At 41.5% G+C, this 288,358-nt stretch overlaps 2 protein-coding genes and 1 long non-coding RNA gene across 18 annotated transcripts in view; 2 read left to right on the top strand and 1 right to left on the bottom strand.

Moving 5' to 3' along the window:
• Nucleotides 1-53,557, top strand: part of LOC126291982 (cytochrome P450 4C1-like) — a 167,196-nt gene extending 113,639 nt beyond the window's left edge. For both annotated transcript variants that reach the window (XM_049985739.1, XM_049985738.1), the window contains 3 exons: nucleotides 3,620-3,850; nucleotides 24,992-25,192; nucleotides 48,970-53,557. In XM_049985739.1, the coding sequence (XP_049841696.1) occupies nucleotides 3,620-3,850; nucleotides 24,992-25,192; nucleotides 48,970-49,398 (861 nt within the window). In that variant the 3' untranslated portion in view covers nucleotides 49,399-53,557. The remainder of the gene's footprint in view (nucleotides 1-3,619; nucleotides 3,851-24,991; nucleotides 25,193-48,969) is intronic.
• A 10,715-nt stretch (nucleotides 53,558-64,272) lies between these two features.
• LOC126291666 (uncharacterized) lies at nucleotides 64,273-96,785 on the bottom strand. Of its 11 annotated transcripts, none has more exons than XR_007551838.1 (8): nucleotides 89,971-95,472; nucleotides 89,184-89,659; nucleotides 88,843-88,926; nucleotides 88,177-88,245; nucleotides 77,703-77,873; nucleotides 75,694-75,743; nucleotides 67,173-67,255; nucleotides 65,292-65,614 (listed from the first exon to the last, which is right to left on the bottom strand). It is a non-coding gene; the product is annotated as an uncharacterized LOC126291666 (long non-coding RNA). The 11 variants fall into 11 exon arrangements; XR_007551845.1 differs by having other exon boundaries at nucleotides 88,869-88,926; XR_007551840.1 differs by lacking the exons at nucleotides 89,184-89,659; nucleotides 89,971-95,472 and adding exons at nucleotides 64,273-64,688; nucleotides 96,636-96,785 and having other exon boundaries at nucleotides 64,757-65,614; nucleotides 88,177-88,926.
• LOC126291665 (zinc finger protein 22-like) lies at nucleotides 95,480-203,889 on the top strand. 5 transcript variants are annotated; one of them, XM_049985244.1, is made up of 7 exons: nucleotides 95,480-96,424; nucleotides 113,425-113,493; nucleotides 127,073-127,135; nucleotides 164,018-164,122; nucleotides 171,906-172,007; nucleotides 181,599-181,648; nucleotides 200,981-203,889. In XM_049985244.1, exons 1-7 carry the CDS (start codon nucleotides 95,696-95,698, stop codon nucleotides 201,648-201,650), a joined length of 1,788 nt encoding a protein of 595 aa, XP_049841201.1. In that variant the 5' UTR covers nucleotides 95,480-95,695; the 3' UTR covers nucleotides 201,651-203,889. The 5 variants fall into 5 exon arrangements, with proteins under 5 accessions (XP_049841201.1, XP_049841204.1, XP_049841202.1 ...); XM_049985247.1 differs by having other exon boundaries at nucleotides 95,480-95,937; nucleotides 200,981-203,871; XM_049985245.1 differs by having other exon boundaries at nucleotides 127,076-127,135; nucleotides 200,981-203,871.
• The last annotated feature ends 84,469 nt before the right edge of the window (nucleotides 203,890-288,358 follow it).

The raw sequence follows: 288,358 nt of genomic DNA, 5'->3' as shown, positions 1-288,358 counted from the left end.
TATCATTATCGGGGATTACGTACGCAGTAATAACTGGTAGTGTTGTAGTCTCAGCAGTGAGTTACAAAATGTTACAAATACATCCGGATCATCAGAAGTACCTTGACACGTCTGTACAATTGGATGCTTTAGTTGTTCGACCCTATCAACAAGAGTGCAGTACACTTCACTTCTTGGATGATCCCAGAGAGAAAAGTACAGAGAACTGAGATCTGTACAATTGGATGCTTCAGTTCTTCGACCCTATCAACAAGAGAGCAGTACACTTCACTTCTTGGATGATCCCAGAGAGAAAAGTACAGAGAACTGAGATCTGTACAATTGGATGCTTTAGTTCTTCGACCCTATCAACAAGAGTGCAGTACATTTCACTTCTTGGATGATCCCAGAGAGAAAAGTACAGAGAACTGAGATCTGTACAATTGGATGCTTTAGTTCTTCGACCCTATCAACAAGAGTGCAGTACACTTCACTTCTTGGATGATCCCAGAGAGAAAAGTACAGAGAACTGAGATCTGTACAATTGGATGCTTTAGTTCTTCGACCCTATCAACAAGAGTGCAGTGCACTTCACTTCTTGGATGATCCCAGAGAGAAAAGTGCAGAGAACTGAGATCTGGTGCTCTTCGGGGCACGATATCGATTTTGCTCAACCTGTCCAACTTGAACCATGTTGGCTTATTACATGTCGTCTTGAATAGATAGAAAAATGTACAGGTGGTCCGTAACGCATCTACTACATACTCTTCTTCTATACCGCTAACCCAGAGCGTTGTAACAATCCAGCTCCTTTCAAAAAACTCTCGGATCTTGCAACTGGATTGAAAAACTAGCTCCACAGTCAGTACTACAATCGATTTATATGAGGGTGAGCCAAATGAAAAATATTTTTTAAAGTATTATTTATTGTGCAGAAGTGGTTCAAAGCTGTATCACTTTTCAACATAATCTCCTCCAACGCTTACAGAGTGCATAAATTCCTTTAGAAAAAAATTATTTTGGTAGTCCGCGCAATCACTCATACACCGCGTGGCTTACCTCTTCATCAGAATGGAACTTCTTTCCTCCCATTGCGTCTTTGAGTGGTCCAAGCATATGGAAATCACTTGGGGCAAGGTCTGGTGAGTATGGTGGATGAGGAAGACACTCAATATGCAGCTCTGTGATTGTTGCAACTGTTGGACGGTCAGTGTGGGACCTTGCATTGCCATGTTGCAAAAGGACACCTGCTGACTGCAATCCACGTCGCTTTGATTTGATTGCAGGCCGCAGATGATGTTTTAGGAGATCTGTGTATGATGCACTGGTGACAGTGGTCCCTCTAGGCATGTAATGCTCCAAAATGACGCCTTTTTCGTCCCAAAAGAGAGTCAGCATAACCTTCCATGCTAATGGTTCTGTTCGAAACTTCCTTGGTTTTGGTGATGAGGAATGGCGCCATTTCTTCCTCGCTCTCTTCATTTCCGGTTGGTGGAAGTGAACCCAGGTTTCGTCCCAAGCAACGATTCTTGCAAGGAAGTCATCACCTTTTAGTTCAAGTTCTTCACAAGCATCAACACGTCGTTCTCTCATTTCAGGAGTCAGCTGCCGTGGCACCCATCCAGCAGACACTTTTTGAAACTGGCGCACATCATGCACAATGTGGTGTACTGACCCATGACTAATGTGTAAACATGCTGCAATGTCATTCAGTGTCACTCGGCAGTTTTCCTTCACTATGGCTTCAACTGCTGCAGTGTTCTGTGGAGTCACAACTCGTTGTGCCTGATCTGGACGAGGAGCATCTTCCACTGAAGTCACACCATTTGCGAACTTCCTACTCCATTCGTAGACTTGTTGCTGTGACAAATATGCATCACCGTACTGAACACTCATTCGTCGATGAATTTCAATAGGTTTAACACCTTCACTACGCAAAAACCGAATAACAGAACGCTGTTCTTCCCTGGTGCCAGTCGCAAGTGGGGCGGCCATCTTTCTACTGATACTGCGACGGTATGTAAACATCTGCACTATGCTGCCACCTATAGGCCATTCTGCGCGCTGTTTGTAGCACGTTTACCAACTTACAGGTAACGGCGCGAAATTCCGATTTGTTATTACTAATGTAAGGTTTTCATTTGACTCCCCATAGTAGTATCTCCTACATGAACAAATCGAGACCATAAACAAAAGTACACTACAAGTTTCCACTGACATAAATGGAACTTATTGTGTCCTCTAAGATAACACCACCAAATCAGTCCCACTGCTACCTCAAGATAGCTAACGTGTCCACATTCCAATATGAGAACTTAGACTGACTAGCTAGTGCTCGATAGCTAGACAGCTGTCATTCTGACAAAAATCTGAAAACGAATTTTTTATCCTCTGGTTGGTTGGTTGGTTTGGGGGATGAGACCAGACAGCGAGGTCATCGGTCTAATCGGATTAGAGAAGGATGGGGAAGGAAGTCGGCCGTGCCCTTTCAAAGGAACCATCCCGGCATGTGCCTGGAGCGATTTAGGGAAATCACGGAAAACCTAAATCAGGGTGGGCGGATGCGGGATTGAACTGTCGTCCTCCCGAATGCGAGTCCAGTGTCTAACCACTGCGCCACATCGCTCGGTTTTGTCATCCGCTCCCGATTCGATTAACGCCACACTCTTGAAATCTCAGCTCCGCTCCATAGCGTCGATGTGTCCCCGTCCTACTTTAGCAAAAGCTTTTTGGCAGACTCCTCAACTTTGTGAGTTGCTAACACTACTCCACTGAATTGTTTTAACATGCCGATCTTCTGGCCAAACAGCTTCCAGCGCAGAATGTAGGCACTTGAACTGGCCATTTCCTGAGAACGCTCATGGTACTCGCTGTTAGGTACTGCTCCCTGTCAGACCTTTGAGAAGCTGCTTTTCCAGAGGGTATTAGGAAACACTGGCCATTCTGTGTGTTTATGAACAGTAGGGCTAACGAAAACCACCAGCCTTTAGTTGGATTAAATGGAGGTTGACCTATTATCTCCAGGCTGGAGAATATTCCACATCATCTTTAAACAGGATAAACAGTGCTAGAATTCACAATAGCAGCCGCATTAGCCAACGAGTGTGGCCAGTAACTGACATGTTACTACTTCTCCTTATCATCACCTCTTTTCCTCCTTCCTCAATTCATGCTTAACCTATTGCTACTTCTCTTTCTTTCTTCCTCCACCAACACAACAAAATCTTCCTCTTTATTTGCTTGATTAATGTTTTAACTTTGGTCATGAATTACACTGTAGCTCTTATATTTTTGGTTTTCCCTAGGGCGTTGTGACAGTTCAAAAATGGTTCAAATGGCTCTGAGCACTACGGGACTCAACTGCTGATGTCATCACTCCCCTAGAACTTAGAACTACTTAAACCTAACTAACCTAAGGACGTCACACACAGCCATGCCCGAGGCAGGATTCGAACCTGCGACCGTAGCGGTCGCGCGGTTCCAGACTGCAGCGCCTAGAACCTCTCGGTCCCTCTTGCCGGCGTTGTGACAGTATTTGTAACTTTTGTATCTCCTGATTAACAGAGGCCAGTGTTGCACTGAGTCTCTTCGAAAGAGCGTGTAATATTGACGAGTGCTGCATTGCGTTTGGTGTTTACAGAGTATACTGACGCGCCCGTGGCTACATAGCAAGTTCCTGTTGAAGATGACCGCCAAAGGTCGTAATGTGTTCAAGATTACACGGATGCTGGAGGATGCGACCATGAACTTCATTACCATGAGGTCGGCGACCACAGAGGAGGGGTTTACCAGCAAGCGCCAGAACCTTGTGGAATCTCTAATTAAGCCAGGAGGGCAGCCAGTAATGCCACTCAGCGAGATTCGGGATGAGGTGAGTCAGAGGCAGAGACAGCCAAGTAGGCTTCCTCTTCATTATTCTCTTCATCTCGATTATTCCATACTTCTTCCTCGTTTTTCAATTCATACACATCTTTAGCTTCCTCCTTCTCCTCCTCCTCTTTCACCTCTTACTCGTCCTCCTGCTCCTCGTCCTTCAGCTTTAGCCTGCCTTGTTCTTCCACTTATACACAGCTTTTTCTGCTCTTCATCCTGTTCCACTTCCTTTACCTCATCTGCACCTCTCTTCCATACTTTCACCTTATCCTTGCTCTTTCTCTACTTCTCCTTCATTGTTCCTCATGCCCATCCTCCATTATCTTATTCAGCTTCACTTCATCCTCATTCTCTCCAGCTGTACTTCCACATCCTTTTCCTAATCCTGCTCTCTCTTCCTCCTCACTGACTTTATCCTTTTCCTTCTCTTCTATTTTCCTTCATTTTTCCTCTGTTACTTCATTTAACTGTTGCTCCTTCTGCTGATCCTCCACTGCCTTATTCATCCTCATCTTATTCAGTGCCTATGCCTACCACACTTCCACTTCACCTCTGTTCCTCCTCTCTCACTTTATTCTTCTCCTATTTCCACTTCTCCTTTATTCTCCTTCACCATTTCATTCAAACCTCCTGCTCATTATCGACTGCCCTATTCCCATCTCATCATCCTCACCTTCTTCTGTTCACATCCATACTCTCCTTCCCTTTTCATCATCACCTCTTTTCCTCCTTCCTCAATTCATCCTTAACCTGTTGCTACTTCTCTTTCTTTCTTCCTCCACCAATACAACAAAATCTTCCTCCTGTACCTTACCTTCATCCTTCACATCCTTTTCCCATCCTTTACCTTTACATCATCCTCTTTTACTATATTCCACTTCACTTCTTTTTCATCTTTAAAATCGCCCTTCTTCTACTTCTCTTTTCATCCTGTATTCTTCTCCTTCTTCCACTTCTCTTTTCATCCTGTATTTTTCTCCCAAATTTTTATTTCATTTTCATTCTTTCCTAATTCTTTGATTCATTACCATATTTATTTACCGCCTTCTTCATTTCCTATTTCAACCGGCCTTCACGTTATACTTTCTTTCTTTCTTGAATTTTCCTCCTCATCCTTTCTTGCTTCATTTCCAACCCTTACTCACATTCTTCTGCCCCTTCCCTTCGCTTTTCTCCCCTATCCAAAGCTTTATAGTTCTCTGCTGCCTGTTATTGCTTTGAATCCACTTTCTTCTCCCAGTTCTTTCCTGATCTCTTTTCTATTTCTTCTTCTTCTTCTTCTTCTTCTTCTTCTTCTTCTTCTTCTTCTTATCTTCTCATCAGTCTTCTCCTACCACTCCACTTCCCCCTCTATGTACTCATAGATATTTCTTTTCCTCTTCCCAGTATTTTTAGTCTTCTTATATTTCTTCTTCTTATTTTTGCTTACTCCTCCAAGCCCTCTGCTCTGGCTTCTCCTACTCATTCTCCTCCTCCCTCATTTTCTCCCTCCCACTCTAACTATACCTCTTCATTTCACCCTGCATCTTTATTTGTCATACACAAAAATATATGTTCTTACAAACTAAATGTGTAATTTGAAAAATTCTCTGCTTGACAGTGAATGAGTTGTTTTTTAAGTTAATACTAAAACGTTTTATAAAAAGCCCATTTAATTATTTCACTCGGTAGATTCCATTACTAATTATGATTTATTAAGGTCTGTCAATAAAGCCATCTTTCTGTTCTTATCAACATAATCCCTGTGACCTAAAAAAGTTTTGTTTTGGTGTGTAACATGTGAGTTGGTTAATGAAACTATTAGAATAAGAACAATCAGCTTATAAACAGGAAGACTCTTTCTTTAGTCCAAGTAGATGTTCATTATTCGGAGCATTAAATTTTCAATAAATTGCCAGGAGTATATCTACTGGAAAATGCCGCTTAAGATGAACCTCAAGGATTTGTTGGTTGTTAATTCTTTTTCTCTGAAATGTTATGTAGCAAATCTGACTGAAATATGTCAATTAATTCCATAAATTGTGGTGTCTTCGTGACCCTTAACTTTTTCACTAATTAGGTACTGTAACACAATGATTTAGCTCTGGAGTACTTTTGTTCAACATCATTTGACTACAACAGCTTGTGAATTAGAAGTTAAAATCTGATTACCTTACAGAATTAGAAATATGCTCAAACAGGATGTGAGTGTTTAATAAAGAAGAATTTGCTGAATGGAAAATTTTTCCCATAACTATGAAATACTTTATAGGGGATGTAGTTGCTGTGTTAGCCACAAACTGTTTTCATCGACATAGCTTCCTTTCTATGTGGTTCAAAAGCTTGAAGATTATCTGAGAACTTAATTGTATAGTGAATACTGAATGCTATCTATTTTTAGCCTGCTGTTGGTACCTCAGGTTAACTACTGACCTCAATATCACAGCTTCCAGTTGCCTTCTATCAGACCCACTTGCTCTCCTTATTGCTGGAACTCCAGCAGTCAGTATGCTCTTCTTCGATACAGGTGCATTACGTCGAGAGATTTTAGAGCTGGGAAGGAAATTGTTCAGTGTAGCAGCAAGTACAGAATCCAGTATCGACTAAGACAATTTGCTGTGGAGGTTAGGTTACCTATAAAAATTCTTGCTTGATAAATGATACTGCTATTTTGGCCCATTGATGGATGAACCTGGGATCCAGTTGGCACAGCTGAAGCCGGGGCCCACTGCGTCATTTCTTGTCAGGAGGACAAGCACGTTCAATAACATCAAGGGGCAGTGCAGAGTGATATTTGGATGTATTCCTTTATTCAGCTAGTTTACAGAAGCGTAACGTGGACGAACCGCTCATGTGCTGTTCCGTGAGTCTGGCTGACTCAGCACTCCTGGACTGCTGACACCACTGCTGCCGTCATCAAGGCCACCTGACACGATGGAAGTCAGCTGCGCTCACTCAGTCGCCACCCTCCGAGGCATAGGGACTGGCGCTGCTCCACTGCCTGCAATTCCAGAGACTGTTGCAGCCCCTGATCCCTGCCATCCTCTGCCCATTTGGCCTGCTCTGTCAGTCCATGGGATGAAGGTGGTTGTACTGGTCAACCATGGCCATCGGCCTGCTGCTGCTCATAGGACAGGCTTGAACCCCCATCCTCCTGGATGCAGCAGCACAACTTGCTGGATGGCAACATGCACCGCCATCCCTGGCGCTGCACCAGCGCTGCTGCTCCTCCCACAGCGTACGCCTCGCCCAGACCGTGGTATGCCAGGTGGGTCCATCCTGGACCAGCTGCAGACTGCTGTCACTGCCCTCCTTGAGGCAGACCGTGCAATCTCCAAGTACCCGGCTGTCATTCTGTCCCGCCCCAGTGTTGTGCCCCTGGAGGCAGAATACAGACCGAACAAGTACATAGAAACAAAGTACAGGTTTACACAGAATACAGGGTTTTACAAAAAGGTACGGCCAAACTTTCAGGAAACATTCCTCACACACAAATAAAGAAACGATGTTATGTGGACATGTGTCCAGAAACGCTTAATTTCCATGTTAGAGCACATTTTAGTTTCGTCAGTGTGTATTGTACTTCCTCGATTCACCGCCAGTTGGACCAATTGAAGGAAGGTAATGTTGACTTCGGTGCCTGTGTTGACATGCGACTCATTGCTCTACAGTACTAGCATCAAGCACATCAGGACGTAGCATCAACAGGTTAGTGTTCATCACGAACGTGGTTTTGCAGTCAGTGCAATGTTTACAAATGCGGAGTTGGCAGATGCCCATTTGATGTATGGATTAGCACGCGGCAATAGCCGTGGCGCGGTACGTTTGTATCGAGACAGATTTCCAGAACGAAGGTGTCCCGACAGGAAGACGTTCGAAGCAATTGATCGGCGTCTTAGGAAGCACGGAACGTTCCAGCCTATGACTCGCGACTAGGGAAGACCTAGAACGACGAGGACACCTGGAATGGACGAGGCAATTCATCGTGCAGTTGACGATAACCCTAATGACAGCGTCAGAGAAGTTGCTGCTGTACAAGGTAACGTTGACCACGTCACTGTATGGAGAGTGCTGAGGGAGAACCAGTTGTTTCTGTACCATCTACAGAGTGTGCAGGCACTATCAGCAGCTGATTGGCCTTTACGGGTACACTTCTGCGAATGGTTCATCCAACAATGTGACAATCCTCATTTCAGTGCAAATGTTCTCTTTACGGATGAGGCTTCATTCCAACGTGACCAAATTGTAAATTTTCACAATCAACATGTGTGGGCTGACGAGAATCCGCACGCAATTGTACAATCACTTCATCGACACAAATTTTCTGTGAACGTTCGGGCAGGCATTGTTGGTGATGACTTGATTGGGCCCCATGTTCTTCCACTTACGCTCAATGGAGCACGTTATCATGATTTCATATGGGATACTCTACCTGTGCTGCTAGAACATGTGCCTTTACTTGTAGGACACAACATGTGGTTCATGCACTATGGAGCTCCTGCACATTTCAATCGAAGTGTTCGTACGCTTCTCAACAACAGATTCGGTGACCGATGGATTGGTAGAGGTGGACCAATTCCATGGTCTCCACGCTCTCCTGACCTCAACCCTCTTGGCTTTCATTTACGGGGGCATTTGAAAGCTCTTGTCTACGCAACCCCCGTACCAAATGTAGAGACTCTTCGTGCTCGTATTGTGGACGGTTGTGATACAATACACCATTCTCCAGGGCTGCATCAGCAGATCAGGGATTCCATGCGACAGAGGGTGGATGCATGTATCCTCGCTAACGGAGGACATTTTGAACATTTCCTGTAACAAAGTGTTTGAAGTCACGCTGTTACATTCTGTTGCTGTGTGTTTCCATTCCATGATTAATGTGATTTGAAGAGAAGTAATGAAATGAGCTCTAACATGGAAAGTAAGCGTTTCCGGACACATGTCTACATAACATACACTCCTGGAAATGGAAAAAAGAACACATTGACACCGGTGTGTCAGACCCACCATACTTGCTCCGGACACTGCGAGAGGGCTGTACAAGCAATGATCACACGCACGGCACAGCGGACACGCCAGGAACCGCGGTGTTGGCCGTCGAATGGCGCTAGCTGCGCAGCATTTGTGCACCGCCGCCGTCAGTGTCAGCCAGTTTGCCGTGGCATACGGAGCTCCATCGCAGTCTTTAACACTGGTAGCATGCCGCGACAGCGTGGACGTGAACCGTATGTGCAGTTGACGGACTTTGAGCGAGGACATATAGTGGGCATGCGGGAGGCCGGGTGGACGAACCGCCGAATTGCTCAACACGTGGGGCATGAGGTCTCCACAGTACATCGATGTTGTCGCCAGTGGTCGGCGGAAGGTGCACGTGCCCGTCGACCTGGGACCGGACCGCAGCGACGACGGATGCACGCCAAGACCGTAGGATCCTACGCAGTGCCGTAGGGGACCGCACCGCCACTTCCCAGCAAATTAGGGACACTGTTGCTCCTGGGGTATCGGCGAGGACCATTCGCAACCGTCTCCATGAAGCTGGGCTACGGTCCCGCACACCGTTAGGCCGTCTTCCGCTCACGCCCCAACATCGTGCAGCCGGCCTCCAGTGGTGTCGCGACAGGCGTGAATGGAGGGACGAATGGAGACGTGTCGTCTTCAGCGATGAGAGTCGCTTCTGCCTTGGTGCCAGTGATGGTCGTATGCATGTTTGGCGCCATGCAAGTGAGCGCCACAATCAGGACTGCATACGACCGAGGCACACAGGGCCAACACCCGGCATCATGGTGTGGGGAGCGATCTCCTACACTGGCCGTACACTTCTGGTGATCGTCGAGGGGACACTGAATAGTGCACGGTACATCCAAACCGTCATCGAACCCATCATTCTACCATTCCTAGACCGGCAAGGGAGCTTGCTGTTCCAACAGGACAATGCACGTCCGCATGTATCCCGTGCCACCCAACGTGCTCTAGAAGGTGTAAGTCAACTACCCTGACCAGCGAGATTTCAGGATCTGTCCCCCATTGAGCATGTTTGGGACTGGATGAAGCGTCGTCTCACGCGGTCTGCACGTCCAGCACGAACGCTGGTCCAACTGAGGCGCCAGGTGGAAATGGCGTGGCAAGCCGTTCCACAGGACTACATCCAGCATCTCTACGATCGTCTCCATGGGAGAATAGCAGCCTGCATTGCTGCGAAAGGTGGATATACACTGTACTAGTGCCGACATTGTGCATGCTCTGTTGCCTGTGTCTATGTGCCTGTGGTTCTGTCAGTGTGATCATGTGATCTATCTGACCCCAGGAATGTGTCAATAAAGTTTCCCCTTCCTGGGACAATGAATTCACGGTGTTCTTATTTCAATTTCCAGGAGTGTATTTTCTTTCTTTGTGTATGGGGAATGTTTCGTGAAACTTTGTCCGTACCTTTTTGTAACACCCTGTATTTACTACGTCGCTGCCAGACTGGCAGACCTGCACAGGTCCAACCCGATTCTCGACTGACCTGGCACACACCTACCTCAAGCTAAAAGTGCCTGAATACTTACACTGCTTTCCCCCTCGCTTCTGACGTAGTGTCAGAGGGAGACTGAAACCATGGCAGGGGTATATTCCCAAAAGTCAGCCACTTACATATGGACACTCCCGTCTCTGGCCTACCGCCTCACCTCATACATCACAATAACTTAAAGTAATACTGAAGTTCCCTGTCTCGTTGTTGTTCCACTCCAAACAAATCGCACGTGCAATACGCCGCTGCAGCTCGGCGCCACGTTTACCCTGCCTGGCCTACTGGCTGCTGACTATTACCACACACTGCCAGCGGCCCCAGACTTCATCGGCCAACTGTACCTTTACTGAAATTTTAACGAAATTCCGTTTTTCTACGATTAAGACTAGTACTAGCACAGTATTGCCACTTGCACGTAATATGCACTTCGCATCATAGCACAAACAGCGAACATGGAAAACCATAAATTCAGAATCGCCATCCCTAAGTATTCTGTTTGAAATTAGGGAGCTCATGGGACCTTTACTTTCAGAGTAAACGAGAGGTTGAACTTACTGTGTACACTTTGTACAGATATTTTCTCTGCCACGCAGTGATTTAGAAACAGGAATTTCAACATTACACCTACCAGGAGAAGGTTCATTGCAGAAGTTTTGGCGTGAGAATACAGTGTAGAAGGTACAGGGTGCGGTACACTGAGATAATAAAAGTCACGGGATAGCGTCGTGCACATATGCAGACGACGGGGGTATCGCGTACACAATGTACGAAAGGGTTTTGCATTGGCGAGCCTGTCATCTGTATTTACGTGCTTAAAGTGAAAAAAATTCCGACGTGATTATGTCTGCACGACGAGAATTAACAGACTCTGAACACCTAATGATCGTTGGAGCTACACAAATCGGACATTGCATTTAGGAAATCATTAGGAAATACAACAATCCGAAATCCACAGTGTCAAGGGTTTACCCAGAGTACGAAATTTCAGACATTATACCTCTGACCACGGCCAACGCCGTGACCGACGGCCTCCTCTTAATGACCGAGAGCAGCGGCATTCCGTAGAGTTGTCGGTGCTATCAGACAAGCAACACTGCGTGAAATAACCACAGAAATCAGTGTGGGGCGTAGGATGGAACGTATCCGTTAGGACAGTTAATGGGCTGTGCGAGTAGGCGACCGACGCGAGTTCCTTTGCCAACAGCATGGCATCGCCTGCAGTGCCTCCTCTGGGTTCGTTACCGTAACTGTTGGACCGTAGACGGCTGGAAAACTATGGCCTGTGCAGATGAGTCCCGCTTTCAGTTGGTAAGCGCTGATGCCAGGGTTAAAGTGTGGCGCAGGCATCACCAAACCATGGACCCGAGCTGTCAAAAAGGCATTGTGAAAGCTGGTAGTGGATCGACAATGTTGTGGGTTGTGTTTATATGGAATGGAGGGGGTCCTTTGGTCTAACTGAATCGATAATTAACTAGAAATTGTTATTTTCTGCTACGTGGATACAATTTGTAGCCATTCATGGAGTTCATGTTGCCAACTGACGATGAAATTTTTATGGATGATATTGTGCCATATCACTGGATCACATTTATTCACGATTGGTTTGAATACCACATTGGACAGTTTGAGACAATGATTTGGCTAGCCGTTTAACATCTGTGGGACATAATCCTGCACTGGGAATATTTCCTTCGTTATAGATAGTTGTAGAGGCAGCTTGGCTCAATATTTTTACAAGGGTTTCCAACGACTTGTTGAGTCCATGCCACATCAAGTTACTGAACTATACCGGCCAATTGGAGGTCCGACGCGATGTTCGGATGTGTCCCAGCCGGCCGTGTGGCCGAGCGGTTCTAGGCGCTTCAGTCTGGAACCTCGCTGCTGCTACGGTCTCAGGTTCCAATCCTGCCTCGGGTATGGATGTGTGTGATGTCCTTAGGTTAGTTAGGTTTAAGTAGTTCTAAGTCTAAGGTACTGGTGACCTCAGATGTTAAGTCCCACAGTGCTCAGAGCCATTTGAACCATTTTTGACATATCCCACGACTTTACTCGCCTCAGTGTATTTTGCGATACACTCAACTAACCAATATGTTATTATCCATGCAAGAAATATGTAGTTCTTCTCGCAATACAGACAACATTACTTGTTAGAATATTACAATTTGGCATCGTTCTCATTTTTGAAAACGCGCTACCCTCCCCTCCATACTCAGTAATTTTTGGCAGCTACAATAAGATACCATCGACCCCTAACTACGTACAGTAACTAGCCATAGAGGCCATAGATCAGCCAAACCATTCAGCAGCGCCTACCGAATTCGGACTCCAGCATGCAAGGTATCTTAACTATCGACGCCAACGGGTACACATATAACATTAATGTTTGTAACAACCGCAAATGCCACCGATACCGACCCAGTAAGCGACTCTGCAGCTGTACAGTGATCGGCGCCCTACACAAAGAGTGAGCCGAATAGTTGATACTCCCAGACCGAAGGCTGAATCCAGAAGGTCACTCCACTGACGTACCTGGCAACAACTGGGATTGTAGACATTAAAAAAAAAAATCGGGAATCTGATACATCGATATTTAAAAAAAGTATCATTATCAGCGCCCAATATATATAGAAAAGAACTATCGATATACTATGTAACGACAGAAAAAATATCAATATAACGGCCTGCAGTCGAACTGTGACGCACCATTCTATGGTATCCACACGATTCACCATGACAGGAGCAGTGGCTCTGATAGGACATCCCAAGTGCGGCTGACCATGGAGTTCATTTTCTACACTTCCTTAGTCGTCGCCTAATAGTATTCCCATCAACTATATCATTACCATTCACTGCACACAAATATTCTGGGGTGCTCGCCACAGTTACTTTTTCCACAACCAGCAATTCAATTGCAGCGTGTTGCTTGCAACGTGTGTCTTACATAGACGCCATTTTGATAGTTTATTACCTCTCCTAAACCTGTCAGAACTGTTGACAAATTCGCACAAGTGCAGAAGGAATATCGAATTCTATTCATGTGTGAGGACTTTTTGTATTGAAGGTGTTGTGACAAACTTCGAGGTATTTTAAAAGAAGTCTTGAGGAACAAATCGAGAATAGCAACCGAAGTCTAGACACATCAGCCAACGACATTCCAGAGTGTCGAAGTTACAGGCGCCAGCGCCTGCCAATAGGCCACATCTTCAGCAGATATTGGGGCTTAGTAGGATGATGGAATGTAGGCAGAACGTCTCGCAATGTTTTTCGTTATTCAGTGATCGCGAATGATTGCCACGATCGCCAGTGGAGAAGATGGAAGTATTTTGTATTCCGGACATCAGTAGCTGTTGAAAAGCATGATGTTAGCAACAACACCTGGTAAAATGGTTGTTTATGAAATAAAATCAGATTCGCGGCCTAATGCAGGACCATCAGGTGCAACCTGCACGCCAAGGAGCATTATAAAGTGCCACATTAAAATCAATAAAGGCATGTCGGAAACATACTCACAACGTTAAAAGGCCGATACATACGCATCGCTCCTAGTCAAAATTTACTGTTCGACCTGGAAAAAGCGTTCGACAGTGGTGCAAGCTGCTCGAGATTCTGAAAAAAGTAGGGGTAAGCTATAGGGAGAGACGGGGGTCATACACAATATGTACAACAACCAGGAGAGAATAATAAGAGTGGACGATCAAGAACGAAGTGCTCGTATTAAGAAGGGTGTAAGACAAGGCTGTAGCCTTTCGCCCCCACTCTTCAATCTGTACATCGAGGAAGCAATGATGGAAATAAAAGAAAGGTTCAGGACTGGAATTAAAATAGAAGGTGAAAGGATATCAATGATACGATTCGCTGATGCCATTGCTATCCTGAGTGAAAGTGAAGAAGAATTAAATGATCTGCTGAACGGAATGAACAGTCTAATGAGTACACAGTATGGTTTGAGAGTAAATCGGAGAAAGACGAAGATAATGAGAAGTAGTAGAAATGAGAACAGCGAGAAACTTAACATCAGGATTGATGGTCACGAAGTCAGTGAAGTTACGGAATTCTGCTACCTAGGCAGTAAAATAACCAATGACGGACGGAGCAAGGAGGACATCAAAAGCAGACTCGCTATGGCAAAAAAGGCATTTCTGGCCAAGAGAAGTCTACTAATATCAAATACCGGGCTTCATTTGAGGAAGAAATTTCTGAGGATGTGCGTCTGGAGTACAGCATTGTATGGTAGTGAAACACTGACTGTGGGAAAACCGGAACAGAAGAGAATCGAAGCATTTGAGATGTGGTGCTATTGACGAATGTTGAAAATTAGTTGGACTGATAAGGTAAGGAATGAGGAGGTTCTACGCAGAATCGGAGAGGAAAGGAATATGTGGAAAACATTCATAAGGAGAAGGGACAGGATGATAGGACATCTGCTAAGACATGAGGGAATGACTTCCATGGTACTAGAGGGAGCTGTAGACGGCAAAAACTGTAGAGGAAGACAGAGATTTGAATATATCAAGCAAAGGAAGGAAGATGATGCTGAGATATGCAAATGATTAGCTTTTCAGAGCATTCACACGAGGTTGGCACCGGCAGCGACACCTACAACATGCTGACATGAGGAAAGTTTACAACCGATTTCTCATACACAAACAGCAGTTGACCGGCGTTGCCTGGTGAAATGTTGTTGTGATGCCTCGTGTAAGGAGAAGAAATGCGTACCATCACGTTTCCGATTTTGATAAAGGTCGGATTGTAGCCTATCGCGATTGCGCTTTATCGTATCGCCACATTGCTGCTCGCGTTGGTCGAGATCCAATGACTGTTAGCAGAATATGGAATCGGTGGGTTCAAGACGGTAATTCGGAACGCCGTGCTGGATCCCAGTGGCCTCATGTCACTATCAGTCGAGATGACAGGCATCTTATCCGCATGGCTGTAACGGGTCGTGCAGCCACGTCTCGATGTCTGAGTCAACAGATGGGGACGTTTGCAAGACAACAACCATCTGCACGAACAGTTCGACGACGTTTGCAGCAGCAGCAGCATGTACAATCAGCTCGGAGACCATAGCTGCGGTTACCCTTGACGCTGCATCACAGACAGGAGCGTCTGCGATGGTGTACTCAACGACGAACCTGGGTGCACGAATGGAAAAACGTCATTTTTTCGGATGAATCCAGGTTCTGTTCACAGCATCATGATGGTCGCATCCGTGTTTGGCGACATCGCGGTGAACGCACATTGAAAGCGTGTATTCGTCATCGCCATACTGGCGTATCACCCGGCGTGATGGAATGGGGTGCCATTGGTTACACGTCTCGGTCACCTCTTGTTCGCATTGTCGGCACTTTGAACAGTGGACGTTAAATTTCAGATGTGGTACGACCCGTGGCTGTACCCTTCATTCGATCCCTGCGAAACCCTACATTTCAGCAGGATAATGCACGACCGCCTGTTGCAGTTCCTGTACGGGCCTTTCTGGATACAGAAAATGTTCCACTGCTGCCCTGGCCAGCATATTCTCCAGATCTCTCACCAATTGAAAACGTCTGGTCAATGGTAGCCCAGCAACTGGCTCGTCTCAATACGCCAGTCACTACTCTTGACGAACTGTGGTATTATGTTGAAGCTGCATGGGCAGCTGTACCTGTACACATCATCCAAGCTCTGTTTGACTCAATGCTCAGGCGTATCAAGGCCGCTATTACGGCCAGAGCTGGTTGTTCTGGGTACTGATTTCTCAGGATCTATGCACCCAAATTGCGTGAAAATGTAATCACATGTCAGTTCTAGTATAATATATTTGTCCAATGAATACCCGTTTATCATCTGCATTTCTTCTTGGTGTAGCAATTTTAATGGTGAGTAGTATATATCTATAAATTTCTACATTCTCTAATACATTCAAAATATAGCCTTTTCCTTTTTTATGAAGTATTTTTAAACTTTCTGAAGGGCTTATGGTACTGTGACCCTCTTTGTTTTAGTGCGCTGTTAATGCAAATCGGGGATTATTTAAATTCAGGTGTTCCTCAGATCTTATTCGAAACGACCTATCGGTTTATGTTGTATAATTGTGAGGACAATCATCGCATACAATGCAGTGTACGCCTGCTTCATTATATCTACTTAGCACAGCTTTTTCCTTTCGCCTGAGTCTCCTGTCTAGACCCGAAAAAGTAAAATACGCTGGGATAATGCTTTTACCTGTCATAGATTCGGATCGTGCACCGAGATATAGTATTCAACAAAAAAATAGAGCGTTCCTTTGTCTGCTCGGCTAGCTTAAGTAGAGGAGTTGGTTGGTGATGATGATGATGTTTGAGTTGCAGGGCACTCATCTCAGCAGTTATAAGCGTCCGTACAAATTCCCAATCTTGACACGATCCAATCTCGCCACTTTCGCGAATGATGATCGAATGATGACGGCAACACAAACATCCAGTTCCCGGGAGGAGAAAATCCCCAACCCGGTCGGGAATCGAACCCAGGACCCTGTGATCGAGAGGCAGCAACGCTAGCCACTACAGCACGGGCTGTGGACAGAGAAGATGGAGCTAGGTACTGCGTAGACAGCCCTTGTCTCCTATGAATGCAAATCTCTGTTGCCTTGATGGATGACAGTTATTGACACATGTTTCCAGACATAGTTTCCTGTCCTCGATTTCTTCCTCAAGACACTCTCTACAGCCCCTAGAAGTTCGTCGCAACATTTCTGGGACAGCCTGTATGAAAGGTGATACCTGTGGTGATGCAGATTATTCAGGGATGATGGAAAGGCGTAGACATGTCAGTTTGTCTTTAGGGACCCTGGTCTGGAAACGACCGAGTCGAAAGTCACGAGCGAAAATCATTCTGAAACCTCTGATAGTGAAATACACTTTGGTTGCTGACACTGTAGGGTAAGTAAGAGAAGAAGTAAAGTGCTTGCAGACAAACCTTCTTTGCTCTGAATGCAATGCTCTATTTTTCTCCTGTAGACCGAAAAACACTAGAGATTTAATGGGGTTCAGGGAGAAAAACAAACTGCAGATCAAAACCCGTATCTGAAACTGTCATCCACCGAGGTAATAGAGCTTCACATTCATAAGAGACAAATAGTAGGGCAAAAGGGCATCAGGAGGATTTGTTAGTGCAAGTGGCCTACATCAGGGGCTAGCACACATTCAGAGGCAAACCATTGTTCTCCTTTGATTGACAGGTCGTTAACCTATTGCTCTGCTAAGTGGATTATGACCCTCTAGTGATAAACTGTCCTTCTGAAAAACCTCCCTCACACCTCCCACTAACCCTGCTCCTCCACCTCCTCCCCCTGACCAACCCCTCTGGAAACCTCCAAGCCTCCTCACTCCCCCTCACCGATACAAACACATTTTTGATATCGAAGTAATTTACTTAACCAAATCGATCAATTACTTAACACCTCTCCCTCTGGGATCACTGAATAACAAACAACATTGCGAGACGTTCTGCCTATGGTCCATCAGCGTTCTAAGATACATTTGCTGCCAAAAGGGTGGCCTAGAAGCAGGCACCAGCACCCACATAACCTCACCGCTCTGTATCGTCGTTAGATGAAATTTACAAACAAGGGTTCGTATCCCTTTTCAACCCCTCTGAGTTTATCTCAAGAATACTGGGACACCCTGTATATAGGTTGATTCTGTGATGATGTTACAAACTCCAGAATAAGATTTTCACTCTGCAGCGGAGTGTGCGCTGATATGAAACTTCCTGACAGATTAAAACTGTGTTCCGGACCGAGACTCGAACTCGGGACCTTTGCCTTTTACGGGCAAGTGCTCTACCAACTGAGCTACCCAATCACGACTCACGACACATCCTCACAGCTTCGGTTCAGCCAGTACCTCGTCTCCTACCTTCCAAACTTCACAGAAGCTCTTCTGCAAACCTTGCAAAACTAGCACTCCTGGAAGAAAGGATACTGTGGAGACATGGCTTAGCCACAGCCTAGGGGGATGTTTCCAGAATGAGATTTTCACTCTGCAGCGGAATGTGCGCCGATACGAAACTTCCTGACAGAGTAAAACTGTGTGCCAGACCGAGACTCTAGAGCAATTGCCCGCGAAAGGCAAAGGTCCTGAGTTCGAGTCTCGGTCCGGCACGCAGTTTTAATGTCAGTAAGTTTCATGTTATAAACTTTTAGGGATGATGGGGATAACTGTACCAATTTCAGGTAAGGGACTGTGGTCTGGGAACGACCAAGTCGAAAGTTGGAGGCAAAAATCGTTATGATACCTCTGACAGTGGAATACATGTATTGGTACTGTCGTTGGCAAGCCTGTAGAGTAGGCAACCCTGATGAGCACTTAGATGCAGAAGTTGGGATAATAACGCGACTAATCCAATGTAGATAGCGAACTGTGTACTGGCATGAGCAACCCTTGTATACAATGTCTGTACCGTCGTAAAAAAAAGTCTCTGAGCAGTATGGGACTTAACCTCTGAGGTCATCAGTCCCCAAGAACTTATAACTACTTAAACCTAACTGACCTAAGGACATCACACACATCCATGCCCGAGGCAGGATTCGAACCTGAGACCGCAGACTGAATCGCCTAGAACCGCTCGGCCACCCCGGCCGGCTCTGTACCGTAGTAGACTGCAAGTTGAAGTACTAACAATTGACCAGCCCTACACAAATGACGATGTGCCTGGTGACGGAACCTGTAGTCTTCATTATCGTGTATGGGCAAGCAAGTGCCCGTGTAGAAGACATCTGGCCCACACCATGTATCCAGGACTGCTCGAGCGATTAAGTGGACCATGTAGTTGGTGCCACACTACAACAACCGAGGACGACAATGAACTACTTGGACTCCCAAATTAGAAGATGCCGTGCTTGCTCGAGTGATTGAGGCACTCGATCGTTTGCATGCAAAATGTACATTTCACAGAGTACTGTCAGCTGAGTGTTAAGGGAGAAACATCTATATCCTCTCCATCATAGAAAGCCCATGCTTTGACTCCAACTCACTTTTGACAATGGTTCTTGCAGCACTTTACAGTCGATTCTTACTTTCCTGCGTATGTACTTTTCACGGACGAAGTGTATTACATCAGAGACGGAGTGGTAAATAGTCGCAGTAGTCATGTATACAATGTCTGTACTGCAGTAGACTGCAAGTAGAAGCACCAACATCGAACAGCCCTAACCAAATGGAGTCATGAGAAGCACCACACTACAGCTGTGAAGAACCATCAACACAGTTTATTCGTCAGTGTGTGGGAAGGCATAGGTATCAACTACATACCAGGACCATTACTTCTTCCTTCCCACTTAAATCTACCTATGTAAATGATGTCTCTCAGAGACATGTTACCTACCTTCCTGAAAAATATCCGACTTGTTATTCGTCAACAGGTGTGGTTGCACCATGACATAGCCCCACTTCACTTTCGACTGAGGATTTGTGAACACGAGGATTAGACATTTCCAGCACAAACACCTGATCTCAACTCATTTGATTTCTTCTTGTGGGACCATGTCAAAAGTCTTGTTTATGGGAGACCTGTTCTTCCTTCCCACTTAAATCCACCTGTGTAAATGATGTCTCTCAGAGACATGCTACCTACCTTCCTGAAAAATATCCGACTTGTTATTCGTCAACGGATGTGGTTGCACCATGACATAGCCCCACTTCACTTTTGACTGAGGATTTGTGAACACGTGGATTAGACATTTCCAGCACAAACACCTGATCTCAACTCATTTGATTTCTTCTTGTGGGACCATGTCAAAAGTCTTGTTTATGGGAGACCTGTTCTTCCTTCCCACTTAAATCCACCTGTGTAAATGATGTCTCTCAGAGACATGCTACCTACCTTCCTGAAAAATATCCGACTTCTTATTCCTCAACGGATGTGGTTGCACCATGACATAGCCCCACTTCACTTTCGACTGAGGATTTGTGAACACGTGGATTAGACACTTCCAGCACAAACACCTGATCTCAACTCATTTTATTTCTCCTTGTGGGACCATGTCAGAACTCTAGTTTATGAGAGACCTGTTGAGAGTGAGTGGATCTCCAGGCGAGAATTCTTACTGTGACACTGCTCAGACGACATATTAGAACAGTTACGACACAACTTTGCACAACGATTACATACTTGCGTTGACGCTGGGGGACGTCATTTTGAACAACTGTTGAAAATATAGTACGTTTTGGAACTTGCGCAGGTAAGTGGAATTCATTATTACCATAGACTAGACTTAGAATTTTCAGTCTCTCTGCCTTTAAGTTACGTGCATAACTTACATGTAGATATCCTTTGTGTAGCAAATCAACTTACATCACTTTTAAAGGCAAGGCGTCGGGTCCTCATTGTGTACCAGTCAGGTTTCTCTCACAGTATGCTCATAAAATAGCTCCATATTTAGCATTCATATACAACCGATTTCTCGTTGAAAGATCTGTACCTAAACACTGGAAAGTTGCACAGGTCACATCATCACCCAAGGAAAGAAATAGGAGTAGTCTGCTATATTACAGCTCTACATCGCTAACGTCGATTTGCGATAGGATTATGGAACAAATACTGCGTTCTAACATTATGAGTTACCTCGAAGAAAATGATTTGTTGACAAACAGCCAGCACATAAGCAGAAAATATCGTTCTTGTGAAACAACTAAATACTATGCATTATAATCACGAATATACACTCCTGGAAATTGAAATAAGAACACCGTGAATTTATTGTCGCAGGAAGGGGAAACTTTATTGACACATTCCTGGGGTCAGATACATCACATGATCACACTGACAGAACCATAGGCACATAGACACAGGCAATAGAGCATGCACAACGTCGGCACTAGTACAGTGTATATATACCTTTCGTAGCAATGCAGGCTGCTATTCTCCCATGGAGACGATCGTAGAGATGCTGGATGTAGTCCTGTGGAACGGCTTCCCATGCCATTTCGACCTGACGTCTCAGTTGGACCAGCGTTCGTGCTGGACGTGCAGACCCTGTGAGACGACGCTTCATCCAGTCCCAAACATGCTCAATGGGGGACAGATCCGGAGATCTTGCTGGCCAGGGTAGTTGACTTACACCTTCTAGAGCACGTTGGGTGGCACGGGATACATGCGGACGCGGATTGTCCTGTTGGAACAGAAAGTTCCCTTGCCGGTCTAGGAATGGTAGAACGATGGGTTCGATGACGGTTTGGATATACCGTGCACTATTCAGTGTCCCCTCGACGATCACCAGAGGTGTACGGCCAGTGTAGGAGATCGCTCCCCACACCATGATGCCGGGTGTTGGCCCTGTGTGCCTTGGTCGTATGCACTCCTGATTGTGGCGCTCACCTGCACGGCGCCAAACACGCATACGACCATCATTGGCACCAAGGCAGAAGCGACTCTCATCGCTGAAGACGACACGTCTCCATTCGTCCCTCCATTTACGCCTGTCGCGACACCACTGGAGGCGGGCTGCTCGATATTAGGGCGTGAGCGGAAGACGGCCTAACGGTGTGCGGGACCGTAGCCCAGCTTCATGGAGACGGTTGCGAATGGTCCTCGCCGATACCCCAGGAGCAACAGTGTCCCTAATTTGCTGGGAAGTGGCGGTGCGGTCCCCTACGGCACTGCGTAGGATCCTACGGTCTTGGCGTGCATCCGTGCGTCGCTGCGGTCCGGTCCCAGGTCGACGGGCACGTGCACCTTCCGCCGACCACTGGCGACAACATCGATGTACTGTGGAGACCTCGCGCCCCACGTGTTGAGCAATTCGGCGGTACGTCCACCCGGCCTCCCGCATGCCCACTATACGCCCCCTCGCTCAAAGTCCGTCAACTGCACATACGGTTCCCGTCCACGCTGTCGCGGCATGCTACCAGTGTTAAAGACTGCGATGGAGCTCCGTATGCCACGGCAAACTGGCTGACACTGACGGCGGCGGTGCACAAATGCTGCGCAGCTAGCGCCATTCGACGGCCAACACCGCGGTTCCTGGTGTGTCCGCTGTGCCGTGCGTGTGATCATTGCTTGTACAGCCCTCTCGCAGTGTCCGGAGCAAGTATGGTGGGTCTGACACACCGGTGTCAATGTGTTCTTTTTTTCCATTTCCAGGAGTGTATTAAGTTGGAACGATCAGAAAGCTAATGTAGGTAAAGCAAACCAAAGCCTACGATTTATTGGCAGAATTCTGAGAAAATGCAACACGTCTACTAATGAGACTGCCTGCACCACGCATGTGCGTCCTATTCTGGAGTACTGCTGTGTGGTGTGGAGTCCGCATCAGGTGGGATCGACGGAGGACATCGGAAAAGTTCAAAGAAGGGCAGCTCACTTTTTACTGTCGCGAAATGGAGGATAGTGTACCACGGATGTGATACATGAATTGGGGTGGCAATCATTAAAACAAAGGCGTTATCTTGTCATAGAATCCCAATCACCAAATTTCTGCTCAGAGTGTGAAAATATTTTGCTGGCACGCACCTACGAAGGGAGGAGTGATCATCGTAATAAAAGAACCCCTCTGCCAGGCATTGGGAATTGTAGAGTAATCCTGTAAATATAGATTCAGTTGTCTGAAAGCACTGGGGAGTATTCAGTAGGACTTCTGTGTTTATATTATATTGCATTGTATGGAACTGGGGACCAAGGAACAACGGAGAGGCTTCGTCCCCGCCATAGCCCTCAGTGGTTCACAACCCCACAGCAGGCTGCAGCAGTCCACTCACCCCACCGCTGCCACACACTGAACCCAGGGGTTATTGTGCGGCTCGCCCCCCCCCCCCCCTCCTCCCCCCAGTGGACTCACCCCCCACCGGGAACGTCTCACACCAGACGAGTGTAACCCCAATGTTTACGTGGTGGAGTAATTATGGTGTACGTGTACATAGAGAAAGTGTTTGCACAGCAATCGCCGACATAGTGTAACTGAGGCGGAATAAGGGGGAACCAGCCCGCATTCGCCCAGGCGATGGAAAACCGCCTTAAAAAACCATGCACAGACTGGTCGGCACTCCAGTCCTCGACACTTATCCGCCAGGCGGATTCGTGCCGGGGACCGGCATGCCTTCAAGCCCAGAAAGCAGTGCGTTGTACCGAATGGCTAAACGGGCGGGCTGTGACTTCTGTAACTAATGATCAGTGTTGAAAAGTTGGAACCGTTAGCCAGAAACCTGCACCTAATTAAAGCAGAACTTCAGTATGTTTTCGCTTATACCTTTCGTTTCCGTCGTTTCCGGACTAGAGTACCTTACCTCAAACTTATACATTTATACTCTTGTCCATCATCTGTGAAAGTTTTTAATATCACCACGGAATCTTCCTGTATATTAACACCTGCGAAAACAATGGTCTACATCTAAATCTACATACATACTCCGCAATCCACCATACGATGCGTGGCGGAGGGTACCTCGTACCACAACTAGCATCTTCTCTCCCTGTTCCACTCCCAAACAGAACGAGGGAAAAATGACTGCCTATATGCGTCTGTACGAGCCCTAATCTCTCTTATCTTATCTTTGTGGTCTTTCCGCGAAATATAAGTTGGCTGCAGTAAAATTGTACTGCAGTCAGCCTCAAATGCTGGTTCTCTAAATTTCCCCAGTAGCGATTCACGGAAAAAACGCCTCCTTTCCTCCAGAGACTCACACCCGAGTTCCTGAAGCATTTCTGTAACACTCGCGTGATGATCAAACCTACCAGTAGCAAATCTAGCAGCCCGCCTCTGAATTGCTTCTATGTCCTCCCTCAATCCGGCCTGATAGGAATCCCAAACGCTCGAGCAGTACTCACGAATAGCTCGTATTAGTGTTTTATAAGCGGTCTCCTTTACAGATGAACCACATCTTCCCAAAATGCTACCAATGAACCGAAGTCGACCATTCACCTTCCCCACAACTGCCATCACATGCTTGTCCCACTTCACATCGCTCTGCAATGTTACGCCCAAATATTTAATCGACGTGACTGTGTCAAGCGCTACACTACTAATGGAGTATTCAAACATTACGGGATTCTTTTTCCTTTTCATCTGCAGTAATTTACATGTATCTATATTTAGAGTTAGCTGCCATTCTTTACACCAATCACAAATCCTCTACAAGTCATCTTGTATACTCCTACAGTCACTCAACGGCGACACCTTCTCGTACACCACAGCATCATCAGCAAACAGCCGCACATTGCTATCCGCCCTATCCAGAACATCATTTATGTAGATAGAAAACAACAGAGGACCTACCACACTTCCCTGGGGCACTCCAGATGATACCCTCACCTCTGATGAATACCCACCATCGAGGACAACGTACTGGGTTCTATTACTTAAGAAGTCTTCGAGCCACTCACATATTTGGGAACCAATCCCATATGCTCGTACCTTAGTTAGGTAGTCTGCAGTGGGGCACCGAGTCAAACGCTTTCCGGAAGTCAAGGAATATGGCATCCATCTGATACCCTTCATCCACGGTTCGCAAGATATCATGTGAAAAAGGGCGAGTTGCGTTTCGCAGGAGCGATGCTTTCTAAAGCCATACTGATGCATTGTAGCATGCTATACTAATTTCAGGCTTAGAGTTTGCAGGTTATTGTGGGACTCCGATTAATTAGCACACAGGATGAAAAGTGCACCCAAGCTAATGTAACTGAACCGGTTTTCAGATCATGAATCTGGCGCTGGCCGGCACTGAGACGACGGCTGTGACAATGGGCTTCGTGCTGGCTCTGCTGGCCCTCCATCCAGAGTGGCAGGACGCAGCCCAGCAGGAGCTGAGAGAAGTCTTCGGCCAAGGCGGCGACTTCCTGCGGGCTGCCAGCTCCGCTGAACTGGGCTGCCTTAAGGTGTTGGAGAGCATCATAAAGGTGAGCCACTGCCCAAGGCCTACTGGGCATGCTAGAGAGGAGTTCCATGAGAGAGTGCCTCCACAGTTCCATATGTGGACCAGCATAAATAGGACCTGTTTAGGTTGTTATTGAGGTGATGATACTAGGTAGCATAGCGCCAGTAGGGTAACATATCAGTGTCTGCTGTGTCCCATACCTTCTGGCACCAGGCATACTAACGAGATGCCCATAAGCAGGGTGTCTACATGGACAAGGAAAAATAATTCCCGCATTTTCCCCGCATTTCCCGGTTGAAAATACACTTTCTCCCGGGTGAAAATGCACTTTTTTCGTGTTAAGTGACAGTATACTTTTTCTCAGCACTGATCAATCCTTTTATGGTTTATGGTTTTATACACCGGCGTAGAATTTCCTGGCACTTTAGAAAATGAAACTCAGGAGAAAAAAACACGTTTTGGAAAGATCTTTGATGTGTAGCAACATATGCACTGCATATTTCCGTGTTACGAAGGTATAAATTCGAATTCCACCAAACACCGCATGTTACTTTCCGAAGCATTAAAATCGAAATTGCGGCGCGCTTTTGTAAGCCAATCACAGCTCATGTCACCTGATCTCGCCAGCTGATGACAGCATTTGACACGTGATGTAGTCAGCCATAAGCAAGATCACTCTCAACTACCGCGAACACACAAATAAGAAAAATTAGTGGCTTAAATTAATGTACAATTGTTGCTACAAGAAAAGCAAAGCTATGACATATAATATTGGTCTCTAAGATTAATAAGCTGCAAGAAAGGCTAAGCTTCCACATATATTGTTGATCTTTTTTTGCACGCCATACATCACATAAATGTGCCAGTAAAATTTGTTAATAACGGCGTAAATGTCTGATCTTCTGGGCTCGAAATTCTTCATATGGTCGTCCCCAAAGAGTTGATTTTTAAATGAGAGTCAAACGTTCTGTGATTTAAGAAATTCGTCGTACACTCTCTCACATAGTTTATCTTACATAAAAGGAAATTTACTTTGAAAGTAACGCTTTTCAAAGCAATATTCGCAATATTTTTCCTTGACCTATTAGAAAGGTACGTTTCAGCAGTTGCCAGAGAGCGCGAGATAACAGGCGTCACGGCACTTGCACAGTTACGATGACGCAGGAAGCCCGCATGTCCGTACGTGTGAAACATTAAAAGATCTTGCATTAAAACGAATGTAATGTAAAAAACTGTCACGTCACTCTCATTGGAGGCAATTTGTTGTTAAGAAGCACTGCATAGTCCTCCTAAAGCCTTTGACACATTTTGCTGTTAGCAGACGCTTGTATGAGCACTGTGTTTTGTTGTTGTATATGGCGCATTTTCTTTGCAACTCAAGTTTTCTGTTCGTTTTTTTCTCTCGTTCATGTTTTGTTGCTGCAGTATTATTCTGCAGAAGCGGGATACAGTAATTTTTTTTGTAAGGTATTGGTTCTTACCAGTCAAAATCACAAAAATTTAACTGAAAACTAGAACAGTGAAAAATTCCCGGAACTCAGAAAGATTCCCGAGTTTTTCCCGGATCTCCCGGTTGTCCCGGGTCGTAGACACCCTGTAAGGTTCCGTATCTGGTCCACAACTTTAGGGCTACAGCTTAGATTGTTGTGTGCCACAGTGGTAGTGCATAATAACACAAGCTGAAGATTATGTATGAGAACTACAACTTTGGTATTTCAATTTCGGTGTTGGTATCGTTAGAGGTTGTGATAGTGTGGTAGTGGTGGTGGTGGTGGTGGTGGTTGTGTTTGTAGCTTTGGGTCGCAAAACCTACGTGAACTGTGACCAACAAGCTTCTGTGCCCCAAGACTGTAATTATGAGCCAGGTTCCCGGACCATAACTCCAAGATTCTGTATGCGGACTGCATGAGTTCATTGGAGGTGTTTTCTGTTGATAGTGACGCCAAAGTGTTAGAGCCAAGCTGAGTATCAGCTTAAGAAGCATTTGCAGCGTTGTACCTAGTTTTTTAAAAGATTAGACGTGGTACATCTTCAATCAGGGTCAGAGTAATCCTTACTGGTCAGCCTCATTCTGCCATTACGATGCGAGGGTTAGTTACGTGTGCAGAAAACTAATAGGCAAGCTGCAGTCACGATGGAAATGCCCAAAGAAAACTGCCAGATGGCTCATTTGTTGGTTGAGTGCAACAGCATTTCAATTCCTCCACGCTCAGAATATAGATGAGGGATGTAATGAGAAAGGGACATGCATAAAATCGATCAAAATCCTACAGGTCGATGGCTTAGCCACATTACAAGCGCTGATATCGTAAATGTTTCATGCGACAGTTAATTTTTATGTTATTGCTGTTACTGAAGGTGTGACTGGTAGGTTTGTTCGTGCGGTTGGATACCAATATCTAAGAGAGAAGTTGTCCTCAGGCTGCTGCATCCGAAGACTTTAGTCTAAGGTGTGGCACACAAGAATGCTCTGAATTTCAATATGCTAATAACAATTTCAGGACATGAGTTAAGTTTGTTATTGCTGTTGCTGTTGTTTGTGATAGTGATGATTATGCTGTTGTTGTTGTTGTTTTTGGTGGTGGTGGTGGTGGTGGCAAATAGCAACATGTTGGTGAATAATCACCCATTTCGGCTACTACTTCCCATAACTGCCCTCAGATGGCATGCCATGTGAGAATGCTCACCATGGTTCCATGTTTGGACACCTTTTAGAGAATTCACTTCTGTTTGTCGTTATTGGCTGGTGGTAAGATGTACCAATGCATGGAGCACAGAGTGGCGAGGTGCTGAGCTCCAGAAAAGTAAAGTTCTTTCACAATCTACAGAGATACATAAACGGAAATTTGGCATAATTTATAAAATATATTCAATAATCCATGTTAGCACAGGTTAAGAAAAAAGAAAAAGAATTTACATGCAAGAATCAATTTAACTTACCAAAGTTAAAGAAATATTGAAAGAAAATTTACAGTAACTTCAACAAGTATTCTTCCATTAATGTATTACATTTATAAAAGCAGTCTTCAAGAAAATTAAACACAGAAAGGTAACACCCTTCATCAACAGAATTAAGAGATATAATCAAAATTTCAATGATTAAAAGTAATGACAGATTTCCAATCTGTTTCACTGTTTCGCTGATTAAACCCATCAGTTAAGGGTGGCTGGGTATAGGTGTGCGTGTAGTTTACAGATTACGAAGGCTCCTTGTGCTAATTGGGTACGTTACGACACAGTAAAGAAGTCAGCGTTACACAGGAGCCATAAATGTAATTTCGTCAAAGAAATACACACCCACGGAACAGGAAAACTGTATCAAAAATAATTACAGGCTAATCAACATTTGGCACACCAGGGGGCGTGGAAGCCATTATATGACAGGGTGTTACGAAAAGGTACGGCCAAACTTTCAGGAAACATTCCTCACACACAAATAAAGAAAATATGTTTCCAGAATGAGATTTTCACTCTGCGGCGGAGTGTGCGCTGATATGAAACTTCCTGGCAGATTAAAACTTTGTGCCCCACCGAGACTCGAACTCGGGACCTTTGCCTTTCGCGGGCAAGTGCTCTACCATGTGAGCTACCGAAGCACGACTCACAGCCCGTACTCAGAGCTTTACAGAAGTTCTCCTGCGAACCTTGCAGAACTAGCACTCCTGAAAGAAAGGAAGGTAGGAGACGGATACTGGCAAAAGTAAAGCTGTGAGTACCGGCCGTCAGTCATGCTTCGGTAGCTCAGATGGTAGAGCACTTGCCCACGAAAGGCAAAGGTCCCGAGTTCGAGTCTCGGTCGGGCATACAATTTTAATCTGCCAGGAAGTTTCAAAGAAAAGATGTTATGTGGACATGTGTCCGGAATCGCTTAATTTCCATGTTCGAGCTCATTTTAGTTTCTTCCACCTACGCTCAATAGAGCACGTTATCATGATTTCATATGGGATACTCTACCTGAGCTGCTAGGACATGTGCCTTTACAAGTACGACACAACATGTGGTTCATGCACGATGGAGCTCCTGCACATTTCAGTATGAAATTCGGTGGCCGACGGATTGGTAGAGGCGGACCAATTCCATGGCCTCCACGCTCTCCTGACCTCAACCATCTTGACTTTCATTTGTAGGGGCATTTGAAAGCTCTTGTCTACGCAACCCCGGTACCAAATGTAGACTCTTCGTGCTCGTATTGTGGACGGCTGTGATACAATACGCCATTCTCCAGGGCTGCATCAGCGCATCAGGAATTCCATGCGACGGAGGGTGGATGCATGTATCCTCGCTAACGGAGGACATTTTGAACATTTCCTGTAATAAAGTGTTTGAAGTCACGCTGGTACGTTCTGTTGCTGTGTGTTTCCATTCCATGATTAATGTGATTTGAAGGGAAGTAATAAAATGAGCTCTAACATGGAAAGTAAGTGTTTCCGGACACATGTCCACATAACATATTTTCTTTCTTTGTGTGTGAGGAATGTTTCCTGAAAGTTTGGCGGTACCTTTTTGTAACACCCTGTATATATATATACCAGTTCCTGTACACAAGGGAAGTCCATGTAATACCGAATACAAGACTTGATACATGGTCTAAAAACTAATAATTTTCTCGAGAAATAACCAAACACAAGTTGGCCTCATCAGACGAAACACCCCTTATAAACCACATTGATAAGCTCTAACAGTGTTACTCTTATTTTAGTTTGCCGAAGTGCGCCTAGGGATATTACAATAGAATGGGTCTCCTGTGGATCGAAACCACTGGCTCAGATGTAAAAAATGAAGACTCACCAGATTCGAAATGATCCAGTTACGTCGATGAAATTCCAGGATACCATCAGTGAAACACACCTCAGTAATATGGAACCAACCACCCAGCAGCCGCCTTCCATTAGTTGTGACGCAGCACACAGAGGGCCGATTACTGTTAAGCACCACACTTGTTCACAGTCCAGCAGACTCCATCCCACGTGGGGGTGTACACACTTGGTACAATCCATGTATGATGTAGCACAGCTTCAGCACTCAGGCATGACCAAGACCAGGCAGCATGGCAAACAAAGCAGTGTTTCAAGAGTCGCTTCCAGTGCTGAATTTTCTCAGCCACCGCTTCACTTGGCCCCTATCACGACGCCCTGAAATCCTTCATGCAAACGACAAAGTAACGAAGTCTCTGGCCACATTGATGACCGTTTGATATGAGCTGGTGGACAGCTCAGCCTTCTGGCCTTAACTTGGTGGCGGGGGAATCGCGTTAGTATGGTTTCCTCCTGGACCTGACAAATTTCCATCAGCGATTTGACTGCCGTCAGGTACGAATTTTGGTGGTCAGTGGTGCAAGTTTAGAGATGGTTGAGGCAAGAGCGAGGTAGCAATGCAACGCACAATTGGTAGTGCAGAAAATGCAAGTCGGTATGGGAGACTCTCAACATACAAGTCGGAAGACGACTTGAATGTTGTTCTGCACATCTCTGAACAGGGCTCTTCAAAGTCAACAAGACAACCTGCTAAGAAAACGGCATTCTCATGTGACACAGCATTGATCGTTTTAAAAAGTGGACTAGTTTTTCCACCTTGGAAGCCACATTACGTGCAACAACTGCGCAATGAGGCTGCGACAGGGGAATGAAATTTTGCAAGATTGGGAAGTTGATTATCCCAAACTGAACGACAATATACTGTGGTACTTCACGTTGGAGATTTCGTGATCCGCTACATTTGTCATTATTCGTCAAATTTGGATTCATACGTAGCTGTTAAAAAAATGTTCTACGTGACACCACGAATGGTGCTCGATGCTTGGAGATGCTTCGAACGTATGGCCTGTCATTCAAGAATGGGAAAACGGAAAGGAACTGCTGTTGATGCAAGATGGATCTACGCCCCACTACGAAATTCCTTTGAGAGAATAGCTTGATGACAGTTTCCCCGGCAGACGTATTGGCCACCGGGGTCCGAAAAAATTGGCCTGCACACAGTCCTGATCTAATACCATTCGACTTCTTCCTTTTGGGCTGTGCAATTGTACAAATTAAAAGCAAAGGATACTCTACTGAAGCGCCAAAGAAACTGGTATAGGCATGCGTATTCAAATACAGAGACATGTAAAGGGGCAGAATACGGCGCTGCGGTCGGCAACGCCTATATAAGAGAACAAGTGTCCGGCGCAGTTGTTAGACCGGTTACTGCTGCTACAATGGCAGCTTATCAAGGTTGAAGTGAGTCTGAATGTGGTTCTACAGTCGGCCTACGAGCAATGGGACACAGCATCTCCGAGGCAGCGATGAAGTGGATATTTTCCTGTACGACCATTTCACGAGTGTACCGGGAATATCACGAATCCGGTAAAACATCAAATCTCCGACACCCCTGTGGCCGGAAAAAGGTCCTGCAAGAACGGGACAAACAACCACTGAAGATAATCGTTCAACGTGACAGAAGTGGAGCCCTTACGCAAATTGTTGCAGATTTCAATGCTGCGCCAGCAACAGTGTCAGTGTGTGAACCAATCAACGAAACATCATCGATATGGGCTTTCGGAGCCGGAAGCCCACTCGTGTACCCTTGATGACTGCACAAAGCTTTACTCCTCGCCTGGGCGCGTCAACACCGACGTTGGACTGTTGATGACTGGAAACATGTTACCTGGTCGTACCAGCCTACGGATATGGAGCCAACCTCATGAATCCATGGATCCTGCATGTCAATAAGGGACTGTTGAAGCTGACGGAGGCTCTGTATTGGCGTGGGGCGTGTGCAGTTGGAGTGGTATGGGACCCCTGATACGTCTGGATACGACTCTGACGGGTGACTCGTGCTTAAGCATCCTGTCTGGTCACCTGCATCCACTTATGTCCATTGCGCATTCCGACGGACTTGGGCAATTCCAGCAGGAGAATGAGCCATCACATACGCCCAGAATTGCTACAGAGTGGCTCCAGAAACATTCTTCTGATTTTAAGCACGTCCGATGGCCACCAAACTCCCCAGAAAGGAACATTATTGAGCATATGTGTGATGTCTTGCAACGTGCTCTTCAGAAGAGATCTCCACCCCTCCCCGTTCTCTTACGGATTTATGGGCAGCATTGCATAACTCATGGTGCCAATTCTCTCCAGCACTACTTCAGCCATTAGTCGAGTCCATGCCACGTCGTTTTGCAGCAATTCTGCGTGCTCGCGGGGGCCCTACACGATATTAGCAGGTGTACCAGTTTCTTTTTATCTTCATTGCACCAGTATTGAACAAAATATTCGTGAAGTGTAGTCATATGTCCCAGTTCAGATGCTAAGAAAGGCCGTGGATTCTTTTCCTAAAAGATTCATGCTCTGTGCGGAAAATGCGGTTGCTCACATTGAAATGTAACTTAATAACTAAATGGTTCACCATAATAGTGTACTGAATGCAAATAGAATCATGATAAGTTGTATACTTTTGGAAATATTCACTGTTAGAAATAGATTCTGATTTTACAACCACCCTGTGTAAAATAGTTCAACAGAAATGTTTTCGTTACAAATGCCTTTACGAAATCAGTGAACTGGGAAACGAGAGTAATAAATTTAGACATTAGAAGAGGGCTCTAAGAGATATCTAGTTATCTACTTTACACAATGGTTAAATAAATACTTGCTGTAGCTGCAGTGCCCAATAATATATTCACATAAGAAAGCTTTGAGTAAATCTGTGCAAAAGATGATAATATTCTTGTTTTCGGGTCAGCACAAGGATACAAGGGGCGTTCAATAAGCAATGTAACACATTTTTGTCTATAATCAGGTTCATTTTATTACTTTCCCCTAGGGCATGCTTTGTATCTGAAAAGTGACTTGCGTAATGGCCTCCAGTATTTCATGCGGCTCCAAGAAATGCGCCAATAATTTTTCCGAAATTTATTCTACAGCTTAACTGTGTGCACAGAAATTAACAACAACAACAACAACACCCATATCCCTAACCTTCATCGAAGGAAGAGCGCCTTTCCTGGTTGTACCTCCCAGTGACTGTTCGGTCTACAAGTAAAATATTTTTCAGTTTCCTCAACAATTACTGTCAATCTTCTCTTGATCCGTTTTGTCAGACAACAAGTCATAATGTTCCACAAATTCCCTATGAGTTACTTTAGCTGGTATGCCAGCTGGAGTAGATTTATGAGCCTCATGTATTACCGAGTTGAAGGCAAAATTGAGCCACCCCAGGGGATCTGTCCCAATTTGCTCGTGATTTGCCATGGAAAATAATTAATTACAATTTTAAGTGGCATTTTACGCTTCCCACAAATGAAGGTTGCGGATAATTTGGAACGGTAGTGATGTGCGGTACTGCATTTCCCAAACAAAATTCGTACATCTCCCTAGATGTAGATGTAGGGGCGTTACCGATCAGTTTCAGCGGACCAAAGCAGGAAGAAATACCTTCCAGGCATTGAGTAGTGATACCAGTGTTGATGCCTCTGCTATTGAATAACCACAGTAAATGGCTAAAGGCTTCTATCATGGCAAAGTTGTATCTATTCCCACTCCTCGTCCGTATAGACAGCCCCAAATAAACGGCAAAAAATTTGACCATGGGTTTCTGTGCCCTGCTAGAACTTAACAGTCTTCAACAGACATTTGTCTTAGGCTTCGCACCCGGCCGCTGTGGCCAAGCGGTTCTAGACGCTTCAGTCCTGAATCGCGCTGCTGCTACGGCCGCAGGTTCGAATCCTGCCTCGGGTATGGCTGTGTGTGATGTCCTTAGCTTAGTTAGGTGTAAGTAGTTCTAAGTCTAGGGGACTGATAACCTCAGATGTTAAGTCCCATAGAGCTTAGAGCCATTTTAGGCTTCGCAAACTTGCGTGCCGCACATTGAGCTACCATTTTTCTCATGTCGGAGTTCAATGCCGAACACGTTACATGTTCCTTAATTTTTTGAATCTTTTGTAGGCCCCTAAATTGCCCGTGTACAATGGTTGCTGGAAGTACTAAGCCGCGAGCAGTGGCCTCCCGGTTTCAGGCGCCATGTCCCGGATTGCGCGGCCCCTCCTGCCGCAGGTTCGAGTCCTCCCTTGGGCATGGGGTGTGTGTATCGTTCTTAGCATAAGTTAGTTTGAGTAGTGTGTAAGTCTAGGGAAGGAGGACCGATGACCTCAGCAGTTTGGTCCCTTAGGAATTCACACACTTTTTTCTTTTTTTTTTTTTTTTTTTTTTTTTTTTTTTTTTTTTTTTTTTTTTTTTTTTTTTTTTTTAAGTGCCGATAGACTGTCAGCTCAAGCTGCTTGGGTAAACAAATCTGCAGCCTTCCGACATGATGGACATAAAATCACAAGAATCCTCCAGTCAGTTGGTAATCACTCACTGCATTATGTTCCATCAACTGCCTCTTCTTAATGCTCCCCAACTCTTCATCTTCATCCTGTTTCTCCTGCAAATTTTCGAATAAGGAGGGAATCTTAGCTAAGTTTCTGACCTTCGATAGAACATGTTTGTCCACTCCCTGCAGATCATTACATGTTTACTCGATCTCGAACATATGACTTACGGCGTCCGACACTTGGTTATCACAGCCTTTTATGTGCCACCCCAAAAATTTAAATGCAGACATGCACATTGCCAACCGGCCATCTTCCCAGTTTCTCAGAGTCTCGCAAAAACCCAGCTCAGGGCTTGATTGTCGTTCTCCAACAATAAGTACACTCCTGGAAATGGAAAAAAGAACACATTGACACCGGTGTGTCAGACCCACCATACTTGCTCCGGACACTGCGAGAGGGCTGTACAAGCAATGACCACACGCACGGCACAGCGGACACGCCAGGAACCGCGGTGTTGGCCGTCGAATGGCGCTAGCTGCACAGCATTTGTGCACCGCCGCCGTCAGTGTCAGCCAGTTTGCCGTGGCATACGGAGCTCCATCGCAGTCTTTAACACTGGTAGCATGCCGCGACAGCGTGGACGTGAACCGTATGTGCAGTTGACGGACTTTGAGCGAGGGCATATAGTGGGCATACGGGAGGCCGGGTGGACGTAGCGCCGAATTGCTCAACACGTGGGGCGTGAGGTCTCCACAGTACATCGATGTTGTCGCCAGTGGTCGGCGGAAGGTGCACGTGCCCGTCGACATGGGACCGGACCGCAGCGACGCACGGATGCACGCCAAGACCGTAGGATCCTACGCAGTGCCGTAGGGGACCGCACCGCCACTTCCCAGCAAATTAGGGACACTGTTGCTCCTGGGGTATCGGCGAGGACCATTCGCAACCGTCTCCATGAAGCTGGGCTACGGTCCCGCACACCGTTAGGCCGTCTTCCGCTCACGCCCCAACATCGTGCAGCCCGCCTCCAGTGGTGTCGCGACAGGCGTGAATGGAGGGACGAATGGAGACGTGTCGTCTTCAGCGATGAGAGTCTCTTCTGCCTTGGTGCCAATGATGGTCGTATGCGTGTTTGGCGCCGTGCAGGTGAGCGCCACAATCAGGACTGCATACGACCGAGGCACACAGGGCCAACACCCGGCATCATGGTGTGGGGAGCGATCTCCTACACTGGCCGTACACCTCTGGTGATCGTCGAGGGGACACTGAATAGTGCACGGTACATCCAAACCGTCATCGAACCCATCGTTCTACCATTCCTAGACCGGCAAGGGAACTTGCTGTTCCAACAGAACAATGCACGCCCGCATGGATCCCGTGCCACCCAACGTGCTCTAGAAGGTGTAAGTCAACTACCCTGGCCAGCAAGATCTCCGGATCTGTCCCCCATTGAGCATGTTTGGGACTGGATGAAGTGTCGTCTCACGCGGTCTGCACGTCCAGCACGAACGCTGGTCCAACTGAGGCGCCAGGTGGAAAAGGCATGGCAAACCGTTCCACAGGACTACATCCAGCATCTCTACGATCGTCTCCATGGGAGAATAGCAGCCTGCACTGCTGCGAAAGGTGGATATACACTGTACTAGTGCCGACATTGTGCACGCTCTGTTGCCTGTGTCTATGTGTCTGTGGTTCTGTCAGTGTGATCATGTGATGTATCTGACCCCAGGAATGTGTCAATAAAGTTTCCCCTTCCTGGGACAATGAATTCACGGTGTTCTTATTTCAATTTCCAGGAGTGTATTTCTGCTCGAGGTAGACGCGAAACTTTTCTAACCCAAAATGGAAGGTGAGAGCCTCCAATTCATAAACTGAACGTATCATTTCAGGAACTGACAAAGAATTGGAGGCATAAGCAGGAGTCCGACATTGCCTATCTTGCTCCTGAAACAGAACTGCTGCAAACACTGGCATTAAACAAGTCCGTTTGAAGCATAAGTTCCTTCCCAAAACATTGGATTGCAAGAGGATCGCTAGAAACTGTGCTTTGTATTGTATTGTGTTGTATGGAACTGGGGACCTAGAAACGACAGAGAGGCTTCGTCCCCGCCGCAGTCCTCAGTGGTTCACAAACCCACAACAGGCCACAGCAGTCCACCCACCCCACCGCCGCCCTCCTCCGAACCCAGGGTTATTGTGCGGTTAGAGCCATGTGCCCCAAGTGTTTACATCGAAAATAATTGCCCTGCAAGAAGAACCATGCCTGTTTCTTCCCGTCGACAGATTCACTGGACTTGCTGCTATATATTTCATGAATCACCAGAGAACTGTCCTCAGGGCGCATGTCTTCCAAAATTTTGTTTACTTTGTCACTCTTAGTGATCTGAAGCATAGCGCGAGTGTAGCACAGTAAATTTCCTTCATACCGTGGACGACAAAACATTCATCCCCCCCCCCCCCCCCCCCGAATTTTCCCTCTGAGGACCCCAGCTCAACAAGTCCACTGCAACTGCCCCTGATAAATCAAAAAATGGCTCTGAGCACTATGCGACTTAACATCTATGGTCATCAGTCCCCTAGAACTTAGAACTACTTAAACCTAACTAACCTAAGGACATCACACAACACCCAGCCATCACGAGGCAGAGAAAATCCCTGAACCCACCGGGAATCGAACCCGGGAACCCGGGCATGGGAAGCGAGAACGCTACCGCACGACCAGGAGATGCGGGCTGATAAACCAAATGAAGGTGCGATAATTGGAGCACTTCAGAATGCTTTTCTGAACTAACAGTTAACCACAAAAATTACACCATCCCCATATTAGACTCAATCAACAAAACTTCTACTTCCTTTAGTACCCTAGAGGTCGGACTGGGAACTTACATACCACAACCGTCCAGTACAACACTGCACTCCACACTTATATTATCCCCATCTTCCAACTCCCCTTGCAAATACAGAGCATTGCTTAGAAGCTAGAATTCCATCACTTTAGTTCGTAGTTTCTACTGAGTTATGACTGGCTCCCAACCTGTATTAATATGGAAAGAAATCTTCAAACTAGTTGGACAAGCGGCTTAATTGACCTTGAATATTCAATATTTGCTTGCGTAAAGGACAGTTCTACATCTGCATTCATACTCCGCAAGCCACCCGACTTCCAGTTACGTAAGAACATGATTTTGCTTTGCGTCACGGAGAAGTATTAGGAGCATACGTTGGCAGTCGCACCTGTCTCCCTTATATCTTGTTTATCCAGCTGTAATGGACAGTCCAAAGCGCTCTGCAATCCCTGCATTGGTTCTGTCATGCTGCCCTCACACCCAAACCTCCAGATATATCTACAGGGTATTAGCCAAAAGTTCGATATAATTTGTGCTATGTGCTCTCGCCCACGAGAACAGCAAAAAGTGCACTTGACCTACGCTGCGGAAAGCAGGAAAAGCACTGTCTGTCGCATGGAGCACCATTGGGGGAAGTCGGTGGAGAGTTACTCTGTCGTTTCAAGCGTCCTGAGTTTGAGCCCTGGTCATTCCACTTTTTTTTGTTTTTGCTGAAGCGTGTGTTAAACTGCTGTATGGGGCACCATGTTCCTGACATTTAAAAGAACTTTCTGAAGTTTATAATAATGTTCTATTGACACTCCACTTTTCCTTCGTTTATTAGAACGTACAAACCCACAGTGTTATGGAAAATCCAGTATGGAATAATGATAATATTATGAAAAGGACAGTTTGCTACTCACCACATAGCGGAGATGCTGAGAAGGGAAACCTCCCCTCTCCCCCCCCCCCCCCCCCTCAGATTTAGAGGTCAAATGGCATAGTGGAGAACCTGTCAGAAACTGAGCACAGGTCAAGCATGAAGACAGGAACTGAGAGAAAAGAAGAAAAATCGGAACAGTGAACGGTCCAAGCTGAAGATGTGCAGCTTCGAGCGAATCTGAAAAGCCAGTGTGATGGTTCTTTGTCATGGTTTTCGGCTACAAAGGAAGATATCCGTGTTCAGATCTCCCTGGTGCCCAACATTTTTTTCCCTTTTTTAAAAAAGTTATGACCTGTCCTTCCTGTCTTTGACGTGTCTGTTCGTTGTATTCAAATTTGTATCTGTGGACCGATGTAATGTCCGTTCATTTGCAACAGCATAGTGTAAGGAAGCCTTCTCCAGATGTACATACTTCCTATTTGTTCAACACAAGTGCCACACGTTATGAGTCTTTCATTCTCTATTGGAAGTTTTGACTCTTAAATTCCTTCATGATAACGTAGTTCACAACCGTTTATTTCTGTTCTCATTTTTGGAGAGATGTATGCAGCATCTCATTTTTCTCTTATTACTCATCTTATTTACTTGTGGTGGTAGTATATTCTTACCAAGTGAGTCATATTCTACAACCAATGTATAGTATGACAATTGCCAAGACTGACAGAAGGAGAACAGGCACATCAATGACTGGCCTGATAGCCCATAATTTTATTGAGGAAAAAAAAAGGCACAGGGGAGATTTGATTCTGGATCTCCTATCCTACAGTCCAACACCAGGACCATACAAACACAACGCCATGATTCTTACAATTTACCCATGTTGTACAACCCTTGAACTTGGACCATTCACTATTTTTCTTTCTTTTTTTTTTTTTTTTTTTTTTTACTGTTCAGTACACCTTCTTCCTGCTTTTACACTTGATCTGTGATCCGTTTTTTAGAGGCTATCCACTGAGCCACTTTAGCAGTACATTGGGGGGGGGAGGGGGGAGGGATGCAATGGGGAGTTTCCCTTGTGAGTCACAGGTAGGCGCAACAAAACGATTGTCAACAAGTAATCTTTCAGCTCGGAGACCATGACTGCGGTTAGCCTTGACGCTGCAGCACAGACAGAAGCGCCTGCGATGGTGTACTCAAGGACGAACCTGGCTGCACGAATTGCAAAAAATCATTTTTTCGCATGAATCCAGGTTTTGTTTACAGCATCATAATGGTCGCATCCGTGTGTGGCGACGTCGCGGTTAATGCACATTGGAAGTGTGTATTCATCATCGTCATACTGGCATATCATCCGGTGTGATGATATGCGGTGCCATTGGTTATACGTCTCGGTGACCTCTTGTTTGCATTGACGGCATTTTGAAGAGTGGACGTTACATTTCAGATGTGTTACGACCCGTGGCTCTACCCTTCATTCGATCGCTGTTAAACCTTACATTTCAACAGCATAATGCACGACCGCGTGTTGCAGGTCCTGTACGGGCTTTCCTGGATACAGAAAATGTTCGACTGCTGCTCTGGCCAGCACATTCTCCAGATCTCTCACCAATTGAAAACGTCTGGTCAATGGTGGCTGAGCAACTGGCTCGTCACAATATGCGAGTCACTACTCTTGATGAACTGTGGTATCGTGTTGAAACTGCAAGGCAGCTGTACCTGTTCATGCCATCCAAGCTCTGTTTGACTCAATGCCCAGGCGTATCAAGGCCGTTATTATGGCCAGAGGTGGTTGTTCTGGGTACTGATTTCTCAGGATCTATGCATCCAAATTGCGTGAAACTGTAATGACATGTCAGTTCTAGTATAATATATTTGTCCAATGAATACTCGTTTATCATCTGCATTTCTTCTTGGTGCAGCAATTTTAATGGCCAGTAGTGTAGTTAAAATCCGTTTATTTGTTGTATTCATTTTTGTGAGAGGATAATGCTGCATCTCGCCTGCTCTCACTATTCATCACATTTACTTGGACGGTAATACATTCTTACTACATGACTTGTATTGTATAACCAATTTACAGTATGAAAACCGCCACTACTATAAAAGAAGAACAGATACGTAAATGGTCAGATGAAAAGTTCAAATTTTGTATTCGAAACATTCGCCGCGAGGGATATCTGAACCCGGATCTGTCGATTTTGAAGGGAACACTGTAACCACACAGCCACGAAGTCTCTGTTCCTGTAAGTTGCTAGATGTTGCACATCTTGAACTTCAACCATCTTCTGTTTCTATTTTCCTTCTTGTTCCACAGTTCAGTCCATCTTCTTCCTGTTTTCATGCTTGATGTATTTTCAGATTTTGAAGGGCTATCCACTGGGCCATTTTCCAAAATATCTGACGGGAAGTTTGCCTTGTTATTAGCGATTTGTGTCATGCATGCTTAGCGCTTAACGCCTGTATTTCGCCTAAGTGACCACTGGACACAGACAGACATACACACACACACACACACACACACACACACACAGAGAGAGAGAGAGAGAGAGAGAGAGAGAGAGAGAGAGAGATATCTACGTGGTACACCGACAAATCACTCTTCTGGTGTGGTATGTTATTCCTTTTTGCCCCAGGGGACTACTTCGTAGCAGGAACGGAATGTGACACTGGCTAATTGCAAGATGTGAGACATCCCTCATTCACTTTCATCCATTCTTTTAATTTATGTAGACTGGGCGATTAGTGTTACTTACAACATTAACATAAAATTATTGCAGTTTTTAGTTTTAATAGCTTATCATTATTTCTTCAATATACATCATTACATTCGAACCACGAAAGACACTTTTAGAAGGAGCTCGTTACACGTTCCATGGCTGGCTCTGAGCACTATGGGACTTAACATCTGAGGTCATCAGTCCCCTAGAACTTACAACTACTTAAACCTAACTAACCTAAGGACAACACACATCCATGCCCGAGGCAGGATTCGAACCTGCGACCGTAGCGGTCACGCGGTTCCAGACTGAAGCGCCTAGAACCGCACGGCCACATCGGCCGGCACGTTCCATGGGTCAGCAAAGGTTACAACTAGGAATAGGAAAAACCCCGACCGGTTAAAACTGTATCGGTATTTTAGTCCTGAATAAATGATATTTGTTTGGTCTTGGTTATAGCAAGTGTTTTTTTTTTTTACTAATAACAGGCTAAAAAACGAAATATCAATTAGCCATAGCAGAAGCACGAAAATTTTTCGTTTTTAAATAAACCTCTTATAAAGAACGAGTAATTTTTATAAGTGAAATTTGCGTTGCCCTGAAATATTGCGTTATTATAGAAAATAGGAGAAGCGATCAGTGCTATTCAACAAAAACGAGCAACAACTTGTGGCTTAAGAACATGTACAACATTTCTGAGTCAATAATGATCGGTTACTATGTGACGTGGTCTCGTAGATGATAAGAGAGCACCTGTAGTGTGCAAGAGCTGGCCAATATGGCAGTTTCTCAATGTCGCCGCCGGACATCATTGGTATTGCAGAATGGCGGCATCCCTAGTCTGGAAGTATTTTACGAACTGAGGTAGCAGTGAAGTATAATTCTCCATTTGTTTTAGAAGTGCTATGGTTCATGCGGCTCCCCCCGTCGGAGGTTCGAGTCCACCCTCGGGCATGGTTGTGTGTGCTGTCCTTAAGTTAGATTCAGTAGTGTGTAAGCCTAGCGACTGAGGACCTCAGCCGTTTGGTCGCATAGAAACTTACCACCACCACCACCACTTTAAAAGTAAAAACTGGTGGACCCGCACAGACTTGCGACGAACTACAGGGTGAAAAGTATTTAAAGCGACAAACTCTGCAAGGCTGTAGGGGACATCAAAACAAATATTTTTTCCTAATGTAATTTTTTCCTGTGTTGGATTATTTAAACCGGTGGAGGCCGTACTACGCTCTTCAGTTGTTAGAGCCCGTATAACGATCTTCAGTTGTTAGAGGGCGTATTACGTTCTTCAGTTGTAGGCAACTGCTGTCCACCAGTGTAGCAGTGCATTGTCTGTGTTTACTAATGGAGCGATACACCTGGAGTGAGTACACTGATACGGTTGGTGCGTACTACGTAGCGCACCACAACGGACGAGCTGCACAGCGGGTTTATCAACAACAATATCCTAATCGCCGTATCCCGCATCATACGATCTTTGCTATTGTGCACCAAAGTCTGCGTGAGACCGGGTCATTTAGCAGATTACCTGGACAGCGATGCCGTCGCACAGTAACAGCGCTGCAATTTGAGGAAGCTGTCTTGCAGCATGTGGAGCGGGATCCTTCAATCGGCACTCTTGCAATTGCACGTAACATGGGGACGAATCAGACGAATGTAAGAACAGTCCTTCGAGAGCAATTGTTACGTCCATTTCACTTACAGCGTGTCCACAACCTGGAACCAGTTGATTATCCACCCTGAGCACAGTTTTCGCAGTGGCACCTGGAACAGTGTGAAATGCATCCTACATTTCCATCCTCTGTATTGTTCACCGATGAAGCAACGTTCGGGCGTGATGGAGTCTTCAACATGCACAATTCGCATGTTTGGAGTGGGGATAACCAACATGTCATAGTTACTAGCGCTCATCAAGTGCTGTTCTTCGTTAATGTGTGGGTCGGTGTTGTTGGGGACTTTTTAATTGGGCCGTATCTGCTACCTAGACCATTAAATGGCAGGCACTATCAAAATTTTCTCTGTAGAGCATTGACAGAATTGCTGGAAGACGTCGCGCTCCCTACAAGACAACGCATGTGGTTCCAAGATGACGGGGCGCCGGCACATTTCAGTCGTCGTGTGCGTCGATTCCTGGACCGACGGTTCCCAGAAACGTGGATTGGCAGAGGTGGTCCTGTACCATGGCCTGCTCGATCCCCAGATATGACCCCTCTGGACTTTTTTGTGTGGGGAAAGTTGTTTACGCAACTCCTGTTGCATTAGAAGAGGATCTGGTTGCCCGGATAGTAGCAGGATACTCCTGGGGTTTATGCATGTGTCAGACAGAACATGATCCGACAGTGTAACCTTTGTTTACGATTCAGTAGAGGAATTTTGCTGGTTTAAATACTCCTCATAGGAAAAACTGACATTAGGGAAAATATTTGTTTTGATGACGCCTACAACCTCCCAGAGTTCGTTGGTTTAAATACTTTTCACCCTGTATAAAGAGAAAATATAAAACTTAAAAATCCATTCATAGTTTACAATAAAAATTGAAAGTTACTGATATGCTACCTGCGTCTCCACAATATGCCTGTATCTGGATGTAGCCCTTGAAAACGGACAAATTAACGTGAGAAATACAGCTCTTCAACCTCACTTTTCGCCCTTTAGCTCTGACTACATTTTATGTCTATATAGTGGTATGAGCCCCAATTCCGACATGATTTTTCAGCAGAGTTTAAAAAAATTAGAATCGATAGGAGAATATTTTTTTGCGGTAGTTAACCACTTCAGCACTTAGCCCGCCCGCCTAGTTGCGCGGTCTAACGAGCTGCTTCCTGAGCAGGAAGGAGCGCCGGGTCCCCGTCACGAATCCGCCCGGCGGATTAGTGTCGAGGGCCGGTGTACCGGCCAGCCTGTGGAAGGTTTTTAGGCGGTTTTCCATCTGCTTAAGCGAATCCGAGCTGATTCCCCTTATTTCGCCTCAGTTACACTATGTCGGGGCTTGCTGAGCAAACACTGTCTCCACATACGTGTACACCATAATTACTCTATGACGCAAACATTTGGGGTTACACTCGTCTGGTGTGACGCGTTCCCGGGGGTCCACTGGTGGCCGAACCACACAATAAACCTGGGTTCGGTGTGGGGCTGCGGCAGGGTGGTTGCACTGCTGTGGCCCGTTGTGGGGTTTTTGAACCACCGACGGGTACAGTGGGACGAAGCCTCTCTCTCGTTTCTAGGTCCCCGGTTTAATTCACAACACACACACACACACACACACACACACTTATCACTTTTCGAGAAAGGCAGTGAACGATCGATGGATAAAGCGTTCGTTAATTTATTTTGACTCTATAAGTCTTGAAACAAAGGCAGTCAAAATTTTTCAATCTTTGTTCGAATTCTAAGTTTATTTCAGAAACTAACAGGAATAAAGAAACGAAAATCGGTTATTTCAGAAACGGTTTATTCTGAGCGCTTGTAATAGTCTTGTTAAACTGGCTTTGAGAAAACTAGTATAACCGAAAAGTAATACTTTCAGCTATAACCGCTGTCTATGGTTGTAACTAGCTACAGACCGTCTCTTACACCATGAGTATAAACCTTAAAAAATTGTATACAAAGGAAAAAAATTGAAAATCGTTTACGATCTGTATGGATCGTTACAGCTCTGTCCATTACATTTCTGGCGACTATATTCGCTTGAACACGTGAATTCTGTTCACAATATCAGTTTGATAATGACGATTAGTAACCACTGTTGAGAAGAATATATGCAGCAGCAATGTGGTAGCGAGTCGGGTGTGCACTGTCACGCAATCTAACGCAGAATAATAAGCGTTATTCTGAAAACATTCTCATGTAGGCAATTATGTTAACACTGTAACTCTGGAAGACTAGATCAGCTTCGAGCGACGCAAATTCACTAAATCATCACACATTTTCAGCATATTTCCACTTCAGAAATGGTATCAGTCATCTTATTCATTTACATGTTGTATTAGCGAACCAGGCAATGCTTCGTAATTGCTTAATATGCATGGAAATTGGATATGCATCCTAATCTAATTCTCCACTATCTCACAAACCCCTCCTTCTTCCCCCCTCCCTTTCTCTATCTCCTCCTTATCGTCCCTAATTCTGCCAATCGACCTCGCCCCCTTCCCTCCCCACCCCACTTCCTGTAAATCTCACAACCCTCTCTCTCTCTCTCCATCTCCTCATCCCTCCTTCTTCTCCTTCTTTATACCCATTTCCTCCCCCTTTTCTGTCCATCTGCTTTTCTCCCTTGTCTTTGACCTTCTTTGTTGTTATCGTTCCGGAGTCATAATGTAACGCTCTTGAAAAATTCTTATTTGATTTGCCTCCAAATGCTGTTTACGTTCTTCCTCAGTCTCATTCACTCGACGATCATGCAGCTGGCTCGCGTCGCACGTACGAGGTTTGTCCGGAAAATACGTATAAAAGTTGAATAATAACTTTATTTTACATTTATTCAGGTATTACAATATGGTCTCCTTCAAATTGTTGCCCTGAGTCGCGATACACTTCTGCCAACTCCGTTTCCACTGTTGACAGCATTGCTGAAAGTCTTCAGTTGTGATGTTGTTCAGTCACCTTGTCGTTTCCGCTTTGATTGATTCCACATCTCCCAAGTACCGCCCCCGAAGCACCATTTTGCATTTCGAGAACATGAAGAAGTCACACGGGGCTAAATCGGGTCAATAAGGCGGGTGGTCTGTCACGGTGATTGAGCTTCGGGCCAAAAAGTCGCGCACAACGAACGACGTGTGAGCGGGCGCATTGTCGTGATGAAGGATCCACCTGCCCCCTTTTGCCAACTCCGGTCGAACTCGGGCCACACAAGCTATGAGTCGTGTCAAAACTTCAACGTAAAAATTTCCGTTCACTGTCTGGCCGGGAGGGACCAATTCCTTGTGAACAATGTCTCTAGAATCAAAGAAAACAATCAACATTGTCTTCACATTGGACCTTGATTTTCGCGACTATTTTGTTCTCGGTTCTCCTGCTAGTTTCCATTCCTTGCTTTGAGACATTGAGCTCCACATCGAATTCGTAAAACCAGGACTCGTCTCCAGTGATGACTCGGTTGAGAAAGTCCCCTCGTTCCTCTGCTTCCAGCCAATCCTCACAGCACTCAACTCTCTTTGCTTTCTGTTCTGGCGTAGATAGCTTCGGTACGATTTTCGCACACAAAATCTTCATTTCAAGTTTTTGTGAAAGGATTTTGTAAACGATTGTTTTGGGGATTGACAGCCCGTCAGCAATCATTCTGAGTGCCAATCTACGGTCTTTAAGAACACAAGCCCGAATTCGTTCAACATTTTCATCGGAACTCGACGTCGACGGCCGTACTGGGCGAGGGTCATCGTTCACTTCTTCTCGGCCATCCTGGAACCTTTTAACCACTTGTTCACGGTTGGTTCCTTCAGAGAATTGTCTCCGTAAACTTGTTTCAAACACTCAAAAATCTCACGGCCATTCTTGCCTAGCTTTGAAAGAAACTTGATGTTGACGCGCTGTTGCTCAATCAGAGAGAGCTCCATGCCGACGGCAGGTGAAAAAGGGTAACTGTCAACAAGCTTCCGCGCACTCCCAGCTTCACCAGAGTGCTCTGACTCGAACTGAGCGTTGATGGGATTGATTACAGCAGTAGTCCCACCTGGCGGTGACTGCAGCTTGTAACATAAAGCCATTATTCAACTTTTATACGTATTTTCCGGACAAACCTCGTATGTCGACCAATATTTCAACACCTCACTGGTTCCGAAGAAATAAACCAATAACTCAATCCAACCGAATGTGTGCGACACACTAAATTACCACGAACTGACATCAATTCAATCTTTGCAATACGCCAAAGATATAATCACCGCCGATGACATTTTAAAACATCGCTTTCAGTCGTATTCTATTTCGCAAAATATCAATATTCAATGCGGAATTTTTTGTTTTTATGAAAACAAGCGACAGCAGAACTGTCAAACTGAATTTCAGAACTGCCAGCCAGAACATCACATTGTTTTTTTTTTTTTTTTTACGATAACACGTGACAGCAGATCTCTCAAACCGACCGTTACATTTGTTTCATTGAGATTTTCATACACAAGTACTATCCAGATTTCCGATTTTTCTGATGTATTTTCCAAAAATTTTCTTACATATACACCTTGCCCTGACACTTTTGGAAAAAAAAAATAGTCAGCCAAAACGGTAGAGCCTTTCGCAAGTGATGATCTTTCATTCAGGATGACAATTATTCAACAAATGAAAAAAAAGTAAATTAGTTACAAACTACAGCGTGCACACTCTTTATTCAACATGTAAATGTCACTACAGATATTCGGATTTGGGTTATGACATGCTCGATATGACTGCCATCGTTGATGATGATGTGGCGTAGACGAATAGCAAAATTCAGCACGTGTCGGAACATCGGTGCTGTCGATGACCTCGTGAATGGTTGTTTTCAGCTCAGCAATGGTTTTGGTGTTATTGCTGTACACCTTGTCTTTAATATTGTCCCCCAAAAAGGAATTGCATATGTTCAGATCCGGAGAATATAGCGGCCAATCGAGGCCAATGGCAGTGGCCTCTGGGCAACCCAGAACCAAAGTGCAGTCCCCAAAGTGCTCCTCCAGGACATCAAACGCTCTCCTGCTTCGATGGGGTCGATCTCCGTCTTGCATGAACCCCACCTTGTCGAAATAAGGGTCCTTTGGATAATGGGGATGAAATAATCTCCCAAAACCTTCACGTACCGTTCGATAGTCACCGTGCCATCAAGGAATATCACACCGATTATTCCGTGATTGGACACTGTGCACCATACAGTCAACTGTTGAGGGTCCAGAGACTTCTCAATAGCGAAATGCGGGTTCTCAGTTCCCCAGATGCGGCCATTTTGTTTATTGACGGACCCATACAAATGAAAGTGGACTTCATCGCTACACCAAACCATCCATGTGTGTACTAATTAATACCCATCATGCCCCGTGGCCAACCGAGCAGTATGAACCTCCTAACGCAAACCGTTCAGAAGTTATGACGATTTTATTTCATATACTTCAATAATGGTAACCCTGTACATGCGCCAGTTGATTTTTATTTACATGGATACAATGTTCGTTAATATTGTTATTTTGTGTGGAATTCCTAAAATGCTTTTTTTGGTATGATACACATTTCCTTCGTCAGTGACAGTGTTTCTACAACTTTTCCAAGTTTATTAGTGGGGCTTGATGTCTGATTTCATGATGCACGACAATTTTCTCCTTAGGCTCTGGAGCTGTGAATGAAAAACAACAGAAAATTGGGGACTATACCAGGTAACAACGACACAGAATATTATCGCATAGTAGTCTATTAGGAAGACAATATATTTTATACAGCCAACAACGCAGACCGCCAATGGCCTTGCCGCACTGGTAACACCGGATCCCGTCATATCACCGAAGTTAAGCCTGTCGGGCTGGGCTAGCACTTGGATGGGTCCGATGGATCTGGTCTGCCAAGTGCTGTTAGCATGCGGGGTGCACTCAACCCTTGTGAGGCGAACTGAGGAGCTATTTGATTGAGAAGTAGCGGCTCCGGTCTCGTAAACTGATATATGGTGGTGTGGTGACCACATGCCCCTCCATATCTGTGTCCAGTGACGTCCATGGACTGAGGATGACATGGCGGCCGGTCGGTCCCGTTGGGCCTTCATGGTCTGTTTGGGCAGAGTTTGGTTTAACAACGCAGACCATGGTCAGCTGCATGGCGAAAGGGAGTGATGGCTACGATTGTTGCCCCTTCCCGCACCTCATCCCTCAAAAGCATTCTTCTGAGCTGCCTACTATAGTATTTTCTGTCCAGTAATCGACAACAGCGGGAACCTGCAGATATTGGGCAGTAGTGCTCTTGAAACATCGTCAGCACTTCAAAGACATAACCTGGCGGATGACTACACATTTAACATATCTACAATTAAAGTATTGTTTTACATATAACGAGTTTCTTTGAATCTCTAAGTGGTGTGCGAACACTGTGTGAACTTGAGATCTCATTTGCACTCTCTTCTGGTGTGACCCACAGGAGACGCTGCGATTGTTCCCAGCCGTTCCAATGATGTTTCGGGACGCCACAAAGGACCTCTGGCTCTCGAGGCTGGGGGTTCTGGTCCCCAAGGGCACCACATTGGCTTTCATGCCCTGCATCACCCATCGCCTGCCGGAGTTCTTCCAGGACCCACAGAAGTTCGACCCTTCACGCTTCTTGGAGAACCATGGCGGCAAGGAGCACGTGTGTAGCTATATACCATTTGGGGTAGGTGCACGCAACTGTGTGGGTTCCCAGTATGCCCGCCTGCAGCTCAAGGTCTTCCTTTCAAATGTTCTGAGGCGCTTCCGCATCCTGCCACACAGCTGCCGGGAAGATCTGGAGGAATGCATACTTACCGTCAGCCATCAGCCGGTTAAGCCAATCAAGGTCTCCTGCGTGCCCCTGCATGAAAACAGCATATAAGAATATCCTTCACACTGCTGAAGTGAAGGTCTTCCTGACCACTACCATGAGGCGCTACTGCTTCCTACTACACGGACATTTTGTGGATCTGAAGAACAATGCACTCTGCATCAGTCTACACACAGTCAAGATAATCACATCTCTGGCAGGTCTCTGTGAGTGCCCAGCACATCGGACCAGCCTCAACAGAACTACTGACAAATATCACAAGGCCGTTTTCATTCCTACCACATAGGTGCTGGAAGGATGTGGAGGTCAACACGTTCCCCACCAGCCAGCACACTGTCAAGACGATATTGGTTTACCACGTGATCCTGCATAGGTCCAGCGCACAGGACCGCCCTCTGTACTACAGAAGCTGAAGGTGTTCCAGGCCAATACCCCGAGAGGCTTCAGCTTCCTTCTGCAGGGCTGCTGAAAGGACAGGGAGGACAATGTTTTCTCCACCATGCTGCCGACCATTATGTTTGAACAACTTAAGAGTTTCTATGGTGATGTGTGTCTTGCAGGCCAATACCCCGAGAGGCTTCAGCTTCCTTCTGCAGGGCTGCTGAAAGGACAGGGAGGACAATGTTTTCTCCACCATCCTGCCGACCATTATGTTTGAACAACTTAAGAGTTTCTATGGTGATGTGTGTCTTCCAGGCTGTAATATCTATGCCTGAGAATCCTTCTAAACCTCCAAAATCAGCATAAATTTCTGCAAAAATCGCTACAGTTATCAAAGTACTGCCTCCAAAATCAAAATGACATCCTTTAAATAAATTGCGACCTCTGATTACTTCTTTTTCATTTGGCACACTAGCAACTTCAATAGTAATTGCTTTCAAGCTCATCTATACAGGGAAGTATGGTCAATAATGTGTTCATCGCATTAGTATTGCAGAGGCCTGCTAACATATGGACATTTAGATTTTTCTGTTCTTGTAATTTCACTTTTTGCAGGTGGTTTTTGGATGACTAGAGAGATAACCACGTAGATTTTTGAGGCTTAGAAGCATAGAAGCACTTGCAGACAGATGTAGTACAGCATGAAAGACATATGTCATATCACAGACAACGGGTTCATTTTGGAAGAACGTATATGGAATAATATGAGCAGACAAGTCAGTAACTATGCATAGGAGAGAAAGAAAGATTTATGGTGATGTGTATATTTTTATTTCGTGTGAAGTAGATAATGATAACTGTGACATGTGATGATATATTATAGACAATAAAGACATATTTATTTAAAAAAGACACATGCCAAAAGCTCGAGGTACGGGCAAGAGGCCAGCACATAGGACCGACAACAACACCACTGAAGGTCGTTCAGACAAATTCTCCAAGGTGGTTTTCATTCCATCCACACAACTCCTTGAAAGACCTGGAAGTAACACTCTCTCCATTAGTCAACACACTGTCAAACTGTTCTTGGTCTTATTAGCGCCTCATCATGGGCTGGGGGTATTGTTTGTTGCATCTGTGGCATGCAATAACTGGCCTGTGTCTCCCTGGTCTTGCTGAAAGATGACTATCTCAGGGAGCTGTCTTTAGTAATTGGGTACAGGCTTGGTGAACCGGAGCTTCCTGAGCTGGGGATTGATGAGCACCGCCAGTACTCCGTAACAGTTAAGTTCTGGGCACTTTTCAGTGACCACTGTGTGGTACGGCACTGTAATGTTGTGTCTCATAGGGAACACGGATTTTGGCTTAACCACCTAGACGGCGAGGATGGTAGAAACCTTTGCAAAAAGCCCTCAAGCTCAAGGTGCATTGGACGCTGGTGATGTACATAGCTGTTGAGGTAGCAGGCAACCTCTGAGAAACCTGCAACACTTCAGTTGTATAAGGCTCAGCTAGGCAAGCAGGGTTCTGTCTGAGGGGGCTATTGTCGCAAATTGCTCATCGGAACACCATGGCGAATCAAATCAGTTTCTTCACTTCCAATACAATGAGTGTACTATCTGACAGTACTCACACCAAATCATCGAAGAGACTGAGCCAGGCTAGTGTGCAGTTCACCAGCTCGTGAACCTACTGTCGATAAAAGCCTTTGTTCCATTGTGGTTACGCATATTATAACCCAGGATTTAGTGATATTTCTTCAGCCATTAACCACGAACCCACATGCACCTTATTGGACTTGGAGAGCAGTATTTTCATTATGGATTATGAGTGGTACTGTACTGTAAGTACTGGGACAGACGCAAATTCTCTCTAAAGCCACAAGTTAGTCAGTGGTGAACGAGAAAACATTCCCATTGGTCGGCAATGCAATAGTGTAAGCCTTCTGGGTTTTTCATGACCATAGAATTATGCAATTGCAAGATGTTTGTCCATGTGTGTTATGCAAGGTTTTGATTCTATTGTGAAGACTACCATGGTTCTTGATTATTGTGACAAGAAATTCTGTGCTAAAATTCAGCCTTACAACATTTGTACGCTACTTAATCATAATATAACATTGAAGGTAATTCTGTAGAATTTGATGTTGCTCCTTTGAAAGAAGTCAAATTGTAAGGATTCTCACTGAATTTATGAATGTAATGATCGATCATTTGGAGGGTGCTACTAAATTCTGTATTGACCAATGGTATACCCATTCATCAAGCACCATGTCGTTAGTCCCATCCAAAAATGAAAGAGTTACACAAGATTATTGAGAACTTACTTATTGATGGTATCATCAGATCATCCGTCTCGCTTTATACTTCTTTGTTGTATTCAAGGGGAATGGTATGGACTGTAGGTCAGTCGTAGATTATCGTGCTCTTGTCAATACTCTTTCACACTGCTCCTTTACCTGTCTTGCACAACTGTTTCACATGGTTTGCCAGGACACGTTATTTTACGGTGTTAGATTTTAGTCAGTTCTACCACCAGATGCTCTTAACGGAAGAGTCTAAACCTGTGACACGTTCCGTAAAGACTAGAATTTATTTGAATTCCATTGCGTTCCATTCAGTTATGAATAGCTACAGCTGTTCTTTCACGATTATTGGACTCAATCTTAAGTGAGCTTATGTTTAAGTGTGTTTATAATTGTCTCAATGATAACATGATAACCACTGACAGAAAAACATTGCAACACCAAGAAATAATATCCATGGTCACAACACAAGGAAAAACAAGTCCATATATACATCATACTGCAGACAAGCAAAGACAGTCAATAGCTATGAGCTAGTGGGACATAAACTATTTAATAAGCTTCCGCAGACAGTACAAGATCTTCCAGAGTGTGAATTTAGGAAAACATTAAATAAGTGGCTTGTTACCAACCCCTTTTATGAATTAAAAGAATTCTTTGACTGGGACATTGAGTTGTAAGTCAATAATGCTTTATTATTCTGTTTATTAATGTAACGATTGTGCTGTACAAAAATTTGTCTATTGTGCAAAAATTTGTCTGTTGCTGTAATGGCATAACGACAATAAAATTATCTTAAAAAAATTGTCTTATAAACGAAAGTTATTAGTCTTGAGTCTACATCTGAAACATGAAGTCTATTCAAATTTCGCGCCAGTCGTATAAAATAATAGCGCCACTATAAGGATGCAAATCATGTTTGCTTTAAATATGTTATACATTGTCTTACGTAGTTACTGCTGCGTCTGGCAGTTAGCTAATTCATTCATCTGTTTCGAAGGGAGTAATGAAGCAATTTCTGGACTACTGCAGGGTGGCGACAGGTAGGGCATCTCACCACCCCTTAAAATTAACATGCCACTTCCGTTTAACCATAACAGCAGAGCCCGCAAGCCAGGATTAATGTTTGGAAAGTGAGTGTATTTTGCCTACCGCCTATCGGCAGCCGGCAGGGGTGGCCGAGCGGTTCTAGGCGCTACAGTCTGGAACCGCGCGACCGCTACGGTCGCAGGTTCGAATCCTGCCTCGGGCATGGATGTGTGTGATGTCCTTAGGTTAGTTACGTTTAAGTAGTTCTAAGTTCTAGGGGACTGATGACCTCAGAAGTTAAGTCCCATAGTGCTCAGACCCTATCGGTATCCGTACGCAACACTGTCCTCGTGCCAACCCTAAGACACATTCCTCATGCTCGGTTCCCAAGTAGATGTGTCAAATATTCGCGCCTACTTGGGAAGCGAGAGTAATGATTACATGCCAGAGGACCTCCTGAGGATGGCACTGCGTACCGATGCCGATAGCCAGTAGGCAAAAAACTGCAGCAAATGTTGTTGTTTTCTTCAGTCCTGAGACTGGTTTGATGCAGCTCTCCATGCTACTCTATCCTGTGCAAGCTTCTTCATCTCCCAGTACCTACTGCAACCTACATCCTTCTGAATCTGCTTGGTGTATTCATCTCTTGGTCTCCCTCTACGATTTTTACCCTCCACGCTGCCCTCCAATACTAAACTGGTGATTCCTTGATGCCTCCAAACATGTCCTACCAACCGATCCCTTCTAGTCAAGTTGTGCCACGAACTTCTCTTCTCCCCAATCCTATTCAACACCACCTCATTAGTAATGTGATCTACCCATCTAATCTTCAGCATTCTTCTGTAGCACCACATTTCAAAAGCTTCTATTCTCTTCTTGTCTTAACTATTTATCGTCCATGTTTCACCTCCATAAATGGCTACACTCCAGAAACGACTTCCTGACACTTAAAATATACCCGATGTTAACAAATTTTCTCTTCTTCAATAACGACTTTCCTTGCCATTGCCAGTCTACATTTTATATCCTCTCTACTTCGACCATCATCAGTTATTTTGCTCCCCAGATAGGAAAGCTCATTTACTACTTCAAGCGTCTCATTTCCTAATCTAATTCCCGCAGAATCACCCGACTTAATTCAACCACATTCCATTATCCTCCTTTAAAGACACTGTCCATTCCGTTCAATTGCTCTTCCAAGTCTTTTGCTGACTCTGACAGAATTACAATGTCATCAGCGAACCTCATTGTTTTTATTTCTTCTCCATGAATTTTAATACCTACTCCGAATTTTCCTTTTGTTTCCTTCACTGCTTGCTCAATATACATATTGAATAACATCTGGGAGAGGCTACAACCCTGTCTCACTCCCTTCCCAACCACTGCTTCCCTTTCATGCCCTCAACTCTTATACCTGCCATTCGGTTTCTATACAAATTGTAAATAGCCTTTCGCTCCCTATATTTTACCCCTGTCACCTTCAGAATTTGAAAGAGAGTATTCCAGTCAACATTGTCAAAAGCTTTCTCTAAGTCTACAAATGCTGGAAACGTAGGTTTGCCTTTCCTTAATCTAGCTTCTAAGATAAGTCGTAGCGTCAGTATTGCCTCACGTGTTCCAATATTTCTACGGAATCCAAACTCATCTTCCCCAGGGTCAGCTTCTACTAGTTTTTCCATTCGTCTGTAAAGAATTCGCGTTAGTATTTTGCAGCCGTCACTTATTAAACTGATAGTTCGGTAATTTTCACATCTAAAACGTATTTTTTTACATACTGCAGAATATGATACTCGCATTAAATCCATAACACGATCTAAATGAATCAAATTCATAAATGTAATTCCATAATTCATTGTTATATTTTTCATTAACGAAAGTAATATATAAAATTTATTTCCAATTTAATGTGACACTGTAATTATATTTTAAAAGCACTGTTGTTATTTCAGTTTATTCTGAGAACATTTGTGAAAGAGGTACGTAACTGTGTATTGAACTCTTTGGATGTAAAAGATCGATGTATTTTAAAATTACTGAAATGCAGCTTTTTGCATCTTAGCATTTGTTGATTAGTGTAGCATTCAATTAGAAGATGGAGACTTATGGCGCGAGCAGTTGGACTGGGAATTAGTTTTGGTGTGGCTTGCAAGCGATCTGATGATGTTTGTTTTAGAATGTAATCTGATGTGTGCAATTTTATGAAAATAAATGAAGAAGAAGCAGACTGCAACAGAGCTCAAAATTAAAAACACGTCCAATCATATTCCTAGACCGACAATTATTTGCAGCGAACCATGATTTTCAATTAGGTAAAATTGTACTAACAGCATCAGGAAGCAGTTTTGAGCGACTTATCTTCTCGCTTATTTTTTAGCTGTACTTACCTAGGAATATAAGCTAGAAAAGCGCACTTGTTCCGAACTTTTGTTCTTGATTGTTTTATGTGACAGTAAAGGGGAGAGTCACTTCAATTTTTGGGCTCACGAGCAAAATTTACGTAATGCTGCTAATTTGTATTCTGCAGATCAAGAATGAGAAAATGCATAAATGTGGAAACACTGCGTCGACAAACATGATAGCTGGCGGTTGAGCGGTACGTCACACAAAACCCTCCGACTTAGTCCGTTTTATGACTGCCGCGTTCGGACGCTTCTGACGTGTGCGTTTCTTTCGTTAGTAAAAGTCTCCTCTGATGCGTCTATGTTGTGTGATTATTCACCATAATCACCGCCTATAAGTCGTAACACTACATTGATGACTCAGACAACCATCTTCGCATGTAATTTGAACATTTCCGACCAATGTGCTACTACTATGCAGTCGTCATGCCCTCATTGTGCCACGTAATTTGGACAACATTGCTCGTGGCACGACGTGAAGTGCTATGGATAACAACCTGCGCACATCTCCTGTGCACTGCCAAACAGTGGAGTAGAACAGAGAGTTTACTATGTGATCTCGCTCAGGATCCCATTTCGAATGCAAAACCACGCTACTCCCAAGCAGCAGCAACCCAACCCATTGGATATGTGCCTGCTCACCTTTGTAGATCTATTAACCGCGCTGCGTATGAATCGAAGTGCTCTGGCCCTCATGCAGTCGGTTGCGTTGCCTACCACGTGTCATGTTGTGTCACTTACGGACAACACTTACCTCAGCTGTTCTTCCACTACAAACGTCGTCTTAGCAACCTATCGGCCACGGGCCACATTGCAGTCTACCTCCTCTTCGGCAAAAGCAACTTTGTGGTTCGCCATACTGGACAGGATTTTTGCTTCGAGTGACATCGTTACTCCGCTTGGCCACTTGGGAAACATGCGGATATGGTAACCGATATCATCCTTGCCCTCCAGGAAGACTGCAAATACGAGACTGTGAAAGCTGCTCTATTAGGCTGCCTTCTCTGGTTCCTGAAGGAACAAATCCATTATGTCATTTAAGACAAAGTTTTGACCAGACTCCATTGTAATTACAGCGTCGCCTCCTCACACGGATTGATCTCCACCTCATGCCCAACAATACGTTATGGACCTTGTGGTTTGTGAAACTTTCCGCACCAGTCCTATTGGCCATGGTACACCACGAGCACGAACCTTCGGATACACAACTTAAACTCGCCAGTCGAACACAGCCTCTCATACAGCATAGACAATACATAAATAATTTCGACCACAAAGGTGGTGAGTCGCCTAGCAACTACAATGGTTGCACAGCCAACCTAAAAAACCTCCCGCCTATGACAAGCTGAATCGACCTCGTCGGACTCCCATTGACTCTGACGTCACCACACCCGACCCAGGGCCCATGAGAAATACGGACTCCTCAATGAATTTGTGACATCACACTAGTCAGCTTGTCCACCACACTTCACAGACGCTTGGCTCTGTGCAGAGCCCACTGGAAATCAATATGTAATTGAAAAGGTGCCCACTAAAGGTTTTAACTTTGTTGAGTGCCATCGAGAGCCCGCACATGCATTTAAACACGTAGACAGACATTATTAAACGCGTCTGAAATAGTTTCTTGTTCCCCACTGGAGACGGCTGCTAGCACTCGTAAGACCTGCAATGTCATGTGGCACACAGCAACAACAAACATCCGCTTACACATTATCCTCACTGACCCCGCACCTGTGGAGAACACTGTGATCCACGTCATGCCAACACCTGCGCAGAGCGCTACCGATTGTGCTGCACCTGCAAATAATCGCTTTTGCTGGTACTGCACATTATACGCTGATTCCACTTGCAACTGTAATCCACCATGCAGTTTCTCAAATTTTATGCATGGTTCGCAGGTGGCGCACTAGACCGTGCAGGATATCTGTATCATCTGGACATCTACTACAACAATGAACCAATTTTACCCTGCGCTTTTCACAAAATACTCTTTGTATGTGACCACATCTGTGGCACCGGCTAGAGTGGCCGAGCGGTTCTAGGCACTACAGTCTGGAACCGCGCGACCGCTACGGTCGCAGGTTCGAATCCTGCCTCGGGCATGGGTGTGTGTGATGTCCTTGGGTTAGTTAGGTTTAAGCAGTTCTAAGTTCTAGGGGACTGATGACCTCAGCAGTTAAGTCCCATAGTGCTCAGAGCCATTTGAACCATTTTGAACATCTGTGGCCGACTATACCTTGTCAACATCGGCTCAGAGGTCAGTGCTTAGTCACTCTCTTCACCCTGTCAACTCCCATCTTATGGGACCGTCCAAGCAAATGCTATGACATTATGAGTCTATGTATCACAGTTCCACACACTAGACCTCAGTCTCAAAGACAAATTCTTGGACATTTATGATTTCAGATGTAGTCGAACCAGTTACTTACTCAGACTTTCTGTCACTTCCATCTGGTGCTAGACCTACCTGGTGCATAGCTAATGCATATCACTAGTGGCCGTTCTGCCACAGGTGTTGTCGGCCGCACTCCCTCGATGGCCCCACAGCCCACTTCACACTCTGACACCCACCTCCCATAGATACGTCCGACAGTCACTGCCTCCTCCAGAAGTGCCACTATCAAATCTATGCAACTCTTGCAACAACTCTGCTATGACACATGTGAGACAAACTTTCACTTACAAGATGACAACAACATTGTCCAGCACAGAAATCAAGATGTCGAACAGGTACTTCAGATGACAGGGCAGCGCCCCAACCACCTTCACCCACCACCACCTAACATCTCTACACCATGCTGACTGGGCACTGCTGCCACCATCCATGGAGTTGCTCACAGCATCGCCCCCATCTACCACTACAAAGGTCAGCACTGCACCAGTAGCTTGCCCACTGTCTATCATGTCTCCAAGCATTCATCCAAAAGAACAATTCATACAATATACCATTCACAATCGAATAGTTAGTATGATCACCACTACACCTGGAGTCCTACTGTGTCGTGCACTAAGTCGACTATCAACGGATCAACTAGGATCACCAGAGGGATAGTTTGCCCCTCTGACAGTTACTGGGCTTCATCCACAAAATTGGTCCTCAAAAAGCGGATCTCTGAGGTTGAGTAGTGATTACAGAATCCTCGATCTTTATATGATTATGGGCGGGAACCAAACATCCAGGACTACTTCACCCATTATTTAGCGAACAACTCTGTTTTTAGTGTCATTGACTATAAGAAGGCATACCTAAAAATATCTGTGTGTCCAGAACACATTCACGAAATGGCCATTATCACGTTTTTCGGTCATATGTCATATGAACTTGAGACAAACATGGCAATGCTTTATTGATGGTTTACTATTCAAGTTCCCATTCTATTACACTTATCTTGACGATATCTTAATTTTCTAACTGGATGATGTCTTCCACGACTTACACCTCAAGCAAGTTCTTGACACACTCTTCCTTGGACATATCGTAAATGCTTTGAGCACCTGTCCCACATCAAAATGTATAGAAGACCATTCAGCAGCTGTCAGCACTACAAGACTACCAAGAAGTATGTTTGTTCTTAGGCGTGATGAGTTTCTACAGAAGGTGTCTTCCACAAGCAGCCTCCCTCCGAGCATCGCTAATGCAAACCCTCACCAGCAAGAACACCAAAGGCAAACGCAAACTCACGTAGAAGACAGAGATTCAATCCGCTTTTGAACTTATTAATACTGGCCTTACCCAGCCCTTCCCCTTGGCACGCCCTCCCCCTGACGCACAACTGATCCTAACAGCAGACATGAGTGACTTCGCTATTGGTGCTATGCTGCAACAAGAGATTGGGGTCATCCAACAACCGCTCAGGTTTCTCCTCGCTGAAGCTCAAGCCATCACAAAACAAGTAGTCTGCATATGACAGGGAACTAAAAGCACTGTAGGAAGTAATGCGCCACTTCAGACAAGGTTTAGAAGGACGTCCCCTGATTAATTAACTACATTGATCATCATATACTCACAGACTCTATTCCAAACCCACCCGAGATCCATAGCCACCAACGGTTTCAGCAGTTAAAATACCTTGTTCAGTTTACAATGGATGTCCACCACACCTGAAAGACGTGGAGAACATTGTGACAGACTCTTTCTAGCATATCAGAATTCTGTGCTCTCATCTCGACTTCGAACAGCTGAGGCACAAGATCAACAGTTACAAGGCCTCATTCATGACCTGTCCAAGAACCTATGCATTGAAATTAGATTTATCCCAGGTGCGACTCACCCTATGACATTTCACAAAATTGGACATGCCCCCCTTGTTGCTCAAGAATTCTGCTGTCTTCTTCAAACAACTTCCTAATTTGACACAGCTCAGCACTCAGCCAACCATTCACCTGGCATCAGACTGGTTTGGATGGCCTGACATGAAGAAAGACTGTAAACTATTGGCGAACACGTGTCCTGTGTCAACAAACCAATCACATCACATCACACCCAACCACCTTAAGATCACTTCGGAATACAAGAAGAGTGCTTTCAACACTTACATATCGATCTCATCGGCCTTCTACCTGTCTCCGATGGCTATCGCTACATTCATTTGGCGGATCTATTGTGTCATGGGTTGAAGCTATACCGCATTCACTGAAGGACAGGTCTCATACTTCCACTGCTTCACTGACAAGGGCTGGCAGTTCAAATTTCCCCTCTTCCTGGAACTGTCTCATATGACAGGCACTAGTATATTTCATAGAAGCCACAAAGCAGTGGTCTTTTCGACTGGTGGCAACACACATTAAAGGCAGTCCTCATGTGCCACAGAAGACTACTTACTGAGCCGCCACCATGGGTACTTTTGAGAGTCCATACAGCACAAAAATAGGCCGTTTCAGACTCATTGGCTGAAATGCCATATAGTGAAACGATATCCTTGCTATTGGACTTTGCGCTCCAAGAGCCATCAGTTATGCACGCAGAATAACCTGACCTGGTCTCTTGTGTCAGGGGACATGTTGCTCACCTCCATATGCCTCAGCCACTTCTCGGTGGCCAAAATCGTTCCACATAAGGCACTTACAGAGAGTTATTTCACAATGTTACGAGATGACACAGTACAACCTCTCCTGCACCCACCATACTCAGGTCACCACGAGGTGTTTCGAAGAGACGATTCTACCTTCCATTCATTATTGAATGGTAAACCTACAACATTGTCTGTAAACAGACTGAAACAACAGGACAGCTCACCAGCCGATAACACTTGCCAAGTTCTCCCCTCTGCTACACCTTTTGAACCTCCCACCACCGATGCTGTACCGTCAGCTTTTGAATTGTGACTGGACGCCCAAGTCATCCTCCCTAAAGCACACATCAGGCTCAAAGACAATGGCATTCTCATACAAAGGTCACCTCGCAGCCCACCAGATCCAGACGGCTCCATCACATGGCTCATCTGCAGACCTGTCAAAGTACCACACGACATCAATATTGCTGACCTCACTCACACTTCACACAGACTCCCCCACAGTGCTCCACACTGTGGGGTAGAGGGGAGGGGGAGGTCTCTGTGGAAACACTGTGTCGGCCACTATCATCACTGGTTCTTGACCGGCAAATCATAAAGAACTCTTTAATTGCTAGCCTGCCTTAGAAATTTGTTAAGATGTCTCTCACGTGTATGTTCCTTTCATTAATAAAGTATATTATACAGAAATGTGTTGTGTTGTGTTGTTATTCATTTCATCATCGCAGTTCAAATGAATTTACATAGAAAGCAGCGCCAGTGCAAAACCTGGACAGATTGATACTCACCAAACAATCAGAAATGGTGGACACGAATTTGCAATAAACAATAACAGACTTTTGGCTCTGTCAACGACTGCAGAAGATAGACATGTGAAACATAAAAATATTGTTTTCTTTGTTCTACTTTGTGCGTAATTAAAACTTTCAAAAATGACTCAAGGACAGGGATATTCAGAATTTTAAAAAAGCTGGTAATTATGCTGAATAAATTAGTTAACCAATCTTTAAAGCTGAGTCAATCAGTGGAGGAACCAAATGTGGTTATCAAACAGATAATCAGTCCGTATTAAAAAGTGAAGATAATTCTAAAGCTGAGAGACAACACCTTGGAAATTTGAGTGAAGATGTAAAAACATTACACAATTCTACACAGCATCTCGAAAGTTTGGCTCAAGAAGCAAAACTAATATTCAGTTCATTTCATGAAGTTACAAATACAACTGTAATTGTAGCACCAACAGTCTTAACTGTAAGATATAGCAAAACTGAAATTAGTGTTCTAGATGATTTAGCAAACTTGCCGTTAATCAGTGGCAATTCTAAGGAAGGTATTCATAATCAAAAAGAAGAAGAGAATGGTATAAGTGCAATAAATGATCCTGTTTCAAAGACAAATTGTTTTCCTGCTGTAAAAGACAAAGCATTGCACGAAATGTTTTTGCCCTGGTTGTTAATAGCCATTTCGAACTATCGATTTGGAGACAACTGTCTGAGATTTTCGAGCATACATCTTTTTTCTGGAAAGCTATTGCGATTTTGCTGTTCAATGCAGTCTCATTGGTGGTCGATGTATCAGCCTGAATTTTGTGGTCTGTCTAGAAACATTAGCATCCATATTTGTAGTAATGCTGCCAGTAATGAAATATTTCCAACACATATCTTTGGTGAAAATCTTGTAAATTTAGCTCGCAAATTTCAATGACTGATCAAATATTTTGCAAAAATATTTTGAAGCAACACTCTACCAGTGCTAATGTCACAACCAAATTGCAAAGACAGTTGCTTAATTTGCGTAAAAAATTTAAAAGTATTGGTCTTTTAGCTGCTTTAAAAGAAAGAATGCCAGTCCGTAAAAGCAATATCATGTGTGTTTTTGTAGGAAGGTACACAGTTCTGGGTAGAAAGTAAGCTTAAAAGAAAAAGTGAATGTAAGATATAACACTATCATAATGCGTATTTATGGAAAGTGAGATGAAAAGCTATTTTTGGATTTGACACTGAAATGGAAAATGCAGCACAGGTGTACTGGTTAAGACAAAGATGTAACCCAACGAACTGCAGGACCCTGAAACCATAGTGATGCATAAGTGTTTGTGAAATAATAAATTATTTTATTGTTTTATTTTACTTGTAATATGGACTTTGCAGTTTTGATTAAGCTGTGGGTAATGTTAGGATGTATATTGCATAGTGCAGTTACTGATTTTTGCAAGCATTATACAATTATATATTACCATATACTATTGGGGCAAATTAGTGATTTTGTAGCTTTTGAAAATTCTATATTTTGCTGTCTTATTTAGGGATACCCTGAGATTGTTAAATTATTACATGTAGTGGCCTATATACAAATTTTGTACTTAATTTGTGATAATTAGCAAAACTGTGTTTGTTATTAGAAAAATTTTTGATAAGAAGGGGTATTTAGTTTCTACTGCTATTCTATAATAAAACAGTTAATAATAAATGAAAGAATACAAAACTTATTAAAGGTAACATCAGAAGCAGAGATCTGAATGAAATTATTTTTGATGAGTAATAGCTATTTGCAGTCATTTCTTATATAATTTGAAGTACTTGTTAATCATCGAAGAACACTTTCATGAAAATTGAGAGTAATTAATATTAGTATTATATGCATTTTTCCTGTTTTGTGTGAAGCAGATGATGCTGATAATGTAATGATGACAGTTTTAACAAGATGATCAAGAAATGAATTTTATATTGCTGTCAGAAAGGTAAGTTTACTGCTGGTTGATGAAGTTTTTTTAGTGACCTGTAAGGTAAGGAGACTATATTATGCTATATTATGAGAAGAGGTGTGTGTGTGTGTGTGTGTGTGTGTGTGTGTGTGTGTGTGTGTGTATTTATTTTGGCCTGTATCGTCATTAATCATAAGTTTGTGAGATGAAGGGCTGACTGTCTCATTTTTAAGTTGAATAAAAATGCATTTGTCAATAATATTCAACAATGAATTTTCTCCAGTGGAAATTCGTTTCAACTTGATATTAGTATGCAAGCCTGGGCTAACACTGTAACATCTCTCTTTCTGAGCTGATTGCCTTTGTCTAGTTGCTACAGTCGTGAATTACCTTTAGGCCGCTTTCTTTATTTCAGTCAACAGGATCGGAAAGCCAATAGGGAGTCTTACATTTTGGCTGCCATGAGGAGGACTTGTTTTCTCTGGATCAGACAGTAATAACGACATTAACATCTGTACTTAAGAGTATAAGTGTAATAATCTGTGTCAGTGACTGTACCATTCAAACACTAGAGAAAAACATGTGCAACCAAGCAGTAAATGTTAGAATTATTATTTCAACGAAACAGGCTAAATATGCATCACAAACAGAACTGTAATGTGTTGAATACATATCTATGAGGTGTGTGAGAAAAGTAATGATACTGACAACACTGATCTGGCAATGCTGCATTGTTCTAGTTGTGCACACAGGTGTGTTTGCCCCTCCCAGATGCTCAGTTCGATTTTCAGATCCGTACAGTCCTCACGTGACTTTTGAGAGTGCCATCAGTGAGGTTGTATTTTTGTTGTGACGAAAATTGCACAGTGGAATTTAGGGCAACGTTATGCCATCAAGTTTAGTGTTAAACTTCGAGAAACCGAGAGTGTGACATTTGAAAAGTTGAAACAGGCCTAAGAGAAACATTTCTTATAAGAATACAAGTTTTTCACAGCCACAAATCATTTTTGGAAGGCCGAGAATCCGTTGAAGATGAACCTCGCTCCGGCACACCTTAAACTTAAAAAACGGAATAAAATGTAGAATGTGTGTGCGCTCTTGCGAGATCAGACCAATGTTTAACAATAACAACGAAGGGTGACATGTTAAACTTAGGCATTTTCGCCATAAATAAAATTTTGAACGAATTTTTGACAACTGCAAAAGGTTTTCCCACATTACTGACATGTAGTTGTGTCCGACTAAGGTCTTTGCATATTTTGTGGTCTGATGTGCAGAGATTTCTTGGTAGGTAACTGATATGTTGATGCAGAAGTTCATAGCACTTTCCTATAAGTTTTATAAATGCAACAGATATGCATAACAGAGGCATTAGTCATCAATAACACATTCTCTTTGACTATTTACAACAGTTTGTCAACACTGTGGTAACTTTTTGATTCCGCTATTTTACAACTCATGTTGTCTTGAGGCGAAGAACTCGTCGAGCCGTGTTTGGAGCTCATTTTCATCTGGAAAGAAAAGGTGAAAATGTGAGGGCGCAAGATCAGGTGCAAAATGTATGTGCGGAATGACTTACCAACTCAGTTCCTGTACAGCATTTTTCGTCAATTTAGCAGAATGAAGAGTGAAGTAGCATCATTTCACAGTCTTCTTCAATTGCGCCTGCAAGACGTCTCAGTTGTTGACAATAAATGTCAACAGTGATGGATACCCCTCGGGGAAGCAATTCATAGTACACCATACCATCGCTGTTCCACTAAATGCATAACATTATCTTTTGTAGATGCACGCAGATCTTTGCACAGGAAGTTTCTGTTTTGTTTGGGTCTCAACCATTGTTTTCTTTTTCTTATGTTAGCATAAAGACAATATTTCTTATCACCAGTAACGGTAGAGGATAGCAATGGTCGGTGTTGTTCACGAGACAACTGATGAAGAACAAGCAGAGATGCACATATGGCCACCTACTGATTTTTGTCGTTTTGGCTTGGTACACTATGTACCCATAAACTCAACTTTTTAACTTTCCCCACTGCATGCAAATGTCGCATGATTGTGGAATGATCAAAGTTTATCACATCTGCCACTTCTTGGGTACAGCATAGTTGTAGTAGCAGCAGCAGCAGCAGCAGCTTTATTCCTTTGTAGAACTCTTTTTACAAGGATATAGGACATGGCAAAGTATTTACAAGTTTAGATCAATATAAAATAAGCTAATTCGCATTCACATACATTTACAAACTTCTAGTTAGAGACAGTCATTAGATTTACTCCTGGTATACAATATTTATTTTACAAATAATGTAATGCCACACTGTTCACTCATATCTCAGACACTCTGGTGTCTGGTGATCTCGGACCATTTTCTGTACTACATCTTCCCATTTGCTGTCCTGAAAAACTGAGTCAGCATCCCTCTATAATGAGTGAGATGCTGAGCTCAGAAAGAGGAAGAGATGTTAGTATTGCACTATGCATAGCTTGGAGGTAAGTTTTTATAGAATAGGAAAAAAAGAAGGGGAAAAAGTTTGAAGGTGTTATGTGGAATGCTGGATGTTTTATAATCATTATTATTATTATTTATATAACATTTTTTTGCCAAACCCCTACTCTGTTTTATCTAAGTAATCCTTCAATGTATAAAATGCATTGCGTAACAGGTACTTTTTAGCTGCCTTTTTAAAGAAGTGTATTTTTGCAATTTCTTTAATCTCTTTTTGGTAATTTATTGTATGGTTTTATTCCTTGGTATATAATGCTGTTTTGAGTTTTACCTTTTTTTTGGTAAATGTAAGTTGAGTCTAGCTCTTGTTCCATGGTCATGGATAGAGCTGTTTGAGCAGTAATTACCAATGTTCTAGCAACGGTGAACTAAAAGTAAAAAATGACAATCCGTAAATAAACCCAAAGCAACCGGAATACCAACATGCAAAACTAAAAAGGTAGAAACTTGTGTACCAGCTTAATAGTGTGAATTACTCCTTGACTTTGTTTCAGAGGTCATTCATTTTGATACTTTCCAACATTGGTATCTATCTTTTCAGTGTGCATTGCATGGATTTCAGTTTTGCTATTAACTTTTTATTTTAGCGCAAATATCGTATATGGGATGCATATTTTCACTGCCAGTCTCTACTTGTTATCAGGTTATCATCAGATAATATTAATCTGGTACTCAATGACTCAGCAGAGTAGTTGCAGTTTCAGGGTTGCTTTAAAACCCAGTGACACATGGAGCCACTTTGGGTGCTGAGCTGAGGGGGCTCCTGAGGTATACAAGTGCAAAACTTGTATGCAAGATCTATAATAACTAGCAGTGAAAACTGACATGGTTGAGAGCACGATAATAGAAGCAAAAACGTTCCAGTAAACTTGGGTCCACAAAGAAGTTTTTTGCACGACCTATATATATATGTGTGGGTACAAGCTGCCATTGATTTCAGTATCAAATATTGCCCCAGTTAGTATAAATTTATTTGAACTGTAAAATTCTGAATTTTTCGAAATTCAAATTGATAAAGATAGATATTAGGTCAATAATTTCTCAAGGACGATTGTATGGACTGCTAACATTAATGATTGAAAGTGGTCCCTTGAAGTCAGTAGACTTAGATTCTACTTTAGAAACTTTTGCTAAGATAAAGGCTAGAAAAATTTGAATATAGTATTTTATATAATGACATTTGTCAGCACATCAAAAATTTTCTAAACTTTATCTTATTACTGGTGAGTTTTCCATACATTTATCACAACCTATGCAATTAAAAAGTGTCTTATATTTAACATGTCAATATAAAATTAGATGATATTTTCGGATTTCTGTCCAATTTTTTCTGATGGAAAGTCAAATAATTTGTGAAATATCTACGCAAAATGTTCATTATTTAACTATCAATACTCATAAATATTACATTTCTGTTGAAGTTACAACAATACAATAGGTCTAGTTGTTTCTGCTTTAGCTAAGAACTTTTAAGAATGTCAGGAATTACCTTGAGTGGAATGTATTGTTTTATCTTTTAATAAAAGTCAGAAATTTACTTGAGCCACAGGACTGTCTCTGTAGAGCTTGTACCTGAAAGAAAAAACAACCCTTTTCAATAGTCTCTAGATTTAGATTAATTTTTAAAGCTTTTATTAAGAGCCTGGGGAAAGGAAACTAATGTCTGTGGGAAGAGCTTCTATGGAAAAATGGGGTGAGTAGGGAACTGAGATACTAGCATTCGGCTTTGACCAGTGTCATAGTGAACATGCGAAAAACTGTTCAAACAACATTGCAACTAGAACGTAACGTCATCGGCAATATTCTGAAACATAACAACATAGTTTTTATTATGGAAGTATACTAGGCCAGGAAAAAAATACTTTGAATTACAACTTTTGTGATCAGTGACACATAAATAAGAAAAACATTTCATTTCTTAGAAAGAAAATGAATTGAGTATCATAAAAACAAGTTCTACAGCTGTAATGAAGATCGTGAAAACCGGTACAAACTATAGAATTACGCTCGTCAATGATGAAAATGTTAAATAAGCAATTGCAGCCGATGCTTATGTATTTGCATCTGTCAAATCCAAGAACGAAGTCAGAAATGTTTCATCACCAACAAATTTTGTGTAAAATAAAAAAAAAGTTTCCATGTTTATATAGAGTAAGACACTAAACATGGAAATTAAAAGGAAAATTAACTGAGTTAACAGCTGGCATATTTGCGTTAGGCGATTGTTGTCTGTGGCCCCAGGAATGCCAACAATGTTCAACTGTGAACTTTTCCTCACTATAACAGTCTTCCAGCTCAGGCCAAGGTTTGCTCCAACAATAGACAAAAAAGAAGATCTGTTAACGATTGATATCATCCTGCTTAGTTGCCAGAGAGGTAGAAGCTTTATTTAATGAAATAAATGTGTGTTCTTCAGCTGTGAACTGACCTGTGTAGTTTCAGCCAACAGCTTAAGCACTGTGTTTTAGGTGGAGAACCATGTCTTGCAAAAGTGGAAACAATAAAAATAATTCTGGTTATCTTTTTGGGGCATTCACTTCAAAAGCACAGAGGCGAAATTTCACTCCTGGATTTAAAAGACCTTACGAGCATTATTTTGACAATTCAGCAGACCAGAATAGGTGATGGGCTTCAGAAATCCATTGTACTAAATGCATAACATTATTAACTGACTTGGTTAAAAGGGTCCTGTCATATGCCTTTTACAGTTGCTATGGAGTGAAGCTTATGGTCATATAATGGACTGCTACTACTTCTTGATGAATAGATCTGGAATCAAACTTCCTGGCAGATTAAAACTGTGTGCTGGACCGCGACTCGAACTTGGGACCTTTGCCTTTCGCAGGCAAGTACTCTCTGTGAGGACGGGCCTTGAGTCATGATTGGGTAGCTCAGTTGGTAGAGCACTTGCCCGTGAAAGGGAAAGGTCCTGAGTTTGAGTCTCGGTCCGGCACACAGTTTTAATCTGCCAGTAAGTTTCATATCAGCGCACACTCCGCTGCAGAGTGAAAATCTCATTCTAGATCTGGAATCAGTTCAAAGTCCAAACACACTGTTCAACATTCCTCTTTAGGATCAGCAATTCGACTGGTGCTTGATCGGCGAGGCCTTCTCATACCAACACCACTAGATGACAAAAACATAATCGAAGATTTTCAAAGAGTTAATGATGTTAGTGAATTAGAACAGTAGAGTTGTGCAAATTTAGTGGAAGGAGATACTACAAATGAATCTCAGTTTCTAACACAGGAGGAATTAAATGGCTTGGCTTGTGATCCTAGGTTACCTTAAAGTAAGCAAAGTCACTTGTCTCCTGGAGGATGGCAACAAAATAAGTTCCTTCCATTTATGGCAAAATGAATCTGAGAATTTATTTTCTAAAGAGGAAGATGTAGTTTTCTGTAATAACGTTGATTTCTTGACAGAATCACTGGGTATTGAACACAAAGCTGAAGATTGGCAGTTGTTTATCGATTCCTCGAAAACCAACTTGAAATGCGTCTTGCTTTGCAATGGATACCAGCTGTCTTCCATCCCTTTAGCCAACACAGTTGGTATGGAGGGAAATTACATCAGCACGCATCTCTATCTATCCTGTAACCGATATGGCGAGTCCTCAAGGCAGATACGTGCAAATTTTAAAGTGATAGCTGTTCTACTTGTATTACAACTTGGCTGTACAAAATTTTGCTGCTGCATGTGCACATGGGATCACAGGAAGCAATCATTCTATTAAGCAAAGCTGGCAAAAGAGACACACTCAATCCGGGACAGGCAAATGTATTTTCAATGACATATTACATCCCACAACCTTGCAATTCTTAATGAACTCAATGACTACGTCTCTGTAATGTTTAGAACTGTAGTTTCCTAGAAAGTATATGAAAACCACTTGAAAGTGCTGGCAAATCTTACTGCCTCCTTTACATACCAGACTAAGTTTCATTACGAATTTTGTAAAATCATCAGATTATGGTGGGAGTGCATTTCTCTTACTAAAAACCAACTTCCCAATGGTCAGAGAAACTAAACAAAAAGATGAAATATTTGTTTGCTCTCAAAATTAGAGAACTTATGAAAGATATACAATTTAATAGCCTGTTAAATATTCAGGAATCAGATGCATTGTTCTTTCAAAAACATTGTCATATACTTTCTGGGAAACTACAGTTCTGAACGTTACATTGAGAATTACAAGGTCGTGGGATGTAATATGTCATTGAAAATATAAATGCTGCACTCCCAGCCTGATTTATTCCCAGAGAAACTTCACTCTATCAGCGACGAACATGGCATGTGTTTTCACCAGGGCATGGTTGAAAAGGAAAAATGGACTCCAAATATGTTGCCGGCAGTGGCGAGGTATGACTTTCAAAGGTAAGGTCGTTCAAAGTAATATCCATTAAAATAAAAGAGAATAATGAAAATCGTATCTACGATTTTTTATTTATCTCCATAAAAGACTTAAATTCTTAAAAGTATACAACGAATTGCATATTTTCATAAATAAGAGTAAATTAAAAATCGTACATAGATTTTGTTGCATCAGGTCGACCCCTTATTTCCTCTCCAAGATCTCAATCACGTCATCGTGGAAGGATGGGCTTTGTTGCAAAATTGCAAACAAGAACTTTTTATTGCTCTGGAGAGCTAGCGAAGAAAATCCCTCCTGACCTTATGTATTTCGAAGATAGGGTTGAATTCCCTTCATTACTGAGGATGACCCCTCAGCAGATGAACTAGATACTGGAGCAGTCATTACTATAAGGACATGTTTTATGTAGTTCTGGGAATGCAGCCACTTCCGTCAAATGCCAATGCAGTTTCACGACTGTCAAATGCCAATGCAATTTCACAACAGTGTCCTGCATTTCAATTTCTCTGCGCAACTGACACAATTCACTTCGTCAAATCTGGAAAATCAAATAATTTGCCAAAGCTCTTCCCTTCTTCTGGAAACTGTTTTGCAATTTTTTTTAAAGCTCTCTGGCTCGAAAATATCATGGCATTTGAGGTTTCCCAAGTCGGCAAATCTGGAATCGATATGCTCTTCATTACACAATAATGTTCAAGAGCAATCTCTTATTAGAAGTTGATTCATTTCCACTGGTATAGTATCTACTCATTCTTTTATTAAGGCCAACATACCACAGACATCAGATACTTTAAATCCGGTAGATTCAAAATCATCCCTGAGTTCCGTAAAATGTGTTGGAAATTGGTCCACTTGTTTCCAGCGAAACTCAATATTGAAAGCCTTCTTTTGGAGTACTTGAAACAATATGCCAGCCCCAGGAAATATACAAGAGAACACAAGAAGAAAAAAGTTGAAAATAAACCGATGTGCTGTTGAAAGAAGACCTTTAGCATCCTATACTGTATCTGTATCCAAACTAAACACATTTTCACCATTGAATTTAGCAAGTTCTCTATAACTTTCTTGTATTTTCACACTGTTATTGTAGCCTGTTACCATAATACCATCTTGTTAGAGCTAATGATGGAAATCTTTGTTTATTTCTAAGTCGAGTGCTGCCATGCGCTTTGTAAACATAATACCAAAGTTAGAAAGTGAAGTATTAAATATTTTACACTGCTTGATAAAATTCACCACTTGTGACAAAACTACATTCAGTCCAAGTGCGTAGCAATACTGAAATACAGCTTGAGGACATTTTTCTCTTGATCTCATCTGAAGACCACTGTGTTCCACTGACATTGCTGCTACCCAATCATGTGTCTATGACACCAGCTTTTTTTCACAATTAAATTCTTTTAAGATATCAAAGACAGAAAGTGCTAATGAACTTGGTGTTTATCAAAACTGATATCTCAGAAACACAGAAATCTTTCTTCAATACTTCCAATTTTTGTCACAAACCTGAGGATGAGTGGAGACATAAAAGTTCCTGTTTGAATAATTGGCATGGCAATCAGATATAATCACAGTGGGCACTGAGGCTATCATCCCACCAATTTGCCAGACTGAGGATGCTCGTTTGGTAACATGCAGTGTCCTGCTGCATGAAGTAGTCGGTAACTGCCTGCTGCACATCCACGGCCAACAGGAGTCGTCGAGTCTTCCAGGAGTTTTTAAAGGGACCGAAGGTGTGATAATTGCGTGGGGGAGACATCAGAACTGTAAGGCAGGGTGCTGGAGTGTCTCCCACTTGAACTCGTATATCTTCTGCGTTATGACAGTAACAGGGCAGAGCTGATATGAGAGAAGTTTGCATTGTTGCCAAATTTCCTCCCACTCCTGAGGTCTGGTACAGGGTTACAGAGGCAGATGTGGCAACATCACAATTTAATTATGTTAATTAATCAATTTAATTATGCAAATTAGCCCTTCTCCATCCCTCCCCCTCCCCCATCTGCCTTATGGGGGAATTTCCAATTCTGGGAGGAATTTCTTTGCTCCAAGGTTGTGCTGACGTCACACCACCACACTCCAAAAGGGAATTGGCGGGCAATTCAAAATGGTGGGTGCCCTTTTCGGGACTCGAACTGCAGTTCTCCTGGGTGTAAACTCCAAATGCACCGCCCCCCCCCCCCCTTACAAATAGAAATGGTCAGTGTCTGCCCAGCTGCAGGAGAGGAAGGTTAAGTTAGTGTACTTTGTTTTGAGTGGGAAAGTGAAGTACAGATCGGTCCTAATTACATAACTAATCATAAAGGTCGGTCTCAATTAAACATCTGTATGCCTTGTGCTACACAAGGAGCACATAAAATCACAATGCAACTAAAAAACTGATGATGTCATACAACTAGTGTTATCCTGCTGGAAGAAAAGATTCACAGTACCACTCGAAACTAGTAGCAGATGTACTCAAAATAACTAGTAATCCTACATAGGATGATCCCTTTAACTACAAGTCAAAATAAATCTCTCTGCTCCATTTGTGAAATGGCAAGAAAAAGGTTGGAGTGGAAGGTACTACTTTTTTGCGAGACATGAGTTCAACTGACAAGATGTTGGTGTTGGACAAAGAGGAGTTGAATAAGTGAACTGCCTGTAAGCACTGTGTGTATAGCCTTCTATACGAGGAATAGAAGGAGGTGATAATGGATGAGCATTGGGGGACGACTTTTCAGCAAATAATGATGATGCACAAGGATGGACAACTCACCTGTTCTGGAGCTGTTCGTGTTTCTGAAATGACTGGTCAGTCCACAGTGCAGAAGGTGACTCAAGCACCCACAACCATCCCTTTTTACTGGCTGAGTGCGTGTCTCGCTGTTTGACCGTGGAGTTCACTACAGACGCCTCATATTGCATTGCTGTACGCCCTACTTGACAAACGCCCCACAGCCCTGGTTCTCGAAATTCAAATAACCGGTACTCTCTTTAGTTCTTGACTACTTCGCCCTGTCCGTTGCCCTCAAGAGCTGTCTTTGGTATACCTGCTGAGTAACTTATACACTGATACACAGTAGGAAGTCCAACACACGCTACCACTACTGATGAAAAATGCTTCACTGTTCCAATTACAGATCGAAAACGTCATGGGTAAAAAAAAAAAAAAAAAGTAGCACTCTTAAGCAATGCAGCGCACATACTGGAAATTGAGATAAATTATTGTACATCAAGAAATAAAAACCTTCAGGTTTGTTGATGGCAATGTAACGAACTTGGAAGACCAGCTGAATAGAATAGACAGGATCTTGAAAGGAGGATGTAACCTGCACATTAACAAAAGCAAAACAAGGATAATGAAATGCAGTCAAATTATAGCAGTTGATGCTGATGGAATTAGATTACGAGATGAGACAAAGTAGCAGATGAGCTTTGCTATTTAAGCAGCAAAATAACTGATGATGGCCAAAATGTATGAGGGCTATCCACAAAGTACATTACGTTTTGGAATTAAAAATAAATTAAGTATTGGAATTATTTTTATTATATACAGATGAAAGCCACACTTAAATACTACTTTTCTACATAGTTGCCATTTAAATTAAGGCACTCACTGTAGCGATGGACGAGCTTGGAAATTCCTTCGTCGTAAAATTCGGCCACCTGCGCCTTCAACCACGTGGTTACCTCTTCTTGAAGCTGTGCGTCGTTACCAAAACGCTGCATAGCCAACCATTTCTTCATTGCTGGGAATAAGTGGAAGTCGCTCGGTGCCAGGTCGGGAGTGTGTGGCAGATGAGGAAACAACTCCCACTTAAAAGATTCGAGAACTTCACGAGTGGCATTTGCCATGTGGGCCCAGGCATTGTCGGGAATCAGCAAGATCTTTGAGCCCAACTTTCCGCTGGGCTTGTTTTGTATTGCTCTTCTGAGGTTGTGCAGAGTTTGGCAATACCTTTGAGAGTTTATTGTAGTGCCCTTTTCCAGGAAATCCACAAAAATCACACCTTTTCTGTCCCAAAAGACAGTCATTACGTGGTTGAAGGCACAAGCGGTTGAATTTTACTATGAAGGAATTTCCAGGCTCGTCCATTGCTACAATAAGTGCCTTAATTTAAATGGCAAATATGTAGAAAACTAGTATTTAAGTGTGGCTTTCATCTGTATATAATTAAAAAATTTCCAATACTTTATTTATTTTTAATTCCAAAACGTAATGTACTTTGTAGATAGCCCTCGTATACTGGAAATGGCAAGAAAAGTGTTTCTGAAGAAGAGAAATTTTGTTAACATTGAGTATATATTTAAGTGTCAGGAATTCTTTTCTGGAAGTATTTGTACAGAGTGTAGCCTTCCATGGAAGTGAAACAAGGATGATAAATAGTTTAGACAAGAAGAGAATAGAAGGTTTCAAAATGTGGTGCTACAGAAGAATGCTGAAGATTAGATGAGAAAATCACATAATGAGCTGCCACTGAGCAGAGTTGGGAAGATAAGAAATTTGTGGCACAGCCTGATTAGAAGTAGGGATTGGTTGAAGTGTGGAAGGTAAAAATCATAAAGGGAGACCATGACATGAATACAACAAGGAAATTCAAAAGTATGTAAGTTGCAGTAGTTATTCAGAGATGGAGATGCTTGCATATGAAAGAGTAGCATTGAGGGCTGCATAAAAACAGTCTTGGGATTGAAGACAACATAATGACAGTAGGCACTTTTGTGTTGATGTTCCATGTAATGTTGTATGTGAAGTACATCTGATATATGAGGAACCACATTGACTGAAGGATCAAGTCACTCTTCATTGAGTTCATGGGTTTGGCTATCTTCAGTGCTACCAGAAATATAGCCTTGACTATATTAAGAGAGGATACAACATATTTTACAAGAAAGATTCCCTTTGACTAGTAGGAAAGCTGTGGACTTGAATCTTTCTTCTTTAGTCTTTTGAGGTGGAATGCTAACCTTCAGTTTTAATTACAAGGCCTGGTGCAAGTACCATGACCATTACCTTCAAAAACTTTTCTGAGAAGTTCAAGTTGTTCTTATAGATGGTCCCTATCAGCAGTCATAGCTGCCCCATGAACAAGCGTATTGGGAACATATTAGGTCTGTGGAAGATGATAACATCTGTCTGCTCATAGGTAAAGATCTACACTAGACAGCCTGCAGAAGACAGTCCTGTATGACTTACAGTGTAGAGAGGCATTCAAGAAAGGGGGCATCTGCCCTTTTCCAAAAACATGGCACACTTGATGTTCCTGGGAATGTCATTCAGATGGATCAAGAAGAGATGAAGTTTTTCCTCACCATGGGAACACTCTACAAAAGACGCATCCACGTACCTGTTAAAGGTGACAGGCTTAAACCTTGCAGAATCCAATATCTTCTCAAAATCTTAATGAAGATTCACAATTTTACCAGAGGTGCAAAGTGAGTAATATCAAAATGTCCACATTTCCCAGCCCTATAAATTTTAATTAATTACAGAATACATACTCCTAGTGGAACAGGAGTATATGGCTGAACTAGTGCATGAACACAATAGGCACTGGCCACTTTCTGTTCTCTACTGCATTGCTTACAACACAAAGTTGCAAAACCAGCCATGCACAATATGGAAAAGAATTCAGACAAAAAGGCTATACAATACCTTTCTGGTTCAATGCCGCTACTTGCTGACTCCACTCCATGTTTCAAGTCCTGAAAGAAGGATTAACAGCATCTGTAATGACGATGACAACAACAACAAGAATAATAATAATAATAATAATAATAATAAGACAGAATACATAGTCTGCAAACAACAAGTACCACAATTCATCATGAAGGCATGATGATTGCATGAGGAGAGATCAGGACTATAAGGTGGGTGTTGGAGTATCTCCCACTTGCATCAGCGTAGCTTCTGCGTTACAACATTTTCAATATGGGGACAAGAGCTACCATGAAGCCTCAGTACCCCTTCCGCGCACCATTCCACAACAGTGGTCTCCGACAGACAAGCTGCCCCATATACATTCCTCATTCTCCAATCGATATCTGTCACTATTTGTCCTTCAGCAGCAAAGAAAAGAATAACAGCATGCTGGAAGTGTTTGGATACATTCGGTAATGATGTCGACACAGTTCACAATTCTGCAGTTACCACACACACATCAAAAAGACACAAATGCCATACTAACCCTTTACCCACATCAATGCTTACCGTATTTACTCGAATCTAAGCTGCACTTTTTTTCCTGGTTTTTGTAATAAAAAAAACCGCCTGCGGCTTAGAATCAAGTGCAAAGTAAGTGGAAGTTCTGAAAAATGTTGATAGGTGCTGCCACAACTAACTTCTGCCGTTGAATATATGTAGCACTACACAGGCATGCTTTGCAGGCATAAAGATAAATACTGGCACCAAAACCTCTGTGTCAGTTAATAAATTAAAAAAAAGAATAAAAAAATGGTAGAAGAATGTAAACATTATGCCATGTATTCTTTCGTGTTTGCTGCTCTCTCATTTAAATGCTGCCTACCTAATAAACTATGAAACTAGCGTGAGACAGCAGCAAACGCAGAATAACATACACACCACGTCATGTTAATATTTGTATTATTCTTATGCTGCATAGTGATAGCCAGAAATTAAGCACGGCAACTGACTAGATTTTTAAATCTCAGATGACTAATTTCTGTGCAGAATACAATGTCTGTGAAGATTTTCAAACAGAAAAGTTTTCGCTAAACTCTCATTCACAACATCTATCATACGCAATCTATTATTTGGTTCTTGTTGATCATTATCAAAGAAAGTAACAACAAATAGCAGTCTCTTGCCATTGTTTCGCTTACGAGGCAATTCCTCTCTTTTTCTTATTGTAAGCCGCAGTAGCACGCACAAAAGCAAGCCATGCCGCGAGCGGCGACAGGTAAATGCTCATAATCAGAATGCGACAAACAATGCATGACACAGTACAATAATGCATTTTCAGCTTAGAGTGACGAACACCTATAACCAAGAGAACGGCACTTATCAGGTCGACGCAAAATAAGCAATCGATTCAAACCAAACGAAGCACGTGTAAAAGAAAGGCTACCCGTATAAATACGGACGGAGCACTTGACATATAGCAAATGGCTACTTGGTAAAGCTTAACTGTTAAGCTTACGATTCGAACCAAACTACTGTAGCTGTATGTTCATCCATTCGACCTAAATTGTTTCTCATGTTACAATGGACCAACTTTGTTTCGATTTGGAGATGTGGTCTTAAACTTTTCTCTCCCCTTGAATTTCAAGTCTCAGATTTCAGGTGCAGCTTCAATTCAGGAAAATTTTTTTCCGCTTTATTTCCAGTCTCAGTTTTCAGGTGTGGCTTAGATTCGAGTAAATACGGTATATACCCGCATAAAAGTTTTTGTCTCCATGCAAAGGGTGACAGGATCGATTTTTTTCTAGTTTTTACCAGCATTTTCTATTGTAAGAATATAGTATTAAAAAAAAATAGATGCTGGATACCTCTATACAAGAGGTATACTGCACCGGGCAGTGCCTTTTCTCCCCCAACCCCCCGCCCCCATTTTTAAAAATTAAAAGTCACTTCCCCACTAGACTACTTTAGCCTGAAGGTACACAAGCCAATCAACATTGTATAAGCAGCTACTTGATACAAACCTTGAACTTTGTCTGTTTTACCCCGCTGTCAGCAGCACACTAGTGGTACACACAGACCATGTGGAACATGACTCATCTCAAAGTGGTCCTCGTTCATAGCCTCCTTATTTCCCTTGCCTTCAGTCTTCTCAATACTGAATGTGCAATAAAGTCTTCTGGAGGTGAACATTCCTGGAACAGTTTTTTTTAAAAAAAATGCTCCTTAAGGCAAGAGAAATAAAACAAAGGTAATCCAATGCAGCTGAATTAAATCACGCGATGCTGAGGGAATTAGATCAAGAAACAAGACACCAAAAGTAGCAGGTGAGTTTTGCTACTGGGGCAGCAAAATAAATGACGACAGCAGGTATAAAAAATGTGGACTAACTGACAAGAAAAGCAATTCTGATAAAGAGGAATCTGTTTACATTTAATGTAAGTTTATGCATTAGGGAGTGTTTTCTGAAGGTATTTGTCTAAAGTGTAGCCTTGTAAAGAAGTTAAAACATCGACAACAAGCAATTCAGACAATATGAGAAGCTTTTGACTGTGACACTTCAGAATAATGCTGGAGATAAGCAGGGTAAATCAAGTAATTAACGATGAGGCACTGAATGGTACAATTTCACTGAAAGAAGGGATTGTGATGCATAACGTATCTCTAGCACGAAGTGATGTGTTGCACACTGCTAATAGTGCAGAAGAATGATGCTCATCAAACATAAAGTTACGTGTACTGTACAAAGAAATTATATTGTTTGTGCATGATGAGTGTGGTGGAAGCAGGATTTTTGCAAGAAGCAGGTGGCTCTGCAGTTTTGTCAAGCTTCCGGGCACCTGTCGATTTGGCAGTCATTCCGTGGGGCTGCGCCCTTGTTCCTGAGACATGTTGCACTCCACAGAATAATTGGAAACTCGACAATGGCCTACACCCCGTAAAAAAAACACTGAAGAGTGAGTTCTATGGGAGACTGTACTAAAGCCTCTTATTACAACCGATGTTGAGCTGTTGATAATTTTGTTAAGACTATCAAAGCTAAATTGCAGACAATTGTATGTGGAAGTTTCCAGACCTGTATGAATTGGCAGAATATATGCATGTCTTCAAAAAGAGACATCAGTTATTTAGTAGCTTGTTGAACCTAGATAAGCATTAATTTTATCTCCAGAACAGACCAGACTGCAGAGGAATGCACAGATGCTGGAGTTGGCAGTAAGGTGTGCATGAATGGTGTGTGTGTCTCCCTTTTACTGATGAAGGTGTGACCGAAAGCTCTATGTAAGTTCTTTTAATTGTGCCTGTCTGCAACTTAATATGTCTTGTTTACGGTAGGTAGCAATCTCTATTTTCCTATATTGTTGATATTCCCATCTGAAGTTTTCATTCTTTGATATTATCTTCTTGGTATGATAGGTAATGTGGTCTTAACTACAGAATATTTTGATATGCCAACAAAGCAAATGGTAGGAACAAAAAGGACAACAATTTCAAGATTCTGTCAGCGGTTGGTGAAGAGTAGAGCACATTTCATTGATTCCTTGTACAGCCAACAGATTTATAAACTGCTGCCATTCTACACCTGCATCTACATAGATACTCTATGAGCCACCGTATGGTACGTGGTACAGGGTACCCTGTACAACTTCTTGTCATTTCCCCTCCTTTCCACTTGCAAATAGAGCAAGGGAAAAACGACTGACTGTACACGCTTCTATATCAGCCCAATTTCTCATAACTTATCTTTGTGGTCATTATGCATAATTTATGTTGGCAGCATTAGGATCATTCGGAAATCAGTTTCAAATGCCCGTTCTCTACATTTTCTCAACAGTGTTTCTCTAAAAGAACACCAAATTACTACCTGGGATTCCGATCCGAGTTCCCGAAGCATTTCCGAAACACTCACATGTTGTTTGGACCTACCGGTAACAAATCTAGCCGCCTGCCTCTGAATTGCTTTGATGTCTTCCTTCTATCCAACCTGGTACAGATCCCAAACACTTGAACAGTACTCTGGAATAGGTCGCACCAGTGTCCTATATGCACTTTCCTTTAAAAGTGAACCAATCTTTCCTAAAATTCTCCCAATTAACTGAAGTCAACATTTGCCTTCCGTACCAGAGATTTCATATGCTCACTCCACCTCATATTGCTTTGCAATGTTACACCCAAATATTTAAATGACTTGACTGTGTCAAGCATGACACTAGTAATATTGTATCCAAACATTGCAGGTTTGTTCTTCCGACTCATCCGCATTACCTTACATTTTTCCAATTTAGGGCTAGCTGCCATTCCTCACACCAACTGGAGACTTCGTATTAGTCATCTTGTAACTTCCTACAGTCACTCAACTATGACACCTCACCGAACACCACAGCATCATCGACAAACAACCACAGATTGCTGCCCACCCTATCCACTAAATCATTTATGTACATACAGAACAACAATGGTCCTATCAAACTTCCCTGGGGCACTCCTGAAGATAGTCTTGTCTCTGATGAACATTCGCCGTCAAGGATAACATACTGGGTTCTTTATCGGTAAACTCATTCCGAATGCTTGTTCCTCTGTTAACAGCCTGCAATAGGGCACCGTGTCAAATGCTTTCCGGAAATCGAGAAATATGGAATCTGCCTGTTGCCCTTCATCCACAGTTCTCAGTATGTAATGTGAGAAAAGGGCAAGCTGAGTTTTGCACAAACTATGCTTTCTAAAACCATGCTGATTTGTGAACAAAAACTTCTTAGTCTCAAGAAAGTTTATTTTATTTGAACTGAGAATATGTTCAAGAATTCTGCAGCAAACCGAAGTTAGGGATATTGTCAGTAATTTTGCGGGTATGTTCTTTTACCTTTCTTATATAATGAAGTCACATGCACATTTTTCCAGTCGCTTGGGACTTGGTGCTGGGCAAGAGATTCATGATAAATGCTAGCTACGTAAGAGGCCAATCCCCAGAAGTACTCTTTGTAAAATGAAACTGGGATTCCATCCAGACCTGGTGATTTATTTGCTTTCAAATCTTTCTGTTGTTTCTCTATGCCAGGTATGCTTATTTGTGTGTCATCCATAAGGGTGTCTGACCAATGGTCAAATGACGGTATGTTTGTACGGCTCGCCTGTGTGAACCATTTCTTGAACTTTGGCTTTCGATTTACTATCTTCAACTGTCACACCACATTGGCCGACAAGTGAGTGAGTGGAAGCCTTAGACCCACTCAGCAATTTCACATACAACCAGAATTTTCTCAGTTTCTCTGCCAGATCTTTTGCTAAGGTGTGTTGGTGGAAAGTGTTGCATGCTTCACACATAGATCTTTTCACATCTGCATGAATATTTACTAACCTTCACTTGTTGTCATTTGTGTGTCCCATTTTGAACCTAGAGTGCAACAGCTTCTGCTTCCTCAGCTTCTGCCGAATTTCATTACTAAACCATGGTGGGTCTTTTCCATCTTTCATCCACTTATCACAGGGACGTAGCTCTCCACACCATGGTTTACAATCTGCTTAAACTTTGCCCATAATTCCTCTACATCCATCTTACTGGAATTGTGATGACAATTCACTAAGTGAGATGTTCATAACTGCTTATCTGCTCTACCTATCAGAAACACTCTCCTAGCCTTCTTAACTAATGTATTAACTTTTGTAATCATAGTTTCTATAGTGACATCATGATCACTAATCCCCGTTTCTACGATTTGTCCATAAGGTCCAGCCTATTTGTAGCTACAAGTTCTAAGGAGTTTTCACTGGATGTGGACTGCCAAGCTAACTGCTCAAGACAATTTTCAGAAAATGTGTTCAAAAGTATTTTGTATGACTGTCTGTCTGTACCCCACCCTCCTGGAATGAACCCACAGACATCCTAATCTATACTCGATGGGTTAAAGTTGCCTCCAACTAGTACTGCATGATATGGATACCTACGCACTATTGATCATAGAATTTCTTTGAATGACTCTAGAACTGCTGCAGCAGAGTCGTGTGAACTCCCCCTCCTATCCCTTCAAATCTGTCTTTCCAATATACGTTCCATGACTTGCTAAATATCTCAGAGCTATCCACTTCCGGTTCCAGCCAGCTCTCAGTCCCAAGAATAATTAGGGCATGAGAACTTTCCTGGAGGGCAGTAAATTCGGGAACTTTACTATGAATACTTCGACAGTTTGCTGATAAAACTGTGACAGTTTAAAGTGTCTTTATTCTGAATGCCATGTAACTTCCCTTGCTGTGAATAGACTGGTGAGTGTTCATTAGAGCACCTCAAACTACCACATAGCGTAAAAAAGCCTCAAGTGCACTCCACAAGTATTCTGCTACCCGAGTAGCTGCTTCCTTTGTGTGGAGCACCTCTGACCTATCAAGGGGAGTCCTACAAATCTCCACACAACAACGCAGGTATAGAAATCTGCAGCCAAGACCATCACCAAGTCAACAAAGTCTTTGGTTGAGACTCTCCACTCGGCTCCAAACCAAAGGACCCCGATCAGCTCTGTGAATGATGCTGCATATTGCGAGTTCTGCCAATGCCCTGTGCACGAGACCAGCAGTCTTCAACACCTCCACCAGCCATCCGTACGAACTGAGGATCATCTCAGACCCACACAACAGGCATCGCTGGAGTCAATGTCAGCCACAACTTGCAGATGACAGCACCCTGCATGCTTGATAGCCACAGGTAAGGCTGCCTCCATATTTCAGATAACCTCTACCAGAGACAATACCAATCAGTGCCTTGAATACATAGACTGCTCTTTGCCAAATTTCTATCCTTTAAATCAAGTGCAACAGTCAATTATCAAGCTAAATACAACATTCTTTGGATTAAAACAGGACATTTGCTTGAAAGAAAAGATACATTGTGTTTGGGGTACAGGTATACAACAAACAAATGCTTATAATGAAAGAACTCAACATTTTATGTTGTTTGGGTAAATATTCAATCAATAGAGACACTCTTCAAAATGTGATCCTCGCCGGTGACAGGGCACACCTATTTCAAAATGTTGGCAAACTATGCAGTTCCACAGACTCCTCCTGACATCATTTTCTAACAGGATGGTGCCCCACCCCACTATCATGGGGATGTTACATTCCTTCACAAGCTGTTTCCTGAGCGTTGGATTGAAAAGAGAGCAGGGGTTCCCCATTGGCTGCCTATCAGTCTCCCAATCTGACTCCACTATATTTCAGTGGATAGGGGTTTATCAAGGTTAATGTTTACTGAACAAGGGTTTGAGATATGGTGCATGTGAGACAATAGATCTAGATGCCATCAACTCCTGTCACCCTTATGAAAATGTGTTATGAAAATGTGGAAAGAACTGGAGAACCATTTCAATATCTGTCAAGCTACAAATGGTGTCCATATTGAACTGTACCAACATGCATAAAATATTTGAGCTTCTGTATACAATTAAGTTATAGACTCTAGCAGGTACTGAAATACAAAAAAATGTTTTTCCCTATCCTTAGCCCATACACCCTGCACAACAGATGAAATTCGTGCGATATGGAAAGACTGACATATGACTCTAACACAAGTTGCAGTACAGCCTGTAAAACTCTTAAGAAGCCCCAGCTGCCCTAAATCCGCTCAGAATATTTTGATTGAGATCATGAATTCTCAAGTCAGTGATTGTGATTTACGGTAATTTTAAGTGCCCAATGCGCTAAATTTACTTCCATGTGAATTACTACAAATAAGTACTAGTAGCACAAATCCCTGAGAGTTGGGGTCCCTCTATACTACATATGATGAGCCATATTTGCTTTTATTGTTAAGGGCAGCTAGATATGAAGATCCCCCCCCACAACCCACCTTCCATGGCCCCGAGTCAAATTTTCTGCGATGTGGCCTGTATTTGAGGTTGACTTACATTTGGGTAAATATGGTACTGCTTCACAGTATATTTATTCCCTCATAAAGTTTGTTGTAACAAATCTAATGTTGTTTAAAAGGGACAATGATGCACATAATTATAATATGAGAAGGAAAAATGACAATCATTATTCCATGTTAAGGTTGTCTTCAGCACAAAAATGGGTGCACAAAGCCACAACTAAAGTTTCTGATAATTACCCAACAATATAAACTATCTGACAGATAGTGGGGTAAAATTGAAAAACAAACTGAAAAAGTTTCTCCTTGAGAACTCCCTCTATTCTGTAGGCAAGTTTATACTTCAATGTGTGAAAGGTGGTGAGTAGGAATAATTAACTCACATATGAATATTTAATAATAATAATAATAATAATAATCAGCATGTGGCCATGTTTACAAATTAAGGTGTGATGTGAATGTACAATGACTTCCAGCAATATCACGGTTGCCCAAGTTTCCCCAAGTGAAGTTACCTTATATTTCCCTGATTTCCAAACAAGTTTTAGCAATTCTCCCTGACCAGTTTTGAGAATTCAAGGTTAAGTAAAGACATAAGTTGAAAAGAAGAAGAAGAGGAAGAAGAAGAAAAGAAAAATGAAATTACTTCTGTATTTGTGCCCTATGTGAGCAAAAATCTCAAGTACTAACATCAGCATCTATTATGATGAACAGGTTTTAGATGGAGAAAGCAAGCCAAATGGTATATGTGTTTGATTAAGGCTACTGTTGTTATTTTATTTCAATAAAACACAACACATTTTGTGGCAAAAATACGCAATTCCTTGAAAGAAGTGTGTAAGGGGGGGAAAAGTTGTGTAAATAAACACTATAAGAGGACGCCGATAAAATGTTGGTTCTACTATGTTCATTAGTTTTGATTATTACCCATTGTGTTATGCTTTTTACTTTGCAGGTGATTGTGTGATTTATCTTTTGAGAAATCTATGAGTACATGGCGTACAAACTGCCAGAGACTGTCACAGTTTTTTTCTTCTTATTGTCCATATTTTCTAATATAGTAACTACTTTCAAAATGCCAAAATGTACTAGAATAAATAAAATGTCTCAAAAATGATGCACTGTACAACGTGCTTGCGGTGAGACAGTCGCAATTACTGAAATCCATCGCCCGTGGCCTCTTGCCTGCCGAGGAGCACTGCAGTCCTAGGTTCATGGATAAACCACAAAAATCCGCTGCATTATGCCACACACAAACAGACTCAGCCTGGCCTGTGGGTAGATCAGTGAGACCCGATCCAAAGGGCAGTACTTGCACGTTAGTGGGAAACAACTGACTTCTGATCAGCATGCCCAATCTGTTAGAGATACCCGCAGAAATTGCCTGCGGTTTTGGCCCATTTTGGGGTCCACTCATGTGGCCAGCTATTCACGTGTCACAGAAACTGTGTTGATGAAAGGAGACTGCAGTGATCAAGCCATGTAACAGATAACTTGTGCAAATACTCCCAGAATCAGTACTAACGAGGTTAGGTAGCAACTCACTGTGAAGATTATTGCTGAGCTGCATATAGGCATGTAGAAAAGACAATCACACTTTCATAACTAAATTTTCAGCTATCAGCCAGGCCCTTTGTCAGAAAATAAGAGCACACACACACATTCACACAATCAGTCACAATTCATGACTGCCGTCATCGGCCGCTGCATCAACAATCTTGGAGAATCATATCCAAACAAATCACTCGTCATGCCTCCCTGTCTCTCATTGGCAGCTGCTAGGCTAGCGGCAACAAGTGGTGGCAGCAATAACTATAAGCTGCTATTGCTGCTATCTCGTTTAAATCCTGTCTGCCTAATAAACTACGAAACTAGAGTGAGACAACAGCAAACGCGGAAGAATGTACGTAATCATGTCATGTTTATATTCGTATTATTCTTATGCCTAATAGTGATACAGTCAGAAATGAAGCACGGCGTTTGACTAGATTTTTAAATCTAAGAAGACTCTAATTTCTGTGCAGAATGTAACATACTAAAGAGGTGTCTACAAAGATTTCCAAACGGAGAAAAGTTTTTGTCTGGCCATTGTCCGCTAATGAGACGATTCCTCTCTCTCTCTCTCTCTCTCTCTCTCTCTCTCTCTCTCTCTCTCTCTCTCTCTCTCTCTCTCTCTCTCTCACTCTCTCTCTCTCTCTTAATAGAAAAAGCGGCAGTAGCCCACAGAAAAGTAAGCCATGCCACGAGTGGCGACAGGCCGTAAACACTCATTATCAGAATGTGACAAACGATGCATGACACAGTACAGTAATGCATTTTCAGCTCAGAGTGACATAAACACCTATACCAAGAGAACAACACTTACCAGATCAAAGAAAAATAAGCAATTGATTCATACCAGGCGAAGCATGTGAAAAAGGAAAGGTACCCTGACACATAGCAATGGCTACCTGGTAAAGCTTAACTGCTAAGCTTATGACTCGAACCAAACTACCGTAGCTGTATCGTCGTTCATTCGACCTATATTGTGTCTCATATTACAATGGATCAACTTTGTTTCGATTTGGATGTGCGGCCTAAAACTTTTCTCTCCCCTTGTATTTTGAGTCTCAAATTTCAGGTGCGGCTTAGATTCGAGAAAATTTTCCCCCCTTGATTTCGAGTCTCATTTTTCAGGTGTGGCTTAGATTCGAGTAAATACTGTGTATAAATCAACAAGTGTCTAGCACAGTTGTTATATCGGTTACTGTTGCTACAAAGGCAAGTTATCAGGAGTTAAGTGAGTTTGAATGTGGTGTTATAGTCGGCACACGAGCGATGAAACACAGCACTTCCAAAGTAGCGATGAAGTGGGGATTTTCGTATATGAACATTTCATAAGTGTACTGTGAATATCAGGAATACAGTAAAACTTTACATCTCCGACATCACCGCGGCCGGAAAAAGATCCTGCAAGAACATGGCCAACGACGACTGAAGAGAATTGTTAAACGTAACAGAAGTGCAACCCTTCCACAAATTGCTGCAGATTTCAATGCTGGGCCATCAACAAGTGTCAGTGAGTGAACTATTCAACAAAACATCATTAATATGGGCTTTTTGAGTTGAAGGCCCACTCATATACCCTTGATGACTGCATGACACGAAGTTTCACACGTTGGCAGGGCCCATCAATACCGACATTGGACTGTTGATGACTGGAAACATGTTGCCTGACTGAGCGAGTCTCATTTAAAATTGTATCGAGCGGATGGACATGTACTGGTTTAGAGAAAAACTCATGAATCCATGGACCCTGCATGTCAGCAGGGGACTATAAGCTGGTGGGGGCTCTGTAATAATGTGGGGCATATGCAGTTGGAGTGATATGGTATCCCTGATACATCTAGATATGACTGTTGACAGGTGACATGTTCGTAAGCATGCTGTCTGATCACCTGCATCCATTCATATCCATTGTGCTTTCTGACAGACTTGGGCAATTCCCGCAACACAATGCAACACCTTACACATCCTGAATTGTTACAGAGTGGCTTCAGGAACATTCTTCGGAGTTTAAACACTTCCATTGGCCACCAAACTATCCAGATATGAATGTTATCGAGCATATCCGGGGTGCCTTGCAACATGCTGTTCAGAGAGATTTTCTCCCCTCGAACTCTTATGGATTTATGGACAATCCTGCATGATTCATGGTGTCAGCTCCCTCCAGCACTACTTCAGACATAATAGAGTCCACACCACATCATGCTCTGACACTTCTGTGTGCTTGCAGGGGCCCTACACGATATTAGATAAGTGTACCAGTTTGTTTGGCTCTTCAGTGTATTATTATAATTGTGAAAGGTGGGGAGGTAGGAATAATTAACTCACATATGTACATTTAACAATAATAACAACAATAATAATAGATTACGTATGATCAGACTGTAGCCATATTTACAAATTAAATTGTGATGTGAATGTAAAATGACTTGTTCTATAGTATTATCATATATACTGCAAATGAACCATGGAATATGAAACTAACTAATTGACAGTAACAAAGGTGAAGGAATGATGATCATTCTTAAGGGATGCATTTTAGAGGTGATGTTTTCTAGACTTTTTTACTTTGAATGACCGTTCTTATCACATCCCTGAATACTGAACATTTATCATGGGAAACCGTGTATACTTCCAAAATAAAACAACTAATTGTAAAAAACAAGTAGAACAATATGTAGATATTTATAACACTACGAAATATTGTATTTATCACCAGCACAGTATCATACAAAAGTTGTGGAAACCAGTCCCTATGACACAGGGATTAAATTGTTTGTCAAGTTTCCAAAGGGCCACAAGAGAAGTTGCTCTGAGGGAGTTTCTTACTAACAAGTGTTTTCATAGTACTAAATAATACCTTTCAGAAGAGTTCACTATCTTTATTTGCACTTTATTATTCATAAGTAATTGGGACACATTGTGTTCTTGTAACTGTTTTCAGGAAGTTATATGATATGATTTGGAACATATGTTCAGAATTCCACGCAAATCTTGCATTTTTATATAAAGAATAAATAAATTACTATTCTATGCAACACAATGTAGTTATCCACAGCAACATAGGAACACCACAAAGGTAAAGATGCACTCACCTCTTTATCGATGCTTAATGGGTCCTGCACACTATAGTGGCCATCAGGCATCTCCCACTGCAGGAGACACTGTAAAGGAGTGAACAGGGTTACTCTTGTGTGAGCTACAATGTCCATATACATGCTTAAGTGATGTCATGACAACTACACACCAGTTTTTGCCTTCTACAAAGTGCAGCTAATGGTATACTCTACATAATTTGGTGCCCTCCACAATTTATAGTCTTTCTTTTTTTCCTTTCTTTTTACCTAGGAGTGGGGGCTACCAAATGAAAGTCCTAGTGCTATGTTCGTTACTGAATATAGAGAATACAAGAAGCATAAAGTATTTAGGGATGAATACTGATTATCAATTAACAGAATGAACATAAAAATATACTGGCAAAAAGAATATCATCAACATGTTATGCTCATAGGGGTCTGCCAACAGTTAGTAACAGCCGACTTAATTGTAGTGACAAACTATTTCTGCGTACATTGAATTCTCAGCTATGGTATTCTGTTCTGGAGGTCAAAGGCACAAAACAGGGACATAGTTTTCAAACTGCAGAAAAGGGACTTTGTAACTTTGTGGTAAGGTCTTATGGGACCAAACTGCTGAGGTCATCAATCCCTAAGCTTACACACTACTTAATCTAACTTAAGCTAAGGACAACACACACACACACTCATGCCTGAGGGAGGACTCGAACCTCCGACGTGGGGCAGCTACGTGAACCGTGAGAAGGCGCCTCAGACCAGCCAGCTAAACTGCAGAAAAGAACCGTATGAATAATTAGTTGTGTCTATTGTTAACAACTATTTAAAAAGCTGGATAGCCTTACTGTACCAAGTTGTACATCTGCCAACCTGTTGTGCATATCAGGGAAAGCATTAGGAAGTATTTTGCTAATAGTCATGTATGTAATCATGTAACAAGAGCCAGTTTGGGCTTATATTTACCAAAGAAAAACAGACAAAAAACTCAAAAGAGCAAAATTGTAAAATAAATAGCCCAAGAAGATTACCAGGGTCGACCGAAGAGTCCAATCCCACCCATCGGCTTTGACCCATGACGTAAGGCTGTTGTTGTGTGGACTGTCACAACGGCGCGGACTTTCGTTTGTGAGAGTGTAGTGTTTGTAGGTGTAGATTTGATGTGATTGATAGTGCTCTCTGATGGTGTGTTAGGTGATGTTTTGGTTTAGTTTGCATGTGTGGCGTGTTTATAGGTGGCGTATTGTTGCGGTTGGTGGTTCTCTCTGGGGTGGTGTGTTTATGGGTAGTGTGTTACGTGGATTATGAGGTTCTTTTGCGTTATAGCATTGCACGTGTGTGGTATGAGGACTGTGCTTTCAGCGGAATATTTTTCAGTGAGTTAACGATCTTAGTTTTGTTATTTTGACGTTATTGTATAGTCTGAGAGACGAGTGATTGGTACTGACAGTTCCGGCGGGCAGACGGCGCTGTTGCCGAACGTGGCTCACAGCACGCGGCGCCGTGTCTGCAGCAGAAATAAAAGCGAGACAAAATACAAGTTGTATTGGTATGCGTGAATTTATTTAAAATTGATGCTTGAAATATATTAACTCGAAAACTGATAAGAGCTATTTAGTACAAGTATCTAAGATGCTGAAACATAATAAAGTTATTTGTTAAACTTCACAACTGAAATGAAAACTATTTTCGCAAGTTGTTGAATATTAGCAGTTTTGGTTTCCATTGTTAAGTATTAGCATTATTAATTTGTTCTACTACAAGCTACAGAATAATTGGTCAGTGTATTAAGAGTTATAATCTGAAGAAAGTACTCACAATATGATGATCTGGTTGTAGATCAATAGCAAACTCCCTCCTTACATTCCTGAATACGTTGTTATGGAAAAACACCACTCACATCACTGTCAGAATCTGATTTGACATTGTCTTCCTCAGCACTACTCGAACTATCACTGCTCTCTCCCAGATGTATAATTAAATTTTCGATGCATTCTTCCACAACCCCTTTGGTTTCGGCCGCCTCTCTGATGGCACTTGCAGTGCTGTTTACAATTTTAGCCCACGTCTTGCTTGTCACTTTATTGATAGCTGCTGGAAGGAGAGTTTCCACTTCAGAGTTCATGAATTTTTAATTGTTTGCAGCAATGTAATTTTTTATCTGCGCCCACACTCCTTCAATTGCATTGAAGTGTCAGTGGTATGGAGGAAGCCGAACGATTTCATGCCCGTGCCTTTTAGCAATCTCATCAATTACATATGTTGGAAATTGGGGTTTCTTTTGTGCCACAATTTCGAGCAGTTCCGCCTTCCTTAAATCTTCTTTCAAATCTACTTTTCGCTGTTTCAACCACTGAATGATATCGTCTTTTTTTGTTGCCGAGGTTGGTGCCTTATCGTGAACAATGGAATGATAAGGCGCATTGTCCATGACAATATTTGATGGACTTGTCAGATTCGTCATAAGCGATGTCTCGAACCATTCTTGAAATACTACATTGTTCATTTCTTCATGGTAATCTCCCGTCTTTTTTTACCGAAACATTTTCATGCAGTTTGGCACAAAACCTTTCAATGTTCCTGCATGTAAGACAATAATACGCCCTCCTTTGCCAACAGGCACTGCCATTGTCCCCTCGGGTGTTCCATCATTCCAGCCTCTACGTAAAGAATGGCTGGCATTGACCCAAGTTTCATCTAACCACACTATACTTTTGAATTCCACACCCATGATCCTGTGCAGAAATCTGCACTGCCATGCAACAACATCTGTCCTTTCCATTAATATTTTGCGTCCGTTAAACAGTGAATAGCTGAAGCCTATGTCTTTCAACACTGCACGCAATGAAAATTTGCTCCCTTTAAAAAGATCGTCTCTCTCAAGCGACACAAGTAATTTAGATAGAGTGGGATGTTCCCTTCTCTTATAATAGCTGTATATATGAGGACGAATAGCGTCTTTCTGAAAATCGTCCAAAGCTGTCACCTGCTTATTTCTCGGTCGCTTCTTTCCTGGTGTGTGCAGCTTTGTTGTGCCACTCTCATCACAATCTACACTATACTGTTCTTTCCCTATCTTTACAACAGTGTTCTTACTTATTTTCAATGCTGCTGCAGTTCTCTTCACAACCTGAACAACAGGAATTAAGGGCCCACCTTTGTCCTTTTTTTTTCTCAAAGTAATTCCTCACAGAGCACACGAATTCACGGGCCTGAGTGTGTAGCACACTTTTCTTCCTCCGTTTCACTTCTTGTGTTGGGGGTACTACCTGCCGCACTAGACATTGTTTACAACGAAACATAAACAAAGAAACACTAAAAACAACAAAAACGAAATAAACTGTGAATTCAACTTCAGACAAACGACGAACAACCGCACCGCCTGCATGTGAGGCACTGGTAAGTTTCGTATGCGCGCGCGACCGGGTTTCAGAATGGCAACGTGGCCCTTGCTACCCGCTCAAAGTCAGGCCGTCATTGGCTGCCTGCCTGCGGTCGCTAGGCAACGGAAAGACACTACCGAGCTGTCAATACCAAAGACTCGTCTCCCAGTGAGTTTTGGTAAATTGCTTTTTTTATGTCTTTGGTAGGTATGGATATGACTGACAAGGTCAACAGTTTTCAGTTGTCGGCGATGATGGAGGACAGTAGGTTGTCTCTAATAAAATTTCTTCAGCTATTCAGATTTCTGGATGAAGTCGTGAAATGTTCAGTATGTCGTGAAGAAATGAGGCTTACTTAACGTTCCGGCATCTCGGACCAGGGACGGCTGTATCTGGAGATTTCATAAGAATAACAGGTCAAGGGAAGTGTTCGATTCCAATGTGTGGTTGTGGGTTTTTCGGTATGGGGAGTTGTTGTTGAGCTATATAGGTCAAGGGAAGTGTTCAATTCCAATTTGTGGGATCGGGAGTTGTTGTTGAGCTATATAGGTCAAGGGAAGTGTCGATTCCAGAGGATATTGGTTTAGTGGTATTTGGGGAGTTTTGTGTTGTCGGTTTTTTCGGTCATTTTGTGTGGTTTGGTACGGTGGTGTGTGTCTAAATTTGTTTATATTTACTTTGTCCCCACCCAAAACCCCCCAATTTCCCACACTTGTCCCGTTGGTTTCATTAGGTTTATTGTGAAATGTGTGTGTGTTGGGTTTTCAATGTATTTTCGTGTTTGTGGTCATGTTTACGTGATGACGTCATCATAGGTGCCATATTGGAGTCTTAGTGTATGGTCGTTTCCACCATATTTGTGACATCATGGGTCAAAGCAGACGGGTGGAATTGGATGCTTCTGTATTTCCGATTAGCATAATAAATCTGTTTGTGAGAAGAGATGGTTGCTAATAGGAACATTTATGAATTGTGAATCACATGCAGTATTCTCTTCACCATAAGAATAATATGAATATGAACACTTTGCCATGTACTCTTTCGTGTTTGCTGCTATCTCGTTTAAATCCTATCTGCCTAATAAACTACGAAACTAGAGTGAGACAACAGCAAACGCGGAAGAATATACATATCATTTCATGTTTATATTTGTATTATTCTTATGCCTGATAGTGATACGGTCAGAAATGAAGCACGGCGTTTGACTAGATTTTGAAATCTAATATGACTAATTTCTTTGCAGAATGTTATGTACTAAAGAGGTGTTTGTAAAGATTTTCAAACGGATAGAACTTTTCGCTAAACTCTCGTTCAGATCATCTTCTATCATACGCAGTCTATTATTTGGTTCTTGTTGATCATTGTCAAAGAAAGCAGCAGTGTTAGTAACAAAAAAATAGCAACCTCTCTCTCTCTCTCTAACAAAGGAGGAGGAGGAGATTAGTGTTTAACGTCCCGTTGACAACGAGGTCATTAGAGATGGAGCGCAAGCTCGGGTGAGGGAAGGATGGGGAAGGAAATCGGCCGTGCCCTTTCAAAGAAACCATCCCGGCATTTGCCTGAAGCGATTTAGGGAAATCACGGAAAACCTAAATCAGGATGGCCGGAGACGGGATTGAACCGTCGTCCTCCCGAATGCGAGCCCAGTGTGCTAACCACTGCGCCATCTATAACAAAGAGAGCGGCACTTATCAGATCAAAGAAAAATAAGCAATCAATTCAAACCAGACGAAGCACGTGAAAAACGAAGGGTACCCTGACACATAGCAATGGCTACCTGGTAAAGCTTAACTGCTAAGCTTATGACTCGAACCAAACTACTGTAGCTGTATCATCATTCATTTGACCCATATTGTGTCTCATATTACAATGGACCAACTATGTTTCAATTTGGAGGTACGACCTAAAACTTTTCTCTCCTCTTGAATTTCAATTCTCGGATTTCAGATGCGGCTTATATTTGGGAATTTTTTTCCCCCTTGATTTCGAGTCTCATTTTTCAGGTGCGGCTTAGATTCGAGTAAATACGGTAGGTGTCCTGTATAGATCAAACATAACCAAAAAACAATGTGGTTTTTGCAGTGAACAGCATCATCTACTTTATGATCTTAACATGCACGGTGATGGCCAAGGCTGGTAACACCATTTTGAAATTAATGTGAATCTGCTGGGCAATAAATTATTTCAGAAACAAAGTATCACTGTGTATCTCCAATTCAAAAGAACTCACTGTGTTACACCACTAACCAAAAAGTGCTGTCTTTCACTGAAACAAACTTAACCAGTGACACTCACTTCACTTGTTGGGGAACCTGCTGTGTCCTGTGGCAAGAGGAGGCAAATACAAAAGGGTATGGGTCTATTAATCTTCAGCACTTCAAATGTACAGTGAATAATGGTTCCCCTTAGGGAAATGGCAACAATGGATGGGAAGGAACACCTGTAGCAAACAGTCCGAAAGCTTAACTCCATTCAACATGCTGAAGAAGCAATTCCAACAGCCATGAAGGGTTGCAAACAACTGCAGACTGCCATGCATGTCGGATCAAGTGATCTGCACTCGGTTCCAAGGTCATACTTGGACCACTCCAGTGACTAGAAGATGGAAGTTGAGAAGACCACCAATCCTGAGTTACAACAAAGCTCTTATGCTGAGGTGACAAAACTCATGCATAGCGATATTCAAGTAACATACTGATGATGGTAGCAATGCATACAAAAGAATGGATCATTGTATTGGCAGAGCTGTTATTTGTACTCAGGTGATTTGAGTGAAAAGGTTTATCACCTGATAATGGTTGCACAAAGGGAATTAACAGACTGAATGCAGAGAGGTAATCAGTGACATGGGACATTCCAATTTAGAAATTGTTAGGGAATTTAATATTCCAAGATCAACAGTGTCAAGAGTGTGCCACAAACACCAAATTTCAGTCATTACCTCTCACTGTGGACAACGCAGTGGTTGACTGACTTCACTTAACGCCTGAGAGCAGCAGCATTTGCTTAGAATTGTCAATGCTAATATTCAAGCAAAACTGTGTGAAATAAACGCAGAAATCAATGTGGGACATATGACAAATACATCTATTAGGACCGTATGGCGAAATTCGGTGTTGATGAGCTATAGCAGCAGATGAACAATGCGAGTGTCTGTGCTAACGGCACATCACCAACAGAGCGGGCTCATGACATTGGCTGGACCCTATATGACTGGAAAACCATGGCCTGATCAAATGAGTCCTGATTTCTGTTGGTAAGAGCTGATGGTAGCATTCAAGTGTGGTACAGATCCCATGAACTTGTCAACAAGACACTGTGCATGCTGGTGGTGGCTCCATAGTGGTGTGGACTGTGTTTACATGGAATGGATACAGTCCTTTGGTCCATCTGAATTAACATTGACTGGAAATTATTTTGTTTGGATACTTTGAGACCATTTCTTTCCAAACAACTATGGAGGTTTTATGGATGACTTTATGCCGTATCATTGGGCCACAACTGTTCACAGTTAGTTTGAAGAACATTCTGGCCAATTCCAGTGAATGATTTGGCCACACAGATTGCCCGATATGAATCCCATTGAACACTGATAGGGCATATCCAAATGGCAGTTCATGCACAAAATCCTGCATCGGCAACACTTTTGCATTTCTGGGCAGGAATAGGGTCGGCATGGAACAGTATTCCTGCAGCGGACTTGTACAGCCCATGCCACATCGAGTTGCTGCACTATACTGGGCGAAAGGAGGCCTGACACAATATTATAAGGTACCTCACGATTTCTGTCACCTCATAGTAATTTGCAGCATTGTCTCCACGACTGATCATGACCTCCTGGTTCTGGGTTGAGCGGAAGGAGTGAACCAGTGCCTTGGAGGGTCTGTCAAAAGTTAGATTGCCACTTCCTGGACTTATGTTACAAATAAAAATATAAACTTGCCTTCACGTTTAAGATAACAATTTCTAGCGTGAATGTTCCGATAACTTCAAGTTATTTCCTTCGACATGTCACTACTTCTTCACAAATTATAAGCCAAACTTGAATACAACGCCACCTCACAGCGTGTCTGTAAAACTAAAATCGCGCATTAAGCGTGCGCAATACATTACAGTCAATCGATTAATCGTAATTATTCTGGTGATGGTGAGACATTAGTATGTACACTATTGACCTCGAACACATTATTTTGTTAAAAGCCAAGATGGCGGCAAGTGACGAGAATATGTCATGTGTAATATGCAAAAAAGAAGTTAAAAGCACGGATATAATTTTAGTGTGTGGATTGTGGTGTAGAAAATTCTTCCACAATGACTGTGTCGGTATCAGCAGCAGTGAAGCTCGTGCTGTAACGAGTACAAGCGAGCAAATTAAGTTTCATTGTGAAGCCTGTGAAAAGAGGTTAGGTATCGAACTTTTCGGCGGAAAAGAAACGCATGGACCAAAAAATTTTGAAAACTGCGTAAACAATTGTGTCAATTTATTTGAGCTCGTACAAAGCCTTATCAAGATGACAAATGAACTATCAAACAGTAATTCAGTAATAAATACAAAATTAGATACAGTTCTTACTTCAAATGCACGATTAGCGGAATATTTATTACAAACGTCAAAATGTTTTGAAAACCCAACTAAAGAAACCACTAACAATAGCGTAGAACACTTAGAAAATGAGACTACTATACAAATGGAAATTCGTGAGCAAAACGACGACACGAACTTGCATAACCGATGTGTAAACAGTAAACAAACTGAGTGTTGTGCGTCAGAGCTCACAAGGCGACGACAACAACAAACTGATAACAGTTCGCAGCATATTGCAAGTGGTTATCCCAATCAGTTAACCGACCGTCAACAACTAAAGGTTGCAGAGCAATTCAGTTCAAATGTAAGTAGGAAACAAACGAATGAAATTAAAACAAATGTTTGCAGAGACTTAAAATGCATAAATACCTCCTCCAATAAACACAAGAACGCTGTTACAGTGACACACACCACACATGTAAATCGGAAAGACCCTAAAAAAACTGAAAAAGTGAGCGTTACAAACTAAATAATATTATTATATGCCGTTATCGGACTTTAGGTGACTGTAGTACCACAAATCGGTGCTGCAAACGAAGCGTTTTGGCGATATCTTTAATAGCTGTATCATTGAAACTACATGTTTTTGGGCTACGCAAGTATTAACACGATATCCACAAATACGACAAGTTTTATGTCGGAACAGATGGCGACTGCTGGATTTGTTGCCAATCACAAAACAGATCACGTGATCTCGTCAGCCAATTATAGTGAGCCTAGCAGACGTGTTAGTTGTCGCGCGTCCGCATGTATGTACTTATTGTCATTCAAATAAATGTTTTATAGTGTACGATAAATCAACTTTGGTTTTTTACGTCTTTGTGTATAATTTTATTTGCTCCTAGACTTACTTCATCCTTCTAGAATATTGCTCCTCTTCTTCCTGGTTCCACTTTCTTCCTTTTTGCAGTTCTGTCTCTTTTCGGAAATCTTGCCTGTTGTGTTTCTTCTCAAAAAATGTATTGTTATCTGTTATGTCCATTCACATTTCAGTGCTTTCCATGCCGTTGTAAATTTAGTGAACCATGCAGATCTGAATTTGTAGCTGTTTAATAAGTTGAAGATCTGTGTGGTTTGTCTGTTATTATGCATTCGATATGTATGTCCATAAAAGTGTAGTCTTTTTCTTTATTGCATCAGTTAGATTTTCCATTTTCAAATAGACCTCTCTGTTTGATCGTAATTTGTATTAACATTACTATTACTTCGGAGGCCCAATATTTTCCTTAGAATCATTCATTCAACTTTTTCCAGGTTTTCAAGGTCACAAAAGCTTGTTAGTTGAAGTGTTCTGCTGCATACAGTATTGCAGCTCCTAAAACTGCTTGATAGTGTCTTAATTTGTGTTCCAGAACAAAGATTTTTTTTTCTATAGGGCCTATATGTTTTTCGTCATGTGGACTGCCCATTCCTTTTTATGTTGGGCTACTTTATTATCTAAGGCTGTAATTCTTTTCTGCTGCTTGTTATCCATTATCCTAGGTATTTGAAACATTTTATTTTAGATGTCATGTTGTGAATTTTAAGATTATTTTATGGGTGCAGGCAGGAGGCACTTTGTTGATATTTGTCATAAGGTGTGTTTTTCAGGTGATAATTTTAGTCATATTTTGTCTATTGTTTTTGTAATTCTGTGATTTGTTCTTTGGCGTCATCCAGTGAGCCAGTAATTAACTTCATATCATCCGCAGGAGCTAGACACTTTGATGGATTTCTTCTGTTCTTTCACTACCATCTCTACTGTGCAACTTAAAAGTAGAGGTGAGGAACAATCTCCCTTTCTTACTCCTGATTTTATTTCAAATGATTTTGACAATTCCTTCATAAAATTTACCACCTTTGATGTTAAAGTTCCTGCAGTTGTTTCTTTTGTTTTATTGTCTGGTCCGAATCCCTTTGCAGTGTCATTTATTTTTATCAGTTGAGTCATATGCCTTTTTAAACTCTATAAAAAAATCAAATTTTCAAGTTTCTGTTCCATCCTTTATAGTTTGTATTTGCTCTGCACAAGACATTCCCTTCCTGAATCCTGCTTTATAATTTTCTAGTTGTGGGTGAAAAATTTCTTCATCTTTCTTTAAAAGTGCCATGTACAAGACCTGATGTGTCACAGGCAAAAGGGGGGGTCATTCTGTAATTGTTAGGGTCAGTTTTCTTTGCTTTTTTTATGTAATGGATGTATTATTGCTGCTGTCCATTCTAATGGTATGCTGTTTATTGTATACATTTCATTGGTGATTTATGTTACGGGCCTAGACATAGTATAACATTGTCACTAAAGCATTTCCACAATTCAGCAACTATATTGTCCTCTCCTGATGCCTTGTTATTTTTAAGTTTAATGAGTTCTCTAACTTTCTCTATTGTTGATGGCTTTGAGTCTGGTTGTAAGCTATTTGGATGATATTATCAAAATGAAATTCTTCTCTTGGTGGATCACAGTTGTGTAGAATTAATATACACACAATATAGGAATAAGCAGTTATGCCTTCGCATGTAATTTTGGGCTAGGATGTAAGAACACAACCTAAATTGCTGTGTGTAAAATAATGAGAATAATAAGAACATATAATTTAGGTTATCATAGATATTGTCTTCTTTTTCGGGAATGTGGTTACATTGCAATGTAAGAGCACAGCTTCAGTTGCTGCGAGTGAAGGGCACATGGATGTGGTTTTGCAGTTGAACTACAAACCACACATTGTCATTTTTGATAAATGTACTACAGAAAACACATACAGTATACAGAACGGCACTACCATCACACTCGTTTTACAGAGATTTTTGCACCCTACTTGAACTGCACCAAAGAAGCTCATACAGAGAAGTGAAGCATACAATAGAAACCGTTGGCTTCTGAGTGCTCGGGAAATGGCACTGAATTTGAATGTTGGTCACTGCGTTAAGTAAACCTAATTACAGTACTTTCCCTCAGTGGACATTATAAGAGAATAACTTATCAGTTTCATATTGCATAAATACGGTACATTATCAAACAGCTGACGCAAAATTTAACAGGGAGGTAGTCCAGTGTGAAATAGGCCTAATACTTATTTTGATCCTGACATGTCTCTGAATCTCTCAGTTTTAATACTGCAAAGGCTTTTAGTTGAAATGTCTGCACTGTTGTCATCAGTTAACACAAACTTAAGAAAACCATCCAAGACAGTTGCCTTGCTTCATGATTGCACACTCTGATATTTTTGCTTTTTTCTGATATACTCTTTTTTCTTGGTAATCTCAGTGGCATCTGTGTTGTCAGCATTGACCTGAAGTGTTAGTCTTAACAAATTCAGAACACTTGATCTCATTTAAAATGTCTACAAACCATTTCACTCTTTACGTGTTGAATATTGCAATGTATTTCACTTCTGTTGTAGAGGTGTCTACAGTGGGTTACCCTTTACTCTTCCAGCTGATTGCTGCTCCAGCTAACAAAATTATATACCCTGTAACAGATTTACTATCAGGCGGATCATTTGCCCAGTCAGTATCACTGAACACACTTAGATCACAACATCTGGCATTGAAACATAAGCTCAAATCTTTAGTTTGCTTCAGGTAACAGAACACCCTTTTTACTCTGGTCCAATGAGAAATACTTGGTTTAGAGTTGAACTGACTCAACCTTCCTGCAATAAAGACAATATAGATAGAATACATGAGTACGTATACAACAAACAATCCACTGCCTTTTGGTGCAATTTCCAATCAAATGGCTTGTCATTCTAATCTTCATCAAAATGGTTGTCATTATTTGATGTAGCTATGCCCTGTGTTTGCTGAATGTAACTGGTTTGTTCTAATTTCACTTTTCCTTGCGACTGCTCAATCTTAAGTCTTAAAATAAACTACATCTCATCCATTTCTTTAATGCTAATGTGAGATTTCAAAACATTCTTGGATTTTTCAATCCTCTTTTCCTCGCCTGTTACAACAACACTGTCAATATGAACCTCAATAATGAAATGACTAGAGGAGAATACACAAAGATCCTTCTCACAATGTTAAAAACCTAACTTTTTCCTCACAGAGCAGAAAAAAATCATTCCAGTCCTTACCTGCATGGAGAAGTCCATTGTTGTTATTGTGGTCTTCAGTCCTGTGACTGGTTTGGTGCAGCTCTCCATGCTACTCTATCCTGTGCAAGCTTCTTCATCTCCCAGTACTTACTGCAACCTACATCCTTCTGAATCTGCTTAGTATATTCATCTCTTGGTCTCCCTCTAAGATTTTTACCCTCCACACTGCCCTCCAATACTAAATTTGTGATCCCTTGATGCCTCAGAATATATTCTACCAACCGATCCCTCCTTCTAGTCATGTTGTGCCACAAATTTCTCTTCTCCCCAATTCTATTCAACACCTCGTCACTAGTAATGTGATCTACCCGTCTAATCTCCAGCGTTCTTCTGTAGCACCACATTTCAAAAGCTTCTATTCTCTTCTTGTCTAAACTATTTATCATCCACATTTCACTTCCATACATGGCTACACTCCATACAAATACTTTCAGAAACAACTTCCTGACACTTAAATCTATACACGATGTTAACAAATTTCTCTTCTTCAGTAACGCTTTCCTTTCCTTGCCATTGCCAGTCTACATTTTATATCGTCTCTACTACGAGCATCATCAGTTATTTTGCTCCCCTAACAGTGAAATTCATTTACTACTTTAAGCATCTCGTTTCCTAATCTAATTATCTCAACATAACCCAATTAAATATGACTACATTGCATTATCCTTGTTTTGCTTTTGTTGATGTCCATCTTATATATTCCTTTCAAGACACTGTCCATTCCATTCAGCTGCTCTTCCAGGTGCTTTGCTGTCTTTTACAGAATTACAATGTCATCGGCTAAACTCAAAGTTCTTTTTTCTTCTCCATGGATTCCAATTCCTACTCCGAATTTTTCTGTTGTTTCCTTTACTACGTGCTCAGTATACAGATTGAATAACATCGAGGAGAGGCTTCAACCTCTGGTTTCTGTGCAAATTGTAAATAGCCTTTCGCTCCCTGTATTTTACTCCTGCCACCTTTAGAATTTGAAAGAGAGTATTCCAGTCAACACTGTCAAAAGCTTCCACTAAGTCTACAAGTGATGGAAATGTAGGTTTGCCTTTCCTTAATCTTTCTTCTAAGCTAAGTCGTAAGGTTAGTATTGCCTCACGTGTTCCAACATTTCTGCGGAATCCAAACTGATCTTCCCCAAGGTCGGCTTCTACCAGCTTTTCCATTCGTCTGTAAAGAATTCGTGTTAGTATGTTGCAGCTGTGACTTATTAAACTGATAGTTTGGTAATTTTCATATCTGTCAACACCTGCTCTCTTTGGGATTGGAATTATTATATTCTTCTTAAAGTCTGAGGGTATTTCACCTGTCTCATACATCTTGCTCACCAGATGGTAGAGTTTTGCCAGGACTGGCTTTCCCAAGGCTGTCAGTAGTTCTAATGGAATGTTGTCTAGTCCCGGGGCCTTGTTTTGACTCAGGTCTTTCAGTGCTGTGTCAAACTCTTCACACAGTATGGTATCTCCCATTTCATCTTCATCTACATCCTCTTCCATTTCCATAATATTGTCCTCAAGTACATCACCCTTGTATAGACCCTCTATATACTCCTTCCACCTTTCTGCTTTCCCTTCTTTGCTTCGAACTGGGTTTCCACCTGAGCTTTTGATACTCACACAAGTGGCTCTTTTTTCTCCAAGGGTCTCTTTAAGTTTCCTGTAGGCAGCATCTATCTTGCCCCTAGTAAGATAAGCCTCTACATCCTTACATTTGTCCTCTAGCCTTCCCTGTTTAGCCATTTTGCACTTTCTGTCAATCTCATTTTTGAGATGTTTGTATTCCTTTTTGCCTGCTTCATTTACTGCATTTTTATATTTTCTCTTTTCATAAATTAAATTCAATATTTCTTCTGTTACCCAAGGATTTCTACTAGCCCTCATCTTTTTACCTACTTGATCCTCTGCTGCCTTCACTACTTCATCCCTCGGAGCTACCCATTCTTCTTCTGCTGAATTTTCTTCCCCCATTCCTGTCAATTGTTCCCATATGGTCTCCCTAAAACTCTGTACAACCTCTGGTTTAGTCAGTTTATCCAGGTCCCATCTCCTTAAATTCCCACCTTTTTGTAGTTTCTTCAGTTTTAATGTACAGTTCATAACCAATAGATTGTGGTCAGAGTCCATATCTGCCCCTGGAAATGTCTTACAATTTAAAACCTGGTTCCTAAATCTCTGTCTTACCATTATATAATCTGTCTGATACCTTCTAGTATCTCCAGGATCCTTCCATGTATACAACCTTCTTTTATGATTCGTGTACCAAGTGTTAGCTATGATTAAGTTATGCTCTGTGCAAAATTCTACCAGATGGATTCCTCTTTCATTTCTTACCCCCAATCCATATTCACCTACTATGTTTCCTTCTCTTCCTTTTCCTACTCTTGAATTCCTGTCATCCATGACTATTAAATTTTCATCTGCCTTCACTACCTGAATAATGTGTCTTATCTCATCACATACTTCATCAGTTTCTTCATCACCTGCAGAGCTAGTTGGCATATAAACTTGTACTACAGTATTAGGCATGGGCTTCATGTCTATCTTGGCCACAATAATGTGTTCACTATGCTGTTTGTATTAGCTTACCCGCACTCCTATTTTTTTATTCATTATTAAACCTACTCCTGCATTACCCCTATCTGATTTTGTATTAATAACCCTGTATTCACCTGACCAAAAGTCTTGTTCCTCCTGCCTCCGAACCTTACTAATTCCCACTATATCTAACTTTAACCTATCCATTTCTCTTTTTAAATTTTCTAACCTACCTGCCCGATTAAGGGATCTGACATTCCACACTCCGATCCGTAGAACGCATTTTCTTTTTCCTGATAACGATGTCCTCCTGAGTAGTCTCCGCCTGGAGATCCGAATGGGGGACTATTTTACCTCCGGAATATTTTACCCAGTAGGACGCCATCATCATTTAACCATACAGTAAAGCTGCATGCCTCTGGAAATATTATGGCTGTAGTTTCCCCTTGATTTCAGTCGTTGGCAGTACCAGCACAGCATGGCTGTTTTTAAAAGGCCAGATCAGTCAATCATCCAGACTGTTGTCCCTGCAACTACTGAGAAGGCTGCTGCCCCTCTTCAGGAACCACACGTTTGTCTGGCCTCTCAACAGATACCCCTCCACTGTGGCTGCACCTATGGTATGGCCATCTGTATTCTCTGAGGCGCGCAAGCCTCCCTACCAATGGCAAGGTCCATGGTTCATGGGGGGGGGGGGGGGGGAGATGAAGTTCATACAAACTGTTATTTACTAAACACACTTTATCGCCGTGCTGAACAATTGTGGTTGCTCCATGAAAATGGTGCTGGGCTATTAAGATAAGCAGTTTCTACATCATTATGTTTGACTTTTCATCCCCTAAGTACTGCAATTGCTACTTTGTCTCATTACTGGGCTCTAGCTTTCCTTGTAATCTGCTTCAAATATCTGGCAATAACCCAGAGCTACTAACCTTGCTTTAAATTTAGTAATCTCACCTCTGATTTTCTTTGTAGTAAACGCCCACTTACTCTCAACTACATGATCAGCTTTTGATCTGTCAACAGGTTGCCATGTATTGTAGCGTTTTAGGCTACTCATCTCCCACTCAATGGTTGTATGCCACTTGTGCCTGTGAACTGAGATGAAAGCCTCTTCTACTGATGTTGGATCAGATGGATTCACTTAACACACTAGAAGTTTTACTTTCCAGTAGGGAAGAAACACCTCCCTAGCAGTCAAAAGTGGGAATTCCTCTCCTCCCCCCCCCCCTTTCCCTCCCCATTGCAAACCCCCTCCATTCTGCTAGGTCACCAGGCATGTAGCCAGTCTGGGTGATGAGGCAGTTATGTACCCATCTGGCTTGACTGAGCCCCCTGACAACACAGGTATCACGCTACTGACACCTGAGCTGTTCCCTCCCCATGTATGCCAAGGAATGGTTACATGTCTTCCTGGAGCACTGGAACTCCCAGCAGTGGCCACCATGCCAGGGGGCCCTTGTTGTGGCTAGGTGCTGCCCGTGAGGTTGGAGTGGTATCAGAGCAGATGGTTGGCACATGAAGCATATCAAGCTGCAAAAATCTGGCCATTCTCAAACGACCATGTCTTCAAATAGTGAAGGAATACTGCTGTGTATGACCAAGCAGCCTTCCCTTCCTTGGCTACACTATGGGAGTAGGGCCAGCCTCTCCGTCTTGGGATGAAAGATTTTTCCTGCTACCTCGTCTGTACTAGGACAGATGGGGACGCATTTACCGCCACAAATCCATTGTTTTTGTGGAAAATATCAAGGACAAGTTTGGTGAAGTGGAGTCTCTCAGTAAGATGCAGCCGGCCTCCCTGTCGATCACAGCTTTTTCTGCCACCCAGTCTGCAGTTCTTCGTGCTTGTGATCATCTTAGCAATGTCCCAGTGTCTATTACCCCTCACGAATCTCTGAATATGGTCCAGGGAGTGATTTTTCATAGGGACCTCATCCTGCAAACTGATGAGGAACTCCAGGCTAATCTGGAGTGACACAGTGTTCATTTTGTTCGACATGTGCAGAAGGGTCACAGAGACAACCACACCAATACCAGCACCTTCATTCTGGCTTTTGAGGGGGATACCCTTCCAGAGAAAGTCAAGGTTATGTGCTACAGATGTGATGTGAAGCCTACATCCCACTACCTCTGAGGTGCCTTCGGTGCTTGCATTTTGGGCATATGTCTTCCCACTGTATGGCAGGTCCTCTGTGTGCTGTCTGTGGCCACCCACTGCATGAAGGAAGACCATGTGTTCCACCACTTGTGTGTGTCATTTGTCATGACCACCACTCCTCTCGCCCACAATCCAAGGATACAAGTCCCAGGATTACCTGTCTTATGCTGAGGCTTGCCGAAAATATGAGAGACTCCATCCAGTGTCACTTTCTTCAACTTTTGCCTCCGTTACATCCTTTTCCTCTTCTACCTCTTCCTTACCCTAGCTCTGTCTCCCTCTCCACTCCCCCACCCCTGGAGCTCCCATGACATCCCACCCGGTAGCTCCCCCTTCTTCGGCACCTACTGGTGACGATTCTCCCCCCCCCCCCTCTCCCCCCGCCCAACCCAAGACCCCTCTCCCTGCCTTCTCTAATGTAGGAGGCCTCCTACTACAATCTTGCAGACGCCTGTGCTCCCTCTGTGCCCTGCCCTCCTCCACCTCCAAAAGAGAAGAAGGAGAAACTTGACATGCCATCCCCCCCCCCCCCCCCCCCCCCTCGCAACCTGAGTCTGACATTTATGACTGTCACTCCATCCTTGTCGGTGAAGTCCACTGACCGAGTCACATTACCTCCTCTCGGCTTCTTTATGTCTAACCTGGACTCTCGTGACACTATCATCCAGTGGGATTGCAACAGATACTGTCATCACCTACTGGAAATACATCATCCTGTTTCCTCCTGTTCTATATTCTGTCATGCTCTTCAAGAAACATGCTTCTGTGATGACCACTCTCGAACAATTCATGGTTATTGGGCTTTGTCAGAACTGTGCTGGTCCTGGGTAGCATCTGGCAGGGCCTGCACTTTGTCCGATGTCATTAGTGACTGGATCCCCTTTTATACCAACCTGGAAGCAATAGTGGTTAGAGTGCCAGTGACTGTGGCAATCGCTATTTGCAGTGTCGACCTTTCTCCAGGTAGGCCACTTCCTTATGTTGCACCATTTAAAGCCGTCTTTATTCCAAAAGGAATAATTCATACATATATGAAATGAAAATTGTACATAGGAGTACAGTAGCTCACCAGTACCTCCACCACAGTGGGAGCTTACTGTAATAACACGATTCGTGTTGTCTGTCGCACTTCACATAGTGTAGACAGGGAACTGTCTGCTAGGCGTGCCCGATGTAAAACTGACTGGGCACGGCCTGTGCTGCCTGAGTTGTTGTTGTTCCGCCAACAGAGGGTGCCGCCGAATTCTCACGTGCCCTCTGTTGGACGGGACTTTACTTGCAGCAACTACTGTCCATGACGCGCTGTACCGATGTGCGCCTCCCACAATCTTTCTGGTGGCTACTGCACTCCTCCTCCTTGGGGGGGGAGGGGGGGGAAGGGGGCACTGTGATCCACTGTTGTGTGGCTTGTGGAGTATAAATGTAGATGTAGAAGGTGGAGCGTTGTGCAGTAGCGATGACCTCCATGTCCATTGGAATTCTGGAGTCAGGGGGATCTGCCAACCCTCAAGCCAGAACCTTCGAATACGGTTGGAAGTGACCCACACGATGAGGCCCCTGTCGTCCCACCACCAGAGCCCGGGACAGAAGGAGCGACAAGCTGTCGAACTCCGGATCCCTTTCCAAGCCATCAATGGGCTTATAACCTCGGTTGGGCCTGTGGTTACATTGGCATTGTACTTTGGCAATTTTTGCATCTGGTGCAGCTCCCACTCGGTAGCACCTGCTGAGCACTGGCCCCAAGGCGCCATCCAACGGGCCTCTGCATGGGCCATCTCCCATGGCTTTCAGATTACTCCCTCCAAAACGCGGGTAATGCATTTTTGTCATTGACCCACAGTCCAACCTGATCCAGAACTTTATTTAGGTGTCCAGCTCCACGATGTTGTAGCATGGTCCAATTTCATGGGCCGTATTTTTGATAAAAAGCTGATGTAGCTGCCCCATATTCACCACTTAGAGACTACATGCATGTGGAAGCATAATGATATTCACCTCCTGGCCCACACATCTTCGGGTGCAGAATTTACTGCTCTTCTCCATCTTTACCAAGCTCCGATCTTGTCCAGACTAGATTTGGGTAGTCAAATTTATGGCTCACAGCTCCCTCTTCTTTGAATCACCTTGACGCTAACCGTCACTGTGGGGTACATCTGACCATTGGCGTCTTTCACACTAGTCCCATTCACAGTCACCTCACAGAAGCAGGTATACTCCCTCTACAAATATTGCGGAGCCAACTCTTGGCTTCTTACACAATCACCATTCACCAATTCCCTGACTGTCCCATGTACCCTGTCCTCTTTGTGAACGGGTGATGCCTCCCTCCTAACTGCCCATGGGTAGGATTGTCAGTTGGAATGCGTCTCACTTGCCTCTATCGAGATCTCCATCTCCACTCACTGGAATAAGCCCCATGTATTTCTTCCCACGTGCCCCTTGGATGGTGCCTAGACCATGGATTAGGACTGCCCTATTCCAGGGCATAAGGTCTCTGTTGCCCCTATGGTTTTCTGGCATCTTATACGTGCCAGCCATGCAGCATTCCAGGGCACCAGCATCTTCTACATTGATGGTTCTAAGATAAGATATAAGGAGAGGTGGGATATGCTTTAACATCTCCCAATGGTTTAGAACACCATTTATTGCCAGGATCCTGTAGAATGTTCACAGCAGAGTTTCTAACCATTCACAGAGCCCTCCATTTTGTTTTTCAGGCCTCCCTTGCCAGTGTTTTAATTTGTACCAACTCAGTGAGCAGCCTGCAGGCTATCGTCCGATGTTACTCTTATCACCCTTTGCTCTCTGCTGTCCATGACCTTGTCTCTGCCCTTGGCCATGCTGCCTGCTCAGTTATCTTTCTCTGGGTCTCAAGTCATGGGAATGAACTGGCTGACCGTTTGGCAAGATAAGGAGATACTTACCCCCCATTCCCTTTCACGATTCCATTTGCGGACATGCAGATTTCCGTCAAATCTCTCTTTGCCCTAAAGTGGAATAACACCTGGTGCACTACTGGTCACCCATTGTTTCCTTGTGCCTAATGAACCACCCCCAGAATATGGTTGTGGAGACAGACTGACGTTATCCCTCAAATTGGTGGAATGTTCCCTTCGTTTGGACTGTCGTGCTGAGTATAGTCTTCCAGGTTCCTTAATTTTAATATTAGCAGACAACTCATGGATGGTTGAACTGGTCCTCAGTTTCCTTCCTGAAAGTGGTTTTTATTTCCAGATTTAAGGTTTTGCTTCACTCCTGGAGTAGGGGCAGGGTGGTTGTGGTTGGAGCCTCTATTCATGTCTTCTCGATCTGCGACCCCTTTACCACTCCTCCATGAAAAGGGTGCCTTTTTTGTCCAGTATTTGGATTTGGTCTCACCTTTTATGCCTTTTGCTGTGTGTGTTTTAACTTCATTATTTCTCATAATTTGACTCCTCTGGCTGGAACTGTCCACTTTTAGCGGACCCTCTTTCACCTGTGAATATCTTTGGAATCGCGGGACTGATGACATCGCCATTTGTCCCCATAAACCTTCTCAATTAATCAGTCAATCAATCCAACGATAGATTGTCTCCTATCTCCTTAGACAGCTGTTGACTCAACAAGCATCATCTGTTACCGGTTCTTCACCCCTTGGTTGTGTCTTGTCACCTCCTGTTGATAGATCACAAAAGCTCAACTGCACTGTTTTGGCATTGTCTGCTGTCACCTCACTGCTATATGGAGCAGCTGTTGCTATCTGCTTTGTGATTACTTCCCCTAGGAGACACAGTTCTTTATTTACTGGGAATACTACCTCGTCAGAGATGACATCTCGTCTAAAAATGATTTTTCCTTGTCTAAGACTCCCGAGTTGATCCTGCTTCTAGTCCAAGATAAACACATTCTTCTGATCATTTTGTAAGAATGTCAGATGTTAGTGTCCTTGTCCAGGTCTGCAGCCAATCACTTTGAGTGTTTTCGAGTCTTTTTTAATAAGTTCTTTCTGGCTTCAAGACTTCATATGGGATTTTTCCCAAAGTTATCTTGTTGGGCATCTATTTCACATGTAGTAGGCCAACGTCAGACCTTCTCCCAAAACATTGTTGGGGAAACCACCTCGGAATAGTAGACACATCAGAATGGATATAAGTGTTTTATTTAGGTTCTCTGCTTTTCCATAGTATGGGAGAGAGTAAACTGTGCTTTTCCAGTATAATGTGCCCTCTTTCTTGTACAACTGTTCAAATTTGCTGTTGGTGTATTCAGGCCCATTGTCCGATTGGAAACTACAGTTTTCTCCCTGTCTTTGACTCTGCACATCACTTAAACTCCACAAGTGAGTCAAGTGAATCAGTTTTCTGCTTTAGCACTTTCACTCGCGAAATCTTGAGTGATCATCGAGTAAGAAGCATTGTAAGGTGCTCCACCTAAGGAGATCTGTATAATATAGTCGACATTGCTTTGTACCAGTTCTAGATTATTTTCAGTAGTAGTTTGGCTTGGTGTGAAAGGCTGTCTTTTATTTTTCCTTGCATACACACTTCACATTTTTCTGTGCACTTAGTGGCTCCACATACTTTGGGTAAAGCTTCTGTGTGTCTAAGTCTTTGGTGCCACAAAATTTCTGTCCATCTGGCTGTTGCTTCATTTTCCCCTTGTTGCTGTGTTTTGTCATTGTGGGCCATCACTTAATTGTTATTCAGTTTACAGTATTCACAGTACACTATATAGACATCACTGCATGATGATCTTCCTCTGACCACTTCTTTTCACCAACAGATGCATTAATGTCACCATTTTTCAATCTAATGCACATTCTTTTCTTGTCCATTTGTTTAACAGACAGGAAGTTCCCATCCAGTTCTTCCTCCAGAAGCACTTCTGTTAGTTGGATTGATTTATCCCCACATTACTTTTCTGTTTTCATGTCAACAGTTCCCTTACCAGTTGCTTTAGTAACTTTCCTATCAGTCAGTTTCACTTCTCCAAAGTTGCTCATCTCCAAGTTCTGTAGTATCTCCTGGTGACTAGTCATATTATGTGATGCTCCTGAATCCAGAACCCACACCTTTCCATCAGCACTTCCTCCACTTTTGGTCACTATCATAGCCACAATTTCATCATCATCCTTTGCACTTACACTTGAGTCTTCACTGTTTGTGTAACTCCTAGCACTGTTGTGCTTACACCCACTTGTCCTTATGTTGATTTCTCAGGAACATTCTACTTTTTTGGTGCATCCACTCCTTGTTTTCCATGGAAATGTGGGCACTTCTTGGCAGTGTGATCTGCTTCACCACAGTGGTTTTGTTTATGATGTTTATAGTGGCTCCAGTGAAACTTGTGTTCTGTATGACCTCCACTTTGTGCTGCATATGCTTTGGCTTCTTCTCAGCTCTTAATGGACTTCAGATCTGGTTCCAGGTGCTTCTCTTCTAATTCTAGTCTGTTGATGACTATGTCTGTTGTCGATCTATCTCTTTCGAAACTTCTAATGAAGTATTCATACTTCTCCAGAGCAGTCTTAGAAGCATAAAGCGTGCAACTGTTTTGACATTAAAGGTAAAGCCCCCCTGCTTCACTAACTTAGTGGCAACCATTATTCTTCATTACATAGTCATCCATAGTCATATCTGCTTTCTTCATATTTACTAAGTCCCTGATATTGAATATAGTGTTAAGTAGGTCATTGTTGCAGTGTATTCTTTTCAGTTTCTCCTATGCTTCCTTCACCAGTTATAAAGTGCCAATTGTCCCTAGATAGTGGTCTCTCCGCATCTAACTGATTGTAACATATTCCAAATCCAGGTTCTATGGCATCCCATGCTTCATGATATTGTATCAGTGAACAAACATGAACTGACCTTGTGGAATAGTTATTGCTGCATTGGCGAGCAATCTTCACAAATGGTTCGATCACTCCAAATTGTTTCCTTCATCGTTAGCTAAGTTAGAACATCAGATACGTCGTCTTCACCAGTTCTTGTACCTCAAGTTCTTTTTTCATTGAACTCAAAACACACTCACCACATCTGTGCACTGGGCCCATAACCTTTTGTAATTTTTACGTGTACAGCAAGTATTGACGTATGGACATGGATGGGTGGATGAATTAACACACAGTAGGTATTAAAATCCATGGAGAAGAAATAAAAACTTTGAGATTCGCCGATGACATTGTAATTCTGTCAGAGACAGCAAAGAACCTGGAAGAGCAGTTGAATGGAATGGACAGTGTCTTGAGAGGAGTATATAAGATGAACATCAACAAAAGCAAAACGAGGATAATGGAATGTAGTCGAATTAAGTCGGGTGATGCAGAGGAATTAGATTAGGAAATGAGACACTTAAAGTAGTAAAGGAGTTTTGCTATTTGGGGGGCAAAATAACTGATGATGGTCGAAGTAGAGAGGATATAAAATGTAGACTGGCAATGGCAAGGAAAGCGTTTCTGAAGAAGAGAAATTTGTTAACATCGAGTATAGATTTAAGTGTCAGGAAGTCTTTTCTGAAAATATTTGTATGGAGTGTAGCCGTGTATGGAAGTGAAACATGGACGATAAATAGTTTAGACAAGAAGAGAATAGAAGCTTTCGAAATGTGGTGCTACAGAAGAATGCTGAAGATCGGTTGGTAGGACATGTTCTGAGGCATCAAGGGATCACCAATTTAGTGTTGGAGGGCAGCGTGGAGGGTAAAAATCGTAGAGGGAGACCAAGAGATGAATACACTAAACATTCAGAAGGATGTAGGTTCAGTAGGTACTGGGAGATGAAGCTTGCACAGGATAGAGTAGCATGGAGAGCTGCATCAAACCAGTCTCGAGACTGAAGACCACAACAACAACATCATCAACAACAAATATGGCTGTTATTCTCTGAATAAGTAACAATTTGCATAGGTGTGGCTAGGCTGGGATACAAGAGCGCAACTCGAATTGCCACAAAAAACTGTTTGTAATAATAGACTGATCTTTAGTTGCGAGTTGGAACTGCAGCATCCGTGAAAGCAAAAAAATGTGGTTGTGGTGGCATTGTGATCTATTGCATAGCCCAAGGTGTAGGTCAGGTTGGAAGGTAACTGATTGGTTGTGAGTTGGCAAAGCACATGAATGTGAAAGCAGAACACATGGTTTTGTTGACAGATGTATCTGCAACATTCCCTGAAACCTAGGTTAGGTTGAGAGGTAACGGTTTTGTTGAAAGTTGGCGAAGCCAACAAATGTGGAAGGAAAAAAATCTGACTGCTTTGAGAAATTGATGTGTTACCAGCCCAAAGTGTAGGGTGTGTTGGAAGGTGACAGTTTGGTTGGGAGATAGCAAAGCCAACAAATGTTTAACCCTAGAACACAAACATTCTTCAATTATCCAATGTTACAAATGTTCTCAGTTTTTACGACATAACAAAAAGTAAGCAAAATTTGGTAACACATTTTATCATTTATTATTCATCACTAATAAACAATACAGGCCACAGTCTATGATCACAGAAACAATAGTTTCTGACAACAATTACAACATTTATTTTGAACAACTAGTGCATAATTGCACTCGATGCTCTTTGCAAAATGTCCTACAACTAACAGCACAAAATGTTGTTATCATTCTTCTCTTCATCAACGGTCAGATGTGGCAGATAGTTCTTCTTGGGGCAGATGTTATTCCAGCATTTCCACCAATGTTCTCACAATGGTATTCGATTCCAAGGACAGATTGTATAGTGAGGCGCAGGTCATTTGATATTCTTGGTAAGTGTAGCCTGCTTTGCATCCATGATGAGAGTAGCTCTTCACTCAGTCATATTAGGAAAGATTTCCTCTTTAGGACATTCTCATTGTCACAGGTGGTGTTGTGAACATGGATTACCCACATATTAATACTCACAATGTTCAGAATTCTGTAAAAGTCACACAAAGGCCAGATTTTAGTCTTCCAGCTGCAAGAAATGTTGCGAGACATCTGGTCTAATGAGTTAATGCCACCTTCGTGGCTATGAATCACCTTAGTCCAGCTGTTATTTTTAGTTAACCTTGTCTGTTTCTTTTCCATAGTTTGAAATCTGTGTCCGTATTTGGTCCCTTTGAACCCCAGGAAAGAATCCTGTAGCTCAGAATTGAGTGTACATAGAAATACAGTACTATGTCACCACATGACACTGGCTTTTTCACACTGTTGATATAGTCCTAACAGCCTAAAATGCTGATGAATTCTTTTTGCCAATATAGTTGTGTGTTCATTCCATGTTACCCAACATTTACTGTTCATCCCTAAATATTTTGTTTGTTATGTGGGTTTATCACATATGCTTATTGCAAGACTATTTTCCCCTCATTACTCTGAAGTGCCTCCTTTTTTATGTTTATTATTAAGGTACATAACATTAAAATTTAAATTTGCTTATCCCTACCCGTACTATGAATTGCAAATGGCACCAAATTATGTAAAGATAGCTCTGTGTACATTATTTGCTGTTGTTTAGTGGTCATGATACCACTTAAGTGTGTATATGGACATCGTAGTTAATGAGAGTAACTCATTGTACTCCTTTTCAGTGTCTGCAGGACTGGGAGATGCCAGATGGACATGGTAGTATGCAGGATCCACAAAACACTGACACAGAGGTAAGTGTGTCTTTACTTTTGTATTCCTCTTGTGTTTCTGTGGATAATGGCATTGTATAGTTTAAAATAGCAATTTATTTATTCTCCATAGAAAAATACAAGATTAGTTTCAAATTTTGAACACACGTTACAAATCGTGTCATAAATTTCTGGAAAAAGTTATAAAAACCTTATCTATCACAATTACATATGGATAGTATGTTGAAAAGAAAGGCAGTCTACTCCTCAGAAAGGCATTATTCTGTACTATAAAAACTTATTAGTAAAATAGTGCCTTAGAGCAACTTCCCTTTTGGGTACTTTGGATGTCTGTTAGGCAATTTAATGCCTATGTCATAGGGACTGTTGTCTGCACCTTTTGTATGATGCTATGCCAGTCTAAAACTTAGTTTAAGCAATTGTATTATTGCTTGCATTTTAAAATTAGTTGTACAATTTTAACAATTGGGTTAACTCATCTTTATCTCTCAACGCATCACACCTTTCTTGTAACGTGAGGCGTTGAGTGGGGTCATGGGAGGATAAACAGCATCTTATTGCTATTAAATATTTTGGTATTATTTTATAGGATTTAGTTATGTAATAGTACCATAATGAAATAAAGAAGTAATTGTAAATGAATTAGTTATTTACACTATGTAAACATTGTCTCTTTGGAACAAGTTTATCATGATATTTATTTCTTTATGAAAGCCAACCAATTTCTTTAAATCTTACAGTTATTTGAGTTCAATGCGGACATGAAACTGTAAGAAATAGAAAGTAACATGAACTGTCACGCATCTAAGTGGGCCTAGTTTTCGTTAGGAATACAGCCTCTGCATACTGCTTTGGTATGATGGGCATATATTACCCTTGCAAAAATGACAAATAGACTTGAATTTTCTATCTGCTCATCTTGGACAATGAATGCAACACTTTCTTGTTGGTATGAACTCGTTATCATCGGATGGTACATCCTGAACAGTAGGTATGAATCATGTTATACACTGTTTCAACTCATGGGGCAAAGTCATTGTAGTTCCTCGTAAATGCAGTTGAGGGTGACACAGTTCAAATGCCAATGTTTTCAAGAAAATTTTACATTCCATTTTGTGTGCCTGATTGACTGTGTCCAGTATTATGTGAGCATTCAGTGCACCAATGTCCAGAAAAGTAAAGATCAGCCACAGTGGCCATTGGTGACAAACTCATGCAAGTGAGTAGCTGTGGGTAAGTTGGTCCATTACATCAGTGCCCCCTTTTGTTTTATTGTAAAAGTTTATAATTGTAGGAAGTTTTTTGTGGGCACTATCATCTATAATACCAGTGTGATGCATTGTTGAAAGAAGTATTAATGTTTTGTTCTTCTTTGGGCAATAAGACAGCAGAGTGATAGATGATTGATAGTCAAAAATTGTTGAACATTCTTGCACACTGTTGTAACTGCGACCAGGACGGTCGTGGGGTTGAAAAGACGGAAAGCGCGGCAGGACCCGCAGAGAGGCCCAAGAACAACAACCCAACGGGTGAGGACGGACATGACCAACGAAGGACAGAACAAACAACAACGACATTAGACTGGCTGGCTGAGCGAGAGGCAGGCGCCGCCATAGCTTACAGCTCGAGGGTGGAGAGACCTCTAGGGGTCTTCGACATCCATGATGTCTGGCGCGGATTCAAATTCCTCAGCATGCGATACCAGATCCCTCCCCCCTGAAACTTGCACCTAGGAGTGGAAACGCCCCTGCCGGTGTCATGGTGGACGGCAGTGGGAAGAGGAACTGGGTGCATCAAGTGCAATTGCTGGGGAGTAAGGGATGCCCAAGGTATTCACGACTGCCGATCGACTCGAGGACCACGTCCGTACCCGAAGGAGGTAAGGAAAGAGGCGGTGGCATGAGCCCTGTGGCAGCACGAGCGCAGAGCTGATTATGATGGTGGCAATCTAACCCTTTCGATGTCTGCACCTCTTCACACACCACCCATGGACTGCGACGACCGTGGCAGGTGTCCAACCTGCTTTGTGCCAGTACTCGCGGGCCCACATGGCCAAGCCAGGGGCCTACTGCTGTGAGGGCCAGGAGTGGAGCAGGAAGGAGGGACAGCATCAGCAAACGGAGCAGGGTCCGCAGCTGTCGCCCATGAAAAAGCTCTGCCGGACTGCATCCGTCAATTAGCGTAGTGCAATAAGTGCTCAAAAACAGGGTGAGGGCTGACGTGGTTTGGAGATGTGTCAACCGCCTTAGTCAACTGGTGCAGACAAGCCTGCTGCACCATTGGACGAAGGGTGGAAAGGGGGTTACGGATATGTTTGATACCATTGGCGTGACAGAAGTTGTGGAAGGAGGACGCCGTGAATTGGGGACCATTATGGGAGACCAACGTGTGTGGCAGGCCCTCAATGGCGAGAACATGGGCCAGGGCCGTGAGTGTAGCTTCCGTGGTGGTGGATGTCATGCAGACAACATATGGGTATTTGGAGTAGGCCTCAACGATGAGTAACCACATGGACCCCAAAGCCGGCCCTCAAAATCAAAATGGATGCGGTCTCAGGGCCGGCGAGGCACAGGCCAGCGTGCAAACGACTGAGGGGTTCTTGCCTGGTGATGCTCACAGACAGTGCACCCACAGACCAGGCGCTAAATATCGCCATTGATGCCGGTCCAATACACATGCCGGAAAGCCAAAACTTTCATGTGGGACATATCCTAGTGCCCGCGGTGTAACAAACTGAGCACCTGAAGCCGCAGTTCCAGAGGGATGACCACCTGGTGGGCACCTGACTCCGTGGCCAAGAGAAGGACACCATTGACCATGGACAGCCTGTGGGACAGGTGGCGCCAGGGGCTGATATCGGTCTGCATCCGACGAGTAACGTAGGACAGCCATGGACCATGTAGTTGAGAACCTGCCGGAAGACAGGGTTGCGGCGGGTGGCCGCAACAATGTGAGCAGCCATAAGAGACAGACCGTCCAGTGTATCCTGGGAGGGTGGAATCAATGTGAAAGCTGAGGACCTCCTGTTGGTCAAAGGCAGGATCGAGGGCTGCTGGGAGATGTGACAAAGTGTCTGAATTAGCATGGTGGGTGGTGGGCTTATACTGGATGGTGTAAGCGTAATCTGGGAGTAGTTTTGTTGTGCTGGGGTCAACATCTTAGAGGCATAACCGATGGGCTGTTCAGAGCCATTGGCATCCTGGTGCGCAAGGACGTCCCCAATGCCATATGGTGACAAATGAGCTGCCACAACCAAGGGGTGGTCTGGAGAGAAGGGAGTAAGGCAAGGGCCAGACTTCAGCGTCGTCTTTAAACAGAGAAAAGCCTGGTCACAGCAGCAGTACAAACAAAAGGCACCCCTTTGTGATGCAAGGGATTGAGGGGTTGAGCAATGGAGGCAGCCTGGGGCAAGAACTTTAAGTAATAAGTAACTTTGCCCAAAAAAACATGCAGTTCAGATAAGTCCTTGGGATGCAGGAGGGCCTCAGTGGCCACTACATTATGACCCAAAGAGCGAATGTCATCTTTGCTAAGCCAGTGGCCTAAGTATTCCACTTCTGGTCGGAAAAAAACACTTGTCCAGCTGACAGCGTAGACCAGCAGACTGCAGAGCATGAAATAAGATGCTGAGGTTTTGCAAATGTTCCTGGCAGGAACACCTGGTGACCAAGATGTTAACCAGATAATTCACACAGACAGGGGTAGGCTGTGTAAGCTGCTCCAGGAATTGCTGGAAAATACCCAGCGCCGAAAAGACACCAAAGGGAAGGCGCTTTGAGATTCAGCATCCAAGGGCAACTGGTGGTATGCCTCAGCCAGGTTGATCTTTGAAAAATACTCTCCCCCGGTAAGCTTGGCAAGGAGGTCTTCCTGTCGGGGAATGGGGTAAGTGTCAATGAGGGGCTGAAAGCCGGAAGCACATCCGAGATCCGGTGCAATTAACGGTCAAAAAGCGGAGCACAGATGGTCCAAGTCCTGAAAGGGAACAGCCGTGGAAACGACTTTAACTTTGTTGGAAATTGAAAAGCCAAACAGTTGAAACACATCCAGGCCAAAAATATTTGAAGCCGACAGATGGTCGACGACAAAGAGGGTAAGGAGCCAGGGAACATGTCTGTACGTCACCTGGATGACGAACTGCCCACGAAGGGGAATGGAACCGTCTCCGCAGGTGACCAAATGGCGAGAGGGAGGCGACAAAGCAGGAGAGCCCAGCCAGGTATATGTCACCATATTAATCAGGGAGATGGTGGCCCCAGTGTCAACCTGAAAAGTGACATCCTCTGTGAAAATGTGGAGCATGAGGAAAAGCTTGTGCGCTGCTGGGTCATCCTGTGGGATGACTGTCTGCAGAGCATGGAGGGTATCTTGAGGTCCAGGAGGGGCAGGACTGTATCGACTCGAGTGACTACGACAAATCGATCAGATGTGGCCCTCCTTGTTACACAGCGTGCACGTTTTCCAGCAGTGGGGACAATCAGCCCATGAATGGGTAGGAAAGCACTGTGGGCAAGATGGAAGTGGGCCGTGCGACCGGCGACGAGGTGCGACTGAAGGTGCCGATGCCTTAGAGACATCGGACAACGAGGAGTGCCGATGGCGCTGGCCTCTGTTGGCTGGGCCACGTCGACGACGCGAGGGCAGAACCCGCCATGACGCCGCTATCGCTACCACTTGCGGTCGCGCTATGAGACACTGGTTAGCCGCTTGAGCAATTTCAAAGGAGTGGGAAATGCGGAGAATCTCTTCCAAGGAGGGGTTGGCAATTTAAACGCCACAGTACGGACCTCGGGATCAGGAGGCAGCTGAACCACCACATCCGGATCAGGGAGTCCGCATATGAAGCCTTACACTGCTGATTTGTGCACGTAAAACCGCATAGACGGCTGAGACCCTGCAAGTCTGTGACCCAGGAATGATGAGATTGACCAGGTTGTTTATGGTACTGGTGGAACTGCAGCCGAGAGACATCCACATGGTAGCATTGGGAATAATAGTTTGTCAGCAAAAGGCAGATCTCCTGGAAAGAGAGAGCCACAGAATCAGACAATGGTGCCAACTTGCGAAGAATAAAGAACGTGTCCAGAGAGGCCCAAGACAAAAACAACTACCACTGCAAGGAGTCACCCGTGACTTGAAAAGCTGTGAAATGTTGTTTCAGCCAATGTAAGTAGGTTTCCCAGTCCTCTTTAGTGTCATTAAAGGGTGGAAACGATGGTGGACGCGGGAAAGCATCTGACACCTGAGGACTCTGAAGTTGTTGTGGTAACGCGTCCCGGGCATCAACTTCGTCCGTTAGCAACTGCAGCGACTTTCGTAAGATGTCTAACTGGAGCTCCTGCTGCTGCATGAGCTGCTGCTGTTGCTCCAGTAAACAGACCTTCTTCGCCTCCATACCAACAACGTCCACCGTTTACCTCGTCGCCAAAATGTTGTAACTGTGACTGGGACGGTCGTGGGGTTGAAAAGACTGAAAGTGCGGCTGGACCCGCGGAGAGGCCCGTGAACAACAACACAACTTGAGAGGATGGACACTACCAACGAAGGACAGAATGAACAACACCAAGATCAAACAACGGACTCACAAGGAAACCTAACCACCACGTCCACTTGTACACGGAACAAGTAAATAAGCGGTCTAACGTGAGGCGATGTGTCTACAGACATACGCAGGATTAGACTGGCTGGCTGAGCGAGAGGCAGGCACTTAAGTACGTTATTGGGGGTGCCACTATTGGCCGCTGGTACAACATGTCCCTCTGTGGCGCCCTCACACTGAAAGTGGGCCAGGAGCCGCGCGCTGCCACAGCTTACGGCTCGATGGTGGAGAGAACTCTAGGGGTCTTCGCCATCCATGACGTCTGGCGCAGATTCAAATTCCTCGGCGCGCGGTACCAGACATACCGTTCTGCTTGAATTCACTTGGAATTTCTAGTTTATTTTTTTGAAGTGTATCCACCACTGTCAGTCTGTGATCTCGCAGCAGTTCTTCAGCCAAAGAAACGCTTGTGAAACAATTGTTCACGGTCATATTTCGTCCAGCTCCTGATATGGGACCAGTTAGCTGTGTTACAAGTGAGTTGGTCGAAGTGTCTTGATAAATAGGTCCTTCCGGCTCTTTACCAATGTAAATCTCTAATTTTCTGGTGTAAAATGTAACAGCATCTACTAAAGAAAACACCTTGATTCCACATTTTGCAGGTTTTCTGGGCATGTATTGATGAAATTGGCATGATCCTCTTAAATTCTCTAGCATCTCAGCCACTGTTGTTTCTGTAATGTTTCTTGCAGTTGTTGAAAAAGACATTGTATAACCACTTGATCGGTGCCAACTTGTCTGTCAAATTTCATTCTCCACGTGAGTGAATGCCATCAAATCTAAGAGCTCCAAGTAAAAATTGAAATCAGTGTTCAGACATAACAGCATAACAAAAACCGAGGCCAGTTTCATCAGTAATCCAAATGTCATCAATCGAAGTATATGACGTGACTTCTGAAATTTTCCCGATGTATTTGTTCTTCTAATAATTTCCAGGTATGCAGCCGAATCCCGTCGATCTGGCTGCATACCCGGAAATTATTAGAAGAAGTATATGACGACTTATATAGCCCTGTTTTGTACAAGACACCAAACAAAGCTTTCAACTCAGTCAAATTTGTAAGCCCACAGTCTCGTTCTCTGTCATAATTTATCTGCATTGACATTATTTTTATATTTGTGCAGTCTACTATGCAACATTTCTAAGTCAATAAACTATAACCAAGATTCTAAAGGGTTACTAATCTCACGTGCTGCGCCTTGGGGACCTTGTTCTGTGACAATATTATGAAATCATCTTCTAACAGCCTGTTGATAGGGAGTTTTTTTCCATTTGCAAATAGCAGTGTAGGTTCCATCTCTTTGTCTTCTTTTGGTAGAATAGAAATTATGCGACTATAAATTCGATAATGAAATGTCATCTTTGTCACTATTTAAGGATTCTGGCAGTTGCAGATGTTCTTGAGAATTGTCATCTTCACGGACTTCTTTGACTCTGTGTCATGTTCACCAACTTGCTCTGGAAAATCGACATTCTCTTCTCCATCACCAATAATTTCATTATTTTTCTCTTCCAGCCATCTCAGTATTCGTTCACGCTGTTGTTCATCCATGTTTATTTTATTTGAACTGCTCTACAAAAAAAAATCATTAACATAAGCACTGTAACAAAAGAATAATAAAGAAATCAAAAACCAAATAAAGGAATCTGTAGAATTTCACTTACGCCAGTTGTCGTGTGGGATCTCTTGAAGCCTCGTGCAGAAACCCATGCCTGCTCCTAATGGCATGCGCGCAGACTGATCGTTGCCAGCATGGATTGTTGTCCCTTTTAGGAAGCTAAAAGAGTAACAGACCACTGGAAAAGTACGTAATTGGCATTTATGTAAAAGATAGCTTCTGAAGACCCCAAACGAAGGGTTGAGGATTAGGAAAGTATTCATTGCTCAAAAACATGCTGCAAAAATAATGTATGGTGCTCACACCCCATGATCACCTTGTAGACATCTGTTGGGCATTCTGACTGCTGCTTCACAGTTTATTTATTCCTTCATGACATTAACTATAAATAATGCACTGCAGTTCAAAAAGAACGGTGATGTACATAATTACAATAGCAGAAGGAAAATTCAAATTAATTACCCCACTTTATGGTTTCCTTTCACACAAAAAGGGCTGCACAATGCTACATCTAAAATTTTTGATGTTTTACCCATTTACATTTTATTTAAATGTCTGACAGACAGAAAAGTAAAATTTGAAAACCATCAGAAAAAGTTTCTCCGTGACAACTCCTATTCCGTTTAAGAATTTCTGTTATTGAAATGTGTAAAAGTTGATGGGTAGGAATTACTCACAACAGTGTATTTAATTAAGAAAAAAGAACATAATAAATGTTTCCAGAATGAGATTTTCACTCTGCAGCGGAGTGTGCGCTGATATGAAACTTTCTGGCAGATTAAAACTGTGTGCCCGACCGAGACTTGAACTCGGGACCTTTGCCTTTCGCGGGCAAGTGCTCTACCAACTGAGCTACCGAAGCACGACTCACGCCTGGTACTCACAGCTTTACTTCTGCCAGCGAAAGGCAAAGGTCCCGAGTTCGAGTCTCGGTCGGGCGCACAGTTTTAATCTGCCAGGAAGTTTCATAATAAATGTTCATCATGTAGCTATATTTATGAATGATCTGTGATGTAAATATAAAATGACTTGAATGAGATTTTCACTCTGCAGCAGAGTGTGCGCTGATATGAAACTTCCTGGCAGATTAAAACTGTGTGCCCGACCAAGACTCGAACTCGGGACCTTTGCCTTTCGCAGGCAAGTGCTCTACCAACTGAGCTAACGAAGCATGACTCACGCCCGGTACTCACAGCTTTACTTCTGCCAGTATCTCGTCTCTTACCTTCCAAACTTTACAGAAGCTCTCCTGCGAACCATGCAGAACTAGCACTCCTGAAAGAAAGGATATTGCGGAGACATGGCTTGGCCACAGCCTGGGGGATGTTTCCAGAATGAGATTTTCACTCTGCAGCGGAGTGTGCGCTGATATGAAACTTCCTGGCAGATTAAAACTGTGTGCATGGTTCGCAGGAGAGCTTCTGTAAAGTTTGGAAGGTAGGAGACGAGATACTGGCAGAAGTAAAGCTGTGAGTACCGGGCGTGAGTCGTGCTTCGGTAGCTCAGTTGGTAGAGCACTTGCCCGCGAAAGGCAAAGGTCCCGAATTCGAGTCTCGGTCAGGCACACAGATTTAATCTGCCAGGAAGTTTCATAAAATGACTTGTTCCACCACCATGGCAATTTATCATGCACATAGTCTATGGAACATGAGACTAACTAGTATTTTGCAAGCTGCAAAGCAGCAGTAGTAAACTTTAGAACTCTGTCTCCGGCTTATCTTTTTTTTGCAAAAAACTGTCAAATCCAGCATGTAATTGTTTCCAGTTTTTAGTCTAAATTATATCTCCACATCTTCCCTTTTCTAGGTTTTGTCTTCTATTCCTCACATATGCTACAAGTAGAATGATGTACAAGTATGTTTGTATCATTTTGCTCCACTCTGGTTTGTAGTTAAAATATGAAGAAGTTTTCTATTCACAGTAGCAACTTCTCAGTATTTGGAGACCCAGCTCTTAAATATGTTTCATTTATGCTGCTGAGCTGCTCCATCAACTCTTACCCTATAATCAGATGTACTCTAAAATAGCTGTTGGTTATTGACACTGAGCTGACAATTTCTTTGTATAGTTGGTTTTCAACTGTGTTGCGCCATAAAGGGAATAGGGCCAGTGACATACTTAAGTGCTTCACAGGAATCTTGTGAGAGCTTTTCAGGAGCTATGGTGGAAACAAAAGAAGGTGTGTCATCTGTTTGTATTACACAGCCAGAGAGAGAGTAGCAGCTAGACAATGTGTTTCAAAGTACTACATTTGGAGGAAAGGGTGAAACTTTGCTGCAAATGAAGATTATAAATTTAATTGCTCCTCACAGCTGTTTAAACTATGCTAGTACCTGCGAGCCAAGGAGAGCATAGCAACCCTTGATATATTCGAAAAAGCATTGGAACATTTCTCTGCTCAATGTTGCTACACAATTGATCTATGTGAGCATACTGAGGAAATGGATCAGTGTCTATAATTAAATCATGGGGAAGGTAGGGGACCAATGTTTTTTTATTAAATCATGAGAGAAGGTAGGTGAATCAATGTTTATTAATATATGAAACATGCAACACAATATTGATTTGTATGAATGTGTGCATATGTATGTCTATTGCTGACGAAGGTCTTAAGGGCCAAAAGCTTTAATTATAAGAGTCATTTTGTTGTGCCTATTTGCGACTCAGCATCTTCGCTTTATTGTGATTAACAACTTTCCTTCTCTATATTAATAAACATTTGCTTATCTTCCTCCATGATTAAGTTTAAAAACATTGATTCACTTACTCATTGTGCTCGTGCAGATTGATTGTGTAGTCATTTCACCACCATGTTTTATACATTTTCAGGTCTCCACAATTAATCCTTGAGATATGCACCAACAGCCAACATCACAATGCCATACTAAATCACCTAAATGACTCCACTTCAGAGCACTCACTGTTGTAATCACAAAATACTTCTCTTGAAACTCATTAATATGCTTAAATATTGCAAAAGAAACAATGATTTCAATTTCTGTGCTAGAATTATGAGGAACGTTCCAAAAGTAATGCCTCTTTTTATTCATGGAAACTACAGGAGATACATAAATCACAACAGCACAGCTAAATGGAACAATATTTCAGCTATAGCTGTCATTTTTCCATATGGTCATCACAATTTGTTATGCACTTTTTCCAACAATGAACCAGAGCCTGCGTGCCGTGCTTGTAAAAATCGGGACCAGCTGAGGCTAACCATTTCCTTACAGCTTTGACAACAGCATCTGTGTCTTGAAACTGTTTGCTACTTAGTACATCTTTCAAAGGCCCAAAGAGATGGAAGTCTGAAGGCGCTGAATCGGAACTCTACGGTGGATATGGTAATTTTGGAATGAGTTGTGTGGTGCTTGGTGTTGTCATGTTGTAGGTGAAAGCTGGTTATCTTCTCTGGCGTTACCCTGGAAATTTGAACTTTCAGCTTAGTCAGTGTCATCTTCTAGCAAGCTGAATTGACAATTTCTCCACACTCCAGGACATCCAAAAGAATCAATCCCTGGCTGTCCCAGGAGACTATGCCCATAACATCGCCTGCAGATGGCTGCATCTTGAATTTCTTCTTTGATGAAGAATTTGCATGTCGCCATTCCATGCACTGTCTTTCAGGTTCCGGCTCATAGTGGTGACACCACGTCTCATCTGAGATGACAATGCTTTTCAGAAAATTGTCACCTTCTGCTTCATATTCGTCCAGCAGATCCCGACAAATTTCCATTTCATGAGTTTTTTTGTTCTTCTGTGAGCATCCCTGGGACCCATTTCACACAGACTTTGCGATAACCAAGATGTTCTAACAATGTTTCCTAGGTGTTACACCCAACATTCAGCTTTGCCCACAATTCTCCGCCAATCAACATGTATGAGTTGATCAAGACGCTCTTCATTGTGAGGGATGACAGCTGTGCAGGGTCAGCCGGGTCATGGCTTGTCATGCACACCATTTTCACCACCTTGAAAGTGCCATATCCATTGCCTCACACTGCTCACATCTATTGTATCTTCTCCATACACCTTTAGCAAGTGTTGATTGATTTCAGTCAGCGCAATTTCTTCAGCAGTGAAAGACTAAACCCCATATCGCTGTTTTATACATGTGTCCATATCAGACTTCATTTTAGAACACTCTTCTGCTGACACCAAGTACCACAGAACAACAGAACCACTTGCAAATGAAAGAGGAAGCTTCAAGTATTAGCACTGCACCAACAACAACTGGCGTGGACATCCAAAGTCACCACAAAAAAATAGGAGGCGTTACTTTCAGACTGAACCTCGTGGATTGTCTCTCTTTTCACCTCTCATTGCTTATGTCAAATAATCACCACATTGGCTACATAAACTGATGTGTTTCCAACTTGTGGGCAGTAGATAAGCACCACCATCACTGCCACTGGCCCTGATGTAGACTTAAGCCAAGGGAATGTTATAACTCTTGGGAAGTCAGCCTTGAGGAAACATGTTCTTAAGCACACTTAAAAGTATTGGTGCGGGGACTGAGTGAAGCATTTCACAATAATTATACAGTTTACAGTGAGATAGGAAACAATCAGGATTAGAGAAAATTCAGACACCATGTTTTGAAAAGTCCTCCATTGTGCGGAATCCAGAAGAGTGTAAAACAGTTCAGAAATACAGTGAAGCACCAAAGAAACTGGTACAGGCATGCATATTCATTATGGTGATATGTAAACAGGCAGAATATGGCGCTGTGGTTGGCAGCGCCTGTATAAGACAGCACGTGCCTCACGGAATTGTTAGATCGGTTACAGTGGCAGGTTATCAAGATTTAAGTGAGTTTGAATTTGGTGTTATAGTCGGCGCATGAGCCATGGGACACAGTGTTTCCGAGGCAACGATGAAGTGGGGATATTTCCATATGACCATTTCATGATTGTACTGTGAATATGCAGTAAAACATCAAATCTCTGACATCGCTGTGGCTGGAAAAAGATCCTACAAGAACGGGACCAACAGTGACTGAAGAGAATCGTTCAGCGTGACAGAAGTTCAACCCCTCTGCAAATTGCTGCAGATTCCAATGCTGGGCCATAAACAAGTATCAGCATGTGAACCATTCAACAAAACATCATCGATATGGACTTTTGGAGCGGAAGGCCCACTCATGTGTGTCCTTGACAAAACAAAGCTTTACACCTCACCTGGGCCATCAACACCTGTTGATGTCTGGAGACATGTTGCCTGGTCATTTCAAATTGTATAGAGTGGCTGGACGTGCATGGATATGGAGACAACCTCATGAATCCATGGACCCTGCATGTCAGCAGAGGACTATTTAAGTGATGGAAGCTCTGTAATGGTGTGGGGCGTGTGCAGTTGGAGTGATATGGGACTTCTGATATGTCTAGATATGACTCTTGACAGATGACACGTATGTAAGCATCGTCCACTGTGCATTCTGATGGCCTTGGGCAATTCCAGCAGGACAATGTGACACCCTACACATCCAGAAATGCTGCAGAGTGGTTGCAGGAACTCTTTTCTGAGTTTAAACACTTCTGCTGGCCTGGAAACTTCCCAGATATGAACATTATTGAGCATAACTGGGATGCCTTGCAACGTGCTGTTCAGAAGAGATCTTCATCCCCTCGTACTCTTACGGATTTATGGACAACCCTGCAGGATTCATGGTGTGCATTCCCTCTAGCAATACTTCAGACATTAGTCCAGTTTTTTTGGACCTTCAGTGTACTTTCCTACAGTATGTTGTTAAGCATTTGATATACTCTATTTACATTTTTAAAGCTACATCCTGAGCTTGTGCTTTATTACCACAAATTCTTCTATTTTGGATTATTCAGTTGCTGTTCAACAAATGCTAGTTCATTCATGGTTTCTCTCTAACAGAAGAAGATATTTATAATGTTGTATCATGAAAGGTTATGTCTACTGAACAAGGTCTGCTAACAAAGCAATGCAGATTGCTACTAGAAGTGATGACATAAGTTGCAGAATGAGTGGCCAAGAAGAAATTCATTTCATTTAGTTTTATATTTGTGAGAGGTTTAAATTTGCCTGTCCTAAGTCTAAGGACACTTATAAAAAACAATTTAGATTCTTGCAATCAGAAAACAATACATGTTAACTCAAGTTTAGTCCCACTGACTAAATCTATGTATGTATAGCATAAGTAAGCTTTCAAACACTGGCTTAAATGCCAACTACCATCCAATAATAATAAATTGGTTGAAGCTTCAATGAAACAAAACAAAATGTAAATATACATCATGTAATTCCGCAGTACATAAATCTAGAACTTTTCACATACTTTTTTATGAGTTATGATTTAATCTCAGACCATTGTTTGTAGTTTGTCTTCACTTATCAGTTTTTCTTTTTCAGAAGACTGCGCCACAAGATGGTGGAAGTTCTGTCAGCAGTGAGATGATTGTCAAACAAGAACCAGTAAGTAGTATTAACATGAGCAATCATGTTGTTTGTTAAGACCCAGAAGCTCAAGAATAAACCCAGGAATTCTGTTATCAAGAAAGGAAAAACAGAAGACTAAATCCTTCTGCAATCATTTATTGTCCAGCACAGTCACATAAAATATAGAATATAACTGACCTGTTTTGGCACTTATGAGGCGTTTACAATTGGTCTTGCTTTTGTGTGAAAATGTGATACATTGGACTGTGTGTGTGTGTGTGTGTGTGTGTGTGTGTGTGTGTGTGTGTGTGTGTGTGTTTTATTACTCCCCATATAAAAACTACACTATGTAAATTTCATACATGTACCTACCTTAATTGAGAAAGATTCAACAAGGCAACTTACTTCCACCCCTCCCTCCCTCTTGGTTGAGAATGCTTTCACCTCAGGTTTTGCAATTTCATTGCCCTCATGTTTCATTAGTTAGTAATGAAAAATGAATTATTAATTTTCTTGGTCAGTCTACCAACTGGATCTCCCTCAACATGTTTCTTCATAATTTCACACCCCAGAAATCTTTGACAAACAGAAGCATTGGAGCTCTGTTTGATTATAGGTGGTGTTATTGAGATGTTTTGCTAGTATCAATGAACTAGTATCTCTTATTTAGGACATATTTGTTTCATACACAGATCAAAAAAAGTTTTGCATCATCCCGGTTCCCACAACTCCTAAAGATAGACATTGACTGTGGATATTGTATCAGAGACACAGTCCCTTTGACTGTTCAGAGATGTCATTAAACCCGCCCAAATATGTAAACAACCATGCATGTGCAGTGCCTATTAGATGGAGGGGGTCTGACAGCTGATCAGTTCCAGTCATTCCACCAGGAAGGAGGTACATGGCTCGTGTTGTCTGTAGTTCAACCATGCCTTGATGATCAACACCACAGTTCGATTGCATCTGCTTTGTTACTTTGTCCAGGTGTCTCAGAGTGAACCAAAGTGATGTTGTTCAGACATGGAGGAGATAGAGAGAGACAGGAACTGTCGATGACATACCTCACTCAGGCCGCCCAAGGGCTACTAATGCAGTGGATGACTGCTACCTATGGATTATGGCTCAGAGGAACCGCAATAGCAAGGCCACCATATTGAATAATGCTTTTCGTGCAGCCACAGGACTTTGTGTTATGACTCCAACTGTGTGTAGTAGGCTGCATGATGTGCAACTTCACGCCCGACATCCATGGCGAGGTGCATCTTTGCAACCACAACACAATGCAACGCAGTACCTGATGGGCCCGACAATGTGCTAAATGGATCGCTCAGGACTGGCATCACGTTCTCTTCACTGATGAGTGTCGCATATGCCTTCAACCAGACAATCGTTGTAGATGTGTTTGGAGGCAACCCGATCAGGCTGAATGCCTTAGACACACTGCCCATTGGGTGCAGCGAGGCGGTGGTTCCCTGCTGTTTTGGGGTGGCATTATGTGGGGCCGACGTACGCTGCTAATAATCATGGAATGCGCCATAATGGCTGTATGGTATGTGGATGCCATCCTCCAACTGACAGTGCAACCATATTGGCAGCATATTGGTGAGACATTTGTCTTCATGGATGACAATTCACGCCCCTGTCGTGCACACCTTGTGAATGACTTCCTTCAGGGTAACGACGTTCTTGACTAGAGTGGCTAGCATGTTCTCCAGACATGAACCCTATCGAAGATGCCTGGGATAGATTGGAAGGGAACAGGCATACTCATCGTCAAGATTGTAACATGCCATTTCAGTAGTGTGACATATCCACTAAATGGTTTTTCACTATTTTTCTGATAGTAGTCTTATTGAAAGACGTATGTACTTTACTATAACATAAGTCTTCATTTAGCTGATTGTCTTAAAGTTGGCACCTTTTTCTCTTCTCAGGGGTATAAGTGTGTCCACAAGTTTTGGCAGCACAAAAAGAATATACAGTTTCCAGGACTGTGAGTGTTTGATGAATCACTAGCTGTGAAATAAATAAAACATCTACAGTCTAAACTCTCAATACTTTTTTTTTTTTCTCTTTCAGTAAAATTTGGTTGAAAAAATGCGGAACATGTTGTGGGACATCAAGGAATATTCTTGCTTCAGCCTCTATAGTTTCATGAAGTTTTGTTAGGTGGTGGTACTATACGTTGCCTTCAAAATTGCATCTGTAATGGAAGTGTGTTCCAAGCAGGAGGTGTCATTGAGTTTCTTTTGGCAAAAAACACGGCACTGCAGATATTCATAGGCACTTCCAGAACATGTACAGACTGAACAAAAGCATGGTGAGTTGTTGGGTGAGGCATCCGTCACCCTCAAAACAACATTGCGGAAACCTGTCTCATCACCAGTGTTTTGGCCAGCTGTTCACAGCTGTGCGCCTGACTGGGTTGCTCACTGTCTAACAGAAAATCATAAAGAGTGACAAATGACTGTCAGTGCCAAATTGCTTGTGCATGATGAGGCTGATAGTGACAACTTTTTGTCAAATGTTGTCACAAGTGATGAAACGGGTTCATCACTTCAAACTGGAAACAAAATGGCAATCTGTAGACTGACACCACACCATCTCTCCTCTGAAAAAAAAGTTCAAAACTGCACCCTCAACCAGTAAAGTCATGGTGATCATCTTCTGGGACACTGAAGGGGCAATTCTGTTTAATATCCTCCCTCATGGTGTAGCAATCAGCTGTGAAGTGTGTAGTACTACCCTCAGGAAATGGAAAAAAAAACGAGTTCAGTTTATTCATCACCACAAAACTGCAAATGAACTTCTCCTTCTCTATGACAATGCAAGTTCTCACACAAGTCTGTGCATCCAAGAGGAGCTCACAGAACTTCATTGGACTGTTCTTCCTGTGGTGCTTCCCTTTCTTGCATGCTCGTGTGTGAGAGAGGGGAGGGGGGAGGGGGAGAGAGAGAGAGAGGGGGGGGGGGTGGCATGGGGGAGGGAAGAGAGATGACATGGCTGTAACACACTCAGCAGGGAACACTGTGTGGTGGATCTGTCAGTTTGTTGTGATCTAAGTTACTTTTTACAGTTCCTCAAATACAGTTGTCTTTTTCTTTTGTGCTCGTGGACCGCTACTCTGTACCATAGCTGTGTATGAACTTATTTGTCTTGACTTTGTCTCCAGGCAGGATGATGCTGTAAGAGAGTGTCTTGCTATTTCCAGCTGCTGAATGTCGAACACATCTTAAATGATAATATGCTATATCGCTTCAGCTAATTACACCAATTGTGAAAACAGATCCAAGTATCAGTAACTCACAATTTCAAATAGATCATTTGATATCTCTGACCACAGTGAACTCCGCTTAAGATATAAAATTTATGGTCTTCATTTGTTTTGAGTGTTTACTTTGTAATATGTCTGTTTTCTCTGAGGTGTTCAGGACACCTTCAAGGGGTGTCATCAAGGCATAAATACCCACGTCCAGCAAGTGCTACGGTACTCACTGAGACGCACCGTGCCTCTGCTGTGTTACGTCATTGCGTACGAAGAATTTGCACAGATCACAGATCAAGATTTGACAGTATATTTTTTGCACTACATAAAATGTTTAGAAAAGACACAACCATCTTTCACCAGGATGAGTGTCACAAATAACCCACGTCACACTACGTTCCTCATGCACACTAGTGCCCAGATCTCACAGCTTCTGACTTCCATCTATTTCGCCCAAAGGAGGACACTCTCTGGGGGAAGCAGTACATGGATGATGGGGAGGCTATTGATGCAGCAAGATGTTATCTGTGATGTTGACCAGCAGAGAGGTATTATGCAGGCATTCAGGCCCTCCTCCTGGCTGTTGCATTGAACAGAAATTGTGTTGAAACACAGGGTTTTTAGCCAATAGACTGGGTGAATGACATGGTGTATTGAAATTCTGAATAAAATTGTCTTTCTTTAAGAAAAAAAGTGTTGCGTTACTTATTGAATACCCCTCATATCTAGTTATAAATTCCAACCAAAAATGTCTGCCATATGCAGCATCTCAAACATGACTTAACTATTCCACATTACAACTTTGTATACTCTGTTCATTAAAAATGTGGGTCATAGTTGTCTCAAGGTTGAGCTGTATACCGTTTGATTTATTCCCTGATGCAGTAGTGACCACTGGATGAACTACGCTGGTGATCCTGTGGTTAAATGCTTGAGGGCAGACACTTAATCAGAGTTAAAAATTATTAAACATAAAAGATCAGGGAAATCACAGTAATATTGTGTGCTACACTCCGGATTTATATTTTAAGTAACTTGTTTAGTCAGTAAGATGCAGCTTCCTACTGAATGCTGGCCCTTGATGAAATAATATGAGTTCATCTAGTAAGAATGTCATATTTGCAACTTAACTAGCAGCACACAAGTGATGGTAGTCTCTGCTTAATAAGCCCAAATCATTAAGTGTGTTTATACACCACTTCTAACCCCACGCTCAGATGCATAAACTGAAGTCCATGTATAACAAAATTACAGTCTCCTGTTCTGACAGTCACAATTGCAAGTCTCTGTTCAGAATCTGTTGCTTGGCTCCCTTCCCAATAGTGAAAACACAATTTTCAAATGGTCATAACCGAAAATAAAAAAAATTAAAACCTCTCTGTCGAATGGCTGTAATATTATTCCCCTTGCATTTTAGCCACTCCCAAGAACACATCTCCCACCACCGATGTCAAAAAGCTTTAGGCAATGAGATCTACATAACACACTTCTTACTATGCACTGTCACATCATGTGTAATTGAAATGGAACTAAAATGAACTGGATATGTAAATGAAAATGGAATTGGACAACCATTCCTACACTAATAATTCTAAAATTAATTTGCATATGTCACATGAAACATTACTTAGAAGGGGATGTGCATTTGCCACACTTAAGAATCACATACCGTCATCAGGGTAAATAAGCTAAATTAATTTGATACACTAATAACTACATACCACTTCATTTATAAGTGTATGTTTGGAGTACTTTCTAATATGACACACTCAGTGTAGACACTTATCATCATAGCATGTTTAGTAATAATGTAATTTGCCATTTTATTTATACTTTTGACAAAATTAACTGCAAATTGTTTATTTCTTGTTCATTAAGTACATTCATGACTAGCTTGTTTCAGCATATGTGCAATTTTTAAATGTTCCTGTTAACATTACATTTATATATCATTTTATTCTATGTCTATGTAATAGTATTTTGACGTTTTATCTTATATTAGGCTTACACTAAAAAGGAGTGGTGTCCATAAAACATCTTGCAACCTAAGTTCTTTTATGCACTGCATTGTTAACATAGGTCATATATTTACTTTATACAGAAATTTTGCGTCATTTTTTGACAGTTATAAAATGCCAGATCATTCCAGTGATGCTTTATGTTTACAAGTAAATTATATTCACAAGTGAATTATATCTTAAGTAATCATATCTTGTATACGTAAAAGATGATTGGAATATTTTGTCATTTTACGAGTGTCAAAAAATAACACCATATATCTATAGAAAGTAAATACTTAACCTGTGTTAATAATATAATACATAAAAGAACTTAGGTTCTAAGATGATTTTCACTCCATCTAAATGTAAGTATAATATGAGAGAAAATCTCATAGTACTGTTACATTGACAAAGGAATGGTCTATAATTTTGTAGCTCTCGAAAAATAATTTGAAATTCTACTATTGTTCTGCTATAGAATGTAAATATGTGTCCTGTATTATCAGTGTAGTAAATGAAAGGAATTATGTTATTCTGTGTGTGTGTTTGTGTGTTTTGTTCATTGTGCCTGTCTGCCGGCACTTTCCCACTTGGTAAGTCTTGGAATCTTTGTTTTTAATATATTTTTCCCATGTGGAAGTTTCTTTCTACTTTATTTACATCAGAATTATGTTCCAAGATATTTTATGGACATCACTCCATCTACACATAAGTATGAGACAAAATCTCATAGTACTATTACATAGATGTAGAATAAAATGATATATAAATGTACGTCAACAGGAACACTTGAAAATGGGACACATGCTGAAACATTCTTCTAATGAACAAGAAACAAACAATTTGCAGCTAATTTTTGCTACAAGTATAAGGAAGATGTCATAACATGACCTTGTACAAGCTTCAGGTACAGTAGAGAAAAATGTAATTTGCATTGCTGCTCATGATAATGGCTGCTGTGCAATGCCATTATCCGATATTATGTCTGCCTTGTAAAACAGCATAGCTTTTTATTTATAGTGTGAATGATTACATTGTAGAGTCCAGTTAAGCTTGCAGTTACAGTTGGTACCTATGTACATAGGATTGCATTACTTGGACACCTCTTAAGCTTACCACATCAACATTCATTGTCTCTCAGTTTAAGTTATGAGAGCGTTCATTATGTTAAGAGTCTTGTAGTTCCAAATAACACCTAGCTTCAGCCATCTGCAGTTCTTGGCTCCTCTTTCAGCTTAAACCTGTAAGTGCCGACCACTTAAGGCCACTCATTCACTCCCACTAATCCCTCCCTTGTCTGTAGGCCATCATCGTAGCTACCTCGGTATAACCTATTAAAATTTGCCCAGCCTCCACTCCCACACAGAACAGTGAACAGTTTTCTATAATAATTCTACTTTGGATGCATTTCTGAAAGGGAACTATCCCTGCCATTCTTAAAAAGCTTAAATTAATGGTTACACGCCTTCATCACTCTGGCCTTTCTACAGCACTTGTTAGGACTGTTTGTTATTGTTCATGCTTCTGTGTATAACTGCAGTAGTGGAACCTTACCTAGTTCCCGCAGCTTTAACTTACAATTATGCCCTTCATGGTATACAGTCACTGTAAAGAAACTTCTAAAGAAACCAGGACTATTTAATATTACGTGTAAAACTAAGCATAGCATTGTAGATAAACAGATGCTGAATGAAACACATTTGGCTGTCAAGAGGACAATGCCAGAAGCCTTTAGTGACTACCACAGCAGAATATTGTCAAATGATCTTTCATAATGCACAAAGAAATTCTGCCTGTATAAAGGCTTTTAGTGCCACCAAAGTTAATGTCCAGTTCCCAATGAATGAGACAGGAACTGAAGTTGAGTGTAGCAAATCAAAAGCTAAAATGCTCATCTCTGTTTTCAAATGTTCCTTTACAAAGGAAAACCCAAAGTTCCCCTGTTTAACCCTTGTACCACAGACAAGATGAGTGAAATCAGTATTAGTGTCAGTCATATTGAAAACAGCTGAAATCATTAAAACTGAGCAAAGCTCCAGGGCCTGATGGAATCTTATCAGATTCTATACTGAATTTGCAGCTGAGTTAGCCCCTCTTGTAACTATAATCTATCGTAAATCCCCCAAACAAAAAACCACATCCAGTAGTTGAAAGAAAGGATGGGTAACACCCATCTACAAGAAGGGTAGTAGAAGTGATCCATAAAACTACCATCCATATCTTTGACACTGATTTGTTGCAGAATCTTATAACATATTCTGAGTTGAAACATAATGAGGTATCTTGAATGGAATGACCTTCTCCATGCCAACCAGCATAGATTTCAAAAACACCGATTGTGTGAAACCCAACTTGCACTTTTCTCACATGATATACTTAAAGCTTTAGCAGTCAGGGAGATGCAGTATTTTTTGATTTCTGTAGAGAATTTGACTCAGTATCACATCTATGTTCATTGTCAAAAGTTCTGTGATGTGAGATAGCAAGTAAATTTTGTGACTGGATTGAGGTCTTTTTTTAGTAGGGAGGACACGACGTGTTGCCCTGAATGGAGAGTCATCTCAGAGGTATAAGTAACTTCGGGTGTGCCCCAGGGAAGCGTGTTAAGACCCTTGCTTTTCATGTTCAATACTGATAACCTTGCAGATTATGCAGTTCTCTATAATGAAGTACTGTCTGAAAGAAGCTGCATGAATATTCAGTCAGATCTTGTGATAGGATTTCAGAGTGGTGCCAAAGATGGAAACTTGTTTTAAATGTTTGGAAATGTAAAATTGTGTACTTCTAGAAATGAAAAAATGTAATATCCTATGACTATAACAGCAATGAGTCACAGTTGGAATCGGCCAACTCATACAAATAGCTGGGTGTAACACTTTGTAGGAATATGAAGTGGAATGATCATACAGACTGAGTTGTGGGTAAAGCAGGTGGTAGACTTCAACTTACTCGTATAATATTGGCGGAGTGCAATCAGCCTCCCAAGGTGATTGCTTATATATCACTCATGCAACCCATTCTAGAATATTGCTCAAGTGTGTGGGACCTGAACCAAATAGGACTAACAGCAGATACTGAATATATACAGAGAAAGTCAGTATGAATGATCACAGGTTTGTTTGACCTGTGGGAGAGTGTCACAGAGATGCTGAAGAAACAGACTACGCAGACATTTGAAGGCAGACATAAACTATCCGGAGAAAGTCTACTAACAAAGTTTCAAGAACATATCCCTCACATAAGGATTGTGAGGACAACATAAGAATAATTACAGCAGGCGCAGAGGCATTCAAACACTCATTCTTCCCAGACTCCATATGTGAATGCAACGGGAAGAAACCCTAATAATCACTACAATGGAACGTACCCTCTACCATGCACTTCCCAGTGATTTGCATAGTGTGGATGTAGGTGTAGATGTAGATCTAAAACTCAACAGCAGCCTGAAGCTTCCTCTTCAGCCTTGTCACTTTACAGCATGCTCCTACATATACAGAATTGACGTTACAAAAATTGAATGAGGACTGAACGAACACTTAACACTGAGCTTTGTGGCTTCATCCACATATATTACATAAACTGGCACTAATTTAAATTAAGTATATACATTGTTGGTTGTCTGCTTATTGTGAATTACAGTTAAGGTTATGCAAATCCGAACAGTTGGGCGATAAATAAAGCTTGCTTCTGATTTTAATTTCTGTATAGAGTAGTAGTTTTGCTGATTGACAAAGATTATGTCCCACAAACATACAATTCCGTAAGAGCAAATACTAAAATACATAAAAACATTAATTATTAGTAAATTATGCTGATTAACAAGTCTTAACATCTTTTTGACAATATTATGTTTAACACTTCATGCATAACTTCTGCTTCTCTGCCTAGAAATTTGAGAAGTTTAAAATGTTCCTGTCTTATTACATTTCATATATGGTAAAGATCTTTAATGAATATTACATCTTGAAACTACAATGGAAATCAGCTAAATATACTGCAAAATGTTTGTTTTATAGAGCAACATTGATATCTAAAACAGATAATTGACCGTAATGAGTATATATATATATATATATATATATATATATATATATATATATATATATATATATATATATATATATAAAACAGAAAGAAACTTCCACATGGGAAAAATATATTAAAAACAAAGATTCCAAGACTTACCAAGCGGGAAAGCGCCGGCAGACAGGCACATGAACAAAACACACAAACACATACACAGAATTACGAGCTTTCGCAACTGGCAGTTGCTTCGTCAGGAAGGAAGGAAGGAAGGAGAGGGAAAAATGAAAGGATGTGGGTTTTCAGGGAGAGGGTAAGGAGTCATTCCAATCCCGGGAGCGGAAAGACTTCCCTTAGGGGAAAAAAAGGACAGATGTACACTCGCACACACACACACACACACATATGCGGGTGCGGATGGATATGTGTGTGTGTGTGTGTGTGTGCGAGTGTACATCTGTCCTTTTTTTCCCCTAAGGGAAGTCTTTCCGCTCCCGGGATTGGAATGACTCCTTACCCTCTCCCTGAAAACCCACATCCTTTCATTTTTCCCTCTCCTTCCTTCCTTCCTTCCTGACGAAGCAACTGCCAGTTGCGAAAGCTCGTAATTCTGTGTATGTGTTTGTGTGTTTTGTTCATGTGCCTGTCTGCCGGCGCTTTCCCGCTTGGTATATATATATATATATATATATATATATATATATATATATAAAATAGAAAGAAACTTCCACATGGGAAAAATATATTAAAAACAAAGATTCCAAGACTTACCAAGCGGGAAAGCGCCGGCAGACAGGCACATGAACAAAACACACAAACACACACACAGAATTACTAGCTTTCGCAACCGATGGTTGCTTCTTCAGGAAGGAGAGGGAAAGACGAAAGGATGTTTCCTGAAGAAGCAACCATCGGTTGCGAAAGCTAGTAATTCTGTGTGTGTGTTTGTGTGTTTTGTTCATGTGCCTGTCTGCCGGCGCTTTTCCGCTTGGTAAGTCTTGGAATCTTTGTTTTTTATGTATATATATTAAGTCCAAATGTGTGTGAAATCTTATGGGACTTCACTGCTAAGGTCATCATTCGCTAAGCTTATACACTACTCAACCTAAATTATCCTGAGGACAAACACACACACCCATGCACGAGGGAGGACTCGAACCTCCGCCGGAACCAACTACACAGCACATGACTGCAGCACCTTACACTGCTTGGAATGAGTATACACAATGACCAATGTGACTATCATAATTTATTTATTTATTTATTTATTTAACCTTATCAGATTAGGGCCATCAGGCCCTCTCTTACATTGGACCAGTGTTCCACACATGCAGCATTTCACACATCAGAGTTACATCATGACCATAGTTTAAATGAGAATATTAGCTTACTCTAGTGGCAATATGAATAAAGAGTAGTGACTAAGACCTAATAAAGTAAATGCGGCAGTATTTTTACAACAGGTGCTATACATATAGATTATGATAAAAGCAATAATAATAACAGTAAAAAAAATGTAATGATAAACATGACTAAGACTTAATAAATTAAATGCTGGCAGTATTTTTAAAGCAGGTGCTATACATACAGATTATGATAAAAGCAATAATAAGCAATAATAATAACAGTAAAAAAAATCAAATAATAATGACAAACATGAGGAGGATTGGCAATAGTAATGAAGGTTTGTGCAGATGTACATAATATCTTGGTGTGTAAAGTAAATGTTTACTAGTTTAGCGTGTTTTGGGGAATGGAGATTTAAGGAGGGGGAAAGAGGGAAGTAATGAGGTGAAGTGCATTCATGTATAGAGGAAGGCATTACTGTTGCTTAAGTAGATGCGTCATTAACTGTTTTTTGAAGCTGGACATGTTTTTAAGTTCTCTAACATAACGAGGGAGGTTATTCCAGAGTCGGGTTCCCGCTACTGTAAAGGACTTGGAGAAGCTGACTAAGCGATGCAGTGGAGCGGAGAGGATTTTATTATAATGGGAACGTGTGTTCCTGTCATGTTGTTCCGACATGAGCGTTAGGGACGAGGAGAGATATGAGGGACAGTTTACATTTATAAGGCAGTAGATGAGACAGTGTGTATGGAAATCTCTGCGTTTGTCTGCACGCAGCCAGGACAATTTTGCATATGCTGGTGAAATGTGATCAAAAAGTCGAACGTCACAGATATATCGGACACAGGCATTCATGACTGGTTCTAGACGTCGGGAATTTTCCTGAGAGAGGCCTTGTAGGATAATATCGCTGTAGTCAATGATTGGGAGTATAAGCGTTTGTATTAATTTCTTTTTCAGATCGAAAGGGAAGAGTTTTTTATATTTTTGTAGGACATGAAGGGATGCTGATGCTTTTTTGCACACTGCAGTTACGTGCTCTGTCCAATTTTGATTTTCATCTATTATTACTCCCAAACTCTTTGCTGAGGGAGCGAAGTTAATATTTGTTCCATTTAGGATAAGAGGTGGTACGGATTCCCGATGTTTTGGGCTAATGAGCTTAGAGTGACCAACAAGTACTGTTGATGCAGTGTTAATCAATTCCGAATACATCCCCTCTTTCTGCTGCATTACAAGTTCTTATTTTTTATTTCAACTGCTTTGGACCTGCCATTCACCTGGAGTGATGCTGTTTCCATATGCTCAGTTGCTCAGTCATTTGTGCTGGTTGTGTTTTGTGTTTATTTCTGTGATCATGTCTATGTGGTGTTCATACTTTCTGCTCGCCCGTAGATTGACTTACAAAGTGAGTTTTGCTCCCTCTTCCAGTATTCGGCTCCCTGGCTTTGTAGTTGAACCACCATTGGATGGTGTAGTTACATTTGTGCCAAAGCGATGGTTTTGTGGCATTGCCATGCCCTGTGCAGATACAAAACTATCATAAAGTACAACAGCGTAAAACCAAAAGTTCATTTTCTAAAATACAGGTAACAGTGTTCTAAATTCTCTGTAGGAGAATTTTTTTTTCACCACTGTTGCTTTTCTAACTCATACATATCAATTTGTCTGGTGGCTTCTTAAACCTTTTAACTAGTACATTCTATGGTACCATTTCTATCTTAAAGACTACCCCAAACACAATCTTGCTATTACAGAGGGCTGGAATGCTGGAGTACTTAAAAGGAGCTAGTATGAGCTGCTGATGCAAGTCTCCTTTGGCAATGACCACCACATGTGTCCTCATTTTGCTATATTCACTTAACAGGCTGTTAACTGCTCTGACATTTCCTTGCTGGAGCTAAAAATAATTTTGTACCACTTCCTTTGGTTTCCAGCACAATCTTCTTTCTGTTGAATGCATATTATCACTCAGCACATTCTATTGTAATGTGTCCAGGGCCTGACCCACTGTTGGCATACCAGCTCTCTTCCTGGTTCTGCCTCTGTATCTGGCATGACTTGATTTTTCCTGTGGCAGTGGGAATAACTATTTAAAAATTTCTGATTTTGTACCCCTTACTATTTTGTGCCATAACACTATTACATTTTCCAGGCAGTCACACCAAAGCTGTGTAATTGTTCTTGAGGACAAGCATAACCTTACATTTACATACTTCAGTAGCCTTTGCCTTTTGTGCTACTGCTAAGTTCTGATTAGCTATTTTTCCACCAGTGTCAAACGCTTCAAATGGGTCAATATAATTTACTGCATTAAGTTCTTCCCATTTGACTTTTAACTTTCTGCGAAATACATTCCAGATACTTCACCCACCAGTCAGACTTAAATGTTTTGTAAACTTCTGTAGTAAGTGGACTCAAGTGAGACCAGAGTTCACTAACTGACCGGGCTGATGGCATCAATGGGGAGTCACTGGTACACGCAGACACACACAACAGTGACAGCCGACAACACAGACCACACAGCGAAATACCAAGACCAAAGAGCAAGACCAGATTGGATATCAAGCTGTAGCAACTATCAGCGACCAGAGCATTGATGAATAGATAAATGATCATGAGCACTGTTGGGACACAACTTCAGTCTGAGCCCCTGCACTGCTTGCTTTACAGGAACACTGTGAACACTGATAGGCTCGTGGGGTGGGTGTGGCCCACACATAGCGCTCTGGCAGCGCCAGCAGTGCTCGCAGATTACAGGGGCGCTGCCTAGCAGCTGTTGTCTACATCCATGCCTTCTGGTGGGCTGTCAAAATCGCGTGGCTGGGATATTAGATTCCTCCACCCACCCCCCACTGCCCCCCCTCCCCTCCACTCAAAATGAGCATGTAGGGCTGAAGCACACTGGACAATGTTTTGGGAGGTGAACAGGTGATGTCCCATCAGTAGAGGCCACCAACAGGTAAAAGGTACACAGGACTTTGGGCACTGCACTGAGGAACTGCAGTGTGCTGGATGACTGTAGAGCAGGGGGAGGCTGTGGTGATGTCTCAAACTCCATATCCGTGCCCACATGAGCTGTCGACTATGTCCTGGAGTGCAAATGGTACTTGTTGAGGTGGAAGGGCATGTGAAGGGGGGAACTCCTAAGAGAGATCCATCACTGGAGGGGTAGGCTGGAGGCAGGGACAGAATTGTTCAAGTGCTGGTGCTCCAAACCTCTCTTGGTACCAACCATCATAAGGCACTGCCCTTGAGTGGCCACTACTGTAGCCAGCACCCGTGAGGGTTTCGCCCTATAGAAACTTGCTCAAACAACTGAACCTGTTGAGTCTGGGGTCTCTTGGGTTGGGGTGCCAGGAGATGGAGGAGGATCTGCAGCTGTCAACAATGGAGGAGTTCTGCTGGGCTGTGGTCATGGAGGGGTGGACCTGTAAGTGCTCAGGAACATCTTGAGTGCTGCTATCATCGTAGATGCACCCATGGCCTTCCACATTTGTTGTTTAAATGTGCACGCCATCCACTCTGATTCACCATTGGAGTAGGGGTGAAACAGGGCTACATAAGTGTTTGATGCCATTGGCAGTGCAGAACTAGTCAAAGGCCATAGTTGTGAACTGAGGCCCATTGTCAGTTATGTTGCTGCGGGGAAGCCCTTCAATGGCAAGAATCTTCAAAAGGGCATTGAGTGTGGCAGCTGTGGTGGTGGATGGCATGCTGACCACATAGGTGCGGTTTGAATAAGCTTCCATGACAATGAGCCACATTGAGCCAAGGAAGGGGCCAGCAAAGCTGAGATGAATATGATCCCATAGGCGACAAGGAGTGGGGCAGGGGAAAAAAGGCTGAGGTGGAGCAACCTGATGGTGAGCACATGCAGAACAGCAGTGCACTGTAGCCTCCATGTCCTTGTTCAGTCCTGGACAGTCCTGGCCCCACAAGGTCTTTCATGTATGACATACTCCAATGCCTGCGATGGAGGAATTCCAAGATGTGAGTGCGTAAGGTAGTTGGGATGTCATCACAATGGGTACCCACCTCAACAGCAGCAGGAGGACATTCGAGATGGTGTACAAATGATGAGAGGCAAGTCCAGGCCTGGAGCTCCGGATTAGCTGACTTTGAAAAATAAGTGGACCACGCAAGAAGTATGTAGCATATAACATGCCACAAGGCAGATTCACAGCACATGTCCACTGCAATGTGAGTAGTGGTAATGGGAAACCCATCCAAGGTGTGTTGTCATGCCACGTTGATGTGAAAATAGATCTTCAGTTGGTCAAATGCTTGGTCTGGTCCTGAGGCGAAATGTGAGAAGGCATCCCCATTTGAAAGTCGTGCAATTGTAGGAGCTAAGGAGAAGAGCCCAATCCAAGGCTTTGGGCCATCTTCTGTGGAAGCTGAGCGTGTGACCCAAAGAGTGCTACTAATGGTTTATGGTCTTTAACAAGGGTAAACTGGGTTCCAAAGAGGCATACATGGAATTTATTCACAGCAGAGATAATTGCTAATACCTCTTCCTTAATCTGGGAGTAATAGTGTTGATCAGGTGTCAGCATTTTGGGTGTATAGGTGATTGGTTGCTCCATACAATCATCATTATGGTGTGCCAGCACTGCACTAATACTGTAGGGAAAAATTTCCGCAGGCAAAACGAGGTATTATGGGGAGAAGAGGGTGAGACTGGGAGCAGAATATACTCTTCAGCTGTGGGAAGCCCTGCTCACAGGCTGCTGCCCACAAAAACGGAATGCCTTTCTTCCTCAAATGGCTGGGGGGTGCATAATGTGTGTTGCCTGCAGAAGGAACTTAGAATTCATTTTTCTCAGAAAAGCCTGCAACTCCTGGGGTTTTGAGAACTCAGGAAAGAGTCGATAAGGGAAACTTTATGGGCAGTGGGATGAGTCCCGTCTTTGGTGTGCAAGTGAGCAAGGTAGTCCACTTTTTCTAAAAAAATTGGCATTTGTGCAGACAGCACTTGAGCCCTGCATCACACAACATAGTAAAGAGGGTACTGTGGTTATGCAGAGAGGGTACTGTGGTTATGCAAGTGGTCTTGGTGTGTAGTACCCATAACAATTAAGTCATCAAGGTAATTGCTACAAGCTAGGATGTACATGGTCAACTGTTCCAGGTATTTCTGGAAGATTGTCGGAGCAGAAGATATCCCAAAAGGCAAACACTGGTATTTGCTTAAGCCAAAAGGCACAACAGTGTGTTTCAATTCCTCGTGTAGTGGAATGTGTTAAGAAGCATTAGCAAGGTCTATTTCAGAAAAAAACATGCACCTCCAACAAGCTTTGAGAACAGATCCACTTGACATGATGTGGGGTAGGTTTCCACCAGAGCCTGGGCATTGATCGTTGACTTAAAATCTCCACAAAGCCTGACAGAGCCACACGGATTGTAGACCACAACCAGGGGTGTGGCCCAAGCACTAGGTTTGACCAGTTCTATGATCACAGTATCATGAAGGCGATCATAGCCATCTGTAAGGAGACTGGAAGAGGGTGTGCTCAACAGTAATGGGGCACTTCATCTGGAAATTAAAAAAAAAAATGTACCTCAAAATTGGTGGTGCAACCTAGGCCAGGCTCAAACAGAGAAATGAAAGAGGCAGGAAGATCGTCAAGTCCCTGGAAGGGGACCGTGTTTGAAGCCACCTGAACTTCATCCATGATGGAAAACCCAGACAGCAAGAAACCATCCAGGCTGAAAAAGTTGCCAGCTGAATGACTGTTGACAGCATACAGTTAGTGGCCCTGTAGCCATCTTGTATGTTGCTGTATTTGTGAATTGACCTCTGAGGGGAATAAAGCTGTCACAATGTGCGAGAAGGCGGGCCCAGTGCTGGGTAACACAGATGAGTGTATGCCAGGAAATTGACTGGGGAAACCATTGCTCCCGTGTCAACTTGGAAACAAAAGTCATGACGAGCAGTTGTGACATCAATAAACAACTTGCGGATGCAAGGATTGATCTGGGAAACGATGGCCTGAAGTTCATGCACCGTCCTGTGATGCAACTTAGGAGTGTGGTTTTACTGACCTGACACTGGATGGCAGACAGTTTGGAGATGTCCATCCTTTCCACAATGGGTGCAGTGCACCCAGCAGTCTGGGCAGTTTGCGTGTTGGTGCATCACAAAATGTCAGGACAAGTAAGAAGACCCTGCTGTTTGTGCCAATGCAGCTGGACTGGCTGCTCAGAGGTCATTGACAGTCTGGAAGTGACGAGTCACAGCACTGCTGTCAGGAAGAAGGCTTGCAAGAATTCCATCCCCGTGGTGGTGGTTGAACCACTGCAAGCTGGGGACAGGCCATAAGATGTTCATTTGCTGCCTGCATGATCTCGAGAGAGTGCACAATCTTCACTATGTCATCCAAGGAAAGATTTTGTAGCATGAGGGCTGCAATGTGAACTTCTGGATCAAGAGCCAATTGGATCATTATGTCACAGATCAGGCAGTCAGAATATGAGGTTTTGCAAGTTGGGTTGGCAAAGGTGAAATCACGATGGCAACTCAGACCATGAGTGATAAGATTGGTCCATTTGCTTTTGGTACTCATGGAACTTGAGGCACGATGCAGCCACATGTAACCATTGTGAATAATAGATCGAGAGCAACTAACACATTTCTGGGTTTGAGAGGGGAATTGACTTCATAAGTAAGAGAAATGGCTCTGGGGAAGCCCAAGAAAGACTGTTGAAAGGCATCATCAGAAACCCAAAAAGTGGCAAAGTGCTGTTTCACCCACTGCAAATACGTGTACCAATCCTCCTTGGTATTGTTAAATGGTGGAAATGTGGAAGGGAAAGACTCCGTCTGGGAGGTAACTACAGTCTGGATGTCTTGTGAATCTTGTACCTGTAATCGTTCTGACAGAAGCTGAATTTCCTGATCAAAAGGTTCATTTGCTGCTGAACTGCTGTTGGATGTGCTGTTGCTGTTGGATGTGTTGTTGCTGTCACTGTTCCACGAGCTGTATAAGTTTGGCGTCCATAATGCACTGTTAATCTTTTACCTCATCACCAATTCTAGTAACTGGAATCGAGTGAGACCGAAGCAACCCAGCTGATAAGCTGATGACATCAACAAGGAATTGCTGGTACATGCAGACACACACAACAGGGATGACTGACAACACAGACCACATGGCGAAATACCAAGACCAGAGAGCAAAACCAAACTGGATACCAAGACATAGCAACTGTCAGTGACCAGAATAAAGAAGAATAGATAAACGATGACAAGCAATGTCAGAACATGGCTGCAGTCTGAGCCCTTTCGCTCCTGGCTCTTTAGGACCACAGTGAGTGCAGATTACAGGGGTGCCACCTAGAGGCTATCATCTACGTCCATGCCTTCTGGTGGGCTGTCAGACTGGCATTGCATAACTTCTGAAAATCATTTCCAGACTGATTTGTTGTTACAAAATTTAGTTTTTCATGACTTTCTGTGTCCAATCCACAAAACTCAGCTGCTACTGATGACTCAGGTATCTCATTTTACTCTCTACAGATACAGTGTTCTCATTCAGAGCAAGAAAACTGTTTCTCTCTCTCCATAAACTTCATCTACTGCATTTCCAAGATCATATATAGTGGCTACATTCTCTTATGTACCGTCAAATGGGGTGATTTCGGACACCGGGGTGAATTCGGACAGTATGGCTTATTTGCTCTTTGCCACTGCATAGAAACAAAGCGTTACTTATTTCAACATCTGTGCGCCAGTTGTTTTAAGTGCAAGAATGCATTTATCACCTTCCACAATATTTATTTTGCATCAATTGTTTCCCTAGGTGAATAATTGATTAATAGTCTCAGTGTTAAGAATTCATGCATTATCGTAAAGTGGAAACTTTCTATTGTTGCGCCGAGCGGGAAGTTATTGTAACCGTAATTGTCGATGCACTCAGTAGCTAACAGCATTGAGACAATTTCTGTACAAGTTTGTCGAGTTTCTCGTGCAAGGTTATAAAATAACGACAGTTTTTGTAAAACTATGTACTGTGTGGGGTGATTTCGGACAGTGCCAAGAACGTATAAGAGCAAGAGAGGTACTACAGTCGGTGTAATTATGACCCAGAACTTTTAGATAAAACAGTTCATGATTTCAGAGTGGTAAATTATTATACAGAAAAGCATGTGCTTTGTATGGTATACCTAAATCAACCCTACAAAATAAAGTGCAGGAAGCACATCCGAAAAAAGTGGGAGGACAGCCAGTGCTAAATAAAGAAGAAGAAGAAATGTTGCAGCAAGGTATCTTGATGGATGCACATTGGGGATTTCCCTTCACTAAATTGGATATTAGATATTTATTTAAAGGCTACCTTGATAAATCTGGCCAAAAAGAGAAGAAATTTCGCAATAACCTGCCAGGAGGAGAATGGGTGCATTTATTCTGCAAAAGACAGTCAGAAGATCTTTCCATTCGCTTAAGTGAAAATATTAAACGAGCTCATGCAGAAGTGAACAAAGAGACTGTTAAGATGTTTTTCTCCGATATCAAGGGAGAGCTGGAAAAGCTCCCACCACATGTAAAATGTCACCAAAATCAAATAAAAAAACATGTAGGATTTAAAAAAAAAACTGTCCAAATTCACCCTCTATATACTGTAACATCGGACAGAGATTTAAAAAACACGTGTCCAAAATCACCCCAATCCATGGGGCGACTTCGGACACTATTTAACTGCCTCAGATAAATATACCTACACATACACTTTCTGGTTATGGGATATTTTATTCGTTACACATATACTCTACCACTTCCATAAAAAACAATTTAATCTAACAATATATACAAAAGTTACAATCAAAATAACGACAAAACCATCTGAAATCATCCTGTTTGATGGTACTAATTACATCTGATACTTCAAAGTTTTCAACATTATGTAAATTGAAGGTGGAGTGGAAAGAAAGAGAAGGAAAGGTACTATTGATATCAGTGGCATTGAGACTTTATGCAGAATCGGGCTTGACAAGTGAAAATGTGTGCTGGACCTGGATTCAAACTCAGGATCTTCTGCTTACTCGACAGTTACGTTAACCACTGCACCACCCGGACATAATGTTTACTGCAATTGCATGGACTATCTCTGCACGCCTCTCAGCTGACCCACATTCCCACCTATCAGTCACAGTCCATGTCCTCCATGCTCACTACTTTGATATTCCCACAGGAGATCAGGCATAATAGTGCATCTGCACTGGAGGTGGTGCCTATATTGCCCAACAATGTGAATCAATTATATGAATCTGTGGTGTCTGTTCTTTCGGACATGTCTGGAAGAACTGACTCCATGCATTCATACAGTTTTCAACATTATCTACAGCTCCCAAAAAGTTACTTTTTGATTAAGAGCTTGAGTTTTGTATTTTGTTTTGTTGAATTTGTTATCTAGCTCATTGTGTTTTGAATTTATATTTGCAAAGTGATGTTGCAATTTTTCTCAAATGCAATAATATCACTATTCACTACTTCTTTTCCAAAAAAAATTATATCATTATAGCTTTGTGATATTACACAGATTGTTCCAGAAATTAGATTATTTGTTTCAGAAATTAGATTGTTTTGTGACTCTTAATTTTGTGCCAGAAAGTTGTTTTCCTAGATCATTCTTTAACTTATTATAGCTTTTGACTAGCAACTTTTTGATGTCCCTCATACACTGTTCTTACACTATTTTATTTGCTGATCTCCTTTTAATTATTGTGTTGGACATTTTCAATGGTTACTAGTAATGGAAGTTCAAACAAAAACTGTTTCACATGCAAAAGGATAGTCACAACTATTAAAATTTCTTTCACTGTTCCTACTCTGATTAAGTAAGGTAATTAAAGATGCCAACTGAAACTAGGTACTTAACCTACAGTGTTGTCCAGTTATGTCATTTTCATTGTCAGGTATTATTGTTCACAGATTGTAATTACTTTTCAGTTTCAACTCCATTTTACGTCCAGTTTAAATTTATTTTAGATTATCTGAAATAAAGTATATGAGGGATTAAGATTTCTTCACACAATATTAGTATCCCAGAACTACATCCCCACATGCAATGCACATCTTCAATAATGTCTGTACAATGGCATCCTCATTAAATGGATTTTCATCATTTTTCTAAAAGAAGTATAAATGAAAGGCATGTCCACTTTACTAAAATATAAATTTTTACCCAGCCAATTTTCTTGAAGTTGGATTAGTTATTTCCTCTTGGGGATGTGGCAATATCCACAGGTCTCACCGGTACAAAGAAAATACTCTGTTTCCAGATTCTGAATGTTTGATGAATCACTAACTGTAAAATGCCTCCTGTCTTTTAAACTCTTCAAACTTCTGGTTGACAAACTAAACATCCATTTATTCTAGAGCTCCAAATTCCATCCAAACATTTCTGTCTTCTCCAGCATCTCGAACTGTTTCACTCGAGACTTCCCACTAAGTGCAAGAAAGGACAACCATAACATATAAGATCAAAGATTTTATTAATTTTTGTCTCTGACAATGAGATTCCAAATTAACTCTAAATGAACAATTTTTAAGTAAAGATTAATGTATTTTAGCAGAAATATTGCAAATAACTTTCTAAAATTTACAGTTATTGTGTGTTTGAAATTAGTTGCAGCTTTTTATGCCTCACCAGAGGGTCATGGTACTGTTGCCATGGTAACACCTATGGTGAGCTGCCTTTTGCCTACCACACTGCCAACAATGTGGTTGATAAAGCACCTGTTTCATGCCGTTGATGAACAGTACCACAATTCGTCATGCATTCGACGCATTTATGCTCCTCAGCTCTTGTTACGAACTGGTATTTCTTCTGTTGAAATGCTCTGCATTCATCAGGTGGTGTGAATTTTTTTGTGTTGTTTTAATAATAACAGTGGATCATGTGAACATGAGATCCACAATAAACGAAGTTGTCCAAGAACACATTCGCTGGTTGTGACGATATCGAACTTTGTAAGGGGAATTCTGATCCATGGACATGGTTGTAAATTTTTGTGCTTTGAGCACATTTATTATGAACTCAGTTGCAGTAGTCGAGGAAAAATTTTAGATGTTAAAAGGAATGTGGAAAGCTGCTGCAAATACACAAGAAATGCAAATTTTAGAAAGTTACTTGGAATATTTCTACTAAAATACCTTAATCTTTACTTAAAAAACTGTTCAGTTAAAGTATATTTACTGCTCTACGATACTGAGAATTGAAAAAGAGTAGGAAGGGAAGGAAGAAACAGCAACATATCCTTTACTAGAAACTCAGGACAAGAGAAGAAGTTAAGACAGATGGGTAACCAAGAAGGACATATTCCAGCAGGAAACCATTTGCAGAGGTGTATTCTTATCATCAATGCAAGGAATACTCTACTTTAAATAAACTTCTCTTCAGCCGCAAAAAACTAGAGCTGTTCAGAGTACGTCATCACTTTGAAATTGTTTTTACAAGCTTTGTTTGTGACATGAAAAGTTGTGTCTCAGGCATTTATGATGGAGAGAAGTGACATTGTGGCCTAAAGAAAGCAATATCTGCCTGTCATGAGGTGTGTATTCTATGGTTCGACGAGACATAAGTTAATTTGTGTCACAAACTGACAAAGCTGTGGACAAACCTCAGCACAAGGAAGAAGAAAGCTCTGTTAGGTAAGGGTGGGAGAATAATCATCCATCATGCTGGCTGTGCTTGTGTCTTCATTCCAGACTGTTTATTGCTGTTCTGTTCCAGCAAGCAAGATGACTATCATGATGGAATAAACACCAAAGTTTTCATGGAGTGGTTTTCTAATGTTCTGCTGCAAAATATTCCTCCAAATTCAAAAATGGTAATGGACAATGTGCCATATCATTCTGATGTGATGGATAAAATTCCAACAATGCAGTGGAGGAAAGTGGATACTTTGCTCTGGGTACAAAGAAATGTTCCTTCAGATAAAGTTGATTCTGACAGAAATAAGGTGGATTTAATGGAGCGTGTAGCGCTGAAAAAGCCAAGAATTTCACACTATCAAGTTGCCAAACTGGCTAACGCTAAAGGGCATGGTGTAATCAGGCTTCCTCCATATTGTGCTCATTTAAATTCGATTGAAAATATATGGGGCCAGGTGAAAGGTGGCTTCATGACATGCTTCTCATGAATCAGTGCATGCATCCCGGCCAGAGGGGATGCAACATCATACTGACAATGTAATAAAATGAAACACCTGTAGCCATCATTTTAGTTCAGTTAAGCCCTGAAGATGGTGTCCTAAGTGACCGAAACTAGGTGCAATATACAGTACTAGCCATTAAAATTGCTACACCAAGAAAAAAAGAAGATGATAAACAGGTATTCATTGGACAAATATATTATACTAGGACTGACATGTGATTACATTTTCACGCAATTGGGGTGCATCGATCCTGAGAAATCAGTACCCAGAACAACCACCTCTGGCCGTAATAATGGCCTTGATACGCCTGGGCATTGAGTCAAACAGAGCTTGGATGGTGTGTACAGGTACAGCTGCACATGCAGCTTCAACACGATACCACAGTTCATCAAGAGTAGTGACTGGCGTATTGTGACGAGCCAGTTGTTTGGCCACCATTGACCAGACGTTTTCAGTTGGTGAGAGATCTGGAGAATGTGCTGGCCAGGGCAGCAGTCGAATGTTTTCTGTATCCAGAAAGGCCTGTACAAGACCTGCAACATGCAGTCGTGCATTACCCTGCTGAAATGTAGGGTTTCACAGGGATCTAATGAAGGGTAGAGCCACGGATCGTAACGCATCTGAGATGTAACGTCCACTGTTCAAAGTGCCGTCAATGCGAACAAGAGGTGACCAATACATGTAACCAATAGTATCCCATACCATCCCTCTGGTATGGCAATGACGAATACATGCTTCCAATCTGCATTCACCGCAATGTCACATAACATGGATGCAACCATCATGATGCAGTAAACAGAACCTGGATTCATCTGCAAAAGTGACATTTTTGCCATTCGTGCAGCTAGGTTCATCGTTGAGTACACCATCACAGACGCTCCTGTCTGTGGTGCAGCGTCAAGGGTAATCGCAGCCATGGTCTCAGCTGATAGTCCATGCTGCTGCAAACTTCATCAAACTGTTCGTGCAGATGGTTGTTGTCTTGCAAATGTCCCCATCTGTTGACTCTGGGATCGAGGCGTGGCTGCACAATCCGTTACAGCCATGTGGATAAGATCCCTGTCATCACAACTGCTAGTGATACGAGGCTGTTGGGATCCAGCACGGCATTCTGTATAACCCTCCTGAGCCCACCGATTCCTTATTCTGCTAACAGTCATTGGATCTCGAGCAACGCGAGCAGTAGTGTCGCAATACGATAAACCCCAATCGCAATAGGCTACAATCCGACCTTTATCAAAGTCGGAAACGTGATGGTACGCATTTCTCCTCCTTACATGAGGCATCACAACAATGTTTCACCAGGCAATGCTGGACAACTGCTGTTTGTGTATGAGAAATCTGTTGGAAACCTTCCTCATGTCAGCACGTTGTAGGTGTCGCCACCGGTGCCAACCTTGTGTGAATGCTCCAAAAAGCTAATCATTTGCATATCACAGCATCTTCTCCCTGTCGGTTAAATTTCGCGTCTGTAGCGCTTCATCTTTGTGGTGTAGGAATTTTAATGGCCAGTAGTATAATAAAATAACATCAAAAGCGGGGTCAGGGATTTTCTCTGCCTCGTGATGGCTGGGTATTGTGTGATGTCCTTAGGTTAGGTAGGTTTAAGTAGTTCTAAGTTCTAGGGGACTGATGACCATAGCTGTTAAGTCCCATAGTGCTCAGAGCCATTTGAACCATAACATCAAAATGCTGGCTGCAGGTGTTTCATGTTATTTTGTAAGTGAACGTCCAAAGTCCTGCAGGCCATCTACCAGCAGGGTGGACATACAACAACAAAAATCGTACTTTAAGGAGGTTCGCACTACCAAGATCTTTGTAAATTTGACTTAATATTGTAAGCAATGAAATAACATCACATATTGTCTCAATCTGTAGGGTCACACATTGGTGTGGTTCCTGTTGATTCACTCTGTAGGTGGGACTATACTAGACATGGCCTACACCTCAACAGGAAAGGGAAGGGTAAACTGGCTGGGCTGATAGCAGGAAATTTAAAGGGGGGAGGAACTACATCTCATGGTGGAAACTCTTTTTTAGTGTAAGATCAGTGTCCAGTGGGAAACTCAGCCAGGCAAGTACTAAAGATGTTAAAAAAGTTCAAGATACTCACAAAAGTAAAGTGAAAAATAATGTTAGTATATTTCATCAAAATATTGGGGGATTGAAGAATAAAAGTACTAAAGATGTTAAAAAAGTTCAAGATACTCACAAAAGTAAAGTGAAAAATACTGTTAGTATATTTCATCAAAATATTGGGGGATTGAAGAATAAAATTGATGAGCTTCTGCTTTGTTTAGAAGATATAGAAACCAAGAATGTAATAGATATACTATGCCTGTCTGAGCATCACATTGTCACTGATATGCAAAAGGTTAGCATCAATGGGTACAAATTAGCTGCACATGTAAGTAGAGATAATATGATGAGAGGAGTAGTTGCCATATATGTCAAAAGCTTCCACAGTGCAAAAAATTTTGTGTAGAGCAACATATGGAAGCATGTGCCACTGAACTTAAACTAAATGATGGCACTTTCATAATTGTAACAGTGTATAGGTCCCCCTCAGGGAATTTCCAGCTATTTCTAGAAAACTTGGATGCTTTGTTGTGCTATCTGTCAGACAGGGGGAAGCAAATTATCATTTGTGGGGATTTCAATGTTGATTCCCTGAAAGAGTGTAATAGGAAGAATGACCTTTTAGTATTACTCAGTTCTTTCAGTTTGAGCTCCATCATTGATTTTCCTACTCGGATAACAAAGAACAGCAGTACATTGATAGATAACTTTTTTATAGACCAAGATAAGTTTAAGGACATAAATGCTTATCCTGTTGAGAATGGTCTTTCAGATCATAGTGCACAGCTTGTTACAGTACATGACATAGCTCCATGCAGTATAATAAATCAGACTTTCAAAGCAGTGCGTTCAATTAACAATATAAATATTGCAAACTTTAGGGAAAGCCTACAGCAGCTAGACTGGGATGAAGTGTATAAGGAACCCGATGCAAACTTGAAATATAACTTATTTCACAATACATTTTTAAGGGTATTTGAAAGTTGTTTTCCCAAGAAAATAGTTAAACATAATTCCAAGAAAACATATAAAAAACCTTGGCTAACTAAAGGAATAAGAATATCTTGCAACCGTAAAAGAGAACTGTATCTAACGGCAAGAGGGAGTACTGACCCCGAAATTGTTCAATATTATAAAAACTATTGTGCGGTACTAAGAAAAGTTATTAAAAAGTCCAGAAGCATGTGTATCATGTCTGAGATCAGCAACTCTGATAATAAAATTAAAGCAATTTGGAATATTATTGAAAGGGAAACAGGGCAACCAAGAGCACAGGAAGACTTTAGTGCAATAAAACTGAATGACAAGTGCACTAACAAACAATCAGAAATTGAAAATATTTTGAATAATCATTTTTTAAATGTTGTGGAGAAAATAGGATCTAGATCTTCACTAGAAGAGGCAAGACTATTAATAGAAGAGGCCATACCTGCGCAGTTTGAAACAACTGTAATTCCACCAACCTCTCCCTCTGAAATCAGTAAAATAATAAACTCACTGAAAAGTAAAAGCTCTTACGGAATTGATGGCATTTCCAGCAAAGTACTTAAAGCTTGTTCCCCACAGATAAGTAGGATTCTCAGCCACGTATGTAATAGCTCTTTGGAGCAAGGTGTTTTCCCTGATAGACTGAAATATGCCATTGTAAAACCATTGCATAAAAAGGGGGATACGTCGGATGTCAACAACTACCGCCCAATCTCTCTTCTGACAGCTCTATCAAAAATTTTTGAGAAAGTAATGTATTCAAGAGTAGCCTCCCATATTTGTAAAAATAAAGTACTAACAAAATGTCAGTTTGGTTTTCCGAAAGGCTTTTCAACAGAAAATGCTATATATGCTTTCACTGATCAAATATTAAATGCTCTGAATAACCGGACATCACCCACTGGTATTTTTTGTGATCTCTCAAAGGCCTTTGATTGTGTAAATCATAGAATTCTTTTAGATAAGCTAAATCATTATGGTTTGAGTGGGGCAGTGCACAAATGGTTTAATTCATACTTAACTGGAAGAATGCAGAAAGTTGAAATAAGTGGTTCGTGTAATGTTAAAACAACAGCTGATTCCTCAAACTGGGGTGCTATCAAGCACGGGGTCCCACAGGGTTCGGTCTTAGGTCCTTTACTGTTCTTGATATACATTAATGACTTACCATTCCACATTGATGAAGATGCAAAGTTAGTTCTTTTTGCTGATGATACAAGTATAGTAATAACATCCAAAAACCAAGAACTAAGTGATGTAATTGTAAATGATGTTTTTCACAAAATTATTAAGTGGTTCTCAGCAAATGGACTCTCTTTAAATTTTGATAAAACACAGTATATACAGTTCCGTACAGTAAATGGCACAACTCCAGTAATAAATATAGAATTTGAACAGAAGTCTGTAGCTAAGGTAGAATTTTCAAAATTTTTAGGTGTGTCCATTGATGAGAGGTTAAACTGGAAGCAACACATTGATGGTCTGCTGAAACGTCTGAGTTCAGCTACGTATACTATTAGGGTTATTGCAAATTTTGGTGATAAGAATCTCAGTAAATTAGCTTACTATGCCTACTTTCATTCACTGCTTTCGTATGGCATCATATTCTGGGGTAATTCATTGTTGAGTAGAAAAGTATTCATTGCACAAAAACGTGTAATCAGAATAATTGCTGGAGCCCACCCACAGTCACCCTGCAGACATCTATTTAAGGATCTAGGGATCCTCACAGTAACCTCACAGTATATATATTCCCTTATGAAATTTGTTGATAATAATCCAACCCAATTCAAAAGTAATACCAGTGTGCATACCTATAACACCAGGTGAAAGGATGATCTTCACTATGCAGGGTTAAATCTGACTTTGGCACAGAAAGGGGTAAATTATGCTGCCACAAAAGTCTTTGGGCACCTACCAAACAGCATCAAAAGCCTGACAGATAGCCAACTAACATTTAAAAATAAATTAAAAGAATTTCTAGATGACAACTCCTGCTACTCATTGGCTGAATTTTTAGATATAAACTAAGTAAAAAAAAAAAAAAAAAAAAAAAAAACTTTATCATTAGTGTCATGCAATATTTTGTGTAATGTAATTTCTTGTACAGACATCTTTTATTAACCTGACACGTTCCACATCATTACGAAGTGTCGTATTCATGATCTATGGAACAAGTATTAATCTAATCTAATCTAATCTAATCATTAGTTTTCCTCCTCCCATTCTGGGTGCTTCATTTATTTTGTCAAGCTGTGTTGTTGATAGCATTGTTGATAATTATTTCAAATTCTTGCACATCTCTTCACATTAATCATTATTACTGGGCCTGCACAAAATAAAACCTGGGTAAAAGTGCACTTAAGGTGTACGCAGCTCTTCTATTGTACCAACTGTAGTTGGTAATTGTACAGTGAATGATGGGAAGTGAACATGATGAAATGTGAGTCAGTTGTCGGTAGCTAGTCAGAATGCTTGTTCCTCAGTTTCCTGTGTTTCATAAATGAAGTTCTGTTAGATCAGAATGCAACATCATCTTGAGAATTTTTGGCAAAATCAGAAATGAGGCATAGAAGTAAGTTACTACAATGACAAATATACATCTTGGACCACAGTACTTGTCAATTCATTACAGCTATCATGTTTTCATGCTGGAATTAGTTGGCTTCACAAGCTCTAAACAAAATGGCACATTTCAAGCTAACATAGGCCTCTGGTTATGCTTCATGTCAGACTGTTAAGCATATCCAGTTCTCTTCCCACTCCTCATGCTGCAAACAAATGTAACCAATTTGCAGCTTCTGCCAAAAGAAATCATTAGATCCAGTGATTAAATGAAACAACAAGTTTACTGGTCACTTTTTATTTATCCCAAGAACGTGTTTCTAAGGTTTAAATCTTCATCATGAGGTGGAATTACATTCATTAGTATATTGTGTGTGTGTGTGTGTGTGTGTGTGTGTGTGTGTGTGTGTGTGTGTGTTGCGTGTTGTGATTTTTTGGAAGAACTTGAGGTGCTGTTTAGTAGAGAAAACAAAACCCTATTTTAGAACATGGATTTGGATTTCTTTTACCAAAACTAAATGTGTATCTAACGGTAAAAATAAAATAAGTAAAGTTGTGTACCTCCAGTGGTCACAGGTTGCTTTCACTGTCATAACACATCACATGTATACTGTCATGTTTTGCAAACAAATATGGCACCTGGAAACTATTAGATGCAAAGATCATATAGCAGAATAGAAACATTATCCCAAAGTACAAAGATTATAAATCGTAACAAAATTATTACACAATAAGTTTTAAAGGATTTTGGAGATCTTTGTGTTGAGTTGTTGAATACATGCATTGCAATAAAAAAATTTCAGGTGTTTGTTGACAACTTGGGGTCTGTGGCTTTTTTGAATCTGTGCCACACTCAAAGTCCACCATCAGCTTTTACTAACTGAAATCAGGACTCATCTGACCAGGCCACGGTTTTCTAGTGATCTAGGGTTCAACCGATATGGTCACAAGCCCAGGAGAGCTGCTGCAGATCATGTCATGCTGTTTTCAGAGGCATCCACATTGGTTGTCTGCTGTTTCAGCACATTAACTTCAAAATTCGCTGCACTGTCCTAATGGATATGTTTGTCGTACATCCCACATTGATTTTTGCAGTTATTTCAAACAGTGTTGCTTGTCTGTTAGCACTGACAACTTTATGCAAACACCGCTGGCGATATGGATTAGGCATTCTTAAGTGAAGGGTGTCGGCCACTGCATTGTCTGTAGTGAGAGGCAATGCCTGAAATTTTGTATTCTCGACATAATTTTTAACGTTATTACTGATGTTGAAACCTAGGTAAATGATAAAGTTAACCTGCAACTGCAGGCTGTATATTCTTATATATTCTCGACATGCTCTTGACAGTGGAGATCTTGGAGTATTGAGTTCTCTAACTATTTCTGAAATGGAATGTCCTGTGCTTCCAGCTCTGACTAATATTCTGCATTCAAAGTCTGTTAGTTCCTGTTGTGTGGCCATAATCATATAAAACACCTTCCCACATGAATCACCTGAGTAGAATTGACTTCTGTCAAGGCACTGCCCTTTTATACCTTGTCTGCACGATACTACACCATCTGTGTATGTGTGTATCACTACCCCATAACTTTTGTCACCTCAGTATAAATTTAAGTGTTAGTAAGTCTATTATGAAATAATATTGATCATGTTGGACACCACAGCTGACACTAATGTTAATGATTAATAAAAACCATGTCAGCTGTATTATTACACATTTATTGTGTTATGACCATTTTAATTTGTCACTAAATTCGTGACATAAATGGTATGTTTGCCATAGGTAACATTAAAGAAAGTATTTGTCTGGAGTGTAGCCTTGTACGGAAGTGAAACATGTATGATAAGCAGTTCAGACAAAAAGAGAAGAAGCTTTTAAAATGTGTGCTACAGTAGAAAACTGAGATTAAATAGGTAGATCAAGTAATTAAAGACAAGGTAGTGAATCGAACTGGGAAAAAATAGGTTTATGACACAACTTGGCTAAAAGAAGAGATTGTTTGGCAGGGCACGTACTGAGGCATCGAGGAATAATATCTGGAGAATTGTCAGAAGTGTGTTTTTGGCATGGATCAGTTGTGGGAGATTAGCATGGAGAGCTGCATCAAACCATTCTTTAGACTGAAGAAGAAGAAGAAGAAGAAGAACAACAACAACAACAACAACAAGAAGAAAGCTGTAATCCATGAACTGTACAGTATTGCACTTAGACATTGGCAAGCTGTGTTGCTTGGTGGGTTAGTGGATAAGTGATGGACTTGAAATCCAAAAGTCTGGTGTTTGATACCCAGTTGGTCGCAGGTTTTAGATTTGTGGCAATTATTTGTCAATGTTATAAATGCCAAGTTGTATGGAATCCATGTTGGTCAGGGTAGCCCAGTTCTAAAGCTTGAAGAAGGCGAGGAGATAACACAGACAACAGAACCTTGCGTAGCAAAGTGCTAAAGTCTTCAAACCAACTTTCAAGATGAGGATTGCTTTAGGTCAAACTGGTCAGATATGTAGCAATTGTTTTGAAACACAGAGAAGCAAAAATGATAACTTTGAGTCATTGTATGTTTAACTACAATAAAATGTTTTCTTCTAATATAATGCCAATAATTTTATTATCACATACAAAAAATAATATTTCATTGTTCTTAATTTATTCTTCCTGTATTCAGTGCTGTAATTAACACTTTGACTGTTGACCTTGCAAACCATTTAGATGCGTAGTATGCCAGCCACATTCACGTGTTTTCAGTATTTATGAGGGTGATTCAAAAAGTAACAGCAAACTATTTGTTGCGATGCATATATTTCACTTACAGATACAAACAAGATGTCATTTTTCAACATAGCTACCCTCCTTTTTGATACATATCTCATACTGTTGCACCAACTTTTCTGTTCCATTCAAATAGAAGTTGTGCTCACAATCAAGAGTGCACCACTTCTTTAACCTCATCATCACTTTGAAATCGCCATCTTCTGAGAGCATCTTTCAGGGGCCTAAAAATAAATCTGGCAATTCAAAGGATCAAGATCAGGACTGTATAGGGGATGCAGTATGATCTGAAATCTCGAGTGGTGGTGTGGGGGCCCATGTCTTGAATTAGAAGAATGCCTCTAGAAAGAAGTCCTCTGTGATGGTTCTATATTGCTGGCTTTGGCTCACTCTCCAACATGGCGCTGTATTTGGCACTCTTCACTGTTTTACTCCTTTGCAGAGAGTGCTCCAAAATTGTCCCATTCATATCCCAGAAGAGGGTGAAAAGGACCTTTACAGCAGAGGGCTGAGACTTGAACTTCTTCTTATGTGGAGAAGATCTGTGTCACCATTCTGAAGACTGTCTTTTGCTTTGTGGTTCATAGTGACACATCCAGATTTCGTCTCCTGTGGCAACACATGTTAGAAAGTCGTGTCGTTCAGTGTTATCACACAAGTGGTGTGGGAACCTGACCATGAATCATCTTGTGTTCACCATTGAGCATCCTAGGCACTCATTGTGCACACAAAAAATGTTATGTGAGAAACTCACTAGTAATGGTATGAGTGGATCCAACACTGATACTGTTCCCTGACTAAAGCTTCTATAGAAATATGCCAGTTCTCATGAATCATGGCGTCAGTGCATCCTACCTTCTTGCAGTAATGGCTGTGCTAGGACAATCAGAGCATTGCTTAACTGTGGTTGACATACATCCACTTTCAAAGGCATCTACCCACTCATACACTCTTCTCTCACTAATGCAGCTATCTCCATACCTTTCCAACATCCTCCTCCATACCTTTCCAACACCCTCTATGGATCTGTCAAAGTTTTACACCCTCCAATCACACTAATTGTATTAATGCTCGCTGTTCTTCTACGGTGGACACAGCTAGGGATGTGGTTACTTCATTTAAACTGCCTTCAGCTTGTCATACCATCTGTCAGCATATGCTAGAACTTTCTGAAAGCATGTGTCTTTGCTTAGTCTGGTGAATGAAGTCAGAATGGTTGATCAAGTAACACTGGCAACTCATAACGCTGCACCTGCATAGTTGCCGGTGTTGACAGCCTCTCCTCATCATAGTTCAGTTAAGCATCTTGTGTGTTCTGTGTTAGACCTGTTGGACTAAGTGCTTATTTAATGTGTTGGTTCTGAACCGAGAACAGGACAATGAACAAGCAAAGGATCAATTTAAAGTTTTGCTTTAAGCTTGGCACGACACCAAAAGAAACACATGCAATGCTGGTGTGTGTTTATGGGATCAAGCGCTGTTCATGAAGTGTGTGTACAAGTGGTTTGCCCGTTTTCAAGGAGGCCAGGAAAGTGTTTCTGACAATCCTCATAGTGGACGACCGGCGACCACCATCACTGACGAAAACATTGAGAAATTGAGGACATTAATCACAAACAACTGTCGATTAACTGCATGCATGATAGTGCATGAACTACAGATGAACCGTGGGGCCTTCTGACAAATCCTTAACCAGGAGTTAGGGAAGAGGAAAATGTGTTGTGTTGTGGCACATCACTTGACTGATGATCAGAAGCAGCCATGTTTAGAGGCTTCACTGGATTTTGTCAAAATGGTGGATGTGACACCCAATTATTTGAACTGTTTTGTCACTGAGGATGGAACCTGGTGTCTCTGGTACAACCCTGAAATGAAACAGCAAAGCATTGAATGGCACTCTCCAACATCACTTCATCGAAAAAAGGTCAGAGCCTTGCAATGCTCATCACCTTTTTCAAAAGTCAAGGGCATTATCCACAAGGAATTTCTACCTGAGCGAACGACGTAGAATGCTGCACAGTACATTGGAATTTTGACCCATTTGATTCAATGTCTGTGCAGGTACGCATAACTAGGTTCCTGGTTTTTTGTTCACGACAACGCTTGCGCGCACACACCCAATATTGTCCAACAGTTCCTGACAAAAAAGGGGGTGGTGCAATTTGAACATCTGCCATAACTTGCCAGATCTCAATTGTCCAGACTCCTTCCTATTCCCTTGACTCAAACCCACTTTGAAAGGAAAGAGATTTGATGATATTCCTGACATCCAACAAAATGCGATGTGGCTTATGAACATCATCCCAAAGTAAGACTTTGTGCAAAGTTTCCAGGACATGAATAGCAGAGCTCAGTGGTGCATAGTTATGGGGGTGACTTATTTTGAAAGACAGTAAGGTAACAGTAGTTCATAGTTCATCTATGTTAATGTTACAGGACTAGTCACTGAACTTTCTTGTCAGAGGTTGTAGTTATGCCTATTTTTTGTCAAGATATGATCTGTGATAGTGTTCTTTGCAGTTAGTGATTTTGCACTATGTGCACTGGTATGTAGTGTCTTTTCTTGCAGCTGTTACTGTGTGCTTATTGTTTTATCTGGTAGAAGTAGAGCTTTATCCAGGAAATACTTCCTTGTAGATAACCTTACATTTGGCACCTAGCAGAACTCAGTGTGGAAATGTCATCACTTAATGCTAATTTTCCACACAATACTTCTATAAATGTAGGCAGAGGCATCGTCTTATTTTTTACTTTACTGTGGTGACTGTATTCAGTTACCAGACACATAAGGAAATAATGAAATGCATGTTTCCTCCAACGTTTCACTGTTCTGTGCTCATCCTCTAGTCAGACAAATAACCCGTCCCTCCCCCCCCTCCTCCTCTTTTTTATACCGTCTCCTAATAAAGCAGTGAAGACCAATCAAGCCTGTCAACTTATATGGTCTCTGTTGATGGGATTGGATAGTAAAACATCAACCAGTTTTCATGTTACTTTAAATTCAATTGGTATCTTCAGACCTCTTTGTGTTCTTCTGACACTTTCTTCCTCTTAGAAAACTAATTTTGATTGTATTCTACTGAACACAATGCCAGTTTTATGTATAAATCAGTACTATTTATTTGTACATTTTATTCATTTGTATGACGAAGATACAAGCAGATTTTAAACAATTTTGTTCTTTTCTGTATTTTTAATACTCCTGAAGTATACCATAAAGTACAAGTTAGCTCTTTCATAAATACAATTTCTTATTGAACCAGAGCGCATTTTAGCAAAATTTATGGCTTATGTGGTGGACCAAAGTTATTTTCAGAGTCGTACATCATGAACTCGGATTACTTCTCATTCAGGGGAGGGATTTTTGCCGTGGAATGTAGACACACAAGTAAAGAAGCATATAAAAATATTTCTGCTTTCTTCACTTCAAGCTTCTATTACAGTAGATTATCAAAGCACTGAAAATTGAGCAGTATGTAATAAGTCAAAGAAACAATGATCCCCGTATAGAACAAACTGAACCAAAACTAATAATGAGCCAGTCAGAACAAAGTTAAAGAGTAATAAGTTAGGCGGTCGAAGCTGCTATCCCATTTATAATATGCCAGCAATCAGTGTATTCGTCGCCTTGTTATAATTTGTTCTTACACTTAAATTTAATGTACTTAAACAATTTTTAACAGCCTACATGTGACACATTATCCAGTATTGTTCTGTAAATTTGTCCACAACAAATTCTTTTCGAGACTTTACTTCTTCTGTGCATAGTTATATGGTCTTTTTCATACAATTCAGACTTTTCCACATTTATATAAAACCATACTTCTGTTAAGGTTTGTTAAATGCTGTCATGTGTACAGTAATTGTACATTACATAAAATTATCCAAGCTCTGTTTGCCTTATTTTTATATGGGATATTGTGGATTTACATGACTTAAAACAGCGAAGTACCCATAGTCCACATATTATTATTATTATTATTATTATTATTATTATTATGCAAATTTTGATTTTTAAATCCAGTATTAAACAACATACTCAAATTATTGACCAAAACATTTATTAATAAAACAAAAAATTATAAAATAAAAATATACAAGTGTATCACGTTCTTCATCAAAAGTATAAATCATATATTAATAAAAACACATTTCAGAACACATAAACAATAAGTTCTTAAAATATTTGTATTGAAACATCCTACCATAGGATCATTTCCTACCTTCCAGGTAGGAAATGATCCTATGTCGTTAATATTTGTGTTAAAATGTTTGAAAATATAATGCTGAAAATGGAAGGCAGTTATCTCCCTGTGTTTAAACTTGCCACACATACTGTCCATATGGAGAAAGTCTGGATCTCCCAGTAAGATGGCAGGAAATCTACAGTTCTGGAAAACTAGCTCCATGACAAACAGTGGCATTGGTTGTAAAAGTCCTTCTGAAATGCTAAAATAAAAGTAAAAAAATGTTCTATCAGTTTTTTGCAATGAGTTTCCTCATTGCAATGTGTCCCCTATTGCTATATTCATTGTCTCAAACCGAAATGGTGAGGTGTTGATGTTCTGTCTAATTGAACACATCACCATTGGCTGTAACATGACGCTCCATTCACATTCAGGTAAATCTGTTTTAACCATCTCTGGTGGTTTTATTTTTAACTGTATTTTGATTTGTATTTTTTTTAATATGCAGAGGGTCCTTTAGAGAGCAATTTACATCATGTATACTCTTCCTGAGCTGAATGAGACCTAGTGGGAAGTTCAATGCAGAATTCCTTCAATTTTGTCAATGTTTTACTACCTTCTGTATATCCATGACGGGACAGCAATAGTCATAAAGTCACACAAGCATTGACTAATACTCATTCCACTTGTCACCACATCCTTTCATCTGATATGGAAAATCCCACTTCTATTCTGTTAATTTCTATTTAGTGGATAATGTTTGGCATTTTCACCATTTGTTTCTCCAGAATGTTTGTTGATTTTGGCACTAGAACGTAGATACTGTCACCATGCAAAAGTGATCAAAATAATTACTTTATGCTTTGCAACATATTACAGTGGAGAACAACACTTGGCATTTAGATTGATACTTTTATGGTGTGGTGCTCAAAAAGAGATCTTTTTTAAACTGCTGTCTGTGTAGTAACATAAACTGCCATGCCACCTCCTTCATTTCGCTACCTTCATTAATAACTATTTGCTGATAAACAGCTTTTTAATACATATTATTTCATTGGATTTTAGTTTATGTTCAATTATTACTAAAACGTGTTGAGTGTTCCTCTATGAGTATTAGCAATAAGTAAAGTTTGTTTCTGAGATATTGTACATTTAAATGAAACATATTTTAAAGTTATTATCCCTTCTTATTGATTTACAGCTTTGCGTGAGTCACATTTGTTCAAATTACATTTCTTACATCAGCATAATGCTTAAACTGGTCCTTTACAACTGTGTTGCAATGGTTGATTACTTATTTCGCAGCCAGGCTTTTCTCAAAGTGTACAGGACTCTGGTCCAACTGAACTACATCCCTGAATGCTAGTATGATGAGTCTTTGTCCAAATGCATTGGTATAAATTTGCTATATGATGCTTAAACAGTAGTGTCATCATAGCTGTAATCATTTCCTTTCAAGGCTTTTGTTAGACAGATGGAAATAAACAGAAATGGGCTGATTGTTTCTCCATGATTTTGCTTCACTGTTTCAGGAATACCCACCTTCGGAAAATTTTCCTGTGCCTATCACATTCAATACTTTGAAAATAGAGGTTGTGGAAGATGAAGAGAAGGCAGTCAGCAATGACTTTCAAGAGGTAAGTCATGTTCCTTTGTAATACAACGACCCTGACTAGACACTCCGTGTGTCAGTATGTCAGTACATGTGCACGTGCATTCACGCAAGGCCTCATTAAGAAAAAGGCCCAAGATAATTAAAATTTTGTACATATCAGAGGATCAAGTTGGTAAAAAGACAAGGCTTTATATAAATCCTTGGATAACACAGGAGATATTGGATTTAATTGATTAAAGGAGAAAATATAGAAGTGCAGCAAATGAAGTAGGCAAAAGGGAATACAAACGTCTAAAAAATGAGATTGACAATAAATGCAACATGGCTAAGCAGGAATGGCTAGAGGACAAATTAGAAGTATATATGCTTAGTGTAAAGATAGATGCTGCCTATGGGAAAATTAAAGAAACCTTTAGGGAAAAGAGAAGCAGCTGTACGAATATCAACAGCTCAGTGAAAAACTAGTCCTAAGGAAAGGAGGGAAAGGTGGAAGGGGTATATAGATGGTCTATACAAAGGAGATGAACTTGAAGGCAATATTATAGAAATGGAAGAGGTCATACATGTAGACGAGATGGGAAATATGGTATGTGAGAATAATTTGACAGAGCACTGAAAGACCTAAGTCGAAACAAGGCCCCTGAGTTAGACAACATTCTGTCAGAACTACTGATAGGCCTGGGAGAGCAAGCCATGACAAAACTCTTCCATTTGGTATGCAAGATGCACGAAACAGAAAAAATAGCATCATATTTTAAGAATTTCTTAAAAGACATCATGGTCGCCATTGACATTCATACAGTCAATGGCGACTATGATGTCTTTTAAGAAATATTATATGACTGTGAATCCCAGCCATGAGAAATTAATCAAATATTTCAAGAAGATTGTAATAATTACAGTTCCAAAGAATGCAGATGATGACAGGTGTGAATATTACTGAACAATCAGTTTAATAAGTCATGGTTACAAATTAGTAACACACAATCTATACAGAAGAATGGGAAAAGCAATACTGCCCCTACGACTTACCTTAGAAGAAAGTTGGCAGTTGTAGACTTAGGGAAAGCTTTTGACAATTTCACTAGCTGCGACATTTGACAATGTTGACTGGAATATTTTCTTTGACCTACATCTACACTGATACTCCACAATCCACCTTACAGAATGTGACAGAGGGTACCCTGTACCACTACCAAACACTTCCTGTCCTGTTCCAATAACAAACAGAACAAAGGAAAAATGACTGTCTGTATGTCTCCGTATAAGCCCTAATTTCTTGTAGCTTATCTTCATGATCCTTATGCACGATTTATATTGGAGATAACAGAATCAGTTCTCTAAATTTTCTCGGTAGTGTTCCTTGAAAAGAATGTTGCCTTTCCTCCGGGGATTCTCACTTGAGTTCTCATTTGAGTTTGAACCTATAAGTAATGAATCTAGCAGCCTGCCTCTGAAATGCTTCAATGTCTGCCTTTAATCTGACTTAGTACGGATCACAAACACTTGAGCAGTACTCAAGAATAGGTTCACTAGTGTCCTATATGCAATCTCCTTTACAGATGAACCACACTTTCTGAGAATTCTCCCAACAAACGGAAGTCAACTATTTGCCTTCCCTACCACAATTCTCATATGCTCATTCCACTTCATGTCACTTTGCAATGCCATGCCCAAATATTTAAATGGCATGACTGTGTCAATCAGGACACTACTTTTGCTGTATCCCAACATTATGCGTTTCTTTATCATACTCATCCACATTAACTTACATTTTTCCACATTTAGGGCTAGCTGCTGTTCATAATACCAACTGCAAATTTTATCTAAGTAATCTTGTATCTTGAAAACAGAGTTTCCAAGACTTACCAAGCGGGAAAGCGCCGGCAGACAGGCACAATGAACAAAACACACAAACACACACACAGAATTACTAGCTTTTGCAACCGATGGTTGCTTCTTCAGGAAGGAGAGGGAAAGACGAAAGGAAGTGGGTTTTAAGGGAGAGGGTAAGGAGTCAAGGAGCCATTCCAATCTCGGGAGCGGAAAGACTTCCCTTAGGGGGAAAATAAAGGACAGGTGTACACTCGCGCTCACACACACACACACACACACACACACACACACACACACACACACACACACACACACACATATCCATCCGCACATACACAGACACAAGCAGACATATTTAAAGGCAAAGAGTAAGGGCAGATATGTCAGTCGAGGAGGAAGTACAGAGGCAAAGAGGTTGTTGAAAGACAGGTGAGGTATGAGCGGCGGCAACTTGAAATTAGCAGAGGTTGAGGCCTGGCGGATATCGAGAAGAGAGGATATACTGAAGGGCGAGTTCCCATCTCCGGAGTTCGGATAGGTTGGTGTTGGTGGGAAGTATCCAGATAACTCGGACGGTGTAACACTGTGCCAAGATGTGCTGGCCGTGCACCAAGGCATGTTTAGCCACAGGGTGATCCTCATTACCAACAAACACTGTCTGCCTGTGTCCATTCATGCGAATGGACAGTTTGTTGCTGGTCATTCCCACATAGTAAGCGTCACAGTGCAGGCAGGTCAGTTGGTAAATCACGTGGGTGCTTTCACACGTGGCTCTCCCTTTGATCGTGTACACCTTACGGGTTACAGGACTGGAGTAGGTGGTGGTGGGAGGGTGCATAGGACAGGTTTTACACCGGGGGCAGTTGCAAGGGTAGGAGCCAGAGGGTAGGGACGGTGGTTTGGGGATTTCATAGGGATGAACCAAGAGGTTACGAAGGTTAGGTGGTCGGCGGAAAGACACTCTTGGTGGAGTGGGGTTCATGAAATCCTCCCCACTCCACCAAGAGTGTCTTTCCGCCGACCACCTAACCTTCGTAACCTCTTGGTTCATCCCTATGAAATCCCCAAACCACCTTCCCTACCCTCTGGCTCCTACCCTTGCAACTGCCCCCGGTGTAAAACCTGTCCTATGCACCCTCCCACCACCACCTACTCCAGTCCTGTAACCCGGAAGGTGTACACGATCAAAGGGAGAGCCACGTGTGAAAGCACCCACGTGATTTACCAACTGACCTGCCTACACTGTAACGCTTTCTATGTGGGAATGACCAGCAACAAACTGCCCATTCGCATGAATGGACACAGGCAGACAGTGTTTGTTGGTAATGAGGATCACCCTGTGGCTAAACATGCCTTGGTGCACGGCCAGCACATCTTGTCACAGTGTTACACCGTCCGAGTTATCTGGACACTTCCCACCAACACCAACCTATTTGAACTCCGGAGATGGGAACTCGCCCTTCAGTATATCTTCTCTTCTCGATATCCACCAGGCCTCAACCTCCGCTAATTTCAAGTTGCCTCCACTCATACCTCACCTGTCTTTCAACAAATTCTTTGCCTCTGTACTTCCGCCTCGACTGACATCTCTGCCCTTACTCTTTGCCTTTAAATATGTCTGCTTGTGTCTGTGTATGTGCGGATGGATATGTGTGTGTGTGTGTGTGCGTGCGAGTGTACACCTGTCCTTTCTTCCGCCTAAGGGAAGTCTTTCCACTCCCGGGATTGGAATGACTCCTTACCCTCTCCCTTAAAACCCCCGTCCTTTCGTCTTTCCCTCTCCTTCCCTCTTTCCTGACGAAGCAATCCTTGGTTGCGAAAACTTGAATTTTGTGTGTATGTTTGTGTTTGTTTGTGTGTCTATCAATCTGCCAGTGCTTTCGTTTGGTAAGTCACATCATCTTTGTTTTTAGATATATTTTTCCCACGTGGAATGTTTCCCTATATATAGGGAAACATTCCACATGGGAAAAATATATCTAAAGACAAAGATGCTGTAACTTAACAAATGAAAGCGTTGGTATGTTGATAGAGACACTAACAAACACAAACACACACACAAAATTCAAGCTTTCGCAACCCACGGCTGCTTCATCAGGAAAGAGGGAAGGAGAGGGAAAGACGAAAGGATGTGGATTTTAAGGGAGAGGGTAAGGAGTCATTCCAATCCCGGGAGCGGAAAGACTTACCTTAGGGGGGAAAAGGTACAGGTATACACTCGTGTACACACACACATATCCATCCGCACATATACAGACACAAGCAGACATATGTGAGATGAATACCACTAATTACAACACTGCAGCTTTACAAACATGTTAATTAACATTGTGGCAGCTCCATTTGCTTCTATCAGCCAGTCACATCACAGGAGATGTTACATGATACAAACATGTGTATGATGGTGCAATGGAACTCTGTCAATGTTTATTCAGTATTATTTTTACTATTTTATGAAAGAGGTTCGTGGTGACATGATCTGTAGTGTTGTCCAAGGTCTAGGTTAGGTTGAAAGATGAGCTTGGCTGTGAATTGCTAAAGGAAAGGAATGTAATTCCATAAGAACATATTGTGTGCGATGACAATGGTGTTTGCATGATTTTCTCTGTCTTGCGCTATGACTGCCTATTTTTGTTGTACCTTCATTCACAATGCGCACAATTTCAGACATTGCAATCCATACAGTTCACAGGCCTGCTTATAGAGGCCTCTTGGGTCAGCCGCCTGGCATGCTCTTGTGAGCCACCAAGAAAACAGTATTACTTATGCATTCACAAATGAGTGCTTAACCTATTCTGTAATCTGTATTACTGGTGTCCTGTCAGTGTGTTCCATGCTATACACAACCTGTACTCCATTGTATCTTACGTGTTTCTCTATAAAGTACTATTTTCCATAAATCACGTTAATTCTTTCTATACCAAACTTTGCACATGTCACGAGTGAAGGTACATCAGTTTTTTCATCAGTCTTCTGACTGGTTCAATACAATCTACCACAAATTCCCATCTTACCAACTCTTCCCCTCAGAGTAGCACTTGCATTTGTACTCAATCATTTGTTGGATATTATTCAATCTCTGCCTTCTCTTACAGCTTAAAACCTTTACACCTCACTGCAGTAGTATGAAAATTATTCCTTGGTGTCACAACACATGTCTTATCATCCTGTCCCCTTTCCTTGCGAGTGTATCCTCCTTTCCTCACTGACTCAACAGAGAACCTCCTCATCGATCCATATAATTTTCAACCAATATCCTCCTGTTGCACCACACCTCAGACACTTCAGTTCTCTTCTATTCCAGTTTTTCCACAGTCCATGTTTTATGTTATACTTTCTGGCATGCTCCCCACCCACAAGAATCATCTCATGTTTTGGGTCTATGGAACAAAAACTGAATTTCATATAACCTAATCTCATTGTTTCTTCAGTGTACAGATTAAAAAGTAGGTTCAAAAGACTACATCCTTGTCTTACATCCTTGTTATTCCGAGCACTTCATTCTTGGTCATTCATTCTTATAGTCCCCTCTCGATTCGTCTCTGTATTGGCTATTGCCCATCTTTCCATGTAGCTTGCTCTGATTTTTCTGACAATTTTGAACATATTGCACCATTTTACTTTACTCAACACATTTTCTGGGGTGACAGACCATTTGGCTGTGTCTATGTTTTTCCCAGTCTTGCTTCCATTGTCAAGCGTAACATCGGAATTGCCTCTCTGATGTCTTTAACTTTGCTAAAGTGCGACTGGTCCTCTGCTAACACATCCTCAATTTTCTTTTCCAATCTTCTGTGTATTATTGTTATGATTGGCTGATAGAAGAAGCAATCAAAACAGGTGCCAAGTTGATAAGTGCAATATTTGGTAACTTTTGTTTTGTACTTGTGTACTACAAAAATATAGTGTAATTGATTCACCACATTAAATATGTCTCCATGGTATGACTTTTTGTAGCAAGTTGTCAGGACATCATTGGAGAAAACTGTTTCTGGTATGTTGAAAGTAGGATATTTACGTATGATGTCCAGTCTACGGCATCAGTCCTTACACCAGAAATCATTGGCCATTTTAAGGCTGTATGGAAAGCTCTGCCTTGAGAGAAAAAAGGTCAAAATTAAAATTCAATATTAAATAATTGTCAGTTACAACTGTTAATAAGTAACTGCTCTCAGATATTTGCCTTTTTTGGTCAGGCTTTGAGAAAATGCCAGAGTTGCGGTGTCGTAGTGGCTTGGCTGTATACCTAGTATGTGCAAGTGCGTACACCGTCTTGTGTGGTGTTCTAAATATTCAAGATTTCCTTGAGTAATTTGGTTGCTGTTTGCAGTAGCAGACCAGACTTGCTACTCGGTTCTGGTCTGCTATGTTAATTGTTGTTCTTAACCTTGCAGTTATGCGTGGAGCTGTAAGAGAGCCTGTTCTCCCAAATGACGTCACCAAATCAACAAATACTTGGACGTCAGTTTAACTTACTTAATCTTTAACATCATAAACATCATTTCACATTGACATCTGGCAGAGAAACAAATTGCAGTTGCCAGACCTGACAATGTTCTCTATGTGACAGATCATTATCGAAAGTCCAAATCAATACCATTTGATATATCTGCACAGAAAAGAAACTAGTCACACATTGTTATCTGTGGTGCTATTCTGTGGGCCGAGCTTATCTCTGGTGCGGAACTAGCATTGAATAAGTGGTCTCACATCACAGCAGATAGTGATGTTTTAACACCTGTACCACTCGCCAGATATACGGCAGCCATGGATTACTCTGTTTCTGCACAGAATCTCCCACATTTTCCACAGAGTGGGTTGCCTGATCTTTGTGCTTAACTTACACATTACAAAATCTTCTGAGATATTTTGTTGTTAAGTTAAACATTGAGTGTGACATACTATTATCCATAAAATAGCCTGTTACATGACATCACTACATTTCATAGAAACTATTAGTTTCATATTATGTTGTTAAAATTAACCAATCTTGTGTTGTCATGAACACAAAATTTTCATGTCAGTATTTAAATATTCTTGAGTGAATAACTGTTGTTTTTTGAAAACTTTGTTTGTAGGTTTCCTTTTCTTTCATTTTCCATCATTGTTCAACATTAACCGTACAACATTTGGTGAGAAGATCCTTTATTCACTTTGCTCTTTCCATTAACAAATTCTACCACAGTTAAAAGTTCCTTGGTGGGAATACTATGTTTCTAAACCATTGATAAGATGGGCAGCCTTCCCATGTGCTCACTAGCACTGTTTAGCGTTGCACTGTTTGATGGATAGGATGTGGAGTTGATGTTCTATCTGGCGAGAAGACAGCACCGTTTTCTGTGACGTGACATTCCATTCGCGTCCATGTGAATCATTCTTAAATCAACTCTAGTTGTTGATTTGTAATGCATTTCAACAGAAAAGTGACACAGTGGCTTTGCGCAAATGCATCGACTAGCTTAGCACGCCTCCCTCCTCAATCCAAAATCCCATTCATTAGTCCCGCTGTACCATAATTTTTCCCCCCAATTCAGTTCAGTGCCCCATCATTAGTTATTCAATCTATCCAGCTAATCTTCGACATTCTTCTGTAGCACCACATTTCAAAAGCTTCTATTCAACTCTTATCTGAACTCTTGATCATCTGTCTTTCATTTCTGTACAATGTGAAAACTCCAGACAAATACCTTCAGAAAAGACTTACTAACACACAAATTTATATTCAGTGTCAACAAATTCCTCTTGGTCAGAAATGTTTTTCTTACTATAGCCAATCGTAATTTTTTATCCACCTTGTTTCAGCCATCATCAGTTATTTTGCTGCCCAATAGCAAAACTCATGTACTGCTTTTGGTGTCTTACTTCCTGATCTAATTTGTGCAACATTACCTGATTTAATTCGACTGCAGTGCATTACCTTTGTTTTACTTCTCTTTTCTTTATGAAGCATTTTTTTCAAACCATTCCAGGAATATTCACCTTCTGAAGATTTTCTTGGGCCCAACACATTCAATATTGAGAAGATGAGGGATGATGAAGATGAGGGGGCAGTGAACGAGGATGCCTTTAAGGTGAGTTGTGTTTTTGGTAAAATGACATTGTGTCTCTGATTGGAGGAAGCCAGTTACAATGCCTGATGTGTGAACTATCAAGTAATTTTAGTAGGACTATATGAGTAGTTATTAAATTACCTGAAGCGATGGTTTCAGCTGAACAATAAAAGCTAGGGGTTATTACATTAGACATAAATATTTATGGTTATGTTAGATGTAAATGGTCACCAATATGTGAGACGTAAATAGTCTGATGTTTACTGGGTAAAGCTGGATTATTAATTCCATTACAAAGGGTGTTCAAAGAGTTTTGCACAGTCGCCTCTTTTTGCAGGAGGAGAATGAAATTTTTTGTGAACATACTTGGGACATCTAGCTATAAGTTGGTATAAAAGTATAAACTGTGAAGTAAATGTCAGGGTGCGACAACTGTCGGTGATGGAGTTCCTCGTCAAGACCGGCGATGACTCTGCCACATTGATTCACAGGAAATTGCTCTCTGTTTATAGGGAGGACACAGTGGATCGCAGCAGTATCCAGTGGTAGTTGTAAAGGTTTAAAGAAGGTGATTTCTCTCTACTGGACAATCAAGGATGCAGTAGACCATCAATGGCAGTGAGTGATGTGAATGAGGAGACCATTGATCAAATCATCCAAAATGACAGATGTGTGACGACATGACAGCTTGCTGAAATGACTCATTTGTATCAGTCATACCACACTACCCAATGACAGTCACTAGGGTACAGAAAATCTGTGCACGTTGGGTGCCTAAATTATTGACAAGAGAAATGAAAACAATGAGGAAGAATGTGTGGGAGGGTCTCGTAAAGACCTTTATTGAAGAGTGGAAACAGTGTTTTGACGGTGTCATTACCCAGGATGAAACATGGTTGTTTTTGTCTGAACCTAAGAGCAAAACCCAGTCCATGGAGTGGCGTCATCTGGGTTCCTCTCGGAAGAAGAAACCAAGACTTTCATGAACAGCAGGTCAAAATGTGATAGTCTCCTTCTTCTGGGATCAGTGTGGTACCTTTTTCATTGACTTTTTTGAAACTGGCTCCACAATTAACCGAGACCATTACTGTTTGTTGCTGGACAAGCTGCAACATGCCATGAAGACCCACAGACCACAGCTTCAGGGCCAGATCATCAGACTACACCATGACAATGCCAAACCCCATATAGCCCATATGACACAGTAGAAAATCAGGAAAATGGATTGAAAAATCCCTACAGTCTGGACTTGGCTCCATCTGATTTTTACATCTTTGGTCGTCTGAAGGCCCACCTGCATGGTAAAACATTTGATAGTGAGAAAGACCTTATTTCCTGTGTCAAGTAATCGTGTAAAAGTCAGTCCTCAGAATTATACCCAAGTGCATTTACCTCATGGAAAGAACACTGGGCCAGATGCATCCCAGCTGATGGAGGCTACATTGCAAAGGCTCAGTGTATAGTTAAATATTCCAAGTATGTTCATAAAAAATTTCATTCTCCTCCTGCAAAAAATTAACTTTTTGAATGCCCTTCGTATGTTTAAAACTACCATAATGCCATTTATTTGTTAATGTTGAATCCTGCCTAGTCGTCGAATATGGTGTGTCTAGGAAACCTGCTTTCTCAAACCACTAGACAGTTCAAGCAAATCATAATAATGAGTTTTATTATGAAAAGTAAATGACAGTACTTAACTTTGAGAATTAATTAGACTTGTCGCAAACAAAGTGTGACATCTGAAATAAACAAGCGTCTTCAGTATAACAATTGTAATACAAGCAAAGTAATGAGTGTTGACACTCCTCTTCAGGTTGGTAATCTTGATGCTTCTCTTCGCCTGGGCAGTGATCAGTTGGGCGCAGCGCTTGTCCTCTTCACATATAGGCCGCTGCTGTCGCGTTGTCGTCTTGGAGACGGATTGGTCGATGTACAATTGGCTGACATCTTCTTCACAGCCCTCTCTGCTCTCTCATTCCCGACTGGCATGCCAGCGTTTGACTTTATGCCGTAAAAGTTAAGATAACAGGTTTTAGTCAACATATGATACTGTAAGAAGCAAATTTGTTCAAATGAAAGTAAAAGGCATACATTTTAATTTTTACTAATGTACAAAACAACTTTTAGTCTAACAGATGCAGTAGATTAGTAAGGGTGAACTAAGACAGTGGTGAAAAAGAGAACAGAAATTAAATTTTAAACACTCATTTTTCAAAAATTAACAAATCAAGCAAATGCTTGAAATTCCTGTCTCCAATCTCACTACAAAATTTTCATTGTTGAAGAACTGTTTGGCTTACCCTCTTGAAAAACTGCAGTACTACACACACCCAAACACATTCACTTAGTGGGCTAATTTCCATCCAGTTGTAGCTCCTTAATGGTGCATTTCTGACTTATGGTTATCTGGAAAATTTTGCTCAGTTCAGTGTTCAGTGTTCCTTACAATGAAGTCCATATTGACAAAGATGAACCACGACAGAAGTCTACATCTACATCTACATTTATACTCCGCAAGCCACCCAACGGTGTGTGGCGGAGGGCGCTTTATGTGCCACTGTCAATTACAACCCATTCCTGTTCCAGTCGCGTATGGTTCGCGGGTAGATCGACTGTCTGAAAGCCTCCATGCTCACTCGAATCTCTCTAATTTTACCTTCGTGATCTCTTTGGGAGGTATAAGTAGGGGGAAGCAATATATTCAATACCTCATCCAGAACGCACCCTCTCGAACCTGGACAGCAAGCTACACTGCGATGCAGAGCGCCTCTCTTGCCGAGTCTGCCACTTGAGTTTGCTAAACATCTCCGTAACGCTATCACAGTTACCAAATAACCCTGTGACAAAATGCGCTGCTTTTCTTTGGACCTTCTCTATCTCCTCCGTCAACCCGATCTGGTACGGATCCCACACTGATGAGCAATACTCATCGAACGAGTGTTTTGTAAACCACCTCCTTTGTTGATGGACTACATTTTCTAAGGACTCTCCCAATGAATCTCAACCTGGTACCCACCTTACCAGCAATTAATTTTATATGATCATTCTACTTCAAATCGTTCCGTACGCATACTCCCAGATATTTTACAGAAGTAACTGCTACCAGTGTTTGTTCTGCTATCTTATAATCATACAATAAAGGATCCTTCTTTCTATGTATTCACAATAGATTACATTTGTCTATGTTAAGGGTCAGTTGCTACTCCCTGCACCAAGTGCCTATCCCCTGCAGCAATGGATACTTTTCATATACATTACCCTCCATAAGTTTGGAAGTGTCACTTCATTATGGACAATGGAAGGGAAATACTTTATAAATTTGCATTGTTCTCTAAATGTTTGTTAAGCTCAAACAATACATAGATAAATGTAACTATTAAATTTTTGAGCCCTCAAAATAGCCACCATTTTATTTAATCACTGCTTTTCATACTCTTGGCATATGATAGGTCAATTTTGCCAGCACTTCAGTTGGAATTAGTCTCCATTCTTGCTGCATAACTTCCCATTCATGATTCCCTGTTTTCAGATCCTCCATTCGAATTCACCCCTTGGTAGCTCAATTGGGGTACTACTAGGGGGACTGGGGTGGCCATTCCGTGTTTTTCAAAATTTTCTGAACCTACAGAGACTTCAGTAGTTCTGACACAAGCGAGTTACATGTTTCGGACTGCTGTCTTGTTGCAAGACCCTTCCCCGTCAGACACAAACCAGACGTCTTGGCATGTCGCTGGAAAGTGACATGATAATCATTTTTGTTCATTTTTCCATCTACTTCCACCAAACCTCCAACTTCATTCCCTCCAAAAGATTCCCATGCCATCAAAGTATCCTCTCCATGCTTCACAGTTGGAATTACACACTGAGGATTCAAGCTTCATGGGGTAAACGGCATACAAGTTGATGGCATTTACTTACAAATATTTTGAACTTGGATTCGTCAGTAAATAAGACTGTTTCTTAATCCCCTGCTGTCCAGTGTTGGTGTGTCAGTCCACTGAAGTCGTTTTTTCTTCTTGTTAAAAGGGTGCAACAATGGTTTCCTTGTTGCTACATAACCCTGGAGTTTGTTTTATGCCAGGCACTGCCCCACTGTTGACTCACTCACTGGTGTATCCCTAGATGTGTTTGGTACAGCAGTCAGCTCTCAGACAGTTTTAAATCTATTAAGTTTTCTGGTCACAACCAAAAGCTTTCCTAGCATCTGATATTTTCATGAGTGCCCCTGAGCGAGGTTTATCAAACATGGTCTTGGTGCTCTCGCTGATAGTAATCTGACTTTTATCAGACACTATGGCCTTCTTGGTGCAGAGTGTTTTGTCCCATGAATCACTAGGGATCTGACACTTTGCAGCTGTTTTCAATTTCTTTTACTGTTTGACCTACTTTTTTTTTGCTGTGTATCTCACCTTTATACAAACAGAACTACAACTGAACAAAACTTTAAACAATGTATCTCTACACAGCTGTTCTTTCAGCTGGTGCCACCTGGCATGCTTAGTGGTACTGATTGGTCAGGTAAAGCCAGTTTATGTAAAACTGAGCAGTACCAGTATGTACCAGTGTGTATGTAAATGTACACTAATTCTCTGTACAATACCGTAAGTATCATTATTAATTGTTATTTGAGCATACTGTTGTGTATTCTAACCTATAACTCACATAAATCATTTGCATCTTGCTCCATTTTGATATGCGGCATGGTGTTTCCAAACTTATGGAGGGTAGTGTAGACAGACTTAATTGCTTAACTTTGTACAATCAATTTCCAAAGGAATGTCATGAGCATGTGCAGCTGTCTGAATGATGACATATTACTTCATGCAGATAAAATACAAGTCTCTCCGTCACCTTACATTTAACAGTAACTAACGAGAAGATGTGGAAGCATAACGAAATGTGTGTGGGTGTGGCTATGCTGGTGTTTGCTTATTTGTCAGTGTGACTTGCAGAAATTGTCATTTCTTGTGATTGCTCTGTCAGATAATAACTTCACTTTGGCTCCTTACTTTATGGTGGACAACACGTCTCCATTGTTCAAGGTGAACTGAACCAGGACTGCCTCCAACCATTGAAAACTCAGCACTTTTGAAATTTTTGTAGGAAAAAGAAATGAAGCAATATGGAAAAAAATGCAGCCACTGAACTATGAACATTATTAAAACAGTGTTTACATATGTAATTACATTGGCAGAATAAGGGTTTTAACTCAAGTCTAGTAACAGTTAATTCATGAAATTATGGTGGATTGTCATTTATTTGCTGGCCGGAGTGGCCGAGCCATTCTAGTCGCTCTGGAGCTGCGCGGCTAATACGGTCGCAGGTTTGAATCCTGAGTCGGGCATGGATGTGTGTGATGTCCTTATGTTAGTTAGGTTTAAGTAGTTCTAAGTTCAAGGGGACTGATGTCCTCAGATGTTAAGTCCCAGAGTACTCAGAGCCATTTGTCATTTATTTGGTAAAGCTGCAATGTTACCACAGCAATACCATGCCACTGTCTGAAGAGCAGGATGTCAGTTGATGGCACCTCAGGTTTTTGTTCCACATTGTGCATGGTGCCCTCGAATACAGCATAGCCATTGTGTGTCTCATCAGTGGTACAGTCTCGGCATTGTCATCACCATCATCATCATCATCATCATCATCATCATCATCATTCGCAGATGTGTGGGATGGTAACCATGTCAATCGTAGAAGAGGCTGTAACTTCCAACTGTTCATCTGAATTAAACCACTCAATTATTTCTTTATTTTCTGCCTCATCACAGCTAGACAACCTTCTGATTAAATTACACAAAGGGTGATCGTCCTCATCATCAAAATCTTCAGCTTCTGTGCTATGGCTACTGTCCCGGAGAATGTTTTTTCCACAACAGAAACTGTATCTGATTTTCTTGCTCCAAGATTCACTCTTTCATTAAAGATCTTACAATGCTCTCACTGTTTTCGGAATGTGAGATCGATTTTAGCAGTTGTTGACAATACTTTTTCTTCAGGCATCCCAGTATGCACCAATACACTGGCTGAATTAAACTGATAATGGTTGATGGGAGAAGTAAGGTGCAGATCCCATCACACTGCAGTTCTTCCACACTTGGATGTGAGGAAGCATTATCCATTGTCAAAATAGCTTTGCTTTGCAATCCCTTTTCTTTCAAAAACTTTTTGCTTGAATGTTCTTGTCTTGGCAGACTTCCCAATTACAATCAGTTTTAGTTTGTGGTTTCCAGTTGCATTTAAAACTGCCGTAACTATAAGCCTCACGTTTTTGTGATGTGGAGCACTTTTTTCTTCATGCGAAGCAAGTGTTTTTACTGACAACATTCTGAAATTTAAAACAGCTTTGTCACAGTTGTAAGTTTGTTTATTATAGAAATTTTCTTCAGTTATGATTTTTTTTAACTTTCCAATAAATTCCCAAATGGCCTCAGAATTGCAAGAGAATTTTTCTTTGCATAATTTGATTTAACACACTCCATAAGGGGGCCTTCAATTTCTGGCCCAGCCTTGTTGGAGAGAGAGTTGTTTTTGGAAACAAACTGCAGGAGGTAGATGGCAAATTCGCCATTAATGTGCACTGATTCGACAATTGGAAGAAGAGGTAGGGAATGCATCAGCTAGGTGTATGCAGTGAAAAGCTCTCTGGTGACTCTGAGGATGTTTGGAAATTTATTGTCATGTTTAAAGAAAACCTTATGGCAGCTTCTAATGCAATGGAGATCACAAACTAAAACTGGTTGTGATTGAGAAAACTGCCATGTCAGCTCTTTTAGTTATCTACACACATCAAAATAGTGCCTAGATGATTTTAAGATTTGGTTTTGAACTCATTTGTACCAGAGACCAGAGTGCAAAGAGTTTTTAAAAGAAAAGAAATTTCCATGCAAAGCTATTTTGACAATGGATAATGCATTCGCACATCCAAGTGTAGAAGAACTGCAGTATGAAGGGATTCACACCACGTTCCTTCCATCAAACGTTACCAATTTGATTCAGCCAAAGGAGCAGCACATTTTGGAATGCCTGAAGGAAAAGTATCATCTGTGACTCCTACAATCAGACCTGCATTCAGAAGATAATGAAAGCATTGTGGTAGCTTTAAAGAAAGTGACTGTGAAGGACCTTTTGCACTGTGTTAGTGAGTCTTTGAGCAAGGTAGTCAAATTCAGTTTTTTAAGACACGGAGAAAAATTGTGCAGGAAAGTAGACCTAAAACAGAAACACTAAATTTTGATGAAGCAGATTATCAGCCATTGTGTGATTTAATGAAGAAGGTTGCCTTGTTGTGACTAAGCAGATAATGTGGAATAACTGAATTGTTAAATTCTGACAAACAATTGGAAGTTAACACCCCAATGCAGTGTGAGACTGATGATGCCGAGATTGTACTGATGTGTCTATGCTGCACTTTAGGCCACCATATGCTGCTTGAAGTAGCAGCCTGAGCTGAGCAACCGACAATCTGCTTTTCACATAGTGGCATGACCCTGTTGTGCAGATACGTTGCGGTTTCACCAAATAAAAGACACTCCACGATAATTTCATGAAGTAAATTGTTAAGAGACTTCAGTTAAAACCTTTATTCTGCCAATGTAAATCCCTTGTAAACACATTTTAATAAAGTTCATATTTTGATCCCATTTCCACATAAATTTAAATAGTCTGAGTTTACAATAGTTTGAGGTGGTTCCGGTCCTGGTCACCTTGAACTATTGACTCTACTGTAGTATCTTATATTACTAGAGTTTTTTTTAAAGAATTCTTCTATACTTTTAAGTTGTTCCTTTTCAGAGTACCTCTTTTGTGCCCTAGTAATTTTATCTGCTCGCTTCTTCTGAAACATAAATTTTTCAATTACTGATTATTTTCTTACTGTACCAGCTGATCTAATCTTTTGTTTTTGTCTAAATACTTCTTTGCATTTATTATTCCACTGTCTTTTCTTTGTTTTCTTGTTCTCTGGAGCTATTTCAGATGCTCTATGGTGAATTGTTTATGTGAAATTGTTGACATTAATATTCACACCGTTCAGCATCCTTTGAAAATCACATTTCTTTTCTACAAAGTTTCCTTATTAATTATCTTAGTCATACTGATTTGTTTCATGATTTCGTGTTTTGGGATAACTCTCTTGTGATGTGAAGCAACATCCACTCCTCCCTTGACTCTTAATGTTCTTGATCTCTTGAGAATTATATGTATCCGTTTTGTAACTGGATAGTTTCCACCAATTTTTTGGATGATTTTTTCCTTGCCTGGTTGGGCATTGAAGTCCCACATCATGATTATTATTTTTGACAACCTGTTTTCTATATTTTCCCAGAAGTTTTTTACTTTGTCTCAAGTTTTCTTGTTGTCTTCAGCTGTTGATGCATGGCCATTGAATACTTAATAATATTTATTCTTACACATAATTACTAAATCAGAGTGTCTTTCACAGAAGGATTCAAAATCAACAACATTTTAGATTATACTTTTATGAACTGTGAAGACAATTCCTAAAATTCTAAGATTTGAGTTGGAAAATCTAACTGCTGGTTTATCTTCGAAAATTGTATAGTTTTCCCTATTCATTGTTAGGGCATCAGCATATCTTCTTTCTTGGCTGGCTGCTTGCAGGATGTTGTTGCTGTTCAAAAAGTTAATCCTTTGCTTGAGTTTCCCAATGTTGCAGAGAGAGTTAATATTTATGGCTGCAAGTTCATATACCCTCTTAAATTTCAATTTCAGATCACAAAGATTTTTAGGATGTCTTAGCTGCTGCATGTGTATGGTGCATAAACTCCAGAATCTGCACATCTGCTTTCAATGACTTCAAGAGCCGTGGATTGGCCACCTTGGAGTGATATATTAGTTGTCCCATGTGAATAATTCACACACTACCCTGATTGGTCATTGATAGGCAACACAGTAATGGATAAATATGTAAATTCAATTATAAAAGTATATATCAGTGTCAGAATATCATGCAGAGGCCAGTGTAAATTAGTGCAACTCCTGCAGGAGGTAGCAAACTTCCTATCATATGATAGACCTGCTCACGTATTTTACACAAGTAAATGGTACCTACCTGTGATGATGAACATGGATGTAATTAGGTTTATCCACAGAGTGCATATCAGGTGCTTCAAGAAAGTAAACAACTTCAGCTGCCATTGTACATAATAGTAAAATTAGATTGCCAACTGATGGCACCTTCTAAATTCTTTACATCAGTGTATACAATTGAAATCGCATGATAGGCTACACTTGCATACAGAATCTAAAGAACTGCATCACTTGTTCTGCATGTTAGTTAACTGATTGTCAATAGATGACACCAACTTCACGGTAAGTTTTTTAACGAAAACAGTTACTTTCAGATATTTGTATGTTTTTTTTTTTTTTTTTTGGTGGTGAACAAAATCTTGAAAATGATGTCTCAATTATTAGTTTTGATTAAGTAATACAGGAGATATGGTGTACAAAAATCAATAAATAAAAATAAAAACTAATATCTATATTTATTGTTATTGTTTGTGTTGTTGTCATTATTATTATTATTATTATTATTATTATTATTATTATTATTATTATTATTACTACTACATATTCTCTTAATCCTTCTTTCAGGGGTTCAACCAAGAAGTGGAGTTGGCAGGTAGTGGCAGTGAACCAGGAAGGTATTGTGTAGTTTTTGTATTTCTTCTTTCTCATTTTGTGCATGGATGGTTTTGCAGCTTCTTATTGTAAGTGGTCCAGTGGAAAATGCATGTGTGTACACAGAATATTGAACACTGGTGATTGGTGCCTGTAATCTTCACACAATTGATCTGCTGAGAGACTCTCAGCCAAGTAATCTTGTTCCATCAACAGCATGTTTTCCTATAACTAATTAGCACCAGGGATGGCTGGAGGACAAAGATAAGGATGTAGAGGCTTATCTCACTAGGGGTAAGATAGATAGTGCCTACAGGAAAATTAAAGAGACCTTTGGAGAAAAAGAGAGCCACTTGTATGAATATCAAGAGCTCAGATGGAAACCCAGTTCTAAGCAAAGAAGGGAAAGCAGAAATGGGGAAGGAGTATATAGAAGGTCTATACAAGGGTGATGTACTTGAGGACCATATTATGGAAATGGAAGAGGATGTAGATGAAGATGAAATGGGAGATACGATACTGCGTGAAGAGTTTGACAGAGCACTGAAAGACCTAAGTCGAAACAAGGCCCTGGGAGTAGACAGCATTCCGTTGGAACTACTGATGGCCTTGGAAGAGCCAGTCCTGACAAAACTCTACCATCATATAATAATTCCAATCCCAAAGGAAGCAGGTGTTGACAGATGTGAAAATTACCGAACTACCAGTTTAATAAGTCACAGCTGCAAAATACTAATGTGACTTCTTTACAGACGAATGGAAAAACTGGTGAAGCCGACCTCGGGGAAGATCAGTTCGGATTCCACAGAAATATTGGAACACGTTAGGCAATACTGACCCTACGACTTATCTTAGAAGCTTGATTAAGGAAAGGCAAACTATGTTTCTAGCATTTGTAGACTTATAGAAAGCTTTCGACAGTGTTGACTGGAATACTCTCTTTCAAGTTCTAAAGATGGTAGAGGTAAAATATAGGGAGCAAAAGGCTATTTACAATTTGTACAGAAACCAGATGGCAGTTATAAGAGTCGAGGGGCATGAAAGGGTAGCAGTGGTTGGGAAGGAAGTGAGACAGGGTAGTAGCCTGTCCTTGATGTTATTCAATCTGTATATTGAGCAAGCAGTAAAGGAAACAAGAGGAAAATTTGGAGTAGATATTAAAATCCATGGAGAAGAAATAAAAATGTTGAGGTTCGCTGATGACATTTTAATTCTGTCAGAGACAGCAAAGGACTTGGAAGAGCAGTTGAACGGAATGGACAGTATCTTGAAAGGAGGATATAAGATGAACATCAACAAAAGCAAAATGAGGATATTGGAATGTAGTCGAATTAACTCGGGTGATGCTGAGGGAATTAGATTAGGAAATGAGAAACTTAAAGTAGTAAAGGAGTTTTGCTATTTGGGGAGCAAAACAACTGATGATGGTCGAAGTAGAGAGGATATAAAATGTAGACTGGCAATGGCAAGGAAAGGGTTTCTGAAGAAGAGAAATATGTTAACATCGAGTATAGATTTAAGTGTCAGGAAGTCGTTTCTGAAAGTATTTGTATGGAGTGTATCCATATATGGAAGTGAAACGTGGACGATAAATACTTTGGACAAGAAGAGAATAGAAGCTTTCGAAATGTGGTGCTACAGAAGAATGTTGAAGATTAGATGGGTAGATCACGTAACTAATGAGGAGGTATTGAATAGAATTGGGGAGAAGAGGAGTTTGTGGCACAACTTGATCAGAAGAAGGGATCGGTTGGTAGGACATGCCCTGAGGCATCAAGGGATCACAAATTTAGCATTGGAGGGCAGCGTGAAGGGTAAAAATCGTAGAGGGAGACCAAGAGTTGAATACACGAAGCAGATTCAGAAGGATGTAGGTTGCAGTAAGTACTGGGAGACGAAGAAGCTTGCACAGGATAGAGTAGCATGGAGAGCTGCATCAAACCAGTCTCAGGACTGAAGACGACAACAACAACAACAACAATTAGCACCTGGGCTGGGGACCATGCACATTTTGAAATTACTCACTTGAACCACTGGTAAAATTGATAACATTTATCAAGATTTTGAGGAGAAAGTTCTGTATACTTCAATTTTTAAGGCTGTCATCTTTTGGAGATGTGATGCTTTTGTAAGTATGGCACTTTTGTAGTATTTACCCTCTTCACCCCCCCCCCCCTCCTTGCCCCATCCCCCCTCCAAGGTGAGGAGATATTGCATGAATACTAGGTCCATCTAAATTCATTTCATGGCTACATCAAATTTACTGTGGGGCTGGGAAGGAATGGATACCTTTCCTTCTTTGACATCTTGGTATTTTAGTAAAACGTTTGTCTCTCCGAGACGTGGTATCTTCAGCAAAACAGTTAATACACATCTTTACCTGCAAGGAGAACAGTTGTGTTCACTGTACATTTGGCTCAGGGGGAACATATGATTACTGATAAGGACCAGAACTCGAACAGCTCAAAAAAGATTTTGAAGTGGGAGATCTGCTGCAAAGCTTTGTATTTAAAGCCTCTTGCCCTAAGAGGCTATAGAGGAAAGTTGCTAGTACATGGGGCATCTTTCCTCTAAAATAGATTGATCCTCTCTAAGCATTGTCAAGGCTGTTTTTCTGCCAGCATCAAAAGGTAGCCATACTCTTTTTCTCTGTGAAAGATAACTTGACTTTACAGAAGCCAAGCATTTACAAGGTTCTCTGCTAGTGTGATGTGTCATATGTGTGACATACTTTATGCACAGTTCAAGAACAGTGTATGAAACATTGATGCTATACTCGCCTGTACAGTCTGATAAATGTGCTGTGGCTGAGCACTGTATAAAGGCAAGCCATGCAATGGACTGCGAAAATGCCCTGATTTCAATACCTGTTTCATTCTTCTAAGATTCAGTTTTCAAGGGGATGATTGAAATACATTTGAAAAAAATATAAAAATATTCATAATGATGGTTTGAATTAGACAAAATGCAGAAACTAGCATTGGCAATAGTTAAGTCTCATAGACAACTGTACTGTCTGCCTGTCAGCTAGAATTGTTACAGTAGTGCAACATCATCCTTCACAGTGGGGTTGTGATAGCAAGTATCTCTGCTACTCATGTAGTATTTTTTCCACAATATTTTGCCATGTACTCGCATGCATTTAACACTCCATACCAGCGTGTAGGGTGGATGGGAATGGTTGACTGTCAGTTCTTCTGGCTCACTTTGAAAATGGACAAACAACTTGCAACCAAAGTATTAGCACCGGACAGAGTTTGGTTCCAGCTGAATGTTGGAAATTTTGTGGGTCTCTTGTGAAATTGTTCATCCTTGTCAACCAGAAAATATGTAAATGTGGGCTGCACTCTTTAGTGCATACTCATTCCTAAGTTAACTTTAATAGCTGCTGTGTTCCTACAACAATTCGTATCCCTTAGTCACCCAGCTGTTGCTTCACAATATATAAGTATGATCTACCTGATATGTGTTTTGGAATCTGTGTTGTTTCTAGGTATAGCACTTGTATTTGACAGCACTTCAGTATGATTGTAAGTATTTGGAAATGACATAATTCATGTAGCACACCACTGTCAGGTAAAGCCAAAAACTAGGAACTGGGTAAAGACTAGAAAATGCCAGCAACAACCCTAGCTTTTCTTCCAGTTATTGGCAATATGTCTTTCAAAATAGGCAGAATCCTCTGGAAATTTCAGATTAAATTGGTTTTCAGCCAACTATCTAAGATAGCAGATCCTCTGAGATCAGTGAATGATGACTTGTAATAGCACGAGGCTGGAATTTAGAAAATACTTTGCCAGTGTGGTACGGTTTACACAGGCCAGACCATGCAGGCCGGGGAACAACACTGCGCTAAACATCAATGCTACACTCCTCTTTAACAATCAATCAGTTCTGCCACTGCTGAAAGTTGTATCCCCATTGGGCATTAAATGGAGTGTGATAAAACAACAATTTTTGCCACAGCACCATTGCTTAAAGAATCCATGGAAATTTGCAAAGCAGCAAATCTGGTGTACTGTGGTAGGAAATACCAGTTGGGTAATGCATTTTCCATGATATGCTGTAAACCAGGCCCATTCACAATCTGCTCGTGTGAGTTGGCTTGCGTTCACACTCTTGAAATATGTGCTTTCAGTTTTTGGAGTGTCTCACAGTACCTTTCAGAGTTTATGGCAGTTCCTTTAGCATGAATTCCAAATGCGCCACACCTTGAACAATCCAGCCTGATTTGGCCTGTGGGTGGCACAATCTTGAACTTTTTTGGTGATGGATTTTCATTGATGATCTCTTGCCTTCAGGGTCAAACTGGTGAACCCAGCTTCCATCACCTATGACAGTATTGTTAAGGATTCCATCATCCTCCTGTTCAATATGTAAAATAAATTGTTACAGATGTGCAAACTCCACCATTTCATGCCAGGAATGAGCATTCGAGGCACATAGTTTTCTGTACTGCAGTTCTGCAGTGATGGCCTGTACAAGCTCATGTGATATGCCACACTTACCTGAGAGCTGTGTCAGTGTTATCTGACAATTTCCTTTAATGAATTCATCAACCTGATTGTGATGAGTCTCACCAGTTGTCATGTGAGGTTATCCACCCCTAACTCTGTCACACGTGTTGAGGTTAGCACTACCATTTCTTTCATTACAAGCATGAACAACCCAACATCTCTCATTATCGATGTAGATACAATCAGCACCATACACAGCTTTCATTCTTCTATGTATTTCAATTATAAGCATGTTTTCTGCAGTTAGAAACTTCACTACAGCACAATGTTCTTACAGTACAATATTTCCCATACACTGACATAGTTATGTTATACACTGCCACATTATACACTGCAATTTGGAGCCCTCTAGCAGAAGGATTTTGCAACTGCTGTCAGTGAGTGGGAAAGTTGAGAAAGTAATACATATGAATGTAATAGCTCAACCGATACTGAGAACAGAATAAGAAATTCGGAGGCATTACTTCTCAGCACACTGTCAGGTATGAAAAGATTGTTAAAGTGCTTAAATCATTTATCTTCTTCTTTCTTAAAGTGGTAGACATTTGCCTGCCTCATCATCTTGTTCAGGGCTTCTATTGTGTATGGTTAGTTCCTGTTTTATCATACAGTGCATGCTTTCATGTATTGTATTTGTGTCCTTGGTGAAATTTGTTTTGTGGGTTTCTGAGCCTAAGTGTGCTTTGCTTTGTTAATGTTTTAGATTAACTATACATTAGTAATCATCAAGTATTTTGTATTAAAATACAGTTTTCAATTAACGTTCATAAAGTTGATTGCTGTGACTTTTGAAATGGGAGCTAGCCAAGGCATTGTGTTATATGTTTTGTGCTTGTCTTTTTTTAGATTAAGATAAGGATACTACTGCAGTGGGAATGAGGACCAGTGAATTACATGGAACTGCCTATGATATTATTCTGTTTGTTATAAATGTGGCAAATAATAGGCAGCTAATGAGCCTACTTGGAGATAAGTTGTGGGCATTTCATTGTGGCACAGCATGCCAATATTATTTTATTGCATCTGTACTGCTAATATTGTTGAGTGTTTTATTCGGCTAGAGTTGCATTGTTTTATCAGTATGACAAATAGTAGGGGGCTTGAGGGCCAACTTGATGATTACATACATACCATTGGTTGTGGCTGAAACTGGTAATTGCCAGGATCAGAGAAATGACATGGAAGGACTAGGTCCCTTTAACATCATTTATCCTTGAATGACAACTTTTATTTTTATATATTTTTTTTGGTAACAACAACTCCTATTTGAAAAACGGGTAAAAAAATTCAAGTTAATTTACTCGTACAGGTGCTCAAAATAGTGAGTGAGACAGTCGTTAAATTACAATAATAATAATCTCAAACAAACTCAAGAAATAAGATCTTAACAATATTGGCCTTTAAAAAAATTAAATTCAACAATTGTAAATAAACCACCCAGTTGAAATAAATGAAACATTTCCAGATAAATTCCTTCGAGTAATTTCAAGTACAAGACATTAGGTGGACCCCCAAACGATAAGTATCAAGAAAGATAACAAAGGGATTACCTAAAAGGTTTACACAAAAATATTACAGTGAAACTTAGAACAAGAATGCAATAAGTATTAAACATTAAAGAAAAATTTCCTGAGTGAAGCCAGTTAATCAAAGGCCTCTTGGCTGACAGCAAAATTTCATGCAACAAGAAGCCACTGACACCGAACACCCTTCCAGCAACTTAGTAAGTGCTTTTAACAAACAAGAAAGATAAGTGTCAAACTGGACTATACTACAAGTACAGTTATGTTTTAACCACAATTGCAGTTATAGAGTATTTCCAATAAGTTGATACACGAAAGGAAATAAGTTCTGCTAACAGAACTACAGAAAGGGAGCTGTAATTTATTCCAGGAAAAATATAATAAACAATTTGCTAGGGTCTTACTGTTAGCTGGAACTCACAATATGCTTAAAAGGGCTGGATAATAGTAATACCACAGAGCACACCAGCTTCTAAAACATCATGAAAACAAACATGAAAACTTAGAACAACTGGTTCTCTTGTAGCAAAATTTAGAAAAAAAGCAATTTTTTGAAAAAAGGAAACTAGATAAGATGTAGACCCCTGATATAGCCATGCGTGACAACTGGTCACATTTCATAACAATTACAACATTAATCATGGCAAATTTTTTGAGAGAGAATGCTGGCCAGTAGATTAACATAAGTTACTTCCAAATCACCCAGAGCAAGCAGCTTAATACCTTATTCTTAAAATCTCAGAGCCAAGTAACAAGCTGTTCATGATGACTCAATGAACATAAACATGAACATCTGTCAAAGGAGCTTGTGGAGCTGGAAATAGATGCACGGAGCTGAAGAACTAGTGCGCACAACATAAGCAAAGCTGACATTCCCTTCTGCCCAGTCCTGGTGAAGGAGAGTGAACGATGACCTGTAAAAGATGTCTTGTCGATCCACCCCATTTGTGTGTTGCTCCAAGCACTCCTGCTGTTGCTACTGCCACCCCAACTCCAGACTGTGCAAAAAAAAAAAAAAAAAAAAACCATCAACTGTCAGCCTGCCAGCACTGCACTCTGTGGAGGCCCCCCCCCCCCCCCCCCCCCCTCTCTCTCTCTCTCTCTCTCTCTCTCTCTCTCTCTCTCTCTCTCTCTCTCTCTCTCTCTCTCTCTCTCTCTTACGAATTATAGAGCAGCAGTTCTTCACAGTAATACTTGTGTATCTAGTGTTATTGATGTTCATTTTAACATTAACCAAGTGTGCATAATCCCTTCTTTGTATCTTCAATGAGAAGGTGGCAACGGCAATATAAGTGAATATTTAGAATGGCGAGATGAGCAGTTACTGGCGTAAAATAATGTGTTTGTCCCTCTTTTGTTTGGATTGTGTTGGTGTGTGCATGGTATTGTGGTTTTATGTTTTAAAATCTAGAATTACAGTGTTACTTGGTGTCTTGTATAATGGTGTGTGACCTTTAGTGGCCATGTATTCTGCCATCGCATGTGCTGATGTGACACATTTATGTATTAATGAAACAGACATATTTATACATTTAATTTTGATGATAGACAACAGAGAATGATGTTACAAAAATAACCTGAAATGTTTGGACAACTGCGCCCACAGTGGGGAGCTAATGTAATGGGATGACTTTGGTACTGTTAGGTACATATTTGAGGGTGTCTGTTTTGTTGGATTTGTTAACAAGAAAGACACCACTCAAATATGTACATTTCCGTAAGAGCACAACAGCTCATTGACAAATGTTTCAGCATTGATGCACTATCGTCTGAACTCCTGCGGGAATCAATAATTTGCAGATAGGGGTTTAATGGATGAGGGATGTTGCATTGCAGCATGTGATAAGCTGGAAACTTTAGTCCGTCAGGAATTGTGTCTGTATGACCAAATCAGTTACAGCAAATGCTCATCAGAAGCAGTAAATCCACCTTAAAGTCTCAGTGCGATACAAATTTTCAATTTCTATCATTACATTACCACAATGCCCTGTATATCTGGAAGTCACAAACTCCCTCATATCCCTTCCCCTCCTTTTTTCTCAGCCCACGTGGTTACATTATGGTAGCAATAGTTATAAGACAAAAAGTTGTAATAAAATTCTTAAGAAATGATAAAGTTGGTTCCTTTTGCTTAGCAATAAGAACTATGATGTACTATTTTGTGGTAGTTCATGTGAACACAGTACATTGTGACTGTCACATGCCACTGGTCATTTATGTTGCATATGCATACATGGCAGGAAATTAGTGACAGTTTTTGAATTCCTGTAAACTTGTTTATAGTAGATGCATTCTGCATCTAATAGATACTCTGCAATCCACTGTAGGGCATGTGGCAGAAGGTATCTTGTGCCACAACTCGTCGTGTCCTTACCTGTTCCACTCACAAATGCAGAGAGAGAGAGAAAAATGGTTGTCTGTATGCCTCCATATGAGTCCTAATTTCTTGTAACCTATCTTCATGATCCTTACGTGCAGTGTATGTTGGCAGTTATAGAATCGTTCTGCAGTCAGCTTCAAATGCTAATTTTCTAAATTTTCTGAATAATGTCCCTTGAAAAGAATGTCACCTTCCCTCCAGTGATTCCCATTTGAGTTCCCAAGGTATCTCCATAACATGTGTTGTTTGACCCTACCAGTAACAAATCTAGCAGCCTGCCTTTGAGTTGCCTCGGTGTATTCCTTCAATTTGACCTGATAAGAGATCCCAAACAGTTGAGCAGTATTCAAGAATAGTTCGCACTAGCATTCTATATGTGGTTTCCTTTACAGGCGAACCACACTTTCCTAGAATTCTCCCAATAAACTGAAGTTGACCTTTACTGCCACAATCCGCACAAGTTTATTCCATTTCATTTCACTTTGCAACATTATGCCCAGATATGTAAATGATGTGACTGTGTGAAGCAGGACACTACCAATGCTGTATCCGAACATTATGGATTTGTTTTTCCTACTCTTTTGAGTTAACTTACATTTTCGTACATTTAGACCTAGCTGCCATTCATCACACCAGTTAGAAATATTGTCTAAGTAATCTTGTATTCTCTTGCAGTCAATCATCTTCAACACCTTACCGTACACCATGGCACCATCAGCAAACAATTGTAGACTGCTGCCTACCATGTCTGTCAAATCATCTGTGTATATAGAGAATAATAGAAGTTCTATTGCACTTCCCTAGTGCACTCCTCTCAGACAAACACTTGCCATCAAGAAAAACATACTGATTTCTATTACTGAAGAAGTATTTGAGCCACTTGCATATCTGTGAACCTATTCCCTATTTTCATACCTTCTTTAACAGCCTTCATTGGGTCACCGTCTGAACTGATTTCCAGAAATCTATAATTATGGAATCTGCCTCTTGGCTATCATCCATAGTTTGCAGTACATGGCATGAGAAAAGGGCAAGCTGAGTTACACTTAAGTGATACTTTCTAAAACCTTGCTGATTCGTGGACAGAAGATTCCCTGTCTCAAGAAAATTTATTATATTCAAACTGAGAATGTGTTCAAGGATTCTGCAGCAAACTGATGTTAGACATAAGCTGCTCTGCTTAAAAACTGATTTGGCATGAATCATCTGAAAAATGAACACAAGCCAAAAAAATGCTCCATGCTCTTTTTTTGTGCTAGGACAAGGAAAATTCTTTGTAGTTTTGGTTTTATTCATGTCTGATGCTTTTTCTGTAGAAGTAATAATGTGGCCTAGAAATTTGATTTTGTCCCTAACGTATGTTGACCTTTGTTGGTTTTGCTGTAACCCCTGCTTCAGAAAATTTGTGGAATGGTCCTTCCATGAAACCTATATGCTTTTCCCATGTGGGGTCACTGTTAATAGATCATCAACATATAAAGTGACTCTGTCCAGTAATTCAGGCCCTAAAACTGTATCTAAGGCAATAATAAATACCCCTGAACACTAAGTCTGAAGGATATTACACAAAATTGATAACCCCTTCTTCCAAAAATGAAAGCAGTATATTTTCTGGATTCTTTGGATAGGCTGACCTGTCAGTATGAAAAACTCAAATCAGTGCTGGCAAGATACTTACCTTCATGGAACCCCTACAACTGTTCATCTAAATTTTTGGGTCTGGTTCTTTCAGGAATAATGATTTTTGTTGTGGCTCTAGCATCTAAAACTAGGCAAATGTTTCCACTGGACTTTGTCATAGTGTTATAGAATGGTGGCATCAAGGGCTCTATTATTGTCTAACATCATTAATGACTGTGGCTCCCTTAGGCCATAGGATGGTGTATTTATTCTGACACTAAATATCATGAGGGCAAAGTTTCATTTTATATTCATATGTGTTAACAATACCAGGTTCCTTTCCAAGTACATGTACATACATTGATAGTAATTCTTTTTATTCTATCTGTTGCAGTGGGCTAATAGTAGAGGACTCGGTGATCTTGTCTCTTGCTTGATTTTCAATATTATCAGTTTTACTAATTTGTAATTGTGTACCACTAGTGTATGTTGTCTTAAGACTCTGTAACTATGTACCTTTAGGCCATGGCAATATTTACCAGCCAAGCTCTATCTTTGTTTTTAGTAAGAAGTCAATTACAATCCATTGGCTATCGATGTTCAGAAAGTGGTTACCTGAAGAGTAGTTCAGCACCGTGCCCTTCTCTTTTAGGAAATCAAAGCCAAAAATACATTCTATTCTTAAACAACGTACTATTATAGATAGGCATTTTGTAACTCCATTTCCTATTTCAGATTCCATCTACATTTATATTTTGATGTTTCTTGACTTAATGCCAATAGTTCCAGTGATCTTACAATTTTGTACAGGAAATTTGGGCACTTTTGTGACCTCATGAGTCTTGTTAAATACACTACTGGCCATTAAAATTGCTACACCTCAGAGATGACGTGCTACAAATGTGAAATTTAACCGACAGGGAGAAGATGCTCTGATACGCAAATGATTAGCTTTCCGGAGCATTCACACAAGGTTGGTGCCGGTGGCGACACCTACAACATGCTAAAATGAAGAAAGTTCCAATCGATTTCTCATACACAAACAGCAGTTGACCAGCATTGCCTGGTGAAACGTTGTTGTGATGCCTCCTGTGAGGAGGAGACATGCGTTTCATGTTTCCAACTTTGATAAAGGTTGTAGCCTATCAAGGTTGCAGATTATCGTATTGTGACATTGCTGCTCGCATTGGTCGAGATCCAATGACCGTTAGCAGAATATGGAATCAGTGGGTTCAGGATGGTAATACGGAACGCTGTGCTGGATCCCAATGGCCTCGTATCACTAGCAGTCGAATTAACAGGCATCTTATCTGCATGGCTGTAACGGATCGTGCAGCCACGTCTTGATCCTTGAGTCAACAGATGGGGACGTTTGCAAGACAACAACGATCTGCACGAACAGTTCGACAACGTTTGCAGCAGCATGGACTGTCAGCTTGGAGACCATGGCTGTGATTACCATTGATGCTGCATCACAGACAGGAGCACCTGCGATGGTGTACTCAATGACAAACCAGGGTGCACAAATGGTAAAATGTCATTTTTTCGGATGAATCCAGGCTCTGTTTACAGCATCATGATGGTCGCATCCGTTTTTGGCGATATTGCACTGAATGCACATTGGAAGCGTGTATTCGTCATCGCCATACTGGCGTATCACATGGCATGATGGTATGGGGAGCCATTGGTTGCACGTCTCAATCACTTCTTGTTCACACTGACTACACTTTGAACAGTGGACATTACATTTCAGATGTGTTACAACCCGTGGCTCTACCCTTCATTTGATCCCTGCGAAACCCTACATTTCAGCAGGATAATGCACGACCGCATGTTGCATGTCCTGTACGGGCCTTTCTGGATACAGAAAATGTTCGACTGCTGCCCTGGTCAGAACATTCTCCTGATCTCTCACCAATTGAAAACATCTGGTCAATGGTGGTCGAGCAACTGGCTCGTCACAATACACCAGTCACTACTCTTGGTGAACTGTGGTATCGTGTTGAAGCTTCATGGGCAGCTGAACCTGTACACGCAATCAAAGCTCTGTTTGACTCAATGCCCAGACGTATCAAGGCCGTTATTATGGCCAGAAGTGGTTGTTCTGGGTACTGATTTCTCAGGATCTGTGCACCCAAATTGTGTGAAAATATAATCACATGGCAATCCTAGTATAGTCCAATGAATACCCGTTTATCATATGCATTTCTTCTTGGTGTAGCAGTTTTATTGGCCAGTAGTGTAATTTAGAGGACATGACATTCATCGCAGCAGTTGTCTAAAACAATCATAGTTGGTACCTTCCCTTCAATAGCATGTACAGTTACGGGAGCAATTTCCTCTCTACGATCATGGCATTTGTAAGGTCAGCAGTTAATTACTTCTTAATGACTACATCATCATTGTAATTTATTTATGTTTACTGGATTACCCGTTTTGCCCCAGACCAGCCCTCAGCTTCCTGTTTGTGGTCACATTTAGTTTATTATATTGAATGTTGTGGAGTATGGCCCTTCTGTCACCTGAACAATGCATACAGCAGGTACCATTTTCACCACTTTGTATTAATAGTACACTTTGGTATTGAAATTTCTCATTAGTGTGGTTGAATTATATTCCTGTTACTGTGAGTTATGTTCATGACATTGTTTTATTCTGGTAAGATCTCAACCAATTTGGTATTTCTTACTATCTCTTGTCTTTGTAAAACTTGCCAGTCTGCATTCATGATACCGAGCTTTGTTTGGTACTGTCATTGGCTGTGTCATAGAACTGATGCAATAGTCTTTTGATTTGCTATGAGAACAAAACTCCCTGCACAGTGAAAAGAAATGACCTGCACTGCCTCTGTTATTGCTGTTGTTATTATTTTTAATAGATGTGAATGCCTGCAACTGCTTGTTATCAAACAGGTATGCATGTGATAAGATTCACTGTAAGGAAAGTGCTGACCCCACACCATGTGAAATGTACAAGGATGACAGGCCTGTAAGATTTGTTATGTTTCTTAGTATCTCACTGTGTATTGTGGGATAAATATTTTCATTACTGACTGTGACAATAGTTGCTGTTGTGTGGGTTACTGTTTGATTTACATCTGACTGCTCCCGTTCACATTACCATCAGTGATGTAACATTATCTTGGATCTCCAAGATAGTGGACATTTCACAGTATCTAGTGGATACATTAGTAGATATTTCACTATACTCAGATGAAATTTCAGATAACAATTTAAGTGACATTTTAGATGACATTTCACTTATCATTTCATCATATTTACTAGACAATCAATTTGACATTTGAACAAACATAGTTGACGTATCATTATGTTTACTGGTTATTTCATTATGCATATCTGATATTTCAGACAACAGTTTGGATGATAATTATTTAACAATATCTGCCAAAGCATGAACCAGTATCAGGATTTGGACTAGCTTCCTAGCTTTCAGCAACTGATTCAACTGCACAAGGTCAAATTTTAACATTTTTGTTTGCTACATCAGCAAATTTGCTATCACTACTATTGGATTCTATGTCATCTCTCATTTCACTTTCCATTTTTTGAAACTTTCCTACTTTCACCATAACAGTTAAGATGACTTAAACCTGATGTGTAAAATCACATATTTCGATTTAATATTGACTCACAAACAGGAATACAGTTGAAAGACGAAATTAGTGAGGTGAAAAAAAAAAAAAAAAAAAAAAAAAAAAAAAAAAAAAAAAGTGCTGTACCATTTTGTGTGTTTGCAATATAATGTCGGCCACCTTTTACAGATTAAATCTTTGTCATTGTTAAAGGTAATTACCAAAAATATTTTGTAATTATAAATACCAAGCAAAATCTGGTCCTGAATAACCACTGAAATACTACAAATCTACTCTATGCACAGGCAAAGGGAATTAACAGTGTTGTCTTTCCTTTTGTATCATGGCATAAAGGCATTGGTCCAATATAATTTAAAAATTTAATTCCTTTTGATGGATGTTTCTGCAATTATAAGGGTTTCTTTTGGTGGGTCTTGTTATTCACATATAGCTCATACACTATGGGATCAAAAGTATCTGGCTGAAAGTGACTTACCAGTTCGTGGCACACTCCATCGGTAATGCTGGAATTCAATATGTTGTTGGCTTCTCTTACCCTGCTCTCACAGGCATATGTTCAATCAGGTGCTGGAAGGTTTCAAGGGGAATGGCAGCCCATTCTTCATGGAGAGCTCTACTGAGGAGAGGTATTGATGTCGCTCGGTGAGGCCTGGCACGAAGTCAACATTCTAAAACATCTCGAAGGTGTTCTATAGGATTCAGGTCAGAACTCTGTGCAGGCCAGTCCATTACAGGGATGTTATTGTCATGTAACCACTCCGCCACAGGCCGTGCATTATGAACAGGTGCTCAATCATGTTGAAAGATGCAATCGCCATTGCTCTTGAATATTGAGAAGCAAGAAGGTGCTTAAAACATCAATGTAGGCCTGTACTGTGATAGTGCCATGCAAAACAACAAGGGGTGCAAGCCCCCGCCATGAAAAACATGACCACACCATAAAACCAAAGCCTCCGAACTTTACTGTTGGCACTACACACATTGGCAGATGATGATCACTGACCATTCACCATACCCACAACCTGCCATCAGACCGCCACATTGTGTACTGTGATTCTTCACTCCACACAATTTTTTTCTGCTGTTCAGTCGTCCAATGTTTAAACTCCTTACAGCAAACGAGGCATTGTTTGGCATTTACCAACATGATGTGTGGCTTATGAGCAGCCGCTCGACCATGAAATCCAAGTTTTCTCACCTCCCACCCAACTGTCGCACTACTTGCAGTGGATCCTGATGTAGTTTGGAATTCCTTTGTGATGGTCTGGAAAGATGTGTGCCTATTACACATTACAACCTTCTTCAACTGTCGGCAATCTCTGTCGGTCACAAGGTGGACCTGTGAACATTCATGCTGTACATGTCCCTTCATGTTTCCACTTCACTATCACATTAGAAACAGTGGACCTAGGGATGTTTAGGAGTGTGGAAATCTCATGTAGATGTATGACACAAGTGACAGTCAATCACCTGACCACATTCGAAGTCTATGAGTTCCTCTGAGTGCCCCATTCTGCTCTCTCACAATGTCTAATGACTACTGAGGTTGTTGATATGGATTACCTGGCAGTAGGTGGCAGCACAATGCACCTGATATGAAAAACCGTTTTTGGGGGAGGATGTCCAAATACTTTTGATCACATTAATTAGATGAAACATTCAGATACAATTTTCAAATAATATTAGTAAAAGGAGTAAATTATTTGACCACAAAACAAGTTTAACCTCAATTTGCATAATTTTTTGATTAATTTACATAGATAAAATCTTACAGTATCTTTCAGGCTGACAGTGTGAAAACAAAACAGCAGCTAAGCAAAGTCTTACCTCAGTACATTGTTTTTTTACGAGTCAATATGAATGAAAATTAAACATGGGTAGGTTTTAATTTCACACATATAGTATTTGCTATAAACTCAAAATGATCCGATTCCTGACATTATGAACACTGTGATTTGTTATGAAGCCAATATTCAAGCAATAAAGATTTTCAGCCAGCAAATGGAATAATAATTTCTCATTAGTCATGGATCCTTCCTTTGTCAAAGTGTAAAATGGTTTGTGTGTGTCACTGAATAAAGAAGAAACATCTTGTTGTGCACTATTTTATTGTTTTATGTACACCCAAGTTGCCTCAGAGTAGGGAGTCATACTTTGTCATGCTAAGTGAATAACGACATGAGTCTCACATGTTGAAACAATAAATTCAGCCAAGTACATTCGATCGTATCTTGATTCCAATTTATATTGTATTCATTGTTTGGGTGTGATAAGTTTTGTAGATATGTTGTCCAAGTTTTAATTAAGGTATGCATTTGGGCTAGTTTACATATCAGAAAATATAATAATATCAGAAGGGACCTCATTTACCTTTGGACCAGCATTATAAGGAACAAGTGGCAGTAGGGCTTGGTGGAACCAATAATCAACTTTTATTCAGTGTAATGTGACACTACTTCTAATGCTATAATCAGAATATAATGCAGTAATAATGTCCAATTTTAATTAGGTTCTGGGTTAAATTATGAACCAATCAGCAATTGACATTACTAATTAAAATTACACAACATAAAATAAACTATGGTGTGCTGAGCTGAAAACTATTGAACCCATTTATTTTCTTTTGAAGAAAATTACCTGCACTAATTTTCAGCCAAATTCTATGTTGAACCCTTTATAACCACCCATTGTCATTAAAATATTTTCCTGGGCTTCCGTAAGATTTATGCAGGTGTTCTTTGTGCAGCATTTGTTTCACTCTCAACTATTGTGGGAAATTTTGTGTTCACTGCTCCACAACTAAAGGTGGTATCTTTTATAATAGTCTGAGCCAGTAGTTCCCAACATGGGGGTGGTTACCCCCTGTGGGGTAAAATGAAATTGATGATTCGAGTCTGTTTCAGTCACAAAACTAAATTAATTTTAAAAGATCATTACTATTATCACAGTTTTTGTAAGACTTTAATATTGGATATACAAGTAGTCAGTAATTACTTTTCTCAGTTAGCAGCATTAATGTGATGGAGGTTACAGGTTCCTCACAGTCTCCCACTACACACATACATAGTGCTTTGTGCTATAAATCACTGATGATATAAATGAGACATATATGTAACAAAAGCTAAATATCTCAAGAAAATTTTTTCTCCAAGTTGTAGTCCAGAAATTGCTTTATTACTCACTGTGAAACAGATAAATGAATTAATTGATAGCACAACACAGCAGTAACTACATAAGGCCTACTGTAGTGCTGCACTCAGTATTATTATTATTGTAATTATTAGTCACTGTGATCAGACACGAAGTATTAACAGCCTGAAGTCTGCCATTTCAGAAGTAAGGAATGCAGAAATCAAGTGATTTACAAACAGTAAGTGTAGAGCACACATATTAACTTGGTTCATTTTAAACTGGGTTGTAGTTTGCAGGTCAAGCAAGTGCCACAACGGAGAAGAGTAATGCAGGGGAAGTTTTTTTTTTTTTTTTTTTTTTTTTTTTTTTTTTTTTAAACAAGTGTCTACTCTCACTGTGGATAGTTAGCTTTCTTCTTTGTGGAGGAGTTGTGAGTAGCATTTGCAATGCACCATGAATTCCTCCATCATTCTCCCTCCCTCCCTCTCTCCCTCCCCCTCTTCACACACACACACACACACACACACACACACACACACACACACACACACACACACACACCTTTCGTCATTTTAAAAATAAGTGTACCATGAAAAGTCTTTCATTCTACAGTTTAGTTAGGTGCTGAAGTTGGTGATATTGTGGCAGAAGGCAGAGGGAGGAAGGTGGGGTTACTAGGTAATGTCTAATTGCATTCAGGTGTACTGGTTTATGAAAGGTTGGGAACCACTGATCTAAGCAGTCGCTCATCTGATTTTGTGACCAGTGTATTCTCTGTGGTAGGATGCAAATGAAAATACACTTAATGTGTCTTATTATATCAGTGAGGCACAACAAAAGGCATATCGGAAGTTAAATATCTTCCACGAGCAGGGCGTCCAATGAAGTAGCTACTGATTTCAAAGTTAAATATTTTGAAAACTAAGAATGTTTGAGAAGTGCAACAGAAGGTATGTTTATTCCGGAAGCTGTAAGAATTTTATATGTAAGTTTCTGAATAGGTCAATAAGCTGCTAACAGATGGCAGTGTACACTGTGTAACTTGTACAGTATCAGTGTGGAAATTTAAACTTGTCTCACATTCTGCAGTCTCTCAAGTGGATTCAGATGCTACAAAGATAGCAGATTCAGGCTCTCCCTGTATAATGGGATGGTTCCAGTAGACAGTATATTTCAATGTGACACACAAAAAATAGTCACAAGGAGTCAGAGTGGGTGAATGTGGAGGCCATTCCACACCTGCAAAAGTAAATTGGGAATCGTCCAGTGCAGTGACTATGTTCCCAAAGTATTGATCAAGAACGCCATCTAATAAGTGAGATGTAATCTGGCCCAATCTTGCTCCAACCACTTGGTACCACGTCAATCACCAACCACTAGCCATGTGATGACAACTGGTTGCAAAATTGCAGCAGAACATTATTTATAATGATCTTGCCTCTGGTGCATTCCACAGCCCAGACAGTAACTTTGGGCGAATGTAATAGATTCGCTTCACATGAATGGAGATTTTCAGAACCTCAAAATCGACAGCTTTCTTAATTGACGATTCCATTCAAGTGTCAGTGTGCTTCATCTGTAAACCAGGTGTAGCCAATATCAAATTCTTCATTACCAATCATTGTGATAATCTGTTTTTCAAAGCTAGCTCATACACTGTGGCTTGATGGGTTTTGATTTTGAATGGAAATGTGTGTATGCTCTGTCGCAGTATTTTCTGCATGCTGGAAACTTCAAAACAGTCTCTGCTGCAATTCTTCGGATGCAGAAACCGTGGCAATACTTTCAGGAGTTGGCCTGGAGCCAATGTTCCCCAGTAGACCATCAGCCACACTGCCTGTCTGTTGGAATTTGGCAAAGAGCTTTCAAATGGTTTTCGCATCAGATCGTTATGGAATATTAAATCGTGTTCAAAAACTACACCCCACTGCCACAGGACTGTGTTCTAACCTGTGCTATTCCAGTACCAAAAAACACGTTGTTAAATGGAATTCATGATTTCGTCATCTTCCTTCGGTACATGAGCGTCCTTTCACGTTTCATTCGTGGAACTGGTCACTGAGCTGCGGCGAATGATTTATGGACGGTAAGAACTGCGATTATAGCACCATCTGATACTAGCTGTTCTATTTAGGACATTTTCGTATAATTTCTGTATAAAGTCTTACAACTTTCGCAGTAACCATACCATTTGTTGCACTCGTCAAGGGACTCCTTCGCTGGACAGCCTGTATGTTCAGTGGATTGTAGGATTTCACATAGTGTTCTGTGGCCCAATCAGTTAATTTGTTAAGTCTACAGTCGTAATGACTGTGGTTCATGTTATCCTGAACAATTTACAACCTTTTGGGTCCGAAAGTAATGCCTTCAATGAACTCATTTCTCTCTGTGGCCTGTTGAAATGGATTTAAAAATTATGTAAACTCAAGACATCATGCTCCTGCTTTATAACATGTTTTGGAGGGACGTTTTATACTTTTGTCTACATAGCATTTGTTAACATAGTTTTTCATTTCCATAGTTGAATTATTACAATACCTTCTGACAGAGTTTTCTCTACTTTTCTGCAGTACTATCCCTGTTGGCATGGAGGACAACAAGATCAGTGATGGCAGTGGCAGATTGGTTACCAACGACACACTGTCTAGAGGAACACACAACAGGATACAACGCACTAGCCTACAGGAAACATCTTGTTTGAATGAGTTTATTATTAGGCGTCTAAGGCAAAGATGTGACATCTACAGTAAGACGTTTTCACGGTTGCAGGATGTGAAGGAGGACACAGATGTGGACGCATGTGCATTTCTGCTTCCCTGCAACTTGTGTCACAAAACATTTACAAGTAGCAGTAGTCTGAACAAACACTTTAGAGTGCACACTGGCAAAAATCCATACAAATGCAGCATTTGCAACAAAACATTCATACAATATACTAAACTGAAGCAGCATATACTGGTGCACACTGGTGAACGCCCATATGTTTGTGGTGTTTGCAACAAGCCATTCGGCCAAAAAAATAAACTGAAGCAGCATTCACAGATGCACACAGGTGAACGTCCCTACATCTGTGAAGTGTGTCAGAAGAGATTCAGGAGCAACAGCCACCTGAAGGAACACCTGCGACAGCACACTGGGGAAAGACCATACAGTTGCAACATTTGTCAGAAGAAATTCGCTTGTAAAGGTAACATGAGAAAACACGTACTTACACATGACAAAATTACCATATACACTTGATGTGTTTCCAAAGAGACTGATAATGAGCTAGCTGTATGCTGGAAAAGATTTCAATTTTGTGTGCAGGACACTGAACCACAGCTTGTAAGTACACTCTATTGTGGCAAATACTGCTGTTTATATGACTGGCATATTAAGTTGAAGAGAAGAAATGACTTAAAAGTGCAAGAGTAAACTTGTATATAGCATGATTCCTATTTCTTTGTCTTTCCTGTAGGATAACAGTGGGTTGTGATAAAGTGTAATTACCCTGTGTTACAATCAAAGTTATGTAATTAATTTGACCTTTGTCTTCAAGTAAAAAATATCTTCAGTTATGGTACACATTGAAATGTCTGCACCACATTGCAGTTTTACGCTGCTAGACCAACCAAAACAAGATGCAGCAGTTCATCTTCACATTATCAATAGGCTGCGTTGTTTTGTAATCATTCCTCTCATGGATTTTAATGCATGTCAGAATTGCAGATGCAGACATGCAAAATACACAAATTATTCATTATCTAACTTTAGTTTGTCTGTGTAATATTTAAAATTTTATAATCACTCCTCATTAGTTGGGCTGGAAGCTTTCTACAGGCACAACTTCTGTGGCACACTAATGCATACATAATATAGAATCTGATACATCAATGTAATCACAATGCTATAAGTCTAAGACTACTCGAATCATGGGGATTGCTGAGGTATCACAGAAAAATGCTGGAGCAACAATGAAGTCTCATATTTTTGTTTAATGAGACGTCCAATGAATGTTTTGTGATCCTGCACAATATGTGATTACAAGATGAAAGCTGTAATGCAAAACAATGTCTTATTGAATCAGTTGTGACAGACACAAAGGTAATGAGAGAAGTCTGTCATCAACTGCTATCGTCTTACCTTAGAATGCTTGGTATGACTATAACTATGTTTTTCAAGTACTTGAAATTTAGGCCACTAATTATGTTGTAATTGAACAATGATTTTTCTTCAGTGTGAAACATGGACATTCATATTGAAGCTTCCGTGAACTACACTGCTAGGAGAAAATAGTAGACCTGGAAAGATGACATCAATTTTTATCCAGTGATGGTATATGCCACCTGAGGGGAGGGGAATAGTAGGTGTACTAATAATGGTTCAGTGTCGTCCTCCAACAGATAGTGAGTGTAGTGGCATAGCTACCAGTGTGCCATCTCATCCGCCCTTTAATAGGGAATACTCACTGCTGGAAGGCTCAGTGTGAAGCAAAGGTGTGAAACAAATAGGTAAGTATGCTGTGGAGAATGACTGGTGCTACCTGCGGCCAACTGAGTGAGTTCGGAAGCTCTCAGTTGTGGCCTTCCATGTGACAGGATGGTCCTTTCAGAGACTTACCACACAAGGAGGATGTGCTGCATCAGGTGTGCAAGATTCTGGCACCCGTGGACATGTGAACAGTCTCACACCCTTAAACAAGGTTCTGGACATCCAAACAGCACAGATGCCCGACAGGATCGCCATATTGTTAGGGCAGCAGTGGCGGATCGTACAGCTACCACACTACAGATAAGAGGGCTTGTGAATGCAGGTGTGTCGACATGAAATGTTGCAAACCAGTTATTACCACTGGGACTACAGGCATTCTTACCTCTAGTATGTCTTGTCTTCCATTCACACCATATCATCGACTTGTGCAGCTCAACTGGTGCTGTCAGAGGATCAGTTGGAAGATAGAATGGCATGGCGTGGTCTTCAGTGATGTTTCTGGAGAGGACTCTAATCAGCACTTGGTATGTGCAGAATGATTTTAGACATATTCTTTTGCTGTTATTGCAACAGAAATGTGATGTGTTGTTACAGCAACATAATGTTCACCCACATACTGCCTGTGAAACTGCTCTGCAAGACATGCAGCAACTTAGCTGGTCAGCACAATCTCCAGACTTGTCTACACTCAAGCGTGTGAGGAACATGATGGGACAAAAAGTGACTCTTATAATTTGTCAGCTAACAACTTTTACAGAACTACGTAAACAGGTAGAGCGGGTGATGCATAACATATCTCAGGACAGTATTCATCATCAGTGTAATCAACTGGATGCCAGAGCCAGCGTGTGCATTACCACAACGTGCTAATATGAATGTCGCAGCATGAGTGGGTACCTGGTACCTCAGATATGTTTGTGCTGTTAATCTGTAAATTTAATCATTTCATCTACTCCATATGCACTGTTGGAACAATAAATCTTGAGGGAACTGGAAACCTCTAAAAGAGCACACTAATTTCTTTCCAGCAGTGTATAAATGTTCAGCTCCATATCCCAGTCGTTGATTAATTAAGAACACCTATCAAAACCAAACACTTTTCCAAAATAGGAATTATGAGGTTCTAAATGATTGACATGAGGATCATTGATAAGATGTCCAGCCAGCAAGCAGATGAGAGAGAGAGAGAGAGAGAGAGAGAGAGAGAGAGAGAGAGAGAGAGAGAGAGAGAGAGAGAGAGAGAGAGAGAGAAATTTCACTCTGAATACTACAGCTGTGTCTTATCTGTGAGTTCACAGAACAGCTTGATGTTTTATCTCACCCTGTACTGCATTATTAGGCTGTATAATAGGTGTTACAGACTATATCTACCATTCGCAAGTAACCCAGTCATGTCTAAATGTGACGCTCACAACTAGGTGCAAGACATTTCTTGCATGTCAGACCACAGCATTCTATTAATAGATATAAACCCTGCGGAGTCTACGTTAGGTGATGGTTGGAATGGTCTGCACATTATTTCCTGGTATATTTGAGACACAGATACTAAATATACGCATAGCATATGGCCCAATGCTACTAATTAAATGTAATACGGCTGTAAAGAAATTGAGCAAATTTACTCATCTGCTTGGCCTCTCATATTGCCCTGAATTAGGCCAGCATATATATCCAACATAGAGGATCATGTAGTAAAACCCAAAACATATGCATCGTAAGTGTAAAATGAAGACAGCAGTTCACTAATGTTAGTGAATCAACTGATCAGGTCTCTTCTTTTGTCTGCCCGCAGTAGCTGCGTGGTCAGCTCGACAGAATATCAATCCTAAGGGCCCGCGTTCGATTCCCGGCTGGGTCAGAGATTTTCTCCACTCAGGGACTGGATGTTGTGTTGACCTAATCATCATCATTTCATCCCCATCGCCGAAGTGGAGTCAAATCGAAAGACTTGCACCCGGCGAACTGTCTACCCGATGAGAGGCCCTCGTCACATGACATTGCAGGTCTTCTTATTCTTCTTTTTTCTTCATTGACAGTCTGAGTAGCATGTATTAGTTGTGAGACTCACTTTGAATTTGTGCGTGACATTGCGAAATAAGTGAAAAGCTGAACACAAGGTGATGTCATGCATCCTGGTCACAAAACCACTCCAAACAAAGGCTTTTTTTGTTGTGGTGCTAAATGGCAGCCTACGCGTGGGATGCTAATTCCCTTGGAAGGCTACTTCAGTCTTTGATAAATGTCAGAGGATGAGATTGAATGTTGAGGGAGTTCATTACTTATTCTTGGACTGCAGCTACAGATGTGAAAAGGTTACAGTGTGCTTGGTGCACAATACAGTAATCCTTCTTTGTGGTGATCAGACATGGTTGACCAGAACCCTGCTCTTGCATTCCCATGCAGTCCAGTACCAGGTCATTGTCACATCTGAAGGGTCCAAAAATCTGGATATTGCACGATTCGACCAGCTGGCCAGATAGAGGCTCACAATGAGGCCCCTTCCGAACTGTCAGGTGCTGATAACACTGTCTCGCACAAGTACGCAGCATCTCTGTGTTCTTTACAGTGATCACTCATCATCTAACACTGTTCACATGCCATGTACACACTACCAGGAATAGTAACAATAGTGAGCATGAACAACACTTGCCACCAAGAATTTCAGTCCTGGTCATTTATGAAATCCTTTCAAGTCTAATATCATTATTTTTGGCCTGGATACAAGACATTGTTGCTGCCCACATTTTGTAGCCATCTGCCAAAGATCTACACCTACATCCATACTCCGCAAACCATGATGCAGTCCACAGCAGAGGGTATATCACAATGTACCAGCACTTTCATATTCCATTCACATGTAGTGTGGGAAGAATAATTGCTTACATGCCTTTGTGTGCACTGTAATTAACGTAATCTTGCCCTTGCTAGCCTTAAAGGAGTGATATGTTGAGGGTTGTAGTATATTCCTCGGAGTAGTAGGTCAGTGGGCAAACAAGATAACCTTCAAACGACCTTTGCTGTCACATTACAGCTGAGACAATTGTGCATATCATATTCTGCTACTGTCAGCATTAGTACTTCCTTATCTCCAAGGCTATACTGGGACCCACATGCCATGGTAAATGAGGGAAGGGTATTGGACGAGAGGACCTCCCACCCCAACCACCTGCTTTGTTGCATCAATTTGCATGTACCACCCCCACCCTGAGCAGTCCCACTCTGCAGACAGTGGCATGCATGCTGTCAGTATGAAGCGCAGCACTGCTTTCATGCAGTTCAAATACTTCGCTGACATCCACACCTTGTACTCCTCTGCCCCCCCCCCCCCCCCCCACACACACACACACATACACACACGATGATTAGATTAGATTAGATTAGATTAATACTTGTTCCATAGATCATGAATACGACACTTCGTAATGATGTGGAACGTGTCAGGTTAATAAAAGATGTCTGTACAAGAAATTACATTACACAAAATATTGCATGACACTAATGATTAAGTTTTTTTTTTTTTTTTTTTTTTTTTACTTACTTTATATCTAAAAATTCAGCCAATGAGTAGAAGGAGTTGTCATCTAGAAATTCTTTTAATTTATTTTTAAATGTTAGTTGGCTATCTGTCAGGCTTTTGATGCTGTTTGGTAGGTGCCCAAAGACTTTTGTGGCAGCATAATTTACCCCTTTCTGTGCCAAAGTCAGATTTAACCCTGCATAGTGAAGATCATCCTTTCTCCTGGTGTTATAGGTATGCACACTGCTATTACTTTTGAATTGGGTTGGATTATTATCAACAAATTTCATAAGGGAATATATATACTGTGAGGTTACTGTGAGGATCCCTAGATCCTTAAATAGATGTCTGCAGGATGACCGTGGGTGGGCTCCAGCAATTATTCTGATTACACGTTTTTGTGCAATGAATACTTTTCTACTCAATGATGAATTACCCCAGAATATGATGCCATACGAAAGCAGTGAATGAAAGTAGGCATAGTAAGCTAATTTACTGAGATTCTTATCACCAAAATTTGCAATAACCCTAATAGCATACGTAGCTGAACTCAGACGTTTCAGCAGACCATCAATGTGTTGCTTCCAGTTTAACCTCTCATCAATGGACACACCTAAAAATTTTGAAAATTCTACCTTAGCTACAGACTTCTGTTCAAATTCTATATTTATTACTGGAGTTTTGCCATTTACTGTACGGAACTGTATATACTGTGTTTTATCAAAATTTAAAGAGAGTCCGTTTGCTGAGAACCACTTAATAATTTTGTGAAAAACATCATTTACAATTACATCACTTAGTTCTTGGTTTTTGGATGTTATTACTATACTTGTATCATCAGCAAAAAGAACTAACTTTGCATCTTCATCAATGTGGAATGGTAAGTCATTAATGTATATCAAGAACAGTAAAGGACCTAAGACCGAACCCTGTGGGACCCCGTGCTTGATAGCACCCCAGTTTGAGGAATCAGCTGTTTTAACATTACACGAACCACTTATTTCAACTTTCTGCATTCTTCCAGTTAAGTATGAATTAAACCATTTGTGCACTGCCCCACTCAAACCATAATGATTTAGCTTATCTAAAAGAATTCCATGATTTACACAATCAAAGATGTTTGTCACAACAGCGTATTGCTGCCCAAACAATTGGACAACGTCACACACTAGCATAACGTCCATAAGCAATACAGTGTTCAAAAGTACCTGTATTATTTATGAACCATCTGAGGCCTGTGCTCTGTAGTAAGAATGAAACTTTGAGAGTTAAGAAGAAATGTTGGAGCATATTCGAGTGGCACCAACTTCTGGAAACTAAAAGGAAGTCAAATTCCGAACAAAAATAGTGAACAAGCTGTAAATGGTTACACCACAATTATGCTGCTGTATGTAATTGGAGCAATATGTTCTCCATTCTTCCACAGAATATGGGTATCCGTTATAACAACCAATTAATTTTATTTTGTCCATAAAAAATACACCTGAAGGACCGGTGATGTCTCACATGGTACAACGCCACGTCAATGTTCATAAGGTATTTAGTGCCCAAGAGTCCCTGTGGTATTTATCGATTATTCTAGACATCTGTGCTGGAGTGAGAAGCGTCCCTGTAATATCTTTCATTCGAGACATCTGTGCTGCTATGAGCAGCAAGGTAAGATCCTCTGACAGTATAAAACAATGACGTCACATAGATAAGAAATGGGCTCTGCTATACTACCAACAAAATCATTTAGAAACCAACCTCTATTTGTGCTTGGCGTAGTTGTAACGTATAAGCATGAGATAACGTGAAATACCCTTCCATATAGAATCAATATCCCACAGAACAGTTTGTGTGGTTGTACTGCGGATGCAGCGCAACCCGTCCTACACACGCTAGTGGCACGTTATACAAAACGGCTACAACCAATATTTTAGACGTTTCAGTCAGGCAAGAACCGCACACCTATACCACATCTGGCAGGTGACCTGTGTTGCAGCAGGCGTGTTCCTACACGAGCAAGATCTGATCTCCACGTGGAACCACCAGTGGACGGTAGAATCGGCACTCTAGGGAAATTCTAAGTATGGGAGAGAGAAAGACTGTCAGCTTCTGACTGTTATTACAGAGGAAATAATGGTGTCTTTGTGTGTGTGTGTGTGTGTGTGTGTGTGTGTGTGTGTGTGTGTGTGTGTGTGTGTGTGAATGAGATATAGAGAGAGATATGCTCCCACTTAACGTCGAGCGGCTCTGAAATGTTAGTGGAATAACAGACGACCAGAGCGAGCTGTTGTTTTCGAAATTGTAACTGCCTTGAAGTATATTGCCGCATCTCACACGTAACCAATAATATTAATTAAAAATTTTTTTCTGTATGGTTTTACAGTCAATGGAAAATTAACTTTCGTAAATTTATGCAAGAATGCGGGAGATATCGAGATTGTAAATGTGGCATATCTTCATTTTGCTCTATACAATTCAGTACTGTATTTCTGGCAGAATTATAACTTCTCATTTGTTCCTTTTATCTGACAGATTCTGATGGAGGCAGTGTTCAAGACAGTTATAATGAATAGTGATAATGATTGCAGACACGTACCACGATGTTTTAAATAATTCATAGAAAAAAACAAAAGTAACATCGGGCGTGGCTCCAAGGACACGTAACTGGAGCACTAATAGTTTAGCGGCAAATGAACGTATCAGAGGTACCACATATTCTGGAAATTGGGGAATATAAGCGAATTTCAAACACGTCAGGGAACTCTAAAAAAGACACTGGAAAAATCTCGTTTTTGTTTCATAGATGAAATGGTTTTTTTACTGAGTTGTCATGCATCGTCACTGCCTTGGTGCGATTGAATATGTGCACCGCTTCCCAACTCCCTCGTTATTTCTCTCCTTCCTGCTTGCAGTGGTGGCAGCACTGCTTGCAGTCAGTACTGCCACCATTTCTTGCCGCTAGTCTGGCAGCTGCCGACGACGACAGGCAGAGAGGTATGAGGAATGGTTTGTTCGGATCTGATTCTCAGACTGTAGTCGCAGCAGCCGGAGATGGCGGTCACGTGTGCATGAGTTGTGAGTGTTTGTGTCAATGTGTATGTGCTCTAGTTTTCTGACAAAGCTATGGCCAAAAAATTAGTTGTGAGAGTGTGATTGTCTTTTGTACGTGCCTGTCTGCAGCTCGGCAATCATTATAGTGAGTTCATGCCTATCATTATTATTGATTTTCAGATTATTTGAACAAGTTATCTGTTTGATAGATCGATCACCGAGGTCTCATTTCGTCAACATGTTGCCTGTGGCTCATGAATAGCTCACCACACGAGTGGAATTCCATGATGAGCCAAAACCGTAGGCCGTTCCTGCGGGTGTCTGTAATGAATCGGGCCTACCGATCTGAAGCCATTCGGTTCCCATGAATGCACTGGAACTGCCAGCCATATCTAGTCTCACTGATCCGCCTGCAGGCTCCGGCCGGAGTTGCCGAGCGGTTCTAGGCGCTACAGTCTGGAACCGCATGACCGCTACTGTCGCAGGTTCCAATCTTGCCTCGGGCATGGATGTTTGTGATGTCCTAAGGTTAGTTAGGTTTAAGTAGTTGTAAGTTCTAGGGGGCTGATGATCTCAGATGTTAAGTCCCATAGCACTCAGAGCCATTTGAACCAAATTAAATAAAGACAGTGTGGTGTCATTTGTAAGTTATTGCCGCTTTTTATAACACTACATATGCTCCCCATTACAAAAACTCTGTTGAAACTCATCCTTTATCGTAATCATAAGGGTTGCTTTCTGGCCACTTGGCACGCTGTTATCGCAGTGGTTAACAAAAACGACGTGTACAGTCGCGACTGTAGTATGACTGTGGTGCTACAAAGAGACGTTTACAAAATTGTGTTGTATATATGTGAAGCAGCCGCGCCCAGTGTGCAGAAACTGTCCAGGATATTGCACTACAAACACGATTCAGTTTATGATTGTCAAAATGAATACTCGGACAATGCCGGGTTTGCCAGATAGTATTAACAATAAAAGAACTGTGTGTAACTCAGCGTTGCAATATCAAGATATATGCAGTAGCATTTCCCTGCTTTGGAAGCGACGTCAGGCGAGCAAGCTGCCGGTGAGTACATTGTCGAGTAGCCACAGTACACGCGCTCGGCCGCTTAAAGACAGACGGTGATCAGCTGATACATATGGAAGGTGAGTCCACTCTTTGTTCCACATTAGAAAATCCGCAGATACTAGCGAATGAAATTAAATAAAGTGCTTATTTTATGTTTTAAAAGAAGCTGCACGCAGGGATAATGACTTCTTTCTGGAAAAACTACTAAAGCAATAGTTCTTCACAAATCGGGTATTATTCTTATATTAGAGATTCACACATCTCTCAACATTCTATACTTTTCTATTTCAGGGTTTGTGCAGCCTACTCTGTCTAAAGAACAGTCCTAGAATCACACAAATGTTCGGAATTGCTTTGCGATCGACGCATCAATAGGCGCACATGCAGACATAGACTAAAATTTTCGCCGTCCCGCACAGAACACAATGCGCAATCTTACATTTCACTCAACACACTCGAACTCACAAACTATTATTCGTACAGAAATATGATCTTGGCATCGAGAACTGCATTATGGCTTAATTTTAGTTGCATATATGGCAACAAATTTCTTAAGACAGGATTACAAAAATCCGTTTCCCGACGACGTTGCTGAAATGTCGACAAATGGAAAACTTCGTTGTTGATGAAATTCGGTGTACTTACTATGCAAACGAAATCTTGAAAGTAAATCACATTTTCAACTGATGCAAACCAGAACTGCGACGAAATGTGTGACATGGAATGTATCGAGTTAAATGTAATGCTCCTCGATTTCGCACACAGAGAGCTACGCAGTTCAGTTTGTTCAACATCTCTGCGAGTCTCTCCCACTGTTCAAACAAACGTATCGCCCTTTGTACTGTGCTTCTCTGCGTATGTTGAATATCCAGTATTAGCCTTCTTTGGTACGGGTCCCATACAATTGAGCAGTATTCCAGAATGACTCTCACGAGTATCGTATTCTCCTTTTTCAGACTCATTGCACTTCCCTAATGTTCTACCAGTGAACCGAAGTCTGCCTCTTGTTCAACCTACATCAGAGCTTGCATGATCATTCCATTTCATAACCTTGCAAAGGTATCTGTCGATTGACTCATTTCAGTTGTGTCTTGTTGATTCTGTACTGATAGCATATCACGGTTTTCTGTTTTGTTAAATGCACAATTTTACATTTTTATGAAAATTTAAAGCAAGTTGCTGATCTTCGCACCACTCTGAACTCTTAGCTATATGTGACTGAATAGTTGTGCAGCTTCTTCCAGACAGTACTTCACTGTAGATGACTGTATCATCTGCAAAAACTCCTGGGGGGTTACTGTGTACAAGTATTTACAGAACACTAAAGTTCTCTCATACGATATGTGAGAGAAAAGTAATGAGACTGACAACACTGCGAGCGATCTGGCAATGCTGTGTTGTTGTTCTTGTGTAGACCTGTGTTTTCATCCCTTCCAGTTGCTCAGTCCAGGTTTCAGCTCGGCACAGCCATTACGTGATTTTTGAGAGTGCCATCAGTGAAGTTCCATATATATATATATATATATATATATATATATATATATATATATATATATGCCTCAAACGAAAAACTACAAAAAAACGAAACTTTTGTAGCTTGAAGGTGGAAACCAGATAGCGCTATGCTTCGCCCACTGCGATAGGTCAAACAGATATCAACTGCGTTTTTTTTTTTTTTTAAATAGGAACCCCCATTTTTTTATTACATATTCGTGTAGTGTGTAAAGAAATATGAATGTTTTAGTAGGACCACTTCTTTCGCTTTGTGATAGATAGTGCTGTAATAGTCACAAACATATGGCTCCCAATTTTATACGAACAGTTGGTGACCGTTAGGTTTTTTAAATTAAAATACAGAACGTAGGTCAGTTTGAACATTTTATTTCTGTTGTTCCAATGTGATACATGTACCGTTGTGAACTTATCATTTCTGAGAACGCATGCTGTTACAGTAAATACCACATTAATGCAATAAATGCTCAAAATGATGTCTGTCAACCTCAATGCATTTGACAATGCGTGTAATGACCTCTCAACAGCGAGTAGTTCGCCTTCCGTAATGTTGACACATGCATTGACAATGTGCTAACGCATGTTGTCAGATGTTGTCGGTGGATAATGAAAGCAAATATCCTTCAACTTTCCCCACAGGAAGATATCCGGGGACGTCAGATCCTGTGAACGTGCGGGCCATGGTATGGTGCTTCGACGACCAATCCACCTGTCATGAAATATGCTATTCAATACCACCTCAACAGCACGCAAGCTATGTGCCGCACATCCATCATGTTGGACGCACACCGCCATTCTGTCATGCAGTGAAACATCTTGTAGTAACATCGGTGCAACATTACGTAGGAAATAAGCGTACTTTGCACCATTTAGATAGCCATCGATAAAATGGGGGCCAATTATCCTTCCTCCCATAACGCCACACCGTACATTAACCCGCCAAGGTCGCTGATGTTCCACTTGTCGCAACCATTGTGGATATTCCGTTGCTCAATAGTACATATTATGCCTGTTTACGTTACCGCTGTTGGTGAATGACGCTTCGTGGCTAAATAGAACGCCTGCAAAAAATCTGTCATCGTCACGTAATTTCTCTTGTGCTCAGTGGCAGAACTGTACACGATGTTCAAAGTCGTCGCCATGCAATTCCTGGTGCACAGAAATATGTTAAGGGTGCAATCGATGTTGATGTAGCATTCCCAACACCGACGTTTTTGAGATTCCCGACTGTCGCGGAATTTGCCTGCTACTGATCTGCGGATTAGCCGCAACAGCAGCTAAAACACCTATTTGGGCATCATCATTTGTTGCAGATCGTGGTTGAGCTCACATGTGGCTGAACACTTCCTGTTTCCTTAAATAACGTTACTATCCGGCGAACGGTCCGGACACTTGGATGATGTCGTCCAGGATACCGAGCAGCATACGCCCTTTGGGCATTTTGACCACAATAGCCATACATCAACACGATATCGACCTTTTCCGAAATTGGTAAACGGTCCATTTTAACACGGGTAATGTATTACGAAGCAAATACCGTCCGCACTGGCGGATGTTACGTGATACCACTTACTTATACGTTTGTGACTATTACAACGCCATCTGTCACAAAGCGAAAAAAGTGGTCCAACTAAAACATTCATATTTGTTTACGTACTACTCGAATATGAAATAAAAAAAGGGGGTTCCTATTTTTAAAAAACGCAGTTGTATCAGTTTGACCTATGGCAGCGCCATCTAGCGGGTCAACCATAGCGCCATCTGGTTTCCTCCTTCAAGCTAGACAAGTTTCGTTCTTTTTAGTTTTTTCGTTTGATGCTTATTTCGTGAAATATTTGGCCCGGTCACGATTAATGGACCACCCTATATAAATTGTAGGTGGACGGGAGAGAAAGCCAAGGAAAGGGAAGGGACACTTGATGACAGCTGCATCGAACCTTTACGCAGAATCAACAGCAACGAGCGAAAATGTGTGTAGGACCAGGATTCAAACCCAGGATCTCCTGCTTACTAGGTAGTCGCTTTAGCCACTGCACCTCAAAGACATAGTGTGTATCGCAACAGCACAGAGGGCTTCGGCCGACCCACATTTCCACCCATCACCCCCCATCCGCAGGCCCTATCCATGTCATCCATGCTCGTTACTCTGAGATTCCCGCAGGATGTCGGACGTACGAGGGTTGACTAAAAAGTAATGCCTCCACCTTCGTAACTCTTCAACAGTTGGCAGCATTGGTTTGCGGTAGATACTGGCTTGTTTCGTAGCCTTTTCTCTACAGATCCAGTTGGTGGGTAGCCTTAGAATTGAAGGGTTGTGTTGTTACAGTTAAGCAACATGCAGTCATTGAATTCTTGACAGCAGAAGGTGTCACCCGACAGGAGAGTCATCAGACAATGAAAGCGGTTTATGGTGATTGTGTTGATGTCAGAAATGTGCGTCGTTGGGCGAGTAAGTTTATAGATGTTGATCCTGGAACATCTGACCTGCATGACAAATAAACAGTTGGACGTCCTGTGATAGCAACCACCAAGTTTGACAAGTAAAATGTTGACAGATTGATTCAGGACGATCATCATATCACTCAGAGAGAAATTGCATGCACAATCGGCTTTTCACAAGAACTGTGGGTCACATTATTGCTTTGCTTGGCTATCGGAGATCTGTGCACGATGGGTACCCCGGATGCTGACCCCTGAAATGAAAGTGCCCACACTTGAAATTTGCCAGGAACTCCTCTCGCATTACTAGACTGAAGGTGATGCCTTTCTCCATTCAACTGTGACAGGACACGAAACGTGGGGACATCATCATGCTTCTGATGAAGACCTTGAGAGAACTGAGACTGTGGTTGTGGAAACAAAGTGTGACTTCTTCCGTGACGGCTACAGAAAACTTGTTCATCGCTGGCAGAAATGTATCCAATTGCCTGATGATTAAATGGAAAAGTGAATATTGGTAATTAAAGATCACATTCTAATGATTATTTCTGCGTTTGATTTATTAAAATATTAATATGCAAACCCAATTAACGAAGGTGGAGGCATTGCTTTTCATTCAACTCTCGTATTTGTGCATCGACACAGAATGTGGGTCGGCTGAGAAGGTGCGAAGATAGTCCAGGAAATTGCGATAGACAATGTGTCCAGGTGGCGCGTGATTTAAGGCAACTGCCTAGTAAGCAGGAGTACCCGGGTTCGGATCCAGATCTGGCACACACTTACGCTCGTTGCCGCCCATTCAGAGTAAAATCTCGGTGCAGCTTCATCAGTTGTCCCTTCCCTTTCCTCTCTTTTCTCCCCTCTCCATCTTCAATTTACATATAATGTATCACAGATGCGGATTCTGCGTGCTACACATTCATATAAGATGTGCTTTTGTTGGGTGGAACAGCAGAATTTAGAGTAACGTTATGCCATCAAGTGTTGTATTAAACTTGGGGAATCCACGATGTGACCTTTGGGAAACTGAGACATACGTGTGGAATCTTACCAAGAGCACAAGCTTGTCGCAGGCGCAAATCGTTTTTCGAAGCCTGAGAATATGTTGAAGGTGGTCCTCGCTTTGACCTCAGTTGCGTTACTGTCAAGTGACATTGAACTGGTTTGGATGTTCAGTTAAATAACGATATTGCAATTACAGTATTGCGCACATGATAATACAAGAAAAAAAGTTCGGCCTTTTTGGGAACTTCTTTTTAATGTGCTCTGTCAGTTGTATATGACTAATTTAAGATGTTCATAATTGTGATTACTATAATCGAATTTAATGGATTTCCTTTCACACTGAAGTGGACGACCAAACTTATTTGGAGACTATAATCACTTTTCACTTCATACAAGTAGCTTGTCTAAGAAATCTTCAGATGACTTCATCCACAAACAGTCTACATGGACAGCTCAGAATGTTTCTTCCTAAATCGTTAGATTAGGCTTATAATATGGGCATTTCGAAAAGTAAAGATATAAAGGCTCGCAGTCTTTAAATAGAACATTTGTTTAGAAAAGTCAGTTACATCTTATTAACTGGATTATTTGTTATTTTTCGACATAATCACCCCCGTTATCCAAACATTTGTGAAGTCGGTGCACAGGCTTTTGTACCCACAGCCATGGAAGGTTGCTGCCTGTTGTCGGAACCACATTTTAACTTCATCTTTGATCTCTTCATCGTCGTGTAATGATTTTCCACCAAGATGTGACTTCACGTAACGGAAGACATGGAAGTCTGTGGCCGCAGTGTCCGGGCTATGGTCCAATACGTCCCATTTGAATTGTTTGAGTAGTGCTTTGGTTACGAGCGCTGTGTGAGGCCGAGCGTTGTCACGAAGCAAGCGGACTCCACTTCGCATTCCCCTGCGTTTGTTTTGAATTGCCCTTTGAAGACGTTTCAAAGTCTGGCAATATGCAGCAGCATTAATTGTCGTTCCGGGAGGCATAAATTCCAACAGAAGAATGTCTTGTCTGTCCCAAAAAGAAGAAGCCGTGATTTTCTTACATGAAATCGACGTTCTTCATTTCTTGGCTTTTGGTGACTTCGAATGGCGCCATGCATTGATTGTTGATTGGATTCAAGTGTATAGTGATAAACCCACGTCTCGTCACCTGTCACAATGTGATCAAGGAACTCATCACCTGCTTCAGCATAGCGTGTGAGGAAGTCGAGTGGAAAGCCCATCCTTTTCTTTTTGTGTTTTTCCGTTACCAGTTTTGGAACCCAGCGCCCACACAATTTCCTGTACCCTAACTTGACAGTCACAACGTCATAAAGAGTTGTCATTGAGACGTACGGTATGATCTGAGGCAATTCTTTCAATGTGAGACGTCTATTCGGACGAATTGCTTCCTCCGTTCTCCGAAGAAAGGCATCAGAGATCACAGATGGTCGACCTGTTCTTTGTTCATCATGAACATCGGTCCTACCTTCAGAGAAATGAAAACACCATTCCGTTACATTTTGTTGATTCATAATGTTCTCATAAACAGAAACAATTTCTTTGTGTACATTACAGAGCAGACGAGCCTCCGTTCTGTGAAGAGTCGTGGACGTCCAACCATTTAGCGCCAAGTGGTTGTTTCACTGCCCTTCTACCTCTTTCCGTAGATGCTCACGACAGTAGCACGTGAACATTGGACCAGCTTCAACGTTTTCGAGATACTCGTTCACAGGCTGTGCATAATAATAATTTGCCCATCGTCAGAGTGGCTTATCTGAATGGATTTCCCCAATCGCAGCCCATATCTAGACTAGTGTGATCCTCCGACCGTGTCTGCTACGCTTACATGCCTTTGTTACCGCGTTGGCTATTTACAATTTGTACAGAAACCAGATGGCAGTTATAAGACTCGAGGGGCATGAAAGGGAAGCAGTGGTTGGGAAGGGAGTAAGACAGGGTTGTAGCCTGTCACTGATGTTATTCAATCTGTATATTGAGCAAGCAGTAAAGGAAACAAAAGAAAAATTCAGAGTAGGTATTAAAATCCATGGAGAAGAAATAAAAATGTTGAGGTTCGCCGGTGACATTGTAATTCTGTCAGATACAGCAAAGGACTTGGAAGAGCAGTTGAATGGAATGGACAGTGTCTTGAAAGGAGGATATAAGAAGAACATCAACAAAAGCAAAACGAGGATAATGGAATGCAGTCGAATTAAGTCGGGTGATGCTGAGGGAATTAGATTAGGAAATGAGACACTTAAAGTAGTAAAGGAGTTTTGCTATTTGGGAAGCAAAATAACTGATGATGGTAGAAGTAGAGAGGATATAAAATGTAGACTGGCAATGGCAAGGAAAGCGTTTCTGAAGAAGAGAAATTTGTTAACATCGAGTATTGATTTAAGTGTCAGGAAGTCATTTCTGAAAGTATTTGTATGGAGTGTAGCCGTGTATGGAAGTGAAACATGGACGATAAGTAGTTTGGCCATAAGAGAATAGAGGCTTTCGAAATATGGTGCTACAGAAGAATGTTGAAGATTAGATGGGTAGATCACATAACTAATGAGGAGGTATTGAATAGGGTTGCGGAGAAGAGAAGTTTGTGGCACAACTTGACTAGAAAAAGGGATCGGTTGGTAGGACATGTTCTGAGGCATCAAGAGATCACCAATTTAGTATTGGAGGGCAGCGTGGAGGGTAAAAATCGTAGAGGGAGACCAAGAGATGAATACACTAAGCAGATTCAGAAGGATGTAGGTTGCAGTAGGTACTGGGAGATGAAGAAGCTTGCACAGGATAGAGTAGCATGGAGAGCTGCATCAAACCAGTCTCAGGACTGAAGACCACAACAACAACAACATACATGCTCGCAATGCTACCAGGCGGCATTCTACGTCGCAATGGGCAGTGGGCATAATTTTTTGGCTCATCAGCGTATTTAGATGTAGACGTAGAACGAGCTTTTTTGAATGTTGCTTACACGTTAAGACATCGGTCGTTATTCCGATGACAGGGTACGAAAACGGCTTCACTCACTTGCTCTTCGTAGGAAGAGATGCAGGAGTCGCAAAATTTACTAGCACCAGCGGACGGCGTAAGTGCCGGCGGAATGACAATTTTTTCCTCACTTTATCTCAGCGGATTACGTCCTGTAATAAACGGAATAACATCGCACGTCGTACGCTGAAATGAAAATGCTTAGGTAACTAACAGTTTTAGAGGCAGGGGTTACTGAGGCATTTCCAAGAAATTCGTAAACAGCGCAATCATTACAGCTATAAGGCATGTCAAATGGCATTCCGAGGAACTTTTTTTCGGAAAGCGGCAGAATATGACTCCCACGTGGATATTTGTTATGGCTCTCTTACGACGCAATCTTACAGAGAGAGGGCATTCAAAGTGAGCCGGTGAGGACATAGGAACCAACCGCCACTGCTTCCTCGGCTGGAGTCGACATGAAGACCGCAGCTACTGTTGCTACCATCTTGTTGGCGATCACTTCTTGGAGCATACTATGCTGTGGTAAGGCTGCCAAATTTCCTAGAATCCTAATTAGCTTAATAGCAGAATGGGACTGGCCCTTTGAACACAGGTATTTCCGCAGACATAGCTTAGATAGCTAAAATTTAAAGTTTCTATAAAATATTGTCTGTTTATGAGAGAAAACTGAGTGCATTTATTTATAAAAAATTCTCCTCGTGAAATATGTACCTATTCCAATAAACCATGGACCCTGCCGATGGTGGAGTAGCTCTCGTGCCTCAGCGATACAGATAGCCGTACCGTAGGTGCAACCACAACGGAGGGGTATCTGTTGAGAGGCCAGACGAACGTGTGGTTCCTGAGTTCCTGAAGAGCGGCAGCAGCCTTTTCAGTAGTTGCACGGGCAACAGTCTGGATGACTGACTGAACCGGCCGTTGTAACCGAGCGGTTCTAGGCGCTTCAGTCTGGAACCGCGCTACCGCTACGGTCGCAGGTTCGAATCCTGCCTCGGGCACGGATGTGTGTCATGTCCTTAGGTTATTTAGGTTTAAGTAGTTCTAGCTTCTAGGGGACTGGTACATCTGAGGTCAAGTTCCATAGTGCTCAGAGCCATTTGAACCATTTGACTGACTGATCAGACCTCTTAACACTAACCATATCGGCCTGGATGTGCTGGTACTGCGAACGGCTGAAAGCAAGCGGAAAATAGAGCCGTAATTTTCCCCGAGGGCATGCAGCTTTTCTCTATGGTTACATGATGATGGCCCCTCTAGAGCAGGGGTCTCCAAACTACGGCCCGCGTGCCGAACCCGGCCTGCGAGGGCCTGCAAACCAGCCCGAGTTAGCTGGCCGGACACCCCCGGTATCCGGCCCGCCAATTATTTGAGGTGGTAACTATACTGCCAACAATTGAGTTTCGAGGCCTATCGCGACCAATACACCGCGACATTGTCGGAGCTCTATGTTTACAAAGCTGATGGTCATGGTTAAACTTGTGGATGTCCATAATAAACAGACAGGCCATTCTCCGTGCGATAGTGAAAAAAAAGAACGGTTAACAGACTAGTTTGGCGAAAACATTTTAAGTAAAAAATTCTTTGCATTTTATTCTACTCACGAGTCTGGTGCAAGTCTTTCAAATGGACGCCACTTCGGCGACTAGCCCTAGTAATCAATCATTATGGAAGATGCTTCTTAAGCGAGGTTTCACTTTCTTTTGATTACGTTGTAAAATATACGTACCAAGTAAATCGTATAAAATATTTTTATTTAAAGGCAATTTAAAGAAAATACAATACCTGGTGTACATAATGATATTGGATATTTTAGTTGTAGCTGATGTATAAAAATAACTGTAATTAATTTATATCTTGAAAACTCACAGCGTTAGAGTATTCACGTAAAGAAATTTAACATCTTGGTGTTAATTAGTGACTTCTATGTAGCTGTAACTTTTCTTTCATAATTACCTCCAGTTGTGGATCAAGTTTACTGGTAGAGATAATCATCAGTGACTTCAAATGCTCATCACTTAATTTTGATCTGTAAATACTTTTTGCATGTTTCATTTTGGAGAAAGTTTTTTCACACAAATAAGAAGTGCCAAAAGCGGAAAAAAGCCACGGGCAAATTTATGTAAATTTGGAAATTGTGTGGATGGAAGACACTTATAAAATTCCAGTAATGTTGACTTTGAATGTTTTTGTTTAAAAAAGTCGCTACATTGCAAATCAATAATTTCAAACTGAAGTTCTGCGGGTAACGCTATGTCGAGGTAAAAGGGATTCTGAAATATCTTGATATAGTGTGAATTTGCATCGATATCTGAAAAACGTTATTCAAAATTAATTTTTAAAGCGCCCAAAGCTTCAATTGCGAAAGTTACAGGAAACGGAATCTCAGCTTGCTGACTGAATGTTTGGCACGTATTAAATTGCGCGAATCATACTTTGATCAACTGAGATTGAAACAAAGCAATCTTTTGTCGAAAGGACTTAACATGCGTGTATAAATCAGGCAGAAGCTTATTTTCACCTTGCAGTTTTAAATTAAGGTCATTCATATGTTTAGTTAAGTCTGTATAAAATGCTAGCTTCCATAACCACTCACCGTTCCGTAACTCAGACAGAGGGCGATTCCTTTCGTTCAAAAAAATTTCAATTACTGTTCGGAGTTCAAGAAAACGGGTCATAACTTTACCGCAGCTAAGCCAGCGCACTGCAGTATAATATGACAAGTAGCTTTCCTCAATATCTTCAAGAAACTCGCGGAATTGGCGATGACGGAGTGCATGGGGTCTGATATAATTAACAACTGAAATAACTGGCTTTGAAACTTCTGACATGTTTTAATTTCTTCCACTGAAGATTGTTTTTCTGAACTGCCCTTTCAACTCCTTTAAAAATATCTTCGCCAGTGGTCATCACGTGAGTACTGTGAACATCAACGAGCTCTTCATACACTTCATAATTTTTGTCAATCCCTCGAATATAAAGTAGTACTTGAGCAGTATCTGATACACCTGTTGGCTCATCCACGGCCAAAGAGAACCACTCTTGATTTTTGTCACGCAGTTGTGCTGATATGTTTTGTGCAATGTCATATATTCTTCGAGCCACAGTGTTTGCCGACAAACTTATGTTTTTAAATAAATTAACTTTTTCTGGACACATTTCTTCTGCTGTTGCAATAATGCAGTCCTTAATTAATTCACCGTCGGTAAAGGCTCACACTGTTTCGCTACTAAATCAGCCACACGAAAACCGGCACGAGCTGCTGCATGTTGTTCAGCATTTACTTTCTTAAACAGCGACTGCTGGGTTTTTAGCTGGCGTTTCAGAGACTCATACATTTCTAATCGTTCGCATCCTGTAAACTTGGAGTAATTCTGAGAGTGCTTAGTCTCATAATGACGTTTTATATTGTATTCTTTGAAGGCTGATATTGCTTCATTGCAAATAATACACATTGGTTTGTTGCTTGACTCCACCACGAAATTTTGACATCCCCACTGCTCTTTAAAATACCTACATTCACCGTCAACCTTTCGTTTCTTTTCCATATTTGTACAGAACTTCACAAAAAATTGTAACCTGAAAATAAATTTGTGCTATTTAATACGAATAAAACTAGGGAGTAGTCTGCCTAAACAAAATCCAATGAATTTATTTTTAAGGTACTCTAATTACGAAATTAAATGATCACAATTACACTGTAGTTCCACTAAAAAATACAGTGAAAAAATACTCAAGTCGTGCTATACGTATTTCGATTTTCAGATTTTCCTTGTCTCTTCGAATTAAAACGTTGAATTGTCCCACAATCAAGCAACAGAACTGTCAAATATATGCTCTGGCTCTGCTACTCGTTACAAGACTACACAACTAAACTTATTGTTGCGCCGATTGAAATAACAATGCGTTGACATACTCTACCTCTGTTACGCCTTGCAGTTAATAGTGTTGCTAACAATGATTTTGAGATTTCGTTAAATTTGCAGGACGCATTCGTTAAGAATGTGCAGTGTCATAGCCGGCCGCGGTGGTCTCGCGGTTCTAGGCGCGCAGTCCGGAACCGTGCGACTGCTACGGTCGCAGGTTCGAATCCTGCCTCGGGCATGGATGTGTGTGATGTCCTTAGGTTAGTTAGGTTTAATTAGTTCTAAGTTCTAGGGGACTAATGACCACAGCAGTTGAGTCCCATAGTGCTCAGAACCATTTTTTTTGCAGTGTCATACTTTTTTGTCGGTGAAATTCGCTAGAATAAAATACGCCAGAATTTCGGTCAGGTACGTCCACCAATCAAAATTATGTAATTAAATGAAACTCGTAGTTCGTTTCAGTGCTATTCCCACAACCTTAGATATTTGCGATTTCGTCTTTCCTTTAGTCGTACATTACGGTGATCTTGGAGTACTAGGGTGCTTTAATCCCACTATGTGGCTCTTGGCCCTTGTGACTTCGTGGAGGAGTCAATGTGGCCCGTGGACTAAAACGTTTGGAGACCCCCGCTCTAGAGTAAAATATTCTGGAGGTAAAATAGTCCCCCATTCGGATCTCCGGGTGGGAACTACGCAGGAAGAGGTCGTTATAAGGAGAAAGAAAACTAGCGTTTTACGGATCGAAGCGTGGAATGTCAGATCCCTTTATCGGGCAGGTAGGTTAGAAAATTTAAAAAGGGAAATGGGCAGGTTAAAGGTAGATATAGCGGGAATTAGTGAATTTCGGTTACAGGAGGAACAAGACTTCTGGTCAGATGAATACAATGTTATAAATACAGAATCAAATATGGGTAATCCAGGATTGGGTTTAATCATGAATTTAAAAAAAATAGGAGTGCGGGTAAGCTACTACGAACAGCATAGTGAAGGCATTATTGTAGCAAAGATACACCAAGCTCACGCCAACCACAGTAGTAAGTCTGTATAGCAACTAGCTCCGCAGACGATGAAAAAATTGAAGAAATGTACGATGTGATAAAAGAAATTATTCAGATAGTTACGGGAGACGAAAATTTGTCATGGGGGACTGTAGGACAAAGAAGAGGGAATAGGAGTAGGTGAACATGGACTGAGGGTAAGGAATGGGATGGGGCGCTGCCTGGTAGAATTTTGCACTGAGCATAACTAATTCATAGCTAACGGCTGGTTCAAGAATCATGAAAGAAGACTGCATACGTGGAAGAAGCCTGGAGATACTATAAGGTTTCAGATAGATCATGTAATGGCAAGGCAGAGCTTTTGGAACCAGGTTTTAAACTGTAAGACATTCACAGTGGCAGATGTCGACTCGGACAACAATGTTTTCGGTTTTGAACTGTAGATTAAAACTGAAGAAACTGCAAACAGGTAGTAATTTAAAGAGGGGGACCTGGATAAACTAAAAGAACCAGAGATTGTACAGAGTTTCATAGACAGCATTGACGATTGACAAAAACAGGAGAAAGAAATACAGTCGAAGAAGAATGAGTAGCTTTGAGAGATGATATAGTGAAGGCAGCAGAGGATCAAGTAGGTAGTAGAAGACGAGGGCTACTAGATATCCTTGGGTAACAGAAGATATACTGAATTTAAATGATGAAAGAGAGAATATAAAAATGCAGCAAATGAAGCAGGCAAAAATAAATACAAACGTATCAAAAATCAAATCGACAAGATGTGCAAAATGGCTAAGCAGGGATGGCTACAGGACAGATGTAGAGGCTTATATTACTAGGGGTAAGATAGATACTGGCTACAGGTAAATTAAAGAGACCTTTGGAGAAAAGAACCATTTGTATTAGTATCAAGTGCTCAGATGGAAAACCAGTTGTGAGCAAAGAAGGGAAGGCAGAAAGGTGGAAGGGGTATATAGAGGGGCTATACAAGGGCAATGTATTTGAGGGTAATATTATGGAAATGGAAGAGGACGTAGATGAAGATGAAATGGGAGGTTTGATACTGCATGAAGAGTGTGACAGAGCACTGACTCAAGTTGAAACGAGGCCCTGGGAGTAGACAACATTCTATTAGAACTACTGATAGCCTTGTGAGAGCCAACCATGACTAAACTCTACAAGCTAGTGAGCAAGATGTATGAGACAGGTGAAATACCCTCAGACCTCAATAAGAATATGATAATTCCAATCCCAAAGAAAGCAAGTGTTGACGGGTTGAAAATTACCGAACTATCAGTTTAATAAGTCACGGCTGCAAAATACTAATAAGAATTCTTTACAGACGAATAGAAAAAGTGGTAGAAGCCGACCTCGGAGAAGATCAGTTTGGATTCCATAGAAATGTTGGAGCAGTGAGGCAATACTGACTCTACGACTCATCTTAGAGTAATGAAAGGCAAACCTACGTTTCTAGAGTTTGTGCACTTAGAGAAAGCTTTTGACAATGTTGACTGGAATACTCTCTTTCAAATCCTGAGAGGGGCCAGGGTAAAATGCAGGGAGCGAATGGCTATATACAATTCTTACAGAAACCAGATGGCAGTTATGAGTCGAGGGGCATGAAAGGGAAGCAGTGGTTGAGAAGGAAGTGGGACAGGGTTGTAGCTTATCGCTGATGTTATTCAATGTGAGAGCAAGTAGTAAAGGAAATAAAAGAAAAATTGGGAGTAGGAATTAAAATCTGTGGAGAAGAAATAAAAACTCTGAGGTTTGTCGACGACATTGTAAGTCTGTCAGTGACATTAAAGGACCTGGAAGAGCAGTTGAACGGATTGGACAGTGCCTTGAAAGGAGGATATAAGATGGACATCAACAAAAGCAAAAGGAGGATTATTGAAAGCAGGTGATGCTGAGCGAATTAGATTAGGAAATGAGACACTTAAAGTAGTAAAGGAGTTTGCTATTTGGGGAGTAAAGTAACTGATGATGGTCGAAGTAGACTGACAATGGCAAATGTTTCTGAAGAAGAGAAATTTGTTAACATCGAATATAGATCTAAATATCAAGAAGTCTTTTAAGAAGGTATTTGTGTGGAGCATAGCCATGTGTGGAAGGGAAACATGGGCGATAAATAGTTTAGACAAGAAGAGAATAGAAGCTTTCGAAATGTAGTGCTACAGAAGAATGCTGATGATAAGATGGGTAGATCAGGTAACTAATGAGGGGGTACTGAATATAATTGTGGAGAGGAGGAATTTGTGGGACAACTTGACTAGAAGAAGGGATCTGTTGGTAGGACACATTCTGAGGCATCGAGGAATCATCAGTTTAATATTGGCGGGAAGTGGGGAGGATAAAAATCGTTAAGGGAGACCAAGAGACGAATACGCTAAGCATATTCATAAGGATGCTGACCAGCAAGATGGGGTAACATGCCACATGTCTAAGATATACCTGGAACGAGTCCATGAGGTCTTCACTGAGGAACAAACTGTCAGCAAACCTTATGATCATCATGTTCGCGGGATCTAACAGCACGTGACTTTTTTCCTGTGAGGACACTTGAAGAGCAAGGTCTACGAAATAAATCCACATGCAATACAGGAACTGGAAGATTATCTCAGCCGTGCAGTTGCCGGCATCGATATCCGGACTTTACATTGGGTGTATTTGACTACGTATGTACTTGCACAACTGCGGAGTGATGTTGCAGGGCTACACTTTCAGCACCTTCTATAAATGTGTTTTCCACTGTGTTTTTAGTTGTAAAAAAATGGTATGGCAATTTCAGTCTTCATTTCCATAATTTCACTGCATTTCCTTTATACGTACATGGGCTACTTTTATCTGCACCACTCTGTATCTGTTGCACAATAATGCTTTTACTCAATTAAGAAAAAGCAAGGAAATTTTTTGTTTTGTTTTGTGATTACTATTTTGGCTGACACAAAGTTCTGTGCTACTGCAGAGTAATATGGAACTGTGAAGAAAGCCTTTCAGGTGTGATCAGAACTCGTGTACTGAGGATTCTGTACAAACTTAATTGTGTATACAGATCGTTCATCCATTCTGGGAATTCAGAACTTCGACCATTTTTGCCTGCTATTGTGATTAATGCTGCCAAGATGCCACTCCCAGGGATTGAAAGATTTTTGAGACTGTGTATCTCAGTTGTGACGGCACCACTGTTTAGGATAGGGGAAGTTAGTTTTGTGTTTTACTCGGAGCAAGAGTTACAGCCAGGTGTGGACCGGATTGCAGTAAGTTACGCATACCAGCAGATGCGAAGGCAAATAGAGGCCACAGGGGCGTAGACTTGCTGGAGAGGGCGCACACACCAGTTTCTATGGCGCAAGTCACAGTCACAGCCACTGGTCGACCTAAGTGTTTCGCCAAGCGCGCCGCTTCATGTCACGTTTGCATAGCAGAGGCACACAGCCGAGTATAAATAGGTGCCGTTTACTAACGAGATTCATTCAAGTGTGGCAGCTCTCCTGGATGGCAGGGGGGTGTGTCACACCACTGGGCTACATGCAGCAACAGATGGGGCAAAAGCATCCCAATCCATGGCAGGTCGTTGGTTCGACCCTCCGAGACCAACATGGGGTCCACAGCCAGCCAGCGGCAGGCCACTCTTTAGCTCGCTACCTCGGGCAGTCGTCTTGGCTCCTGACACATGCCGGAGACTTCCCGAGATGAGGGCTGCAGATTCAGACACCAGATAGCTGGTGCTTGTTCGTCGTAACGAACTCAGACATGCCGGCGAGGAGAAGGACACAGCTGGCCGCCCGCGGCTCACACCGAGCAGTGCTGAGTCGGCTGTAGGCATCATCAGAACTCAGCGGGCCGGCCAAGGATGGCACGACACGGCATTGTGTTGCACAGGCCGCTGGGGTGCTTCCTCAGCATTGCGGGGCCCTGTCTCACAGCCCGAGGTGAATGGAGCACTGTAATGGAAACAAATAAATCATTTGGAAAGTTCTCGCCGAGTTTTAATATGGCACCTCCTGGCACCCCTCCCACTACACAGTAATGCATGACACAAAACCATCGAGAAGTCAGGCTACCATTATTATAATAATCAATAGTTCTGCATCCAGGCAGAGGGGATCGCAATGGTAAAAGTCAAATATCAGGCAAAGAGTACCTATATTGCTCATATGACGCTTTTCGAAATTTATCCATCATCAGATATCCAGACTAGTCTGCGAATGTTTGTTTCACGTACAACTTAGAACGCCATGTCTACGTGCAGTCAGCGCTCCTGGATATCACGTGAAGGATAAATTCTGAAACGCATCATACCTGCAATAAAGTCATTCCTTGCCTGATATTTGACTTTTACCATTGCGAGCCCATCTTCCTGGATGCAGAACTACTGTTTGTTTTAATTTCAAGTTTGTGGCCGGATAACAAATGTCTATTGTCATTTGTTATCCGGCATCAAACTTCCTATAATAACAAATTAACACTTTTCGGATGTTTTCCTTTACTTTCGCTGTGGATCCTTGTTTCTTCCCAAATTTAATGATCCTTGGCCAACGGGAAGTACCATATAGCTTTGATGAACGAGTTTCGGTTATTAAAATACTGGGTGATCAAAAAGTCAGCATAAATTTGAAAACTGAATAAATCATGGAATAATGTAGATAGAGAGGTACAAGTTGACACACATGCTTGGAATGACATGGGGTTTTATTCGAAGCAAAAAAATACAATAGATAACAAAGTAAGACAAAGCAAAGATGATGTTCTTTACAGGAAATGCTCAATATGTCCACCATCATTTCTCAACAATAGCTGTAGTCGAGGAATAATGTGAACAGCACTGTAAAGCATGTCTGGAGTTATGGTGAGGCATTGGTGTGGGTTGTTGTTTTTCAGCATCCCTAGAGATGTCGGTCGATGATGATACACTTGCGGCTTCAGGTAACCCCAAAGCCAGAAATCGCACGGACTGAGGTCTGGGGACCTGGGAGCCCAAGCATGACGAAAGTGGCGGCTGAGCACACGATCATCACCAAACAACGCGCGCAAGAGATCTTTCTCGCATCTAGAAATATGGGGTGGAGCATTACATTTTTTTTTTTTGTTCTAATAAGACCTCATGTCATTCCAAGCACGTGCGTCAATTTTTACCTCTCTATCTACATTATTCCGTGGTTTATTAAGTTTTCAAATTTGTATTGACTTTTTCGTCACCCAGTATCTGTTGATTGCATTGATTTAGAAACTTCAAGTTTTTATAGCGCCAAGCAACCAAAGACCTCAGTATGTGAGATAAATTTCAACTTGTTACGTTTGTACATTCCTGAGAAACGGGTTTTTAACGGTCGGACAGACAGATGGACAACAAAGCTCCTACAAGGATTCCATTTTCACCGACTGAGGCACTTAGGCACAGAACCGTGAAAACAGCAGATTAACCCTCAAGTGTATATCGATTTAGATCTTGATGAGCAAGTAACTAAGTACTACTACAGCGGGTGTTCAGATTCCTTAGCCATTCAATATAATTTCGTGAAACTTTTGTACACTTTACAGATTACCAGTTACCGCATACGAGTAAATTTTCGAAGTGGAAGCAGTTCATCTACATCTACGTCTACATCCATACTCCGCAAGCCACCTGACGGTGTGTGGCGGAGGGTACCCTGAGTACTTCTATCCGCGTAGTTCCTTTGTGGAATGCTGCTATGATTTGATTAGAGAAGCTAAAACTGTTTTTTAGTATTTAAATTGAAAGCAATTTCCCAGAGATTCATTCTGAAGTGAGAGATAGGAAGTTCATATTCACAGGACATGCACATTAGTGTGTGAGCTGTGCGTGGCTCGTGTTCCCGCCATCATGTACACTCCTGGAAATGGAAAAAAGAACACATTGACACCGGTGTGTCAGACCCACCATACTTGCTCCGGACACTGCGAGAGGGCTGTACAAGCAATGATCACACGCACGGCACAGCGGACACACCAGGAACCGCTGCGCAGCATTTGTGCACCGCCGCCGTCAGTGTCAGCCAGTTTGCCGTGGCATACGGAGCTCCATCGCAGTCTTTAACACTGGTAGCATGCCGCGACAGCGTGGACGTGAACCGTATGTGCAGTTGACGGACTTTGAGCGAGGGCGTATAGTGGGCATGCGGGAGGCCGGGTGGACGTACCGCCGAATTGCTCAACACGTGGGGCGTGAGGTCTCCACAGTACATCGATGTTGTCGCCAGTGGTCGGCGGAAGGTGCACGTGCCCGTCGACCTGGGACCCAACCGCAGCGACGCACGGATGCACGCCAAGAAGACCGTAGGATCCTACGCAGTGCCGTAGGGGACCCCACCGCCACTTCCCAGCAAATTAGGGACACTGTTGCTCCTGGGGTATCGGCGAGGACCATTCAAAACCGTCTCCATGAAGCTGGGCTACGGTCCCGCACACCGTTAGGCCGTCTTCCGCTCACGCCCCAACATCGTGCAGCCCGCCTCCAGTGGTGTCGCGACAGGCGTGAATGGAGGGACGAATGGAGACGTGTCGTCTTCAGCGATGAGAGTCGCTTCTGCCTTGGTGCCAATGATGGTCGTATGCGTGTTTGGCGCCGTGCAGGTGAGCGCCACAATCAGGACTGCATACGACCGAGGCACACAGGGCCAACACCCGGCATCATGGTGTGGGGAGCGATCTCCTACACTGGCCGTACACCTCTGGTGATCGTCGAGGGGACACTGAATAGTGCACGGTACATCCAAACCGTCATCGAACCCATCGTTCTACCATTCCTAGACCGGCAAGGGAACTTGCTGTTCCAACAGGACAATGCACGTCCGCATGTATCCCGTGCCACCCAACGTGCTCTAGAAGGTGTAAGTCAACTACCCTGGCCAGCAAGATCTTCGGATCTGTCCCCCATTGAGAATGTTTGGGACTGGATGAAGCGTCGTCTCACGCGGTCTGCACGTCCAGCACGAACGCTGGTCCAACTGAGGTGCCAGGTGGAAATGGCATGGCAAGCCGTTCCACAGGACTTCATCCAGCATCTCTACGATCGTCTCCATGGGAGAATAGGAGCCTGCATTGCTGCGAAAGGTGGATATACACTGTACTAGTGCCGACATTGTGCATGCTCTGTTGCCTGTGTCTATGTGCCTGTGGTTCTGTCAGTGTGATCATGTGATGTGTCTTACCCCAGGAATGTGTCAATAAAGTTTCCCCTTCCTGGGACAATGAATTCGCGGTGTTCTTATTTCAATTTCCAGTAGTGTATTTTACACCCTGCTTTTAACGTACTTCCACTTCATCACATTCATGTAAATTACTACTGTCACTGAGTTGCAGCATTGCCTGACCGTGAACGGCGTTAGTGCCGTGTATCGATATATCTCCTCTCGTAGTATCTTTGCTCGACTGCATTTACTTCCCAGTCGTTGTCTGTCGTAAGCGAGTTCGGATCTCGAGTTGGGGCTGCCAGTCAGTTGGAACGCGTCTGGAGCGCAGTCCGGACCTGGTGCAGTCGGGTAGGAGCAGCAGTGAGGTCTGCGTCGGCATGGCTAGCCCGACCATTGCCGCCATGCACCACTTGAGCCGGGCCACGGTCTTGGTGGATCGTCGGCCGGTCGTTCTACTGGACGACAGGTTTTGGCTCCCGAATCGTTCATGAGTCGACTGTGTGTGTGTGTGCATCGACTCCTGATTTGTCTTCGTGCATGCTTAGTTACTGTTGGGTATCGTTCAGGTCTTCGTGCAAGTGCTTGTCAGGTTCTGTGTGCAGTTGGCATATTTCCAGTGACGACTATTTTAGATGTGTCGGCATTCTGAGGGGAGTCGGTCGGTTGCTGCCGACCAGGGAAGTTATCTCTACGCGGTGCAGTCAGCTGGGTCTGCTGGCGGTCCCTGCACAGTGTCGGAGCGTGTGTGGAGCTGTCCGATCGCTACGAGCTTCGTGGTTCAGCGACCCAGGATGTCAAAGTTTAGTGGGGGTTTCAAGTGCCCAAGCCACGTCCATTCATGTTGTGGTTCGTTTCGGTGGTTCGCTGCTGGCGAGGTTTTCGTGTGAGCAACACAGTGTTTGTATTGCTGAAATTTAGCCGCCATGCGGTGGAACTATCTATACTGGTTGACTACAATTAAAGAGCATCAGCGGAATTTTCTCCCTTGTGGCCTTTAGTATTCCAGTTAACTGCCCTGGCCACTAACGTAATTTCAGGCAGTCTCCTTTCCTCACCTGTTGTCGCTGTCCAACACAGTATGTAGTTTTGACAGCTTAATACATATATAAATTTGATTGTAAATAATCATGTTCGTAACATTTTGTGTTTGAATTCCCATGTACTGATTGGTGACAAATAAGTCGTTTTGTAGGTCGGTCCGTGGCTGACCCTTGGTTGGGTTCTGACGGATCAAGAGTAGCTGGGCTCACCACCTGTCTCCCCTAAGTGAACGACGGCAGACTGACCTCCTGAACGCTTCTGAGTGCTGTTGTCTTTACTCTCTTTCTCACCGGTGTTTAATTGTCTGTTTATAATCTATCAAAACCAAAATTTTAAAAAATTCTTGGTTTTGCTGTGTTTTATGTTAGTAAGTCTGCATTCCGGCAAGTGGATATTTGCTGAAAGCTTATTGCCGTTGTGTCGTCCTTTCTTTTAGTCCGGTTTCAGCCACTTACGGCTTATAGCTAAATTTTTTTAAAATTTTGGAGGCTTGGAACCTTATTCTTAAAATTACCTTTCAAGCTTAAACATGGCGGCCTTCTACCTTTGAAAGGTTATAGTAATTTATTGTAAAATCTTGAAAATTTTATTGTGGGCATTCAGCCGTTTGTATTGCATTTTGTTTATGTTTGTCTATTCACCCTTGCCTTGAGGCTTTCAGCCCAGCTGTGATGTATGTTTATTTTAATTATTATTTTAATTATTTTATTTGTAATTGTAACTGCGTGTTTTCAGTGAATTTGCACTACTGGCCATTAAAATTGCTACATCAAGAAGAAATGCAAATGATAAATGGGTATTCATTGGGCAAGTATATCATTCTACAACTGACATGTAATAACATTTTCACTGGGTGCATAAATCCTGAGAAATCGGTGCCCAGAACAACCACCTCTGGCCATAATAACGGCCTCGAAACGCCTGGGCATTGAGTCAAACAGAGTTTGGATAGCGTGTACAGTTACAACTGCCCATGCAGCTTCAACACGATACCACAGTTCATCAAGAGTAATGACTGGCGTATTGTGAGGAGCCAGTTCCTCGGCCACCATTGACCACATGTTTTCAATTGGTGAGAGATCGGAAGTATGTGCTGACCAGGGCACCAGTCCAACATTTTCTGTATCCACAAAGACCCGTACAGGACCTTAACATGCAGTCGTGGATTATCCTCTGAAATGTGGGGTTTTGGAGGGATCGAATGAAGGGTAGAGACAAAGGTCGTAACACATCTGAAATGTAACGTCCACTGTTCAAAGTGCCGTCAATGCAAACAAGAGGTGACCGAGACGCGTAACCAATGGCACCACATACCATCACGCCGAGTGATACGCCAGTATGGCAATGACGAATACACGCTTCCAATGTGCGTTCACCGCGATGTCGCCAAACACGGATGCGACCATCATGATGCTGTAAACAGAACCTGGATTCATCCGAAAAAAAAGACGTTTTGCCATTCGTGCACCCAGGTTTGTCGTCGAGTACACCATCACAGCCTCTCCTGTCTGTGATGCAGCGTCAAGGGTAACCGCAGCCATGGTCTCCGAGCTGACAGCCCATGCTGCTGCAAACGTCGTCGAACTGTTCGTGCAGATGGTTGTTGTCTTGCAAACGTCTCTGTCTGTTGACTCAGGGATCGAGACGTGGCTGCACGATCCGTTACAGCCATGTGGATAAGATGCCTGTCATCTCGACTGCTACTGATTCTAGGCCGTTGGGATCCAGCACGGCGTTCCTTATTACCCTCTGAACCCACCAATTCCATATTCTGCTAACAATCATTGGATCTCGACCAACGCGAGCAGCAATGTCACGATACGATAAACCGCAATCAGGATAGGATACAATCCGATATTTATCAAAGTCGGAAACGTGATGGTTGGCATTTCTCCTCCTTACACGAGGCATAACAACAACATTTCACCAGGCAACGCTGGTGAACTGCTGTTTGTGTATGAGAAATCGGTTGGAAACTTTCCTCATGTCAGCACTTTATAGGTGTCGCCACCGGCGCCAACCTTGTGTGGATGCTCTGAAAAGCTAATCATTTGCATATCACAGTATCTTCTTCCTGTCGGTTAAATTTCGCGTCTGTAGCGCGTCACCTTCGTGGTGTAGCAATTTTAATGTTAAATAGTGTACCTTGTTGATTTTTAAGATTTCTTGTTTGGAGGCGTTCAGCTGTGGAAGAGTTGCATTTGGTAAAGGTTCGGCTATGTGCCGCTTTTGTTGTAAATGTGTTACTAAATTACATTTAGAAGGTGAAACTGACCGCAACCTTATTTGGCCCTTTCCACAATCCTAATTACCTGTTCTGCCCAGCGGGTTTAGCCGACGTTTCAATATTTTTTTCTGAAACTGTAATTATTTGTTTGAATTAGAGTGCAACTAACAATTTCATGATTCACGGTGTTAGATTTTGTTCTTGGTGCAGACAAACGGGAAACATTCAATTGAAAGTCTACGAAGTGCTGTGAGAGGCCCTTTCTTTACAAGACACGCCAAAGTCGTAAACACGTCCATAGTCTAGATGTTTGCACATTATGCAACGTCTCTCAGCTGTCAAATGGTACGAGATGCTAATGCAGTAAGACAACGCCCGGCTACAAGAACTGTAGGTAGCATGGCACCTTCATACTAAAGCTTGACACCTCCACCTCTTAGGCACAGACTGTTCTGACTGGTTGCCGGTTTCTCTCTCGACACATCCGCATTTGGTGCTCGCGTCTCTCAGTTCTGAACCAGAGCACTCAACTTCTCGTTGCATGCAGTATGAACGCCTGCATCTCGTTCGAGCAGACATGCAAAATTTCCAAGATTAAATTAGTTTTCGTTCCATAGATCCGTGTTGAGGAGATCCTCGTGGATGTGGATGTCACCTTTTTTTATTTTTTATTTTTTTAAGCTGAAATAACAATACTAATAGTATAAATATATACAACACATCATTTGTTTCTATTAAAAAATTCGTCGATGGAGTAGAAAGAGTTGGCCACTAGTAAGTCTTTCAGGCCCCTTTTAAACTGATCTATATTTGTAACTAATTTTTTTTATGTTTGCTGGCAAATTATTGAAGATGAGTGTTCCTGAGTATTGGACCCCTTTTTGAACTAAAGTAAGTGCTTTTAAGTCCTTGTGCAGATCATTTTTGTTCCTGGTATTGTATGTATGAACTGAGCTGTTTGTTGGAAAAAGAGATATATTATTTAGGACAAATCTCATTAAGGAGTAAATATACTGAGATGCAGTAGTTAGTTTACCGAGTTCTTTGAAGAGGTTTCTACAAGACGTCCGTGAGTTTACTCCACAAATAATGCGTATTCAGTGTAATTTCAGTGTAATTTCAGTGTGGAGAACGATGTTCTTAGTGTGTTAGGAGACATGTGTATACGGAGATTTGTGGAGACACCCCTAACCCCCGCCACTGGAAATCTGTGTGAACCTCGTCTTCATATTGCAACCACGTGCTCTGATGGAAATACAAAATCCCCGTGCCCACTTGGCTTCCGAAGCGAGGTCAGAACGTGGTGGTATTTGACATCAAAAAGGCAAAATGTTCAAATAACGTCCTTGTTTGCGAACTCATAGACAAGTAGAAAGCATTGAGTTAGCAGTATTTGCAATCATGCGTGTCTCAGTACCATACACATAAAAGAAAGCGAAAATTTAATTTTTTGACTGAATCTTTTGAATAGTATTTGTATACAGTATTGTTAGCTTATGCCGTAATAGTTACACTCATGTTCAGAAAAAAAACGGAACACATTGTACGACTAGAGACAAGACGTTTATATTTACGGGACACATACTGTAGCTTTCTACGGTCGTCAATAAAGAACTAACAGGCAATTTGAACACACTTTATTACAATTAAAGAAAAATCTACTTCTTGGCATACACCAAGTTTTAAAGAAATAACAAACAAAAACCTCCACAAAACAGATAACGAAACAAGACAATGGAAGAAAATACTGACCAAAACTACTCTACAAAATGCAACGTGCTACTACAACACTGCGGCGATTGAATACGAGCCTAGGGCCGGCGTAAGTACTGGTCGCAGCTGTTCCTAGCGGTTGACAAACACTTTCGATCTGACGGTCTATGCGTGCTTATAAAGCCAGGTCGGCGAAGTGTTACAGCAGTGATAAGAGTTCCGATTGGTGGAACACTGTCTCATATTGTATGGAGAAGTAGCTCCGTGTTTATTTGGAAAGTCTGTTACTCTTTCTGCCCGTTGGCGATGTTTATCTCCGGGCTGCTGAAGGGGGTTTGCAACCCATCTTGTGTGTCGGTTTTGCGGGCCCTCTACGAATAAGGGGCCGCTACGACACACACAATTAGTATGTGCTGCAGAAATGATTAGCGTTTCAGTCACATAGGTTCAGCGTGTGCCCTGTTGCTTAGTAGCCACACATTCTGCTGTGGTATCGACACGTATAAGGCATGAATGGTATCCTGTGATATAGCCATCCATGTTGTATACACCTGGTTCCAAAGTTCATCTGTGGTGGTTGTCATTGGGTCACAGCGCTGCACCCGTCGTTTCACCATTTCCCACACATTTTCAATTGGCGATAAGTCTGGTAGGCCAGGACAAAAGGCTGACATTCTGCGACAAGAAGAAGGTATATGTTCGTGCAGCGACATGTGGTCGTGTATTGTGTTGCTGAAAATGGCGTCTGGAGTGCTGCAGAGAAAAGATATGGCTACTTGCCGCAGGATGTCATTCACGTATGTCTCACTGCTCACCGTGTCCTGGACAGTCACCAACCGTGATTTTTGGTTGTACCCAATGGCACCCCTTACCATAAGGACTTCAGATGGCGCTGTATGTGTTGTGTGAAATCGGCCAGTGTGACGCCCCTCCCCCTTTCTTCGGTGGACCAAAATATGGCCATCATTTTCGAAAAAAACAGGACGTGGATTGGTGCGAACACACTATCTGATGCCATTCTTGTCCCTAGTGACGTCGTTCATTCACCATTGCCGTCTAGCATGCTACTGCACATTCGCCAAAGGCAGGGGGAGAAATAGACAACATACATGTAACCCATGAATTAATAAACGGCGTTGGGCTGTCCACCCTGATAGTGTACGACGTGTTACACTGTTCCACTATTGCGCCAGAGCCGAGGAAGATGCATATCTGTGCTGCAATGCCGTTCGGATGAAGTATCGATCTTCGCGGGGGATGGTCTGGGTGGCGCGACTTGATCGATTTCGTTGTATTCTACGGCCTCCCACGGACCATTCTGCACCCACCTGTTTCGCTCCCGAAACACTTCGTCGTACACGAGCAGCAATTTGCCGCATGGATGCAGCATATTCTCTCAAGCCAATGGTGCGCCCTCTTTCAAACTCACTGATGTGGCGGTTCGGTTCGCACATACATCTGCGAGACATTTTGCACGTCTGCTCAAGTCACACTGATTCACTACCCTCGGATTACAGTGACAACGAGAGCCGCAGGCACATTGTACCCCTCGATGGTGTTGCACCGCGATATCGAAATTGACCTTGAACCGACGAGCCGACATTGTTCAAATGCTAATCGTTTCTGCGGAACGTACTAATGTACACTACTGGCCATTAAAATTGCTACACCACGAAGATGACGTGCTATAGACGCGAAATTTAACGAACAGGAAGACAATGCTGTGATATGCAAATGATTAGCTTTTCAGAGCATTCACACAAGGTAGGCGCCGGTGGCGACACCTACAACGTGCTGACATTAGGAAAGTTTCCAACCGATTTCACATACACAAACAGCAGTTGACCGGCGTTGCCTGGTGAAACGTTATTGTGATGCCTCGTGTAAGGAGGAGAAATGCATACCATCACGTTTCCGACTTTGATAAAGGTCGGATTGTAGCCTATCGCGATTGCGGTTCATCGTATCGCGACATTGCTGTTCGCGTTGGTTGAGATCCAGTGACTGTTAGCAGAAACTGGGTGTTGTGTGCTGTCCTTAGGTTAGCCACGTTTAAGTAGTTCTAAGTTCTAGGGAACTGATGACCGTAGCTGTTAAGTCCCATAGTGCTCAGAGCCATTTGAACCATTTGTTAGCAGAATATGGAATCGGTGGGTTCAGGAGAGTAATACGGAACGTCGTGCTGGATCCCAACGGCCTCGTATCACTATCATTCTAGATGACAGACATCTTATCCGCGTGGCTCTAACGGACCGTGCAGCCACGTCTCGATCCCTGAGTCAACAGACGTTTGCAAGACAACAACCATCTGCACGAACAGTTCGACGACGTTTGCAGCAGCATGGACTGTTAGCTCGGAAACCATGGCTGTGGTTACCCTTGACGCTGCACCACAGACAGGAGCGCCTGCGATGGTGTACTCAACGACGAACTTGGGTACACGAATGGCAAAACGTCATTTTTTTCGGATGAATCCAGGTTCTGTTTACAGCATCATGGTGGTCGCATCCGTGTTTGGCGACATCGCGGTGAACGCACATTGGAAGCGTGTATTCGTCATTGCCATACTGGCGTATCACCCGGCGTGATGGTATCGGTCACCTCTTGTTCGCACTGACGGTATTTTGAACAGTGGACGTTACATTTCAGATGCGTTACGACCCGTGGCTCTACCCTTCATTCGATCCCTGCGAAACCCTACATTTCAGCAGGACCGCATGGTACAGAAAATGTTCGACTGCTGCCCTGGCCAGCACATTCTCCAGATCTCTAACCAATTGAAAACGTCTGGTCAATGGTGGCCGAGCAACTGGTTCGTCACAATACGCCAGTCACTACTCTTGATGAACTGTGGTATCGTGTTGAAGCTGCATGGGCAGCTGTACCTGTACACGCCATCCAAGCTCTGTTTGACTCAATGCGCAGGCGTATCAAGGCCGTTATTACGGCCTGTGGTGGTTGTTCTGGGTAGTGATTTCGCAGGATATATGCACCCAAATTGCGTGAAAATGTAATCACATGTCAGTTCTAGTATATTGTATTTGTCCAATGAATGCCTGTTTATTATCTGCATTTCTTCTTGGTGTGGCAATTTTAATGCCCAGTAGTGTACTAATGTACATTTCCCGTAAATATGAATGTTCTTCCTCTAGGCGTTCAAAGTGTTCTGATTTTTCTGAATATGAGTGTGCTCAGATGCTTCATAAAGGACTTGTGCTTAAGAATCAAACTGCACCAGTTGGTCAGTATATCTGTTAAAAACCACATCGCTCAAACGGAATTTATAATTTCTTACCAAGTGAAAACTGACTTATTTGGTGAAGTAGGTATCGTATGTCTCAAGGCTCCTGGTTACCTGTTGCAGATGGCGCCTGCTCTGCAAAAGACATGGAGGACGCGCTAGTGAGGTGCGCGTGCGTCCAAAAAGGATACGGTTCACCAGACGACAGAGCTCAGTGCTTGGGACCCGAAGCTGGCCTGGATAAGCACGGCTGTACTGTGCTACGTGCCGTTACTCCCGCCGCACCACGCCTGCTTCCTTCAGAGGACAGCATTAACGGTTGGTACCAAGCAAGGCCAGAAACATTTATGGTGTACGCAAGTGTGGCACAGTGATCTCTAGTATTAGGCTGGTGCATTAATTCGTAGCGTTTTTGTTTTGCAATTTGGTATTCCGGTTGCTATGGGTTTCTCTGTCGACTGTCATTTTGTATTTGTAGTTCACTGTTGCTGTTTGAGGTTACAGATGTCATTTTGGTATTCGGGGGTAATAAATAAAGCTGAGGATGCTAGAAAATGGAATGTGAAGTGGAAAAATTTGCGACGTATTCTTCTGTTTGTGTTCAGTAGAGGGGTGACAGCAGCGGAGACAGCCAGAAACGTTTGTGGCGTGTGTGGGGAATCATACCACTGCACAGAGTACGACAAGAAAATGGTTTTCTCATTTTGAGGATCGTTTTGATATTAGTGACCAGGTTCAGGGTTTGATGAAGCATCAGTCCACAATGACCCATGTCACTGTACTCTAGAGCTAGCAAATGTGATGAACTTGATGATTCCACCATCTTGCGACTTTTGGTTGCAATTGGGAAGGTTCAAAAATGGAGTATATGGGCACTGCATGCTCTAAACCACAAAAATCAACTGGTGGCCATATGAGCATCTGTGCTCGCTCGGCACCAACTGGCTCGCGAGCTAAACAGTCCATTCTTGTCCTGTATCGGTAATGGTGACCAGAAATCGTTTCTTTCGTGAGTGGGGACCACCGGTGTAGCGTCGTGACCAGTGTATACACACTGACGTTGCGGCTGTCAGGGCCAAGTACAAAGCTTGCTCCGCCTACTAAGACGTCTCTTTTTGTTACCCTCTTCTACTGTGACGTCTTACATAAGCATATACACACTGATGTTGCGGCTGTCAGGGCCAAGTACAAAGCTTGCTCCGCCTACTAAGACGTCTCTTTTTGTTACCGTCTTCTACTGTGGCGTCTTACATAAGCATCTGGACGGTGGATGGAGTTACCAGTTAATTCCCTAACGTGAAACTTCTTCCCTGGCAACAGCTGCCCGAGCGTGTGCAATTCGCAGGGCTGTAGTGGTACTGTTGATCTTTGGTAATCTAAACGCCACCACTTTCGCCTGCTCTCTGCATTTTGTCTCCGATTTCCTATTTTGGAATCCCCTTGCTGGCTTCGAATAGATTTAAGCTTAAGAAATGAACAAGTCATTACATTCTCAATATGTGACTGGGTGTCTGTACTGAGATCAGCTAGCAGGTCGGGGAAGGAGCCCAAAGAGCACATTATATGAAACTTCCTGGCAGATTGAAACTGTGAGTCTCGGTCCGGCACACAGTTTTAACCTCCCAGGAAGTTTCATATCAGTGCACACTCCGCTGCAGAGTGAAAATCTCGTTCTGGAAACATCCCCCAGGCTGTGGCTAAGCCACGTCTCCGCAGTATCCTTTCTTTCAGGAGTGGTAATTCTGCAAGGTTCGCAGGAGAGCTTCTGTAAAGTTTGGAAATTAGGAGACGAGGTATTGGCAGAAGTGAAGCTGTGAGGACGGGGCGTGAGTCGTGCTTGGGTAGCTCAGTTTGTAGAGCACTTGCCCGCGAAAGGCAAAGGTCCCGAGTTCGAGTCTCGGTCCGGCACACAGTTCTAATATGCCAGGAAGTTTCATATCAGCGAACAATCCGCTGCAGAGTGAAAATATTATTCTGGAACACATATGTTTGGCTTAGGTGTCGTCCGTGACTTGCATTTGGAAGAGTGACAGCAAATAGTTTCAGGAGCCATGTTTGTGCCCTTGGAAGTTTGTGTCAACTACCAAAATTAGCTGACCTCATTCGGTGTCTCCAGTGAGAAAAGCTGGTACGTCAAAAAGGTAACCCCAAGAGCACTATCTATGTTTGTTGGGGGTCTGCCGTGATCTGGAACAGCCTCTGGTGGTGTCTGTTAAGGGCAAGGTTAGTCGCGTCCGTACATACTCTAAGTCACACGTGCCTCCTGGATAGTGCTAAATGAGTAACAACAACAAGATGAGACCCAACTGCCCGGAAAGACCTCCCGGTCATAGAATGCAGAGCAAACAACCAAAAAGTCCTTCTCAGGACACACAAATTCGTAGAATTGGACCATCTATTCGCATATGCCAACTTAACATCGAAGGAATAAGCAAGTCGAAATGTGACTGTCTATCTAAACTATCGAAAAACTATGCGGTTGATGTCATTGCGCTCCAAGAAACACCCACAGCAGATGATCAACAGATAGGGAGCAGAGGCGAAATACCAGGATATAAACTAATAGCCTCAAATAACCATGCAAAATACGGTCTTGCAATATACGTCAAGCATAATATGAAAAATTATCAGATAGTTTCAGTGAGCAGCGAAAACGATGTTTTCACAATTACAGCAAAAATTGCTAGTGTAACAATGTTCAATGTCTACAAACCTCCCAGAGTAAACTGGCCTACTCCTCCTCTACCATCTCAACAGCATCCATTTGTATTCTTGGGCGACTTCAACAGCCATCACAACTTATGGGGATGTTGTGAAAACGACAGTAACGGTGAAGCTCTTTGTGAATGGACGGAAACCGAAAACTTGGAAGTAGTTTTTGATGGCAAGGATCCACCTACCTTTCATTCATGACGTTGGAATCTACACCTGGCTGGAATGAGGACAGTAAAAATTGCTTGAAGAATATGAAGAAAATCAAACTGACAACAAAGCTACATATCTTCTGCAGTCACTTGATGAGAATAGGAAGAAAATCTGGCATGAAACCGTAGAATCATTCGACCATACATATTCAAGTCGCAAAGCTTGGTCTGTTATCAGAAAACTGGATGAAACAAACTCAGCACCGGTGAGACCTAAAACTGCCATCAAGCTGAACGATTTTGCCAAACATCTAATCTCAAATTCCAAGAGCCCAAAGCATAAACAGACAAGAAGGGAAGTCAAAACCCAGCTTAACGTCAGGAAAAGAGCAGCCCCAAAGTCCTCTAAATTTTCCAATCCATTCAATTAAGAGGACGTAAGAGATGCCATCAGAAACATGAAAGTTGGGAAGGCAGCTGGATTCGATGGGATGTACCCTGAATTTCTCACACTCTGTGGACCATCAACTATCAAATGGCTTTCTAACTTCTTACCTGATATTCTCTCCACTGGAAATCTCCCTCCATTATTCAAGAAAACCAAGCTAATAGCAACCCTTAAACCGAACAAAGACCCAGCAGAAGTAGAAAGTTACCGCCCAATAGCCCTGTTAAGCCTTACAAACTACTTGAACGACTCATCTACAACAGGATCTATGAAACAATTAATAAACAAATACCCATAGAACAAGCTGGCGTCAGACCTGATAGAAGCTGTAATGACCAGGTGTTTACATTAACAACCCATATTGAAAATCAATATGAAAAGAAATGCATAAGCATAGCTGCTTTCTTGGATTTATCCGCCGCCTACGACACCGTATGGTGAGAAGGCCTTCTCTTAAAATTTATGAGCATCATTCAGTTTGAAAAACTCACAAACCTACTTAGCAAGATGCTAAGCAACGGACTTTTCCAGATTTTCTCTGATAACGACAGAAGCGAAGTCTTCAAAGTAAGTGACAGACTACCTCAAGGATCTGTACTGGTCCCTCTCCTTTTCAACTTATACATTTATGACCTGCCAGCCACAGCCTCAAGGAAATTCATATATGCAGATATCTGTTTGGTAACCTAGAGCTCCAATTTCACCACTGCTGAAAGCACATTAACTGCCGACATGGAAATCCTGCAGACATACATCAGGACATGGTGCCTCCGCCTAAACCCTCAGAAAACTGTTACTTCAGCATTCCGCCTACAGAACAGACACTCTGACTATAAATCAGAAGTTAAACTCAGAGGACAAACCTTGAAGTAATGCAGCACACCGAAGTACCTCAGAATAACACCCGATAGGTCCCTAATTTTCAGACATTATTTCTCCAAGGTGGCCGCAAAAGTGAAGACCCCTAATAATGTCATTCAGAAACTTGTTGGTACCTTCTGGGGTTGCAGCGCTCAAACCATAAGATCAACTGCTTTGGAACTATCATACTCTGTCGCTGAATACTGTTGTCCAACTTGGATGTACAGTGCTCACTGCAGCAAGATAGATGTGCCACTCAACCAGACAATGCGACTTATCACAGGCTGCATACGTAACACTCAAACTGCGTGGCTACAAGTTTTAAGTAACATCCAACCTCCAGCTCTACGAAGATCAGATGCTCTCCTGTAGATCTGGAGAAACATTCAGAAGAACTCCCAGTTACCTGTACACAGCGATACATTAATAGCAGAACATCAGCGTCTGAAGTCAAGAAAACCACCTTGGTGAACTGCACAACATCTTGAAGCCTCCAACTTTAACATCAACGAAGTTTGGAAAAGTCAGTGGGAAGGATAGTCAGTGTTCAACGGTCATCTGGTTGAAAAGCCACCCACGCGAGTTCCAGGCTTCACACTCTCCAGACGCCAGTGGGGAACCATCAACGGCATCCGAACAGGACAAGCCTTCGGGGGATCAATAAATTACATCCACCATGCATCAACTAAAGGGCTCAGCTGAATCAACAGATTGGACTTATTACACAAGTTCTTAGATTTCTGTGTGCATAATTTGGCATAATACTTTTGACACTTGATTCTGTACTTGTATCTTGCTTGTTGTTTCTTTCACTGTAGACTCTTAAAATTATGTATTTGATCCAAGCTCTGTATATCATACGATAAATAAAAAGCTAAGTGCACAGTAGAAGCCGGCTGCAACTCGTGGCTTGGGTCATCGCCTGCTCTCAGGGGCCATTGTCGTTTGCTCTAGACGCCAGATTGAGTTAATAAAGCCAACTGATCCCACTTTTGTAGTCGAAATACATTTCGCAGTGTGGAGCACCCATGCCTGTAGCAGCCGCTGTCTTCTCATTTGGAGCCTAGTGCAAGTCCTAAACCAGAGGTTCAATCGATTTTGCAACTACCTAGAATACAGTTTCTTCCCTCTGGTATCTAGTGTAGTACTGTAGCCTCCATTACCTTGGCTCAAAAAATGAAATTTTCTTAATGTATCTTACAAAATTCTTCGTTCTTTTAGCTCTACATAGTGAAGATTTCAACTCAGAATCTTTGTTGGCTGCTTAGTTACAGAGGAATACACATACTGTGTGTGTGTGTGTGTGTGTGTGTGTGTGTGTGTGTGTGTGTGTGTGTGTGTGTGGCTTTTGAACATTCCATGATCACTTCATCCATAAGTTCATCTTAGTTTTCTGACTCAGTTTTATTTTGAGAATTGTTTCTCATACTTCTATGTAATAAAACAGCACTGTAACAGCGATTTCATGTATGAGAGACACAGTTCAGTCCTTCAGTTGTTCGCCTTATAAATGGTTGTTGCTTCAGTTGTGTTGTGTTTTTGAGTGTGCAATTAGTTTCTGCAGCTGTTACATTGTGATTTGTAAGGTGTTTCTTTTTGATTTACAAATGCGAAAGCTTAAAACATCTAATGAAACACGAAAGGCACACTTTCAAGGAGACATACTTAGCAATTTACAAGCAAACCTCAACCATATATAGAAAGAATTGCTGTAGTGCAGAAGGAACCTGAAAGAAATACCCAATGAGACCAACAGAGATGACACTTTTATTAAAAGGAGATGATTTTTACATTGAAGTTGGCGCGATTTATGAAGATCCGCTGTACTTTACAAAGGGTGGAACATGGTTCTTAACAGGTGTGTGATCAACATGGACCCCAGTGCCTGCCTTGAAACGTGCTCCCATACAGATTACAAGGTTGTACGGAGTTCTTGTGATATGGCGTTCCATTGCTGCACCAGCGCGGTTGGCAGCTGTCCATGGTCGTTGGTATTACTCCGCCCGAACAGAACATGGAGGCCAAACGGTACCGACCGGCCGCCGTGCCATCCTCAGCCCAAAGGCATCACTGGTTGCGGATATGGAGGGGATGCTGTCAGAACACTGCTCTCCCGCCAGTATGTCAGTTTACGATACGGGAAACACTATTTCTCAATCAAGTTCACCATGTGATCAAACGTATCCGGACACCTGGCTGAAAATGACTTACAAGTTCATGGCACCCTTCATCGGTAATGCTGGAATTCAATATGGTGTTGACCCAGCCTTAGTCTTGATGACAGCTTCCACTCTCGCAGGCATACGTTCAATCAGGTGCTGGAAGATTTCTTGACTCTCACTCAGGAGAGGTATCGATGTAGATCGGTGAGGCCCGGCACGAAGTCGGCGTTCCAAAAACGTCCCAAATGTCTCCTATAGGTGCAGCCTAGTCCATTACAGGGATGTTATTGTCATGTAACCATTCCGCCACAGGCCGTGCATTATGAAAAGGCGCTCGATCGTGTTAAAAGATGCAGTCGCCATCCCCGAATTGCTCTTCAACAGTCGGAAGCAAGAAGGTGCTTAAAACATCAATGCAGGCCTATGCTGTGATACTGCCACGCAAAACAACAAAGGGTGCAAGACCCCTCCATGGAAAACACGACCACACCATAACACCACCGCCTCCGAATTTTACTGTTGGCTCTACACACGCTGGCGGATGACGTTTAACGGACATTCGCCATACCCAAACCATGCCATCGGATCGCCACATTGTGTACCGTGATTCGTCACTCCACACAACGTTTATCCACTGTTCAATCGTCCGATGTTTAGGCTCGTGACACGAAGCGACGCGTCGTTTGGCATTTACCGGCGTGATGTGTGGCTTATGAGCAGCCCCTCGACCAAGAAATCTCGCGTCCAGACTTGTGACATAAGTGACGCCCAATCACCTGACCACTTTCTAACTCCGTGAATTGCGCGAAGCGCCCCATTCTTCCGTCTCGAGTTTACTACTGACTACTGAGGGCGCTGATACGGAGTACCTGGCAGCACAATGCACCTAATATGAAAAAAACGTATGTTCCTGGGAGTGTCCGGATACTTTTGATCACATAGTGTAGCTCTTCAGTTTGTCTCACCAGAGCTGAGTAGACCCTGCTTGCCAACAGCCCTCGGTAGACCGGATGGTCACCCATCCAAGTGCTAGCCCAGTCCGACAGCGCTTAACTTCGGTGATCTGACGGGAACCGGTGTTCCATTGTGGCAAGGTCGTTGTCTAACAACTCTACCACAACAAAGGTCAGAATTTAATAATGATTGTGGTGTTGCTCAAGCTAATAAATACTGCATTTTTGGGCAACAACAAAGTTATTATGTGGCAGGTATCATTAGAGCACAGTTAATAAAGTCATTTCGTGTAATAATGAATAAACTAGGCACACATCTTTTCGTGTTTCCAACGCTGGTCTCGTTGTTAAATCGTGGCTCAATCGTCGAAAATCCAGGTGGTGATGATTCCAAGCTCGGATGCAAGGAGGCCTAGGTTTTATTCTGCTATATTTAAAAGTTTTGTAGATGCGCTTCACAAACCATTCTTGAAGATTAAACCTTTCAAAGTTAGCACAATAGTGATGTAAAAAAAAAAAATCAGCACTCCGAATTTAAGTTACACTTCCTTTAAATTGCTTTCATTGCAATATCACGTAACACACAAAACATCACTTCACAATACAAAACATACTTGAAAACATCTTCCTCACTGTTAAAGTTCCCATTTCATAAGCTGACTTCAATATGCATCTTTCCAACATGGCGTCCAAGACTTGACTTTTTCAAGGTCCGACTCTGTAACTACTAACTAATAGTCGCTTACACACCCAAAAATCAGAGTTACAAGTACGTCAAAGATTATAGTGACGAAAGAAAGAATACACATCAAAATAATATAATTGCAACATAAACATATCGATGTATCAAAGTACCTCCACATTAATGAAATCAAATCTGAATGTTGTCTCAGAAATATGTCAACTACTTTACAGAAACACAGTAAAATATTGCTGGTATCGAGAGGTTCAGGTCAGGTACCATAATGATTACGTAATTCAAGCACCATTACAGTTGACATTAGGCTACATCATTAGGTTTATTTAGTGATGAAGTTTATCGTCTCCGTAAAGCTCCCGTACTCGAGTGTGATAGCCACAAAATTAGTAAACAAAATACGTCAAGGACCTATATAAACTGCAGGCGTCTCAGAAGATTCTCTTTCTTAGTCCTCATGTGAATAGTTTAGAATTAGCTTTCCGCTTCTCTCAATACTCTATCCAAGATGTCGTGGTGCAATGTCCGTAACTACTTGAATACTATAAACTTTCGTTAGCGAGGCACTCCTTCTTCATGTAATACTGTACATAACACATCTCGCTGTCTTACAAATCTTAATTATCTCACTTTACATGACTGAGTTCCGCAATTACTTACGGATGCATCTGGCAGAAGCGATACGCGAATCTTTCGACCCTGTACAAATGTATTGAGTCCAGTTTGTGTGGGGTTTAGTTAATCTTGCGTGAGAGAGACAGGACATTTAATTGTATACAACTTTTTTAGTGTGTTGCTCCTTTGTCAGCTGAAAAGACTGCTATAGTTCTTCCCATTCCTGAAAGATCTGCTTCTTTGAGATGAAGACAAATTGAATGACTAAGTTATTGTAGTAGGGGAAATCTCCTGTCTCACAGATCTGTCGAAACCGGTCATCCAATAAACAGTTTTTCTAGCGGTCTTGCCTTGTGAAGTTTTATTCAGTTACCTTCTCTCTCAGTTTGTTTCTGCAGTTGGTCTACTAGCTCATTCTGTGTAGTTTTCGAGAGTCTTTTGACCAAAAGGGTAGGTTCACTTACAAGTCTGTGGAGATGTTCAAGTATGCATAATGTATGGTGGTTAGTTTTTGAGTTACAGTTTTAATGAACTATTAACTATACAGCACTTCGAGAACCTGTGACAACAGAAGCGTCATCGTTGGGTTATCTGCCTACCGGACGGCTTCTCTTAGTGCACGGACTTAGGCAGTAAAGGTGCCTAAAGTTTGATCATTTTTCCAGCTTACTAATTTCCGCAATCACTGGCGAGATATACACTTTCTGTTGCTTTTGAACCACTTGCAGAATTTTTTGAAACTCGTCGACCTGACGTGTACTGTGAGGTGACAGGTGAGATGCCGACATAGTCAGTCGTCGAGTCTGATGAAAACGTTTGCCTGGTGAAAACGTTGGGCAGTTCGCTGAGCGCATCATAGTCCAAGCCTAATGCAAGACGGATGGGTTGGTATAATATAAGCGCGTTGACGTACCTTAATGACTACTTTTATACGATACTCATCATTAACATTATTTTATTTCTATTCCTTAGGTCTCCGAAGAAAACGAAGCGTCCAGACATTTCTGAGGCAACAGCACCAGCTACGCTGCATCTTCTTCACAGGTGAAGGTGAGCGTTTGTGTGCGAGGTGCACACAGCACATTCTTCCTGCTCTTTTCCTACATCCACCTGGTTACTTTGCAATTTACAATCAAGTGCCTCACAGAGACTTCACCTAACCACCTTCAGACTATTTCTGTACCGTTCCACTCTCGTACAGCGCGCTGAAAAACGAATCTTTCTGTGGTTTCCATTATTTTATTATGATGACCATTTCTCCCTGTGTAGGTGGGCTCCAGCAAAATATTTTCACTTTCGGAGGAGAAAGTTAGTGATAGGAATTTCATAAGAAGATCCAGCCGGAACGCAAAACGCCTCTTTAATGGTTGCCATCGCATTTCGTGTATGATATCCGTTGCACTCTCGCCCCTATTTGGCGATAATACAAAACAAGCACTCCTTCTTTGGAGTTTTCCGATGTCCTGCGTCAGCTCTGTGTGGTAAGAATCCCATACTACACTACTGGCCATTAAAATTGCTACACCACGAAGGTGACGTGCGAAATTTAACCGACAAGAAAAATATGCCGTGATATTCGAATGATCAGCTTTTCAGAGCATTCACACAAGGTTGGCGCCGGTGGCGACACCTGCAACGTGCTGACATGAGGAAAGTTTCCAACCGATTTCTCATACACAAACAGCAGTTGACCGGCGTTGCCTTGTGAAACGTTGTTGTGATGTGTCGTGTAAAGAGGAGAAATGCGTACCATCACGTTTCCGACTTTGATAAAGGTTGCCTATCGCGACTGCGGTTTATCGTATCGCGACATTGCTGCTAGCATTGGCCGAGATGCAATGACTGTTAGCAGAATATGGAATCGGAGGGTTCAGGATGGTAATACGGAACGCCGTGCTGGTTCCCAATAGCCTCGTATCACTAGGAGTCGAGATGACAGGCATCTTATCCGCATGGCTGTAACGAATAGTGCAGCCACGTCTCGATCCCTGAGTCGACAGATGGGGACGTTTGCACAATAACAACCTTCTTCCCGAACAGTTCGACGACGTTTGCAGCAGCACGGACTATCAGCTCGGAGACCATGGCTGCGGTTACTCTTGACACTGCATCACAGACAGGAGCGCCTGCGATGGTGTACTCGACGACTAACCTGGATGCACGAATAGCAAAACGTCATTTTTTCGGATGAATCCAGCTTCTGTTTACAGCATCATGATGGTCGCATCTGTGTTTGGCTACATCGCGATGAACGCACATTGGAAGCGTGTATTCGTCATCGCTATACTGCCGTATCACCCGGTATGGTGTTATGGGGTGCCATTGGTTACACGCCTCGGTCACCTCTTGTTCACACTGAGGCCACTCTGAACAGTGGATGTTACATTTCAGATGTGTTACAACCCGTGGCTCTACCCTTCATTCGATCCCTGCGAAACCCTACACTTCAGCAGGATAATGCACGACCGCGTGTTGCAGGTCCTGTACGGGCCTTTCTGGATACAGGAAATGTTCGACTGCTGCCCTGGCCAGCACATTCTCCAGATCTCTCACCAATTGAAAACGTCTGGTCAATGGTGGGCGAGCAACTGGCTCGTTACAATACGCCAGTCATTACTCCTGAAGAACTGTGGAATCGTGTTGAAGCTGCATGGGCATCTGTACCCGTACACCCCATCCAAGCTCTGTTTGACTCAATGCCCAGGCGTATCAAGGCCGTTATTACGGCCAGAGGTGTTTGTTCTGGGTACTGATTTCTCAGGATCTATGCACCCAAATTCCGTGAAAATGTAGTCACATGTCAGTTCCAGTATAATATATTTGTCCAATGAATACACGTTTATCAACTGCATTTCTTATTGGTGTAGCAATTTTAATGGCTAGTAGTGTATTTCCAGGGTGCCACAACTCGCCCGTTACCTCACAAGGTCTGTCGCTTTTTTTTTAATGGGGACGTGTTCTGCTTTGGTACCAGTGATGACCGTGTGTTGGTAGAAGGGCGCCTGTAACCAACCTGTCGGGGTGCTAGATGTACGGGACATACACCTGGAGTTATGGGGTGGGATGCGATTTCGTATGATAGCAGTAGAACTCTCCTGTTTATCCCACTCGTCCTGACTAGAAATCTGAACGACGGTCTGGTGTTTCGACCTGTTGTACTGTCATTCATGAACAGCAATCCAGGGAGTGCTTTCCAACAGGATAACACTCCCCCACATACCACTGTTGTAGTTCAACATGATCTACAGAAAGTAGACATGTTGACTTGATCTGCTGCACCACCAGATCTGTTTCCACTCGAGCACTTGTGAGAATCAGAGAACAACTACAGTGTCATCCACAAACAGCGTTAATCATCCCTGTACTGACCGACCAAGTAAGTGCAACAGGTATGGAACTCCAGCATGCATCCCCTGCGGGTCCAGGGGTTAGAATAGGCCCGAGCTATTCCTGTCTGTCGTACGAGGAGACTAAAAGTAGTTTCACACGTTTCGGCCTTTGTGAGGGTCGCCTGTAGGGTTTGACCTCCATTCTTCAAAATTTTCCCAAAGAGCAAGCCAATTACAAGGTGCATCGTGTCCATCGTGCATTGAGATTTTTAGCCCACTTCCTCATTGTCGCATTGCAGTCCTGCCCATTCTCCATCGATTGGGCGAGGAGACCTTCCTGGATGCGTTTTCCACCATGCACTATGCAGTTTCGATTTCTGCGTCGACGATGACCGTGGACTTCTTTGCACCTGATATCCAGCACGGTAGCTAGTCCATTGTGGTGGGGCCACCATGTACCCTGTTGGTTATAGCCCCCTCACCACACAGGGATCGCTCTGCTGATGCCTGCGCCGTTAACTCCCCAAGTATGCCAAGGGGTAGATGCCCACCCCTGCGACATCTGGACTCCCAGCGATGGCCATCCTGCCAGGTGGCCTTTGCTGTGGCTGGCTGGCTCCCGTGGGGATTGCCCCTGGTCGGAGTGGGTGGCATCAGGGTGGATGACACGCGATGAAGAGTAGTCCATCATCCCCAGCAGTCTCTAAGCGATCACGAGCTCAATTCAATGTACAGAAGTACGACCTCAAAGCGTTCCTATCCGTCGCCACACTATGGGAGGAACGTCAGGCTAAAAATGGCAGCGGATATTATTCGCCCCGGTACCTTGTATGTTCGAGATCCGATGGGGAATCTTTCATGACGATGAAGCCTCAGTTTTTTGTTGAGCATTTAGAGGACAAGTTCGGGGGGTGGAGGGCTTGTCCAAAATGACATCTGGGTCAATCTTGATCAAAACAGCATCCTCTTCCCAGTCTCGGGAGTAACTCGCTTGTGACAAGCTGGGAGATGTTTTTGTAACCATCACGCCACATAAGAGCTTAAGTATGGTCCAGGATATCATATTTCACAGAGACCTTCTTTGGCAGTCCGACGATGAGCTGCGCGCCCATTTCCCAGCACCCTGCCTTCGGTGTTGGGCTTTAGTTTTACGTTTTATCCGTGAGAGTGGGTTTTATACTTCTATGTAGGTTTTAGCGCCTGTCCTTTGTGCCTTTGTGTCCTCCACCCTAGTGCTTTTAGGGTGGAGGTTTTAATGTGTCACAGAGTGGCTGGCTTTCCCTTTTTATTTTCGTGGTTGGCTAGCCACTGTAATCTGCTTTCATGTTTTACTCTCCTCTCTTTCTAGCATCTCTCTGTTGTTTTCTTGTCCCTTTTTTGTTCCTTTTAGTGTTCCTTGCCTTATCTTCGTCCTTGTGGTTTTTCCTTTCATTCTGTATTGTGTTATATGTTTCGTCCGTTTTATTCTCACACTTGTGGCGTTTTTCATTAGGAACAAGGGACCGATGACCTCGTAGTTTGGTCCCTTCTCTCGCCTTTAAACCAACCAACCAATCAAGTACGCAAAATGACATCCGACGCCTGTACAACACAACGCACGCAAGTCTGCATGCTTGCATTCAACACACTGTTATTACTTTACCAGCATTTCAAATTTTCAATGGCTTACCTCCCGCTTACATTAATCTGTGATTTTGCAATGTTAATCACATAAGCAGACAAATGTATTCCCGAAATTTCATTATTCTACATTAATTATTTCTTAGCGTTGTTTTTTCTGTTAGTGGAGGAACACTTAAAACCTGGAGGGACAGATTTGACGGCGTGTGAGTCCTTTTGGGGTGAAACCTGTTATGTCTTGACTTAGGTGGGAGAGGCAAAAAGGGGTTACTGGTCAGTCTGCGCTCCAGAGGAGAAGGCAGTAGGACAATTCACAGTGAAGGTATTTGATTGTTTTCTTCTATGTGAGCCGACACTGGTACAGGCATTTACTAGAAATGCACGTGGTGAGACGTGGTAGGGTACTTGTTGTGGAGACTCTTGGAGAAAGAGGGTTTTGGAATAGATGTTTATTCCAGACAGGACTAACTAATACATTGGAGGGTTAGAAAAAGCACGAATAACACTGTTACAACAGAAGCCAGGGCAGAAGTCCCATGAGTGAATGTTAACCACAGTAGCAAACACTAGCAGCATCTTAAGGCAACAACTTGGTTGCAAAACAAAACGTAATGAATGTGACACTGTTCACTGAGTCACTGCAAGAGAGAGTGAGGGAGCAGACTTGGGCAGAGCTGGACCGAGGCTGGAGTCGACGGACGCGGATTCGGCGCCCAGATCGTCTGATTGAGAACTCTGCCAAAATTCGGGATCTAGGGGTTTTAAAGAGTCGCGTGGGGGCACTGTTTTTCTCACTTAAAGCCACCCAGCCAATCCCGTAGGTCTCTTGCAGGTTCCTGCCAATCACAGTTTAGTTGGGTCCCTCTACTGCTCCTAAGGTGGGAATGTAATGCACTTCGGAGTGGCCGAGCGGTTCTAGGCGCTACAGTCTGGAGCCGCGCGACCGCTACGGTAGCAGGTTCAAATCCTGCCTCAGGCATGGATGTGTGTGATATGTCCTTAGGTTAGTTAGGATTAAGTAGTTTTATGTTCTAGAGGACTGATGATCTCAGAAGTTATGTCCCCTAGTGCGCAGAGCCATTTGAACCATTTTTGTTAGTGCAGTTGTACTAAATCCGTATTTGGTATCAACATTGTTCAGCTGAAAGATAAACGTAACTGCTCTGCCAAATACGGCTTACAACATTACTGTTAAATGTCATTTAGCCCCGCCCCTCGGGCTTCCCAGAGTAGGGACTGCTAGGTCAACAGTTTTTGGCGTTTTCGCTCTCTTTATAACCCTTGTGAGCATACAGACGTTCCTGTTCTCCGGGCTGGTATCAAGCTGGCTTTATATGCTACTACTTGCCTGTTGGTTACAAAGTTCTACGGCGGTAACCTACCACAGCGTCTAGACGACATATGAAGTTACATGTCAATTTCTTGAAGAGTAACTAGCGCCCGGGGACCGCGTCTGGGGGCGTTTGCATTTTCGCAAGGCTCTCCCCTTCCGGTTTACTTCATGTAACAATATCTCTCCTAGTTTCGTCTGCCCTCAGCATCGTCTCTGCTTCCGCGCCTTGGAACGCCTGACCTCCTTTCTCGCAGCTTCAAGATAACACTACAGTAGCTGGGAATGGTCAATATATTACACACCTTGTACACACTTCTGTGCGGTGATGACTGCCTCATCGTAGAAGGAGACCAAGATGATGCTGAGTTCATGCTTCGGATGTTAAAAGTGAAAACGAATACCTGAAGGTTGGCTACAGCACTCAGAGTACTGAACGTCATCTTTTCTTCTAGTGTTGTTAACTATGCACTTTGCTATTGTTTTTGAATTGGGATCGGCTGTTAAGAAAAAATTTCATTAGCGATTATATGTATTGTGAAGGTACTGTGAATGTCCCTAGTTCCTTAAATATACGCCTGCAAGATAACCTTGTGTGGACTTCAGCTGTTATTCTGTTTATATATTATGCAATTCATCGTTAATTCCCAGTTAAGGATATAGTAATCGAAACCCTTAAATTTCCGTAGTTATCCCAGTAGTTTAGATTTCCTTGAAGACGTGCTGTATGACAAACTCGCCTGGAGATTTTTGACTGTGCCATATACAACAGAAAAAATCGTGACACACCGACGTTAAGTACATGCACGTGGCATCACAAAGTGTCCGGAGAGGATTTCACACTCCATTTAACCTACGTAAAGCACCTTGCCTTCTGCGATACGGTACTGTGGATTTAATACACATTTTCTTTTCTAGGTGGGTCTAAGAGTGGCAGCGTGTCCCATTGTGTGCCAGGAACAACGTTCATGCTGGGGTGCAACAAATGCTTGTGTAGGCAGTGCGGCAGGAGAGCGTTTTGTACCAAAAAGGACTGCCACAGACAACTAAGTGATGGTAAGTCTAGCCAGCCACCTGCTATAGCGGGCTAGCGAAGCGATGATTTCCCGAAAAACTAACACGTTAGATTAAGCAGTCCACATCTGCATTCTCCGCAGCCCACAATATTGCACCTCCCTTAGGGTTATCAATACTACACTGCTGGCCATTAAAATTGCTACACCACGACGATGACGAGCTACAGACGCGAAATTTAACCGACAGGAAGAAGAAGCTGTGATATGCAAATGATTAGCTTCTCAGAGCATTCAGACGAGGTTGGCGCCGGTGGCGACACCTACAACGTGCTGACATGAGGAACGTTTCCAACCGATTTCTCATACACAAACGGCAGTTGACCTGCGTTCCCTGGTGAAATATTGTTGTGATGCCTCGTGTAAGGAGGAGAAATGCGTACCATCACGTTTCCGACTATGATGAAGGTCGGATTGTAGCCTATCGCGATTTAGGTTTACCGTATCGCGATATTGCTGCTCGCGTTGGTCGAGACCCAATGACTGTTAGCAGAATATGGAATCGGTGTCTTCAGCAGGGTAATACGGAATGCTGTGGGGCCAACGGCCTCGTATCACTAGCAGTCGAGATGACAGGCATCTTATGCACATGGCTGTAACGGATCGTGCAGCCACGTCTCGATCCCTGAGTGAACAGATGGGGACGTTTCAGTCAACAGATGGGGACGTTTGCAAGACAACAACCATCTGCACGAAAAGTTCGACGACGTTTGCAGCAGCATGGACTATAAGCTCGGAGACCATGGCTGCGGTTACCCTCGACGCTGCATCACAGACAGGAGCGCCTGCGATGGGGTACTCAATGACGAACCTGGGTGCACGAATGGCAAAACGACATTTTTTCGGATGAATCCAGGTTCTGTTTACAGCATCATGATGGTCGCATCCGTGTTTGGCGACATCGCGGTGAAACCACGTTGGAAGCGTGTATTCGCCATCGCCATACTGCCGTATCACACGTCTTGGTCACCTCTTGTTTGCATTGACGGCACTTTGAACAGTGAACGTTACATTTCACATGTGTTACGACCCGTGGCTGTACCCTTTAATCGACCCCTGCGAAACCCTACATTTCGGCAGGATAATGCACGACCGCATGTTGTAGGTCCTGTACGGGGCTTTCTGGATACAGAAAATGTTCGACTGCTGCCCCGGCCAGCACATTCTCCAGACCTCTCACCAACTGAAGACGTCAGGTCACTGGTGGCCGAGCAACTGGCTCGTCACAAGACGCCAGTCACCACCCTTGATGAACGGTGGTGTCGTGTTGAAGCTGCATGGGCATCTGTACCTGCATACGCCATCCAAGCTCTGTTTGACTCAATGCCCAAGGCCGTTATTACGGCCAGAGGTGGTTGTTCTGCGTACTGCTTTCTCAGGATCTATGCACCCAAATTGCGTGAAAATGTAATCACATGTCAGTTCTAGTATTATATATTTGTCCAATGAATACTCGTTTATCATCTGCGGTTCTTCTTGGTGTAGCAATTTCAATGGCCAGTAGTGTAGTAACAGCGCATTTCTGTCCTATTCACTCACAGATTAAGTACAGAGCTACTGCTGTGCACAGCATTCTAATACAAAAATAGCCAGATACGAGCAAAGCAACATGTAACATACGTAAGATAAATTTTTATTCAAAACAAAAACAATAACAATGTTAAATTAAACTTAAATGGTGACTCGGTAAGCTGTGTAATAAATTATTAAGGATGGATGCAGATAGTTGGCCGATATGGCCGAGAGGTTCTAGGCGCTTCAGTCCAGAATGGTGCTGCTGCGACGGTCGTAGGTTCGAATCCTGTCTTGGGCGTGGATGTGTGTGATGTTAGCTTTAAGTAGTTCTAAGTCGGGGGACTGATGACCTCAGATGTAAAGTTCCATAGTACTCAGAGCCATTTGAACAACTGAAATGGAGAAAACATACAACAAGAAGAGTAGCAAAACAAATTTCAGTTGCAGTGTATGTTTTAAGAGCACCAGCCTCGAAGTAATTTATTATGCATATGTTCATACTGTCAGCAGATATGGTATAATTTTCTGGGACACAGACAGATAATAGCTAGAAAAAAAATTCAAATTAAAAAAGATGGCTCGTAAAATAAAAATGACACGGAAGAAACGGTCTCACTAACTGGAAGTATTTAAAGAGCTAGGGATCGTAATTGTCCCCTGCGAATATGTTCTCCAAACATTAGTATGTATCAGTTAAAATATACGTCAATATGCCAAAAAAGTTCTGTACTCAAACATAACGCAAGAACCAGAGAATGCCTGCTCCTATAAAGAAAGCACAAGGTGAGAATACGAAACTGTATTGAATACCACGGATTAAAATTGTAACTAGCGGAAAAAATCTTCTGTCAGAGCACGGCAAAGACGGATATGTTCCTTCTTAAGACAGGCAGAAACTAAAATTATTGACACGTGGATATATTCGCGCTTGCTTCTGATGAGCGAGAGTAGCAGATGGACAGTGACAGTGGAAGAGAGATGAGACAATCAATGAGAGAGAAAGAGATTGTGACACGAGGGGGGGGGGGGGGGCGGAGTGGCAGTGAAAGAGAAAGGGATGAAGACAACAGCAGTCAGAGCCATAGAAGAGGTACTGATGATCAGTGAGAGACAGCTGCAGTAAAAGAGAAAGAGAAATGAATTGAGATAGAAGCAGTGGGAGGAAAAGAGAGAAGAGATATTTTGGTATGTGATCGAGAGAAAGGGCGAGGAGAAAGTGATTATGGGAGAGAGGAAGTAGCAGTAAAAGAGAAAGAGAGATGGAGACAATAGCAGTGGGAGCCAAACAGATGGGAGATATTAATGGTCAGTGACAGATAGTGACAATAAAAGAGAAAGAGAGATGGATGGAGATAGAAGCAATGGAAACAAAAGAGAGAGGAGACATTGTAAATGGAAGAGAGAGGTGAGTGAAGGCTTTGGTGGTCAGAGCCCTCCCAGACCAGAACTTTAACATGCAGGTATACGGGACGGCAATGTTTGGATCGAAATCTTAAGCCTGTGGATACAGGGAAAGGCATTTCAACTGCCAGGGTATGGTGGAGCCAGTAGTAGTAGAAAAGAAAGGCAGAAGAAGACACTTTAAGTGAGAGAGGAGACAGTGCCAGTGAAATATATTGTAAATCAATGGGAGGAAAAAGAGGCAGTGGGAGAGAAAAATATACAGAAAGTGGCAGTGAGAGCGAGATGCTGAGCGTGAAGGCTTAACCACGAAGAGAGACTGGGTAAAAGAATGTTGTGAGCTAAACGATTTAGAATGTTGTGAGTTAAAAAGCGCTCTAACATGTTCACACGCCAAAATTTTTGGTAGGGGAGGTGGAAAGAAGATTGACACAGCAGTTTCCATGCTCTTACGTCAGAGTCTTCTAAAGAGGAATATTTTTACTTTTGTTGTTGCCTGACAGCATCTTTATCCAACAGCTGGGCTCATCCACGTTATCATTGTTCACAGTCACATTCCTGTTTCCTTAACAAGAAGCCGAGGTCTGATTTTACTTTATGACACATCTACTTTGTTAAAAATAGCAGTAAAATCTTGCGTTATATGTAAGTTCATTACGTACCAGTCATTTAAAATGAGTTGCTGCTATATCCCACGTACGTTATCCATTACTGCAGCTGTTTCTTCGAAATGGTGTACAGTGCTTCCTTGACTTTTTTCGGTATGCATCTTGCTGTCACAATGTCGTTCCCCCTGTAGGAGGAATGGTGTTTTCACCTTGATACTATGTCTTGCAAATATGAACTTGGAGAATACACCGATACATAATTTATAAATGCACCACACATTTCCTTATTTAATGTTATACGTAGTTCCTTGCCAATACTTCTTGGCAGTCCTCTGGTATAAACATACTCACATCTGGCAGAAACCTAGTATATGTCCGGCCTACCTCTGAGGAATATGACGAGTGTAAGTCTGAAGACGTCAACTACTCTCGATTTATCTGGGACTTTGTTGACGAAACTCACTTATTACACATCCTAGTGCACTCCCCTCCCATCACAGGCACATGGCTCCCTCTTCCACCCTCCACCAACGTCATCACTACAATCGTGTGACATCAGGGATACTGTGCTAAGATTTTTATGTACGCTAAGTTAGCAAGGAATCTGACAATTCGCGACTTTCAGAATGAATTTTTCACTCTACCGCAGAGTCTGTGCTAATATGAAGCTTCGTGGAAGATTACAACTGTTTACCCACAGAGACTCGAACTCAGGATCTTTGCCTTTCGTGGGCAAGTACCCTACTGGATTAGATCAGTTTTTGATTAAATTCAGTTTTTGTTCTATAGGCCCAGAAGTTAGATTATTCTTGTGTGTGTGAAACACATCAGAAAGTAGAACACAAAAACCATACAACATTTGAATATAATACTCACTTCCTGATCATTTGTCAGGAGACTGTCAAAATATGAGGATAGACTGTCAAAATATGTGAATACAATACACTAAACTGGAACTGTTAATATTTATAGAATTAATACATTGTTAGAATGCACTTTTCATAAATCCACCATACACAACATACCTAATCTTGACTGTTGTGACAAAATGCTGTCAACACTGAAATCTACAAAACATTTTTACATAACTTCCTGGCAGATTAGAACTGTGTGAAGGACCGATCCTCGAACTCGGGACCATCACCTTTCAGGGGCAACTGCTCTACCAACTGAATTACCCAAGCCCGTCCTCACGGCTTCAACTCTACCAGTACCGCGTCTCCTACCGTCCAAAGTTGTGAGGAAGGATCGTGAATCGTGCTTGGTTGCTCAGTTGGTAGAGGCCTGTGAAAGGCAAAGGTTTCGAGTTCGAATCTCGGTCTGTCACATAGTGTTAATCTGCCAGGAAGTTTTAGATCAGCGCATACTCCGCAGCAGTGTAAAAAATCTCAATTTTACTTAAGTTAGTGTAACGATCCCTATTAAGATATTCATCTATAGAGTAGAAGGAATTGCCCACTAAAAAGCCTTCCAAACTCTGTTTAAACTGTGCTTTATCTGAAACCTAGTTTTTAATGGTTGCTGGCAAGTTATTGAAAATATGTTTTCCTGAAATATTGGACCTCTGTTTGGATCAAGGTAAGTGATTTTAGGTCGTATGTAGAGTTTTCTTATTCTTACTATTGATACTATCTATTGATCGATTAGTAGTAAATAGAAACATATCATTTGCAACAAATTTCATTAAGAGTAAATATACTGAGAAGCAGTGGTTAGAATGCCCATTTCCTTGAACAGGTTTCTACATGTTGTTCTTGAATCTATACTCTCAATGAGTCTTATCACAAAATTTTGCACTCTAAAAACTTTTGCTCGATTTGACAAATTACCCCAAAATATGATCCTATATGACATAATTGAATGAAAATAGGCATGGTATGCATGTTTTTTTGTATTTATATCTCTTATATCTAACATCACTAGCACTGCAAATACAGGTTTCGGTGATATGCAATTTCCAACTGAATTTGTTATCAAGCTGTAATCAAAGAAATTTAGCACTATCAATCTTTTCTATCTGCATGTCCTCATATGTTATACATGTACTGCAAGGAACTCTCTTAGATGTTCTGAACTGCATATAGTGGATCTTTTCAAAGTTTGACAGTGAATTAGCTTTAAACCTTTTATTAATGTTGGTGAAAATTTGATCATCATAATCTCAAAATCTATACTTGACCTGCTTTTTATTGCGATGTTTCTATCATCTGCAAAAAAAACAAAATTAGCATCTGGCAATGTAACAGACGAGGGGTCCCTTATGTACACAAGAAAAAGCAGCAGACCCAACATGGAACCTTGTGGAACACCACATGTAATTAATCTCCACTCAGAAAAAGACAGATTGCTTACTCCACATATATTTCCCAACGATACCCTTTATTTTCTGTTAGTTAGGTAAGACTCTAACCATCTGGAGGATTGTCGGTGACACCATAATATTCTAATTTACTTAAGAGAATGCATGATTCACACAGTCAAAGGCTTTTGACAGGTCACAGAAAAACACAGTAGCCTCTAATTTGTTATCTAAAGAATTACGTAAATTCTCACCATACGTGTAAATAGCCTTCCCTATATCAGAACCCTCAAGGAACCAAAATTGTCGTTTACATACTACATTATTTGCAGTCAAATGCTTAAGAAGATGCTTGAACACAACATTTTAAAATATTTTTTGAAAAGTCAGCAGAAGTGAAACTGGTCGCTAATTTGGTGGTATCTCTTTACCTGATTCTTCTAAGGAGGCTAAATTTTATTATATTTTAGCCAGTCTGGAAATGTTCTGCAGATAAGAGATTGATTACACAAATAATTTAAGATAGAACTGAACTCACATGAACAGTCTTTGATTAACTTTGCAGATATGTTGTCATAACCACTAGAATACTTTGATTTTACCAATTTTAGGGTGGATGCTACTTCTTTGGGAGAAGTGAGCATAATTTCCATTTGATGGAAGTTATTTTACCGTTTAGATTCCTAGAATTACTTGCTCCAATATTCTGCAGTATTCTTTGTAATGCATTACAATGCTATCATGAGAGCTGTTCCTCGGTTGGTAGATACAGTTTTTTTGTACCACATGGTATGATTTATTTCTTGTGTGACATATGGTTTATTTTTAGACTGACGTTTGACTTGAGTTACATTCAGGAGGAACAATTTTGAAATGTAACTTTCTTAATGAAACCTTTGCATTTCCCATTAGTGTCAAAAGTATTGTAAATATCTATCCAGTTTATGTCTTTGAGCCAACTCTTAAAATTCTCTATTTTTGATTGATTTATTACCCTCCTGTACTCAGATTTAATAGATTTTACTAGCTGATAAATATCAACATTTAACATAAGAGGCTCCTTATTATCGTCAGATAGGCCATTTACTATTGGTTTCTTGATATGACGTTTGTCCTAGATTTGGCAACAAAGATATTATCAATAGCTGTCTCAGAGCATTTAAATATTCTAGTTGCAAAGTGGGAATTAAATAGAATGACAGTGATATTGACTGCAATAATTGTTCACAAATAGATCTTTTCAAAAATCCACATTATAATTACCAGCAACCACTTATTTTCTTATTTCTGCTGTGAGATGGGACAGCAGAGCTTCCTGATTTTTTTATGAATAGGTTTAAGTTTCCTGAAGGAGCACTGTATATTGTTTCTATTACTAAGGACTTATTATGAAATTCTAATTCTGATGCACAAACTTCTAAGTGCTACTGTGATCAAAATTTATTAATATCAATATTCTTGAACTTAAAATAGTTTCCAACAAATGTAACAACTCCTCCTTTCTCTATATTTTCTCTACAGAAGTAAAAGGCCAACATGAATTCCTCTGACATTTAACATATCTGTACCAGTGATCACATGATGTTCAGAGACGCAGATTATATCAACTGGTTTGCTCAAATAATCGCAAAATGCAAAGGTCCAGAGTTCGAGTCTCGGTCTGGCACACATTTTTAGTCTTCCAGCTGCTTCCCTTATTATATCTGCTATATAAAATGCTTATATGAAGTGAATTCCATAGATCAGTAAAGTTCTGAGAACTTAATTCTATACTTCGACATATTTATGTACTTTGACACATACAAAGAGCACATACAGGGTGTTTCAAAAATGACTGGTATATTTGAAACGGCAATACAAACTAAACGAGCAGCGATAGAAATACACCGTTTGTTGCAATATACTTGGGACAACAGTACATTTTCGGGCAGACAAACTTTCGAAATTACAGTAGTTACAATTTTCAACAACAGATGGTGCTGCAAGTTGTAACATTACAGGACATATTGGGACATATTGAAGTATTCGATACTGTAGACTTTTAGGGGATGTCGATACAGATATGCAAAATGTAAAGGGAAACTTTGGTGATGTTTAAATATTGTACTGTGTCAATATTAGGAAATTTTGCACAGAAAGAACAAAAATAGAATTAATGTAAATATATATTAGTGTTAGTAACCTATTTTCATTCAATTTTGTAATTATATTTCATTTTGTAAAAGAAAGACTCACTGTTTGCTGTAGCTCTGATTAATTGTATAAATTATCAGTTTTGAGCTAAATTGCTATCATATTGTAAACAAAACATTGTTAAAGACTCTCATTGTTTGGAAAGATATTAATACACTTAGGAGTTGTCAGTTGCCAGTTCGGATATGCAGTGCGGTTAGCTCGGAGAGTCAGTTGTTGAGTCTGTGAAGTCTGTCAGTTCTGTTTGTAAATAAACGTCTGTAATGAAGAATTACTTGTTGTCGTCAATATGAACTCAAGACCTTTTGCACGAAGCAGACACCTCCTAATGCAACGTTTTAATTTGGTGTTGAGGAGCTGAAATGTTATAATTTGGTGCAGAAAGTCCTGGGACGTTATAATTTGGTTGAGGAAGCTGGGATGTTATAATTTGGTGGAGGAAGCAGGGGATATGACGACCACCCAGTGATTCTTCAAAATAAAATACGTCTCTTCTGGGATCACAAGAAGAAAATACGTCTGTTTTGGGACCACAAGAAGAGGATATACGACGGACCAGTCATTCTTCAGAAGTAAATACGTCGATTCTGGGGTCACAAGAAGAGGAGTGAATCAACCGAGCGAAACCATCCTGGAATTGAAGAAATTTCGCAAAACACGGACACCAACGACCGCCGACGGACACTAAGATAAGTACCTGCTTTCTAAAATAATGGAAAAAGACGCAGATTTCAGTATTGACAGCGGTGTAGCAAGTACACCTATTAGGGAAAGTGCTTCTGACAGTGTAGGAAAGTTGGAAATGTTAAAACTAATGTTTTCAGAGTTAAACTCGAAGATGGACGATTCTCGTGCCGAATTACGTCAACAAATTGAACAGACACAACAACAGATGGACAGGTCGATTTCGAAGGCTGTGTGTGATTTAAAATCAGAAATAAATTCAAATACAGAACAGATTGCTCACACTAATCAGATTCTCGTAGAATGGCGAATTACTTTTGAGTCAAACCAAAAAGAACTTAGTTGTCGTGTGGACACGGTTGAGAGCAAAATTTCTGTCCTTGAAACTGATTTAAGTAACGAAATTTCAAATAACCAGTCAAAACTTAAAAAAGTTGTTGATTTTGTAAATGAGGAAAATTCTCAATTGAGAAATGAATTTGACCAGACAAAACGATTTTTTGAAAGCGAAATTGAATCTTTCAAATCTGATTCTCACAAAAAGGTCACAGAAATTTGTAGTAGAGTAGGTAATGTCGAAAAAACTGTAGACAGAAAATTTGTAGAAATACAAGAAACTATGTTGCAAAAAGGTTTTAGTAATAGTTGTAATGGGGTATGGGGAAATTTTCCCATTAAAACTTATCCCGGTGACAAGAATATACACCCAAAAGACTTCATGCAATTCTGCAAGGAGCAGTTCACGTCCATAATGACAGATAGTGTTAAGATAAAATTTGTAAAGAAATTACTTGATGGTGAGGCGCTTTCGTGGGCCAATCAGAATTGTTCTGCGGAAATGTCCTTTGAAGATTTCGAAAAATGTTTTCTAACCAAATTTTGGTCTGAAACTGAGTAAGCTCGAATCAAAAGTGAATTCTTGAATGGTCCTAGTTACAGAGAATCTGATGGGTCAATGAAAGCCTATTGTGAGAAACAGTTGCAAAAATTAGTGCATCTGGATAAGCCATTTGATGAGCTAACTCAAATTGATGCACTAAAACGGAGACTTCCGAAAAGAGTACAATGGGGTTTAGTATATGGTCCAGATGAGTCCATAGAACAATTCTTGAAATATGTAGACAAACTTGATAGAGCCTTTGAACAAAACAACAGATTCAACGACTTTGTAGGTTCATCACACAGAGGGTGGGAACCGAACCATGGAAATAATAACAATAATAGTGAACGAAGAAACTTTAACAACAACAGGGATAATTATAATAGCAATGACAGAAGAAATTTTGGTAGGAATGATCAGCACTTTAATTCAAACAGAGAATGGGAAAATCGAAACAAGTCCTCGGGTAATGACATGAGAGAAGGTAACCCGAGACAGGGAAACGACAGACATAGGCCTTTAAACGACTAAATGCTCCACTGGGAGTCTGTCAGTTTGGGGCAAGGAATTTTCAAAATCAGGCTAATTTCACCCGGAACAGACAGCACTATAATCAGAGACCTAACCAGTATAGACAGTATGCTTATGATCGATCTGTAGATAGAGGTAATGAAAAAATTAAATTTGACAGGAAATTTTGGAATGTCATCAGAGAAAATACTAGAAACAACTGTAATAGGAACCAGGCTACCTTTGATGAAGTAGGCTTAGAAGATGATATAATTGCAAATTTATATAATCAAGAAGAAGCACCTAATGCTGAAATGAAAGGTAAGGATAACTTTGATAATTTTGGATTGTACAAACTTATGTGTGGTGATGTTTTAGATGTAAGTTGTCATAATGATGTTCGTACTGAAGTTTCTGCAAAGTCTGATATTAATGTGGATGTGGTTGGTGAAGATGGTGTTGTGAGTAATGTTGGTGATACTAGTAGTGTTTGTAGTGTAAGCTCAGGCAATGATGATGATAATGTTGACGTTAAGGCTAATGGGGATTATGTACTAGAAGATTTTGATGGTGAATTGGATGGAATAGTTTATGTTGAAGTTAAGGAGGATGTTATAAGCAATAGTGTTGAGAATAGTTGTGCCAGGAACTCTAACTACATTCCACATGAGAATCAGATTGTGCCAGTTCAGCTTAGTAATACATCAGGAGACAGGGGGGTTGATTGTGCTGATGCATCTGAGATTATTTTGAAATCTGTTTGGGACAAATTTAAAGATTACAGTGATGACAATGATGTTAAGATCAAATTAAGGGAAATTTGTGAACTAGTTTCTGCTTTTAAGCCTAATGAAATCATCAAACGGGGTACTAGTCAGGATGTGTGTGAGGTAAATAGTAATCCAGACATTCCAGTAAATTCCAGAAGACCTAGAAGTTTGAAGAAAGTATTGCCTAATAAAGAAAACCTAAATATGGAACAGAGGTATGATAAGATAGCAGAAGATCTTTTGTATGAAGAACAGGAAGAAAGGGAAAACACCACTATTGGTAGTCCATACATAAAAATTAAAGCTGCAGGTTGGGAAGGGAATTGTTTGATTGTCACAGGGAGTCCAATTAGTGCCATTTCAAGCAAATTAAGAGATATAATTAAGCATGATCCTGACTTTGTTGAATTACCAGTTGTTGGAATAAAAATTAGAGGTATTACCGGCAAACTGAGCAAAATTGTTAATAGACAGGTGTTGTTGTCCTTCAGTATAAATGATGTACAGTTTACTCAAGGATGTCTTGTAATAAGTGACCTAAATGAGAATGTACTGTTGGGTATGGACGGGATATTAAAAGCTAATGCAGCATTTGATTGGGAAAAGAGTTTGTTTACCTTTATTAATCCTAAGACGAGAGTATGTTCCAGTACTGACATGTCGGTTCAAAACTGTGCTGATAAGGGAATTGAATTTAGGGACGTTACGTTTTCTAAAGACAGTGGTTATTGTGTAGAGGAAATTACTGAGGATTATGATGATGGAGAATATGGGGATATAGTTCAAGAAAAATTATGGGAATCAGATAATTTGAACCAAGAACAGAAGGTAGAGTTAGAAAGATTATTGTGGAATTACTGTGATGTTTTTGATGATAGACCTGGCAGAGTAAGGAATTATCAATGTAAACTCAGATTAAAACCACATGAGCCATTCTTTATAAAACCTTATAGTGTACCCATTGCAAAGAGAAGAGATGTAGAAAAGGAACTTCAAAAGATGGAAGAGTGGGGCATCATTGAGAGAAGTAAGAGCCAATACAATAATCCTTTGGTAGTGGTTGCAAAACGTGATGGCAGTGTCAGGCTTGTACTAGATTCAAGACACCTAAATAAGTATCTGGAAAGAGAGACCAATCATCCCGAGAATATAGACAAATTACTTCATAAATTTGAAAGAATGAAATACATGACCAGTTTAGATCTCACATCAGGATTTCACCAAGTAGAATTAGAAAATGATTCCAGAAAGTATACTGCCTTTTTGTATGGGGGAAGATGTTACCAGTATTGTGTGGTACCATTTGGGCTGAATGTCTCAGTAGCCGAATTCATTAGAGCACTTGACTTTGTTTTGGGAAAAGATCTTTTATCAAAATTAACTGTGTATGTAGATGACATTTTGATCACTGGAGAAACTTGGGAAGAACATGTTAATACTTTGAGGGAGGTTTGCAATAGATTAAGGAAAGGGGGAATGTCACTTAAATTATCTAAATGTAAGTTTGGTATGAAAAAATTGAAGTTTCTGGGTCACAGTATTTCCGAGGAAGGTATTTTGCCAGATCCTGAAAAACTCGAGGCAATTGCAAAATTCCCAATTCCAAAAACCAAGAAACAACTAAAGTCATTTTTCGGGATGTGCGGTTACTACAGAAAGTTCATTAGTACCCAAGCTCTAAATGCTCCAAGTCTTAACAGATTGCTGAAGAAAAACGCAATGTGGGTTTGGGATCAGGAATGTGAAGCTGCTTTTGAAGAAATAAAAACACAGTTATGTAACAGTCAAATTTTGTACTGTCCGGATTTAAGTTTACCTTTTTGCATTATGGCAGACAGTAGTGATTATGGCCTAGGTGCTCACCTTTTCCAAGAAGTAAATATAAATGGAAAAATAAAACACAGGTCTATTGCTTTTGCTAGTCGAACCTTGAAAAAACATGAGAGGCAATACACTGTTATCGAGGAAGAGCTTTTGGCCATTTACTGGGCATTTTCTAAATTCAGAAATTATTTATTGGGAAACCAGGTAGTTGTCTACACAGACCATAAGGCATTAATTTATATTTAAGAATGTAGGTTGCATCATGGAAGGATTACCAGGTGGTCACTCTTGTTACAACAATTTAATTACTCAATAAAATATCTTAGAGGACCCGATAATGTAGTTGCTGATGCTTTATCTAGACCACCTGTGGGGGGTGACTTTGAAGATGACAGTGGTGAATTAAAAAAGTTTTTTGACATATACATTGGACCTTTCAAGATTCAGGACAATCCTCATCCGAATGCTTACCGTCTAGTCTACCCAAATTCTGGCAGACTGTTTGGCCTACGAAACGTGACCGAACTGAAATTGTATAAAAAAAATGTAAAAAAGTATTTTAGATAATAGATATTTATAGACTTTTATATGTAATCTTACCAGGATATTTTTGTATACTTTGTTATGTTGTATTTATCTGATTCCTCAGGGGAGCATACATTCTTTGTGTGCTAAGTATTTGGCGAGCACTAGGTCCCCTAGCTATGCAATTGTTATATTTCATTTTCGTATTCTGGTATTGCATCTTACACTTATTCTATGATCCTGTATAATCAATTTTCTCCATCTGTCAGTCTATCCTCTCTTAGCTTTAAGAAATTATTTAGAGTAAATTTTCTTGAGTAATTAGACTTTAGAGAATTCAAATTTCTGTGTCCTTAAAAACCGGTCCACCGACTATTAAATGCTTTTGCTAATGTTTAACTGGGTTTGACCACTGTATGCTGTATATTCATAGCGGACTGTGCTATTGCAGCCTGTGATAGCCTGCAGTGTATATGGAAACCATACGGACTGTGAAGATGAGACTGAAATACAGTGTGTGGCATTGAGGTATACCGACCTTTAAGGAAGAAGATCACTGACCTTCAAGAAAGAAGATCACCGGTCTTCAAGAAAGAAGACACCAAAGATATGTGTAAAACTTTTCTGTTTTGTAATGTAAGGACATCAACCCTTCCGTGTTTCACATGGAAGTGCTGATGGGGGGGTTGTGTAACATTACAGGACATATTGGGACATATTGAAGTATTCGATACTGTAGACTTTTAGGGGATGTCGATACAGATATGCAAAATGTAAAGGGAAACTTTGGTGATGTTTAAATATTGTACTGTGTCAATATTGGGGCGTTTTGCGCAGAAGGAACAAAAATAGAATTGATGTAGGTATATATTAGTGTTAGTAACCTATTTTCATTCAATTTTGTAATTATGTTTCATTTTGTAAAAGAAAGACTCACTGTTTGCTGTAGCTCTGATTAATTGTATAAATTATCAGTTTTGAGCTAAATTATTTCGTATAATATGGACAAGATACTTTTAAAAACTCACCAGCTAAAGAGAAAGTCTCTAAATGAACGTTTAATGCACACTTCTGGAACTTTCTATGGAGAAATTCTATATTATGATTGCAAAAATACGAAAACTTGTGAAAACTGTTTCATAACCTAATTTCGAAAGACGATTTGTATCAAGAAATATTGCTAAAAAGATTTATTTACGTTTTGAAACACGATTTAAATCATTTTACATATAAATAGTTGTTCTAAATCACTCAAGAAATATCCAGAATCAAATGTCAAGATATTTCTGGAAGCATCGGTACAAATCTGGTGAAGGTTATCCAGAAGCTGGTAGAAAAATGTTATAAAATCTATTTGGAAATTATGCTTGTAAGAATTTATATGTACTGATCCTTTTACTTACTTTAATCTGTACTAAAATTCTGTAATGTCTAATTTAGTTTTGGGTCGTGAATTGCTGTCATATTGTAAACAAAACATTGTTAAAGACTCTCATTGTTTGGAAAGATATTAATACACCTAGGAGTTGTCAGTTACCAGTTCGGATATGCAGTGCGGTTAGCTCGGAGAGTCAGTTGTTGAGTCTGTGAAGTCTGTCAGTTCTGTTTGTAAATAAACGTCTGTAATGAAGAATTACTTGTTGTCGTCAATATGAACTCAAGACCTTTTGCACGAAGCAGACACCTCCTAATGCAACGTTTTAATTTGGTGTTGAGGAGCTGAAATGTTATAATTTGGTGCAGAAAGTCCTGGGACGTTATAATTTGGTTGAGGAAGCTGAGATGTTATAAGATGCTTTCACCTATATCTGAACTATTTTATACCACCATAAAATAAAACAATTTGAGCCCAATGTCCACAAGTACCGTCAAAAATAAAAGGTACTGTTCTACAAATAATGTGACATTAGTGACGTATTCCTGCTGAAAATATAAGTTCTATGACAGCAAGTACCTGTTATAATCTTGTAACAGCATGTTAACCAGTTTACAGTTTTTGTTATCCATGAACACAAGAAGTACTTACCGCCCTATGAAAGTTAAACTTGCAGCACAAAAATAAATTTTTAGTTTCCATTACCACCAAACGACAAGAGTACCTACTTCCTATGCAAGGTATCAATCTTTAGCTGGTGAAATGGCCAAGCGGTTCTCAGCGCTTCAGTCTGGAACCACGCGACCGCTACGGTCGCAGGTTCGAATTGTGCCTAGGGCATGATTGTGTGTGATGTTCTTAGGTTAGTTAGGTTTAAGTAGTTATAAGTCCTAGGGGACTGATGAGCTCAGATGTTAAGTCCCACAGTTCTCAGAGCCACTTGAACTATTTAGCTGGTGAAAGTATATTTTCAGTTCTTAACTGAATGATTATATCAAACTTACCTCAGTGACAGGAAGGTGACCTAATGTGCTAGTCAACCAGTAATTGATGGTATAACAGAAAATAGTAGCTGACAGTTCTTAATAATGATTCAATGTTTATATGGCATCAAAATTAACTCTTCTGTTACTGATAGTTTGCAAATATTATGTTCTGGCAGAGGTTTTAGGAGTTTGCAATTAGAAATGGGTAATAAATTCCGGAAATATGCTGCAAGATGTTTGATAAGACACATGGACTAAAATTTAACATTTTATCTTACCTTGATATGAAGTTTATAAACAAGACGATTTTAATTTGAAACCATTGTATTATTGATTAAGAACAGCTCAGATTTACTAATTTGTTTCTGCACAATGTAATCTAAGCTTCACATAAAATGAAAAATTGGTCTTTACAAGATACAGAATGCGATATTCTGGGAATAATTGTCAAACAAATATTGTAATATTGTAATAATTATGTAATGTTCGATCTGCGTATGTTCAGATTAGATTAGATTCAGTTTTCGTTCCATAGACCATAAACATGTGATGATTCCCATGGGTGTGAAACATGTCAGGGCGTGTAACATAAAAACATAAAACTTTGAATGTAATGCTTTCTACCTAGCACATTTGTAAGGAGATTGTCGAAATAGGAGAATACAATGCAGTAAACTGGAACATCTAATATTCACAGAATTAACAGGTTATCATAATGAAACATTCTTATGCATTATTAATAAATTTATCATACACAAAATACCTAATCTTGACTATTGTGACAAAGAGCAGCCAAAACTGAAATCCAACAGATATTTTTAGTTAAGCTGGCTTAACAGTCTCTGTTAAGATATTCATCTATGGAGTAGCCTATCAAAAAGTCTTTCAAACTCTGTTTAAACTGTGCTTTATTTGAAACCAGGTTTTAATGGTTGCTGGCATTTTATTGAAAATGAGTATTCCTCAATATTGGACCCCTTTTTGGACCAGGGTAAGTGATTTTAGGTCTTTACATAGATTGTTCTTATTCCTAGTATTGATACTATGTATTGAGCTATTGATTGGAAATAGACATGTAATACTTGCAACAAATTTCATTAAGAAATAAATATATGGTTGCAGTGGTTAGAATATAAAGTTCCTTGAACAGGTTTCTACATGACCTTCTTGAATTTACACCACAAATGATTCTTATCACACGCTCTAACACCCTAAAACCTTTTGCTCAGTTTGATGAGTTGCCCAAAATATGATCCCATATGACATAATAGAATGAAAGTAAGCAAAGTATGCAAGTTTTTTATATTTATATCTCCTACATGTGACCTCATTCTTACTGCAAATACAGATTTGTTTAGGTGCTTAAGCAATTCTATCGTATGCACTTCCCAACTGAATTTATTATCGAGTTTAACACTGTCAACCTATTTCATCTGCATGTCTTTGTATGTTATACACATGCTGGAAGGAAATCTCTTTGTGGGTTCTGAACTGCATCTAGTGGCTCTTCTCAAAGTTTAATGACAGTGCATTAGCTTTAAACCACTTATTAAAGTCAGTGAAAATTTGATTAGCAGCTATTTCTAAATCTGTACTTGACTTACTTTTTACTGAAATGTTTGTAGCATCTGCAAAAAATAAACTTAGCATCTGGTAATGTAACAGACGTGAGGTCATTAATACACACAAGCAAAAGCAATGGACCCAAGATGAGACCTTGAGGAACACCCCATGTAATTAGTTCCCAGTCAGATGAAGACTGACTGCTTATTGAACAGCTACTTTGCAATGACACCCTTCGTTTCCTGTTATATAGATAAGACTCAAACCATTTCACAGCATTGCCAGTGACACCATAATATTCTAATTTACTTAAGAGAATGCTATGGTTCACACTGTCAAAGGCTTTTGACAGGTCACAGAAAATGCCAGTAGCCTTTAATTTATTATGTAATGAATTAAGTACATTCTCACTTTATGTGTAAATAACTTTCTCTATATCAGAGCCCATAAAAAATCCAAACTCCGAATTGGACACTATATTATTTGCAGTCGGATGCTTAAGGAGACACTTGAACACAACCTCTTCAAATATTTTTGAGAAAGCTGGAAAAGTGAAATTGGTCGCAAGTTTGATGGTATCTCTTTATCCCCCTTCTTGTAAAGAGGGTTAACTTCAGCATATTTTAGCCAGTCTGGAATTATTCCGCTGATAAGAGATAGATTACATGAAAACTTAAGATAGAACTCAACTCAAATGAGCACACTTTGATTAACTTTGTTGATATGTTATCATACCCACTGGAATAGCCTATTTCGATTTTAAGGATTTTATGTTGGATGCTACTTTTTCGGGAGACGCGAGTGTCATTTCCATTTTACTGAAGCTATTTTTCAAGATTAGTCTCAGCTACTCCATTGCAGTGTCCCCCAAACTTGATAACCCCAAGCTGTCAGTGACAGAAATAAAGTACTTGTTTAAGAGGTTTGTATCACTACATGTAGCTGTTACCAAAGTTTCATTTATTTTTAGAGCTTTCTGTTCCTCTTCCTTTTTGTCCTCACCTGTCTCTGTCTTCACTATGTCCCATACAGCTTTTATTTTGTTGCCTGCTGTAATTATCTTTTTCTCACAATATAGCTGCTTTGATTTCTGGATTACTTGCTTCAATATTTTGCTGTGTACTTTGTAATGCATTACAATTCTAACATCAGAGCTGTACCTGGATATTAGATACAGTCTCCTTTTAGTCACACATGAAATCTTTATTCCTTGTGCAATCCACATTTTTTTTTTTTACTTCTGTGTGTTTTGAGTTATGTTTAGGGGGGAAAAATTTCAAAAATAGAGGTAACTTTATTAATTAATGCTTTGTATTTTCCATTTGAGTCATAAGTATTGCAAACATCTATCTACTTCATGTCTTTCGGTATTTTCCTGAATTTCTCAATTTTTGACTTATTTATTACCCTCCTGTACTCAGATGTAGATTTTTTCCTGACAAGTTTCAACATTAAACACATGATGTTGCATGTCATGATTAGGTTGCCCATTTACTATTGGTTTTGTGATATGACTTCTTTCCCTCGATTTGTCTACAAAGATATTATCAATAGCAGTCTCAGAGCATTTACATATCCTAGTAGCAAATTTCACAGTATGAACTAAATTGAATGCTTGTGTTACAGCAGAGCGCCCAGATTTTTTTTTATGAAGAGGTTAAAATTTCCTGAAGGAGATCTGTATATACCTACTACTATAAAGGACTTATTATGAAATACTACTTCTGTTGCACAAGCTTGTAAGTGCAACTCTGTGTAAAATTTATTAGTGTCAATATTCTTCAAATCAAAACCCTTTCTGACAACTGTGACAACTTCTCCTTTCTCCATATTTTCGCTATTGAAGTAATAAGCTATCTTGAATACTGTAACATTTAATATATCTACACCAGTGATCACATGTTGTTCAGAGAGGCAGATTATATCTACTCGTATGCTTAACTCTACACAAATAAGCAACTCTTTAAGCTTATCCCTTAGTCCTCGGATATTCCGATGCAATAACGATAACTGATTTTGTGCACTCGCTGAATTACAACTGGATGAACCTAATTTTCCTGCCAATTTTTTAGAATCTCTAGTTTCGATCAGAGGCTGTCTGCATGAGTTGTGTACATTAAATTTTGCTTTCTGGCTGCTTGTTTTATCAATGCAAATGTCATGTCCATCATCTGAACATCTTTTCTTCTGCCCTCCCTAACCTAAAAAAAGAAAAACTGCTTATCTGTCACTTGTACAAATGGCACTTTACAACTTGTGACAGCGCCCCCACTTAAGTTATTTGATATTGGGCCATGTAGTTTTCCCTTCCCTTTCCTTTTGAGGTGAAGGCCATGCCTAGTATAGTCCCACCTGCTAACAGAGCCAACAGGAACCACACCGATATGAGACCCCATATCTGATCGAAGCAGCTGTTCCGCCTCTCAATTAACTCTCCTAACAGAAGAGTTTAAATGAGGCCGGTCAAGGTGCCTCAGAACAGACACGAACCCAACACCAGTTATGTCTCATTGCTGAAGCTGTCTTTACCATGGTCACTCTCAACTGCGTAATTAGTGTTTCTATCTGTGCTGTTGACTGTCCCACCCATTATTACCATGGTGTCTTCCTTTGTGAAGTCTTTGCGAAGTGAACCTGCATCCTCTATCACCTGACCCAGAACTGCACTAGGTTTACAAATCACAATATTCTCCTACTTATACCAGCCTCTTACCACCACAATGACGTACACCCGAATGTTCAAAACACCCCACAACAACAGAGCTATAGAGTCATCTAATTATTTTTACAAGGTCTTTGATCTAACGCTGGAGGCCTGCTTATTTCTAGAAATCATGGAATCTTACAGGCAGCTGACTCCACTTGCTTGCGAGTGGAGATGGTCTATGGAGAATGCTTCATCTGCTACTGTTTAGGAGATGGTAGCTTTGACTTGTACCTTGTAATAGAACGCACAGGTAAATCCGAAGGTGAGTCAAATTTTAAATGCAAAATCACACTGATGCCACTGTAAGAAAATAAATTCATGAGTACCACTCGCAAACGATATGTTACAGACGCCATGTTAGTGATACTGTACAATACACACTGTGTGAGTAGACTGCTCGATTTAAAATTGTATTACTGTAGCCTACTACACATGCACTATGTTATCAAAAGTATCAAGAAACCTGGCTGAACATGTGAAACTTCTTCATTATTTAATTTTTTTACTTATATTGCAATAACTGAGAAGGTGAAACTTCTACGTTATTTAATTCTGAAACTACTGGAAATTGAATACAAGTGTCACTTTGCTATTCTTTATCGTTTCAACACTGATCTACAGAATTTGCCCTGACAAACAGAACTCAAACTTCTACTATTCGTTAATTACCAACAGTAATGCGATCTGACTGATTTAAAATTAACAAAAGAAAGGCCCTGAATTAGAAGAAATCCTAACAAGAACTCATACATATCACAAGTCACTTACCTCATAGAAAATCTTCATTACACAAACTACAGCAATGCAGCAAACACCAATAAAGGCAGTTAATAGTAGATTCTAACTACTGTAGGGTCTAACTACTAATAGGCATGTGGTTAGCAAAGGAAAGATTTTATTGCAGAGCAAACAATGTATTTAGCAGATTTTACCTTAATTATGTGACAACCAGTTCAAAGTAAATATATATATAATCATAAGAAATAAATCTCCATGATGGATACAAATTCAGACCGTCCGCTCGCGCTAATACTGTAAACCTCCAGCACTACTAATTATTAACCTCTAACCTCCATCACTGCTGCCTACTCACTCCCAACTTCCATTAGTACTCGCTGTTCAACTCCAAGTGGGAATCTGACCAACCACAGAGTCTCTTACAGAGCGCACACTGCGCTGTCAGAGTTATTAATGAAGAGTGCTACGTAGCGCTGCCAACATACGAACACATAAACAGCCTACTTATAAGTTCGTGGCGCCCTCCATCGGTAATGCTGGAGTTCAGTATGGCCTTGATGACAGCTTCCACTTTCGCAAGCATACGTTCTATCAGGTTCTGGAAGGTTTCTTGGGAAATGGCAACCCATTCTTTATGATGTACTGCACTGAGGAGAGGTATCAATGTCTGTCAGTGAGGCCTGACACGAATTCGGCGTTCCAAAACATCTCAAAGGTGTTCTACAGGATTCACGTCAGGTCTTTGTGCAGGTCAGTCCATTACAGGGATGTTGTAGTCGTGTAACCACTTCACCATTGGCCCTGTATTACGAACAGGTGTTCGATCGTGTTAAAAGATGCGATCGCCATCTCCGAATTGCTCTTCAACAGTGGGAAGCAAGAAGGTGCTTAAAACATTAATGTAGGCATGTGCTGTGATAGTGCTACGCAAAACACCAAGGGGTGCAAGTCCCCTCCATGAGAAACACGACCACACCATAACACCGCCGTATCCGAATTTTACTGTTGGCGCTACACACGCTCGCAGACGACGTTCACCGGGCATTCACGGTACCCACTCCCGGCCATCGGATCGCCACATTGTGTACCGTGATGCGTCACCCCATACAACGTTTTTCCACTGTTGGATCGTCCAATGTTTATGCTCTTTACACCAAGCGAGGCGCGGTTTTGCATTTACTGGTATGACGTGTGGCTTATGAACAGCTGCTCGACCATGAAATCCCAGCTTTCTCATCTTCCGCCTGCAAGGGATCCTGATACAGTTTGGAATTCCTGTGCGATGGGCTGGATAGATGTCTACTTACTGCACATTACGACTCTCTTCAACGTCAGCGGTCTCTTTCAGACAACAGACAAGGTCGGTCTTTATGTTTTTGTGCTCTGAGTGTCCTTTCACGTTTCCACGTCATAATCACATCGGAAACAGTGGACCTAGGGATGTTTAGGAGTGTGGAACTCTCGTGGACAGACGTATGACTCAAGTGACACCCACCCACCTGACCATGTTCGAAGTCCATGAGTTCTGCGGAGTGCCCCATTCTGCTTCCTCACGATGTCTAGTCACTACTGAGATCGCTGATATGGACTGCCTGGCAGTAGGTGGCAGCACAATGCACCTAATATGAAAAACGTATGTTTTGGAGGGTGTCTGGAAACTTTTGACCACATGATGTAGAACAGCGCTTCTGCACATAGTCAATTAACCACACATAAACATCGAAAATCACAAACAGCAAACATAAAAAATACGTAAAATACCAAGCATATTTCACCGGCATCAACATGTAAGAAAACTAACTTCTAGTCAGCCATACTATATTACATTAAGGCCCGGGGGGGATTTGAAACAGTCTAAAAAAAATTTTGTTTCTAAGCTGCACCTGTTCATTAAGAACAAAACCATCTTTTAGAGACAGATGCTTCAAAATCTCTAATTCTTCGAGCAAGTCCAGTTTGTAACTCTTATTCGCTTCATGAAGCAATTCCACGTCATCCAGTTTACGTGGCGTATGCTGTAAGAGAATTTCAACAGTTGCTGTTTCAGCCATGTTTAAAATCTTGTTACTTCTCGGTGTTCGCGTATTGCCATACCTCAAAGAGCCACTGCTTACAAATCCTGACAAATATTTCGTCTGTCATCTGGAGCAACAACACAAACATCCCCCTTATAGAAGTGGCGTCAGGAGTGCGATAATTATGGAAAACCTGCAGTCCTGAAGAGCCGTGAACATCTTCCGACTACACGGGGACATCCACTGCTGGAATTCAGGTTGGTCTACTCCAGTTTGGCTAGAATACGAAAGGCAGTGATGGATTTTTATTTTACGTTTGAGTGACTCATTGGCGTTATATTAAATGAAATGTCGCAATCCAGTCAAAGTAACGTTGTCTATCTACAAATTGTTATTAATAAACTGCAAGAAGAGATTCGGCTGTTAAAAGCAGGAAGAAGCGAGCGTAACATTCAGAAAGGCTTGCCAAATAATAGTTAATGCAGACCAGTACAACTACAATAAAGAATGTTTCATTATTGCCATCACCGGCCGCGGTGGTCTAGCGGTTCAGGCGCTCAGTCCAGAACCGCGCGACTGCTACGGTCGCAGGTTCGAATCCTGCCTCGGGCATGGATGTGTGTGATGTCCTTAGGTTAGTTAGGTTTCAGTAGTTCGAAGTTCTAGGGGACTGATGACCACAGATGTTAAGTCCCATAGTGCTCAGAGCCATTTGAACCATTATTGCCAACAGTACCAGTGTTTAGTGGGAAACCCGGAGATGACGTGAAAGTGTTTCTTCGTAAACTTGAAGGAGCCGCCCTGTTAGGATCATGGACAGATTCCGACAAGCTAGTGTTTGCCCAATTAAGAATTCAGGGAGCAACACAATATTTCATTAGCGCGGAGCGCTTGAAAAACGAAGATTACAATGAGTATAGAACGACTGTTGTTCAGAGATTTAAACGTAAAAACGCGATAAGATTTTACAGAGATCAGCATCATAGCGAATGCGACGAGAGCAGTTTGCCGACAGAATTCGAAACAGCAACGCTCAAACGTACGAATTAGTAGAAGATGAAAATGAAAATCGCATTCAGTTGTTCAAAGCCGACCAGAGAGCCTTGGACACATTCATCCCTGAGGCTGGCATTCCATCTCATGGGAGCATCATGCTGCTCATACAGGATGACATTCACAGCCAACCGATCTCCCTCACTACCCATCTCCAAGCTGTTGCTGTTCGCCATTTCCTTCCCCACCTGACTTTTCCCCTCTGTACCATTTATGTCCCTCTGACATTCAATGTCATCAGAGCAGACTTCCTTCAGCTTATTGGGCAGCTACCTTCCTCATTTTTACTACCCAGTGACTTCAATGCACATCAAGCCCTTGGGGGTGCTCCCAGGGCCTGCCAGAGAGGTTCCCTCTTGGCCGACCTCCTTAACCAACTTAACCTCCTCTGCCTTAACACTGGAGCACTCACTTTCCTTTCCAATACCTTGCACACCTATTCCCATTTGGACCTAGCCTTCTGCAATGCTCAGCTTGCCCCTCATCTTGAGTGGTCCATTGTTTCTAACACCTACTTGAGGGATCATTTCCCGTGTGCTGTAAGTTTTCCTGACTACTACCCGATCTGCTTGCGCACCCAAACGGCAGCTTACTTACGCTGACTGGCAGCCTTACTCCTGCCTGGCGACATTCAAAGAATAAAATTTCGCCAGTTGTGATGACCAGGTGGAATATCTGACAAACGTTATCCTTACTGATGCAGAACGTTCCATTTCCTGCACTTCCTCTTTACCACATCATGTCCCAGGCCCTTGGTGGTCTGAGGCATACTGTGATGCAATTCGCGCACGGAGCCATGCTCTACAAGTTTTTAACCATCATCCTGTGATGTCTAACTGCATTCATTATAAACAGATGTGTGCAAAGTGTCGTCACATCCTTGAGAATAGCAAAAGAGCTATCTGGATTTTATTCACTAGTTCTTTTAAAGTTCCAGCCCTCGCTCTATCATGTGGGCAAACCTCCAACAGCTCTCTGGGACCAAGATCACATTCACCAATTTCCGGCCTGACAGTAGCAGATGATGTCATCATGGACCCTATTAGTATCTCCAACACCTTGGGCCGCCATTTTGAGGGAGTTGGAGCTCTTCCCACTATCACCCTTCCTTCCTCCTTCAGAAATGAGTGGAGGATGCTCAGGCGATACCCTTCTCTTCTCTGAATTGTGAATGCTACAGTGCCGCCTCTACTATGAGGGAGGTACATCATGGTCTCAGTTCATCCCGATCCTCTGCCCCAGGGCCAGATGCCATCCACATTCAGATGTTGCAGCACCCTTTTCTTGTGGGCAAGCACTTTCTGCTTAACATGTACAACCACATCTGGGCAGAGGGCACATTTCCTGAACGCTGGCATGAAGCCACCGCCATACCCATACCTAAGCCCCTGCGTTTGCAAGGTGACGGAATGTATGATTCATGCTTGGCTGGTATGGTGGCTCCAGTCTCACAATTTACTGATGAATGTATACTGTGGATTTTGAGTCAGCATTCTGCAGTTGACCATCTTGTTACTTTTCCACCCATGTCATTATTGATTTTCTGCAGAAATCCCAGACTGTGGCCATGTTTTTCGATTTGGAGAAGGCCTACGACACCTTCTGGAGAACTGATATCCTCCATACTCTTTACATGTGGGGCTTCCATGGCTACCTGCCCTGTTTCCTTCAGGCGGTTTTAAAAGACTGAGTTTTCAAGGTATGTGTGGGTTCTGCCTTGTCGGCCACCTTTATCCAGGTAAACAGTATGCCTCAGGGTTCTGTAATGAGTTTTGTCCTATTAACCCTATAATGGCCAGTCTCCCACTGGGCTTCTCCGGCTCTCTTTTTGTTGATGATTTTGCCATCTATTGCAGTTCTCCATGGACCTGTCTCACTGAGCGGTGTCTTCACCAATGTCTTGATCATCATTATTCCTGGATCACGGACAATGGTTTTCGTTTTAACATGGGCAAAACCATCTGTATGAATTCCTGGTGATCCACTTGGTTTCTCCCACCATCTTTACGTCTTAGGCCTGTTACCCTTCTGTTCATTGTGAAATTGCTGGGGCTAATGCTTGATAGGAAACTCTCTTAGTCCTCCCATGTGTCTTACCTGTATGCTCTTCCTCAATGTCCGACGTGCCCTCAATGGTACTTCCTGGAGTGCCGATCAAACCACCCTCCTCAGTTTGTACGACACCTTGTCCATTTGAAACTTGTTTATGCGTCTGCACGTCCATCTCTCTTACACCATCTCAACACTGTCCACCATCGTGGCATCCGTTTGGCCACAGGTGCCTTTTACACTAGCCCGGTTGAGAGTCTGTATGCGGAAGCTACTGAACTGCCACTGTCCTACCGCGATGACTTTCTCCTCAGCAGGTACAGCAGGTGTGCATGCCGTTTGTCTGCCATGCGTGGCCACCCATCCTATGCCTCCTGATCGCCAGTATGGCGTGCACCCCTCTTCTCTGTCACCTCCTGGAGTCTGCTTTTGGCACTTGCTATGGCGGCTTAACTTCACACTTCCTGCAACTTTCCCAGTGGGTATGAACCCTTCACCACCTTGGCATCATGAAGTGGCCCATAGTAACATTGGCATGCATTTGCTTCCTAGGGACACTACTCCAGCCTCAGTCTATCGCCTTCAGTTTCATGTCCTTCGCATGGAACTTCGCAGTAGTACCATTGTATACACTGATGGCTTTTGGACTGACCATGGGGTCAGGTGTGCCTTCATCATTGGCACCCATGTTTTTCGATACTAGCTTCTGGCACACTACTCAGTATTTACAGCCACGAAGTACATCCAGCGACACAGTCTTTTCAATTGTGTCCTCTGCTCAGAATCACTTAGCGCCCTATAAAGTCTATTTGCACTATACATTGCCCATCCCTTGGTGCTGCGGGTCCAGGGAAACTGTTACTTGCTCACTCTTGGGGGAGCCAGTGTGATGTTTCTGTGTGTTCCTAGTCATGACAGCCTGCCAGGAAAAGAGGCTGCTGATGATGCTGCCAAGGCTGCAGTCCTCGTACCTCTGCATGCAAGTTCCTATATTCCCTCCAATGTCCTCTGTGTTGCCATCTGTCAGGCGGTGGTGTCCCTTCGGCATCGCCAATGGTCTTTCCTTCATGGGAATAAGCTCCGGCTTATTAAGCCTCACCCAGTGGCTTGGATGACCTCCTCTCGGCCCTCCCGCCGGGAGGTAGCCATTTTATCTAGGCTGCATATTGGGAACTGCCTTTTTAGCCACCTTCATGTGAACAGTGGTGCTACCCCAACACTTCGTGCACATTGCGCTTAAGTTTTAACTGTCTGCCACTTCCTGATGGACCACTCATATTTTAACCATTTACATTCCTGCTTGGCTGTGATGTCTGAATTATTAGCTGTGTTACCAATTGACACGTGGCCTGTTGACCCCATTTTATTTTCTGTCTGCCAAAGCAAAATGGCGAAGGCCATTTAGTTTTTAGTTTTGGACCTTCGTTTCTATATGGCGTCTTTTGCACATGCCTGTTTTAGCTGTCTTCTGTTATGTCAATTGGGACTGACATATAGTTGTTTTTTAGCTCCTCTCTGTCTTTGTGTTCTATAGTTTTGACTTGGGCGCGTATGACCCCAGTTGTTTCTTGCACCCTAAAGCAAAACAAAACTGAAAAACTGGTACCTATAGAGCACTTCAATGAAAGTTTAGGAAACGTTAGTTGGGGAGATGTATATAATGAGCCAATTGCTAATGATAAATGCAACATATTTCTTGATAAGTTTTTATCCATTTTTTAACATTGTTGCCGAAAAAATACTAAATGTAACACCAAACAGTTTTCAAAGAAACCTTGGAATACTACATGTATTAAAGCATCTTCAGAAAGAAAAAGAAAACTGTATGAGGCACCAGTAATTGGTAAAGACCCAGGAATAATTTTACACTATAAAAATTACTGTAACATACTAAGAACAGTTGTCAGTAAATCAAGAAATCTGTATGTTAGAGATGAAATTAATGACTTGGGTAATAAAATCAAATCAGTATGGAATGGTGTTAGAAGGTAGACAGGTAAAGTAACCACTAGGGTAAGTAGTGTTACTATTAAAGAGAATGGGACCATCTTAACCAACAGTACACAAGTAGCTAATGTATTAAACAACCATTTCTTAATCGTAGCTGAAAAAATTAGTGAGAACAGTTCAAAAGAAAGAGCCAAGCAGTACATGAAAGAGTCAGTTTTGAGAAACCTTAGTCAGATTAATATTCACCTAACAATTTCTTGTGAAATAAGGAAAATCATTAAATCTTTAAAAAAGAAAGTGGTTAGAATAATGTGTGGGACTCACAGTTGCACATCTTGTAGGCATCTGCTTAAAAGGTTAGGAATTCTTGCAACAGCCTCATAGTACATGTACTCAACAATGAAATTAGTTCTCAACAACATGGACAAGTTTAAAAACAACAGTGAAAATCATGCTTACAATACCAGAAGAAAGAAAGACACTGTCCTCCACTTAACCTCTTTGTGGCACAGAAAGGGGTAAAATATGCTGCTGTAGAACATTTTGATAAATTACTGAATGAAATAAAATGTTTGTCAGACAGCAGTAATAATGTCAAAAATAAACTAAAGTTGTATCTCCTTCACAATTCCTTCCATACCATAGATGATTTCTTGAACTGGAATAAATAAATCTATAGGTATAATACATGCATTTTGCACCATTTAAGGGAATGGGGTAGTTAATAAACATTTTAAGCTTAAGAAAAAAAAGAACCTTGATTCATGTGTGCATTTCTTATGCGTTTGACATATTCCACCTCATTACGGTTACCGTGAGATCAATCAATGGAATATGTAACTAACTAACTAACCAACTAAGTTTTGCCTAATTCATTGTGTTGACATGGATCGAGCCATTCTAAGTTCACATCACAAATTAATTTGTAAATGTGGCTACATGCTGAACATTTATAAGTTTGCTTATTGAAAAAAAAAATCTTCCATGGACTAGAAGTAATTGTCAAGGAGAAACTTTTTCAGTTTGTTTTGAAATTTCACTTTGCTGTCAGTGAAATATCAAGGGATATGAAGAGTCATTTTTTGGTTTTATGTATGTACCTAGGCTGCCTCATTCAGTTTGATGAAGACACTATTCCAGTAGCCATTTAGGGAGTAGGTGGCATCCACTTGAAAGTTGTTGTGTGTTACAACAAATGATACCTCTCACCTGGGCTCAGACATCATACTTGGATCATTCCAGTGACTGACAGAGAAGGTGCATGCTTTTGGTATTTCAATGAAGAAAATGATTTTTCATTGTGTACATTAATGGGATAGTAGGAACTGTTAACGATAATCTCGGAATTTTTGCAGATGATGCAGCTATTGGTGATTAAGTACCATCTGATAAATACTGCATAAATATTCAGAAACGTAAAATAGTGCATTTAATAAAATCCAGAAAACTAGTATCCTATAACTTCAGTTTCGCTGACTCACAGTTTGAATCTCTCAACAAATACAAATACCTAGGCATAACAATTTATGGGGATGTGAAGTGGAATGGTCACATAGGCACTGTCATAGGTAAAGCAGGTGACAGACTTACAACCATTGGTAAATTTTTGGGTTAATGTGATATATCCTAAAAGAAGAGCGCTTACAACACACTTATGTACTCTGTCTTGGAATATTGCTTTAGTGTGTAGAATCCATTTCCCCAGTACCAAATCCGTTAATTCTTGATGTCTCAGGTTGTGTCTTACCAACAATGTCCTTTTCGTAGTTAAATTGTGGCATTGACCCCATGTCAGTGAGTAGCTCAGTTGGATTTTTCTCAAGGTGAAGCACCAGTTAGCAAATAATTAAATAAATCATGTTTATGTAAATGAATTGCTGTGACATGGAAAGAACCCACATTAGTGATGGATGTGTAGCTTCCTGTGAGTGGCATATGATGCAATTTACTAAATTTCTGCTGCAGTTATACACACATTACCTGTAGGTGCCCATCCTCATTTACTTTCATTCACTATATGGGCTGCAATGGGCCTTCGAGTAGGCTGGTAAGCATCGTTATTTGGAAGCAGAACCAATCAGATCCACATAATTCTCACAATAAAATACTATGTATGGAAACAGAAATCATTTTATAAAATACCTCAGAGGGTTTCTGCTACAAAAAGGGAAGCAGTTAATAGATGAACATGGATAGCGCTTGGCTGTTGGCCTCCAAACAGTCCCCCTCCAACCTCTCACACCTAGCCGCTGCAAGACATTAGAAATGCAACTCAGATTACATATATAATAAGCAAAGAAGGGAAAGCAGAAAGGTGGAAGGGATATATAGAAGGTCTATACAGGGGTGATGTTCTTGAGGACAATATTATGGAAATGGAAGAGGAGGTAGATAAAGATGAAATGGGAGATATGATACTGCGTGAAGAGTTTGACAGACCACTGAAAGACCTAAGTCGAAACAAGGCCCTGGGAGTAGACAACATTCCATTAGAACTACTGATGCCCTTGGGAGAGCCAGTCCTGACAAAACTCTACTATCTGGCGAGCACGATGTATGAGACAGGCAAAATTCCCTCAGACTTCAAGAAGGATATAATAATTCCCATCCCAAAGAAAGCAAGTGTTGACGGGTGTGGAAATTACCAAACTATCAGTTTAATAAGTCACAGCTGAAAAATACTAACGCAAATTCTTTACCAAAAAATGGAAAAACTGGTAGAAGCTGACCTCGGGGAAGACCCATAAAAATGTTGAAACACGTGAGGCAATACTGAACCTATGACTTATCTTAGAAGAAAGATTAAGGAAAGGCAAACCTACATTTCTAGCATTTGTAGACTTAAAGAATTGACTGGAATACTCTCTTTCAAGTTCTGAAGGTGGCAGGGGTAAAATACAGGGAGCGAAAGGCTATTTACAATTTGTACAGAAGCCAGATTGCAGTTATCGAGGAACATGAAAGGGAAGCAGTGGTTGGGAAGGGGGTGAGACAAGGTTGTAGCCTCTCTCCGATGCTATTCAGTCTGTATATTGAGCGAGCAGTAAAGGAAATGAAAGAAAAGTTTGGAGTAGGTATTAAAATCCATGGAGAAGAAATAAAAACGTTGAGTTTCGCCGATGACATTGTAATTCTGTCAGAGACAGCAAAGGACTTGGAAGAGCACTTGAATGAAATGGAAATGTCTTGAAATGAGGATATAAGCTGTACATCAACAAAACCAAAATGAGGATAATGGAATGTAGTTGAATTAAGTCTGGTGACGTGGCAGGAATTAGATAAGGAAATGAGACACTTAATGTAGTAAAGTAGTTTTGCTATTTTGCGAGCAGAATAACTGATGATGGTTGAAGTAGGGAGGAAATAAAATGTAGATTGGCAATGACAAGGAAAGCGTTTCTGAAGAAGAGAAATTTGTTAACATCGAGTATTGATTTAAGTGTAAGGAAGTCTTTCCGAAAGTATTTGTATGGAGTGTAGCCATGTATGGAAGTGAAACATGGATGATAAATAGTTGGACAAGAACAGAATAGAAGCTTTCAAAATGTGGTACTACAGAAGAATGTTGAAGATTAGATGGGTAGATCATATAACTAATGAGGAGGTATTGAATAGAATTGGGGAGAAGAGGAGTTTGTGGCACAACTTGACTATAAGAAGGGATCAGTTGGTGGGACATGTTCTGAGGCATCAATGGATTACCAATTTAGTACTGGAGGGCAGCATGGAGTTTAAAAATTGTAGAGGGAGACCAAGAGATTAATACTGGAGGGCAGCATGGAGAGTAAAAATTGTAGAGGAAGACCAAGAGATGAATACACTAAGCAGATTCAGAAGGATGTAGGCTGCAGCAGGTACTGGGAGATGAAGAGGCTTGCACCGGATAGAGTAGCAGGGAGAGCTGCATTAGACCAGTCTGAGGACTGAAGACCACAACAACAACATCAACAACAACAACAACATATAATAGAGAGACAGGATGGCAATTCTCATCAAATAATGAACTCTACAAAGTATAGCGAAGTAGATCATTATTGAGCCAGAAATGTGATGAGGTCTCCTAACTTACATATGCTCAGAGCAAGATCTTAATAAAGAAAAATAATATGGCAGGAAGATAACTAATGAACAGGCCTCTATATTTTATTTCAGTGACATGACATTCACTACTTCTACTTTCTGGATGTTTTGATGTATCCACACAGTTGGAAAATGTTCTTTGATCCTCCAACAAGTAATGTCAATCATCACAGGGTTCTTTATACGCAAATTATCTGTCTTGTATTATGACCAACAGCAGTTGAATCAGGGGAGAAAAAAAAAACCAAAACACTTTAAAGTTGTTTACAAGCTGTTTTCCCCCCCACATAAATTCAGTGTCTTTTCATTAGTTATCCAATGTAGCCATCTAATCATTATGATTCTTCTGTAGGCCTAACCCTACATTTCAGAAGCTTCGCTTCTCCTCATGTCTGCACGTCTGCACTGTTTATCATCCATGTTTCTTTTCCTTATGAGGTTGCATTGCATGGAAACTCTTTCAGAAAATGGTACTAACATGTTTCAGAAAAACATTTTTTGTGCTATTCACAGTCTACATTTGAACCCTCTTTACTCTTGCCATTATCAGTTATTTTGCTGCCCAAACAACAAAACTCATCAATTGCTTATAGTGTCTCCTCTCCTGATGCAATTATCTTAGCATGGCCTTATTTAATTTGACAATACCCTATCTCCATTGTTTTACTATTATTGACGTTCATATAAAAACCAGTTTTCTCTTCTAATAAAATTCTTTCACTTCCAAAATTTTTCCTTGGTATTTGTCACTGTTTCCACAATGTACAGTTCAAATAACATGGGTTGTAGTCTCATTCCCTACTTAATTACCACCAGCTTTTCACATTCTTCAACTCTTAGGACTGCAGTTTGTTTTAGTGAAAACTGCAGATAGCCTTATGATTTCTTTATTTTACTGTGAAACTTCAGAACTTCATAATGTATATCCCTCTCAGGACTGTCAAATCTGTGTTCTAAATATGCAAATACCTGAGTAAAAATTGTTGTAGGGAATAGCAGTGAACAAAGTGCTAATTCATTACTGCTATGCCCCACAAACAAATTAGAAGTTCTCAGTGCATTAAAAATTGAATATTTAAATTATTCAGAAGACTGATGGGGTACCTGGTTCAGTTATAATTGAATGTGATTATGTTGCATTAGAGTATCTCTCACATGTCATAAATACATATCATCCACAAAGATTAAAATATTACAAAATAAAAGTGTTGTATAAAAAGAGCAATGTGTGTAAAGTGGGAAAGTATAGACCTATAGCTTTGTCATGTATGCTTTCAAAAGTAATAGAGACCACCATGAAACAAGGAATTATAAACATCCTTGAGAAATTCAATCTCTTTTCTGTAAATCAACACAGTTTTCACAAAGACATGAGTACAGAATCAGCTACTACTCAATAGACTGGAAATATAACAATGGGACTAGGCAAAAACAACAGTATGATAACAATACTATCCAACATGATACCATCCTACATGATATACTGCCAGAAAAATTAGAAGCTATTGATGTAAGAGGACTGTCAAAATATGTTTTCAACCATATTTCCTTAACAGAAGACAGTTTGTAGAAATTACATCAGCAAACAAGAGAAAGCAAAGTATCATTCACAGATGTGATATTCAGACTGAACCAGTTGGGATACCAAAGGGCAGTGTTCTAGGGCACCTCTTATTATCTTATTTATGTAAATGACATCAAGACTCCAAACATTGGTGCTCAAATAACCCTGTCTGCTAATGAGACAAATATAGTGACTGATATAAACCAGATATCACCAACATCTACAACAAGAGTTTTGGTATATGTACAGAACTGGTTTTAAATGATAATGTTAAGGTAAGAGTAAGTATTTCAAAAACAAACTACATTTGTTAAAGGAAAAAAAGTCACATAATGACTTGGACCTCTGAATTCAGAATAAACATATTGAGAGGGTAGCTATCACAACATTTATAGTGGTGGATATTGATGAACATTTATAGACTGAAAA

This window comes from Schistocerca gregaria, chromosome 9, assembly GCF_023897955.1.
Source record: "Schistocerca gregaria isolate iqSchGreg1 chromosome 9, iqSchGreg1.2, whole genome shotgun sequence".
In the NCBI taxonomy this organism is placed as follows: domain Eukaryota; kingdom Metazoa; phylum Arthropoda; class Insecta; order Orthoptera; family Acrididae; genus Schistocerca; species Schistocerca gregaria.
Note: the sequence above shows the minus strand (reverse complement) of the source record. Positions and strands in the feature narration are given on the sequence as shown.

What these genes read in the sequence shown, in the direction of transcription:
- LOC126291665 (XM_049985244.1), top strand. Translation starts at nt 95,696, where the DNA reads ATGTACACTATTGACCTCGAACACATTATTTTGTTAAAAGCCAAGATG. An exon ending in TCAGCAATGACTTTCAAGAG is followed by an intron (nt 164,123 to 171,905) that starts GTAAGTCATGTT and finishes AAACCATTCCAG; the next exon opens with GAATATTCACCTTCTGAAGA. An exon ending in AGTGGCAGTGAACCAGGAAG is followed by an intron (nt 181,649 to 200,980) that starts GTATTGTGTAGT and finishes ACTTTTCTGCAG; the next exon opens with TACTATCCCTGTTGGCATGG.